A 288,358-nucleotide genomic window follows, 5' to 3' on the forward strand; every position below is an offset into this window, starting at 1 on the left:
TTGACTGACGTGACAATTTTTCATCATCATTATGATTTTTTTTTTCGATTTTCAATGATTAGATATCTAGGTCAATATCGCTTGTTTCTGTCAATCTCAAAATCATATAATGATATGAATCCCAAAGAGTTTTCCCCCTCATTGCATAAACGCCAAACCATGCAAAATAACCTCGACAACAGTTTGTCCCTATATGCATCGGGGGAGAATTACGAAAATGCCGTTTGGTCCATCGCTATTAAGAAGGTGTTCATTGAATCTGAAAGTCGTGAGTCGTTGATAGTGTATTGATTTGGACGGAGGGCGCTCCCTTAATCACGTTAATCTAATTCAAAGCTCATATTGACCATCATCGTCGAGAGTAGCCGGGGGAACGGGGGGGGGGGGGGGGGGGGGGTGGGGAGTCATAAGCTTAAGGACCGTGAAAACTTTTCCTCATAAAACTGTATCGTAATAACAAAGCTTCAAAAACTCTACCTCACTTTTGTTCAATATTCTTACTGGATTGTCCTGAAAAAAAAACCACACAGCAAAAACTAAAACTTGGACAATCAAACAACCGAGATGTAATACTTCAGGTTACTTGCAGAAGCCAATCGACTTAATTACACTAACAGACACATGAATATGTGGGATAACGTTAATGCCTTTTCATTTCACTCTCACTATCAATTTCCTGGTTATTATCACTGCCTGGTGTTTATTTATTAAGAGAGCGACATTTCACTTCGTTCAAGCCGCATTTCACTTTCACCTGTAACTCCTTTTTCTCATTCCATGAACTCATGAAACGAATGTGAGATCTTATCATTCATTTGTACAGGTTTCTTTAAAAGAGCATTTGCCCTTTAATGGTGGCGGGGTAGATATTACAGGGCACGTTCCAACTACTCTTAGGGGAATAAAGTAAACGGCCGAGTTCTATACGGTTGTGTATCCCGTGGCTCGGCCGATGTCTACGGCTGAGCTATCCGGTCAAATTACCTCCTCGCCTGGTGCATTAACTCGTAATGAAATGCATGTTAACAAGAAAATGGGAAACTTAACCAATGATGGGTATTATAATGACCAAGTGCTCGAGCTTCCATGAAGCTTACAGTTTCGTAAAAATTCTCCTCGCCTGTGAAACGAAGCATAGAAGCATCTTCTTCATTCTCTCCCTAATAAACAAACCTTGGCCCAGGCGGGTGCAAGGCTTCTATTTTGTCGCCTCTTTTTTGCTGTAGTCCCATCCAATCTAAATTTTGCTAGTTAATTGCAAAGGTCGGTCCCGAGGAATTACTCCAAATTAATGAAGTCGCCCGCGCTTAATGTACGTTGATGTTCCACGAAACAGGGCATCCTGACTGGCTATCTTGCTCACTCCAAAGTTGTGGGGATACATCCTTACACTGGATTACACACTTATTTGCTGCACGTTCTCCCTGCTGAAGATCCGGCACTTTTTTTTTTCTTGATGCCAAGATCGTATGTGGCTCTTTGATGATCCAGTTACCCAAACCTCACGACTTTCTTTTCCCGTCAACTTTGCAATTTGGACAATGAAATGGACGATGCTGACGTGTACTACGGTGGTTTACGTAACTCTCGAAGACAATTCAAAGTTTTATAATTGCAGCTTCTCAGAGTGGATTTTATTTACGCGGGTTTCTCTCGGAGTTTCTCTGACACAGAGCGACTGAGAGTGCACGTCTCCTCTGAAAAAAAAAAGAAAAAAAAGATGTGAGCCCACGTTAGATGTACAGCGTATGCATGAGATTATTTGATAAAAACATTTGTTTGTTTGTCTGTTTTGTATGTATGTATGTTTGTTTGTTTTTTCACAAGCAACCCAAAAGGTATCACTTGGGTCGGACTTAAGCTAAGACTGAATGTGATATGAAAGTAGATAATCAAAACATAGAACTTGTGAGGCCATATGGCAGTAGTGTATCTTTATGGGTGGAGTGCCAAGTGTATCTAGATTGCTGTTTTGATGCACCTTTGGAAGCAACTGTACTTTATTGTCCTTTATCTACTTGTAGTCCCACTAAATCAAACTCTTCCGTGCGTCTCCCCAGAATGAGGTGCAAATTGGACCTACCTAGACCCAGGGCAGATTTAGACCCATTTACACACCCATAAAGGGAACTTGAAGGCCTTGTAGACATATCTGCGAGAACTAAATGTTCGGTATTCATAAAGATGGAAAAAGGGAGGGACAATATGAAAGCAGTTGAACGTTTAGCTTCTAACAACACCCATTCTTAGTTTCAAACCCTGTCTATCATCCTGTTTTGGAACACAAATCCATGCTGCAATCAATATTATAAACCCTTAACATAGAAAGAGTATAGAGTATTCATATGTCGAATGATAACCGGTGCTAAACTTCATTCTTAAAAAATGGCGATATGGTTTCAGGTAAAATGATTGGCTGAGAGCTATCACGTGACCAGTCTTTTATTCTGCCAAAAGGCCCAAATTACTCTCGGACTATTTCAAAGTTACTATCAGGTGGATAGCAGTGGATAGAGTAAAATAAAGCGATACCAATCAAAGGTGGGTCCCACCTTTCATTCGGAACGTTTTGTTTTTAATATCGGCCTTTTCAAAACCGACTTTCATCAAATAAACTTTGAATCTTCTTAGAATTACATGATAGTTCTTAATCTAATTTCATGAGAGGTTTCTCATTAAAAATGTTGGAAACCTGAAACCCCATTTTAACCGAAACTTTGCCATCCCTTTAAGGTCTAGCGACCCCGCTTAAAGTCCTTAAAATCACCGCCTAGTTGAGTCTTCAAACAGTTAGAGATTAGGGTAGATGTTAAATCTTAACTCAGGGTTCAAAAACGAAAGTATTCTTCTAATGTCGTGTGCATGTGTGTGTGTGTGTGTGTGTGTGTGTGTGTGTGAAGGCGGATTTCGGAGGGGATGGGTTAATGTGATATTTTATCTCATTATTTGATTTTTGGAAATGCATGATTTAAGTCCCCCATTATTTTTTTTCCCTATTGTGGTTATTTTTTTCCTGTTTTGATACACTTGTATCTTATTTTACATGGTTACAGTACCAAAATTCATGATCCCCTCGTTGCCACGATGACTTTTATTAGCGCCATTTGTCACTTCAAGACATTTCGTGACCATGCTCTACAGTCATCAGCGGCATATTATCACAGCAAGTAGTATGATTACTATAATTACTACTATTCAATCTCATTCAGTCTCATTCAAAGTATACTTTGAATGAGACTGTCATTACTACAACTGCTTCTTTTGCTGCTACACAACTGTTACTATTTCTACTTCGAATAATGCTACTACCATAACTACTACACGGACAACAACAATTTATACCAATAACTTGAACTACCATGTATGACTTCTTCATTAATTCTGCTTGACACTTAATACAACTGCTGGTGCTACTATTACTTCTACTACTACTACTACTACTACTACTACTTCTATTATTATTATTATCATTATCATTATTACTACTACTACTACTACTACTACTACTATACTACCACTTCTCACTACTACGCTACTACTGGTAATGCTACTGCTACAGCTAATATTACTATTACTATACTATAACTACAACTACTGCTGCTGCTACTACTACTACCACTATAACTATACTACAACTAATAATGATACTATACTACTACTACAATGTACTTCTAAACGCTAACATCTATACTACTACTTCTACTGCTACGTTGACTACTACTACTACTACTGTTACTACTCCTGCTACTCCTATTACAACAACAACACGAAGAACAACAACATCAACTACTACTACTACTACTACTACTACTACTACTGGAGTATACTACTTCTAACTACTACAACTACTGCTACTACTGCTACTACTGCTACTGCTACTACTACTATTACTACCACTATTACTACTACCACTACTACAACTACTGCGATACTGCTCGTTACTGCTAAAACAAAACTGATAATGCTGCTAAATATAATGCCAATGTGTATGACAGTAATCATTGGTTACACTACAATGTTAACTAAATGTGTCTTGAGTGTGCCCAATTTTACCACAGGTCCAACCAAACACTACCTCTGTTAGACATACATGTCATTGTTGTCTAGACATTGTTGTTCACACCTTATAGAAAAAGCCATGCTCACTCACCCAGCCTTTGTGCAGTAGACCCCGATTTTTTTTTTAAATTTCTTCTGCTCTCTGTATTAAGTAATAGTTGGGAAATAAGGGGATTGTAGATATACATGTATAATACTACCCTAGAGTTACGCCATTTTGCACACGTCGCTTGGTATAAGAGAGTGAATTCGCATGTTGATGAGGAAGAGTGGATGATTTATTTTTTTGTAGTACTCTTGGCCTTTTTGTTCAAGAGAATCCAACAGAATTGTTGTCTAAAGTCAGCAGCTACATTTCGACACTTTTACTCTGAAACACAATGGTTTACCGATGGCTCCTTCATATTTGTCCATCATTGTGCAGTCATTTACAGCAGTGTAGAACATGCCCTAAACATTAAAGAAAGTTATTTCCGTTCAAACATTCAAAATGTCATCTGGACAGACAATCAATCAGGCTGATAATATCTATCAATCAATCAACCAATCAATCAATCATTCAATCAACCAATCATTGAATTAACCAATTTGTTATTTGTTTAATCTGATAGTCAATCAATTGAATATATCAATAAATCAATTAAAATAATGATTCCTTTGTATGTGCATATTCTTCAAGACTGAGACAAGCGCAGTCCCTGATTCATGCAAATACGCCGCCCAATGGAAAATTTCCACAAAACAATGACCTCTACGAGCCTTTTTATTGCTCTAACAATTTGAGATAGAAAGTAATAAAAAAAGCGCAAATCCCACAAATCTCCCCACTCTACCCCCCCCCCCAAAGAAAAAAGAAAAGAGAGGAAAGGGTATGATATATCAAATTGACATGGCTTTTGGCTGCTGCTGGCGCTGCTTTATCTCTGCTTCGTTAACCTCATCAGGATTAGAAATCTCCTTGCCCCTTTCACTGCGGCCAAGAGTTGAACTTTTTCTCCCCATCAGAGGAAGAGTTATCTCATCAAAGCTCTCATGACGGCACTGACCTCCACATCTCTTTCTCCGCGCTGCCGAAGAGCCCCCGCCGGCTGATTGAGTTTCATCTCACCAAAAATTGACCATTATTGCGGACAAGCGATTATTCATCTCGCTCGTGGCGGGGACTTGAGGGTACAGGCAATCAGGTTCGCAGCACCGACGTAATGACGAATGGATTTCTAGGAAAATAGCAACAGTTCTCTCTGCCATGTTGGCTAGCTTTCATTTCTTTTGTTTTCTTTTTATTTGCATTTTGTCCAGTTGCGTTTCGTCGATTCTGTAATTTTTGGGAGTAAGGCAGACTCTTACAAAACAAAACTAGTTCAAAGAAAGATAAAATCCCCAATAGCCGAAGATCCGAGTATTCCAGTAAAGACGTTTATACCTGCTTTTGAACACACCGCGCACACTCGCACTTACTCAAGAACAAGCGCACACACATGAAACAGCTAATGTATACTCCACTTCGAAATGAGATAATACAATGAGTGACAACAACAACAACAAATGGCAGCAACTTAAGACTTATATGAAGCTTATATGAACGTATTTTGTTTGTTTGTTTTTTCGCACAATGTGCTATCGATTGTGGCTTAATTTTGAAAGGACGTCGCCCTTTCCACTCACAAAGATTTATTTACGCATTCACGCGAACACACACCTATTATAATCATTCATAGAAACAGTTTACTACCGCAGGCAGTCGAAGAACACTAAAAAAAAAATGATGTATTGATAGCAGCAAGAATATTGTAGGAAGGATAGTAGAATCGCACTATTATTACTTAACAAGCTTTCCAAGAAACCAATATTATCAATTTGTATTGTAGGGCGATGCATTGGTGTATTTTGCTTCTCGATTTTGTGATCTTCGAGAAACCCATGTCGACCACACATGCTTGCATATTTAATCACGCCTTCTTTTCGCAACCTCCTCGAAAAAAAGAATAAAATAACCAAATAAAAAACAAAAACAAACGCCTACCGACGACAATCAAAACGGAAGACTTAGAATCTGTATAGAAGAAAGACAAAAAAAAAAGTAACACGGAACGTTATCTGTAATTTCGTGCATCAACGATATTGACGCTTTACCCGTTACTTGCATATTCACTCCGAGACAACCCCCTCCATTTCCGTTATACCTTGACAAATTACGGATTTTGAAGCGTATCCAGGGATTTAAAGCGAAGTTATTCTTTATAAGATTTTTACGTGGGCAACAGATTAATGAAACAAAAGTCACTAAAGCAACAAAAGAAACGAGTAATTGTCATCTTGTCACATTGACATTTACATTTTAGACATTATTATTCTAATATACGATAGGACGCATTTAAGTGGACAAAAATTCAAGACCAAGCGCCATTTGTCATACCACTGGGCATCTGACTGAAAAAACGAAGAAGAAGTTTTCTGGGAACTTGCCATGGCATGACCCATTTAAATTAGAATGAGTATATCTATCCCCGGGAGGTCCATCTTCCAAAAATCGCATTTAGCAAATGAATACTGTTCTTTAAAACCATTGGTCATCATTACCATTTAAATGACAAAATTGCCTCTTGGTCAAAGTTGGTAGTTTCTTGGTCTTAGTCGTTTGTTGATTTATGCAGCCTGGGGACGTGGGGGGGGGGGGGTAGAGAATTTGAGGCAGAATGTGTGTTTTTAAATATTTCTTTGTGTTACATATTTTCGTGTGTGCGTGTCCATATAATCTTATAAGTACAGTGAAGCTGTCATTGTGTGTGAAACTAATTTGCTGAAGGTGTGTAGCAGATGATTGGGATCACCCAGACTGCCACACTTGTTTTATTTTCATTATTTAGTATGGTTTCAATGAATGATTTTGGTGTGTTTCCCTGAAGTTTTAAAGCCACTGTTTACCATTTGGAGCATGAAGCGATTGAAATAAAAATGTTCGAGTTATTACATTTGATGCATTATGTACCGTTCAAATATCACAAATTTTCTCAGTTTTCCATAACTGCAGACGTTTTCTTCTAGAAACGATTGTAATAAAACTATTGTTGAATTTTTTGTAAATTTAGCAATGCATAACATTGATTATACTAATTAAAAGTCTTTACATTCTTGGTATTTTTATCCCTAACTCACAATTTACAACACTATTTGAAGCACTAAAGCTGTTTTTTTCCATCTGCAGACGGTAAACAGTGGCTTAAATATACAAAGGTATCAGAATAGACACGCAAACATAAGGATTTTGGCACCTAAAGTGTAAAACCCCAAATTTATCTCACATTGATAACGAGAGGTACTTATCATTCGCCAAGTCTGTAGAGGCATTACTGTATTGTGCAGGCAACTTGTTAACCCTTTCCTTACCAGGGACTTTTCTTTTTAAATCACTGCTCCCAGTGGTAAACAGTGTGCACAAAATTATGGGGTTTTCTGTGTTAAACGAGAATCAAAGCACACAAGATGTCAAAAGGAGACACCTTTGAAAGAGAATGCAACCCAGCGTCAACCGAACTTGTAATGGCATCGCTCATTGGGCCGATTATGTTTGTTATATAATATCTACATACAATGTGTACATTTTTTCTCCGTTTAATTGTGGAACACGAGCGTGTTAAAGGTACACTTTCTTTACGTATAATGAACGAAGGCCCATATAAATGTGCATTTAGGGGTGTACAGAAAACTAAACTGTGCAGAAGTGCGTTGATTCGTCAGCCTGGTATGATAGGGGACCCAATTCACACCATGTACCGATAACGACATTTATACCATGTACCGATTGGGCAATCCACACTCCAATGAATAAACGTATAAATGAGTACGCTATTCCTGGATGGAGAGGTAATCACTCGTGAGTAGATCAAGTTATTTTAGTGTCAAGTTGCTTAGCTCGGAGTCTCCTTCAATCACTCATGTCCTGTGGAGAATTTCAAAAAGTTCGAGAGTTTTAACTGCCTTTATTTTTAACAGTCTTTCATCAGTAAAAACGAATGAGGAAAGTCGAAGACTAGAGGATTTATGAAGTTTGTATGTTAACATCTTTGACAATTTTGATTGACTAGCCCAAATCCGTAGGTGAAATATATTTGCCTCATGTAAATAAGAGTTAATTCATATATATGAAATTTTGATGTATAGTGTATTTTGGTGGTGTGGAAATTACATGTTTTATTCGAAATCGTAAATGTACGTGATTTATTGTGCAAATAAGAATAGTAGTGAATTCAGGATTGATACGTAGCAGTATTTGGCACGTAGAGTATAGTTGATAATATGCAATGTCAATGATTCGAAATGGTGTCGTCTAAGATTCTTTTTGATTTCACGGCATATGACTACCAATGCCACTGCTTTATCTTTGTGATTTCGAAATTCACCATTTGTGGTGTGTTAAAGTTCTTATGCGAACCCCTTTATTCAGTTGTATGAAATGGAACTATTTCACCCCGATGGCTGTGCGAGGGCGCTTTTGTTGCAATGGCTCTAGTAGGCCCTTTGGAGCTATAGAGACCCGTCTTTTACTTCGAGTTTGTCATCATTAAACAGAATTCACCTGTTGAAATGGTGAAATTTTCAAATTGTTTTTAAAGGTGTTTATAAAGTAAGAAAAACTGTGTACACGATAAGTCTATGTTATCTTAATCCATCGTGGGTCTGCTTTTTTGTTCCTCCTTTTTTTTTATCAATGTATAAACACTAGAATGTCAATTGCACTTATGTGTTTAGTGTTGGATAGACAGGTGTCAACGCGGGTCACGTGACGCCCACGTGTCACATCTAGAAGATTCCTTCATTCATTTATTTCGAAGAAATCTGTATGGGACTACGCACTGAGTTCGTTGATTCTTTGGTTGTGATCGGTTGTATATTAAAAGAAAGAAAGACAAAGAAAAAAGAAAGAATTATCACGTTAATGATAACTGTGATACTTGCGTCTTTATTTGTGTCTTTGTGACGTATAAAGGCAGTGATTGGAGTAATACCCTGGAACCTCCAAAATATATACTATTCAGTGCAACTCGGGTTTTTTTTTTGTTGTTGTGGTTGTTATCTGTGTTTTTCAAAGAGAGTGAAATCAAGCCGATAGATTTTTTTTTTTTATTGTGACGGACATTGAGTAACATTCAACATGGTATTATACACGCAACCTTTATCTTTGACACACGCATATCAATATATAGAATATATACATAACGTGTATATATACACATAAACAATATATATATATATATATATATATATATATATATATATATAAAGGCTTAACATTAGCTGTGACCCGGTTGTCCAGGGGCACTAGAAATTGATGTGTGAATGCGTGTGTGTGTTTGTATCTTAGTTATTCATGAAATATATAGGGACTACACACATCATGATGCCAATAATTACACATCGGGCAAAGATTCGAACTTGGGACCTCCACTTCTAAAGTCCACAACTTTTTTTTTTTCTCCAGTGCACCGCATTTACATATTACGATAAACCGATGAAGGTTAAACGGTCATCGCACAGTACAGTGTAACGGCAGTGGGTACTTAAAATGGTCACTAGATTCGTCGACTGTGACGTCACTTGAGTAGTACTTCTTCTTAGTTTGGGTGCAAGAAAGGTATTTATTACATTTTTCACATGTTGTGTCATTCTAGGCAGCACACTCTCTCTCCTTCACAAAACTACGTTTTCTCATTTTCTTTTCTTATAAAGAGTAAACTTACGTTCTTTTCTTTTTATAAAGAGTAATATGACACCTGCAATGTGAAAAAGAAATCCTTCAGGTCGTTACGAATGATGTCCTCATATTCATACTAACGTTAACATACATTATAGCGTTATTCTTTCTCTGAAATGGGTTAACAAAAATAGCAGTTTGCTCGGTCCGGTTTGGCATTTAAAATAAAAATGAGAAATCTTGGTCGGTGAATGCGCAACCACGACTCGAAGATTTGTGAGGATCAACGGACGGCACATTAAAAGATCCTTTGACATTTAAGTGTGGAGAATTTCTCCTACTTGGATTTTTAGATGTTATCCAATATAAACTAGCCTTCCCTCTTTTCAGATGTACTATATAGTTACTCCCTCACTATGTTTATTCTATATTCATACTATCGTATCAGCTTGCATTATGACGATCATTCCAACACGGATTCTTATGCCTATACCTATTGACCTATACTTAATAAATGCTTGAAAGATGTCTTAAATGCAAATTGGCATGTTGCTTTTTTTAAGTATATACATATATATATATATTTTAAAGATAATCTACAACATAAAAGTTTATCACCCATTATGATGCCAGATTTTTCAACTAAATTTTCTCTGGTGTCAGCAACAGAGATGAAATAATTCTAAACAGACGTGGCTCAGTGAAGCTCGAACCTGACATCTACTGTTTAAATGCTGCGTTTACACCATGTTCTCGGCGGTCGCGGCAGCCCCGTTTGCCTGAAACGTAGTATCAGATGAGACATTTCCTTGTTCCCCTCCCTTTGTATTCTAGTCTTGTTCACCCCAGCCCTTGCTCCGGTGAACATTATTAGACGTTGTACTCATGACGTCTGGTCAGGCTAGACTATCAATCTAAGTTTTGTTACGGCCTATGACGTGCCGTCGGGATTTCGTTGCTTTCAATAGCACCGGCATTGCCGTGGCATTTTTTTTCACAGTTTAAAAATCTGACACGGCATCCACGGCAATCACGGCCTGTCACGTTTGCCTATCCTGTCTCACCGCGCTGTCTTACTACGTCCATCGCGTTCTGTCCACGATGGCCTGAAACGTGACTTTCGTTGCCGCCGGGAACACAGTATAAACGCAGCAACATGTGTGTAGCGGGATTACCTCTCGTAATGGAAAACTTTACGTGCGTAAATGTCAGCACGGACAAAAGGAGACCTACGTGCGCCTAAGAATTTGTATCTACATGCTTAAATGGTATATCGGCAAATCGCCAAATATAGAATTCATATCTTAACACTTTATTACCCAGTGCAAGAGCTGATGTAAACTTTATGCTATTAATGTGACAAATGGGGATTGGATGGACGTGGAGTGCTTAGCAGAACTTTGGTGATGGAATACCAAATCAAGAAGTCAATGATGGTTGTGATGACGAATACAAGGAATAAATCCAACAAAGAGTAAAAAACGAAACGAAGCAAGACAAAAACAATAACACAGACAACCCAATGATTAACAACAATCCTCCAAACCAAGAACAAATCTTTGATAAGAAAATGTTAACAATCCAGAAATCGAGTGAAACAAATGTAACGCTTACAGATACTGAGGTGATGTTGCGGTGAAAAACAAAAATCATTTAAATTTTGCCAGAGGAATTCTTCTTTCTCTCAAGAAAATCTAATTTTCCTTTAATCGAGATGACCTAGGAAAAAAACAAACAAGCAAACAAACAAAGATGTACTCAGAGTATTCTCGCTTGCTTGGAAATTTACAAGAAAAAAAGAATGAGAAAGAAATTGAAAAGTAATAACATCTTAGCTCGGGAAATATGAACACTTACTTTCGAATTACCAGTGGAAAAACAAATAGATATTAAAAAAAAACACTTATGCAATAATTGCTGCTAGGAAAAAAATAAACATGTATTAACTTTTCACAATTGCTTATGATCAAGATGCCCGTGTAAATAACATAAAAACCACACACGAACGAACAAACAAACATACAAACAAACAACAAACAAACAAACAAACAAACAAACAAACGGTAGCCGAAGGTTGGCATCTTTTTACCAAGTCGAGAAGGAAAAAAAAGACGCCTTCCTTGTTCACCATTAAAAGAAAAAGAACCAACAAACAAACGAAAAGCAGATGTTGTGTTGAATGCTTTTCAACCATATTGCCGAGCGCATCCTTGGGAGATTTTCCCGCGCTTTTTCTTCCTTTCTTGTCTCCTCACAAAAGGATACAATAGGTCTCGCGTCACCCATCCACGTCAAACGTGGCCCAAGGAGCTCAGAGCGAGGGACGAGGGACGGGAGGTTTTGTAAGATGGCGTCCAGGGAACGGACATTTGGGGATTATTCGGAGAAACGAGATCGTTTATATGGAAGGGAAACAGAGGGGTAATCCGAAAGATTGTCAACTGGAAGAAAAAACGCACTGCTGGCACAGAAATAAAGAAGATAGCTAGAGTTTCGCCTTTCCAATTGTTTTGCTGTGGTTCTGTACATTGAAGCACTCTACCAATTCTCAATTTCACTTTCGATTCATTTTTATATTTTCATGAAAATGGCACAGTAAATTACAATACCAAATTATAAAACAAAATTTAGCTGAAACTTCACCTGAATGCACAACGTCAGTCTGTCTCAATACAGAGTATAAATACACAGTTCTGTTTACAGTACAGTATGTCCCTAAAAAATTACAACGGGGCCCTCCGCAATGATATCGTTAAAAATGGTGAATCAATCTAAATACAAATTCAGGGTATGAAACTATAATACATTGCCCACATCTTACAGAAAACCCCATTCGATTTACTTCAGTGGTCAAAGAGAAATACGGAATTTTGTAGAGGATGTCGGGAATCTCTTCTGTCCAAGTTCTGTCTATTATTCACACACAAGATCATCGAAATGCTAAACTCGGAAGAATCCGATTCATGACATGCTTTACAACAATCCACATTTCTCTGTGACCGCTTAACTAAATCGAATGGGGATTTCTGCAAAATAGAGCTAAAATGTTATATTTTAAGACCGTGAAGTAGCATTAAAAAACTTTAATCATATTGGGCATTATCAATGCGAAAATCTGATTGTAATTTTTTGGGGGACATACTGCAGTAAGTCGCCCCAAAAATTACAACCAGATTTTTGAATTGATAACACCTATGATCAACCTGTCTAAGTGCTACTTCAGGGTCTTAAAATGTAACATCTTAGCTCTATTTTGCAGAAAACCCCATTCAATTTGGTTAAGCGGTCACAGAGAAATGTGGATTGTTGTAAAGCATGTCATGAATCGGATTCTTCCAATTTTAGCAATTCGATGATCTTGTGTGTGAATAATAGACAGAACTTGGACAGAAGAGATTCCCGACATCCTCTACAAAATTCCGTATTTCTCTTTGACCACTGAAGCAAATTGAATGGGGTTTTCTGTAAGATGTGGGCAATGAGTTATAGTTTCATACCCTGAATTTGTATTTAGATTGATTCACTATTTTTAAAGATATCATTGCGGAGGGCCCCGTTGTAATTTTTTTTGGGACATACTGTATAGTGTTGGGTCATGTTTCAAATACATATACGAAAATAGAATGGGGGCTACGCAAAAGCAAACTTGTTCAGTCGCTGGTACTAGGATAAATCAGATATGGGGAAATATTGAACACAGGTATCTTTACAAGACGAAATCATGAAAAAAAGAGAAAAACACTCAAATAAATATTACTAAAGAAAAGACAGAAAAGTCACGTTAGGCAACAATACCAAATATAGTATTATACCAGAATAACAGATAAAGGAAACCATTATATACCAGTATAATGATGAATATATATATATATATATATATATATATATATATATATATATATATATATATATATATATATAAACTTCTCTGTCCACTCAATTTTCAATCCAAGATGAATTCAAATCAAATCAAATCAATTATTTACCACCCATTACTGCCTTCATGTCGTTGTTATTACATAATCAACAACGTCATAATTCGCATCCTCAAGTGTCTCACAGTGGCTATCATAAAATCAAAACAGTAGTGGTTGTTCCAGGGTAAGATCACGCATAAAATGGGTGTGTTGTTGAATATTCATGCACACTGATATAGAATACCAAATTTATAGTTCCTGTTGGATTGACTGTCCAAAATAGCTCACTTTCATGATAATGGTATGCATAATCATACGATTTCTGATTTTTTTTTAGAATAGAAAGCAAGTACATAAACACTAGTATGCTAAATAACAGGTGAAAAATAAGTACAATGAACTGAATAATCATTTTATAAGAAGATACAGATGACAACTTAAAGAACTATCGCACACACAAACAACAAAACTGCTATATACATGTACTTTTATTTCTTTCTTTATTCATTCATTTATATATTCATATATTTATTTATTTATTTATCTATTTATTTATCTATTTGCACTGTAAGAGGCTGGAGAACTTGAATTGATGAAAAAACCATCTAAGTCTCCACTACTAGTTTTTTTTTTTGCTTGTTAATGCTCAGATTAAAGAATTCAATTTAGCACTCATTCACCATAATGACATTATATACGTGTGTTCTCGGAAAGGAATTACTATGAGTTATTCAAACAGGTCGCGAAAGTGGTCTTCATAGCATTGTACAGTGCCTCCTATCGCCATAAAAACACAAATAAAAACAAGAACTCAAACAACCAATAAACAGTCCAGCGACAAAAAAAAAAAAAATGCCAGAATAGATAAAACGACATTCTTCACAAACGTTATGAAGCCGTTGTTTGCCTTAGGCTCACAGGACAATGCAAAAAAAAAAAAAAAATATGCATCCATCGGTGTGCTTGTTTTTTAATCAAACTTTGGATCTAAATAGATAAAATCTGACGGCAAGGGAATAACAGATCCAACGTTTCTCGGTCAAGACTCTTATCCCAGGTCATAATTCTAATCAAACCACCCAAACTTTTCTTTCTCACTTGAATATGAACTCTCTTCCCGAAAATCTCCTTTGTCTTCCATGGACGTTTGCATGCCCAACTCATCAGTAGACGGATTTCTAACGGCGCATATTTCGCTCTATGCTCAACAGCGCTAAAAGAGGTAGATAAAACGTAATAAATTATGTGAAAATACACTGAGAGCGTCAGAGGCAGAAATTTGTCATAAAATGTACATCACAGCAAGATCTGCGATTTTCTCTACAACTTTGAACGTTTCTACCTTAAAAAAAAAAAGTTACGTCGTTTGAAAAAAAAAACAACAACAAGAAACAAACAATGTTTTCCAAAGCGCTCATCCCCGCGTTGCCTTCTCGGAGTAATGTAACGCTCACGACTACACCCACAAAACGTTATGTACACACACACACACATACACGCGCACACACATACACGCATACACAAAGTGTTTAATATCTTTGAAGGTGGAAATGATTAAAGTTTTTTCAGCGAATGAATTTGATAAACAAACAACAGGGATTTGTATCATATCGTCGATTTAGAAAGAACATTAGATTAAACAAATTGATAAGAAACCTCTAATTCTTTCTGATTTTTTCTAAGTGGCACATAATACTTTTCAGCACGTAAACATGTGTTTCGTCTTGTGATTCTTTCATGTTAAACATTAAAATTACATGAAATTATAAGTGTAACAATAAGACGAGGAATCCTGTTAATATTTCAATCGAGTATAGCCTGATCTACTATGAATTTTAGGCAAGGAAGACTGTTCACGAAACCAACAAAGGAAACTGCGTCAGAGCTTCCGATTCGTAGAAACCGGCAATTTGGCGGGAAGCGTAATACATAAGTGAAAACAGAGGAGTATAGTATTATAGGAAATCTATTTGCGTGACTCGGTTTTTTGCCATGTTCTCTTATTATCGACTGATATTGATTCTGCTGGATTCCTTGGCGAAAACTAATGCTGCAGTGTTCTCAAACTCCATGAAAGTTCGGTCGTTGCTGAACCCAAATTATAAGAAAAAATGACAATGCTTTCAGTAATGAATTATAGGTGCATTATTTGTCCAGAATATCCCATTTAATGTTAGGGCTGTTCAGCGTCACGGCTATTCTCCTGGATCGTGTGGATGGCACTATTGGTACCTTGCGTTACTATAGCAATTATATATATAACTCTCCCTGCGTTCTAAAAGAGGTAAGTTTAGTGTTCTTTCATTATGCTAGAAAAATAAAGACATTTCGAATTCTCTTTCTATTTTCTTTATACTGTTGTTCATAAAGTAAAAGTGACCTTAAAAACAGCAAAATTCTTCTCATCTAGCGATGGCAGCATGCTCCAAACTTTAAAAATTTATAATCATGGATAACTGTAGAACAAAATGAACGTGTTTTCCTGAAACTTTCAGCCGCGTGTTCTGCTACTATCGCTGCATTCACTCAATCCACATGTATATTTTAGTTTCATTCTCCCTTTAAATACTAAAATTTTGTATAGCGATTTCCAGCCGCCAAAAACTGCTTCCGCAGCTGGGGTTGAACGACTTAAGTCTATAAATGCGAGAGTATATACGGCAGAGATCTGGCGAAACCGCCAAGCATTGATTGGCTGCCTCTGTCTGTCGCAGATGTTATACCACAGCGGCAAAAAAAAAAAAGAGGAACAATCAATGTCCGAGGTGCGAAATTCAAGAAGGAAATGGTGAACAGAATATAATAGGATGCATCTTAAATGTGTGATAGCATGTTTTTCCAGGGAGTACCATCACTTATTTTTGTTCCCGATTAAGGGTTTAGAGATTATATGTTGTTTACGCAATTTTCTGAATACTTGCTTTGCTCAACCTTACTGTCACTCTCCTTTGGAAATATTTTGAAACTATGCTGTTGAATGTGCTGCCTACGGCAACAATAAGCTGGTGCATTATATTTCATGTCATTCATTCATGATTTTATGTTGAGGGTGGTTGTATTAAATCAAGATCTTAATTTCGATACTTGTTATTTTGACACAATAATGTATTGACATTTTGTGGGAGGTGCAAACCATTTCGATTTCATACAATTCTAAAATGATATTTTTTTGAAAGCAAATATTTCGAAACTCATAACAGCAACATTACAATAAGAAAACTCTTAACAATGAACAAAGGAAAAGAAAAACGAAAATAAAAATCCAAACAGGCGTCTTCCAGACACGTATATTTCTCTTTCCGTCGCTATTTGGTGATTGTGTATGAAGCGCTCGATTTGCACTCCTTGCACTCTCCCACCGTTAATTGGTCGCCCAAGTTTAGTGGGTGAGTGTGACCACCCGAGGTTGCGAGCGCTGTTTTCCTCTTCTTCACAACACTCTCCTATATATCGCAAGATGTCCAGTGGCTATTCCGATCGCCGAATAGGATGATCAAATTGTGAAAAGGAAGTACGTATACTTGTTACAGGATGTTTCATTATTCACGCTAACATACAGCCAGAGGTATAGTATGATACCTATCACATTGAATTATCAAATGGAAAAAGATATTGATTATGTATACTGTGTTAATAACAGGACATCTTTTCAATACCCATATTGATAAGTTTACTTGTGTTCGGGTTGGGATTGACTGGGGGTGGGGGAAGACAAAAAGGGTGCAAAAAGGGTTCAACCAGGGAGGTGCATCTCACCTCCCTGGTTCAACAAAGGTTAAAATTTCCCTGTTAGCATTATTACGATTTCGAACGTCTTGAAAGTAAATGTTTCGTGGCGATGTTGTCACTTGTAATATTATCGAATTTCATGTATGTAATTATGTAAGTATATGAAAGCTATAAGTCAATATCGAATTATGTACTTGAGTAATTATATTTTTTTATTTTGGAAATGAAATGAAATGAAATGAAATGAAAGGAAATGAAATAAGATAAAATAAAATAAAATAAAATAAAATAAAATGAAATAAAATAAAATGAACTAAAATGAAATGGAATGAAATGAAGCTGATCAACAATTATCATACGACTTTTTTATTTCGTTCATATTGTTTGTTCTGTGTTTTCCTATATACATACCCATTTAAGTATAAAAAAACCGCTTTTTTATATTCTTCATTTGCTCACTGTATTTTAATCAACCACAAAAACCACTTCGATGAATTAATTACGAGGCAATCAAAACTTCCACGTATACACGTGGGAGGAGGCTGTCTGTTTGTTTGTCGAAAAGATGCGTCGATATTGGCGCGATAATGTGACAGGGTCTTGATTACGTCCAGTGTTCTCGTTTCCGCTGGTTGGCAAAAGGGGAAAGAGCCTCGGGTGATGAAACGGACTCCACGCGGCTGTTATACGTTCGTGGCATCAGAGGAATACGGAATGTGCCTTGTTATTTTAGGCCTTCCCTCCCTGGGGATGTATTATATCGGCCAGCAAACATGTTCTCCCTAAAGTTGATATAACTTATCACTATGTATATAATGTTTTGACATACTTTGAAACCAGACATAACATTACGTCATTCTGATCATCAAATCAAACCTATGCAGCAAACATACTTGAGCCACGCAACCTTACAAGTTGATACACTACAACCCGTAAGGTAAAGAATTCTTTAGGATTATTGGTATCATTTATACGCATTAAGATAAACTCAAGAGACACTTAAGCTAGTTTCCCTGATATTCTTATTGTTGCTTTTTTGTTTTAGGAAATTACGCAAAAATAATCATGATACCCAAAATCATGGCCTGTAATCCTGTAATCTTTATTAAAGCGAATATCGGTTTATCGATAAACAAAACAACTACAACGATTTACATGACGAAGCGGAGGATGCTGAGTTCATTCCAACTTTTCTCCTTGTTGTTGCTCTCTTTCTTATCTAATTCACTTTGGTCATATTTTCTTTTTCACATAATTCCATCCCGCCCTCCGGCAAAATGCACGGGCCAATGTCGTTCTTGCATTCATACCAGTGGGCAGAATTCATTGTCTAATGGAGCTCTAAGCGGCTGATCCTTGGGGGATTTGTGGCGTTGACGAGTAATGAAGGGATACAGTTTGTTTCTAGCTTTGAAGTGTATATACCTCAGGGCGTGCGGACATCGGTTTACAATGCCATGCGTTAATTGTGGGAGCAACCAACGCAACAGCTCCCATCACAGGTGGATTACAAAACCTCCCTCAACTCATCGAATAACATTTCCCGGTAAGAAGGTCGTCCATCACGTCCGTTATCCACGTAAACGGAGATATAGTATAGAAGAATCGTTAAAACACAGAGGGGGATCTTGAAGGCAAAGTCCTATTTATCTCAACGAACTCAGCATAGATAGTGAGAAAGAGACAGGAAAAATGGATAGAGAGGTGATTCAGGATGTATATAATAGTCATAATAGTCATAATAATAATAATAATAATGATAATTGCATTTATATGGCCCTTTATACCGGTGTTTCTAAGCGCACTGGTGCTATTCATACAAGAAAACTAGAAAACACAATAATGACAATGCAAAACCAAAATAAAACTAGCAAAAAGGAGAAGAAAAAATGCATGTGATACAGTGATACAATAATTAATTACTGAATGGAATACAAATACAACAGAATAAGAAGATGAGTTTTGACAAGAATTATACAGTTTATTATTAATGAATGATTACATAAATTAATATAAATCAAAACTTTATGTAACTAAAAAATCATATAAAAGAAGAAGCAACGAAAATAGAATAAGACAAGAAAGAGAATGATAATGGGCGAGAAATTCAAATGGAGAGAGGTTGAAAGAAAAGATAAAACAATTACTCCAGTTCATCCACGGCTTATATGAATTGGGTGAGCCATATAAGAATGAACCTCGTATAAGAATGATAACACTCATATCGGAGGCACAGAGTGAAAGAAGAAGACAGGCCAATGGAAAAGTAGAGAACGCAAACCCGTTGAGGATGGACTAATATTGCTACAACACGTATTTCCAAAAGACACTTGCCAGAGTATACTTGGGACTTATCCTCAGCGGGTTAAGGAAAATTTCGAGGAGGATGATACAGCCACAGTGACTGGGAAAGACAGTGCTCCATTTCATGACGAACTACAAGAAATTTAGAGAGCTCAGCAGACATCAGCCAAGAATCGCCATGAAAAACAAAATTTCCAGCGATCTGTATAAGAAAACAACACGTGATGCAAAATGTGTCACTAAATCTATCTATATCTATATATTTGATATTTGTCTTTGTTATATATATATATATATATATATATATATATATATATATATATATATATATATATATATCTATATCTATATATATATATATATATATATATATATATATATATATATATATAATATACATGTATATATAACAACAGATTTCTATCTAAAAAGCGGAGGTGGAAAACTGACCCGAATGAAAATGATATAAGAGCATCAAGACTTCTGTTTGCGTAGGTGTGTAGTTACACAGTGGTGATCAATCGTATATTGTGATGGGATGTGTTGGAAATACGAAACTTATTTTCCTTTATTAACAGGATGCATTCTGAGCAATGAATCTAGAATAAATACGAAACAGCAAGATCACTCAACTGTTTTGTTCCTATCCATCAAAGGTCTCAGTAAAAACCAACGGTCCATATTGTGGTCTTTAAGAGAAAATAAGTACGAGTTCCATAATCGTATATTATATCGGACGTAATTATCAATATAGTTTGCGACATTGCGTATCCAAACAGGCATACTGCTCCGTTAATCACTCTAGAGAATATTACTCCCCTTTGCAGCGGTCGTGAAATGTCAAAGGTCCACTGACAAAAAAAACAACTAAACAACAAACAAACAAACAAACAAACAAACAAACAAACAAACAAACAAACAAACAAAAAGACCAGCAGAGGACGACTATTGTCTTTAGTAGTTACCCTTGATATATGAGGCGCATGTAATCCCTTTTTACGAAAGTCTGATGAATTTGCAAAAGGCATATTTTTTTTTCTCATTTTGCACATCGTCATGTCTGCCAAATTCTCAATGACACAGTTTTTCAATATTCTCACAGCATATATAATTTCCAAAATTATTGCCCCTCCCCCCCCCCTCCACAAAAAAGAAAAAAACTAGCACAGAAGATAAAACGCGTCTGTGTGTGTGTGTGGGGGGGGGGGGGGGGCTGCAGTCCCCGAGCCCTCCCCCTTTAAGGTCCCAGAGTCCTTGCTATAGACACAAACTCATTTTTGAGTTGGCACTTTGGAGTTAGTGTCTTTGACGTAATCTTAGTAAGGCGTTGACGAGGCATATTTAGTTTTTGTGGGTGTTTTTTTTTCGAAAGAAAAGGGGCGTTAAACTTTGCAAGTAACTCTTGCAATGTAGTTTGACTCTACAAGTCAATCTATGCTCCCCTAAATGGGGTTATTGTTAACATCATACCATCATTAGTCCTGGACGTTATTAAGCATGCAGGCTATTTTGTGGAAGGTAACATGTCAAGAAATGATCACGAACACCACTTTCATCGTGTCATGACAAGACGTCGAACAGGGTCTATCGAAGCAGTCATCGTTGTCCACTGAAAAAAAAACCACTTTTTTCTTATGGAATATTCGTATTTTCTTGGCACCTTCACGACGGACACGAAAAAAGAAATCATCATTCATTATCCCATTCGAGTTTTTCGCTCAAACTTTCAATGTTTCTTTCATATAGGTCTACGCTATGTGTATCTTCCTTGTTATTGAATGATACCGAATGATAAAGATGTCATGATAAAAACTATTCTAAAATGACGGTAACTATGGTAATGTTGTGATGATTATGACGACAATGATGATGATACCAAGAATAATTGTGATCGATATTAATGAACAGTATGTTACCAAAGACACACATCGCATGACCCGAACTACTCCATTTAGCCATGCATCACCCAATGTGCAGTTCGTGTTGTGTCCTGTTGAGGTGCCACACTCGTACAATGCACCCCGTTTATAACGAGCACGGTTTACAACGAAGTTCTCGTTACAGCGAAGTAAAAATTTAGTTCCCAGAATATTGTCATCTTTTTAATCTTTATATACTTTACTGTTCAGGTTTGACGACATTTTGATATTATGAAGACAAACTGCCCGTCCTGAGGACTTCGTTATAACGGGAGTGGCCTGTGTTTGGCTATAAATGACAAGACAAAGTGATAGCTAACATATAGGGGGTGCAGGGAAAGAATCTTCACCAGCTGGCTAACTCTCTTCTTGTTCAGTACGTACTACATTAACTGTGTACACGCGTTCTATACTCTCAAGTTTTGTTCGATCTGTGCTCGTGCCATAGATTATCCTTTGGTGCATAGAGCCTAATTAATCCTATTTCGTGTGAGAACAAACTAAGCAAGGTTTGATAAGACAAAGCGCTGATTGATCACCTGATCTACGTAGATCGTGGAGAAAACGTCAAGATAAACTCAGTTTAACGAAATAATCAGTCATGAGTTTACAATGCGCCCCATTCATCTACGGAAATGGACCAGTTCTAACGGCGACCGCGCAAGGGGGCTGCACCCAACAGCATACCCCCTGAAGCGGACGTTGCAATTCGTGCTTCTTGAGCAAAAGTTCGTCGAGAGACAATGACTTTGCCTGAACAAAAACGCGACGATGAAAATTACCTAGAGTTCCTTATCATTGGATGTCCAAACTGTACACTATTTTGTGTCTAATGTTGCTTTTGAATGTAACTGAGAGCATAGTCGTCTATTCAATATTTTGAGTGCTGAAAATCAGAGCCGGTCGAGAAGAGAAAAATCGACAGAAAATGTCGGTTGCGCACCCCAAGGGGAATATCGTTGGACTATCCCATTCTTAGCACGCGCAGGGAATAGCGTTGGTCCAGCAGTATTAGCCCAGTAAGCCAGTTCCATAATGATCCACTTGCATTCGGTTTTCGCATTGTTTGCGGCACCGAAGCCTAGTTTAACAGCTATCATTTTGTCCTGTTTTTTTCCTCCAATTTTGTCATTTGTCTGTTTTCGCTCTCCAGAAAGACACTAACTGTTCCTTGAGGACATGAGCCTATGTTGCTATGTAACTCCCACACCGCTATGTACGGTCTTACACAGACACGGAACCCACAACCACAACATTCATATCACGTAACATCCATATCAAATAACATATTCATTTCATTCTGTCTGTAATCAAACACGGACTTTGTTACTTTCGCTGGAGAATGAATTAGGTTAATAAAAATGTGTCCTTTCTCCATATTTTGTTACCATCATGTAATAATAGTTATAATACACATTCGTGAGATATACACAGATAGGACCCATACCCTTAAAAAGTCAAAACCTTAACCACTAACGATGAACAAGATGGAAATATGTCAAGGATATATAATTTACATTGCTCATGATTTACAAATCGTTGGCAAGAGTATTGCCTACCATCATAGCGTTTCTTGCCCGTTTTCTCAGAATGTTTCATGCAATAATATAGGGAGCCAAAGATTTCCTATGTAGGAACCACCTGAAGTACAGTGTTCTGTGAGAACACCTTTATTGAAGACTAGGGAGTGACGAATACTACAGTATACAGTTGGCGTAAATACTCAATCCTGAGTGATACACGCCATTAAATCCAAAACAACAGCAACTATAGTACATGTATACATAATGCAAGACCACCTTTAGATGAACAAATTCCAGTAGTGTAAATTCGTGTGTTGTACGATTATGGACGTCTTGCTACTCGTTTCGTTTAAAGGTAAGATTACTACAACAAAAAGTGTCTACAATATTGTGTAGGATATATATACATCATACAGCCCCTCCTGAAATGTCGGCAAAGAACACACCATAATCTTTATCAGATAAAGCATCAGCAATATTCCAAAAATTTATTTTGAAATGGATAAAAGTCCCATGCCACAAAGGATATTCACAGAGAGTTAATCAAACCTTTAAGAAAAAATCAATTATTACATCTGGATGCATTAAATGCTTTTCATACTACACTAGGTTAACGAATTTCGACTGTGATTCTTACATTGTACATCTTTGTGTACCTTATGGAAAACCGTTAAAATGTAAATCATGGCGGACAGTTGCATGCAGTGGTACTGCTTAGTTTTCTTATGAATGCCAGTTAGATAACAGGAAAACCATGCAACAGCTGTAATGATTTCCATCCAGGATCCACGCGCTTAAAGGAAAAGAAGGCAGTCTGAGGTAAGTCAATTTTATATACCAATATGTGCGCCGATCAAAAAGCAAGGACTCCGAAAGGACTGAGTATTCCGCACGCATGCAAGATCAACCCGACCCACATAAGGGCGTAATGCCGTTTGACCCACGCATTCGTCGCCGATAAACTTGACAAATTGATAATAATTGAAAATGACTCCGCCTTTACGTCATTTTCAGATCGCAGATTCGGGACACAAAAGCAAGAATATTATTATGCAGTTTGCTTCTAACGTGATAGATGTTGTATAACTTTTCCTGTGTTGCTAATCATGTTGGGTTGACTGCAAGAGGCATGTTATAAAATCATATATTTAAAGCGAGCCACTTGTTGTAAAAATGCTCTAAAAAGGTCAAATTCACATGAAGCAAACACAAACCAATCTCACAGGGGAGTCAAAGATTCATTATTATCGGATAAAAAGAAAGTAAAGTCATTTTAGGGTGTCGCTATGTTTTGCTCTTCATATTGAGGAAGGTTTATAACACGGAGTAGAGTGTCCCTTCAAGTTCCACCAAAATCTAGTTACGTTCACACACTTCACTTCACTGACGTCAAATCATTAAATCCACCTTGACAATACTCACATACACACGGTATCCCCCTCTCTCTCTCAAATAAAACGACACAAGAAGAAGAAAAACACACATACAAACAAAACACACACACATACATGCGCACACACACACACGCAAACACAAAGCATACACGTTGACGTCCAAGCGCTAGCTCATCCATTCGGCACTTGGTTCAGAAGGACAGTGCTACACTTTCTGTCTGAGATTATGTGACAAGAATATTAAAGGACAAGTTCACCTTTATAGACATGGGTTGAGTGAATGCAGTAATTATATATTAGTAGAACACATCAGTGAGAGTTTGAGGAAAATCGGACAATCCGTTCAAAAGTTATGAATTTTTGAAGTTTCTCCTCACTCAAGGATGGATGAGAAGACTACTATAGTTTGTGATGTCACATGTGTACAACGATATAAAGCAACAATAAAGAAAATTCAACATACAATGTATTTTCACTTTTCTCGCATCACAAAAGAACACTTGACTTCTCTCTTTCAGAAGGCAGGGGGAATAATATTACCCTAAACATATGTCAGTAAAAAGTCGAAGAAATGTGCACTTTATTCAAAAAGTGAAATTTTGTGAAATTCTCTTTTTATTTTCTTTATATCATTTTACGCATATGACATCATACACTGCAGTAAACTTCTCATCCAGCAGTGACTGCGCAGATACTTTAAAAATTCGTAAACTTTTGAACGGATTGTCCAATTTTCCCCAAACTTTCACTGATGTGTTCTACTAATATTGTTGCACTCACTCAATTTACATGAATATGAAGGTGGACTTGTCCTTTAAGATAACTCTCTAAGATGGTGACACGACATAATCTTGCTCCTGCAACAATCGCTCCATACGGTTGTGATAGGGTTTTATATGCTACTTTGATGTGAGGATAAGGATTACGGCTAGGTTTATTGTCTGTGGACTGAATTTATGTTTGGCTGAGCGTGCAGATATTTCATGGAATCAATCGCAGGAGCAAATGTAGTGGAACCCTCTAGATTTCAATGGCTTCTGGTATCAATGCCTGTATTTTTTTTTTCAGCAGAAAAGTATAATTCTCCTGAGAATTCGGCTGAAATGCTTGTTTTCTTGCGGCTTTCTTTTGGCATCTTCACGGAATAAATGTTTACCATGGAGATCACGTGAAATCCTACTTAATCTATCTTTTATTTCTTGTCATTCTAACTCTCGTTGAAATATTCTCGAAAAAGAATGAAGAGAAAGGGACAGAAAGGAGGAAAAGATAGAACAAGAAGGTATATTCTTAAAGACCGCTCGAGAAAGAGGGGAGAACAACAACGAGAGAAGGTTATGAAGATATATGCAGAATCACTCAAACCGATATATTATATCTTTTTTGACAAGATGTACGCATATCATTGAGGTTTATATTTCTCCCGATTTATGAGTGCCTATATACGAAAGGTCAGCTGAAAGATTGCTTCGTTGAGATGCTCTTTTTTCAATTTTTGGAGGATACTGACATATGATTTTCAGTGGTAGATATACGTGGGAACTAAAATGAAGCTTCAATGGACAAGAAAGTCGATTGGATGAAAATCCGCAACGTGCACTCATAGGTAAAATCCAGTTTTCTGCATTCCACTCTAATTAAATAGGAAGAGTGACGTTGAGTGGCGGACGATTTGATGACAAAACCGATCGAGCTTCAGTTGTCGTTGTAGTATTTTGTGAATATTCTTTCTCTCGTGCATGACCACTATTCACTTCTTTAGTTGCCTCCCTTCTTCCCTATTGGAAAGAAAATAGTGTCCCAGAGTGTGTTCACAGTGTAGTCACAGGGTGTTCATACAATCGACTATGTGACACACTCGAATTTCACAGTGTGAACATGATTTCACACTGTGGTGTGGTTTTCACAGAGTGTTCACATAGTAATGCTTTGTTTCACACTGTAGATTGACGACTCACATTGTGTTCATATTGTTAAAATGCTTGAATTTAACAGAGTGAAGAGATTTCACACTGTGTTCACACTGTGTTTACACTGTGTTTACACTGTGTTCACACTGTGATTCTCACACTGTGAGACACTGTGTTCTTTCCACTATGGTTATTTCTGCAGGACGATGGATCACGGAAGGGGTTTCCTCTAATATGAAATTGATTTGAATAGCTCTCCTGCAATAATGTGAGACTACTTTAGAACAATGAAATACCCGGATCGTTATGCACTGTTATACGGTATAATTGTTAGTCCTTTGGACGTGTATTGCGCCTGTCGGTCTCGCCTGTTGCTTTCCTACAAGAATCAAATGCTTCTGTATACATTGGCATAGCCTGTGTGCAACTCGAAAATAACGTAATTGTTAGGAAATAAAGTTCAACTGCAGTAAAGATGGCCGAAATGAACGTCACTTACCTGATTGATAAATGTGCTGTCTTGAAGCGATTCTAGTTTAAAGAACACCTTTTGAAAAGAGCTGTTCAACCTCTAAGATATATGTGAGCTTTATAAAATGATAAATAATCTATACTGAAATTCTGTGCAGTTGACTTCCAATGTGCACTGCAATTGTGAATACAAATGATAAAGGTCCTATTGTACAAAGGGCATTATGGCAACTATCAATTATCGACAAGACACGCACAAAGTGGACCGTATGTGCATCTGGTAAAACCATCGGTGACCATAGGTTCATTCAAAGAAGACAGTGCATGATATTGTATAAACATTACTATTTTTTCATACATTTTCAAGTTGACGTTGCCACGGAGCTCATGTTAATCTGTAGTCACTCTCTTGTAGCTGGCTAAAGTTATGCACTTGAAAGTCAAACGAGTATTAATTTGAAAAGGCCATAAAACATTTGCAGTTTGTCCAGTTTTTCTAAATTTTCAACTTATCCCACACTTTCGTCACTTCCTCACCGAACTTTTTGTAAGGCGATGTGGTGGGAGTATTATAGATTTACTAGTAGAAGTCAGCTGACATTTTGCTCGCACTCGTTCCTTCCTCTCAGGTAAATTACAACCTTGGTGCCCTCAGTCATGTTATCTGATACTATCATAAAATATACAATAGGAGCAAAGGAAGCCCGCATGACTTTGATACTAGTCATGAAGAATCGGGGAAAACCCATGTAAGTATTCGAAGCAATTACATACAGGAACAAGAAAACAAAAGCAAGACCTGATGACCTTAGCAAAGTTTCAGCGATGTACCCGGCGGTAGGAGATGTCCCCTAAAGAGTTTTAGAGAACAATGGAGTGCGCTCTTGTTTAGGCGCGAAATGTAAAGCCTTTTATTCGTGAGTCAGACGATAAGGCAAGGAAACCAAGCTTCAGGCCACGGTACTGTAAATCTCGTGTCTCATAGGCCTCATTTGACACTCTAGCTCTCTCGGCAAAATGGCAGCACCGTTCTGTCCCCATTGTTTGCTGACCGTATAGATCTTAGGATATGAGAACCCATGTAAAGAGATGGCATAACGCCATTATATTAGATAACGAACGCCTACGAGTGTATTGTGATATTCCTAATTCCAGCCGCATTTCGAAGTAAACACCTTTCGTTCACAGTGATCGCTCACGGTGTCTCCGCGCCGGGCATCATGCTACGCAACCGCTGTCAAAACACCACGAGCCCGCCTGCGGAGAATGTTAAATGGTGTCTTTAGAAGTAACAAACTATTGTGTTCCACTCGTATTCTCATTCCCTCACTTTCTTTCTTTCTTTCTTTCTTTCTTTCTTTCTTTCTTTCTTTCTTTCTTTCTTTCTTTCTATTTTTCTGTCTCTATGTCCGTCTCTTGACTGCGAATACGATCCAGGGAATACGATTAACTCAACTAAAATAATGCTGATTTTCAACACCCAGTACTATTCTTTTAAGTCAATTAAATTGGCAAATGATTTATTTTTAATTGTAATGTAACAATGTTACATATTCTCTATTTTCGGGCTATCTGGCGTAGGGCCTATATGTGTACTCTCTTATTGATTGCAAGTTTGTGTATTTGAATATAATAATATGCAGGGTTCCTTGGTAGGGCATTTTTTTTTTAAACCGAAAGGGCTACCCTGTTGAAATAATGAATAAATAAACCTGACCATAATTCCTGACTCATACGAAAAATCTTCCGACGGAAACTGGACAGATGTCTTTAAACACAAAGGCTACTAAATTTATGGCGACTCGTTGTGGTTTACAGAGATCCATATTATATTCTTCAAAAAAAAATGAAATTAAAAAAATAATGTAGTGTGGCCTATGATTATGAGAAGTGCTCTTCTAAAATCTGAATTCAGACGGCCTCTTTTTTTCCGCTTTCATCTTCAAACATACTGTGATGTGCAATTAAAATAAGGACGAAATCATTCATCAAAATAGTTTAGAATACAGCCTATTATAAACATTTACCCATGCTGAGTAAATCAAATTTTGTCACAGTGCGCAGACCTCTCTATGGGAAAAATATTAACGCGTTTCTGACATTAAAAACAGTCAGAAAACTTCGGAATCAACGATCACTTCCTCCGCTCCATGTTGATTTGTTCAGATGGTTTCGAAGCACTAAAACAAGCTCAGAGCTTGAATAGCTTTAAGTATATGCTCAAAAATTTGTTTCTTGACAAGTATTAATAAACAGTTTTATGGTAATAAAACGTATGTATATTTCAATCAATGTTTTCTAGAAGTACTTTCATGATGTATACTCGGAAGGTTATCTTCTGTTTCATTCATTATTTTAATGGTATATAATGTACATTGTAAACACTTTATACATAAACCTGTGCTTTGTAACATAAACATGACTTGTTGTATATCCATAGTACGGTTCATAATTGTGCCCTTGTAAATAGTGTATATATGGTGTTTTTGTTATTCCACTCAGCCTTATCTTTGATATTATTTTGTCTATAATCTGTAGGGGGACTACATTTAACAAGCAGTGCTTTTAAGTATAGTCCCCTCCACATTTGTATACATGGTGTAATTTTATCTCAGAATATCACGATATTTTGTATATACATGTGATATACTCTGTATAGTTTTGATATAATGTCCACTATGTGTTATACCCTGTATATTTTATCATATAATGTCCACTATGTGGAATATGAATAGATTTCATTTCATTTCATTTCATTTCAAGCAAAAATTTCATAATCTAAGATTGAGTCTGTGCTCGTTACATGATTTGCAACTTGCATTATTATCCTCTCCGTTCTCCAACAATGGACATTGATATGCCACTGACTCTCAACACAAATCAGCCAAATCTATGCCTCTCGCAGTATGATCCTCAATTCATCATTCTGATCAATCCACGGAGTATACCGAAAGGCCTCATCTCCGCTTTCCCCCCGCTGAGAGTCAGTCCAGTGCAAATTCGCAACGAGCGTCGATGAAGCCTGAAATTTGCCTGATGAATCTAAAATTGCCCGGGAATTCTCTTCTCACCTGCAAACGTATCACTGAAGGTTTTAATACGTACTCATACAGAAAACACACACTTAATTGAACTTTAGTTCTGATTTCCCACTGATGTGAAGAAATTAAACTCGAAAGTCAGCAAGACGTCTGTTGGCGAATAAGAATGCGATAAAAACGGCACTCCAGTGATATCGATTATTGAAGGCTAACATAATATTAAGACGAATCAATGCAAAGGAGTTGTTTGCACATCACCATCACAAATCAATACAGTATAAATAATGTACGCTAAGTCTATGAAAGTTTCTACCAATTCTAATGGTTTTCTGTAAACATGCTAGACAAATGCTACGGCATACTTACAGATACACACAAAGAAGTACACGAACATTCTATTTAGGTACGTTCGATTGGCTGATTAGTTTTACTTATTCCAGTTCTCGCAAGTATTCCTTTGCAGCGGCAGTAGAGACGTTGATCAATAATCTTATTTTCAAACCAAACGTGACTGAAAAAAGAACATACCTCTCGAAGACATTCTCATTATTTTATTATACTGTCTTATAACGTACTGAGATTTCTTTTATCAACTTTGAATGAAAACCTCCATCCAAGGTTGTACAACCTACCAAACATTCAATATCCCGTGTTATGGAGGGGAGTACAAGAAAATACTTTCAAAGGCAAGGATATATTTTAGACTTTTCGTTTTTTTTTTATTCTTCCTTTCAGTCACAGACAGGACACAATCATCTATACCTACAGAAAAGGTTACTACTATGATTAAACTCAAATCTAAGGTCAAAATACCGTCCGAGAAACTAACATTATACTAGCAACGTTCGACACATGGCATACAATGGCCTTTCCTCCGCACAGTGGTTTTCTTCAAGTGGCGTAACACTGTTCAAAACTTGGTACAAGATAGCAATATGAACATTTTCAATTTTGTGCGAAGTTGCCCCCCCCCCCCCGAACTTGGTCAATCAACTGCCGAAGCAACTACGATGCCTACAAGCCTATAGAAAGTCACACGGTGGCGCCCGAACCACACACGAAGGCTAGACGAAGATACGAATCTTTATCTGTTTATTACGATGTTTACCCGAAGGACACACGACGGAATGACGATTGCTAAACGAAGATTTTGCCACCGTTCACGAAGTTGCTGCTGGAGATTGAGAAACTCCGGAGGCGATCATTTACGACTGCTCAAGATGCTTTGACGAATGACCCTATTTTTACACGAGGAGAGCCGATTCTGAACATTTCCTTTATCTTCTGTCTATCTTTGATCGGACAAGTGCATGTGACGCCTGCATTCCGCGAGTATACTCACATGAAAGGCTCATTATTGATAGGCTGTAATCATCGCAATAACCCAGTTAGGGACACAATATTTGGCCATGACTAACAAGCATGAATTGAAAAACAGCTGGCAGATCCCATTTTGTCCCGACAACGCTTTCAGAGAAAATAGTAGCCACTGAACTGCGAGAGCGAATTAATCCGCGCACTGTCTAACCGGCCTCTTGGAGTATAACTCAACACAATTATTAAACGTTTGCAAATCGCTGGAGCAGACGAAGTCAAGAGCCATTTTGGGGCTTGCCAAGAAAATATTTTCGTAGGCCAGCTTTGCGCCATGGTCTTGTTAATCGGAGAAGGAACGGAACTGATCATTCGTAAACTACCTCGCGTGTTACGACGGGAGATGTAAAGAGATGAACAATAGTTTACGAAGCGGCGATACGAACCCTCGTTTTGCAGTTTAAGTATATAAGCTGAAACATGGGCAAACAAAACAGCATTGTAGTTTAATTGGACGATACATGTACAATGACCTGGCAAACGCACATGTTTATTTCATTTACCGGTACATGTTTTAGTAAATAAATCATGCACGTGTTATTTGGAGAGAATATCGTTGTGTAGATTGCGTAGAAATGCGATATGCGAGTAATATAAAATCAAACTTGATTCTCAAAACAAAAGTTCGGATCATGAGCAACACGTACGATCTTGGCTCCAATACTCTGTCGCCGATCATAAATCAATACACACCCTAACAGTCATGTCCAACTTTTTTACATTCACAAGATAATCATCAAATAAAAACAACAACAGAAGGGAACAAACAAACAAACAAACAAACAGAAACACAGCATCGATTTAATAATTGTTTTGTTTCTCTCGTGTTTGTATAGAATTTAAACGGAAATTCGTTTCTGTTTTTGTTTGTTTGCTTGTTTGTTTTGTTTTGTTTTTTGCTTTGTCGTCCGAAGTCAATACACAAACACAAATCTAGTTCGAAGTTCGTCCTCTGTTGCCGCCCGTGGAAGTAAGGGCAAAACAATAACGCCTGCGCAGACGAGGATGAAACAGCACTGAAAAAAAAATGACTCAAAGGTACAGTATTTTATTCGCTTTAATTGGTATTCCTTTGAGCATGGACCTTGTGCATGTTTTTGTTTTTGTTTCATACTGTCTTTGAAAAAAAATATCATAAGGCGTCGTGGTCCCATAGGCGGCATTACTCTGCGTGGAAATGTTACGTAGAGAGATCAATCTGAATAATCGCATTTGAGCATAATTGGGTATTCGTAATACATTTGTCTTGCTGTCGTTTCTGTTTGTTTTCTATACTGATTATAACATACACACACACACACACACCCTTATATATATATATATATATATATATATATATATATATATATATATATGTATATATACATGTATATGTTTCTATTAATAGTTTTGATGCAAAACCAGATAAAAGTCATTTTCAAAGTTTCTTTTTGAAGTAAGGTCATAATAGAGAAAAATTGAATCTTTTAAGGATACCGAACTCGGTGCATATAAGAACATTTATTTTTGAAGATATTATTAAAATTGTCACATGCATTCTAATTATTTGATTTGCCTTGTAGAAGATCCAATCTCAGATGTGTGAGGTTGGTACACATGGATTTTTTCCCCATCAAATCTCATCATACGGTCCTACATAAATTCTACACTCATCGTACATTATAAACAAGTGAAATGGTGCTGAAGGACCGCCTGTCTATCTGTATAGTTCAGCATTTGCAATATTATTCACAAGTCACGCACGGTCGCAAATTTGCTTCATTGTCCCAATAACAAGAATGATAAGATGACTGCGGGAAGGCAGTTCGGGTCAAAATAAACGTGGCTTCGTGTTGCCGACCACACAAGCCCGGAGGCAAAATTCAAACCATGCGATGGAAGAGCCCTTTCTATCTTTACATCTATAATTTTCTCCTCACTCAATACTTTACCTACACTCTAATTAGCAAGGTTCTGCTAAAGCTGACGCAAATAGTACGATATTGGTCAGAATTTATCCTGACAAAAGTTGTAGTCCCAGTGTCCCTGATGTGCAAGTGAACGTATCTTCAGCCTTGAACGGCATTTAATCGACGTTGCCCCAGGAACATAAACAAAAAACATCAAGACAGTATAGTAAGGTTCGCACTTTGAGAAGAGATTCTTTCAGTTTTCTTTCGAGCGCAAAAAGAAAAGTTCACTTGACTTTAATAAAGCTGCATAACTTGTAAAATGATCGAAAAAAAAATCTCATTTTGAAATTATGTTTACTTCGCTATTTGAAATTTGCGTCACACAAAGATGAATGTAAATAAACTCACAAATTGTACGTGTTTTATGCTCGCTTTCAATAAGTGAGAATTGCAACAATTTTTTGATCCGTGTCCTATTGACGGCCCTGAACTGCCCTCAAATTCATATTTTGTCACGTATTGTCAGTCAAGTTTCCTAACAGCTGGTAGAACGAAAGTTGCCAAATGGATTATGATTATGTTTTCACTCGTTCATAGGTTTGTTAATATAATTGATTTGGGAGGAGCAAGAATTCCGTGCGCGCTACTTCCGCGCACGCATCGGGCGTTTTCTGTTCACTTTATTCGGCTCAGTTGACAGGCGTGCGGATGCAATTGCTGTCTGTTCTCTCTCTCTCTCTGCACATGTTTGTGTGTGTGTGTGTGTGTGTGTGTGTGTGTGTGTGTGTGTGACTTATAGAACCTATACGAAAAAGAACGGCGTCTGAGCTGAACAATTGCGGCGCCCGCAGGCGAGGAAGTCTTCTGCTCCAATAGCGATCACGTTCCGTCAACACAGGGCCAAAGTGACTGCGAGGGAACGCAGGTATTGGGTAAGGAGAAGGAGAACGTACGAATAAGGCACCAATTCTGGCCCAAATATTAGTCCTTTTGTAAGGTATCCCGACAACAGATTTGATTAAAACCGCCCAAACGATGTCATGCGCGGAGTCCATTTCACTTGATTATTCTCGATCCTTGTGATTTATTGCTGGAGACGTAAATCATCGGTTCTCCGGTAAATATTTGGAGTGGTGTCGATTTTCTCGCATCATAGAAACGACGTGAGGGACTGCTTGCGTACACCACATCGATCTATGCTTTTTTCACATACCTTTCTTTTATATTCAAATGGAAAAACAGTTTTAATTGGCCAATAGCAATCCAAAATGCCAGTTCCCAATTCCAATTGATGGCTTTATAATCGGACTGGTAATTTACCCCAGTTTATCCCCCTATTGTGACTGCGAATGGGGTAATACGACTTTTAGTCCTACGGACGAGCAGCATTTTGATTGACTTCAGATCCCGTCTCCCCTCCCCCATACACACACACACTCTCTCTCTTTCTTTCTTCCGTTGTCTGCGTTTAGAGCTGTCACGTCTGTACCCAGACAACCGGGTTTTTCGGGGAAGTACCATCTTCCGGTAAGTTCCGGGGATGTATAAGCTCCTATCATTCTCCAGTTATGAAGCTCGGCATCCATTCTCTGCCTTTACTTTTGTGTGCCCTGACCCACATGTTGTCACCTGTTCCATGGCATTTGCTCCGGCGACAATTGCTCCCGTGGAATATCTACACGCCAAGCCGAACATAATTTCTACCCACAAACATAACTCTAACCCTAATCTAATCCTCACAGTAAATTAAACCTAAAACCCTTACACTAAGTTCTTGGAGAAAACGGAACCGGAGCAAATGTCGCAGGAGCAAATGTGTCAACGTTGTCACCATTTATTTTTCTGTTATTTTGTGTTCATGATCACTCTAGATTTCAAGTTGTTTCATGTTTGTATATAATGCTAATGATTATCATGTATTCTTTCTTCTTGACCTTGTCAAATAATTGAATATGATAACAATAACAATCCGGAGATAAATACAGCAATTATTGTGCGGAGGCATACGAGTATCGCAAAATAAAAGCGCATACCACACACACACACACACACACACACATAGTAAACGCACGCAATTCTTATGAAATTAAAACGAAGGATATAATGACAGCATGCCAATGCTGGCAACACTGTATCAAAACAAAAGCGAAACAACAAACATGAAAACCAGATTTGAAAACAGTTTAACATCTGCTCTTCGGCAGGACCTTTACAATGAATAACGAAAAAGAGCTAGAAAAAAAAAATCCGACAGCCCCGTTTTCTTCAACCACGTGCTCCTCAAATCAATAACAGTTTCAACAGATGGTCGTTTGCCCCCTTTTATTTCGTTCTGATTACGGATGAGACAAATAACGGAGTGACCGGCATGGCGCCACAAAAATAAGAGAAACTAAAATAAGACAAGATAATGGACAAATCCGATAGTGAATTGGGTCAGACAATGCATGAGGTTTTCAGATTCCCTCCCTCCCTACACGGCGTCACCCCCCCCCCTCCCCATCACCCATACGAATCAAAGTCTTGATCCGCCGTTTGCAATCATCCAAATGCAACAAAGCGAAAATCAAACGAGTCTGGCGATGTATTTCTTGTCAGTGTAATGGTCACTCGATTATCTACTGAACAAAAGCAAAAACCAAAAAAGAAACAAAAAAGAAACAAAAAAGAAACAAAAAAAGTGTGAGGAAGTGTTTAAGCCAATACAATTATTGTTCTAATTGAGATGCCACGAAGTAGGTTAGATCAATGTGAGTTGTATTGAATATGACTGTATACTCGACAGTGCACTGTCACGAAATGGAAAAACCCCACTTATATACATACATATATACATACATACAGACACACAGACTCTCAAAATAACACATCATCGGGAAAAGTAACCCCTGTAAAACAATTTCATTACGTCGACGTGAGAACAGAAAATATGCACAACTAGAATGGGGGATGGGGGGGGGGGGGGGGGGGGGAGTAGTAGTGAAGCCCCGACGAGGAAAGAGGTGAGCAAGTGGGAGAAATGATTTAATATGAAGTAAGACTAAATTTCCTGTATTTTAAGTGTTTTCCTGTAAACGTGATTTGGGGAAAATTACTGAGGTATCTTTTTAAAATCTTTATTATCAAGAAAAGAAATTGCATTAGCAATTGAGGGCATTCTCTATCTAAATCAAATTTCTCAGACACAATGAATCTGCAAAATCATGGACAACGCTATTTTGCCATCTCTCCATACGTGTATCTATATAAATCTCGGATTCCCAGGGGGTAAACAGTTCTTAGGAATGGATGGCCGGGTGATTGCTACCGCTGTCACACCCTAGCTTTGGTCACTGTTTCCATATCTACCGAAGATAATACGTAGTGAGTTATCAGCGTACCTTGATTATCACGCCACACCATACACGGTATTGGACAATTTATACGTTTCGCGGAACATTTCGTTTTAGGTGTTGATGACAATAACCGTTCTTCGGCAGTAGCAGAGAAATAAACTGTTAATTGCATTAGCAGTCCCATTGGTGGCGAGCCAGTTTTGAGGACGAGTTCGTCCACTCTTTCTAATATCAAATATTTCAAATCTGACCGGAAAAAACAGAAGGTCGATGACCAACACTCTCAAAGGTAGAAGCGTGTGGTTGCTAATACACGTACCACAAATACTACATTTTACATATGTATTTCAATTTTCAGCTTTTGAAGCCTGGACATTCACAACTCCGAAGCAAGCCCCTGTAGTTACAACGCAGCATTATCACTCCACTATGAACTGGGACGGTCCACACTATACTGCAAGGGAAAAAAAAATGGTCCTCTCCCCTTAACTTCTGTAACTTAATTCATTCATCCACACATTTGTCTAGCAACTGATTTACTTCTTCTCTTCCCACACAAATGCACACACATACACAAGCATAATATACAACCACACACACAAACTAGTACACTGAACACTGAATTAAATTGGCAGTGACAAAGACGAGTTAACTTTGGCAACAGTTTTTTTTAAACCAAACTCTTTATGCGGACTTCTTGAATCTTACATTGTCCAGCTGAGACTATCTCAAATAAATCAATCACAAAATAAATGAACAACATATATAACATAGTTTTTCGATACAAATGTTTAACAAAACATGCTTTGCAAACTGAGCACCACACGAAATACACCATGCCTGTTACTTTGTCAGACAAGATGTCGTATCTCTTTCTGAATAGAACAAGTAAAATGTTTTTCAAAAAAATAAAAGTTATACAGTAATACTACGTACAGGCAACAACATCTGCAGCCATCTGATAGTCACAAAATGCTCTGTACAGAGGCACTTGCTTCAATCAAACTAGTTTCCAATGATCATATCTCATTCGTGTCTAAATCTTACATTCCTTTATCACTGATTCTTATTTCAATTCCTTTTAAGTACTTTTTTTTAATTTATGTAAACAACTTTTACACAAATGCAATGAAAGCAGGTAAAATTAGCAGCCACATCCGATTATCCCCTACATAAATTCTGCCAAACTGCAACAGACACCCTCATACGACCCTGGCTTGGGGTCTTACTCTTCAGTTTTTGCGTTATACAAGTTTGTAATCAGAACTTGCCCTCCAAACTCTCAGATGAGCGAGCCGATTTTTCGTTAATTTCAAACGGTTACAACGTACAAGAATAATCAACTCAATGTTACATTGTAAGTTCTGTCAGATATATTGATCATAATTTTCTGCAGTATTAGATCAGAATCTTCACTGATATCTATAGTTACATGGGATAAGAGGTCCATAATAGCTCAAATGGTATTCTGTGACTACATCATTGGTGTGCAACATTCCTGATCTCAAAACAAAATTCACAATTGTAGTAGGACCTGTTACTGTAAGTTGACTAAAATAACTTTCCTGGAAACGTGACCTATCGAATCTCTTTGCCCCTTCTCACTATGACTTTCCAACAATTGTAAAAGTGTAACACAGAAATCGAAGTGTAAATGCTTTGCACCAAAAGTGTCCAATAATCAATGAAATCTGCAAGTGAATAATATTTCTTCTTGAAACTGTATAACTCTCCATGGACTGGACTCTTGTTTGAAAAAAAAAAAGGAAAAAAAAAGGAAGAAATCACTGGGATTGGTTGAATCACCATAATTCATCAAGAATTATGCTTTACCCCGCTTTATTAAAGCCATAAAATACACACAAAAAAGGGTTAGTTGTAATGCGGATGTATGCCAGTAGAATACACTCAGATTACAATAACCAATGCTACAACCTTTTGTTTGGTATGTAACAAGCATATTATAGCTACATGTATTGAAACAGTAAACTATCATTGTAAACAGTTAAATGGATTACAATACCCAATGATACAAGCTTGTTTAGTATATAGAAAACATGTTAACCATGTATAAAATTTGTTTATTATTTTCGTGATTTTGACACAGGGGCTATCATAGCTGCATTCACGCCTGTCATTTTGATATATTTTTTAGTGTTGTTGGAACTTGTGGTCCAAAAGTGATTTGCGAAATTCACAAAAATCAAACCCTCCCGTTAATTACAAATTACACCTCAAAGAGCAGCTATCAAAAAAACTTAAACTATGGTCACTGCTAGCACCATGTGGGGTTACAGCTCAGGTGGAGATTTCTCTTGTTAATTTCTAGAGGAAGTCAGTGAAAAGAGTTGCAAAATCAGATGGATACCTGATCAGCTCAAACACGTTTTCGTCAAGTTTACAGAAACAAACGAGCTACTGGTCCCTGACAAATTGATATTCAGAGACAAGACATAAGTGCAGTAGAGGTGAAGATACTCCTTGTCTTTCAATCATATGAAAACAAAGCATGCTCACAAATAATGAAGAATTCGTACAGATAACCTTGTGAATGTTAGTGGTGAGTGGCAACAATTTAAGATGATGGCTTTTAAAGAAATACCAAAACTCTTCCAAACAAGTCCCAAGTCTTAAATTCTTCACGGCTCATTTCCAAAGTCAGCCTCTCACGGTTTGTCTGCTGCGAGCGCAAACATGTCGAGACCGGGCCAAACATCAATCATACTAAGTAATGCCCTGATCAGCGGCGTATCAGAAGGCGTAAGGCAGAAGGGGCAAGAAGCGAGTCTCGTAATGCGGTTGCAAAGTTGCCGCAGCCAAAGCCCGCTCCATTTCCCAGGGAGATCAAGAGTGGGTCAATGTAACCATTCTTGGCTCTTTAAAAAATTCTGTCGGTCCTGTTCAGAAATTCCCTCTCCTCATCAACAAATGTTTCTTCATTCGTCACAGATTGCCCCGCAGCCGCACTCCATAATCCTCCCCTTACTGTCCGTTTTGTGCGCAGAGTCTGTTGAGGAAAACTTATCCAAGGACTGCGAATTGTTGCTTTTTTGACCCCAATCGGCTGCCGGGGAGATACCTGCAAATCAGCAGACGAAAAATGTGACAGGTGACAAATGGGAATTTCGAGGATAGGTCATGACGCCTATGCGCAAATATTCATATGGAATGACATTGAGAAAAAAATCTTTCACATTTCCTGGAGAAATCTCTGAAGACCAACAGTGTGACATGCAATTATACATTCTCCATTCCCCTCCTGACTGTTGGCACCAGGATCTACAGTACTGAACATGCCTCGCTAGGAAATGTCATTATTACATGGGCACGGATCTTGCATTCAAAACGATGCCTTAGGATGGTGTGAGGATTGCTGCCATCTTCGTGGTGAAGATCATCAATGTTAAAGCTGGTTGAACTGTCAATCAAAGAAGATTTTGGGTCAAGGGTGGATTCAGGAATTCCATAAAGGGGAGGTGCCTTTTGCGAAATTAAAGGGGGGGGGGGGCATGGGCCCCCATTTTTTCTTTTTGTTTCTTTTGTTTTGTATCTGCCACACTGTGGGTGCATATTGTGTGTGCTTGGTTTTGTACCAATTCAACAGCTGTTCACAATTCACTGTATGAAGTTTAAGTATGGTTTGTGCATGTTGGACTAGACAAATTACAAGTATATAATTATGTAGATCTCATGTAGATCTAGACCTAGTCTTAAACTTGCACAGCAATCTGTCCACTACCATGTACAATGTACATGTCACACATATTTATATTACACCAAGGTTTCCACAGCTAGCTGGCAAGTACACTTTTGTCTTTAACCTGTTGACGACGGACTGACTTTACTATAATACACATTTCCCATAGACACCTGTCCGAGAATTCTCAAGATTTGTCTACAGTGGGTTTAAAGACCCCATGTAGTGGGTGAAACCAGTCAGGAACAACAGCAGAATCTAGATACAAACTCATCAGATTGACATTGTTTGGGGCATTTTCAAACTAGAAATGTCGCTCTGGCGACTGGTATGCCTCCGCCATAGTGCATGATTTTCCCAATAGGTCTAGATAGTACATGTGGACAATGTGTGATTACATTTTCACAAAATTGGCAAAATATTGAAATGACAAGTTTGTCACAAATGTGTTGAATGTTCACCTTCCTTGACCTAGGTTTAATTGGATGAATAGGAGAGCATGTATCTAGGGATTTAAGGACTTTAACTTGACTTTGCCCCATTCATACATTTAGGCATTGAGTAATTTTCAAGGTACAGGTGTGGAGAAAACGTGCAATTTTCTGAATTGAATAGTAAATTGTTACCATTTTCATCTGGCCCTTGACCCTAAAATTCAAAAGATAATCACTTTCAGGTAGAACATGAATAATATGTACTAAGTTTCAAGATAACTTTAGCCACTTCCGAGATATGGAGGAAAAAGTTAATTCAGCACTTTCACTTGATCTTTGACCTTTTGACCTTTGAGGCAAAAAAAGAAGAAAAAAAAAATTTTCCAGAGAATGTCTATTAGGTTACACATGCATACACCAAGTGTAAAAAAAAAAAAAAAAAACCCTGCTGGCATTGCATAAATATGAGGGAAATAGTAAAATTTTGAAGTGTTGCACTTGACCTTTGACCCCTGACCTTTGACCCCATGAACTCTACATTCTCTAGATAATCACTTCCAGTCAGTACATGTATATACTATGTTCCATGAAGATACCTTGAACAATTTTCCAAGGTACGGAGAAAAAAAAGAAGTTTTAATATTTTTACTTGACCTTTTGACCTTTGACCTTTGACCTCATGACCCAAACTTTCACCAGAGAATCTTAATTGGGTAATACATGTATACACTAAGTTTCAAGAAAATATCTTCAGACGTTCAATAGATATGGTGGAAATAGTGAAATTTTATGTATTTGACCCTGACCTTTTGACCTTTGACCTTTGACCTCATGACCCAAACTTTCACCAGAGAATATCAATTGGGTAATACATGTATACACTAAGTTTCAAGAAAATATCTTTAGGCATTCAATAGATATGGTGGAAATAGTGAAATTTGATGTATTTGACCCTGACCTTTTGACCTTTGACCTCATGACCCAAACTTTCACCAGAGAATCTTAATTGGGTAATACATGTATACACTAAGTTTCAAGAAAATATCTTCAGGCATTCAGTAGATATGAAGGAAATAGTGAAATTTTATGTATTTGACCTTGACCTTTTGACCTTTGACCTTGAGCATGTGCACCCAAAAGTTGATAGGCACAACTTCACCCCCTAATACACATACATGCCAAGTTTCATTAGGATACCTCAACAGGTTTTGATAGTTACCTTGTCCACAAAATTCATTACGGACGGACGGAAGGACGGACGGACGGACGGAAGGACGGACAACCCGAAAACATAATGCCTCCGGCACCACTTCGTGGCGGAGGCATAAAAACGCACTCTAGAGAGTTTGTCTGTTTGCAAAATAACCCAAAATAGTTGGAAATGCATTTGAATGAAACTTGCTGGAAAAGTTAATAATGACACTATGAACAGATGACTAACTTTTGGGAGTGATCCAGGATCTTTTATTGATTTTTGAAAGATTTTTTATCTTTTATTTTATACTGTGAGCCACTACATCTAATTACAAAAGCCATGAAAGCAACATATCCGTCAGTTGAACTATGTTAATGAATACACCAGTATATTTTCATCTTTTGCCATGAAACAAAACTACACATAACAATTTTCCCCCTGTTGATAGTGCAGACCAAGCACTCTCAAAGTTTTTCACATGCAGCAGAGCAAATCATAATTTCATACTGATACGGCTCATATATTTCTTCTTTGCTCCCAGGAAAAGGAAAACAAATCACAAAACTGGGATAACACCATATCAGCTCTATATTTAGAGATGGAGATATTGCATTGCCCGTGCCATTTCACGATTGCATTACGGGTGAGCTGAAGGACAGACTATGGATTGTAATTAAGGGCTTTCAACCCCTTGTGAAATCCGAGGGCCAGGTGTTTACCACGCCAGTGATATAATCTGATGCTTGCAGTGATATGCTTCATTTAATCTGTGCTTTATTTATAAACATTCCCTTATTGGCAGCAAATGTAATTGCGCATAGCCAGGAATGCGAGAAAGGCATTTGAATATAGTTTTACTGACAGGTTATGAAAGCATCAACTAAAGAGAATTTATTCTTCACTTATTTGTTTCTTTTTTTTTATTTTGTTTCGCTTCTTTCTTCTTTTTTTTTTTGCAAATGACTATCAAAGATATTTCTAGTTTGACTATAATTATGCTATATGACTACACTGTAAGAAATATCTTGGAAAGTAGCCAAATTATAATTGCCATCATTACCTTTATAGTTTAAAACCAGAAGCATTCACGGCATGAACCTTTTTGTGAATTGGAGCCAACAGCCTTTTTTCGCGACATGAAATGTTTGTGACTTGCCACTGGCATTCAACGTCTCGTGTAGACAAAAACTTTTATGAGCATCTTACTTTTGCAACTCTTGGCTAATTACAAAATTCACAAAAAGTTTCAGGCACTTTAAACTTTCCTGTTTTATAGTAATTTAAATAGTTGGCAATTCACATCAAGACTTTGCCAGTCATCTCTATCAAGAGTAGGAAGAAAGGAAGAAAAGACAAACGAATGAACAAACAAACAAACAAACAAACAAAATGAATAATGCCTTTGCCCTGTAATTAGTCATGGAGTCTCTGCAGGCAACCCCAAAACAGAAAAGAGTGTAAATTGAGGTGGATTCAAACTTTGCATGCACCTAGCCAAGGATAACTTTGGAGGTATGTGAAAATGCATTGCTTTTGATGAGTTACTTCTGAACCGCACTGTCACATCAAATATATCTCGGATTTTGAGAAGCCTCTGGCGTAGTTGGGTTGTAATGTCACAAGCTCAAAATTTGATGAGATAGATGTCAATCACATTATTTGGTTTATTTTTTGTGGTGTGCCAATAAATGACATAAAATGAAATGAAACATATTGTCAGGACAGGTAATCCAACCAAAGTGCTTGAATAATACATGCAATTTCTGCACAGCTATGGGGGAAGAGTGGACATATAGCAAAATACAAACGAGATCTACAGAAAACAATGCTTCCGAGATTTGGCTAGACTACCAAGTAATTTGAGTCATATTACATGATGCTTTTGACATAACATAACATTGACAATGTATCTGATGACTAAATGAGGAAAGCTCATGGAAACATTTCAACATTTCACTGTGATACATGTACATTAAATGAACAAAGTTCATCAGAAACAAGGCCGTGAACTTGCCCTACATCAAGAGATTTACTAAAAACGACGGAGTGTCTGAGGTACAATGTGATGGGTCACATGGTAGATGGAATACTCACCATCACTCCTCTGTTCCCGACACAGGCGGCGCCATGGAAACCGCCTCCTTGCGTTGGCCGGAGGACACGGTGACCCCACCTCTTGCTGCAGCTTTTCCTGCCCCTGCCTTGGTGGCAGTTTCTTGAAGTTGCACCGCCCTGGCATCGTTCATCGGATCAGCCAAGCCCTCGTCGATGAGGTACTGAGAGACGGGTGTGGCGTCTTCACCTTGGTGGTAGAGACTGATGACTGGGAAGAAACCATCCTCCTGAGGAGAGTTCAAAAGAGGACACCGAATGACGAACTGCTATTTAAACAAAAGGGAAATATCTGAGGAAGATGAAGAATTAGCATACAACAAAAGACCCAGAGGTCTCACGTTCACTTGAGTATCGCAAGTTCACCTTCCATGCATTCTTGCAGGCTTATTAACTCAGAACAACTCTGATATAGCAAACTTGGGGTATAGGGCATCTTTTAGCGCTGAATGATTTCGGTCACTGCGGTCACTTTTTGTCTAGTAAATGCCATGTCAGAAAACAAAATCTGTAATGTAAGTGTGAACAGAGAGAAAACAGCAATCCAAAAGTTATAAATGCATTTTTACAGTTTCGGTGCCATCTTCGCTAGATAAGGAGACTACAACACTTCATTACATCACTGTGGAAGACAATATAAGGAAAAGATATGCAATATTCAACAAATTTTCCCTTTTCTAGGGTAATGAAAGAGTACTTCATCTACCTCTTTCAGAAAGTAGGGGGAATACTATCACCCTTAACAAATGTTAGTAACAAGTTGATGGGCTATGTACTTTTCAAGGGAAATAATATCTTGTGGAATTCAAATATTTTCTTTCTATTGTCCATAATGACATCATTGAGTGTAGTAGTCTCCTTATCCAGCTATGACAGCAGCAAAATCTTAACTATTCATGACTTTTGAACTGATTGTCCGCCTTTCCTTAAACTTTTACTGATGTGTTCTACAAATACTGCTCCTTTCACTCAATCCACATTTATATTTGGGCTTTGGTTTCCATCAAAATATATGCACATCATGGGCAGAAACTTTTCACATCCTAGAGATGGCAAGTCCGGAATAAAATAGTTCATTTAGAAAAGCATGGCACTCCAGACAAAAACAGCCACTCGAGGACAACTTCAGGAATCGCCTCGAGTTCACATCAAAATGAGCACTCAATCAAAGATGAAAGTTCCCGCCGAGCCATTCTGATGCATGCCGCCTGCGTCACGTGCGCCACTGTCTCTGTTTACAGGAGGCTGATTCTTTTGTTACAGCAAATTCAATTTGCGGTGTTCAACTCCAATTATCAGCAGGTGTCAGTGCGTTCGCACAGTCGAGGTACAACAGCCAATGACAGGAGCTACAAGCTGGTTGCACCGGCCAATGAGTGGCTCCACAAGGGTTCATCGTCAAAGTGGTACAAGCATGTTTACCAGACTGATTCATCACTGACGGTATTCTGAGAAACAAACTTATAGCTGCTGAAAAGGAAGTTCCTGCCAATCCTGAGACTAGTTGCTTTATAAAGACAAATCTGTTAAGTTTGCATTTTTTTTTCCTCTCACAGTTTCTAAGAAATAAACTCTGGGGGAACATTGGCAAAGTACTACCACAGCATGGATACACTTTTGATTAAAGAAAGTTTGACTGGGTTTAAAGTTTACATATCTGATGGAGTGCCCAAAAGCTGAAGTTATTTCTTGAGCACACTAAGTATTAACTGTACCTCAGAGTTAGTTTAAAGGTTGTTAATAATTATAGTGATGTCAAACATGAGGCTAATATCCTCAACAAACTGATAACATTAAGAAGTTACCAGAACAAGTTTTCAGATATACAAATACATGGAAATTTTCATACATGGTTCAAGTAAAACAAAGAGGCAAGGTACTTGTCAGGATCTTTGTAATCATTGGCAAACACTCAATCTGACCTTTATAGGGGTATTGTGCACACTCAGCCATGAGCACAAACTTTTGCTTGAAGATTTCTCTAAAAAATATATGATCGTACCTCGGCTCATGGATATTAAGGATGTTTAAAAGTTTCCTTTCATTGATTGGAAAGTCGCTGCCTTTAACAATTCAGGAAATTGATTGATTAAGCATACATCCACACCAGCGGCATTGGGCAAATCTGTATCATTTTCAGTTACAGCAGATGAACATTTCTTGTAAAAGATAGTGTTTTCCCTTTGTTTCATCTCTCTAGGCTGTGTATCACCTGTTACAGTAATTGTCACGATTAGTGCCAACAAAACGTTCTGGTTACTGCAACTAATTGTGAGTTGGACAGGTGCAAGGTTTCAAATTCTCACTTTCTTGAAAAATTAGCTCTGCAAACATCAAGGAACATGATCAACAACTATCCACACATATACCATAATGTTGTATCAAGCATTGCTCGGAAGGGATATCTCTGTAGCAACAATGATCATAGCTAAATGAAAAACCAAAAATATCGCTACTACATTGTATAATACTTCTACAAATTTGATTTGAATTGCATTGATAAAAAGTGGAGAAGAGGCTCTATCTGCAACACACACCTGTTCCTAATTTTTTTTTTTTTTTTTTTTTGGGGGGGGGGGGTGTAATGATGAATATGTTACCATGGTAATGCATTTCAGGTACACTTAAAAATGTGTCCTGAACAACTTTATACCCACTTCACGTGTGCCATTATTTCTTCTACACTGCATTAATAGAACTAAGTTTCTGTCTGTCAAGTCTCTATATACTCCCTCTCTATCTCTGCTAAGCTCATACGAGTGTACAGTACATATGTCATCAGAACAACACAATTTGCACAGGTATGTACGCAATATCTCAACTTTTGGATATTTTCTTATGATCAAAACTCTAATTATCCACAGTAAGTCTGCACAAATTTGACAAAAGATCTTGAGATCCATCTAGGACATTGCTCATGATGAGTCTACTGCATGTGTCCGATGGGTCATAGCCAAAGTAATATTTGCAAAGTGTACATTTATGCCCTTCAGTATCGGGGGATATCTTAATCTTTGGGTGTTGGTACATGTATATACAACTTCAATAACCACAGTCTCACAAGAACTTAAAAACAAATTTTATCAGTCCATGAAAAAGCATGTTAATCCTCACAATCACAATAATTCAATATCCTGATTCAAACCTTCAAGCAAAAATGGTGATTCATGAAGTGGAATCCATTTAGCTGCATCCAGGAACAAAGGGGAAACTGCATAGATCATACTCATACACACATGATTGTACAGTATACTCACTCAGTCATTCAATAATACTGCCACGTGTGGTTCTAGGAAAATTACCCCCTGGAGAATTACCCAGACCCTTCCCCTGATACCAAACCCTAATTCTTATACTAATCCTGACCCACACCGAAATTCTTACCCTAACCCTAACCCGTACCCTGATCTTCACTCTAACCCTATCACTATAATGGTAGAGAGGGCAGCAGGGTAATTGATCTGCAGAGTAATTGTCCTGATAAGCACAGATGCATGTTGTATCTGAAAGTGGGCACTTCCAAAACAGAGAGTAATTCTAGAAGGGCACTTTGACATCAATATTTACGAACAAATTTAAATCGTTTGGAAAAAAAAGGCCGTCCGTTCAAATTTGTGAATAATTCATGACGTGAACATTTCCTGCTTTCCAGAAGTTCCTATTCTTGGTGCAATTGACTGTTTGTGAAATCTCACTGGACTCTTTTCTAAGCCTGCCAAGCAACTAACCTCATTCCAAGAAACTATTAGTGGAAAGCGGAAGAAAACAGGAAAGGGGCATACATGTTAAGATCCAGGCCCGGTTTCATAATGCTCTCTTCACAACAATTGCAACCTTGAATTATTCAGCTGATTGCAATTAGCTGCATAGCTCACGCTGCCGGGGACACTGTAATCACTTTGCTGTCGTGGCGACTTCCGGCGCTCCGGCTCTCGTTACAAGGTACGTCCCTTTCCTGACAATACAAGTGGATTCCGCGCATTGCGTTTTGCCGTCACAATGGCAGTTACTGTAATAGTTGAAAAGCTGTCTGCTTCAAAGAGAGCCTTTGCCGGTAAACTTTAACAATTGTAATGCCTAAACAACCAACAGATATCCTCTGGATTTCTCGGTCCCGCCTCTTCTTTCACTGGGCGTGACAAAAACAAGAGCAAGAAAACAACAACAACAACAACAAATCTGGGAATGGCCATGCAGCAGAAGTTCATGTATACAGTATGACTGATAACATACCGAGATTTCGTGGAAAGATATCAACTACTGTATATTCCACATACTTTGTGGGGGTAGAATTTTTTGCGAATGTCACAAATCATAATTTGCAAATTTAATGAATTGTGCAAAATTCTTGACTCTGATCCCCACATGAATGAGACATGTATGCTTACAATGCTTCATCCATCGCTGCCTTCCACGACAACAAATCAAACCACTTTTGAAAAGTCAAGAAGTCCCAACTCGCAAAGAATAAGACTTGCTATTAAAATATATGGCATACGTACAGTAAACAGTAACATCATTTCAATGCAGTAAATATTTGCATCATAAGGCAATGGCACTGGTGTTTCTAGATGGAGAGGTAGGGGTTGCATTGGAAAAAATAACCCCTCCCTCAATCTTTGCCATTAGGAAACAAAAACAGCAATTTATTCGTTCTTCTGGGTGACTGTCAAAGACGTGTTTCTTTTTCAATCCACTGAATTGCATGTTCAATGCAATAGTCGCGCTACAGTAGGTAACAAAATGATGTCTTTATTTGTCCTTGTGGCTGTTTGGCTGTATCCTCATTATTTAACAGCAGCTTTAATTAAGCACTATAATACACTTTAAATTACAATGCAGTGTTCATGATTTTTGTATTTGTTTTGTTTTTGTCTCATCTGTCCTGTTTTGAGTTACTATATCAATGGCTACTTTTGTTACTTTTGTTATTAACCCGTTCCTTCCGCAATTCTCTAAATACCTTCAATGTCCCCAAACGAGATTCATTTTGCCCATCGACAGAGAACGGACAAGGTGGTAATCCACCTGAGCGAAAGCAGTGAAGCGGTCCATGTATCCCCTCCCCATGGTCAACTACATGTGCCCTTGAACAATAAAATTACCAATCGGATGCAATGTATGAATAGAGCGTGCAGTTATGGGCTCACAGACTCTTTTGTTCTACACAAATCAGGCACCAGAATGCGATGACTGGGGTCAGCAAACACAGATATCCACTGTGATGAGCTTTGATCGCTAATGTACATGTTCATACGACTTTTGTAGCAGAGCAAAGGGCAAACTAAATCAGAGCAAAGGTAAAGATACTGTGATATACAAATTTTTCCAACAGAAAGAGAACACATGCTGATAGAATAAACTCTTAACCTTTTTATCAAACCCATTTTGGGGAACTTTATAACTCAAAGAAACATGAATTTAGGCCACGAAAGCAGGCACTCTTGTCTTCATCTTGGGAACCTGGTTTACCAAGTTCCCGTATATCAGTTATTCCCACGGGAACCTGGTATACCAGGTTCCCGTAAGGAACAGGTTAACAAAATCCATGTGTTTTAATCAATTGCATATTAAGTTGTCCACAGTACACAAGCCCTGCTATACAATGGACCTCTCATTTTTGTTAACTTTTTATGTGCCATGGTGTACCCGGTAAACCCTCTGTTTGCCACATTATCATGAGACAGGAACGTAGTCATGCTCAGGGAAAGCATTTTGTTTTTCAAATTTATGTAACTTTTATAGATTTTCATTACGCTGGACATGTAACGAGCTATTACAAGTTCACAGAGGAAACACCAAGCTTTCCTTTGATGTAAATTGTATGACAAATCTATGATTGTTTTTCTTTCAATTTACCAGAAGCTACAATGTTATTGTAAGGCCATGACTTTTGCGAGAAACACGTTAAATGTACTGTGGCATTTGGCGAGTTATCGGTCGGTTTGGGCATGAGCAGAATACGCGAATTTGGCACGCCCTCAACTGAGTCCGGTGTGCGAATGTGGTCCATAAAGAGTTCATAGAATATACAAATATGTCATAACATATCTGATCTCTGGTCTTCATACATCGTCTGATACCCCTAATCTACTGCAAGGTTTGCTTTTGTTGCTAATCTCATAATTGACATTCCAAGCACATCCATCCATTTATGAAGAGGAATTTCTGGTCAATATTTCCATTTAAAACTGATTGCGCAAAAAACAAACAAACCACCACTAATATGGTTTTGTACTACATACGTTTGTACTCCCTTGTGATCAGACACTTGAAACTGCTCTCCTAAACACAACAGCACAGTTTTGTGATGCATAAAATGAGCAAAATGACCATCTCAACCTGCTAAAAAAGGAAAAAACCAACAAACAGAAGTTTGTGGAGATTGTGAAGACTGAGTAAAGAGGACAAATCATTGTCACAATTTTATCTTGTTTTGATGCCTACGTGAAAGCTGATACATGATTTTGCATATTTCTGAAATCTGTACATACACCAATTAAAAGGATTTCTATGAATATTTAAAAACACACCTGAACTACTCCTATCTATCCAAAATTGATTTTTTTTTTTTTTAAATCTGTGTGCACGCAGGCACTTACAAATGTTACTGGAAAGAAAATATCAGTGGCAAAAATGCCAAAAGAGCAAAAGTGATAGAGAAAAAACAAAAGTTCAAATCAAAATGTCAGAGGCAAAATTTGCCACAAGAATAAAAAATGACAGAAGTAAAAACTTACTGGGATATCTATATCTCTCCAATTTTACATTTGACATTTTGACCTTTGATATTCTTAAACTTGATGTTAATATTTGTCTCTGACATTTGGACAATTCTACTGTCTGGGTAAATCCTACTTAACAACTTAATCCGCGTCTAATGTACAGAAGAAGATATTCAATATCAAGCACTGCTAGAAATTCGGACTTCAAAAGGATGACTTGTTTGAGAAATTATTCATACGCGCAAAATTACGATTCATAAAGCACTGATACACTCCGTCGTCAGCTCTGCAGAGCAAGACATGTGATGGTTGGGTGGCTGTCATTCAAGCCAAACCCCTATCCGTTCGTTCGTTCTTTCTCTCTCTCCCGATCTCTTTCTCCTCCCATCCCTCTATCCTTTTGTCTGTCTGTCCATCTCGCCTCGCCACAAGTCTCCCATAATCCCTTAGAAGCTCGCGTCTAGCAATCAGTGGGAGAAACGGTGCAGCCCCATCGGCAAATTCCCAGTATATGCAACTAGTTCTTTACCCTTGGTCTGCCGTCCACATTTGTGGTCCTTTTTTCATTTCCGTCGTGTATGAGCGCTGGGGGAGGGGGGTAGAGGGAAGGAAGTTTTTTTGAGTTCAAACGGTCACTTTGTGAAGAGCCAAAATGCTTCCTTTCTTTCAAAGGAGCTGAGAAAAATATGTAATCATGTGAGGGTGTTTGTCGTTATTTTTGAAGGAGGGCTTCCAAGCCAGGTGACTTTGTGGTCACATGACAAAATGGCCATTTTGAATTCCCCTCAGAATGATGTATATTGGACAGTTCCGTAGATTGCGACTGGAACGATGAAAATTTTTAAAGTTTTCTCGACCTTCCATCCATCCCTACTTTAACTGTTCATTTCTACAATTAAATATCGCATGACTGACAAATCAAGTATCATCTCTTCACCATCCACATACATTTGTTTTTCCCACATGGTTGTAGCCAGGAATGGCGACCTTGTAAACAACTTTGCAGTATTCTCAGGAATAAAATGGCTCATTTTGGGTAAAAAAAAGTTTTGTTTGTTTCCTGTAATAGATATGTGCAGCAATATAATTTGGGAAAACAGTATATTCCATGAAACCTGTGAGTATCTTTTGGGAAAAAAAACCCCAAACAAACCAGTACTAAATACTGCCAAACAAAAAAAGGTAAAAATTGGTCTGTCTAAACTACCCATAAGGGAAAAGTAAATGAAAGGGAAAGAGTAATATATACCAGTATCAGCAATGAGAAAATAAGAAACAGAATATCACACATTTAGAATGATCCCCGAGGAACATATCCAGTATTCTCAGGATATCGGTCATTTATATTTTGCTTTGGTTTATTAAGGCTTGCAACATTAGAAGGAAGAAAGTGAGGCAGAAGGAAGAAAGTGAGGCAGAAACAACATAGTTTCCTTTTCCCCAAAGGAAATTCTGATGTGAAAGCCTTCTCAAATAGGAGTGAGAGGGGCCGGAAAATATCCATTGTGCAATTCTTATCTTGCGGTGAATATCACTGCTCAATTTAAACACTTGCCTCTGGGGCTACTGCACAATTTACATCTGTCAGTCAGCAACTTCTGTTAATGACCTTCCGGAAAACAAAATATATGTGTATATAAACATATATATATTTGTGTGTGTGTGCGTGTGTATTTGTGCTTTTGTTTAAGGCATCGCACAATTTCTGTGAAATCTGCTGAGTGCTGCTTCCACAGGGTATGGGAAGCAGATTTGTGTCCAATGTAAATTTAGCAAGCGAAAAGTGAGGTAGCTTTTTTGTGCGTGAGACTCCTATTTGTCGCTCCTCCTGTTAGCTTCTTAAGGAGGGGAGGGGGGAGGTTGGGAGACAATAAGATCCTTTCTCATTATCGGCTCTCACCTCAATTTGAACTGCTTTTTTACAAAACAGGCTAACTGAAGTAATATCAGAAGCTAAGAAATCATCATTTGATATATACCATGATGATGAGAGAATTGGACAGAGAGTTCACTTTTTTGTAGTGTCAGTCTGATAATAACAAGTATATCGAAGAAAAAAAATATCAGGAACCTAGTGTTTTTGAAAGTCATGATTTGATGACTTATTGAGAGAAAACTACATTAGCTGGCCTTTGAACTTCAGCCAGAACTGGCACAAAAGTGGAGTGCTGTGTTAGATATGGTCATATTAATCTCACTGTAAAATCATGACATTAGATGATCTAAATACTGAAGTAGTACCCATTTTACAATATTTTTTTGACCGTTAAAGTGCCAAAAATTTTATCTTTCAGAAAGTTGATAGTCGAAATTTGTTGTGAAATGCAGATCTTGTTATTGAATAGTTTCATCTTTAAAGTGAAACTTTGAAGATGTTTGGGCAATATCTTTTCTTTTCCTCCTCTGTGTTGGGAACAGATAGGACACATAGATATGTACTCATGGGACTACACTATGAATGACCACACAATGAGTTTTAGAATTTAACAAGTATGGAGCAGTAATTGAAGGCAAATCATACAGTATCTGAGGTATTTTCACCGTGAAAATTAAAGAAATTATCTCCCCACTATAATGCCGGAAAGTACAATATACTTCATACTTATGGAAATGTCAGCATTACTGATTGTAACTCAAATGAGGAAAAAATGAACAAAGAGAAAAAAACTCACAACGATTATCAGGAAATTACCAATGGGACAGGCTTTATGCTTGAATAAGGATTTACTAAGCCATCTTTGACAAACTCTCTCAAATTCAATCAAAGTCCATTACATGAGAGGCTTTAGGTTTAGAGCTTCATGAGCCATCAACGCTTACAATAAAACCCCACTTTAAGCATCTCCCACCATGGCAATGAAGAGCCATAGGCAGCAGAATTCCTTGAAAGTTCTATAATCTTCACCCCTCCTTTTTCTTTAAAAACTGCTCTGAGTATATACCAGTCTCAAATGCATCAACAATATGTGAATTTCTCAACTGAGTAATATATGCCATTCTACCACTAAATGTCTAAATGCTTTTAAAAGTGCTCCCTGAACATGTCCTCTTTTGTGTAGCAGAACTATTACTTCTACCCACATCCCCAGGGAGGATTTGCAGCGAGAGATACTCTCTTAAAGTGGCACTCCAGTCCACATTCCATTATAGTTTGATAAAAGCAAAGTCAAATTAAACAAACAAAATGACACAAGTTTCTTAAATGCCGGATATGAAACCATATATAAACTGCACGGAATTCATAAAGCTACTTGTACATATGTTTTTATAAAAAAGTGAACCCGGTCTCAATCACACATTGAAGCATCTATGATAAGGAAATGATGTCATCACCACTTCACAAGTCTCTTATACCGACCTACATACAAACAAATCTGTTCTTTTTTTTCTGTTTGGAAATTTAATGAAAGCATACATACAGTCAAACCTGTCATAGTGACCACCTGTCTATAGCGTCCACCTGCTGTATATATTATGACCACAATTCCCTCTGAGAGAAAAAGCATGTTAAAGAACCTGTCTATAGGGGCGACCTGTCTATAATGGCCACTTTTTTTGTCTCCCTTGGGTGGCCGCTATGGACAGGTTGGACTGTATATCATATCACATAAAGTCGAGAGCAAATAGTATAAGAAACAACTGCCTTGGGTCTGACTCACAGAGACTAGGTGGGAATACATTTTAAAAATTTAACGAGAAGTGCTTAAAAAGGTGTAAATCCCTCTGATGCCCTTTAGATTTGTGCAACTTATTTCAGTTCTGCGAAAAGAACATTACTCTACTGATCTATTGATGCATGCAATTTAATGGGGATTCTATATTTGGTGAGTAATCAGTCATTTGTAGTCAGCAAAACAAGTCATTTCAAATCAGTAAACAGCATGTGCTCAGAATGTAATTGAGGGTGCAAGTCTAAAGATAAATGGCGTTGTGACAATTGATGATAGTAGCGACAAACAACACTTACTTTGTGGTACGATTTTCTTCAATTTGTCTCCCTCTTTACAAATACAATTTGTAAGATCGCAACTGCTGATTTACATTTTAACAACATCTTAGATCAGGAGCAGCGATCTTACAAATTTTATTTGCAGAAGGAGATAAAAAGAAGATCATACTACATCTTCACCCCTCTGCTTAACAATCTGTCTTTTAATTTATTTATAATTTACTTTATTTATATGCCATATGCCATTCACAAACGAACCAATTCTTACAAGGATTGCTTTTTTATTGGTTCCACCATATTTCACTGAGACCCCATTTACAGTGCAAGGCTCGGCCGCGGCTGAGCCCACCTTCATTTCAGTGTAAACGCGCAAAAGGCCAAATGCGAGGCCAAAATTGGCCGCGCATTTGGCCACGCTCTGAAGGTGGTCTCGGCTGCGGCCGAGCCCGGCCTTTTCTCAGTGTAAATGCAAACTGGGCCCAATGCACGGCCAATTTCAGTCTGGCTTCCAAACCCTCTGCCTGTACTATTTCGCTATTCAGGATATTGATCCCCTCAACGTCGAAAACTAGTAGAGTTTAAGGTGGTTTTGTACTGCATAGGATTCTTTCCTTCGACAAAGGCCTTTGCCTGAACGGCGACTTCCTCACCAAGGAATTCAGTTGGCAAAGGGTCTGAAAACCAGACAATACCAAATTGTGTTTGTTTACAAGCAGAGCGTCACTACGACAAAATATTGAAATGTTTGAATCAAAAGCGCGGTCGAGCCCGGCAGTGTAAATGGACAAAGTTGCGGGGCTCGGCCGCGGCTCGACTCAGCCCCGCACTGTAAATGGGGTCATAGCGTATAACAAAAACGAAGCCTTGGTTCTGTCATTTACTCACAGATATCCTTGTGTTGTCAATTCACCCTGATATCATTGCATTTAGTTTTGTAGCAACACATCTGTTTATTTATGTTTTGAATTGTAATCTAATGATTTTGATTTTTTTTTGTGGGGGTCCTGTATTGCATTTGGCTCCATTGTGAAATATGAGCAATGAATTCAAAACTTAGCAAGTGTAATCTTGGTTTTTATTTTTCAAATTGTGACTTCTTGACAATTTCACAAGTGGTCAAATTCATGATTGTGGAGTATTGTACAGAATGGTGGAATATGCATATGTACACATGGCACTTATGTTGGGATCAGAGTCTATATTTTCGTGTAATAAAATTTGCAAGCAGCGCCTGACTCCAGAGACTCCAACCCAAAGCACCTTCTGATCTGGAGATTCTCCCGCCTGAAACCTCTCGCAAACGGGAGACTCCAAGTTGATGTGTGCGAAGTGCGAAATTCCTAGGGTTCTAGACGCTCTCTGGTGCTATCTAAGGCTTATTTTTTTCAACATGGCCATTTTTACAATCAGTGGTGTAAAATGCAGTATTGGCACTAATTGGTGTATAACTTTCTTATACACTGACAGATATGCATTATTTTTTCTCATAAACTTACCACCCACAGTGTCTACCTTGGGTACCTTAATGAACTTTCCTCTCTTTTTCTTTCAGATGTGGCAGGCACTTACATGCTTGAAATCCAACACTTTTGGTGTACTCACTCTGACATAGTATTTTTGTCAGAGCTAGCATATTAAATTGTTTATTCCTTTTCATTATTTTTGTTGCTGTTGTGATAGACAGGTATCCAACTTTAAGAACTATTATGTTTACCAGGTTCTGCTTTGTCTTCTTTAAATACTGAAATTGTCCAAACTTTATGTTTCGGAGGTGACATTTTCCGTTAACAATTAACCCCTCTTTTGAGTTAGCTCTTGTTCACAATTATAAAATTCAACTTTGCTAATTTCCATCAAAACAGAATAGTAATCAATCTGACTTAACTTTGATCCAAAGATTATTTAATTCAAATAACTTATCATTTTTTGGTGAGCGTTTATAAATTTATGTAACTTTTCCGTTAACATTTCTGTCACCTCCAAGACAATAGATTTATGTATTTAATTTTTTTATTCTTGACATCAGTTATACATTACATTTGCAAAAATGTAACATATCCCCTCACATTATCTCTGAAGGAAGGTAGTAGAAATATAGCCTGTTGTTTTCATTTCGGAGCAATTTACAATTTTCCGTTAACACTTGTCACCTCCGAAACAACAGGCATATTATATTTGATAATTTCTCGAAGACAAAGCAATTTTGTTTGATTCTGTCCAATTGACAGGAATCTCTTTTGGATGACAATAGTAATATGGCAACAGGAAGTGAGAATTTTCTAGGGATTAATAAAAGATTCAATAAAAACTAAAAATTACTGTTTCGGAGGTGACAAAACACTGTTAACAAGATTTTTTGTTAATTTCTGTTGAAGAGAAACCATATCATGTACACCAATGGTTTCATTTATTTTAGCAACATAAGTCTCAAAGTGGAGAAATCAACTACCACACTCTCACTCTTTTTTTTATTACTAGACTGTACGTTTTAGGGCAAATGTACATTTTTTCACCTTTTTTTAACAATGAGAATGCACAAAATACACCCATCTGTTGTATATATAATATTGTAATCAAGATCATTTCTCCTGCTTTAGTTAAGTAAACATATAGATGCTTTCATCTTAGAAGCTTGATTTCCAACAAGCAATTTAGTTGTGAAGATTTACCAATCACAGCTTTCCTTGTAGGTTGCTTTTTCTTGTGTTTCGGAGGTGACATTGTTTGTTAACACCATATTGTTATGTGATAGTGAAAGGCAAGACTTCAGTTCCTTTTCACTATCTATTAACATTTTCTAATACATTTAATATCTACAAAATCATCACAACAGAAGTGACTTTTGTATACATAGCTCACCAGAATTCCCTTGATACCAAAGTAATACATGTGGCAGTTCATGCATGCCATAGTCCACAATCTTTAAAAAAAAAGAATGTAAAAAAAAAAAAATCATCAAATAATCAAACTCCACAAAAAGGCCACATGCCTATAGCTGGTGCACAACTTGTTCTTGAATTCATAGTTGTTGTTTTTCCATGTACAATGTGGTAATCATAAACAAAATTATGTGATTTTTTTTTTAATATGACAATAATTATTACATTTTCCAAGTTGAACCAACTGTTTATGACATTGTATTTTTTAAGATTATTGAAGTTTTGTGACAACTAAAGTGAACAGAAGAACAAGTCCCCAGGACTGGAAAGGGAAAGATAAAAAAAAACAAACAAACAAGATTTGTAGTTCTATTTCAGTACTTTTGATGAGGTGTTTACCTTGTTTTGTTATTATGTTTTATCTTAGAATTTGGCTTTAAGTACTGGAATTTCAAGGAAAAGAAAATAGTTTCTTAAAGGACAAGTCCACTTTCATATACATGTGGATTGAGTGAATGCAAATGTTCAACAGTAAAACATATCATTGAAAGTTTGGGGGAAATTGGACAATCCATTCAAAAGTTATGGGTTTTTTAAGTATCTGCGCAATCACTGCTGGATGAGAAGACTACGACAGTGTATGATGTCACATGCATACAACGATATAAGGAAAATATAAGTGAATTTCACAAAATTTCACTTTTTGAAAAAAGTGCACATTTCTTCAACTTGCTTCTGATGTATTTTTCAATTCAATTCAGTTTATTTCCACAGTTCAGGTGAAAACATATAAATACACAATCAATCAGTTCTAACACATACATATACAAACCAAAAATTATTTTGGATAAATACATAATCACAGTTAAAAGTTAAAAAGTGAGTGTTCCAGATTGACATAACAATTAAAGTAAATGGTGGAGGAGATCAGCAGTAGGCCATTGGCCTTTCGAGGCTGATCCCCTGAGCAAATATACAATATTAAAACTGTATGTCGTTATACACTGTTACATAAATCATGAGTCGCATAAAAAAGAACTGGATTTGCAATAAATAGGGGCAAGAAGAAGAAGAAGAAGAAGAAAAAAAAAAGCACATCCAAAAGGAAGGAACCACGACATACCAAAAACAACCATAAAAAGGGTGGGACAAAAATGGGCAAGAATTATCATTGAATGCAATTTAAGAAATATATATATGGTTTGAGCATATAATATTCTATAAGAATCGACAAAGACACACAAAAAAAATACTTATCATCATAATACCGAGTATCATTGAATATGGTGTGCAGCTGTATAATCGTGATTCTTCAGTGTGTACATTTATGCCAAACAATATCGTGAGCCGCGCCCCGCCACTGAGGGCGCACCACTTCCAACATTTTATTATAACAATCCACATTTCTTTGAGATCACTTAACCAAATTGACTGGGGCTTTCTGCAAAATAGAGCTAAGATGTTATAATTTAAGACCCCAAAGTAGAATTTAGTTGATTTAATCATATTGGGTGCTATCAATGCAAAAGTCTAATTGTAAATTTTTTTGGGGGGACATACTATATGAATACATGAACACAATGTTAACATTGAAAGTCACCTCCGAAACAAAGTTATTCTTCCCTGGTGTTGTGGAATAAAATATTCTGAGAGTAAAGAAACATTACTGAAATGATCTTACACCCTCATTTCAATTTAAGGTAGAAAATGGAATGCCATGTTTCTTCAGGTTACAATATCTAGCTTATGTCCATCATATTCTTACTGTAAATTAATATTTCAACACAATGTTAACATTGAATGTCACCTCCGAAACGAAGTGATTCTTCCATGGTGTTGTGGAATAAAATGTTCAGAGAGCAAAGAAACATTACTAAAATGATCTCACACCCTCATCTCAAGTTAAGGTAGAAAATGGAATGCCATGTTTCTTCAGATTACAATATTTAGCTTACATCCTTCGTCCAAATGGAAGGCAAACTACCGGTACCCATGCTAATTAATGAAGTGTAAAAAAACACTTGTTCTGTGTGGTTTATCTGCTTGAAACAGGAGTTAATTTTTTGTTCTCGAGTTATAATTATTAAAAACATCATGATAAAAAGAAGAAGTTTTTGTGTTATTGTCACTTATTCTCAAAATAAGTGAGTGTTAATATTAATGTCACCTCCGAAACATTCTGATATGTTAACTGTCACCTCCGAAACATCCATGTGTGAAAAATCCAAGTTTTAAAGAAATGATTGGAATTTCATTTAACCTACATAGGAAGGTAGCCCTTCTTAAAGACTTGTTATAGTAAGAGTTTGACCTGGCCTGCCCTCCAATAAATAGTTAAAATCTTAAAAATTACATGTCAATTGGTATTTTTTAGCAAAAATTTATAAATCTCATGTATTTTTTTTTATTCACTTTATATTCAACCCCCAAATAGTTTTGATTCACAAACTATATATTGTTGTTAACCATATAAACTTTGCATGGTGAAGTTTGACTACAGAATTTTGTCAATATGGTGCAATTCATGAAAGCAAAATTTTGCTTAAATTTACTTCAGGTGCCAGGGTTTTCCTTAACTTACACCAATCACCCTTCAGCTTTAAGGTCTGAAATGTTATTTTTTCAAAAATTTGAATACTTTCAAACAGGAATCAAACAGAATAATGAAAAAATATTTTGTTTGAAATTTTGACCCTCCGAGTACAAAAGTTACACCACTGATCGTAAAAAAGGCCACATACAATAGCAATAAGTAAAAATTCCTTTCCAACTCGAGACACAGAGCCAGGGCGGGAGAAATTGAATCTCAAGCGGGAGAATGGGAGATTTTGAAAAATAGGTTTTCGGCGGGAGATCTCCCTTCGAAAACGGGAGAGTTGGAGTCTCTGTGACTCGTGAAATTTACATAAATAAAAACGCAGTAAAGTATGTGATGGTTAGTAGGCGCATTTCTAAGTGCATTGATACAAAAACTGAAGAATTATGTACACTGCAGCCCAGTCAATAATTCAGCATGTTTTCTGCTCTGCAGCCATTCCAGTCAAGAATACCAAACAGTACAATGAGGGTAGAATTGAGTTCAGATGTGTGCTGGTCATGCTCCTGCAAAATGGGCCATCCTCATACTTTCATGGAAGGACTGGATGACATCAAGTACAGCATCTTCAAGAGCTTGGTGCGCAGAATCTTCTGGGAGTGCAAAATTCTGTTTCGAAACAACATATCCCGGTTTGATCATCCTTTTAATCAGATTTTTCGTCATCTTTAGGCATGACGACGCAATCATGCAAAGCTCGCTTGCTGCAGTCATAGGGTGCACTAATGCAATCAACAACGGCATTGACCAATGCATGAAACATGTGCATACTTATAACATACACATTGTAAATGTACGTGAGTGACAACACATGGAATGTCAGAGGACCTGTCAATAGTGGCCACCTCTCTACAATGCCCACTCTTTGTCATCTCCCTTGGGTGGCTGCTATAGACAACTTCGACTTTATGGCCTGAATTCATGAAGGTGGTACAAATGAAACCATGGTTTAAACCACGTACAAAAAACATGGAGCGCCCAAGTGTCGCATGGAATATCTTGTTACGAAATCAGTCATTTCGTTTATTTTGTAACGAAATGAACATTTTGTAACTAAATGAACATTTTGTCCACGAAATAATAATTTCGTTAACGAAACGGTCATTTTGATGACGAAATGACCAATTTCGTGGCGCTCCATGGTTTTTGTCCATGGTTTAAACCATGGTTTCATTTGTACCACCTTCGTGAATTCGGGCCTATGTGTGTGTTTGTGTGTGTGCGTGTGAGAGAGAGAGAGAGAGAGAGAGAGAGAGAGAGAGAGAAGAGATCAGAAGAGAAAGAGAGAAGGCAGACAAAGAAATATCTTGAGGCTGATGACATCAGTTCTTTCTCTCGACACTGACCACAAACTGTCAGAGGCTCATATCTCGAGGAAAAGTTTTGCATCACAGACAATTATAGCCCGGAGGACTTCCTTTAATAGTTGATTATTATTTTCTCCTGGCAGTTAGAATACTTGGAGAAACAGTAGCCTTTTGACTTGCGTATTATCTGATGACGACAGAGGTGAGTTGATATCAAGCCGCGTGGGAATCGTGTAACAAACAGAACATCCTCGGCTTCTTGAAAGTGGTACACTGGCCGAATTCTGGTCTTAGGCTTGTCCTATTTCTTGTCATTGTCTTGTGACTCCTCTCCCCCCCCCCCCCCACCCAAAAAAAAAAAGATACAAAAAGCCAAAAAAAAAAAAATTGTTGTCCATTTCTGGGAGGCACGACTTTGTCAATTATTGTAGCTTAAACAAACCAACCCACACAGACAAAGAGCAACTTTTAAACAAAGGGAGAAAAAAAAAAACAAGCCAGAAAACATGGCCAACGTCAAACAATGCACCACAGAGTGGGGCAGCGTGATTGTTTTGATCTCCTCTTGCATCATGGGACTTGACAGTCATCACCGTGGCAACCACAGTCACGTAGGCAGAAGACTATTGAAATGTTTATATATCACAGCCCAGGCCGCAAGATATCAAACCAGAACTATAATCTACATTGTAGCTCTGGAATTATGAAGCTCATGGCAAGCAAAAAATGGCAGCCAGATACATAACATTTGCTGCAAAAAACAACAACAACAAAAACAAACAACCTGGAAATGAAAGGGACAAAATACCCTTTGAAATATCATCTCAATATGTGTGACTGACCTCATTTACTGACACATTCAAGTCGTAATTTGAAACCCGTTTCGTGAAGCTCTTAAATAATTCACTCAATGCAACTACGATATCATTAAATTATGCTTTGAATACTACAATTATGAGAAAATGTCCTTTTGTTGTGATAAATGATGCTCTTGGGCTGTAACTTCCGATCATAATTCACTCTGTCCAAGCCACGATGCCATTTATTCAAATTGGATTTTAATGTCAGACCACATGCATGTGTTGCTGAGGAAACCATCCATCAAAACTTCTTGATGCAGTATAACTCATTTGCATTCCGTGCATCTAAAATTGAACCTGTTGTCTTGCACAGTGTATATTAAACTATATCATAGAAAGGACTGGCCTCGACTAGCCTGCACGCTATTGCCGGTTCTTTTTTTGCCAAAACTGTACTTTTTATTTACTGTTTTGACAATGTTGACGATGTTTGTTTGGTAAAATAAATAGATAAATAAATTCACACATTATGTCACTCTCAACATCCACTGTGTTTAATACAATTGTACTGAAATTTCATAGCACATTAATTTTCAGATTCTAAATCCAAAGATGAAACTAAAAGCTAGTGAAATTTCTATCAATGACATTAAATGCTTGTGTTAAAGCATAGGAACAGATTCCATGTGTTCACATCTAGCTTAGATAACAGTAATTTTTACAGTTTGTGATGTTACGGCTGTAAATCAAAGCCTATCTGGTAAACCAGCTGATCTCAAAAGCAACATTTACATAAATGGCTATCCCTGTGATGTTAAAGACAATGAAAGCCAATCAAATAATAACTTTGATTACGTGAAGTTCATTTGTAACCAGGAGAAAACAATCAAAATAAATTTGAATTTGATTTGAATGGACTGGTTTTATCAACTGCTGACAAAAATGTACTGTCACTGAAGAAAGCATAGGTTATGAAAATGACACACAGGTCTGTAACACATTTACTTTTCATATCTAGAAAACCACACACTCTCACTATTTTGGTCCTCAGTTCAAATCACAAGGCATCAGCACAAGCAGTGCCCTAAAGGCAAGGCACCTAATCTCATCTTAATCCTCCTAATCCTCATTGCCCATTTTTTGGGGTGGTCTTTTTTCCTCAAATCCATTGGCCACAAAGAGTTACAAAAAGTGTGTGACAAACAATAATGAGTGTAAATGACTTCTGCTGACATTTCTATCAATGACATTACATGCTTGTGTTAAAAGTGAGAACGTAATTGTTCTGTACATTCACATCTACCTTGGATAACACTGATTTTTACAGTTTGTGATGTTTACAGTTTGTGATGTTTACAGTTTGTGATGTTTACAGTTTGTGATGTTTACAGTTTGTGATGTTTGATCATAGCCTGTTGGGTAAACCAGCTGATATCTAAAGCAAACACTAATGGCTACTGTCCCTTTTAAAACAATGAAAGCCAATCGAATGAAAAAGTTCTTTGATAATGTGGAGTTCACTTGTACCAGGAGAAAACAATCAAAATGAATCGAATTTGATTTGAATTGACTGGTTTTATCAAGTGCTGACAAAAACGTACAGTCACTGAAGAAAGCACAATAAGAAGAACACACAGGTCTATAACACACTCATTTTTCACATCTAAATGACCAAACACTCTCACTATTTGGGTCCTCAGTTCAAATCACAAGGCATCAGCACAAGCAGTGCCCTAAAGGCAAGGCACCTAATCTAATCTTAATCCTCCTAATCCTCATTGCCCATTTTTGGGGGTGGTCTTTTTTTCCTCAAATCCATTGGCCACAAAGAGTTACAAAAAGTGTGTGACAAACAATATTGAGTGTGAATAACTCCTGCTGACATTTCTATCAATGACATTACATGCTTGTGTTAAATGTGAGGACATATTCTGTACATTCACATCTACCTTGGATAACATTGATTTTTACAGTTTGTGATGTTTAATCATAGCCTGTTTGGTAAACCAACTGATATCTAAAGCAAAATACTAATGGCTACTGTCCCTTTTAAAACAATGAAAGTCAATCAAATAATAAAGTTCTTTGATAATGTGGAGTTCACTTGTACCAGGAGAAAACAATCTATCAAAATAAATCGAATTTGATTTGAATTGACTGGTCTTATCAAGTGCTGACAAAAATGTACTGTCACTGAAGAAAGCACAATATGAAGATGACACACAGGTCAGCGACACACTCATTTTTCACTTCTAAATGACCACAAACTCTCACTATTTGGGTCCCCAGTTCGAGTCCCAAGGCAGCAGCACAAGCAGTGCCCCAAGGCAAGGCACCTAATCCCCGTTGTCCATTCTTTGGGATAGTCTTTTTTCCACAAATCCATCAGCTAAAAAAAGTTACAAAAAGTGTGTGATAAACAACATTGAGTGTGAGTGATGCCTGCTAGTATTCTTGGAATGTATGTGGGGACTTTCCCATCTACGTAAATTGCAGAGTTTCCGATGTTATCGACAAGGTCTCAGTGAGACAGTTCCAAGCAGGTGATGTGGTTTCCTGAGCATGATTTTTATCAAAAGCTTTTATTTCCCCTCCAGGTAACCTTGGGTGAACAATAGTTCTAGGCAAGAATGCCAAATGGCATTACAAGAACCCACTAACACTCCTTACACTTCTGAGAAATCTCACCAAGCATGTGATCATTTCCTGAGGCTACTTTGAGTGCCTTGGAGCACTCTTAAGCAAACCAAAGCAAACGGAACTAAAGCGTATTGTACTGAACTGTGCCAGATTTGGAGCGTTCCAGCGCTCTGTTGAGAAAGCGTACCTCTTGAATTGTTTCTAGAGGGGGTAATTCATTTTGTAGCAAGAGGGTCATTCAGCTGGCACGCTTGAACTTAAGTACTTCAATATGTCCCGAACAAAGAAAGTGAAGTCTTTGCATTATGACATATGGGCATGTTACGCACATTCTTCACATGCGAACTTTTGGCATGCTTTTGGTACCCTTTTGGAGCACATTGGAAAATCGTCCATTTTCGGCTTGGTACAGTATGGAAGGGTACGCTTTAGGAGCATTCAAGGGCTCCACTGGTGTAGGTACAGTACGGTAAAAATTGCTTTAGGAGAACTTTTGAATGCACCCTTTAAGAGCTTATCTCATTGGAGGAGACATCTCAGTGACTGCCTCAAATTGTGCGATTCTACGGAGTGAGAAACGGCTTGCGCTCTCACCGAGAAGGCGACTCCAGGGCAACGACCGATATGTCTCCAAACAAGATGACAACTCCTTTGCCAGGAAGTTGCAGGAACATCACCACAATGTCTGCGAAACGTCTTCTCAGTCATGGAGATGTCTCCATATTGTCACTGGTAGGTCGCTACAAGTCTCCGCAAGGTCGAGAATACGTCTCAGAGATGTTGCAGACTAAAATAGTTTCCACTACTTGGCCACAACTAAGGAGATCTCATGGAGACATCATAGTGACATCTCCAAGACCAGCTGGATACTTGGAGAGGTCTCCTAAACACATTTGATTCTCTCGCGACTCCTCAGAAATAAATAAAATGGAATAAACTTCCTCTTCATATTTAGAATGTCTCATCTAATGAATCATTTAAAATCCTTCTCAAAACTCATCTGTTTAATCAGTTATTTTTTTTATGGAGGCGCACACAGTCAGTTTTTAATTATTGTCTCACTGAATCACATGTATTGTTTGTTTTTTTTTCTTCTTCTTCTTTTGGGACTGCAATTTTGGTTTTGCATTGTCCTAATGCTAGTGTTGTTTAGGTTTAAAAAAAAAAATGAATAGCACCAGTGCACTTAGAAACACCAGTATAAAGTCCCATATACACGCAATTATTATTATTACTATTATAAGCGATGGCATTTGGATTGATGGGTGCATCTTTGAAATGCTCCTGTGACCATGACCCTGTTGCATGAAAGTCGAGACGAAACATAAGTTGAAAAACCAAACTTAAAGGGGAAGGCTAGTAACTGATCAGTGGGAATCAGTGGAAATGCTGGGAGATGATTGTTCCAATCCTTATGGGATTCATTCAAGAGTTCATTGAATATCTATTGTTGTGTGAAAATGATTTGTTTCAGAATGGTCTCATATTCAAGTAATGTGCAGTTTAGTGCTTCCAGGTTAGCGTCCCTGGTCAGTGACGGAGCATTAATCTGCACATTACTTGAATATGAGACCGTTCTGAAGCAAATCATTTTCACACAACAATAGATATACAATGAACTCTTGAATGAATCCCATAAGGATTGGAACAATCATCTCCCAGCATTTCCACTGATTCCCACTGATCAGTTACTAGCCTTCCCCTTTAACCCTAACTAGGCCGGGCTATTTAGGTAGATGATAGAGCCGGGGGGGCCTCCCAGGCCCCCCCCCCCCCCCCCCCCCCCCGGATCTCGGCCATCGACAGCGCGATCGCGACGTAAATTGGCACACGCATTGCCTATGATGTAATCTAAAGTACCATGAAGTTAATTTTTTCAAAAATTCTCATTTACACTAAATTATACTAATTTATGGATAATGATGCATGAAATCAGACAATTTGGTATAAATCATTAAAAAAAGCTCAAAACAGGCACATTTTTGGTGTAAATATACTTTTTAGTGTCCTTAGCAAATGTAAGAGAAAAGAATTGCACAATCAGAAAAAATTTCCTAAGTATTTCATTGTTTTTTGAATTTCGTATATACATGTATTTCTTTATTTTTTCGATTTTATGTTTTTCATTGTTTTTTCGATGAAATTTGTCCGTGACATTGTTCCGGACAAGAAAATGTGTCATTAATTGATTTTAATCAATAAACCCCCAAAATAATCATGCTATTATGAAATATGCCTGTAAACACAGTTTGCATTGAAATTGTACACAAATTCACGTTTTTGAGCAATTTTTGGTCTGACATGCACGTGCATATTTATGCGCAACTTCGGAACCGCGCACCCAGGCATCGAAAATTTGGTGTCAAAAGATGCGGGAGACTCAAAAGAAAAAAGTCATGAAACGTCGCGGTAATTAGCTTCTCGCGATAACGATACATCGCGCGAAACGTCGGGGGGGTGGGGGAGGGCCTCGGAGGCCCCCCCCCCCCCCCCCCCCCCCCCCCGGCCTAGTTAGGGTTAAGTCTGTGAATACTTGATTCTTATTGGCCGATACCTGACCTATGTTTGCTTTTCTGATTAATTTTTGATTGCGTGTTTTTACGCGAAAGGGCCCAGAAAGCACTTCAGCACATATGTCCCAATGCTTGGAATATCTATATAAAAAGTCCTCCACTGGGGATATAATTTCCACGCAAGCTAGTCAAATCTCACTGTGCTGAATTCACTCTGAACTTCTCAACGGATTCTATTCTTAAATGTGCATTGTCCAAAAATAGGTGGCTCTTCCTTCATATGCAGAGAGAAGGCTTTCACTTTCTGAGCACTACACAGATCACTATCACGGAACTCTGGCAGCCAACGGTAACAATCTTTTTTCTTTCTCTTTTTTTTTTCACCCATGATGTAACGTGGGTTGTTCACCTGTTGTATAAGAAACCCTGACCCCAGCATGTCATGTATTGAGTTTTGAGAATCTAAGATGTACGAATCTACGATGGATGTCAACAAAAATATATAGCGGCCATCATTATCTTGCTTGTTGATATACTTATAAATGGCTACTATAAACTACTATTTAAACAGCTAACGCTGATATATCTTCTGCATTAAAGGAAATGGTTGCCATGTTTTTACAATTCTTTAACATCCATCTTACCTCCACACAGGCCACCAGGATCTGATTGGTAACCAGCTCCACTGTGCGTGTGATGGCAGCTGCAGGCCATGCCGTGCCTGGCTGGAGTGGGGTGTCCAAGGGCAGCCTGGCCGGTGCCTTGATCCCTGCCAGACGGCACTTACGGGACTGTGCTTGCAGGTCTAGGAACTTCTGGGGCAGCTGACGGATGCTGCAGACCAGAACACAGTAGAAGAGACAAAGGGTGGTCAGGGACTTCTGTAGACACAGAATATTCCTAGGTGTGGAAATCATGCCAAAATTTTGCATTCTGCTGAAGAAGCACATACTGTACACGTTTACTGTAAAAGTGGACTTTTTTTGGCACTCATGTGCATCAAATTTCTTCAAGAAGGACATTGCAAAACTACCCTGTCATAATTCACGATTGCGAGTCTCATCTAAACATTCATTTCTACGCCATGACAAATAGTGTTTCCTATCACAGACTTTGACCTTCAATCTTGATCCATCAACAAATCTTCAAGGTACATTGTATCTACCTTGAATTTGAGAAGAAACTGCCTAATCATTAAGATCACTTGACTAAGTTGACTTCCCTCTGTCAATTCTCCACTGTTGAATTCTCTCACATGGTCACTTCTCTTGAACTCTTGACAATATTACCTCACCACCAAAGCCCAATTAGTAAATTTCTTGTTCAGTCCTGATACTTCATAAATCAAGTTTGGACATACAGAGATGAAAATTGTAGTACAGCATGTATCCCACAGACACAAACAGGCACACACACACAAAAAATACAAACTCATAAAGGTGTCCACACACACACATATGCTGACACACACACACACACACACACACACACACACACATACACACACACAGATTAGTACTCTCCGCTTAATCGGGTAGTGTCGGGCAGAGCATTTCCTACCCGATTAAGCGGAGTACTTGATAAGCCATTGAGCATGTTTCTTTGACATCACAGCTACCACACACTATGCACCTATCTGCACCATATTTCAGCATGCACAGTATGTCCCTACAGCTCACAGCTCACAGCTCATTCAAAGTCGCATAGAAGCCTTCGGAGAAACCCCAATATCTCTCAAAATGGTTTCAAGGGAAACAACACACAAACCAACAGAATTATCGAGTCTTACTGAACCTTGTGTATGACCAACTACAAAGGATACCGATACTTTGAAAATCGGTTTGCCATAATCCATGCCGAGGCACTGCTTGCATGAGTGCAGATTTGCCATTCATGAAAGTATAAAATCTGTATGTCGGACAGGTCATATCAAATGACATTGTAAATGTACTTTGACTTTGTAAGCTTTGCATACAGCCATAGTCACCAATAATGGCGATCGTAGGTTCACTTTTCGCAAACATTCCGAACAATGGCTAGAGTCTCAGAGGGACTAGCTCATTCTTCGTTCACATCGAGACCTGGCTAGACACGTATAGTGGTTGGTGTGCTCACTGTGTATGTACATGCAGGTTTGGTAAGAGTACCTGTATACGCCGTTATTTTCGCGTACAGATATTTTCACGAACGACGAGGTCATAGACATTTTCGCGAGGTGTTGTTTTCGCGAATTGACGCCGACGCTTACGTTAATGCTCTATCAACAAAACGCAAGGAGACAATTTCGCGTGTTGTTAAATTCGCGATCCAACTGCAATTCGCGAAATTCGCGAAAATTAAACCCTCGCAAAAATAACGGCGTACACAGTAGTATGTGATGCTCACGTAAAGGTTTTTACAGGGCATGTATAAATGTGTCTACTTGTAGTGATACGACAAAGTGATTGCTCTGATGCACACTGAACATGTTTTAACGTAAACCATAGTGCTCTATCCCCTCTAAGAATCTCAAAATTTCTTCAGAATTTACATTTACACACATTGATTTGAATACTTTCTGTGCGAAATAATGTGAATAGATGAGGCTTGTCTGGAAAATTTCTACCCGTTAAAACCGAAATGCTTAAATATGACACGCACTGGAACTGTTTGTTCAGTTAAAGGGTGTGTACAGTTCTGGTCGAGGTGTAGATTTAGCTTTTAACATTTTGCAAGATATTCAGAAACCACTCTATGAGATGTAAGGGGGAATGCATTTCTAAGGGGTATCAAAAGTTCATTCGATGAAAATTGATTTTGAAATGGCTGAGATATCCCAAAACAAGGTGAAAAAAAGAGATCCTAATAAAGTTGTGGCATGTCGCCTTTTATTATTTGCACTTTTTGGGATATCTCAGCCATTTGAAAACCAATTATCATCAAATAATCGTTGAATCCTTCTTAAAATTACATGCTCTTTCATATTTCATAAGAAGCTTTTCATTATCTCACTGAGGAATGTTCAAAACATGAATCCCTACCTCAACCAGTACTGTACAGTCCCTTTAAGCCGAGTACTTGATTAAGCGGTACCCAATTATGCGGAGACAACTGTATACAAGCTTAAATGCAAATACAAGCACAGAATACAAATGCAAATACAGACAACAACAAAACACACACACAGAAACAGTAAAAAACAAAGTGAAACGACATTAACGGTAAGATAGAAAACTGGAGACCAATGCTGTGGAAGTCATATGATGCTGTACCCTCATGTTAGCCAAAACTTTGGGATAGAGGATACGGGCCCATGCTCATCACAAGCACTAGAAATCAGTTGTAACTTAGTCAGTGGATCAATCACACAGATTTTTCTCCGAGGTGTGTGATGATCAATTCCCTTCCAAGGTTTGCTGGCCAACATCAAACACATTGTTCTTGCAAGGCACCACTCCTCAGACGAACAGAGAATCAAGCACAATTTGAAGTTTGCTACATGTAGAACTGTAATGTAGCTTTTGAAGATATTTCTCTTTTTTTTTTGGAACCAACAAACATCTAATTCCAGAAAATTTTATGTGTGGCTGCAAGCAAAGTAAACAAATCTAGTTGATGACTCTCCAAGTTTCAGCTTGAACAATGAACTTTATTCTTGGCAATATGCATCTTTGCCAAACACATTGTTGGATGAAAATTGACAGATGCATGGAATTATCATTAATCACATCAACAGAGACAAGTACACAGTGTAATACATTAATAGTATCTAAAGCTTATTTACCAAGCTTATTGTTTCTTTGCTACCTGACACAATTCTATCTATTCATTTTTTTTTTTAAAATATTGCAGCAGACATTTCTTTTTTTCTGTGTTGACATTTCTAAGAATACGACATTATGAGCCATGCATGGATGAAAGTACACGACATACATTTGCACTTGTGGATGCACATATTAAAGCTGAGGATTTACCAAGAAAAAGAAAATCACTGAAATTTTATTGGAAACTTCTGCTGCATCCTATCACTGTAGATGGGACAGTTGTGGGGAAGCAGGCAAGGCTGGTTTGGCAGCAGCTAGACTGGTTTGGCATCGGTCAAACACCATTTGCCTTTACCACCTGTGGCAGGAGTCATACATCAGCCTTAACTCCCTCAACTCCCCTATACAAACACATTTATCAACACCTGCACTCATGTCGGTCCTTCGCACTGGGAACGAAAGAAAACATAAAGGACGGGGGTAGGGACACCTATACTTCATTAATTGAAAAAACAAACAATACCCCACAGGTTCTTGATCTAAGGCTACTCCTGCATAAACAACTGGAAATGGATAGTGGGAAGCGGATGACTTGCCCGGTAGTACGACCAGATTAAGATTGATCATCGATGGTGATGACAGAAAGTAAGAAAGAAAAAAAAAAAACCCGCCAAAATGCATGCACTAAAATGGCCTCTTTCCAAGTTTCAAAACAAACCACAGAAAAGCACTTCATTCGCCAGAACTTTTAAAGGGATCGTACAGTTTTGGTTGAGACCTAATTTCACGTTCTAACATTTTTTGGTGAGATAATGAGAAGCCTCTTATGAAATATGAAAGAGCATGTAACTCTATGAGGAATTTAACGTTATTCGATAAAAATTGGTTTTGAAACGGCTGAGATATCCAAAAAAGAGCGATTCCAATAAAGTGTGGGACCCACACTTTATTATGATCGCTTTGTTTTAGTCTGTTTTTGGATGTTTGCTTTGTTTTACTTTGTTTTTGGATGTTTTAGTCATTCCAAACCTGATTTTTATCAAATAAACTTTGAATTCCTCTTAAAATGGTATGCTCCGTACCATATCATAAGTGTTTTCTTGATATCTCGCAAAAAGTTAAAAGCCCAATTCTCATCTCCACCAATACTGTACCATCCTTTTCAGTGCGAGTGAAACATTCTGGAGTTGTCTCACTTATAGTATGGCCACTCACAATGACAGTGAAAATCTTATAAAGAAAATGGTGACATTTTTAGTGAAAGCTGCGAGGCACCAAGAATATCACCAGAAAAGGCCCACTGAGGAGAAACGCAACATGACGAGTCACATAAAGCTCAGAATTAGAAAAAGGTGGAGTTTTTGCGACAGCAAAGTCCAAGTGCAACTGGCTCAACAGTCCACTGCTAGCGAGTCTAACTACGGCAGAAGAATAGCACAGCTAGCTATCTGCTTGTGCTGTGTGCCTGGCTAAGCATCAAGTGTAATTCAAGTCATGTATTAAGATTATTACATTGTTTCTTGGTTTGTTTGTTTGTTTGTTTGTTTGTTTGTTTGTTTGTTTGTTTGTTTTTGTTTTTGTTTTTGTGTTTTGTTTTTTTTGGTATTGTCAATGGATGATATCACAGCAAACTTCATGTCAACATTCTGTGATTCTTTTGTTTTTAGGTTGATATTTTGGGTGCGTCTTGAAACAGATGCTAGGAACAGGTACTGTCCCTTCCATTCTAATTTTGGGATTCTTCACTACCAGTGTTAATGGACCTAGAGTTACACTGAAAGGAATGTGCCATGATTTTCATTAGCCAAATCCCACATATCAACACTATCTATGCTATGGAAAAAAAAACCCCTACCGTACATGAAACAATTTAAAGAATTGACTTTCATATCAAGAAAACATGGAAATTGAAGCAACAAGGGAGAGAAATATAGCTTTAATACTGGTATACTACAGAAAACTATTTTATAATGGCAATGAATATGATGTTATTTATTCTCTTTCACTCAAAGCAGAACATTGTGGTGGACCAAATGCTCAGCGTTTACGACACTCAAGTACATGTACCAGTAAAGCCTTACAAGGCTTCAAAGGGGAAATCAAGTCCAAAAATAAGTTAGTCTGATAAAAAAGAATAAAATCTTTCGAGTTCAACAGTAAACATTTGACAGAAATCGGATTAAAAATAAAGAAGTTATGCTAATTTCTGCAAAACAGTTCTTGTACAGTGGATATGAATATGATTATAGTGCAAGTGAGTGAGCTGACCATGTCATAACCTCACAATTTTCCATTGATCATTTACAAAAATGACGAAAATTCAGTGTTTTGTCATTGAAGTCTGAAACATGATATTCCTGGTTGAATAACTTCAGGATAGTGATCAGTTAAATATATCAGGATTTGAGACTCAGGCATAATTGCATTTGAATGAAAAACTGGAAATTTCAAAATCTTATGTACAAACTATATCATGGCAAATTGTGAGGGGATGACATGCTCACTTTGCTATTGCATAATATTCATATTGACCGTTTGAGAACTGTTTCCTCAAAAATTAGTGAAACTTCAAAATGTCATAACTTTCTTATTTTTCCCTCGATTTTGATCAAAATTTTACCCTTGAACTCGTGATATTTTACTCTTTCTTATCAGACTAACTTATATTTGGACTGGATTTCCCCTTTAAGTTTGATAAATCAAACTTATGGTTTCCTTTCCTATATCAGCAAGCCATTGTGTATGCATTGGGTATTTTACAATAAAATCACTGCTTGCTTGCATCAACTGTAATCATGGAAATTACGTGGTGTGGAAATTTCCATGTATTTTGCTCTCTGCCTGAACTAACAAAAAACCGAGGACCCTTGAATATAATACAACTTCTTTTTTTAAATGCTGAAATATGTATTTATCCAGACATACTCTCTCATCTGTGAAATCGTTAAATTCACTGAAATTGGCAGTGAAATAAATCATGCAAAAGTTTTCACCTTCGAGAGTGGTCCCCATGGCGCATTATGCCTCCCAGTGGAAGTACTGTACTATGCAGCCAAGTCAACTCTGAGAAGCTAAGACCCATAAAATCATAATATTTCAGTCTTTTTTTCCCCCTACTTCTTCTCCGCCGAGGACGTCATGCCAGAATTCAAAATCTGACAGAGTTCTTCTGAACAATTTCATCCAGGAAAGCCTCAACGCGCATGAAATGGTAATGCTGTTCTCTGGATTTTAAGCTCTTTACGGACAGCGTGTGGGTGTAGCAGACCGGTAGCTATACAGCTGCACTCAAGTGGATCTAAAGTGGATGGAGAGGTGGGCTATATTAGGTGATCTTATGTGTTAATAATTAATTCTTTTTTTTTTTTGACGCAAGGGGATTACCAGGGTTCAATTTTGCTTTTCTAATGTACCCGTGTCAGTCACCTTGTCAGATCCTCTACGTTCTAAGCACGAAGAAAAAATACCACTTCACCGGGAAGCGCAATGACAACTCCACTCGAATCAAGAGAATTTTCAGCACCCCTGTCAACTTTGCAATCCTTAGGTAGCCCATTTAGATTTGAAGATGCTTACAAAGCTCACAGCATAGATGCTCACCTCAACACCCACAATCTTTATTTCAAGGAAAGGATAGAAATTATAAAATTTACAACCAAAAATTGAGCATGGAATGGTGCTCAATGACTTGCAACACTATAGCAATGAAAATATAGAAAATGGCTGCAGTAAAGCAAATTTCAGGGCAACCAACAGATGGTAGGATGTACAGATTCCCTGTTTGTGGTCAGAGACAAGTCTCCATCAATCTTTTTCCTCCTTGATTAATCCTGAGTAGACAGGTGTATCATTCTCTGCCTCTATCTTCTCATCTCTCCTCCTCCTCCTTCTCCTCCTCCTCCTCACTTCCACTACTTCCTCTTCCTCCCATCATCATCCTTCCCCTCTTCCCTCTATCATCTCTCCTTTCTCTCCAAAACCTGTGCACTTAGGCACCATGAATTGTCTGTTGCCTGCTTGCATGCATCACAATATCTATCTACATGTATGATGCACTTCTATTAAAGTTAATCTTCAATCTTTTTGTCATCTTTAACCAGTTGAGGACAAACTGATTTTGTGATAACACATAAACCCCATAGTGGAATTAACTTCAGAACATAATCTGACTGGATTTGGCTCTGTAAACATGAATTTAGATTATTCTAAGCTTTAATATAAAAGAAATTTTCATATCTTCTGAGGTATGCAATAATCTTAAGTTCCTCATTTTCTGTAAATGATGCGGCACGTCCTATTTCCCGTTTAGCTTCTGAACTCAAGGTTCAACACTTTGTTCTATATGTCAAACTTCCGGCATAATCATGGAGCTAAAGTTAGGATGTATTACAAAGATTGCTCTTTCTGAGTGCATCTCTCCTTTGTGGGTCACCAGTGAAAGTTATTACCTCCAGTAAACTCTTTAACCCTTTGTGCACCTTAAATGTTTCTTAGAACATAAACCTCTGGTCACTGGAAGAAAGTAGTAAGGGTCCCTTATTTTGCTTGGGTTTAGACAAAGTGGTGGTTTATCTACAAACTGGGAATTAACTTCAAAAGGGGGTAGAACAGGGATCACAGCATCCAGGAAATGAAACACACAATTTCACACATCCCATCTACCCCTCCCCCCATCAACTCTCCCCCCCCCCCCAACAACAACAACAAAAACCATATAAGGCAGGCATAGCTAGTGCTGGGATTTTCAAGAGAGGAACTACTGCAGGCTGATCGGGGGTCAAAAGGGTTAGATAGGACATGATTCATGATCCCAATCTAGCCGTGTATATATCAACTTTTTTCTTAGTCCCACACAGAAATGGAAATTACCACAAAGTTAAAACAACTCTAGGCAGATTCCTTCATCCAGTATAAACAATTTCATAGGATGGGAGCACATCACCATCATTCTCTTCTACATCCCCGCCCCGCCCTACACCACACCAAGCGGGGATACCGATGACGATTTCCATACCTTCTGTCAGATACTGGAAAGGGCTATTTATCATCCCTCAGCCGCAAAGTGTCGACCACCGTTTCTTGTGAAAATCCTTTGCGGCAACGCGAGTCTGTTGCAAGGGCCGAACTTAAGAAATACGCTGATATTCATTAATGCCCTCCCAATTTGCCTGCCGTGACTGTTTACACAAAACGCCCAAATAAGGGGGGATAGTGGAAGTTGGTGTTTACACACATTCCTCTTAACCAGGAAGTAAGAATGATGAGATGGAGGAGGGTGATATGACCGGTCTCCGAGGGGCAGGAGGGATTTCTCCAGTCCTCCTGGACAGCTGGCTCCAAGAGTAAACTGACCGCATAACTTTCTGAGAAACCCTTACCACTCCAAAAACAACACGGCAATATTTACCTGTCTCCACGATGAATAATTCATTCAATTTCTCTCTGTAGGCAGAACTATTTGGGAGAAGTTCCCTCATCCATCAGGGCCAGTGGCAATATCCACCTTTGGCAAACCATTATACTTTTCTACCAATCATCACTTTTTGAAGATGGTATTTGGTATCACAACACAAGTGTAATCATCCCTAAACATCTGAATTTATCGGAAAAAAAAATCAGACAAACTTTAGAAATGGATAAAAATCCTGTGGCGGTAACTCGCTAAAAATCTTCAGCTAGCTTTTCATGCTGATCTCACTGATTTTCACTTGTGGTACAAGTTCTACACCATGCAGGTGAATGACTCCTTCTAAACTTTACTTAAAAATCCGAACATGAGAGAAGTTGAAAATGTGAAAAAAAAAAGAAGTTTGTACATGTTGATCAACAAATGCAGACAACGGACAATGGCTGATTAATGAGAGAAAGCAATGATAGATGGGCTTGAAAATTATCTCAGCAGCTAATGTGAAATTTTAGCTCAAATGACCTGTAGCCATACTAGTGAAACATTTTAAAAGTGTTACTTAGGGTTACACAACATTGAAAAACTACCCTGTACGCTTGATTTCAAACACAACAACTTAACTTGGATCCAGGTTTACTCCTGTTTATAGGGCTTGAGCAAGATGCCAGAAGTGTTCGACTCCAAACATAGCTTACTAGGCAATATGGCTTGGAAGCATTAAACAAAGAATCTTACAAATCTGTTAGTTGAGTGCACACCGTTAACAAAGTGGCTGTCTAGTTCTGACTTTTATATTCCCTTGCAAATGAAAATAAAAATGTCACATTAAAACAAAGAAAGATTTGGAGTTGTTGGGGAGCAAAAGCGGTTGTTCTTTATGCTCTTCTTGCTACAAAGTATCAACATTCTCATCAAAAGAGTTTGGCCTGCAGATGGATGGTATTCTAATCTGAACATCAGATTTATGGTACCAATATCGTAATTGGCTTGGATATGCTCTAGACATACCCTGCGCATTCTCAACATCCTGACAATAGGCACAGATTTCTTCTTTTCTTTTTTTTTTTATTTGGAAAATGCCAAGGGAGCCATGAGTTAAGATGGGTCACTTTTTATAACACTTTTTAAAGAGGCATAGACCCATAAATTAGGGCCTGCAATCTAGACCGAACAAATATTTACACCTGCTTCGGAGACAAAAGCATCACTCTTCCTGATAAGAGAAAAGGGGAAAACTGCGGTGCATGTGGTTTATCTCTGCCTCAGAGAATAGTTCCTGTTTTGATAGGAGTCAAAGCATGGATTGTTTACAGTATGTTTCCCCACCAACTTGTCCCCATGAATCGTTCCCAAATATGTGTCACGTCGGAGCACCGAAATGCTCTGGGAATCAGAGATCGCAATCGGGGGCCATTCACGCTGACAATGAAAGATTGCGACCGAAGAAGAGTCGTGATATGACAGTAAAAGTTGCTAAGCAACTGTGCCTCTAGCCACCAAAATTTTGGACTGAAAGAAATGGGACACCGGAGTGCAATTTTTCTCACTCACCTTGGAAGTTTGCTGCCACTGTTTGCAGTCGGAACCTTTACAGCGAGAATCTTATGCAAATGACTTTCATTTGATATCTAGATAACACTCATGGCAAAATCCATAAAATTACAGCTGGTTAGCTGATGGCCTGATGCTATACCTACCAATCAAAGAACTCTTGATATTACAAATGGCAGACTTGTAGAAAATTATCCATTCTAGTCAATAAAATAGTCCATCTGAATAACAGCATTGGTATATTCTAGGTTATAATTTATAGTCATGCTAGAGATAAAATGAGTTATTGTGCTTTTGTGGCAATTTGTAGCTACACGTCATTAGACACCTACGTACTTTTTTCTTATTTTTTCCCTTTTTTCCCTTTTTTTCATACACAGAGACAGAGAGATTCTAAACAATGCCATGAAATCTATATTGATTCCTTGGACTGTAAAAGAAATGACATTTGGCACCAGTCCATTTCTATTTTATGGGAAGAGGGAAAAGACAAGGCAAGTGCCAAATTGTGTCTCGCCCATTTGAGTACAAGAAATTAATATTTTTCTAACTCCCAGAAGTTCATTGACCCGCCTATGACCTTTGACCTTGTGGTGACCTTCAACTCTCAAGGGACATTTATCATCCAAGTTTGGTCACAAACGGACAAAGGGATCAAAAGTTATGAGCCATAATCGAAACGCGACATAAAAACTTAATGGGCCCTAAAAAATTGTTGATCCCTCTCTGTGACCGTTGACCTTGTGATGACCTTTAATTCCCCAAGGGACATCTACCGTCCAAGTTTGGTCACAAACGGATATAGGGATCAAAAGTTATGAGCCACAATCGAAACACGCCCTAAAAACTTAACATTGGGCCCTAAAAGTTTGTTGACTCCTGTCTGTGACCTTTGACCTTGTGATGACCTTCACCTCCCCAAGGGACATCTACAATGCAAGTTTGGTCACAAACAAAGGGATCGAAAGTTATGAGCCATAATTAAAACGCACCATAAAAACTTAACATTGGGCCCTAAAAGTTCGTTGACCCCTGTCTGTGACCTTTGACCTTGTGGTAACCTTCAACTTCCCAAGGGACATCTACCATCTAAGTTTGGTCACAAACAGATAGATACATCAAAAGTTACGAGCCATAAACGAAACGCGCCCTAAAAACTTAACATTGGGCCTTAAAGTTCATTGACCTCTGCCTGTGACCTTTGACCTTGAGGTGCCCTTCATGTTTGATAAAACGTGTAACCTTGTATAACCACTCTTCCCTCCAAGTTTGATTGAAATTGAAATCCTCAGTAGAGAGCTATTCAAGTTTTTGTAGCGTTACGGACAGACGACGGACGGACGGACGGACGACCGGACAGATGCCGCAGGCAATCCCTTTTAGTCTCCCCACACCTCCGGTGGGCTCGACAAAAATTATAAAGTTTCAATGCCTTGTCACACAAGAGTGAATGCCCAACGAATTTGAAAATTTGAAGATTCAAAATGAGTGTCAAACATAACTTAGGAACTGTTTTAGTGTTTAAAATAGCGAGGAATGCAAACATATCTTCAAATTTTCGAATTCATTGGGAATTCTTTGGGCACAATATAATTATACAATGACATACTTTGATTACACAATGACAAACAGCGCACCTCTTTTGGATGGCTGAACAAACCTGCCATAACTTTCCTCAAAAATGTTTCCTGCTAACTGAGATATTTCTGTGCATCTCAACGCAAAGTACTGTACATTACATTTTCTCTCTTTTTTTTTTTCAAATTTGTGCTATGATGCTGTCTGAGGTGTTTTCTATCAAATGGATCTTTGCCAGAATCTGGTTGACTATATAATGGGTTTGAACGTTAAGACATGTTTGGGTAGGTGGAGTTTAGCCTGTGATGATGCTTGTATGAACTTTTCTGTCCCACTAAGATGTTGTAATATATGTATAGATATTTTAAAGTACTCTTGCATGTGTGGTATTGTATAGAGAGTTGAGTGTCTGATGCACAAACAATGGAGTTTGCAACACATCTACAATGTATCGTCTGGAACGCCACTTGCAGTTTGCGGTTGGCAACGTGACTTTGTTCAAGGTATATTTCCCTAATGTGATTAGAAGTCCATTTCACAAACGTGATCACTTCAACCATGGAGGTAGAAACCTCCATGCTTAAAACAAAATATTTCAGCTGCGTAAAAGTGGTTTGATATCGGGCAAGATAACCAGGTGGCATGGAAGGATAATATGACAGTGTTGTAACCACAGAGTTTGATGGATGGCTGGGGATACTGACTCTATGTGTGCAGACCTTTATAAGAAAGGTGGGAGCTTCTAGCTCAAGGTAGTACATGTACTGATACAATGATGCGTGGGTGGTGGTGGCAGCAGAGAACGGCCGATGGCTGTATTTGACTTTTTGTTATGCAAGATGTCATGATCCAGCACTGCTCAGAAAAAGCCAGCTCGTAGTATAATGGCTCATGTGCACATTTGGACAAATGACTTCCTTTTTTTTTTCTCTCAGTTGGTTTGAATTACAGGTACTTCACTCAATGTCAAAGCGACACATTGTACCAAACCTTGCGCAACTGAGCAATTTATGATATTCATGTTCAAACAAGGTATGAACCCATGTAAACCGGGTGACTAGAATCAGGGCCGGTGCCACGTTTTTGAAAGTGGGGGCCCAATTTACAATGTACATTTCTGGTGCCACATCTGTGTTTCATTAGCTAAAAAGCCCCTCCCCCAAACAAACACAAAACACACACACACACACACACACACACACACACACACACACACACACACAAAAGGCCTTCAGCGCAATTTTCTGATGCCACTTCAAGGTTTCATCAGCTAACCAGTAAAAAAAAAAAAAAAAAAGATCTTCAGCAGCTTATCGACATAAAAGCAAAAACAAAACAAAAACAAGGTCTGGTGCCCCTTCTGAGGTATTAAAAAAAAATGTGTGTACAGTGTGGGGGGGGGGGGGGGGGGGGGGCAAGTTGCTACCCCCTATGTGTTACGCGAAAAAAGTTGGAGGGCCCGAAATCAACAATATCTGCTGATCAAACGCTTTACCTCTGAGGGAAGGCAGTGTAAAGGTAGCAGCAATTAGGTGCATTAGCGCCCTCAGCCAGGCGTCTCTTACGCTCTAAATGATCTCTTCCGACCAACGAGGGACCCACATCCTTTTTTCTTCTGGAGGTAAACATTCAAAAGGAAGTATAGCGTGCGGGATAGAGATGCGATAGAAAGAATTAGCGTCTCTTCTCTTGTTGCCGTGGGCAACACATGATCACATTGCTGGTCAAGTGTGTTGTCGAATAACCAGACAGCTTACAAAAAAAGTTTAAAACAAAAGTTGCCTTGCAAAGGATAGCCCATCTGTGCAGACCTTAATCTAACGAAACGTTGATGTGCAGAGGTGTGGGCGTGTATCTTTACTTTGACTTTGTATTTTGACTTGCGGGTTTTAAACTCCTACACACACATCTCCGCCAAAGCTTCTGTGGGCAATCAGTTGTGGTTGGATTAATGGCAGAGAGCTTTAGTTATCTGATCAATGTCACAGAATACCTTAAAAACAATCCATCACAACATGATTTCTGGCATTTAATGTGAAATCTTGGTCTAATATAGATGAAAGCACAGCAAAATAAAATATAAGAGATGGATTACAATATTATAAAAAAAGTTCCAAAATTCTGAACACAGAAATAATGGAAAAAAAAATGAAACGTGTTTGAAAGTTTGTGGTACAACCCCAAATGTTTTTGCAATTTATTCATTCCTTGAACCAGATTTCATTTGGATGGCTAGATTATCACTTAACCTTTGACCTAATGGCCCAAATGTTTACTTACAGAATCATTGTGAAGTCATGCATACATGTATAATATACATGGTTAACAGTAAGATTAGGCACTGAATAGTTTTTCAAGGTATGGAGAAAATAGTGCAATTTCAGAAATTTAGCATAATTTTCATCTGATATTTGACCTTTGACTGTTGACCCCATGACCCAGAACTTCTCAGGAAAATTATTGTCAGGCGGAACATGCATTATGATAATACCGAGTTTCATTAAATTGACTTGAAGTGAGGGAAGCTAGATTCTATTCCTATCATGTGTAACAATATTGTAACGATAGTCTTCTTCGAATAACAAATTAAATTTATCAAATCCATAACACAATATTTTCATGGACTGATACTGTATTTATTTCAGTCATAATATCATTGTCATTGACCGCCAGAATTTCATAAGACAGAATGAAACTTTTCTTTCATTGGGCCTCATTTTCATCATGCATCATTGTCTAGTTCAATTTCAACATCAATGAACGTCTCTGAAAGGCTAACCATAAGTAATTTAATCCTAAATTGTTAATGTCTGAACCTAAAATTGGCAACTTGCTGAACTTTTTGATTTTACTATTTAAAACAGTTCTACTGTTTGGTCCTTTTCAAACACTGAGCAATAAATAATGAACCCAATGAGGATGAGCTGATCTTGCTGCAACACGTTTCCCACAGACACCTGCTTGAATACTGTAAAAGTGGATTTTTCATGCTTGGCTGGGTGAGAAGAGTTTCGCATGTTTTAATTTCCGCGGAATCAAGACACCAAGTACAGGAACATATATGGCAAGCAAAAATATTAGCGTGCTTTTATTTTTCAAGCTAGTTTCTGGTTGCGCCAAATGTGCAAATATTTCAACACCGCGAAAATTTCCACTTTTACAGTATACCCGAGACAAATCTTCAGCAAGCTAAAATCGAGGGTTGCCAATTTGATAAATTCTGCAGCAAACCCACGACTTGAAGCATTACATGCCTTTAAGAAATGCATTATTACCTTTACAAAGTGTTTTGTGCCATTAACACAGCAAGTACCTCCGACCTATAAATTTGTTTCTCTTATAAGTTCACTTCTATTGATGTCTCCTCCCTTCTCTCATTTCGTCTTGATTGCTCCGCCAATTTCTCTGTTGGCTGCCGTCAGTTTAGTACATCGACATTTGACGAGTCTGAGACATTAATGATCAGCAATCATGACATTTATGGAATCTGATCATTAATAACTGCAGGTAAATGTATTTGTTTTGTCTCAAGTATCTTTCACTCCATGCATACCAGACAGTGTCAAAACTCAGGGCTCATCCTATCCTTCATCAAATCACTTCTCAACAGCAACAGTCACACTCAGTCTGGCAAAAGATCGCGATCTTTAAGATCTTGAAGTTTTGCCAGCATGACCACAAACTTCTTTTGAAACTTCCCACTCAAACTAGGTAATTTCCTCCGACTCCCGCCAACCTTCTCAATCTTTGGGCAGTGTGAATTTGGTAGCAGCTGAAAATTTGCGAAGTTTGTCAGGTGGCAAGTCCATCATCTGTTTGCAGGCTGTGCCTCCAATGCACGAAGCATGCGATCACTGTGAAGTACAGATGTGCATTGTTACATCACAATCACCAGCAGTCAGAAGACACGCTCATTCTTCTTCTTTTTTTCGTGTGTGTGTCTACACGTACATACAGTGACCTAAACTCCCAGAATTTAAACATTGAGCAGTTTGGCTTTAAGTGTGGATGGACAAAGCAAACTTCACAAAGACGTTGCAATCTTTTGTCAGTGTGACCGCAGCTACAGTCATGTCCTGCCAAGAATCAGAATCATAGAACATAAGTCGAAGGACGCAGTCCAAAAATTAAACATCCAAATCAAACGCCCGCATGCAGCACCTTTGATCGACACAGATTTCACCTGCATGAGGTCAGCTGTATTCTACACATTCTGTGATGTCACAGTCATGACTGCAGCTAGACCACTGTGGCTGACCCAAGATGACCGGTGCTAGTGACGAGTGGTTATCAATCAGGCACACTTACACAAATGAATAGAATATTTCAAAGAAACGCTATCAGAATTACCCAAGCACTCTTCACTAATCATTTTGCCCCATCTAAATCTGATATAACTGTGTTAATAATACCAAAGAGAGCTTTTTTCATCTCCCCTTCACACACAAAAAATCACAAATACACACACACACACACACACACAAAACCCCACACACTCATCTTTAAATAATGCTTTGATTTCGGTCACTTCCCTTTCCGTCTGCGCCCCCAATTAATCTCAATCTTTCATATCGCTGCCTTGGTGCCACCATAAATGGCAGCTGACAGAAAGAGTCTGAAATGTCAACCTGTCCTGCCAATGCTTCTGTTCCATTTCCAAGAAGTGCAGACAGGAAGAAATCAGTTTGAGTACTGGCAGTAACATGCTTAAAGGGATCGTACAGTTTTGGTTGAGACCTAATTTCAGGTTTCTAACATTTTGGGGTGAGATAATGAGAAACCTCTTATGAAATATGAAAGAGCATGTAATTCTATGAGGAATTCAACCTTTATTTGATGAAAATTGGTTTTGAAATAGCTGAGATATCCAAAAAAGAGCGATTCTAATAAAGTGTGGGACCCACACTTTATTGCGATCGCTTTGTTTTACTTTGTTTTTGGATGTTTCAGTCATTCCAAACCCGATTTTCATCAAATAAACTTTGAATTCCTCTTAAAATGGTATGTTCTGTACTATATCATAAGTGTTTTCTTGGTATCTCGCAAAAAGTTAAAAGCCCAATTCTCATCTTCACCGATACTGTACCATCCCTTTAAGGAACCTCACTGATTCTGTACTTTGTTTTTGTTCTGTTTTTTAAAGTGAAAGCAAACTGACAAATAACAGAGGCAGCGTAGTGTTTATTGTATGTTTACTGCAGAGATGAAACTGACTGTAACCATAAATTGAGATCTTAGCAATGAAGCAACTTTTACTGTGAAGTTTTATTGGCAAATTACATTGTAATTTACTCTTTTCATCCAAGAAGTGGAGTACAATGTAGCTGAGAGGAGTCATGGTACATTTTGCAACAGAGAGCAAACTAAAATGTCACTATGGCGTCTGGTATGGCTCTGCCATAATGCATTGTTCTCCCTATAGGTCTATTGTACCTCTTTACAATGTGTGACTACAGTTTCACATAATTGGCAAAAAACTAACATGACATGTTTGTCACAAATGTGTTGAGTGTTCACTTTCCTTGAACGAGGTTTAATGGGATGAATGACTATATCTTAGGGATTTGAGGAATTTTACTTGTCCATGATGTTTGGCCATTCTATGAATTTAAATGCATTGAGTAATTTTCAAAGTATGGAGGAAAAAGTGTAATTTCACCATTAGAGTAACATTTTTTGCATTTTAGCCTGGCCTTTGACCCTTGACCTTTGACCCCATGACCCTAAATTTCACTTGACCTTTGAGCTCATGGCCAAAGAGAATCACTGTCAGGCAGTACATGCATAAATATGTAGTAAGTTTCATGATGATACCTTGAGCCACTTATGTGCTTTTGAGATATGGAGGAAGAAGTGAAATTATTTAAGCATTTTCACTCGACCTTTGACCTCCTTACAATTTTTAACGTTTGAGTGCATCTACACAGGATGAAACTGCAAGCTAGTCATCAAAGTGTACAAGTTCTTGCTAATCTTTAACCCATTGAGGACGATTTGATTTTGCTACAACAGTGAACACGCATTTCTCATAGATGCTTGCCCGAGTATACTCGGGACTCGTCCTCAACAGGTTAAGATTAGGAACGTCATGTGAACAGGACTTATGGGGGGGGGGGGGGGGAAATAGATGCTACCCAGCATCGGACTCGGGTACATCCAATGCCATGACCGTATCTTGATACTGGTCGAGCTGGGAGTGTATTCCTTGATTGCTGCTTATTGAATCACAATGGCAGGATCCCATACTCTACATTTTCTCTGTCACTTGTCCTTTATAGTAATTAAATGCTACTGCCACTCTCATGTACAGGCCACGTTTGAAAACTAGGTTAAACATCAAGCTGGCTTGCCCCTAAATCTCCATAAAATTTTCTTTCAGTTCAATAAAGAATAACAATTACACTCTACACATCAAATTATGCAGGTGTCGTAGTGCCCCTGTATATTTTTCTTCTCTTTTTTTTTTTACAGGAAGCATAGCATTGATAAGATATCCATTTGCAAATTAAAATTCTTTGAAATTCAACAGTCCCTTTCAAAGTACAATTGAGCTTGAGCTCTGAACCGTCAAATGTAGAAATTTTCACAGTTAATTTTTCAGATGGACTTGAAGAGTTTGTCACTGAATATTCCTGCCTCGGTCAAACACTGGCTGCATACACATCCGCGTAGATGTCCACATGTGTCCATTTTTCTCCTTGAAGACTACAAAAGAGTAGTGATGTGAAGTTAATGATTGCCTCGGACAAACCATCCACAAAATGCTCCCTAGGGTAGTTTTCTAACCAGAGGGGAGAGATGAAAAAAGACACAACCACGGCAGAACAAGGACCACTTCACACAAGAAAGAAAAGACCAAGAAAAAGAGCCCGCTGAATTGCCACAGACGCACTGGATGACAATTCTCACTCACAAAAGCTGTATCATTTGCTCCCCAGACTCCGGCAGATTCCCTAAATGTCAATGACATGGGAAGGACGTGCCATCATTACCTTTCGCTCTCGAGGGAGAATGCAATCCCGTGAACCGACAGAAGAGGGGTGGGGATGAGGGGGGGGGGGGGAGGAATGAGACGGGGACAGACTTGACGAATATCCTCTCTACAAATTCATCCCATCCCTCGTGACTGGGCTGGAGGGGTGAGGAAGGGGGCAATGTCGCTGGCTGACTGGCCAATCATTCCTCCTCAGCTCGCTCCGATTATTTGGGCGCAAAGGCTCAGAATATTGCACGGTGCATTGGATGATATAAAAACTCGCCTGCACCAACGGGACGAGAAGAGTTTGGCCACGAAGGGAGCGAAGTCAAGGCAATCGGGAGAGACTTCCAGAATCCTCACCAGGGGTCTGTTTCATGAAAGTCTTACTAGAGACTTTTTTTACTCAAAAGACAAAATTATGAGAGACTTTTTTACTCATAAGACACACTTATGAGACTTTATGAAATGGATTTGAAAGTCTCTCTATATAGCTCTAAGTATGAGCAACTTTGGCCATAATGAGATTTATGTATAGACTTTATTCATGTAATGACTTCATGAAACGTCATCAGAGGTCCATTTCATGAAAGTCATACGAGACTTTTTGCTCATTTAAGACAAACTTATGAAAGACTTCATGAGGTGGATTTGAAAAAGTCTTTCATATGAGCGACTTTGGCAATTCTGACATTTATTTTAAGACTTGTATGTGATGACTTCATGAAAAGGTCATCAGAGGTTCATTTTATGAGAGTCTTATGAGAGACGTTTTACTCATAAGACACATTCATGAGAGATTTCTTGAAATGGATTTGAAAGTCTCTCTATGTGTATGAGCAACTTTGGCCATAATGAGATTTATATAAAGACTTTTATGTGATGACTTCATGATATGGATCCCAGATATCCCAGATATCCTACTGATTTGAAAATTTGTTTTATGCTAGCAATGGCTGCTGCCTGATCATCGTTACAATGAAAACTTCTACATGTACGTGGAAGAAAAATAACAAAGGGCATGGATACACTGAATCCAATCATCAAATTGACTGTAGTACAGTGGCCAAGCTTTCATCTGGACTCAGATAAACTGAACATCACCTTCATACCAACATTTAGAAGGGACATTATTTTGATGATCTGCATGGGGATGAATCATTTCTTTTTTCATCAGATATTTGTAGAAAATATAAACTCTGTCTGAAAGTTATCGACAGCCTTCAGGAAAAGAATTAAAGGAATAATGATAAAAATGAAATTTGATATAAATATAGCGTTTAAAAAACAGCGAAGACTATGTGGAGGAGAGTTTGCTGAACACCATGGGTACATACATAGTTCTTGCAGACACCATTGCCTTGCAGAAGAAGAGGCTTACAAAGAGGAGGGTTGAGGAGGGTAGCACCATGGGGAGAGTGCTGGGAAGGTGAACAGTACTCTCTAAAAAAAATCGAGTGAAAATATTCACTCCAAAAAGAGTGAATACAAAAAAAGAGTGAATTTAGAGTGAAATTGGAGTGAATTTTGAGCGAAAATGTTCATTTTCACTCGTTTTAGAGCGACCTCAGGGATCACTCCAAAAACTTCGAGTGATCCTTGAGGTCACTCCAAAATGAGTGAAAATGAACATTTTCACTCAAAATTCACTCAAAATTCACTCTTCTTTTAATTCACTCCTTTAAGAGTGAATATTTTCACTCGATTTTTTTAGAGAGTAACAATTGAGGAGCAGCAGTGAGCTGGAATTCTAAGTCACATGAGTGGAGACGGGAAAACAGGGGACAGACTGAGAGAGTTGTGAGGAAGATGAAAGTGAGAATTAGCTTAAAGGTTTGAAAATCGTTGTGGGGAGAAATATAAAATAGAAGGGAGGGGGTGAAGGAGAAGTTGAAGGTTGGAAAAGCATGGAGATAAGAGAGAGCGAAGTGAGGTATGACAGATGTTTGATGAAACAAAGGGGGAGAAACAAAGTTGGTGAGTGATACGGACTATGAAACATGGAATCAATTTGAGAAAAGGAAATAAAACATGAAGGAAAGAGCTAAGTTGAAGAAGAAGAGACTATAGGGCAATTCCACGATAAAGTGGACATGACCATCAAATTTTCAAAATAGTCAAATCTCATTCATTTTGGTATCAAATGAAAGCTTAAGGACTGAATTTTTCATATTTGACCATCTTGTTAAAAAATTACATCATTAACTTTGCTAAATATGTGCATAAAATCAGCATAATTAAATTTGACATAATTATCTGAAAAATATAATGAAGTTAAATGAATGTAGCATGAGAAAATGAAAAAGGAGGTAAAAACTTTGTCTTTGTTTTCAGAGTTTAAGGGTTGAACATCATTACCAAATCATCAAAGTGCAAGATTTTCTATATGTTAAGCTTCAGCGAACATCGCAAATACGATCATCAATTATGTCACGGTGTTACGGTAAAAACTGATGTTTTTAGTATTGTTTGAAAATTACAGACACAAAAGGGTTTATTTTGATAGCCCAAATCATGACTACATGTAGCTACCATATACAAGTACTAAAATGATGGTAACTCATTTTGTTTATTAATTAAAGCTGATTAAAATGTGTCACGGTGTTACAGTAACTGTAACACCGTGACTTTAACACCGTGACTTGCATTGCAATAACACAGGACACATACCGGATTACACATGATAATTAACTGTTGAAGTGACTATCTGATTTCTCTGTCACATTTACTCAAAAGATAGAGGTTTTTCAAGGATTGTTCATAACAGATGGGTCAATCTATATCCACAAAGATTATCCCTTGTACTTGTTGCCAGCATCATGCAATTTTAACCCTTTCTGTGCCAAAAATTGAGAACTGTGTTTACAATGCAGTGGGGTTTATATGCCAATCAACACTCAGAGCACATGGTGGGTTAAAATGTAAGCAGTCCACTCACAGTGTGCCACCTACCAGATTCACAACTACAAAGTTTGTATCCAGAGCAAACATTTCTGAAGGTTTTGAACTTTTAATTACGGTAAAGACAACAGTTTCAGTTGAGCTAATACCCTTTGTTTAATATTTTTATCATAATTGACCATTTCATCACATGGTTTGACTCTTCTTTTGTAGACTCAGATGTGTTCCTACATGATAAACAGTCTGAAATCTGCTGCAGCTTCCCTGGTATCCTAAAGAATTACTTAGGGCATACTGAAGCTAGATCGATGTGTCCACCGAAAGTTAATCTCACTGGAATACTACTTTCCTGTGCATGGTGCTGTGCACAATCTTACCAGTTTCACCAGTAAAAGAGCCACACTCACTAGGATTTATCGTATGAATGAGAATTTGCATTGTAATCATTTTTATGTACATGTTCATTTTACAGTACATCTTTGAAAAAGAATAATAATTATGGTACATTTTGTACCACACAAATTGCTTGAATGATTCTTTTTATCGCTACTGAAATTGCTAAGTGGGTTCACCTGGCTTTGTGACCAAAGGTATTAAAATAAAAGTTTCAAATTTGTACGTCATCTTTAAATATACAAATTGGACTTTTAAAGAGTAGTTGTAAACACTAAAAGTTCACTCATAAATATTTAATAAGCCTTCAATGATGATAGAGTGAATTATGTCTCAAAACATAAAGTATATTTTACTGAAAGAGCAGTGTTCCTGACTGTAACGTGTACAAACGTATATGACATGTCACGGCGTTACAGTGCAAAGTTTTTCTTTACTTTGTTGTTTTTGTTAATCTGTATGATTTCAATAATTTTCTGTTTTATCTGGAAGTGTTATACTGTGATGTCAAACATTCATCATGAATCATCATTTCATTCTACCTAATGGAGAAACACTATGAGCTGAAAGTAAGACAACAGGATTCTCCATAGGTTTTCTACACACATTTCAGAGGTCACGGCGTTACAGTCACGGTGTTACGGTACACTTATTTAAAATCTATGTCATAGTTTTCCTGTCAATTGATTCTTTAATCAAATTTTACTTCATTATTGTCATTGAGTTCTAGTACACCCAATGAACACATCCACTTATCAAAATGTTCAATAACTTCACAGAGCTTTGTCAGTAAACAAAGTGCACAAAAACCCATGTCCATTTTGCGTCACGGTGTTACAGTGGTAATTAATCTTGCATAACTCATTTACCATGTCAGTTTTTCTTCCTTTCTTTTGTTTTCAAAACTGCTTACGACGATATGCATAGATACACAATAACATTTTTTTCTCAAGTGTTACATTTTTATTATTATTTACATTTGATGAATGAAATTATACTCAAAAGTGTCACGGTGTTATCGTGGAATTGCCCTATAGTGTAAGAGAAAGAAAAGAAAATGAGGAACAATAGCTAAGAAAGTGAAAAGGCGGGGGTGAGTGGATGCTAGAAAGGATTGCTGCAGGGGAGAAATCTGTGGGAAAGAGAGAAAGTAATAATTAAAAGTTAAGTCCTGAAAAGGGCACCAGTAGAATAAGAAAATGGGAGAAAATATAAAATTAAACTGAAGTCCTAAAGGGGAATTTTTGAATTTTCATCATTTTTTTTTTCCAACAGGGATTATATCTTGACAGTTCTTTTTTCCTGCAGGACTACATGTGGCCACTTGTGGCTTTTTGGTCTGGCCGAGTGTGATTTAAGTTTGTTTTCAGCCTCAAGATTATTACTTCACTATTTGTTAATTCCAAAAGGTCAGTTGAATATAAGATTACAGCAAAAATGGGAATAAGCTCTCATTGCATTACAAGAAATGGTCCATATAATTAGCTTAGGACATCGACAACTGGGTTGTGTTTAGCTTTACTCTCTTAGGGAATCTAATATGTTTTGTAAATATGTAGCAATGCAGCTGTAGCTTCTGTAAGGCACAGAGAGATCTATTTATTTATTTACTCATCTAATTATTTATTATTATTCATTTTCTTTCGTTTTACACTGTATTGTTGCATTGGTAGAGTAGAAATTTTTGATTCTCTGTTTTTATATGCAGAGCTTTTGTTCTTTTTCATAAGATTAAGAACAATTATACAAAAGGAAAATTATCACTTCACACACACACACAAAATTGTGGTTCTGATCTTGATCTTCTGATCTCCGCCCTAATTACCACAAAGAGTATGCTGAATTTGGTTTCGTTTAATAACCCACCTCCAAGAATTCTTGTCTCGTGTTGTTCTAGAGTTATAGGAATCAAGAAGAAACGATCATCTGCATACCGAAGGCCGGCAGTCAAACCAAACAAATCCAAACTATGATACTCATGTGCACTCATTAACTGCCCACTGTGGACAAAAACGTTGAAAAAGAAAAGATTGCAATTCACGGTGGAATCACACCTTGCTTCATTGCCATTCCAGAAGTGTGTTGCAATCAGTCCAAGGATATTGCCGATTTCGTCTCTCGAGACAATTTCATTATGTAAGATGACTAGACTCTCTGCCGGTGACACTGAGTAAGTTACGCCCACATTAATGACGCCGTGCAGAGTGTCCTGTTACAAATTACAAACCCCTCGCAACATTAAAGGACGGCAGCCGCTATGTAGGGTCGTTGAAGTGAGAATACAGCATTGGAGTGACATCACACAGGTGAAAATATAGACAAAAACATTCCTACAGACCTGTATGATATACAGAGAGAGAGAGAGAGTGAGAAAGACCCAAACACAATATACATATCTTGTATAGAATTACAAATTTGTGATGAAATCATAGTTTGGAAAGCTTTGACACAACATCATATAAAGCTCAAATTTCCCAAGTTTTTTTTTTTTTTTTTGGTCATAACTGTACAAAAGAATATGATAAAAAGACAAAATGGTCACGTAAGGCAAGTTGAAAGGTTTACAAGTAAAAACAAAAGCCCAACATAAAAGTGCATTTGAAACTGAGTATTAAGTCTTTGTGTACAATACTTTGTTGACCCAACTTCCTTCTTTTAAAATAAACATACAAATGTACTGTGGTGACATTAATGTATGTACACAGTGTATGTATCTTAATACACCTTACACATGTACAAGCACTCAATGAACCTTTCTCTGCAATTAGTCCATGGAATGTTACATAGTTCTGTACAACTGGTTTGTTTTATTTAAATTTCTTTTATTCTATTCAGTCTACATGTTACCCAAAATAGATGGGGCTTGGTATGAACAGCCATCAAACATATCTCATTTCAGCAAATTCCTCTTTAAAACAAATCACAAATATATACAAAACAAGAAAAACAACAACAAACAAGCACACAAACACACACACACACACATACAAATATATATACACATACATAATATACAGAAATGCTTTAAAACCATTAATTTGATATCACAATCCCCAAAGCTGTGAACCAAACTCAGTATTAATGCGGCACCACAAAGTTCCCAGGGCAAAACACTTTCATTGTCAACGCCGTTCTTTCGCCGGAAATGGACCGGCCAACCACCTGGGAAGCCAAAGAAACAGGCTTGAATCTTAGCAGGAGGCTGTAGCCACGCACACTCCAACCACCAATGGCTGATTTCACAGTTTAAAGGACAAATCCACCATCATAGGAATTGAGAGGATGCAGCAATATTAGTACAACACATCAGTGAAAGTTTGAGGAAATCGGTCGATCCATTGAAGAGCATGAAATTGGCAACTGACATTAAATGCATTGTGTAGACAAAACTTCTGTATGCATTTTACTTTTGCAAATCTTTGCTCCTTGCGAAATTTTCAAAAAGTTTCTGACTGTACAGTATTGCAATAAAAACAAATCTTTGTGTGCATTTTAATTGTGCAAATTTTGTGAGAGCCAAGATTCGCAAAATTAAAATGTACATGAAAGTTCTTGTCTACACTATATGCATTGAATGCCAGCAGCAGTTCACAAAATGTTCATGCCTCAAAAAAAGGTTGTCAGCTCCAATTCATGAAAATTTCATGCTGCAAAAAATAGATTTTTTCACCCCCTCGGCACCACAAGTCACATTTCTCACCCCTATCTTATCAGCTCATAAGTCACCAGTTGGTTTGATCACAAAAATGTCATAGAAATCAGGCTTTTGGTCAGTGATTCCGGAATTACAGCTGTTTCCCCCCACAGATAAAAATCTTCATTGCTAAGCTAATCCAACTCATCAAAGATTTGTATATTATATACTCATATTATATATTTGTATAATATTAAATAGTGTGTATCTCTAACAAAGATAAAAAACCACACATATCTGAAATGTAATGTTTGGCCTTGAGACTTGCGACAAGGTGCTGGATGAAAATCTACTGGAAAATTGGACATGTATAACAAATTCTGCTTTAACATTCATTAAACGCAGGGCCAACTCACAAATTGCATGAAATTGCACTGAACTTCATTTCTTATCCGGACATTAAAATGTCAGAACAGAAAGAGACTTTTAATAAAAAAATGAAGGAATTTGAAAGCCAACGTCCCTTTCAGGCACATTCTAGCCATTTCCTTCCTCAGTTTCCACTCCTGTTTTTTAGCATTCAACGCTGAACTTTCCATACATGTATCTGAACGTGACCACTCTCTCACTTGGCTTTTAATAGCTGAAGATTATGCATAGCCAGTGACATTTTTAACAGTTGGTCTCGGTACAGTCACATTTCTAAAACAGAGGTCCTATACTCACTGAGTGTGCAGAATATGAAACATTGCACGTTCAGATTAAAAACTGTTTCTCAAAGAGATTGAAAATGTTTGCACAAAGGGGAAGGTCATTGACATTTCGGGTTGGTACGTGCCATGACACAGGCGATTTCCCCATCTCGTCCATTTTATTTCTCTTCACATGTTTCAAATCTGAATATTTTATAAATGACGGCAGCGTGACTACCTTCCTAATGGACTTGACCGAAAATCAGAAATAAGTGGTGATATCAGGTTTTATACTCTTTTTCTTTTTCACTTGCACTCAAGCAACATATCCAAGATTAATGCATTGTCATACTAAATGAGGGTGGGGTATAATGGTAGAGAAAGCCATTAGCATCAGGGAAATATCGACTCGATCATGATCATTGCAGGAAGCAATACAGAGACTCAAAGTGTTGAATTCTTTCTGACTGGAAACAATGGGATGGTTTAAAAAGAGGTGATCCTACTTTTTTTTTTAAACAACAAATATTTTACAAAATGAGAAAGACCATTTGAGAAACGGAAGATGCAATCTGAGAAAAATAAAAAGAGAGAAATCCTGCTGTATGGGGCCATCAACTATTTTCTACCAAAAAGAAGGAAAGAAATAGAGGGTGGGAAAGAAAAGAGAGCCAGGGTAAGGGAATGAGTCAGATACATGTTACACACAATTAATAAGACAAAGGAGAAACTTTGGAAGGTATCTCGACTTTAACTCTACAAGAACTGCAGAGAATAGAACATCAGCCATCTACAATTTGTATAAACATACACACACACACATAAACACAAACACAAAAACAAAAGCAAACAAACCAAAATTGAGTGGGAGGTAAAAAAATGGCAGGGAAACTGTTACATGTTCAAAGAGAAGATGTAGATGATGAAATAAGGTCAAAAGAAAAATCAATTACAGTAAGAGCTTGATATGTCGACAGAATCCAATCACAAAATACACCTGTGAGAATAAGTAATGAGCTTGATGGGCGACAAGGCCACATAATGTAGTATGTGCAACGCAATACACTTTCTTTGCTTGAAGTATAAATGGATTGTAACAGGCTTTCCAGTTGATTCCATGTTTATTGACATAAAATTCTCAGTATACATTAGTCCAATCGGTCTTGCCATCATGCCAGTGCTTAAATCTTCCAAAGGTGCTGCTGAACCAGTTGAAACAGCCTTGCTATCACTTCATATCAATTCATTTGTCAATCAATCGATCAATCCATCAATCCATCCATCCATCCATCCATCCATCCATCCATCCATCCAGCAATCCACCATCCCTCAATCAATCAATCAATCAATCCATTCATCCATCCATCCATCCATCAATCAATAAATCCATCATCCACCCACCCATCCATCAATCTATCACTGATGCCAATAAGCTTTCTACTCCCTATAATATATATTCAATTCTTTCCATAATCTTTATTTAGTTGACAATATTAGCCATTTTCAGAAATTGAAAACAAAACAAAAACATTATCATAGGCTCAATCTCACTTTCACTTGTCAGTTATTCATCACAGAACCCTTTCAACAGTCATCTATCAACTCTATGTGCTTCTGTCAATACTGTAATTATGTACATTTTTGTAGTACGCCAATTTTTGCGTATTTCACACTATTTTGGTAGTGCAAATTCTAAAACCCCAAAAATTGTTTTCAGAATTTTCTCTGCACATTTTGAATGGGCTGACAGTGTGCAGTGCGAAGTCCGGAGCCCACAAATATGTTTTTGAGCGGCTCAGTGTGAAAAATTAATAACGCGAAGATATTGATGTTTACAGTATAGGCCTATCTCTCCTTTAACTTCATTACATTTTTTTCCCAACCATTCCTTCTACCACTCATTCATCACTTCTTCATTCTCTCCATCTAAGAACTCCTCGCAGCTTTCAACTATCCCTTCATCCACCCCTCTTCCATCGTGGCCATTCCAAACTGTTCAGTGAAAATGCCAGACCCACCTGTTGAGTGACAGCCATTCCACCGTTCCGTAGTCCACAAACTGCACGTGACACATGATGATCTCTTTACGGACCACACTGACGATCAGAGCCCGGTACCAACGCTTGTCGGCGCTGTACTGGGCACAGCACGGCATATCTGACAATCAGAGACAGAAATAGATGAAGGTAAAAACTATCAACCTCTGTGAACATACAAAGTATGTCAAGCAAAGCTTTGAATACTGAATATAGAATTACCAACTTATAGCATTGCATATGTGACCGTGCATCACAAAACGAACAAAAAGTCGCACACACTGATTTTGCGTGAGGACTGAAAATAGGTAAAATGGGTCAACCTAGCCGATCTTGACTTTTTCATATTTTCTGAAAGAGCAAGTCTTCTTTTACATTATGTTAAAATTTGGGATCATAAGACAGTCAGGAAAGTGTGTTTTTTAGCAGTTTATCTCAAACATTTTTGGTAGAATATTGTGATTAGATGTGTCTTTAGAGTCCAATTTTCATTTCTGAGAAACCTTGTACACACTCTTCACTTTCAACTCTAATAACTTTTGAAAGGATGACGCTACTGCTTTGAAAGTTGCCGTTAATTATGGACAAAGTGTGGTAATAAGGCATGCTTAATTTCAGTTCAATTTGATAATCCCTTCATTGTTGTTACTCTGGTGGTTTACTTCCTGTTTTTTATCCCATTCATCGCACAGGCAGCACGGCTTGGTAAAGATTAAGCACTTGAATACACACTGTACTTCAGAGCCTCTTTTCTCAGTTCACACTTTTCCTGAGTGTGTTCATAAAAAAGGACTATACAAACACGACACTCTACAAAATGACAGTACTTAAAGGATACTGACATTTAAATTATCTTTCTACCCACTGTCTAAAAAAGGAAATGGGAATCACTGACAGGGCTGAAAAATTCTGTTACTGTGTGTTCCTGTTTTATTCTTATAAATATTAATCATTCATGATAGTATTTTTATAAGCTAGAAGAAGAACTTCTCTGTCACTGCTCTGATCACACATGGTACAACTGTTTAGTGTACTTGCAGAAAATAAGAAAGTTGTGACGTTTATCCCCATGTTATTTAGGAACACAATACAGAAGAATAAGGTAACTATTTTGGTCTCAAGTTGGACAATTTTTGACATTTCTGTTTTTCAGTAGCGTAGATTTAATGTATCTTACCAATTCCATCATTAGCCATTTCTTTATTCTCCAGTAAAAGATTGAAAGTAGAATTCAGAGTTGAATACATTATATTTGATATAAACAAGATGAGGAAGTATGGAGCAAAATTCCTCTTGGATTTAATGAGTTCATCTCATCACTAATTGTGACCCTGCATCTCAAAACAAACAAAAAGTCGCCAGACATGAATTTTTAGTTAAGACCATATTCTGAAAGAGCAGACTGTAAGCTTTAAAATGATGTATAACTCAAATCAAATGGACTCTCCTAACCTATCTAAATATTGGAAAGAAAGCACAAACTCAGGAAAAGTGTGAACTGAGAAAAGAGGCTCTGAAGTACAGTGTCTACTCAAGCACTTAATCTTTACCAAACCGTGCTGGCTGTGCGATGAATGGGACAAAAAACAGGAAGTAAACCACCAGCGTAACAACAATGAAGGGATTATCAGATTAAACTGAAATTAAATATGCCTCATTAGCTCATTCTGTCCATAATTAATGCCAACTTTCAAAGCAGTAGCACTATCCTTTCAAAAGTTATTAGAGTTGAAAGTGAAGAGTGTGGACAAGGTTTTTCAGAAATGAAAAAGGAATTCTAAAGACACACCTAATCACACTGTTCTACCAAAAATGTTCGAGATAAAGTGCTAAAAAAACACACTTTCCTGCCCGTTTTATGATACCAAATTTTAGCATAATGTAAAAGAAGACCCGCTCTTTCAGAAAATATGAAAAAGTCACGTTCGGCTAGGTTGACCCATTTCACTTATTTTCAGCCCTCACGCAAAATCAGCGTGTGCGACTTTATGTTCGTTTTGAGGTGCATGGTCACAATTGAATTCTCTGAGTGTTTCTTTTTTCTTTTACTTTCAGAGATAAAAAGAGAAAGACAGCGAGCTAGAACGAGAAAGAGAAAGAAGCACCAGCAAAACCTTGATGATACCGTGTGCACTACTTCTAGCTCTCCGTCTCTCTCTATCTCTCCTTCGCTCGCTGTCATATAGTGTATTTCTCATTTAATGATGGATGGCAAGGCAACATCAAAATCACTGTCAGCCCAGCAAAGAGACCCCCCACCCCTCCCCCCTCACCCCCCTGAGAGAGAGATGGGGGAGACACCCCCCTCCCCACTATCCATGCCATCCAACCCTTGCTGGAGGCATGCACCTGTTGCCGTGGCAGCCCTTCTTCCTCTTGCCCTTGGCAGAGGTGATGCATATCGTGGAGCAATTCGAGCGTATTGTGCCTCTCTCCCAGACACAGAGAGCCCATAGTCAGGTCCATTAGCTACTCATAGAGGAGGTAGTGTTGACAGACCAGCTTTCCACACAAAATCTTGAAATTGTCACCTACTGTACGAGCTGAAATTTTTCGCGGTGGTTTTATTTTCGCGAATTTCGCGAATCGCCTTTGAACCACGAAAATAACAACACGCGAAAATAACAACGCGCAAATAACTACGTTCAGTTAGACCCTCGCAACTGCGAAATTAACAACACGCGAAAATGTCCTCCAAGTAGCATTTTGCGAAAATATCTGTACGTGAAAATTTCAGCTCGTACAGTATATATATGTGTATATAATACATATGAAGAAGATATTTGAGATTGAATCTGCTGAAGAAAAAACAAAGAAAATAATTAGAATATACTGTATGTGATGATTTTAATATTTTCAAAAATATTTTGTTGTTGTTGTTATGTAGCAGGTGCTGTATCACTGAAAAGATTCAATTTTTCTCTATTTGATGATGACCGGTCCGGTTGTCAGAGGCTTTCTTCCTATCACTACAAATTAAAGAACACATGACTGGGACTCTATCCATGACCATGCACCACAAAGCCAACAAAAAGTCACATGCACTGATTTTGTGCGAGGACTGAAAATAGGTGGAATGGGTCAACCTAGCCAATCTGGAGTTTTTCATATTTTCTGAGAGAGCAAGTCTTCCTCTACATTAAACTAAGGTTTGGGGTCATATAACAGACAGAAAATTGTGTTTTTAGCCAGTTTTCTTGAATACTCTTTAGTAGAATAGTGTAATTAGGTGTGTCTTACAGAGTCCCCTTTTTATTTCTAAAAAACCCTGTAGCTACTCTTCACTTTCAACTCTCATGACTATAGAAAGGATGATACTACTGCTTTGAAAATTGGCAGTAATCATAGACAGAACATGTTAATAAAGCATGCTCAATTTCAGCTTAATCTAATAATCCCTTCATTGTTGTTGCTCCGGTGGTTTACATTTTATTTTTGTCCCATCCATCACACAACTTGCACGGCTTGGTAAAGATTATAAGCACTTGAATAGACCCTGTACTTCAGAGTCTCAAGTTTTCTGGGTTCACACTTTTCCGGAGTGTGTACTTTCTTTCCAATTTTAGGATAGGTTAGGATAGTCCATTTGAATTGAATTATACATCACTTTAAAGCTGAAAGACTGCTCTTTCAGAATCTGCTCTTAACTAACAAATCTATGTCTGGCGACTTTTTGTTGGTTTTGTGATGCAGGGTCACATAATAGTCATACAGTATACCTTTTTCTGTACTTTAATAGACCAAGAACACTTTGAAAATCAAGTTGAATTGTTTCTGCATTCAAACTCTTTATGATAAGTATGTATATACAAGCTTCTAAAAATTATTAGTTAAAATTGTCTCACATGAAAGCTTGAAGGCATTTTTTTTTCTCTTATGAAACAAATATTTCATGAACAAGCGTTTCTGTGCTTCTGTTTCTCTTTGTGATTAATAAGAGTGGAAAATGTGAGACTTCGCTAGTAACTCCCCCAATAAGAATAAGAAAAAAAGCAAAGATGCTTTCATGCCATAGACTAGAGAAGAACTCTGAGAGCGCAGACCCTGTATGCAGCTCATTTCTACCATTGATCTTGTTCTTCCATAGAGATCAGTAATTTCCAACCATACGTATGCATGCTGAAAATTGCCCCATTTCTCAATACAGAAGTCTTTTGTTATGTCATCAACTTCCAGCTGCGCGGCGCACCCTCGCCCTAGCTGAAACTAGAGCATGCACTTCAGTGCGTGTATGCAAACCTCAAAAAATGCGCAGCTTGAACTCCCACGTTCATTGACCCTGCCTGCCAAAAAATATTGGAAATCCTTAATAAAATCCATAAAAATTCCTGGATCACTGCCAAGATTCAATTATCTGTTTCTTGTGCCATTCTCAACCTTTCCTGCAAGTTTCATCCAAATCCGTGAACAACTTTTCAAGTTATTTTGCACAAGGACAAACCAACCAACAAATAAACCAATGCCAATGAAAACACAACCTCCTCCCTTGGCGGAGGTAAAAAGGTATTTTGTAATCTCATACAGAAAGTGCCTTTCAGAAAAAACATCACTTAGCATGTCTTTGAGGTTTTCCAGCGAGTAAAAGAGTGCAATTTAGTGCTAATACAACCACATCTCTTGATAAACCACAACACCACAATATCAAATCAGAGTGAGTGGGGAAAAGAAAGAATCGAAAATTTCAACATAAAATAGAATGTCAGTGATGGATGAGGTATTAAAAGTACTGATGCATTTACCGAAAAAACAGAAGTTATTCCTTTGTTGCAACACAACCTGTCTACTCCCACAACGGCAGAAGGATAGATGAAAAGGAAAGTTTCAGCAAAGGACTAAAAGGAAATAGGTCTGATGCATTAGATGCCACATATTACCATCCAGGTAAGAAATGAACGAAGGAAGCTTTTCAGAGTGTCTCTGAGGTATTATTGTGATTAATGCCACGCCCAATAACAGCTAAAGTTCTGAGAAAACAAAAGCGTGGGGAGGGGGGAGTGTAACATGAAAGAAAAACATATCAGGAGAGCATCATTATGCAGATATCCCCTCAGGCAGACGGCTAAAAGGAAAAGTGTAACTAAATTCCACCGGGCGGAGAAGGACGCTCCCAATTCAACAAGAATTCTTCCTTTTTGTTTGTGTCTTTTTTAATCTTGATCACAAGAGAGTGCTTTCTCCATGCAATTACAAGGAAGACTGAGAGTACTGCACAGAAGGAGGTTTCTGCAGATTAAAAACAGACGCATAGATGTATCCTGTTTACTCACGCAGCTTCGCTGCGACAATAGATCGGTTTACAAATGCATTCAAATTCATGCCTCCTATTGATCCAAATGGCCATTGATGGCCCATTCATTTTACCTTCTTCGTTCGTGTCTATCTCTACGGCAGAAACTTGCCCCGGATGCATCCGCTGCCATTCAATCGAACAACCCTCCTAAACTTCTTGAGGAAGCCTGTTTTGTTTTCATGGAGGTGTTTTCTGTTTGTTTGTTTTGGTATCCGATTGATTACCGGTGTTAAGGTACACACAGAATATTGAATGCACTTGCTGACTGGCATCATAGGAACAAGCCACATGCATGGACATCTTATAGGAAGTTTCATAAATTGTGGCTATTACCATAATTCAGCAGTTTAATCACATGAATTACTCATGGTGTCTCTGTGGATTGCATGCACACACTTAGTTACCATGGGAAATGGGCAAAATTGGGAGAAACTCGCAGTGGCAACTGCCTTGGAAAACACGCAAAAGATGTAATACATACTATAAATCAAAGTTACTTGTATCTTACCAGTCTAGGAAGAATACATGTATACTCACTTTCTTCATGAATACTGCTCTAGAATCATATTTCGAAAACATACAACACTCCGTCTATTTTAAATGAGTCATGACTGCAGCCATACTGAATATTTTGAATATCTAATGGGGGAATATACATGTATGAAGAGTTTGTTCACAAATAACGATAAGTCCATTTTTAAAAATTTTTAAAGTACAGTCTCTGTCATAAAGTACAAATAATACCTTTTAAATAATATATTGGTCACTACATATAAAGGTACATTTTTTAAGTTATGGTCAAAAGAAGCAAAAAAAAATCTTATCATTCTCTTTATTTTTCTTGACCTTTAATCGCAAATATCTCCATTTGGCAAATATGGACTTATTGGTTTTTACGAACAAGCTCTTCATATAACTTCAAAATGATCACTACAAAATAGTTATCCAATATGAAACATGAAAGAAGAGAATATATTACCTAAACATCATCAGAGACACTTGTTTTGACTCAATTTCAATTATACAATCACCCTCATTATATTACATGCTGACAATGCAAGCACAAAATCATAAACAAAATCTAACTAGAAATATCACTTAAGGTGATTAATACCCCCGCCCCGTGACGACAGTCTTACCCAAGGAATGATCTTTCCTTGATCTTCTGCCATTTAAATGCCGTTACCATGGCAACGCAGCTTCCGACACGTCCGAAAAATATGTCTTGCACATCTTCCCACCAAGACTATTGTGTGTGCCACATTTCATAAGCTTTTGTCAAAAACTGAGGAAGTAGTTCAATCCACAAGATCTTTCCTTGATCTTCCGCCATTAATATGCCGTTACCATGGCAACGCTGCTTCCGACACGTTCAAAAAATATGTCTTGCACATCTTCCCACCAAGACCAATGTGTGTGCCACATTTCATGAGCTTCAGTCGAATACAGAGGAAGTAGTTCAATCCGCAAGATCTTTCCTTGATCTTCTGCCATTTATATGCCGTTACCATGGCAACGCAGCTTCCGACACGTCCGAAAAATATGTCTTCCACATCTTCCCACCAAGATCAAGGTGTGTGCCACATTTCATAAGCTTTGGTCAAAAAACTGAGGAAGTAGTTAAATCCGCAAGATCTTTCCTTGATCTTCTGCCATTAATATGCCGTTACCATGGCAACGTACTTTCGGGTACTGTCAAAAAATGCGTCTTGCACATCTACAACCAAAGGCACACATCTGTACCAAGTTTCATGGAAATTGGGCAAAAACTGAGGAAGTAGTTTGCAACACAAAATTTTCCATCATTTTGGCTCATAATATGTGAGCTGTTACCATGGCAACATACTTTTTGTCACTGTCAAGAAATGTGTCATGCTGACCTATATCCTAAGACAAACATTCAATATGAATTCCATGAGATTTGGAAGAACACTGATGAAGCAGTTTTGCCATGAAGCATTTTGCCCTATATTTTACCAATAACATGCCGTTACCATGGCAACGCACTTTTTGCCACTGCGGAAATATGTGTCTTGCACATTAACATATTCAGATGAACATCTGTACCTAATATTTCATAAAAATTGATCAAAAACTGTGGGAGGAGTTCGCAACGCAAGATTTGTACCCATTTTTGCCCATAATATGCCGTTACCATGGCATCGTACTTTTGGGTACTGTCAAAAAATACGTCTTGCACATCTACAACCCAAGGCACACATCTGTGCCAAGTTTTATGGGAATCGGTTGAAAACTGAGGAAGTAGTTCGCGACGCAAGATTTGCAACGGACCGACCGCCCGACCGCCCGACCGACCGCCCGACCGACCGCCCGACCGACCGCCCGACCGTCCGCTGATTCCTATATACCCCCTTCAAACTTCGTTTGGCGGGGGTATAAAAAGCAAGAGAATGTCAAGCAGAAGAGTGAAGGTTGAGATGTAAATTTTCTCCAGTTTGTCTCCCTCTACATATGAAATTTAAAAGATCATAACTGCTGATCTAATATGTCGGGGGAAAGGAATAACGAGACTCGAGCAGTAGCTGACAGGTTTGAGTCCCATGGTGTCTTTTTCTGACATGTTTGTTAAATCATAGATCAGCAGTTGCGATCTTACAAATTTCATTTGTAGAGGGAGACAAATTGAAGAAAATTCACACCTCAAAATCTAAAAATGTGCTATTTGCAGACAAATTTAAGGCAAATTTCCTCACAGATTTTCTTTTTTCTCCAATTTGTCACAGCAATTTTAATGAATGACATATACTCTTCCTTAATATCTCTTTTTCAATATTAACATTATTGATCTCATGAAGAATAACTCATCTGTGTAAAGCGAAAGGACATCATTACAATATGGCTGAGAAATAAACTATGAATTTGATACTAAATGGTTTTAATATGAGAGATCGTATCTAATACACATGTTCCCACGCTATATGAACAAAATGAAACAAAAGAACCCCCCCCCCCCAAAAAAAAAAAGATTCCGAGGAAACCAGTTGCACATAACAGGATCTGCCAGAGGCAGCTTTTCTGCACTTTTATATATGTATATTTTTTTCTTTTCTTGTTGAATTGTTAATCTAACACCGACCCTTCCACTCTCGACATGCCAGGTTGGGGTTATAAGATCACTGAACCTACTTGGAACTTGAGCAGGAATCAATGGACCCGGGGGATACTGTTCAAGCAGCAACATTAATTGATGCAAGACCAAGTCATATTAACAGCTCACTATTCTACTTGTACCCGATTATCTCATGAAGTGGGTGCAGAGAGCACCTAACCTGACTTAAAGTGTTCCTCCTGGAGAATATCGGTTATGAAAAATTCACTCCAAGGCCATGAATAATCTATGGGGTCTCGGCTGGAAATTGCAAAATATCCTACGTGTTCCATCGGGGCACATTTCACAAACTTCACAAGAGCGCTGTTGCATTACCCAGGTCCGGTATGCCCGAGGTACCCCGGGTTAACATGACTTTTCATTAATGATTGAACACAAAGCACTGCTAAGGGTGCTGAGAAGAAAAGTGGTTAATCACATGAATAACAGAGATGAATATTGCACACTCCTGGAACAAGAAAAAAGCGGGCGGAGAACAGAGATTGCAAAGAGGGCATGGGAGTCTTAAATTATGAGACATAGGCAGTCAAAGACAGACAGACAGACAGACAGACAGACAGACAGACAGACAGACAGAGAAACAGAGACTAACACCCTCTCACCCGTGCATCATTTGTATTAACACCACTGTCTTGTCTAATTTGCATATTAACAGCTGAGAACCAGAAGGGTGCAATTGGATTCTAAGATTTTAGCGTAAAATAAAAACAAAACAATCAATTTTCATGAAATAACAAAGTATGATCAAAAGTGGGTAGATTCATAAAAATGTTTCAAATGTAGGGTAAAAAGCACCCAGCTGCATGTGGTTTTATATTTCAATAAATTACTGAAAATGAAAATGAGTTAAAATTGACACCATCCTGTAGAGGAGATCTAGCTCTACAATATGATACCTATAACTCAATACCCCCCAAAATTGTGGTAACGCCTTTCTGGTTCTCAGCCGACGATATGTGGGTGCGACTGCTACATCAGAAAAATTTTCTAAATTATACGCCAGCTTTTTGTTTTGTGTCTAAACTGGGGGAAATTTCACTGTTTTCTTTGTATTCTCTCTACCAAGTATTCAACTAGAATCAGTTATCACTCAAAACAACACTTAAAAACAACATACATTTATCACAAGGGGAAATGAATATTGCATAGTACTGTAAAACCAGCAACTTTCACAAAATTTCATAAGGAACCAAGACTCGCAAAAGTGAAACGTACACGAAAATTGTGTCTATACTGTATACGCCGAATATTTCGCGAGGTTTTTATTTTCGCGAATTTCGTGAGTCGGGTGCTATTCGCGAAATTAAAGACACGCGAAAATATTGACTCTGATCCTGATGTGAATGTGACGTACGCGTATACACTTCTCCGTTAAGTACAGGACTCCACGATCTCGAATTTAACCACTCGCGAAATTGTTGGGAATTCCTGATTCGCGAAAATTTAGACTCGCGAAATATATGGCGTATACAGTATTTTTTTTTTACATATATAGAGAGCACAGCTGACTTGGTTCACAGAAGGACAAAAGATATCATACAGGGTACGAAGAGAGACGAGGAGAGAAAGAGAAAGAGATTGTGAGAGAAAGAGAGATGTAGGCGATAAGGAGTAAAAGATGCACTAAACTTATTCTGGTCTGTCAAGGACCTCACTGGTATGACTTATTCAACACTTGAAAGAAGAAAATATCTTCTTTACACTGAGCCTGAGCACACTGTGCATGTCAATTGTACTCAAGGGGCTTTTGACACTGCATGGGTGTCTGAGTTAATATTTGTTATTTCAAGACATGGCATGTTAAGGATATTAAGATTCCCCCTAAGGAGTCGTCCATATTACAGGCAGTTCCAGTGCATGAGCAATTTGCGTCGTGCAAGGAAGGATTAAAGGAATGGTGTTTTTTTTTTTCTTAGGAGACAGAGGACAAGTACAAAAGTTCCCTATTAAGCATATGTGATGTGGACTCAGTTGAAGATTTGTTCAACACTCAGTGAGGAATATCTCAGGAATATCAATGTTGTAATATTTTTAAAGCAATAAAAAGACTTGGTTAATTCTATCTGCTGCCCTCTCTGGTTGGAAAATCTATAACAATTTGTGATGTCATAGTAGTATGTAGTTTTCACAAATCTCTACATTTTTAATATCTGAAGTACAACTTGTACACATTCCCTTGACCTGCCATGGAGACCCAAATTGTATGACATGGCAAATACCATTCACAATGCCCTCTGGGGGAGTGAGGTCAAGTGCTAAATATCTAAGAAAATTTAATTTTGGTGCAATTTATGTTATACCTTTGTTATATTGTTCTACTACTGTGGCATCACAAATTACTTAGGGTTCTAATCTGGAGAGGGTTACACATGGAACTAATTACAACATTTGATATTTCCAAACAGCCTATCTTTTTTCTTTCTTTTTTCAATAATTTTATTTTCACCGAGTTGTTTCATCAATCGCTTTGCATTCACTGAATCCACATATACATTCAGGGAAACTTCCTGTATAAACAGCTACAATTTCCCCTCTTCTATGTGCAGTCCTTTTCCTTTAGCTTGTCTTCTACAAAACTCCCGCCCCTCTCAACCCCCACCCAAAGTAACTAAAGGGAACTGCAAGCAAAATGACCATATCATCAGTAACTGTATCACCACCAATAACTCACCTTTGAAAGCATTTGCCACAAATATCAATGCAAATCACTGATCAGATGCAATTGTCATGACCCCAACTGCAAAAATCATTATTCCTAATGGCATCTAAATACTAATGCTACACCATCATCACTACAATGCTCATTGCCAAGGCAACAGCCAACACCGTCATCACAATGCTGTAACTATCATCACCAATGAAATCATCAAGCCACCACCGCTGACAACATGTTCATTACTACCTTTTTTTATCGCTTCTTGCTTGACAAATATCAAATTCTTCAGTTCATTTCTTTGTACAGAACACAATGTGCCAGAATTGACACCATCTGCTGATACCGTTTCTAGTCATCTGGGGCATCGAGGGGTCGGCATCATTTGCCCATTTTCTGGTGCAGGCACGTGATATTGAGTGACCACTTCACCGGGCGAACCACCCTGCTCTTTGCGATGAATACACGAAGCAGGATCTCTTACCTGCACGAGTAGTGCCTCCCTCACACATGGGACCTGCATTTAATGTCCCATCAGAGGAACAGAGTGTTTTTGCCTCTTATTAGAGAGGATGACACAATTACTCACAACATTGCTCAGCTAGACTTGTCAATCAAACCCAGGTCGACTGATCTTGAGGCAGATGAGAAAACTATTGAGCCACATCACCGCCTTCGCTTGACAACCACGACTGGTATACTTATCACCATAACGCTCACAATCACAATTTACCCTACTTATCATCACTATGCCATTGACACTCAAAAAACCCCATATATTTACATCAAACAATACATATTCCTTCATGAGCATTTATCCTAACACGAGCAGAATCAATATCACTGATATCAGCAACTTCATCCACAAGTTCATCATCTAATCATCCTCGTCCTCCCTATACAATTGTAGGTCTATCTTCATAATATCCCCACTATCATTACAGACATCATAATAGCCATTAAGTTCATCAACCATCATCTCTGCAGTCATCATTACTTTCTGTCTAATCCCAATCTCTCTCCTCCCCTCCCTCACACCCTCCTCCATCACCAGCAACATAGAAATGTTAATTGTAGTAAGTATCATCCTAATCATATCTGCACTTTGTCAATCATGACTAATGTCATCATCATCATCATCATCATCATCATCATCATCATTATCATCGTCATCATCGTCATCATCATCATTGCGGTCTTTTCTATCAAATCACTCCCTTTATCATTGTCCACCCCTCCCACTAAACCCCTTCACCTCCCCCTCCCCCACATAAGTCACCAGCAACATTGCAGCAACATTGCAGCAACATCGGCAATCTACATCACAATACCTACCAGGTTGTGGGTTGAGAAGAAATGGCAAGGCGGTGCTGGCGGAGGAGAGCTCTTCGATCTGGGCGTTCCACTCAATAAGTTGCCTGGCAGCCATCGCTATGGTTACGTCTGGGTCGGCAAGAGAGGCATTAGCATACTGGATGTAGACCTGCAAAAAAAAAAACCCGGTAATATCCACAATGTTGCAAAATGAAAGTCTGTTGATCTACTGATCTACATTTTCTGAGGACAAGCCACAAAGATATGCATGGTCTTTCTCTTGTGTGTTTTCTTGTGAATTTTTATAGTTAAAAAAATATATCATCAGTATGTGCAAGTACCGTGTCATCAATGCAGTTGCACAGACAGCATAACTACACGAAAGACAAAGAAATAATTAAACAGAAATGCTCAGCCATAATTGCTTGTTACATATCACAAAAGGAAACAAATTCTTGAAGAGTGCAAGACAAGCTTCAGTTCTTACAAAACAGAGACATACCTTGCTTAAAGGGATGACATGGCTTTGGTTGAGATGGGCTTCAGGTTTCCAACTTTTTTGTGAGATTATAAAAAACCTCTTATGAAATATGAAAGAGCATGCAGTTCTAAGGATGCAAAGTTTACTTGATGAAAACTGGTTTTGAAGTGGTTGAGATATCCAAAACAAAGGGATCCTAATGAAAGGTGGGACCCATCTTCTGTTAGGATCGCTTTGTTCTACTTTTGTTTTTGGATTTATATCTCGGCCATTTCAAAACTGATTTTCATCAAATCCTCTTAGAATTGTATGCTTTGTAACATTTCATAAGTGGTTTTTTAGTATCTTGTAAAAAGTTGAAAGCTCAATCATAATCTCAACCAATACTATACCATCCCTTTAAAGGTCCTGTTTACCTTTGGGAACAGTGATTTTAAAAATTCTCAAGATATGACATTTAATGCATATGTGTAGGTTTGTTGTACCATAAACATCCTATTATATAAAATTTTTGCGGTAAAGCCTAAAATATAAGGATATATCTGCATTTTTCTCAATAAATCGTTACTGTAGACGGTTTAGTCTGGAAACATTTTTATTATAATTATTGTTCACATTTTTTTTATTTAACAATACTTAACAGGGATTTTACAAATTAAATTTTTTACAGTGGTTGTTTCTATGCCTAACTCACATTTTAGAACTATTTTAAAGCACTAATGCGGGTTTTTGTTTCATCTGCAAATGGTAAATTACGCCTTTAAGACTTGGCAAAGCATAAAACAGAATACTCAAGAGAATCATATGTGAATGCAGGAGAGAACCCTCTATGTGTCCAAAAACTTAGCTTAACTTGCCAAGCTTTTAAATTCACTCAAAGTTAACCTAATTCCAGCTCAGGCATGAAAATACAAGTGTAAACTAGCCATGACATGAGGCACTATTACACACTTGCCATGGGGAGTTGCAACTGGGTTCTTGTGCAGGGGCTGGCGATATATCGAATTTACGTTGCATGATTGCACTGAGGGATGTATCATTACAGCACATCCCCCTGTCTTTAATAAGACAGCACCAATGTTATCTTTTCTTGGAGTTGGTAGGAATTTTGGAAATGAAAAAGTGAGAAATACGATTATGAGTAGCGTATCTGTCATACAGCAAAAACAAAGTTAACATTTGCTGGTCGCCTTCACTGTAGACTAAATTGTCTTATGATCCGCTGTACTCTAACAGGAATGTACAGTACTGGTTGAAGTGAGGATTCAGGTTTATAACATTTTTCGGTGAGATGATGAGAAACCTCTTATGAAATATGAAAGAGCATGTAATTTCAAGAAGGATTCAACATTTATCTGATGAAAATTGGCCTTGAAATGGCTGGGATATCCAAAAAGTGATCCTAATAAAATTGACAGGCCACAACTTTCATTAGGATCTCTTTGTTCTACTTTTGTTTTTAGATATCTCAGTCACTTCAAAACCAATTTTCAACAAATAAACTTTTGATTCCCCTTAAAATTGTATGCTCTTTGACGTTTCATAGAGTGGTTTCTAAATACCTCCCAAAACCAATTGTCATCAAATAAACTTTTGATTCCCCTTAAAATTGTATGCTCTTTGACATTTCATAGAGTGGTTTCTAAATACCTCCCAAAACGTTACAAGCTGAATCCTCATCTCAACCAATACTATACAGTCCCTTTTTAAAAATTCCTGTATGTCTTTGTTTCAAATTCATCTTGAAATTTCAGAGAGAGATAGAGAAAGTCGCATCTACCTGGTCTGGTTCATCCAGGTGTGTGACAGTCACAAGAAAGTTGACTCCCACATCCGGGAGGATGATGGGTATGTATGGTTGCCCGGCAACGGCCATCACCTGCTCATCCTCCTCCATCTCGGCCACGCCCTGCAGGATGTCAACCGCCCCCGAGATGTCCAGGATTCCGGAAGACCTCTGGAGGGCGTCATCCCCATCCTGATAAAATCAAAGGGGGTGGGGGGGGGGGGGGGTGTGGAAATAAAGATAGAGTTTGAGGTGAGCCTGACAAGATAATCATTCAGTGGAAGCTACATCCTGTTCAGCCAATCACACGACACAAATTTACACATTGCTGAAAGAATATTTGAATTATTACTTAAATGAGAGAAAGAAGAACGAAAGCCTGACCTATTTTGGGTGATTCCCTTTCTGAACTCAGTAGAAATACATACACATATTAGCACATACAGACAGACATACACGCACATACACAAACAAGCATACATCAGGGATGATGTTGAGATTTGTTGAAAAAAATTGTAAATTAAAATTTTCAAGTGATTTAGATATATGGAAAAAGCAAAATGTATAGACCTGAGAAAAAGAAAATCTGAAATCAGATTTAAATCTACAGAATATCATGCCTTATACATACATACAAACATACGCCTATACATCCTCCATACATACAATTTCAGATGATATCACATACACTCACAAATACAAACAAGTATATTGTGCACCCTTAATGTCAGGCTCAGAGCATACATAACACACATTATGACAAGATGAAATCAGACATGAAATATTGCAAAATGTCAGACTGAAGTTCACTTTGCTCTGCTCTTATGCCAAGTTTCCTTTAAAGGGGATGGCTAGTAACTGATCAGTGGGAATCAGTGGGAATGCTGGAGGATGATTGTTCCAATCCTTGTGGGATTCATTTAAGAGCACATTATACATCTTCTGTTGTGTGAAAATTATTTGCTTCAGAATGGTCTCATATTCAAGTAATGTGCAGTTCGATGTTTCCAGGTTAGCATGCCTGTACAGTGCCGGGGCGATCGTTAATGATCATTCACAATCGCCCCGTCACTGTACAGGCATGCTAGTCTGGAAACATTGAACTGCACATTACTTGAATATGAGACCATTCTGAAGCAAATAATTTTCACACAACAATAGATGTATAATGTACTCTTAAATGAATCCCACAAGGATTGGAACAATCATCCTCCAGCATTCCCACTGATTCCCACTGATCAGTTACTAGCCATCCCCTTTAAATGATAACATGAAGTGATGTTTTCAGTCAGTCCACACTGTTACTGTATTCATGAAAATATTCCCTCAGTGCCATCCAAGCTTGTTATTTATCATTGTGGTCATGTTGACATTTACAACCACAACTTTCATTACGGCGCTAAAATGCACCAGCCCACTCTTCTATTGTACGTGTCATTCACCATCGGACCCAAACTGTGTTACCATACATGACAATAAGTTTGCCTTTAGTTTCATGAGTTTGATGTGTGATCAGCATGTAAAACAAAACTAAACAAAACAAAAATTGCACTGTCTAGCTGTGCATGGATGGCGGCCATATTTCTTGGGTTACTTTCACTCATGTTAGGCTAATACAAAATGTACGGCTAGAAAATTGTGCCGTACTAAAGCCTCATGGACCACTGCAGCCAATATTGTAAACCAAGAAATGTTTGCATGCATTTTGATTTCGCAAATTTTCTGAGCGCCAAGATTTGCAAAATTAAAATGCACGCCAAAGTCCTTGTCTACACTCTATACATTGAATGCCAGTAGCAATTCGTGAAAATTTCATGGTGCAAAAAAGGCTGTCAGTTCCAATTCACGAAAATTTCATGTCACGAATATATCATGTTTTACAGTATCCTGGCTACAACGTAGGTATATCTGTCACACTCTGGCCCTACCCTGTGGGAGGAAATATGTGATGAAAAGCTCCTAATCTTTGTCAGGGAAAAGCTCCTAATCTTAGTCAGGTAAAAGCGCATCCACACGATGCTACATGCTTGAGTGGCTGTCGAAACTGTACCTCACTCATTGCCCGGCTGTAGGCTGGGGTGGACGTGCCGTCGGTGATGGTGCTGGCATCGTCGGGGCAACCCGCGTCGAAATCCTCAAAGTCCGGCTGGAGCTCGGCAAAGCCGTTGTTGAGCAGGACCCTGGTGGCACTCTCCCCAGTGGGCAAGGCTAGCTCAACCTTCAGGGGCTCTCCCTTCACACACATTGCCTGCAGATAGAGACATCAGCAAAATTAAGGAAAAACATATAATTAAATAGATAATGTGCCATAAAAAAGATTTATTCACATTCTTAAATTGCACTGGAGAAAGCAGAATTTGAATTCTTAACTTGACAGGACATAGTAAAATCAACATAAAAAATAAAACTCCAGTAGTGATGGCTCATTGCAAATGAAAGATTGAATGTACTCTGTAGACAAGAATAACAACACTGGAGGACAGTGACACATGTCAATCAATCAATCAATCAATCAATCAATCAATCAATCAATCAATCAATCAATCAATCAATCAATCAAGCCATCTATCCATCAAATCCATCAATCAAATAATCAATCAATCAATCAATCAATCAATCAATCAATCAATCAATCAATCAATCAACCAACCAATCAATCAATCAACCAACCAATCAATCAGTCAGTCAATCAATCAATCATTCCATCAATCAATTTTTTGATCGATCAATCAATCAATTAATCAATCAGATCACCAAAGCATGAATGAGTGAAAGAATAGTTGTTACTTTCTTTTTCAATATTTTCCTTCAAGAAAGCAACTCGGCCTGGCACATTTTCTTCAACTTCCAAAAAACTGACTTCACACTACGTAAGTGTTTCAAGAATGGCATCTCTAACTCAAAACACACACAAAGTGTGTGGATGACATTTGTTTCACACAATTCTAGTCTACAATATTTCATAAGAATCCTGCAAAAACTTAAGTATTTTCCTTACACGTGCAAACATTCTGCCCCCCCCCCCCAATCCTTAGTATAGGAAAGAAGTGTTTTGTGTGTGCTTCTTTTTTAACCTTGAAAACAGAAGCTGATTACGTCAAACCAAATGTCTCACAAAACAAAGGTACAAATTTGTGTAACTTTCCCTCACATGAAACAATGTCATGATTTGAATGTAAAATTACTGTAACTTCAAAATGATAATGAGGCCTTTGATAACAAGGGAATATACAACAATGTCCTGAAGGGAATGAATGAGATAATGGCTGTTATGAAGTTAATCATAAAGTCCCATCATACAATCAGATTGATGAGAGTAAGACACAAACAAGACATTGAGAGAATGGCAAATAATCCTTAACTACAGTTTTTTGTTGAGATCTGTCTTTTTGTTTTGTTTTGTTTTGTTTTTGTTTTTTTCTGCACAGCGTACCTGATGAACAATGAGAAGTAATCACAACCCTGCAATTACTGCTGGATTATGTGGCACCTCCTTGCCAGAGTTGCTATTAAACTATTTTGACAGCAATTTTCAGAGCATTAGGGCCAGGCAAAGTTTTAATTACAAAGCATGGCTGCTGTGAAATAATTACGCTATTCACTGCAGTGATTTGCAAAACAATTGGGTGCAAATATTCCTTAATGACCCCATATGGGTAATCATCTCTACTGTCTCATTCAAAAGAATACGCTATTCAATCAAATGCAGCTATTCTTTAGTGGCACATTTCAAAGCTCATGTGATAGAAAATTACATTTCACTAAAAGATAAAAGGAAATTACATTTCACTGAGATAAAAGGAGACAATAGCAGTATACTTGAATCAGGCATGAATAATAGAATATCAAGCATACAATACTTGGTGGGAAAACAAAATGGGAAAAAACAATGGGTACAGCACACTGCTGACTGAAATTAAAGAAAATGCAACTTAAAGAGAGAAAAAAGACAGTCGAACAGGTAGGAATATCAAGGATCTTAAGCAAAAGAAAATAACAAAGTGAAAGTGACAAGGTATATCAATTACAGTGCAGGAATAGACAAGAGCCCATGAAATCAATTGCAGGAACATTTTAGCAAAGGAATTAAATCATGGTGTATCTTTACTTCCACTTCAGGTTAGAGAAAAAATGTTCTGTCATCTTTAATCAAAATCAATTGTTTGATCTGAATGCCCTTCTAAAACCACATCACTCTTTCACGCTGCATACTACACTACTTCACACAGCTTAAAGCTGCCACAACGGTTCAGGGCATTGGCAACACGGATAACAGAGTAAATGATAATGGTCAGCATTATGACAGCCAATTCACTCTGGCTACAGGACTAGCAAACATGAAAAAAATAATGCCTCCTGCACCCTTTGGGCTGAGGCATAAAAATACAAATAACATGGTAGTTAAACGTTAAAGGCAAATATCTACTTTGAAATCAAGAACATTATATAAAATTACATACAACATACTGAGGCACTAAAGTTTCAAATTCTAGCGGTCAAACTGGTAAAAGATCAAGAAGTTTGGTGGGGGTGGAGGAAATATCCCGAGTTGGAGTGGGAAGTTTTGCGAGAAGTTTTGCAGGAAGTTTGTAGTCAAACTGTCAAAACTTTGAGATTTTACTAAGATCACAATCTTAAAAACTTCTGATCTCTTGCCAGTGTGACTGCGGCTAATGAGGACAATAATGTGACAAGATTTGGTTTTCAATATTACTCAATTTTACGAGAAGTACAATATTTAGAGACAAGAGTTTAAATGTAAATAGTGCAGGTCTGCCGACATTCCCACATCCAAATCAGGGAGATTTCTGTGTGTTACATGCAGTTCAATGGACGAAAATAATTCCCAAATCAGGCAGACTCCTGCAAAATCAGGGAGACTTGGCAGCTCTGATAGTGATCTTGCAGAAAAGGAGAGAAGACGGAGAGAGAGAGAGAGAGAGAGAGAGGAAGAGAGAGAGAGAGATGGGGATGGAACAAAATCTGACTTTAATAGTCTTACCTTAATGTGAGCAGTACATGTCTGCTCAACAAGCATTTCCAACAGGAATGTTATAGCTTCTGATGGCCAGGTCTTATGGGGAGATTTCTGCAAGGAAAAAAACAAAACAAAACATGTGACAAAAACCCCAATGTTTTAGTAGCTTTTACTAGGATCTACACTTACTCTACATTGACAGAGAAATGAAATTCACACACTGTCTCAGCTTGTCATATACACAGCTATTTTGTATTTCACAGCTTGCACCTGTCAAAAGATGGCACAAAAACCCCTCTTCTCTACAAAAAAGCAACGGAAGGAATCAGCTGATTAGGCCACCGAGAAGTTCTAAAAGGGAAAATTCACCCATGTTACACATATAATGAGAAATTACTTGGTGTTCTTACTACAGTAAAACATAGTTTATGGATTCCATGAATACTTAAAGCTAAAACACAGTAGTACTTGACAGGACTCAGTGTATCGGAAAGCTCTAACAAGAAACTTGTCTAGCTAGCACAATTTGCTGGGATATCAAGTTTTTGTATCATTTTCAGATCAAAATTTTGAAAAAATAATGAAGTCGGTATACCGACTTCTTTTCCGGAGAATGCTACTAGTACAGTAATGATCGAACCGTGTCCAAGTGGTATTAATGAATTGCATGGAAAACAAGGTGCCTGCAATTCACTCTTGCCAGGGATGAACACTGTTATGGCACAATATATTGTAATCAATGTAATCGAATGTAAAATATCATGTACCAACCATGATCAGGTAAGCTCTGCGACTCAGTACATCTGGCGAAACTTTTTGGTTTTATCATTATTACCCATTATTACCCATATTGGAATTCTTTCACACATTTCTTTATGTACATAGGCAAACAGAAGTCACACACAATCCTTTCAGGAGGTATCAAACTAGCTGTTCAGAAATACATGTTGTACTTCTATTTGCAAAATTATTCAACAAGTGAGGCTATTTAAGTGATATTAGCCTGGTTTTAAAAAAAAATTGCAAGTTTACACTCTCACAGTGGTAATAAGCTTAACTGGAATAAGTTGACGTTGAGGCACTTTACAGGTTGTATTTCAGCTGTTTAAATCTATCTGTGAACATTTTGCTACTTTGTATGCTTCATCTCTGAAATATAAATTCTAGGAGTAGTACATGAGAAAGATGGCTTATATGATTCAACATTGAATTGAGTGGCACTCGTACGAGCAGACTGTTGACGTCACAGCAATTAATTCCGACCCATCATCTACAGTAGATATGAACATCTTTCAGCTCTGAATGATTATGTCATCTCACACAAATGAACTTGGGAGTGTCTTGCTGAAGCTTGCTTGCTGTCAAAAGCAATTTGTGGGCAACCTGGGGAAAAATGTTTGGAAGTTTCTTGAAAATTAATGTGAATTTGATGATTTTTTTTTTCAATCATAGACAATAAAGTCTTCTTCTCAAAACTAATGTTTCTTGTCAACATCATTCAAACAAGTCAAGTACAGTGTACGAACTCATAAAGATATATCACATGCCTTAGGCAGTCAACATTGCTCCTTTGGCTACAGCTCCCTCCTGGTTCTCATCACAAAATATCTCACCTGAATCAGTTTCAAAGGTACCTGTACAGTCACCGCCGCTTAATCGGGACAATTTGGGAGCAAGACCTTAGGCAACTCTCCCCATTAAGAGAGGTCAGAAATTCACATTGTTTTGCAGTGGCCTGAAACTGGGCCTAGGCTTGGCTCACTGTATCACTGGACTACAATTTTTGATAACAATGCTAAAGCTGTGGTTGAATTTGCCTTTGTGTATTTAGTTTCAAGACCTGCTGTACACTGCCTTGTTTTTCTTTCTTGTCTATGATACCTTTGGATACACTCTATCTTACATCCTCAGAAAAGACAAATTCTAATAAGTGCATTTCTATTTTGCAGAAATGTTTGATGAAACTGTGCACTGTTGGGTCTAGGGCAATTACCCCCTGGGCAATTACCCCGCACCCTTCCCCGACCGTAACCCTAACCCTAATTCTAACTCTGAACCTAATCCTAACCCTAACTGTAACCTTTAACCTAACCCTAACCCTAATCTTTACTTTAACCTTATAACTTACCAGTATTTAGCTGGGGGGAGGGGGAGGGTAATTGCCTTCAGGGGGTAATTCCCCTGATATGGTCCTGTTTAATGGCACCTACAATTTTACACAGGTTCGGTATACCTACTCCTCACATTTTAACTCCACTGAATAAAAACTGTGGGTTTGATTCAAATTGTGCTTGTTAATTTGGGCTTGGCAGTCCTATTAAACCTTTCTCGCAGTGGAATTGACATTATCATCTTATGACAATAATTTGTTGGAGTTCTGTACACACAAATACACAATCATACAGTCACAAAAATGCACATCGTATGCAAGCAATCGGATGGAACTGTTCAGTAAATATATCACATGGTCGATTCAACAATTAGCAAATTGCTTCAACTAAGAAATCACCCTCCTCTTGCTGCTACCCTATGCAGAAAGTACTTTGACATGTCACATTATCTTTTGAAATGTACTTAGCAGCGGCTGTTAATGGAGAGATTTTAAGAACAGAGCAAGAAAGGTTATTAATGTTTTGAAGGGATAGACGCATAACAAGTGCTTTGTAGGAATTAATATTCATCAGATAATCAACACAAAATCAGATAAGTAGAGGAGTTGTAGGACAAAAACTTGCTTTAACTCAGAGTGTGCCAATCTTTTAATACATCCATTAATTTAATCAATCAGTCAGTCAATCAATTAATTAATCCATCAGTCAAGCAATCTATCTAAGTATCTACAATTGTATCCATCATATCTATTAACCTTATCTATCTACCTCGTAACCTAACTAGATTCATCTTTCTATATCTTTACATCTAGCTGGCTTTGTATTTTTCTACACAGCTTGGTGACATGTATTAAAGATAAGAACAAAAGGACAGAAATACAGATAGACAGACAGTTAAGGAGTAGAAGCTTTGAAAGAGGGTGTGTGGGTATACAGATTGATCATTGACCACAAACGTGGCACTTCACTCAGCTTACAGCATGCTGGACAGTGGGGTTGGGGGTAAGGAAGAAGAATAAAAAGGTGTTTCATAAAACAATCAACGAAAATGTCGTCATTATAACATATGACGAATATGATTTTTTTTTCTTTTGTGAAAACTGTGAAGAGTGGGTGTTTCACACTATATTGCTGTCAGGAAATAAACAGAAAGGACAAAGGATTGGGGAGGGGAAGGGGGGTGGCAAGAACTGAGAAAAGATTCTGAACCCTCTCTGTGCCAGGGACTTAAAGGCATAAGGGCAATTCCGCGGTAACGGAATTACAAATCAGAGAATTTTGGCCCATATTCTTTCACCCTGTATACGGGATTGATTACTTTGCCTTCTCTTGATACATTTAAAAGATGCAGAGGTACGCACACTATCACCCCAAATACAAATTTGTTAAATGTTCTTACTTGGGTGGTTACAAAGGAGGTCTATGTGCGATGGTAACGGAATTACCAGAAAATTTAGTCACTCTTTCAACTCTGACTTTGGGAGTTGTTTCTCTGAAATCTATAACACATACACTGTAGGTTGTTGTCTGATTTCATTTTTGATTGTGTCAACTTCAATATAGTTGTATTGTTTTTCAAATATTTCATCACATTTTCCAAGCAGCAGGCTTTTTCCCTGTAAAGTCAGTGGTAACGGAATTACACAAATGGTAACGGAATTACGCCTTCTGAAATACACTGGAAAAAATACACATTCTTGGTACTCATGTATTCTGAAATGTCTTGATAAAGATTGTTTATGCCTTTAGCTATAATATAACCACTAAACAAGTACTCTCTAGCCTTTGACCTTGAACTGCTACAAGTGTAAAGGTGCCAAATGAGTTTTTATTTTAAAAAAAAACATAAAATGTTCATGCTAACGACCGTGATTTGAAGTTGTAACTATGTCAATCAAGATCTCGTAACTTCTAAGTACCACATCCATCAAAATTTGTCTACTTTCAAGTTAAGAATTTCACACTCTGCAGGTAAATGACATCTAAGACACATGGTAACGGAATTACGCTAGAATAGCCCTACACAAGTACAATTCTATAAATCCAGTCAACAATACTCAAATTTTCTTGTATTTCTTTTGTTGATATCATGCAAGACAGATTTCTCTGTTTTCTTCTTCCTAAATAAGCCAATAATTGACAATATGTGTGAATTACTTACAAGTATTGTACATAAATATTATGTGCACATGCATAAGAAAATAATCAAAACCTGTCCGGATTGACAATGAATTTAAATCTAAATCATAAAGTGCCAATTTACAGTGCAAGAGCACAGTGTGCAGCCCCATCATTGAACACAATGTTTAATGTTAAGGATGAACACTGAGGATGCTTGAAACTTTTAATTTGTTAAGTGAAAAGATGCTGTTGTGGTTCAATGACAAATATAACAAATTACAATTCAATCGTAAATTGAAAAGAAAATTTTCTTATGATTATGGTACTGCACCAGTGCTTAATCATTATCACTATATATATGTTGTGGCATATATTAATCACTAAAAACTTGTGACATTTTACTAATAGCTGAAGTTGCCCCCTGGTAATAGTGGTATATACAGTTATGTAGTGCATAATTTGATAATTCCCTTACAGTGTAAGTCCTACTTACGCCCACCAAAATAAAATGAACTAGACTAAAAGGAAATAGAAAACAGCAAAATAACTTTAACAAACTACAACTTTTTGAACCATAAGAGTGAGTCCACCAAATTCTGTTAATACATAGAAAGGTAAGAGGGCCTCTTTTATCCATCTGCAGCTCACTGTGTTAGAGTTAGATTAATCAACCTATGAATAATGTTAGTATTTACTTCTGACCACACAAAATTTCCAAATGATGTCTTCAGAAACATAATCATCATGACTTGGCCTATACATTTCTTACAAGTTTCCTGTCTCTGTCTTTCTTCTTTGACTTTGTCTATTTTCTCATCCTGAGTGTTGCCATATATATTTACTCACAAGAAGTGTGCATCTTCTCTTTTGCAGTAAGTTGTATTTTGACTGCCTGAAAGTAAATTATATAATACACTGTAATGGCACTTGTATGAAAGTAAACTGGATTGTAAAGCAAATGGTAACATGAAGAGTAAAGGTAGAAGCAGAAGCCCATTGACTTTAATATCTAAAATATTCTTAGGACGGGAAGTATAGGCCTAAATGTTACATTTTAGAGCTGTATCGCAATTACTGACTGGGTAAATGTTCATCACAAATGGTGTTTTTGTTTTTATTCCTTTTAAAAAGAAAGGATTAAAGAACAAATTTCAAAGGGTAGCAGATGCTCTGTATCAAATAGGTGTGAAAATCAAAATACATGTCTCTGTGGAGGAAAGATCTACGAAACAGATGAAAGAAGGTCATAGTCATACACTTACCATTAAAGATAAAGCACTTGAGGATGAAAACAGGACATGTTCAATAAAAGGTCAAACTATCGACTTGGTGATAATAAAGCCTTTAGCATACAGAAAGATCAAAGGTGTCACATTCAGTGGGCATCCCGTGTCAAGTAATGACTTCTATCACAATGTGTATGGTCCTTAAACTCTTAAATTCTTGATCTTTCCTCACAAAAATTATCCTGTTCATTTCTCTCTGTCAGTATCAGTGCTCTCTTTTCCTTTTAAAGACATTTTATGTCCTTCCTCTTCTTTCTAGCCTTTGTTCAACTTATGCTGCATCACACCTATTCAATAGTCCCTCATCACTATACTTTAATAGATTTTGTATGAAACCATGAGACTTTTTAGCAAGAAAATATACATTGATATCTCAGAATTCAGTATGATTTTTAACATTTGAGAATGAGTAACTGTAGGAAACCTTATAAAGTTATCAGTTAGCACAGTCTCCATGTAGTTCTTGTACAAATGTATGAGAAAAGGTGAAAGAAGGGAGGAGACTTTCAGCACAAGAAGTCTTGTCAAGCATGTACCCTGATGTTAGGACTCACTGTCAGAGGCATCCAGCTAAGTACTGTATGCTGAGTCATGTCAGTGTATCATACCATACACATATTTCAACTTTCACTCCTTTACTGCCAATCACTAACACTGTTAAGCTCAATAATAATGCCCTGAAGCTATTTCATGAACAGTTCACATACATATTGGCACAAAAGTAGGATATGTCATTCTCTTCCATACTAGATGTGCGTGTAATTCCGTTACCATGTAATTCCGTTACCACAATTACAGAAGAACTGAAGGAGATATTTCACAAAATGTTTTGTGACTTTTCAGGGAGTCACATGAAGAGAAAAAATTTACAAGGGGAGAAAAAATCAGTGATTAGTTTGTTCAGGAGAAAACTTTTTTCAATTTTATGGTAACGGAATTACGTCAATTTGTCAGTAGATTTTGAAAATTTCTAAAAAAAATATCATGATGAGAGTGACTGAATGCTTCATTAAATGTGATTGTTGAAGCATAGGAAGAAAGATGTGGAAGTATGGATAAAGCAGAGAGATATTTAAGTTGTTTCATTTTAAATTTTCATTTAATATTGTAAAATTTTAGATAAATACAATAAATAGTCTTCCAACTTTAGAAGTGTGTACAACAAAAACAAGGAAAGTTATTGGAAAAGGGTTTTTTGTTTCCGTAAATACAACAATCCGTCTGTATGGGAAACTTTAATTTCTGAGCATTTACTTGACTTTGAATTTTGCTGTTTTTGCCCTTCCCATACGGAATTGCCCATAATCTACCATTTGCAGATGAAACAAAAACCCAGCAGTAGTGCTTCAAAATAGTTATAAAACGTGAGTTAGGGATAGAAACAAACAACGTAAACATTTGAACCAGTTTAATCAAATGTTAAGTATTGTTAAATGTACAAAGTGTGAGCAATAGTTATAATTAAAATGTTTCCAGACTAAACCATCTACAGTTATGGTTTAATGAGAAAAATAGTGATACATGTATCTCCTTATATTCTAGGCTTTATTGCAAAAATTTTATATGGAAGGATGTTCTGTGATACAACTGACCTACACATAGGCATCAAAAGTGATATCTTGAATATTTTGTAAATCACTGCTCCCAATGGCAAACTGGAACTTTAAGACAGTGTGTACAATGCCATGGGATTTTCTGTGCCAATGGCACTCAGAATGCACAAAGGGTTATGCATAGGGCACACTGCGCTCATTTGAGTAGCCAAATTCAGTATTCCAGGCATTTTGAGGTGTACAGAAAATCCACCATTTTTTCTAAGATGTTACACCAAGGCCCTCTCGTATTCAGGGGGCGAACCGAAACAGATGCTGCCCTCCCACCACCGAACTCTCCCCAGAGATGTTGGGGGAGCCACCATTTGGGCTTGTTTGTTGGGTTTGTCTTACAGTTAATGTGATCAGGTGAGTGCCTCCTGTCAAAGTCACACACACCCACACCCACACACACACACACACACACACACACACACCCATATTCCTGCAGCTTTGCAAGAACTCTCCTTTTTAATAGTACAATCTGAATTGAAAACTTCCACGCACCTGTGTACATACACACAGACATGATATTCTCCTGAAGTGGGCACTGAATGAAAGATTTTCCGGCAACCCATGTACGCTTTCCTCTTAGTTTGCACAGAATACAAGATTCCCCAGCACCTGTGTATATAGATACAACATTTTCTACGACTTTCTGCTGCAAGAGAAAGTGAGGGCGGGGGTGGGGGGAGGGGTATTACAAAATTGAAAGTGTACTTGAGTCAGAGTAATTGGCAATTCGCCTATAATATTTTTAAATGGCTATGTTTCGAGGCACATTCATTATTTCTATGATCATGACAGCTTACTTCCTATCATAAAACATCCAGACAAACAAACAAACAAGAAAAAAAAACCAACAAACAAACATGATTGCGAGCAATATCACTGTTCTGAGAAAGACGCTTTGTAACTTTGAAATTACAAAATTCTAACATTTACATGGAACATGCCATGGAAGAAAAAAAAAAGTAACAATTTACTATATTTTATATCTAAATCATTTATTGGATTTCTGTATAAAACCTGATATTGAAATACTTTAAAAATCTTATTTTACCAAAATCTCTTTGTTACTTGTATACTTTCATTTGTGCATTGTATTCTTCAAAACAAAAAAAAAAAGCAAAAATAATGTGAAGTTTAAAAAAAAGGCTCAAAGGTCTTTTTTTACGAGATACCAATTCTCTTTTTTCGGTCCAGGGCTTAATATTGATAAGGAGATTTGAAAATTTCACAAAATTCTATTTCTTTTAAAGTACACACTTCCTCGACTTGTCACTGACGTATGTTTAGGGTAATATTATTTCCCCTGCCTTCTGAAAGAGGCAAGTCAAGTGTTCTATTCTTTATGCGAAAAAAGGGAAAATATGTTGCATTTTCTTTATATTTTCTGCAATGTTGTTCTAAACATGTGACATCACAAGGTGTAGTAGTCTTCTCATCCAGCAGTGACTGAGAAGAAACTTCAAAAATTCATAACTTTTGAATGGATTGTCTGATTTTCCTAAAACTCTAACTGATGTATTCTACTAATATTGGTGCACTCACTCAATCTGTATGTACATGTCTATAGAGGTGGAGTTGTCTTTTAAAGATGGGCCATCCCTTTTGCATTCCTTCCCAAATAGCACAGAACATGATATATTCCACCAGAATGACAAGACAATTGTAAAGCTATAACATTTCTGTGATATTTGAAGGTTGTTAGCCGTTACAAATTCAAATAATGTACCAAATGCTCACCATAGCGTATTCTGTGTACGAGGCCAGCTGCATATACTAATCCTCCTGTGGTTGTAATGTGATACTTATACTTCGAACAACAGATATGGATGTTAAAGCTGTCAGAAACGAAGAATTCACTAGCTTCTTTTACTTTGTAATCTATGGCAAATAACAACACACCACTTACATGAACTACATATTAGTGCATCACACAGGTCTGTAACTAATCTCCTTGACTAGTAGTTTATATAATTTTTTTGTAATACAAAATAATAATTCGAATCTTAATGGTCAATTTAACTCAACAAATAAAGACCCTTTGGGTTTAAAATTTACAGGAGGTTTCTAAATAGTGTTTTCTTCAATACCTTAGGGGCTTTTTACACTTGCAAATTTTTGCTTAGTCCCGTACCAACAGTGCGGCTAAGGGGGGGGGGGGGGGGGGCTTTGGCCCCACCGTTGGTACCAGACTTTCCTTAGCCCACTTTCTGTTTACACTTGTTTTTGCCAAAGTGGGCTAGCCCCACCGATAGTCCGGTACTATCTGGCCCTGCAAAAATAGCAGGGTTAGCACCGCAATTGCGGTGCCAAGCAAGCGAGTATAAACAGAACGAAGAAATAATCCGGGGCTAAGCGACGGAGACGAAGTCCGACCCCCACTGACCAATCAGAAACGAGGTAATCAAGTGCTGCCGGTGCGTGCATGTACATGTATAGTGCACAGCGTAATAATGAATATTCATGCGGTTTGGAAAGTACCGGACTAAGAAATACGAGTGTAAAAAGGTCAGTTTTCTCCTAAGCCCCGGACAAGAGCTTAGTACGGGACTAATTGGCGAGTGTAAAAAGCTGGCAAAATTGGTACGGGACTAACGATAGTCCTGGGTCAGAGATAGTACGGGGTTAAGAAACACAAGTGTAAAAAGGGCTTTAGTGTTCTCACCAAATTTTCAAAAATTTGCATGCAAAAGGGATGAACTATCTTCAACTTAAAAAACATCTTGTGCATATTTGTGCATATATCTTTTGCCAGGTTTAGCACTTGAATATTAAATCTTTCGGATGAAGTAATTAGCTAACGCTTGTTTCTGCAGGTTTAGTAGCATTTTACAATTAAAGAAGTACGAATCTGCACTAATTTTCTTTGCGTGTTCTATATTCTTTGCACACTACACAATTGCTGCCAGGAAAATTGAACGGGACAGGGAATTGCTGCTGGCCAGGTACATACTGTACACGTGTATGTTGCGTTTTAGGAATGTTGCATGCCTAAACGCATGTGTTGTCTTTTGTCAAAGCAATTTATTAACACCTACGATAGGGCGCATAACTTCTCGGGGGCAGGGAGCGTGGGTACAAAGGAGAGATTCTTGTTTCTTCTCCTTGTTTAACATCTCCCTGATCTCAGTTTGTCTTTCAGCACAACCTTCTGCTTTTCCCTTCCCCATTTTTCTTTACTCATCCTCATGTTCTATTTTCTAAGCAAATCCTCTCCCCTCCCCCTCTTTCTCCATTTCTTCAAAGGGGTTGTGAATTCCTGGTCACTGACATCATGCTACAGGCAAAGGAGCAACAAACTTGTCCCGCATCTTCCGAATGTCAATAACCACGGAACCAGGTTTAGTCTTCAAATTGCCTTCTCGCGCCACTCCAGGTGTCTGCGAAAAAAAAAAAAAATTCGGCGAGGCAGGTTTTTCAGGGGCAGCGATTCCGTGCGGTTGAGCACGCGGAAAGCCGAGAGCTCCCATACGGCAGATTCTCGCCACTGATTGGCCGTCGGGTGACGACTGTTTATGCATCTAATCTAACTCGAGAGACAATGGTGCTCTCAAACTGTAAAGTCTCAAGAGGCTATAGCTGCAGTAGTCAAGACTTTGTGGGGTACAAGCCTTTATCAAATTTGGGAGTGGTGGATGTGGGTGGGAAGGGGGTGTGCAGCATTGTTGTGTACAAAAGGCACTAGAAGGTGATACATGTAGGAAAGAGGAAGAATAGATTATGAAAGAGTTCTAAAAGATACAGAATGTTTGATAAATCAAGGGCCCCCACATGCTTTACACTGCATAGGATGCATTATGACAGAAAATAAAATACTAAATATAATTCAAACAGCGTTCTTTCTTTCTCCAATAAGAAAAGCTCATAATCAAATTACTATTCTTGCGACTAGTTTTTATTGCAACTGACTGACAAATTTATGTTGATGTAGCACAATTTATAAATCACTTGCATGCTCAAAATACTTTGATATGTACAAAGTAAAATATGGAGAGTATTTATTTTTCCTAGTTTGTTATGGCTATGCAGCTTTAATCAGAGACTGAAAAAGTACAATTTCTGTCAATTTTCAAGCTAACTTTGAAATCAAAATTTTGCAATTCCATCAATTCCAGATGTCTTGCTTGGATTTTGTAAACCTTGCACTTCATTTGATCTTCTTCTACTACAGAAGGTGAAATTGAACATGAAATATTTTCCCTAGCATTTCAACAGCAGCAATACAGCACTGACATCCCAATTCTAGCCATTTTTTCATTCTTTTTTTAATTTAATTTTCATTTTATTATAGACGTGACTCACCTCATTACGCTAATACAAGCAACAGCAAAATGAGGTGTTTCAACCCTTGTTGTGTTCGCCATTTGGCACAGGTGTCGCGAAACTAATTTTCCACAAATAGATATTTTTAAACATTTTTATTTCCCCATAATTTTTGTATAAGTATGGTTTTCCTGTTAGACTGAGGCATATTGCTACACCTGAATAAACTTGATAACTTCACAACTACATCAAGTGTGGACTAATACTGAATGCTGATGGAATAGCCTGACAGGGTGAGCTGAGCACCTGGGCACATAGTAGGGTCCTGCAGTAAATCTCAATCTGTGTTGCTTCAACCAAATTCTGTCCAAATATCAAAGTTTAAGAGTGTTTCTAAAGAAACTAGAAATGTCGCTACAGCGACTGGTTATACCCCCGCCAAACAACATTTCATAAGCTTTGGTCAAAACAACATTTCATAAGCTTTGGTCAAAAAACTGAGGAAGTAGTTAAATCCGCAAGATCTTTCCTTGATCTTCTGCCATTGATATGCCGTTACCATGGCAACGTACTTTCGGGTACTGTCGAAAAATGCGTCTTGCACATCTACAACCAAAGGCACACATCTGTACCAAGTTTCATGGAAATTGGGCAAAAACTGAGGAAGTAGTTTGCAACACAAAATTTTCCATCATTTTGGCTCATAATATGTGAGCTGTTACCATGGCAACATACTTTTTTTCACTGTCAAGAAATGTGTCATGCTGACCTATATGCTAAGACAAACATTCAATATGAATTCCATGAGAATTGGAAGAACACTGATGAAGCATTTTTGCCATGAAGCATTTTGCCCTATATTTTACCAATAACATGCCGTTACCATGGCAACGCACTTTTTGCCACTGCGGAAATATGTGTCTTGCACATTAACATATTCAGATGAACATCTGTACCTAATTTCATAAAAATTGATCGAAAACTGTGGGAGGAGTTCGCGACGCAAGATTTGTACCCATTTTTGCCCATAATATGCCGTTACCATGGCAACGTACTTTTGGGTACTGTCAAAAAGTACGTCTTGCACATCTACAACCCAAGGCACACATCTGTGCCAAGTTTTATGGGAATCGGTTGAAAACTGAGGAAGTAGTTCGCGACGCAAGATTTGCAACGGACCGACCGCCCGACCGACCGCCCGACCGACCCCCCGACCGTCCGCTGATTCCTATATACCCCCTTCAAACTTCGTTTGGCGGGGGTATAATAATCTTTTCATTCTGCCACAAATTTACCCCTCAAAAAGACCTGTTGCAACCGTATGCATAATCTTCTGCATGCATGACAATGTCTCAAATTTGTTGACATTGAACTTTTTAGTGGTAGGTGGTTTCATGGGACAACATATAATGTATCTTTTTTTTTTCTTTTTTAGTACAGTAAAAAGGAAAGACCTTCTCATTCTCTCAGGACCACACTCACATTCAAGAAAGAATACATGGTGTATCGTTAAACCATCTAGACCACTAAATGTTCTACTTGCATGGAAACCCTCAAAGAATATGAAATAGAAGTTCTCTTCACCGAACTTTGTGATTGACCAGGTCTCCTGCCTCATTTCTTTAAAGGGCATCTATTCCAGATACACTTGGGCCAACTCTGCGCCCTTTGAAGAGCTCTTTAAATCTATAATACACTGCAAAATACTGAATCAAAATCACAAACTTCTGTGATGGTAGGTGGAAGGATTAAAAAAAGAGTCTCAGAGTAAATAATGCATCGGAATGAGTGAATACACTTTGAATCTGTTGTTCAATCGACTGACTTCTCCCGGCCAAGATTATTCTCTCCAACAATGGGAAAAGGTCTACTCCCTCTTACAAGACCAAATCTGCTCTTAATATTCCATGTTCATTGGGATTTACCCATGAGTCAACTCCCAGTCTACATTGTGCAATCCCTATAGGGTGTGGAAGGACACTGGAAAGTCGTGGGGGGGGGGGGTCTTGTGAAAATTTAATGTAAAAAAAAAGTCTTCATACAAGAGGAAGGAGGTACAAGTGTCATGGGACTTTTGAAACTGTCATTTGGTTTTAAAAAAGCAGTCTACCTAATTTCAACATGAAATATAAAGGTCAGCATTTCTTACAGCACATTTGATGGACTACCAGCTAGCAAAGACAACACAAAAGCTTGAAGATCACATGCAGTGGCAAGGAAGTCCCCCTAAGGGGCAGCTCCTGTTATGTATCAGGACAAAATAGAACATGTGGGTCACAAGGCTGCAATCCTGCCAGCCTGGGGGCAACCAAAAGTAGATGTCTTGCGAGTTAAAAATCTTCAAGGCACTTGCTGTGCACGGCAACCACTTCCATTCCCACAATGGGGCCGCCATGATATTGCGAACATACACATCAACAGCAGCAACAACAACAACAAAGTCACTCAGGTTGATTTTCATTAAGGCCTGAAAATGTTTGTCAGTGCCAACAAGAATAATTCTTAATATCTAAGTATTTTCAAAGATATATTTCTTTCCATCTGCACATAAATCCTAAAAGCCTAGAATCAAGTATCAGCAGTGCTTTGATACTTTTGTATGGAAAACCCTATTTTTTTTTATTTTCTTTTAATGTGTAACTTTGGTTTTCTGTCTACCACCTACAAGGGGAAAAAAAAAAATCAGTGTGCATGAAAAACAATAAACTGCAGCACTGACATTTTAAAACAATCACTAATGGGATGCCTGGTAATTTCTTCACCGCAACCTTGCCGAGAGTTTTAAAAGCTCTTTTCTTGTCCCGGGGGTAGTGGGGAATGAGATCAACAGACCATTAACTACGAAGTTCTTTTTCTTTATCTAAAGATGAAAAAAAAAAAAAAATCCAGATGAAGTTGGATATTCAATCTGTTACGACACACTTCAGACCAGAAGTAATTGCATGATAAAACAAACAATCAAAATTTCTACTCTTTATGTGCCATGGTGCAAACCTCTTGTGTGCCACATTATTCTGCATGAGACAGCAACATCGTCATGCTTTGGGAAAACATTCTGTTTTTCAAATGTATGTATTAAGTTTTTATAGATTTTTATTAAGCTGGACCTGTAATGAACAAGTTGTAGAGAAAATGCCAAGGTTTGCTTTGATGTCAATTTCCTGACTAATCTATGACTATTTTTCTTTCAAATGACCATAGGCTACATTATTGTAGAGGCATGACTTTTGCACACAGAACAGTGACAGAAACGTATAGAATTTACTCACAAATCTAGTAGGGAAAACCGCTTGAAAGTCAATCACCACATATAATGCAAGGATACGTGACAAGAATGGAATTGCAAAAACGCTTTCATTGTGTACTCTGGCATTTCGCGATTTACCGATCAGTTTGGGCAGGTTTGTGCGTTTGAGCACAATAAACTTGGCACACTGTCGACTGAGTCGGGCGTGCGAACGTGGCACATAAACAGTTAATACATGTCTCAAACATGTAGGGTACTTTCTCTTTTCAGAAGTGTCCTGAGCAACCATGTATATTTCAATATTTTCAAAATACAGATTGCGTACAATGATTGATTGTACGCAATCATTTTGAGTCATAGAGTCAATTAATTCTTCATACATTTATAGTATCTCGGTGTATCATAGGCAACTAGCCTAAATTACTCGATTCCGCCAGTTAAAAAGAGGCCAGTTTTGATGAATCATATATCATCTCACTGCGTCAACTCTCTTTTCATTTCTTTTTTCCATTTTTTTTTTCAAATCTGACCTCACCTACATTACAAGTGTGGGCACTCTTTTTTTTTCTCTCTCCTTCAATACATCCCATCTATTCCAGCATCACCTGGCATTGTTCGTAGAGTAAGCTTGAGTACTAACTCTGCTGAAGGGTATACTGCGTATTGGAAGCAGTCTTTCTGTCACACATTGACGCCCCTCAGGCAGAGAATGAGAGTGACAGACATACAGACATACAGACATACATACATACATAAATACAGACAGACAGAGAGGGAGAGAAAGCCACACCCCGGGGGTTACCGGTGAAACTTTCACCTGTATCTTCCGCTCATGTTGAGCTAGTCTACCTGGAACATTAGAGCATCATCAATTGATGCTGGAGTGGATTACCGATACACGGTTACGGAAACCCTGCTCCCACAGAGGCAACCTGAAGAACGCATTTTTGCTTTGTTGTTGTTGTTTCTTTGCAGTTGTTTTTTGTTGCCTTTTTTGCCTTCATTCTTGTTGTCAAGCAGGGGGAGAGATTAGACGGAGAGATAGAGAAAAGGAGAGATAAAGAAAGAGTGGGAGAGAGTAGGACAGATGCTCATCAGCATGACAAATGTCAGCCTATGAGGATCTGCTGTGGCAACAAACACAGCACGAGAGAGGATGGAATTTAATTCCGCCAAAAATACCCCCTCCCTTGTGGCTCTGGAAAGTGAAGTAATGTGGTACTCCTCACCTCACAACAGGAAGGCCTTGTTACCTACAATGCAGCATTGCCTCAGTGTATTGCACGATTTCCTGGCTTGAGGCATCACACCTCTCTGAAACCATTGAATGCCAAAAAAAATCTCACCCTTTTTCAAAATTTGTTCCCCTTCGTTTTGAGAGCCAAGGGCTTTAAAGCCACTATAAAACAAAACACAAACATTCCCCATCAGATGTGAGCCCTCTTGATTTTGTGAAACTTCAATTTATTAATAGGCGTAGTCAGACTGGCAAAAGATTGAGAAGATTAAGTTCACGATCTTTACGATCTCGAAGTTTTGCCAGTCTCGTGTGACCGCAAACTTCCTGTGAAACTTCCTGTGAAACTTCTCGTGAAACTTCTCACTCCAACTAAGGAAATTTCCCTCACCCCCGACAAACTTCTCGATCTGTTTGTGGGCGGTGTCTCCGAAGCGCGAGGCCATTGTCAAGTACAGATGTGCATTGTTACGTCACAATCACTAGCCATCGGACGGTGCTCCCTTTCTTCTTTCTTGTGCGCGCGTACCAATGACCAAACTTCTTGATCCAAGTTTGGATGCCAGTGTGACCGCACGACAAAACATCACAAAGACTTCTTTGATCTTAAACTTCTCCATCTTTTGCCAGTGTGACCGCGCCTTGTAAGCTATTATTTTCACGAATTTCACGAATCACTGTTGGACCTCCAATTTAGCAACACGCGAAAAATGTTGCCATGCTCAAGGGTAATAATGCACTTACAACATGTACAATAGCCTTGGGTAACATCTTGCAAAAATGTCCATGACCTCATTCGCGAAAATATCTGCACACGAAAATAACAGCTTATGCAGTATTTACTGTCTCTGTGATGCTGTATTTCTTCAATACTGATAATAATAGAAAATACATACAGCACAGCTTCTAGAGGAATATACTCAACTGCCAATAACAATAGTCAAAATAACGGAGAGAGGGAAGAGCTCTAGTTATAACATACAGTAACTTAGATCTAAACTGGAAATCTGACAGTGAAGCATGGATCTAATGCACCATTCATTCTGTTTCTGTACAGTAGTCAATGGGTTAAAGTAACAGGGGAAACCGTTGTAGGCCTATAACATATTAAAAGAAATAAAGTTAGTTTTTAATACAGCACTCCTTGATTTGCTTACTTCATAAGCTCTGTGATTTCCAGGTTTCAAAACAGATTTTAAACATGATACCCTGCTACGCAAAAATGTGACACAGGGGATTAAGGGGAAAGTTTCTATAGCCTGCATGAAAACATGTCATTTTAAAGGGACAGTACAGTATTGGTGGAGATGAAAATCGGGCTTTTAAATTTTTGCAAGATACCAAGAAAACACTTATGATATAGTACAGAGCATACCATTTTAAGAGGAATTCAAAGTTTATTTGATGAAAATCGGGTTTGGAATGACTGAAACATCCAAAAACAAAGTAAAACAAAGCGATCGTAATAAAGTGTGGGTCCCACACTTTATTAGAATTACTCTTTTTTGGATATCTCAGCCATTTCAAAACCAATTTTCATCAAATAAACGTTGAATTCCTCATAGAATTACATGCTCTTTCATACAGTACGCGCAATAAGAAACGCCTCCGTCAATTTCGTTTTCCAACGAAAGTTCGTTATCGATCGAGTAGCAACGAAATTTGGACGAAATTTGGACGAAATTTCGTTATCGATCCAGTAGCAACGATTCTGACGCTTTGTGGACGCATTTCACGCACGACCGCCCGCTCAATTTCGTTCGGCAAATGCGTTGCTCGTTCGGAAAATGCGTGTTCGGAGCTCGGCAGTTTCGTCCAAATTTCGTTAAAAGCGTCCGTGATCCAAGGCGCACATGGAATACAGTACACACGTGTGTGTGTAGTGGCCACATCCACAGCCGCTAGCCGGCAAGAATCACTGCAAGATTAGACTCAACAAGTACTAGTAGTAGCACAGCGGTCGGGAATGAGAACAGTAGACAGGCGTGGAATTCACCTGATTCACATAATACTATTAAGAATGGTAACATGTATAGTATACATCGATGCCGTTTTCATTGAAGCAATTTGTAAAAGTTTTAGTTTCCCTTACCCTAGCTGTAAGTACGGCACCGTTAGCAGATTATTCACTGCATTTGTAAAGTCACCTGATACATCACATGTTGGTATGCGGGCTGCATGTAACCAGGGAATGTGCACGTGTGGGAAAGGCGAGTGCGCCGTATGTGCGTCGCAATTGCCATGGCATGGCTCGCTCGGCTGAACGAAACAGAGATGTACGATACATGACAAGACCCAGTATAAGGCCTACTAATTGTTCACGTGTTGTTGTTTTTTTTTTTACAAGCAGAAAATACACAACTGTTGATCATGAAATAGACTAAATTACCAATCAGAGATCATTCGGGTTAATAGTATTTAAGAGAAATCACGCAATTTTGGCGAGGGTGAACCCACAGGAACCCACAGGAACCTTATCGTAGAATGCCGACCAAAAAGAAAATGGTTTCACTAAAACGTAAAATCCATTTGAGTATAGAAAGAAAATTAACCCCCAAAAAGAGGAAAAAAGAAATTAGAAGGATTTGTTCGCCGTTATTTGGTCATTAAATATATTTTCTTTCTTCAGCAATTGCGCGTTACATTGCCCGTTTTTTTATTGAATCAGGGCCCTGTTGCATAAAACCCTTACCGCTGGACTTACCGCTCCTTTCTATGCGGTAAGTCTTAAATCAGCGGTAAATTTTATAATCATTGATGCTGACGGTAGTTACTATTGAAATTCAATGGTAAGTTTTATGCAACGGGCCCCAGAAAAGCAAAAAAAAAAAAAAAAATAATATTCAAAACAAGACAATTAGTTTGATATCGTTTATTTCTTTATTGGACAGAGAGATAATTCAGACGGTACGTGGAATTTTCAAAGCGACTAATTCAGACTGATTCTTAGTTTGACTTGGCTCTTTCTTTCTTTCTTTTTTTATCTATTTTTTTTTTGGGGGGGGGGTTGAGGTTCATGTTCGTTGTACCCATGCACCCATAAGGTTCATTAGGACGAAAATGAAACATTCAGATACACGCGACTTCCCTACACGAAAAATAGATGTTCGTAAGTGTGATAGTCAAATTATGATTCATAATTCGAAAATGCACGAATGTTTGTGATTGGATAGGTGCGTTATTGTCGGATTAGCAAACCTTCGGAGTACTGTAGTATCGAGCCTGTTGTATTCAAGGATAAACGAACTTTTGAAATAATGAATTTTATATTCAGAGTAAGACAATAAGTTTAATTCTTATATACCTGTAGTTTGACATCGTTTATTTCCTAGTTGTGAAGCGGGAAGCGAGAGATAATTCTGAAAAGAAGTATATATACAGTCATGCAGACGGAACGTGAAATATTCAAAGCAGCTATGAGATTAAATCTTAAGTTGTTTATTTGTTTGTTTGATTGCTTGTTTGTTGTTATGCTCAAGCGTTGGTGTAATTATATATACATTTTTTTTTTGGGGGGGGGGGGGAGGCATTTTTGTAGTACCCAATGCACGTAAAGTTCGCTGATGCGAAAGTGATAAAATGTTCCGTAACACGCAAATTCCCTACACCTTGTAGATGTTCGTACCTAGTGTGAAAATAAAATGTATTACTATTATTTTGTTTCCCCCATTGTTCGATGGGTATAGCAAACCTTCGGAGTGTCAATCCTTTCGTCTTCGGATAAACGAACTTCCTTAACTCACAACACCATGTTTCAGAGTAACAAACTAGTCATTATTTTATTCGGGCATTGGGAATAGTTCAGGAATAAAATATAGAAGGGAGGAAAATCTTTAAGGCAAGAATTACGATGGATTCTTAGTTTGAAATCATTTATTCATTTCCGTGGTGTTCATTATTCCGAAAAAAAGAAAACGGGTGCGCTATTCTGATGGTTACGGCGTTATTTCGAATCCGAAACACGCATATTCCTTGTGCCTATCCATGTTTGTTGATTCGAAAATGTAATCATGCTGCGGGTAACTGCTATAGGGGCCATATATTGTTTTATTTCTGTCTATTGTTATATTATTATTATCATTATTATCATTATTATTATTATTATTATTTTTATCATTATTTTTATTATTATTATTATTATCGTCTTTAACATTATTAACCAATGTTTTGATTAACGAGCATTTTGTGGGCTGTTTTTTTTTTTTTTTTTTTTTTGGGGGGGGGGGCATTGCCCGATTAGCAAACCTTCGGAGTGTCAATCCTTTTGTTTTCGGACGAACGAACTTCCTTACCTTAGAAGAAGAAATCAGTGTAACAAACTAGTCATCATTTTATTCGGGCATTGAGTGATGGTGATCGTGTTTCTAAATGTTTATAAAAAAAAAGGACAAAATTATCCGAGTGATGCCTGATGATAGTGCAAGTGATGATAATCAACGATGCTGATGTAAAAGACGGCTTGCTGTGGATGCTGAGCGTACGTGCCCTTCGTTTATTTAAATAAGTTTTCCCTCTTTTACTCTTCTTTCCCCTCCCAAGAATGATAAAAAAAGAAAATACCTACACCTCACAACAAAAGGAACCACGTGTGAACAACCATCGTTAAGTTCAATCGAAATGTTCATTATTAGCAAAGAATAAGGGGAAAACACGAGTGACGGAAAATGATAGAAGCGACGAGATTGTCTTCTTGTGTATAATGCGGTCTCTTGGGATTGGAAAAACCCCACCCTCTCCCTTTGTGGAAATTTCCACAAAACCAGGTGCGTGCCAGACCCCAGGTGCCAGACGAAAGAATGCGCGCATTTGGTGTAGTATATCGATCGAAGAACTCGCGGGTGAGTTGAGTTAAAGGAATCATTGCAAAGATGTTCTGATGTTCTGGTTCCCGAACTGTAAAAAGGAATTGATTAATCACTCAAAAATGCAATCACAGATTTATATGAAAAGTCTCATATGCCTAGACAAATTCACTGAGATGTCCCATGTGATGCAGCCACCACCCGATTAAACGGCAAAATCATGACAATAAAATTTCACGCTCATCAAAACTGCCTATTACTTTTCATATGAATTTTGGTTATCAACACTCGTTCGTGGATTTGTTTGTTTGCATGTTTTGTGTGTATTATTCCTCGATCCTGAAAGACGTAATAATTATTCGCATCGAACGTAAACTGTTTACCGTAACTAAGCCTATGGCGCATTCGATCCATTCAACTTGCAGTAACCTTTAAGGCAGTACAACTGTAAGTAGCACATGGTGCATTCTTTTGAACCACGTGTTTCGCATATCGGCACATCCAAACACATTAGCGATCGTCCTTATGGCAAACTTTCCGATTACAGTCAGGGGAGAAGAAATCGTAATACTGTACATGTACTTACGAAAGTGATTATGCTTAAGATCAAATAAAATGAAGAAGTTTGAAAACAACTTGGCAACACTCAATCAAGTTTTGCATTCTCTCACACAAAAGCTCTCTTGAGAAAATGAAAGCATTCCCTCTCCCCTGCTAGATAATGGAAGTTTTCATTACTAGCCCAGCAAGTTTTGGGAGTGTACATGAATGTTTTTAGGATAGAGTCAAAAGGGACCTAAGTTTTCGATCATAGCAGAATCTTCGTCAAAAGCAAAATGGCAAATAGGCAGAAAAAGCAACCACTCACATGTAAAGCGACTTCACACAACAAGAACAGTCAGGAACAGGCAAGGGACAAGGAACAAAGAAAACAAAAGGAGAGGGTAGGATGTCATGGGCAAGGAGCCCAACAGGTAAAGGGAGGGGGATTAGAGCAGGAGGATGGACAGACAAAAGGCAGGGGAAGGTTAGTAATGGTCGTGAGGGCCAGGGGGCAACCATTGAAGGAAAAGGATGAATATGGAGGCAACATCAAACAAGATAAGGAACAACAGAGAGACAAAGAAAGGTAAAGAGTGAAATAGCAACAGCAAAGGGGGGGGGGGGGGGTGAGCAAACAGCAAGCCCTAGAAAGGATCTGTACAAGTACCAAGAGGAGGCAACAAAATGAAAGTTAGAGTCAATCAACAAATGCAATTAACCATATCAAAGTATGGTAATATTAATACAGCAATAATGATGATATTGACAAAACAAATTAGAATAATCATTAAAGCACATAAAAAAAGGGGGGACACAAAGTCCATGGGAGAGAAAATGTATACTTGCAAAGCAAGTATCAATAGGCAAATTAAATACGTTTCAAAGAGCTGGTTCATATGAAATCACCTTTGATTTATGATTTTACAAACAAGAATTTTCATCGCTTACTTATTTCTTTTATTACTTTAGTAATGTCATGATATTTCATGATGGTATGTGTTCTGTCTTTACATGGCAAGATAGGGTTTTTTTTTTTTCCATCCAGGGTCAAAAGAAGAAAGTGATAGAAAGATAACTGAAAGGATAGAATGGAACACCTACTCAGCAGGCAACACTAAAACAGCCCCCAGGGCCAGGCCATGTCGTCAGTGTCACTCTCGTCTTAGATCATTACAGGCCTACGTTGTACATGTATAGGCTACTCGTTTCGTACTCGTCATCGCCAACGTCATGATGGTCGGTCACACGAAATAAATTGCATCATCATAAGAGCTCTTATATCAACACCACTAGATAGTGTAGATTCATTATCATTATCACTATCATTCCAGTCGATCTCATCCACCGCGAAACCCTCAAAATCCTCAAAATCATCGTGGTTAATACTCTCACAAAACACATCTGTAAACGATTCAGACATCGCAGACCTAGCTACACATCTTGCACACAAAAATGAAATGGAGGTGGAAAACTACGATGAATACACAAAAAATATCGACGATGGCATTTTACCGTAGCAGAAAATACACAGAGTATCTTGCACCGGAAAAAAAAATGGATGTGGAAAACTACGATGAGGAAAACTAGGGTGAAAACCCGATGCGTGAAGACGAACGATGAAGACACTTTACGGTAAAAATACTTACACGGAAACAAACGAGTGGGTACGATATTCTCGCACACACGAAGATAATCGACACATCGTTCAATCGAAAAACTCAACAAACACTCGAACAAAAACTCACCCCAAATTGTGGCAAACACGGTAATCACTTAATAAAAATGAGAAAAAATACTCTCTAAAGTATGATTGTACTCTGAAAAGAAAGGGATACAATGATACGAAAGCAAAAGAGAGAAAATGAGAGAAATGGACGGGAAACCTAGAGAACTTCGACGAAAGAAGAGCTAGCAATTCGCGATTAGAGCTAACTTTCGTGTGTGTGTGTGATCGCGTGTAAAGGGTTGAAAGCGTTGAAAGCGCTGAAAGCGTTGAATGCGTCCACAGCTTCGGAAAAGCGTTCGGGGATTTCGTTGAATTCGTTGAATTCGTCCAAAATCCGTCCATGAAGTCTGGACGCAAAAAGCGTTGAAAACGTCCCCGACGAAATCACCAACGAAAAAAGCGTTGGGACGAAATTTGGACGCACTTTCGTCGGGCGTTTTCTATTGCGCGTACTGTATTTCATAAGAGGTTTCTCATTATCTCACCAAAAAATGTTAGAAATCTGAAATTAGGTCTCAACCAAAACTCTACGATCCCTTTAAGCATCAATTTAAAGTACATCTGTTCTTTCATTCCTTAAAATCAAACCATTTCTTCACCATAATTTATTATCAGGAGAGTTCTACTATTACAGTAAACTGAAATGTACATTTTTGTGCAGGCTGAAAGGACTTCAGTGGTTTTCATATTTTTCCTTTTCTTTTTTTCTTGTTTTGTTTGATAGTAAAAGGGTTTGGAATAAGGGTAACATTCAACCACTCCTTCCCAAGACAATACCCTACCATATCAAATAAACTGCAAATGAATACTACCTTGAAAATTTGTTAAAATCACCCATCTTTCTGAATTCATCAATAAACTGTCCTTGAAATCTGTCCACTTCATGATCAGTTATTTCCTGCCTCCCAGCAGACTTGAGTAGAATATGCTCGTAAATGTCGCACAGGAGGAAAAAGGACTAATGGTGCTTTGATTTACACTGAGTGGGTAAACTGTCATTGATTTGAAGCAAACTTTAAAAGTGCATTCGGACCTTCATAGAATGAAGAAAATAACCCAGTGGTGGACAGGGAAGCACACCGGTAACGCGCCCCCTTATTCTATTATTTTTTTTTTTTGGTTTAAACAAAAGAAATAACAAGAAAAAAATGTGAGGTGCATGCACCCTCATTTAATTTTGTAAAGCCCCCTTAACGGAATTCCTGGATCAACCCCTGTAACCCCCCCCCCCCCTCAAAAAAAAAAAAATGGTATTAGACATGTATTCAAATTCTATGCATTTTCTGTTTAAATAGGTTGCCCTTTGCAACTGCACAGCTTGCCCTACCTAGCAACAACTACATGAAATCCTGCCTCAGAAACTAAATGAAATCAGGCCTTAGAAACATAGGGTGCGTTCCAGCACTCTAAAGTGAACCAAAGCGAACTGAACCAAAGCGTACCGTACCGAACTGTGCGAGATTTGAAGCGTTCGAGCGCTCTGTCGAGAAAACGTACCTCAAAAGAGTTTAAATTTTTAGAAAAGGTCACACATTTTTGTAGCAAGAATATCATACACCTGGGCCCCGTTGCTAGAAACTTTGCGTTTAAACGCAACTGGCAACTGATTGTCACTGGCCAATCAAAATCATTGTTGCATGCATGTCTTCTTAATAGGGCAGAACTTGAGCCAATCAGAATGGTTGTTTCAAAATTAGCAATTATTAGCAATTATTTGCAATTGATTGCAACTTTCTTGCAACGGGGCCCTGGTGCTTTAACTACTTACAGCTGTCCCGAACAAAGAAAATGATGTCTTTGCATTGTGACGTATGCGCATGATACGCGCATGCTTTACGACGAACTTTTGGTACGCTTTGGTATGCTTTTGGAGCACATCGGGAAGTGGTCCACTTTTGGCTCGGTACAGTACGGTACGGTACACTTTAGGAGCATTTGAGCGCTCCTCTGGCGCGGGTATGGTACAGTACAGTTCGCTTTAGGAGAGCGCTCGAACGCACCCTACATGAAATCCTGCCTTAGAAACTAAATTGGAGGGAGCAGGTGAATACTGGGCAAGTGGCATGAAAAAAAGTTATGTAGCACCCTGCATGGGGTACTGGCTAATATACATTCAAATTCACCTGCTTTACATTACTTTGAATGACCTGTACAACAGAAACTACCTTGTAATCTAGTCAGAAAAAAAAAGATACAGGAAACAAGGAAACTACTTTGTAGTAATGTGAACCCCATGTCCACCCACGTAATCTTCCCATACACACAGACTTTCTCTGGGTTTCATCCACATTGGCAATGTCTCTGCATCTTGCTAGCAAATCCCGACACCCCGCAGACACCCTAAACGCAGGTGAAAACCTCGTTATGAAGAAAAGGAATCTTGCAAGTTCAGTTTTCCCTACAACACACATCCACATCAGAGCATCCATACAAAGAGAGAAAAAAATCTTTTTTCAGCTAGCAGGAGCTGTATCAATTCACTGCCGCAAAAGACAGAGTACGGGTGTACGATTACGTGCGGATTCGGGAGAGTGCTGCCGGAATATTTTACCTCTCTTTGTCCCGTGTCAGGGCCAAAACAAGCGGCAGACTTAATCAATCACTGCCTTGACACATGGGGCTACATGTGATGATCAGAGCTGCAGAGAGTGATTTCAAATTTCTCTTCACGCTTTCGCGACAGATAACCGCCATCTGATTTCCAGTGGGATTCCTTGGTTATGCCCGACATCAACCCCCCTTCCCCATCCCCCCAACCACCAACGCACACCTCGACCCCAACAAAATTCACACTTTCTGTTTGCACCATACTTAAGTGTAGTGAAACAAAGACTGCATTGGACGATTTTGCCATTTCCTTTTTGAAGCAGCCAGCTCAGAGAAGAGTAACCGGCCTAGAGTGTTTGTATTGTCCGACCCTGTCTGCATCTGATTGTTTTTTAAAGGCTGCCAAGCTTTCACACTATCCTTTCCTAACTTCTTGCAGTTGGTACATGCTCTCTCGGAAAAGTCATTGTGATTAATCTTACCCACAGGTGTCATATTACAAGTAATTAATGCTACATATTGAAGTCTAGCATTGCATACTATGTATGAGGGAAAAGGGGGTCAACTTTTAGCCTTCTGACTTCACAATGAATGATAGCTTTCCAGCTAAAGGTCTTTGCAGCAAGTGTTGATGTTGATATTGCAAGCAACACATTTTAATCGTCATGACACATCATCACTCCTTTTAGACTAAAGAGTTCTCAAATGGATATAAGGTATAGATTTGAGAGTTTTTCATAAGTCTGAACGGATGTATATTATTAAGACGTATTCACATCTGAATGCTCTCATAGCCTTACGTCTTACAGGTAGGCAGGACTTTTTCTTGAACTCCTGCATATGCCATACATTTAGCGAGTCTAAATTAATGCGAATTGGGACTTCCCCACAATTTCACGAGTGGTTAAATTCGCGATTGTGGAGTTTAGTATTGAACACAGAAATGTATGTGTGCAAATCACATTCATGTCAGGATCGGAGCGAATACTTTTGCATGTCTTTAATTTGCCAATAGCACCTGACTCACGAAATTCACACACACAAAAAATAAAAACATTGCAAACTATTCGGCGTATACAGTACCCAAGGATTCCAACATAGCATATGGATACGTGATGTATGGATATGAGACTTTTTCATATGTCTGGATGGATGTTTATCATTAACCCATTAAGAAAGGACTAATTTTGCTACAACACACATTTCCCATAGATACTTGCTCGAGTATACTGGGACTTGTCCTCAACAGGTTCAGACATATATTCGTGTCTGAATGCTCTCACAGCCATATGTCTTATAGGTACCACATGGGACTGTATCGCAAACTATCAAATGAATTCAATGCAATGCAAACACTAAAATGTGCAAAGTCCTGCAAAAATTATGTAATGCGCAAGGGAGAGGCTCATACATTTATTCATGAACTTCACATGAAACATGACAGTATGCAAGGTTTGATGCCGCCATATGACTTTTATATAACAGGACATTGTGTTTGCGGGACTGCACACTAACCCATTTTTTCTACTGGTCAAGCCTGTCTGTCAGACCAGTACGTACCCAGTTTTTCCTTTTTTGACTGGTCCATTCCTGAAAAAGTCACTGGTCTCACAGTGATTTTTTACTGCTCTTGGATGGTTGGACCAGTGCCAATATGCAGCGTTGGCATCTATATGGTTTCCATGTCAAATGTCATATCTATGTGTTGTATGACAACATAACAATATGGTGTGTCTGAAAGGGTTATAACATATGCAACAAAATGCAGTAAAATGTGATGAGAACCCAAGCAGAACAATGAAGTTACAAATCATTCAAATGCAAACTACACTCAAACAAACAACCATCAATTTATAATCACTACAACATTGAATAATTAGTGCTTACTAATACATCAATGAAAGGCAATTGTTAATCAGTTGGAACCAAACATTTACTCGGCCTATTTCCCAGAGGATCTCATCTTGAGCTCTTTGATCTTCTTTTCAAGGAAACATGTTTCATGCCTGCATAATACTATATGTTGTTAAATTGAGTAAGTCTCAGACTTGCTTTCTGGTTGTTGGAAACTCTTTGTCATTATGTATAATCATAACAAACAAAGTAAATTGGTAGAAATTAGCATAAAAAACAGTACCCAAACTGAATTGAATGTCTATACTGAAAAAAAAACCACCAAGATGAACAAAAGAATTAGTTTGTTCTATGACAGATCTTTTTATCACCTGTGTACAAATGTATTTCATAAGATCTTAACAAATACATTCAAGGGGAGGGTGACAATAGATTTAAAAAAAATCAATCACAGCACATCTTCACCTCTCTGCATTGATATTACATTTCTATCATCAGTTTGTTGAGGGCAAACAGGACTAATAACATTCCCAGCAGCAGACATTCAATAATAGATTTATGATTACAGACTCAGTACATAAATACTCACAATTCTGAATTTCAATGTACAGAATCTTAAGAATTATGTAAGGAATCCTACAAGAAGAATGAGGGCAGACTGCAAAATTGAAACACAGACTGTAAAATCACTGTGTGGGTAAGTAAAAGAAAAACTGCTTTGAGGCTTGAGCAAGTTTACAAGACATGTACTACCTGGTACTAACACCTCGAAAACTTTCTAGGCTTTTTGAGACTAACTAGTTCTAATTCTGGGAATTAAGATGGTGCTAAAACTACATGAATCTGCATTAATCTGAATAAAGAAGATCCTCCAATTTAAAGGGGATGGCTGGTAACTGATCAGTTGGAATCAGTGGGAATGCTTGGGGATGATTGTTTCAATCCTTGTGGGATTCACTTAGGAGTACATTATGTATCTATTGTTGAGTGAAAATTATTTGTTTCAGAATGGTCTCATATTCAAGTAATGTGCAGTTTAATGTTTCCTGGTTAGCATGCCTGTACAGTGACAGGGCAATTAAACTGCACATTACTTGAATATGAGACCATTCTGAAACAAATGATTTTCACACAACAATAGATATGTAATGTACTCTTAATTAAATGAATACCACAAGGATTGGAACAATCATCCCTCAGCATTCCCACTGATCAGTTACTAGCCATCCCCTTTAAAGCACTGTTTACAATATGTCTCCAGCTTCAGAATATTAATTATAAATTAGCAGATATGTCCATTTCAGTAAATATTATTGGATAATGGGTTCGAACCAAACCGTTCCCTTTATCCAATATATTTGTTAGAGAAAAAAATGTAGATCAACAGTTGCGATCTTATTCACATGAAATATAGACAGGGACATTTGATAAAAACCTGTAAGCATAAATAAGGTTATTGCTACCTTTAGGGAATACTATCTAATCTCTACATAGAATTATGTGCCACTCAGCTTCTTAAAGTCTAGCTTCTGTGATGTATAACAGATGCAAATCAATCTTCACAAAGCTGGCTTATATTTGAATATTCGCACCGCTACCATTATCGCAACATCCCTTGCACAATCAGTCCGTCCTCAACGGGTTAAGAGACTGTTTAGAGTCCCCTCATCAAGCATGAGCCTAGCACAACTCTTGCAAGTTGTGTTTGACCCATGGTAGGCTGTATAGTGCTATCTTTACCCAGGTCACCCCAGACTCACCCCAAACGCTTTGTGCCGTGACCGTTTAGAGTCCCCATCGTCTTGGGTGAACATGGTACGTTTCGGAGGTTGTGCTGTGTTTTTGTTTTTGTTTTTGTTTTTGTTTTTTTTTTGGGGGGGGGGGGGGAGGGACTCTTAACAGGGTACTAGATTGGGCTACTTCTCCATCTGGACGTAAGATCTTTGAAATTCAATCCCTTTGGGGGTCTGTCCCTTGCGGCCATCATGAGGGTCACCTGTACCAATACTTGGTATTCCCCGATCTCTCAAAAACTTATTCCTGCTAAGTCTTGTCATTATGTGGCCGAGTGACAAAGATATAAAGAGTTTGAAAATGATGCACAACACACGACATCTAATGGATCAAAACGCACTCTCAACCATAAGCAAACAGGGTGGGGTTTCCATCTGGACATTTCAAGAACTTGTGAGATATGGGACTTACCGGCTGCACACCGTAGAGCACACACTCTCTGCTGTGTTGAGGAATATCCAGACGATATGGAGTCAGCAATACCCTATCAAAAGGCACTTCTTCTGTGTTTCCAAAGTCTATGTACTTCACCTGTATAACAGATTATGTACAGGAAAGAACACGGTTATCAATCACTGTTAAATATATGATCGCAACACAAGGAATCTGTCTATCTGACTTTTCAAAATATATTTCCTTTGCCTCTTGCTCCCTCAGAATATTTCTTTACAGCTGCATTTGGTACCTTTGACAGAACATAACGTCATTCTTCAACGGAAATGTGTACTAAGAGACTGCAATGTCATTGTTATGATGGGTGCAGTGTTAAAAGGAAAGCATGCAATGTTTTAGCAGCATAACTGCATTTGGATTCAAACTGCCAAGATGTGTTAATGGGTGAAGTACACAACTGTATAATCTATTGTGTGAATGATCACAGTTAGTTAAAAAATTGATAATTACCACATACCTGGTACTCAAACTTTTTCATTACCACATGAGCAAGCTATAGCCAGTAGGTACTGGCTAGGACTATGCATGGACAATTACTATCACCTTTAACTTCAGCACAACAAAGTAAAAGTTCCATACTAACTGCCAATAAAATAGCTTCGAAGTGAATCTTTTCTTTAGAACATTTCACATCATTGAAATGTCTTGTTGGTGACAGTCATAGAAAAATAGCTCAATTTAGATTTTTTCTTTCTTTTTCACAGGATTGTGAAACTAAGCTCAAACTTTCTGCAGTCCTACTAGGACACTTAACATTTAAAAGGTGGTGCAACACATTTGATCTGATTTCCTGCATTCAAGTCTACAAAGCAGAAGAATGCCAAATAGAAATTTAGCATTGGCTAATTGTGACCAAAGCTGTAAGAGAATCCCATTAGTCCCATATGTGTAAAACTGTGTAGCCCAGATCCCTCAAATGCTACATAACAGGACTCTCCGAGAATCCCCAAAAGTTTACCATCAAGCCATTTCGGGTTCTCACCGTGATGCATTCCTCTGTAATGCCGATGACCCTTGCCCTGTACCACATGTTGTCCAGCGAGAAGCGGGCACACAGGCACTGGCCAATAGACACAGACTCCGCCCCCAGAGGGGCCACGGTCTGACCATTGCATTGCTTCTGCTGGTCCTCCATGAGGAGCTGGAATTCTCGGACTGGCAATGAAAGTTGGAACAGGAATTAAGTGACTAGAGAGATGTAAAGGTGGTATGTCCCTTTTGACACATCACACAATTTTACATAGTGAAAGGATAATGTCTCCAAACTATGTGTATAAAATCTATGGTATATCCTCAGTGTTTTTAAAAAAGAGAAACGAAGAAAAACCCTCCTCACTCACGAATACGCTTCCCTCTTGTACGGAGAGTTAACAGTTGGAATTATTTTGAGTTTGGACAAATTTACTGGAAATCTATAGTATGCATTCCCCATTCAACACGAAGAAGTTCCCAGTACTCTTATTCTGAGGAAAGTTCTGAATCACCTACCTCTACAGTATATCAGCCTATGAAAGGAATGTGGTTTTCACCCTTGAAAAGGGGACATATTAACTTAAAAGCAACACCAAGTCCTTTAAGTCCTTAGAAGGAATAATAAGCAAGGGGAAAGATAAGAAAAGCTCAAGGTATTCTTCAGCTGAAATTAGTTCTGTTTGGAACCACTTTTCAGGACTTCAAAAAAAATAAATTAGGAACTCAATTCATGCAACATGGTGCAACCATAAGACTCTCTAATTACTATACACACCATGAAAAGTTTAACATAAATCATATCAAAAACTCAAGTGAGTTTTCCTTTTGTTTTTGTTGTTTTTTATCACACTTTCCTGATATATCTGTGACCTCCAAAAACATTTTCATCTCTGATAATCATTAAACACACACCACCTCACTGATATTTTCACACATTATATAAATAATAATAATAAAACATCTTTTTCATTATATGAAACAGTGAGTAGTTCTAGTTATCATTTTGCATTTAAAAAATCATCAAGGGATTGAATCTTTACATTTTTGCAGACTTTGCAAGTGTAATTTTCACTTGAAGTTATAATTTCTAACCTAAATGAAGATCTCTGATATCTACTCACTTCCGGCACTTTATCATTTTTACCCCCTGGGTCCACACGGTGGCTACCAAACTATTTGAAGAAGTTTGGTAGCCCCTAACCCTAATAATCTTCCTTCTAGGTTCAGTCAGAATCTAAGGGCTTTCAACAAGGAGACAGAAATTTGGACAAAATTTTGGACAGTGCACGACATATAATGCACGATGAAAAAAACAACAACATTAACAACAAAAACATTACTCCAGAGCTTACTTGAGCCATTGGTGAGCTAAAAAAGAGCCCTTTAAAGGACAAGTCCACCTTCACATACATAAGGATTGAGAGAATGCAGCAATATTAGTAGAACACATCAGTGAAAGTTTGAGGAAAATTGGACAATCCGTTCAAAAGTTTCCAAAATTTTTGAGTATCTGCGCAGTCACTGCTGGAAGAGAAGACTACTACAGTGTATGATGTCACATGCATACAACTTTATAAGGAAAATAAAAAGAGAATTTCACAAAACTTTACTTTTTGAATAAAGTGCACAGTTCTTCAACTTGCTACTGATGTATGTTAAGGGTAATAGTATTCCCCCTGCCTTCTGAAAGAGAGAAGTCGAGTGTTCTTTTGTTATGCTAGAAAAATGAAAATATGTTAAATTTTCTTTATTCTTTCTTTATATCGTTGTACTCATGTGACATCACAAGCTATAGTAGTCTTTTCATCCAGCCGTGACTGAGTAGAAGCTTCAAAAATTCGTAACTTTTGAACGGATTGTCCGATTTTACTCAAACTCTCATTGATGTGTTCGACTAATATTGCTGCATTCACTCAACCCAGGGTGAACTTGTCCTTTAAGGTGCTTAATGGCAGTACACTTACACTTGTCAACCTCCAGGCCATGAATGATGCCTTCTGGGTTCACAAAGGTGATAATCAGCTGGAGCTGTGAGAGGAGGGGGAGGGGCGGGGCCACATACTGGGGTAACGGCTCCAGCCTTGCAGTACCGTTACAGGAGCCAGCGTCATCATCCAAGACTTCGGGGGAAACGGTGGGCGTAGATCGATGGTTGCCATCATCACTGGGCGTGGCATGTCCTTCGGGTGTGGCATTTCCTACACTACTGGGAGATGGAGAGCGAGTCGTGCCAAGGGAGCTGGGGCCACTGCTTTGAGGCTTGAATGAGGAGGGGTATTTGGTAGGGCTTTTAGCAGGTGGAGTCAATTCTTGAGAAGGCGTGGAGGGCACGGTTACGTTCCTCGCCTCAGCTGGCGGTCGCGTCTTCCGCCTTGTGAAGAAAATTTGTGGTATGTTATCACCAGCGGAACAAACTAACCCCGATCAAGAACATAGCACCATCCCTTTTAACCATAAATGTCACATTTCATCCCTAGATGAAATTCACAAATGTCTGCTTTTATAAAACCTTTCAGACACATGAATGGGAGCAAAACGACAGAAAATATGCAAGTTGTTTTTAATGACAGTGGGAAAAACAAATCGATTAATGGTATTAAACAAACACCACCATCTCATAATCTTCCACTGTCAAGTCAGCTTGTTTCACTTGAAATGGTGTGGTATATACTGGTTGAGATTTTCCACTCTTTGATTCAGGGTCTGGACTCCATTCAAATCTATTACTTCCATCCTTCCCCAAGACAATTTGTCCGCACTGCTGCTCTTAATCCACAAGTATTAACTACTAGCTCATGGATGTAAAAATAAACAAGGAAAAGTAGAAATTACGCGGTGCGTAATACATGTCCCCGCCGGAAGTAGCATTTTGTAGCAAAATGTACAATATAGGTCAAAAATCAAGGTCAAAGGTCAAAGAAGTCAAAGGTCAAAATTCTGTGTAGAAGTTTTGAAGCGCTCACCTAGTGCCATCACATAAAGCAAACAGAATCAAAATCGGGTAAGAAATGGCGAAGGAGTAGCATTTTGTAGCAAAATGTACAAAAAATGTAGGTCAAAAATTAAGGTCAAAGGTCAAAGAAGTCAAAGGTCAAAATTCTGTGTACAAGTTTTGAAGCCCTCACCTAGTGCCATCACATAAAGCAAACAGAATCAAAATCGGGTAAGAAATGGCGAAGGAGTAGCATTTTGTAGCAAAATATACAATACAGGTCAAAAATCAAGGTCAAAGGTCAAAGAAGTCAAAGGTCAAAATTCTGTGTAGAAGTTTTGAAGCCCTCACCTAGTGCCATCACATAAAGCAAACGGAATCGAAATCGGGTAAGAAATGGCGAAGGAGTAGCATTTTGTAGCAAAATGTACAATACAGGTCAAAAATCAAGGTCAAAGGTCAAAGAAGTCAAAGGTCAAAATTCTGTGTAGAAGTTTTGAAGCCCTCACCTAGTGCCATCACATAAAGCAAACGGAATCGAAATCGGGTTAGAAATGGCGAAGGAGTAGCATTTTGTAGCAAAATGTACAATATAGGTCAAAGGTCAAGGTCAAAGGTCACGACTGAAATTCTGTGTAGAAGTTTCAAAGCTCCCATGTAGTGCTATCATATAAAGCAAACAGAATCAAAATTGGCTCATAAATGACAGAGAAGTAGCAATTTGAAGATTTTGATCACACACGGACGCACACACGGACGGACACACGGACACACGGACACACGGACACACACACGTACGGAGCCCGTTTCATAGTCCCCTGCTCGAACTCGTTCGGCGGGGACAACAATGCTACAAAGATTTTGTCCATATCATACAAAATTAACTGATCATGTACAATCCCTAACATAGGTTAAGATCCTCAAATCTTTGCTCTTAGAAGTTCCCATTATCATCGTCATAATCATTGTTGTCATCATCACCACCATTATCATCATCATTATTCCTATATTCATTATCATTAATATCTTTAATCATTTTTTCTTGTTATTATCATTCTATTAACATTATCATTATTATCATCATCATCATCACCATCATTATCATCATCACCATCATCATCACCACCATCACCACCATATCATCATCATCATCACCACCATCACCACCATATCATCATCATCATTATATCATCATCATCATCATCATCATCATCATCACCATCATCACCATCGTCATCACCATCATCACCATCACCATCACCACCATCACCACCATCACCACCATCACCACCATCATCATCATCATCATCATCACTATCATCACCATCACCGTCACCACCATCACCACCATCACCACCATCATCATCATCATCATCTCAAGCCCCTGGCCTAATCAGATGGACCAGCCGAGCACCCTCTCACCTCTTGCGCAGGGCCAGTCCCTTCTGGATGAGGAGCTCTGAGATGCTGGCCAGGTCCTCCAGGGATTCCCTGGCGATCTTCTCCTTGTCCGTCAGCTCGTAGAGGAGGTCAATGGGGAGGTTGCCATTCACCACTTCACCCTGGCAGAGAGAGACAAAGGTGGGGGGAGCTTGGTGATCCATCATAAGCATCTCAGTTCCATCATATTTCTATCAAGCTTCACATGAGCATGATGAGCAGGTGTTATGTTGGGGATTTATTGACATGATCCAAACACTTTTCACCAACACTGCTTTCCTTTGCATTTTAAATTCAGAGGCATATTTTCAAATTCAAATTTTTACTCTATTTGTATTATCATTCTCGAAGGAGACTCAAATTACCCTTAGGCAAAGAAAACAAAAACCAAAGAGGAAGAGAGCACTGATGTGGGCAAATGTGACCAACGACATGGTTATGCACCTTTAAGGCAAGATAAATATAATCAGAAACTACCAACAATGTAATTGTACCATAATATCAAGCACAAAAATATATTGGTCTAAAAGATCAAAAGCATATTTGATAGAAAAGCATGCTGACGGTGCAAAAGAACTACAGTACATGTGGAAATTTTCACAGTGCTGAAATTTCTGTACATTTTGCGCTAACAGAAACCAGGAAAATATAAAAGTACGCAAATATTTTTGCTAGCTGTATGTTTCAGGAGTTCATGTGTTGATTCCGCAGAATTAAAACATACAAAACTTATCTCACCACGCTGAGCACAAAAAATTATTCACGGGGAAAACGTCCACTTTTACGGTACTGTCTCTGGCAACCTACTTAATCCTCTATGGTACTTAGTGTCCTATATCCTCGATGTTTGCAGTAGCTATACTTTGTAACCATGGCAGGTCTTAAGGTAAATTAAGTAGCTGATTTCTTGGAGGCAAAAGGTCAGAGGGGTCAAATGTCAAGGGTCAAGGGTCAGGACGTACCTTCTTACAGATGTAGCACTCCAGGTCATTGAGTCTCTCCTCGAGGAAGTCACATGAGGTCTTGGTCCACTCGGCCGTGCCTCCAGCGGGGAGGATGTCAGCCAGGTGACACTTGGTCGCAAACAGGGCCTCTCGCTGGAAGCGGGGCTCCAGGGGGCGGATGTGGGTCGAAGACACCACCTCAGTATTGCCATAATCAGTAAAGAGAACCTGGCAGAGAAAAAAAAATGAAACAAAAGCCATGAGCGTGAAATGTCTAAATTCATGTGATATAAAGTCTGATTTATTAATTTCATAATAGAAAGAGTACATCACACATGAAATTGTACAATGTATACTTGAAAATATATACATTTCTTGCTTGGAGATTGCAATCTCCTATTGATAGAGGGTATAATAAGGTGGCAGAGAGTAAGGCATGGTAAATATAAGTGAAAATTAATCACAATTAGAGGGAAAGTTGCACAGTCCTACTTCAATGTGTGACCTGAAATAACCTTCCATCTTAGTTTGTGACCTCTTCACATTTAATACCTTAACATGAAGTTTCCGGAAAGGTTTCTCTAGCCAAAGCTTGATCTTGTCTGAAAAGAGTCTGGAAGGTACACAAGGGAGCTTTAGATTTGCGATGTGAACGTTAGGACGACGGTTGCATTGGCCGTCTTCCTCTCTCTCTGCATTGTATTTCAAAGCACGAAGTTACATTACACGAAGATGCAGCCTAGAACTCCACATGTGTCGTTTGTCATAATGGCATGCATCGAGGAGCTCTCTGCATCATGTATTTGAGCAGATGCTAAAATTGCACAGAACCGTCTTCAAAAAACAAAGACAATGTGAGATCAATTTTGATAAGCAGTCTTGCGCATGCACAGAACAGGTTTTTCCTCTTAACATCCGTGTCACATTAATCTAAAGCTCCCTATCAGCAGTTGCAAGAGATGACGGACAGATGCCTTTTGACTCCTGTAGTCCCACATTGATTTGGTAAGACAAGAAAAGAAGAGATCCACTCACCACCACATTACTGTTAGGCAGAAGGCACTGGATCTTTCCCCTGCACCACACCCCTTCCCTCACCAGGAGGGCCCCACAGATGTCCTGCTCAGCCCACTCCTTATCCTTCACCGGTGGCTGCTCCTTGTAGAACACCGTCATTGCCTCCAGCAAACTGGCCCCAAAAGTACAAAAAAGACAAATGGAACATACTGTATAAGCTGTTATTTTAGCGAGGGTTTGATTTTCATGAATTTTGCGAATTACAGTTGGATTGCGAATTTAACACGCAAAAAATGTCGCAATGTGCAAAGGCAATAGCGCATTTACGACAGCGTCAGTGTCAATTCATGAAAACAACATCTTGCGAAAATGTCTGTGACCTCCTCATTCACAAAAATATCTGTGCGTGAAAATAACAGCTTATATAGTACATAATGTACTGCCACATCTGTTCTTTCACAGAGCCACACACAATGCACCTGTAAGCTCTTGAACATGAATTCCAAAACAATGTAATTCTACACACCCGACTGTCACTGATTTCATTTAGCAAGCAGTTCTTTTGCAATAACAACGGCAAAAGGAATGATGTGGTAAGAACATGGAGCTTTACAAAGTGGGCATGTTTGTACCTACCCATTCCACAAATGGTACAAAATGATGCCTACTTCTGTGACGAACACCACTAAAAATTTAGAACAGGATGCCTACACAGTGCCAAATGATCACATCTGCCGTTGGTTTTTCTGTCCCTCACAAGTGAAAAAAAAAATGAACAGTTTTAACATGATTATGACAAGAAATGTGGATGTTTACAAATGCATTATGCAATGAAAGTGATCGATAACAAAGTAGATGACAGAAAGTAGAGATTGGAAATTGGGGGAAAGAAGACATGGAAATCAAAGGTATAATTATAGAAATCAGGTCAATCTGTGAGCAAGTGATGAGTGGTTGAAGAGGTCACAACACGCACCTGTCCAGGCCATCTTTTCCCGCTGTTGAGAGCTGCACGTAAATGCATGCCGGCGACTCCACATGGCTGACGTGGACTGCCGTGTAGGCGCTGTACTTTCCGGACAGCTGTGAGGGCGTGGCAACGCCACCGCTGATCCGCCCCAGCGGCACGGCAGAGTCTCTCTTTGGTGTGGAGTCTACCACAACCTCTGCAGCGGGAGGTGGAGATGAACTTTTGGGCGTGTCAACTTTGGCAACACTGTCTGTCTTTGCATCTGGAATGCTAACGTCTTCCGCGATATGATCCTCTTTCTGGGGCAGAGGTTGCCCGTCCTGAGATTCTGCTGGAGTTGCTGGTGATGAGGTTGCCCCCTCCTCGGCAGTGGGTGGTGATGAGGTTGCCCCCTCCTCGGCATTGGGTGGAGATTTTTCCTGAGTTTCTGCAGACTCTGCAGACTGGTGTGTATTGCTGTCCCCTGGAGGGGGTGTGGGTGTGGGTGTAGATGAGGGTGTGGGTGTAGATGTGGGTGTAGGTGTAGGTGAAGGTGAAGGAGTGGTGGGGACCACAGCCTCTGGCTCGGATGGTGGCTTTGTAGGTGGTGGGCAAGGGCTCCTGAGAAGTTCTGCGCTCATCGAGCTGAAAGCAAGGGAAACAGAGAGAGAGAGATGATCTGTTATTGGCATTATTTGCAAGTCTCACATGAACAAGGGTCTGTAATGTTGTCAGTCCATCTCCACTTATCATCTTTGCTAAGCTGGCAGCCTAGCTTGAAGATGGGAAAGGGATATTCAAATTATGGCAAACATACGAAGATATGGCCGTTTAGAATTTGTGGGTCTCTTTGCAACCCTCAAAATTAGATTCCTTTCATAAGCTGGTATATTGTAGAGGCAGGTAATTCAGACCTTTCCTCAGAACAATAAAACTTGAAACATCTCTATGAAAAAAAGGGTAAGAATATTTCAGACTTTCAGTGAATTCATTCAAACCCCCCCCCAAAAAAAAAAAATCTAACTGTTATTCCTGATACAAAAGGGAGAGTATTTTCCAGTGGTGTGGGGATAGTTTTTTTGTTTCTTTTTAAACAACTCTGGAGGTGTATTACCGTAAGATTTCATACACAATGTTAGGAAACATTAGTCTTCCATCATGCAAAAAAATGTTTGCAAAAGGGATATACCGTGTGTCAAAAAGAAAGAAATTACAATGGGACCCTCCGCAGCGATAACTTTAAAAATAGTGGATCAATCCAAATACAATTTCAGGGTATGAAACTATCACTTAGTACCTTCATCTTACAGAAAACCCCATCCAATTTGCTTTAGTGGTCAAAGAGAAATGAGGATCTTTGTAGAGTATGTCAGGAATCCCTTTCCTCCAAGTTCTGTCCATTATGTTCAAACATTAATATGCACTTCTACGAGCATCCAAGTGCTAAAGTTGGAAGAAACAGACCTATGACACACTTTAAAATGATCCACATTTCTCTGTGACCACTCTACCAAATTGAATGGAGTTTTCTGCAAAATATACATACGATGTTTTTTTTAGACCCTGAAATATCATTCACACAGTTTCATCAAATTGAAAGTTATCAATGCTGAAATTCGATTGCAACTTTTTTTTGGACATACTGTACTTCTTTGAAGACTACACTTACCCAGGCCCAGTGGTCTCCGCCATGCCCTTCTGCACCATCAGGGCGTTGACACACACCTTCTCATCATCCGCTCCTTCAAACGCCAACACGGACAGCACGCCTTGATGGACATCTACAAGCAGGTCAAAACCAACATGGCTCATAAATTACAATATTTAATACATGTACATATTCAACATCCTATATACGCAGAAGCATTCAAAAATTTTATGTGAGGGTTCAGATTGAGCTTTGTCGCATCTCTTTCAAATTGCTGCTGTAGTCACACTTTCCTCTCGTTTACAAAGAGCATTCCGGGAAAATAGATTCACATTGTTTGGTGACAGTATCTTGTAATCACATCAATTATGAGGATTCAGGTAGGGTGAACAGTGAGATTTCTTGATTGATGATTCTACTATATCCACCTCAGAATGATAATCCAACATACAGTTGTTGTAGCATGCTATTTTGCATATGTTACTCACTGTGAAACAAAAGTCGTATTAGAGACAATTATCTTAAAACCCTGATTCAATATCCTTCTGAGATTTAACTCTAGAGTCATTACATATTTCAGTATTTCATAATTGCCTGATATGTTGTTGAAATGAGTAGTAATGTTCATTTTATGCAAAATACTGGATGTGCTAAATATTTGGTGAATTGGGATTTGTAAAACAATTATGGGAACAGTTCAATTCGCACACAACAACCATAATGACAGTATGAGAAAGAAGCATACTAAGCAGCTTTCCAAAGAAATATCAGCAATTTCCCACTTCAAGTGCAGTATACCAAACATTTGTGTTACAGGAGGCAATATTTTTGAGAGTTGTAAACTACGCAAAAACTGTGGCAAAATATACAAGGTATATAGTAATAGTAGCCTCTGACTTGTCAAAAAGGAAGAAGTACACAGGTGAGATACTCCTTTGCTTACCCATGACAGTGATGTCTGTCGGCTTGAAGCTCACACACTTTGAGAAGAACAGCTTGGACTCGTCCGTCCAGCCCTGTTTGTTGTCCTTTGGGGCAACATCAGCAAGCCTGCAGGGCAGTGCCTGCAATTCAGAATGTTAAAGGACACAGAGTATTACATTTACCACACATAACACTAAAAAGACTTGACACATGTTCTATCGGCCTGCACTGTGTATGAAGCAATGATATAAAATATAGTATAAGAAGTAGCAGCAGTAATGGCAGAAGTATCAAAAGTAGCAGTTATGACACTACATATTGTCTTTCAATGTAATTATGATCTTGCCCTTTAGTAATGATAGCAATACTAATAGTCGACTTGCAAGTAATAGTGAAGTGATTATGAAGATAAGTCAATACGGCAAAGAAAACATAAGAATTTTTTATTAACTACACCAAATATAAACACTGTCATTTCTTACAGAGATTACTATATGATCACAATCATTATTCTTATCACTGTCATTATCATCACCATTATAAAAAAAAAAAAATAATAATAATGATAATATGCAAAAGGCTGGCCTGGAAGTGGAAAAAAAAAGTAGTAATCAGAAGCTTTCATCATAATGATGAATGCAGAAGAAATCTGGAAGGATAGTTCTCACCAGCCTGGAGAGTTTGAGGAACTCGTCTGTCATCTTGCGTAGGTAGGTGTAGTGAACGGTGGCCTTGTTGCCATAGTCTACGTACAAGACTTCCACCACTTGGGAGCCTGCCACTCCTGTGAATAAGTTTGTCATTGCAAGCATGCCATGTGATATATGAAGAAAACAAAGTTCTTCATTTTAACAGGATGCTACAAAGAAATAATCCCATAATGTATTGTTTGCCAAAAGAAGAAGTGGTCCATTGCTCAGTAGTTTTTGACATATCAAAGATTTCAATGACTAGATCAAATTCTTTATTTTGAACAAAACATTACCAGGACACTTTGAATATTGATCTTTTCTTCACTTTGGAGCAGGATACTGTAAAACACAATATTTTCGCGACATGAAATTTTTGCGAATGGAAGCCGACAGCCTTATTCGCAGCATGAAATTTTCGCAAGTTGCCTCTAACATTCAATGCACATAGTGTAGACAAGATCCTTAGCCTGCATTTTATTTTCACGGAACTCGGCTCTCGCAAAATTTGTGAAATTAAAATGCACATAAACATTCCTTGTTTTACAGTATGACTTCATATCCATCAAACAACAGCTGTTACAAAAAAGTTCCCTACTCAGAGAAGATAGATTGAAGACTTCCATGCAATCATCAAATTTATCATACAATGGAAGAAAACATTTCCTCGTGTGTCATATTATCAGGTTGGGGAGAGAAATCTTTGTAACTCTCCTGCACAAGAATTTGTCATTTACAAGACAGCAAGTCTTAATTCAAAGAAGATATGGCAAAGGAGAGTATGTCATGTGGCAGCAATCCAGGTTGGGCCAAGAAAAGATCCACTACAATGGAAGAACTACACTACACACAATCTGGATGCATCAGTGTTTGTTCTGATCATTATATGTTACCATCAATAAAAATGCCTGCATGAATCCAAGAACAAGCGAATTACTAGTTCTTTTGACAGCAAACGTGAATAGCTATTAAAGACGTAGTAAGAAAACTTAAATTGGTTGACTTTAAAGAAACACACCTGATTTTTTTTTCTGAAGATTCCATGAAGATACAAAAACTTCTTATGTGAAACATCTGCAAAACCACCTTTCGAAGTTGACTCTGCTGTCAATGGCTGAGATGAAACAAAATTCATATGTGTATGGCAGGTGGGTTTGAAGTGCATACATGTATATATGAGATATCTGGCACAGGTATGTGATAAATAACATGTGTTTAGACCCAGTACTCACTCAGGAATTCAGCCCTGTACCACCTTTTGTCCTCCTCAAAGAAGGCCATGCACACCTGGCCGTGATGCGGGCACAGAACATGCCAGTCGGGCCCCGCCGTATTCTGATAAACCTTCTGTATCTTCTCCATCATTTCATCTATGTATTCCACCATCTCCAACTGCAGAGGAATGCGAGAAAGAGAAGTAATCAAGTTTGTTAAACTTCTGCAAAGCATGACACACACCCACAGAAATGGCTGTAAAGTTGAAGCAGCATTTCAGAAATTGATTTTCCTATTCCACCAAAAACTAGTCAAGAGGTGTGACTTTCATTCAAGGTAAAAAATCTTTGAGCAGTCTGAGAATGATGTGCCAAGAAATCGACAAGTATACCTTGAGGTTGTGATTAATATGTAGGCAAGTCTTGCAGACCAGGGCCATTATTTTCAAACCACACATCACTATCATTCATTTCATGTTGATGGATCTTGACAATATATCAAATCTGCAGGTGTGAAAGGCTACCTCATACTACAAAGGTCTTAAAATGCCAAATATAAGTCAAAGAGTTCAGAATAAGACTCTGAAATCTGGGCACTAAGTAGTTACAAAAGCACTCCTGTAAATTTTTGCCAAGTGGGTAAAATACTGTATTTTTCAGCTAATTCACCGTCTTTTGATGTTTAGTTGGCTTCAATATCTGCATTCATAATAGTGTATTACAAATCCAAGGAATATTTCAGACCGGACTAAGACAGCAAACAAATTGACTGATTGACTGATAAACACAGTACATTTCTCAAATTTCTCACATCTGCTGAATTACGGAAAATTTAACATCTCACGGAAAATATCATCTCCTAGTTACACAAATGTGCTCGCTATCATCTTCAATGGCTGGATATCACTAACTCTTCTCCTGAAAAGGGATAATAATTGTATCTCATTCCATCCCTGTGGTTCTCAGTCGCAAATTCAACCACTTGCAAAAATTTTCTTACAAGTTTCTGTCAATGACATATCATACTAATCTTGCAATGTATATGGTACATAAAAGAGCGTTCACAGTAAACTTACATCTTGAACTGAGAAGTCCTGTGGGTCAGTGATGTGGCTGACTTGGACCGTCAACTCATCTCCCTTCTTTGGAATGTCTGGTGGAAGATACTTCTTGGGAGGCAAGACGGTTTGGGCTGTACCATTTTGAGTGAAGGTGAAACGAGGTAAAAACATAGGGAGGTACCATGGCTTGCTGAAAGAAGTGTGCCTTGGTATAAACTCTCACTCGTAGAGCACTGATCAACAAGGGGCAAGGGTCTCATTGTAAACAGGCAAATTAAAATAACATATATCAAATATGTTCCAGTACACTTATAGAAAAAGCCAGAATGTAATTCAGATTTACCCTCACAAAAATTAGTACCATAATAGTTGTCTCAGGCAAATTTTAGGACAGAGTAAGGGCTGTAATTTGAATTTAAGTTTATAGATCTTATTCATAATTCATTAGCCTCCACTGACATGAGTTATAAGAAAGAAGGATCTTTTTCTCTTTTCCTTTTTTGACTGGCCAGCTAACACATATTGTTTTTTTAATGAAATTTGAAGTCTAAGATTTTTTCTTTTTGATAACATATTTCTTGTGTGTACAAGTACGAATTTTTAATCTTCAGCTTCATGATACTGGCATGCGACTGTGGTCATTATGCCTTTACCAACACACAAAACTACTTTGACCAGTTTTCATTTTTGATAAGTTTCATACCAGCCAACTCTGCCTCTCAACAAACCTGGAACTAACTGGAGTACAATTTTACAAAATTACACAGGGATTCTCATCAGTTTTCATTTCTGTGTTAATACAAAATGGTCATGAAACAGGAACAAAACATTTCATAAAGCTCCTTCTTTCCAGCACCCCCCCCCCAAAAAAAAAAAAAAGAAGAAGCAAGAATAGTGTTCAGGAGTGGTATTTTCACAGACATCACAGAAAATATTGAAGCATGTGAACCACTGACTACTTTAAAGAACGTGACAAGCAGTTTAAAGGGATCGTATAGTTTGGTTGAGACCTAATTTCACGTTTCTAACATTTTTTGGTTAGATAATGAGAAACCTCTTATGAAATATGAAAAAGCATGTAATTCCATGAGGAATTGAACATTTATTTGATGAAAATTGGTTTTGAAATGGCTGAAATATCCAAATCAGAGCGATTCTAATAAAGTGTGGGACCCTCCTTTTATTACGATCGCTTTGTTTTACTTTGTTTTTGGATGTTTTAGTCAGTCCAAACCCGATTTTCATCAAATAAACTTTGAATTCCTCTTAAAATGGACTATGCTCTGTACTATTTCAGAAGTGTTTTCTTGGTATCTCACAAAAAGTTAAAAGCCCAATTCTCACCTTCACCAATACTGTACCATCCCTTTAACCCTTTGTGTATTTTGAGAGCCGAGTGACACAAAAAACCCTAAAGCACTTTTAATACGCACCGTACAAAGTCCCTAACACAGACAAGGTTAAGAAGGGGGGTCAAGAAACCCACCTTTTGGGATGGATTCGGGCGATATGAAGCAGGCTAGCTCCAGGAAGACCAAAGCATCCCTAAGGGAGACGGGCATGTCATCCTTCACACAGTTGTTGGGCTGCTGGTGGAGGTCAACGTACAGCATGTTTCCCACCTGCCCGCTCACCTGCAAAGAGAGTGAGGATTGTGTAAAGCATGCTCAACACTCACTCCATTTCCTGATACAGTGAAACCTCACTACATCAAGGTCAGACATGAGAAGGTATCTGATTTAAAAATGTAATTTTGCAGGCCCATTCCTTTTTGGATACTCTTCCGTTTTTCATCACTGATATAACAAATACTAGATAAGGTTAACGTTTCAGTGGTCCTAAGCAGCTTGCTATAACGAGGTTGTCCTGTACAGCTGCTAATGACCTTCATTACCCAGAGTTTGGGTTTATTCAAAACTATCTTTCATACTAGCATTAAATAAGTCATTATCTCATGGGATCACAGCAATGTATATTTAAATACAATTTGGTGGCTTTATTTGATGTTTATTACCATCTCTCTTTTTTTAATTTTTGATTTCTAATTTTTTACAAGACAGATTAGCTGTCAATCATTCTAGTTTTGCATTGTACTGAAAAAAAAAAAGTAAATAAATAATGCGAAAATGTCCACATTTCCTGTAACAGAATATAAGGGTTTACTTACTGTCATCAGAATTGCTTCCTGCCCCTGAACCATTGCCTGGAATGCTTCCGATGCTTCACGGGACCACCTCCCATCCTGGTTTCAAGGGGGAAATATAGGAAAAGTCACAGATGGGATATCACAAAAGAATACAGCAAATCTCAACAGCAAAGTCTTTACATGACTTTTTGCTATGACATACACAGCTATACACTTTAACCGCTTGAGGACAAGCTAATTCATCTCAAACAAGCATTTCCCATGGACACCTGCCGCAGCACACCTGAGATTGGTGTTCACAGTTTAAGAAGAAGTAGACCGGTCTTGTAGAATGCAGCACTGGAGGTCTCAATCTGAGTGCAACTGGAATTTGTGCACGGAGGGTAGGGCTACACTGTGTAGCTTCTTAGATTTAAACATTTAGCAATGACAAAACAATGATTTGATGCTGAGACAGACAGACAGACAGAAGATATTTGGCACTGCAAAACAGAAAGCATCCAATAAAGTAGCCAAATGTTAGTAAGTGACATGAAAGAGGAAAAGATGAATAAGGTCTGACTGGAAGAATATCAAAATGGTTAAGAGCACAAGAAATACACAATTGATTCAGTTCTACATACATATTTTTAGAAAGAAGGAAGATGTAAGTCCTTATACCACAATAATGTAACCATTATAAGGCAATGTGTTCAGAGTTCTTGGATTACACAATCATCTTTTTAGCACTTCAATAAGTTAACAGCCACACTTTTCAATCCTTTGAACACATCTACAGCCACAGTGATATGATGTCATTAAGAAGAATACATTCTAAACAGAAGCTGCCTACAGTTTTCTGAGTAACAAAATAGTTTTCAAACACTAATCCCTAGGCGTAATGTCACTAGGTAGACCTCACATTGAGAAAAAAAAACTAGAAATGTCGCTATGGTGACTGGTATGCCTCCGCCATAATGAATGAATTCTCCTAATAGGTCTATAGTACATGTCGACAATGTGTGATTACATTTTCACAAAATTGGCAAAATATTACAATCCCATGTTTGTCACAAATGTGTTGAATGTTCACCTTCCTTGACCTAGGTTTAATTGGATGGATTGGAGAGCATGTATTTGGGGATTTAAGGACTTTAACTTGACTTTGACCCTTTCATAAGTTTATGCATTGAGTAGTTTTCAAGGTATGGAGAAAAAGTGCAATTTCTTTATTGAATAGTAAATTGCTACCATTTTCATGTAGTGTTTGACCCTAAAATTCAAAAGAGAATCACTGTCAGGCAGAACATGCATAAAAATGTACTGAGTTTAAAGATAACTTGAGCCACTTCCCAGATATGAAGGAAGAAGTAAGTTCAGCACTTTCACTTGATCTTCGACCTTTTGATCTTTGACCTTCTTGGCAAAAAAAAAAAAAAACTTCCCAGAGAATCTCTATTAGGTTATACATGCATACACCAAGTAAAAAAAAAAAATCCTGCTGGCATTGCATAAATAAGAGGGAAATACAAACGTAGTAAAATTTTTTAGTTGTGCCCTGGGCCTTTGACCCCTGACCTTTGACATCATGAACCCCAGATTCCCGAGATAATCACTGCCAGTCAGTATATGCATATATACTATGTTCCATGAAGATACCTTGAACAATATCCAAGATACGGAGAAAAAAGTGAAATTTTACCATTTTTACTTGACCCTTTGACCTTTGACCTTTAACCTCATGACCCCGAACTTTCACCAGAGAATCTTACTTGGGTAATACATGTATACACTAAGTTTCAAGAAAATATCTTCAGGCATTGAATAGATATGGGGGAAAAAGTGAAATTTTAAGCATTTGACCTTGACTTTTTGACCTTTGACCTTTAGCATGTGCACCCAAAAGTTGATAGGCACAACTTCATCCCCTAATACACATACATGCCAAGTTTCATTAGGATACCTCAAAAGGTTTTATAGTTACGCTGTCCACAAAATTCATTACGGACGGATGAAAGGACGGACAACCCGAAAACATAATGCCTCCGGCACCACTTCGTGACATAGGCTCACAAAACACAAATGAACTATCTCCTCTAAATACTAGCGTTCATGTTTGTTGTCAGTAGGTGGAACAGCATTTTGCGTGCATCTTAATTTCACAAATTTTGCAAGAGCCAAGATTCCCAAAATTAAAATGCACGCTTAAGTTTTTGTCTACACTATATACACTGGATGCCATTGGCAAATGCGGAATGTTCATGCCGCGAACACGGCCGTCGACTCCACTTCACGAAAATTTCTTGCTTTTAAGTATTCACCTGCTGGGTAGATAAAATGTCCACCAGTGAGCAGCACTGGGCCAGGTCTGGCTGCCTCTCATACTTAGGACGCATCTTGCATAGTCTGTGGATGATCAGAGAGAAGAAACGAAGCAGAGATCATCAGGTATTGAGAATAAATGTCATCGAACATCCGCTCCTTGTACTTTGAAATATCGGCTCTGACTTTCTGGACACAGCGTGAGAAGGAGTTGTGTGGAAAAGATTTTTATTCAAGTGAAAGTGGAAAGCACAAGAAGGTGAGGGAGACCAATAACAACTTGGACTGAAAACATGAAGGAATACACAGGGCTTAGCTGCTAGGATATGTCCCATCGGGCAACAGACAGGTAAGGTAGCCATGAGCTCAGCCATGTCTCAGAAGCACATATTTTTGCCAACTGAACTAATGATGACAATTCATACCTCATGGGTGTGCGAGTATACTTGCCAACAATATAATTTACACTTGCAAAGTAATACTCTTGTCCTTTTACCATCTTTCAATTTGGTCGAGAGTTGCAAAAGAGTGATAAAAGCAGGGCCTGGGCTCAACCAGGATTGCAAATCCATTACACAATGTTGCAGTTGTCACAGGGGACTTTCCTCTGAATGTGGGGAACGAAAGTCCTCCCTGCGACTGGGATCTTTTCTATAGTCAAAGGTTGACTTTCTGTAAATGCAGCAGATTGTTAGCAGACCATTCACTCAATCAACTCTTCCGACTTGTGCAACTACAGTGCCTCGAAAGAAGTAGCCAATCACACAGTGTTCTTACAATATAACAATCAGTAAGATTTATTATACTGGACTCCAATTGTCGTTTACAACAATAACATAGTACAAACTTGAATACAGATATCCAATTCCACTTGATCTTGAGCTTGGTTGCTCTGCTCGGTGGTTTATTCTAGAAGCTCCCGTGCTTGGTTGCTCTAGGTTGTCGACGATGCCCTGCCTGAAGTAGCGGGTCGTCTCCCCTTACTTCTGGTCCTCTCTGGAACCGCAAACTGTGGCTCTCTCTGCAGCCCTAAACTTGGTCCTCGCTGGAACCCTAAACGGTGGCTCTCTCCCTGGAACCCTAAACACCAACAGTTGTTGGTGTTTACACTCGAATCCTCCTAGATTCTCTGCTGGACGGTCAGGCTGTCCAAGCCGAAATGCAACAATCCCTGAATCACACTGATTCCAAATAACACTCTGCTACTCTAACTTCGCAATCTCGAAGTACCGTAGCCTGGTCCTGAGTGTTCCGCAAATAATGTGGCATCAGAATTTTATGCCCAAACACTGCACATTTATACATTTGTTGGACCATAGGTCTCCATGTAAAATTAGTTAAATGAAGTCAAGTGACTTCCTAGAAAGTTTTCATAGAAGTCCTGCCCCCTTTTCTTATTGGTTGGCGTTTTCTGTCTGTCAAAACTTTCCTGAGCATCTCATTTTGCATTGGTCAAGCCCCTGCTTGACGTCATCACTTCCTGTCCACGGAAACCAAAATTCTTTGAAGTGGTCCTGTTGTGACTTAGCTAGAAACTTGTGTCTGACGTCGTGAATGACGTCCACATACCAGATAGTATGAGGCATACTACCAGGGATACCCTTTCCTCGTATTTTGACGTCATGTAGGGTTTACTCATCCCCAAAACATTTAATTCCAAATCACTCTCTTTTACTTTGATTGTGCATCGCAACATCTCCTTATATGGTTATTTTGATGCAAGCTTTTGTCTTTAAAGCTGCACTTCTTTTGTAACCATTGCGATAACATCAATTTCTTACATGAGCTACCTAATAAACAGTACCATTGTAGTACAATGAGACAAATTATTACGTGACAAATACAAAAATATGTCATATCCTGACACAACCCCCCATTTCAAGATAGTACTGCTATCTACAATAGTATTTTCACGTATGAAACTAATTTGTCCGTACATACACATGACAATATCAACATTCGATAATCCCCTTGCTATGGGTAAACATGCCCCTCTTACTCTGGACATCGGCTCAGGAAGTCTGCCCCAACGTTATCTGTTCCCCTGACAGCGGTCACGTGGTAGCGGTAGGATTGGAGGGCAAGTGCCCAGCGCAAGACTCGGTTGTTTTGCAATTTAGCCTTGGCAATGTACATGAGGGGACGATGATCCACCTCAAGTTCAAACTCTCTCCCATATAGGTAAACATCGAACTTTTTTACTGCCCATGCAATTGCGAGGCACTCTCGCTCTATGACGGCATACCGTCGCTCTGTGTTTGACAACTTCCGGCTGATGTATGCGATAGCGAACTTCTCTCCCTCTACGCGCTGCATCAGTACTGCGCCGATGCCTACGTCAGACGCGTCGGTCGCCAGTATGAACGGGGATTCATGGTCTGGAAGATGGAGAATGGGGGATGAAGTCAATCGGGACTTCAGCGTGTTGAACGCCTGCTCTTCCAGGGGTCCCCAGTCTACGCGGTTGGCTCTGTCTTTCTTTGTTAAGTCCGACAGCGGTGCGGCGATAGCTGCGAAGTTGGGTATGAACTTGCGGTAATACCCAGCTAGCCCTAGAAACGCGCGTACCTCCCGCTTTGTTTGCGGCACCTCCGCCTGTAAGATCTGCTCCACTTTCTCAGGGTGAGGCTTCAGCGTGCCGCCACCTACGACGTGCCCTAGAAAGTCGAGAGTCTTGAAGCCCACATGACATTTACTTGGCTTCGCGGTCAACCCAGCATCTGCAAGCCTCGAGAGTACAGCTTGCAAGGAATCCAAGTGTTCTTCCCAGGTCTCGGAGAACACAAGGATATCGTCGATGTAGTTCACTACATTGTCGAGTCCAAACAGCACTTCTCGCATCAGCCGTGAGAAGGTAGCTGGTGCATTCACCATACCAAACGGCAGCACGGTGAAGTGAAACAGGCCTTCAGCGGTGACAAATGCTGTTTTCTCCTTATCAGACTCGGCCATGGGTATCTGCCAATACCCCTTGCTGAGGTCGAACTTCGAAAAGTATTTACCTCTTGACAGCTTCGCTAGAAGAGTGTCAGCAATCGGAATAGGTTCTGGGTCGAACACAGTTATAGCATTCAATTTGCGGTAGTCGACGCAAAACCTGTTACTTCCGTCCTTCTTTTTCACTAGTACGATCGGTGACGCGTACTTGGATCGTGATTTCTCTATCACGCCCATCTTTAACATTTCGCTTAATTCTGCTTTTACCGCAGCTTGCATAGATTGTGGTAGGGGATACGGCTTGCTTACCACGGGGTCAGCGGTAGTAAGTGTCACTGAGCATTCCATTGCGTTTGTTCGCCCTGGTACATCGGTTAATTGCGCATCAAACTGATTTAGCAGATCGGTTACCTGCGCTGCTTGTGACTCGGTCAGTTCCGCATCTATCACCACGTCAACCACGCTCTCATTCTGCGATAAGGCGGGCAGTCCTATGCACGGTCGGTCGAGATCGGGTTCGACCTCCTCTTCGACTACGGAGATGGCATTCGCTTGGACTTCATTGTCCCTACTTCGCGCACGGTCAACATACTTCTTCAAGAGGTTAACATGGTAGGTCTTGACCTTGCCATTGACCTCAACTCTCACATCACATCGTCCTAGTGTGTCTGTGACCGTATACGGTCCCTGCCATTGCATCAGGAGCTTGCTCGCGCTCGTTGGCCTCATAATGAGCACTTTGTCGCCAACCTCAAACTTTCTGTCACGTGCCTTTGCGTCATAGTACTTGGCATATCTTTTCGATGCGCGCTTGAGCTCCTCATGCGCCACTTTGCAAGTCTCCTCGAGTCTCGCTCGTAGGTCCACAACATACTCATATGTTGTTTTGACCTCTTCGTCGACTGCTTCCGCTTCCCAGATTGTCTTAATCAGGGACAGAGGTCCACGTACAGTCCTGCCATACAGCAGCTCAAACGGACTAAAGCTAAGGCTAGCTTGTGGTACCTCCCGATACGCGAACAACAATGCCGGTAAATAACGGTCCCAATCTTTGGGTCGCTCTGCACTCATTCGTCGCAGCATAGCTTTGAGAGTTCCGTTGAATCTCTCAACCAACCCATTGCACATGGGATGGTACGGAGTTGTGTTAAGCTGCTTTACGGACAGCAAACGCCCTAACTCCCTCATTAGCTCAGAAGTGAACTGCGCCCCTCTATCAGAGAGAATCTCATCTGGCAAACCTAAGCGGCTAAACATCTCGACAAGCGCCTCAGCCACTCGCTCGGTTTCAATGCTCGGTAATGCAATAGCTTCTGGGTAGCGAGTTGCATAATCGACCAGCGTCAAAACATACCGATTCCCACGATCGGTCTTGGGGTCAAAAGGTCCTACGAGGTCAATCGCCACGCGCTTGAACGGAGTATCAATGAGCGGCATGCTCGCGAGCGGCACGCGACCCACGCTCCCCTTATTCACGGTGCGCTGACAGATATCACATGATATGCAATATCGCCGGACGTCATCTCCCATACCTGGCCAATAGAAGCTTTGCTGTAATCGGTCGAGTGTTTTCTGCGTTTTTAGGTGCCCAGACATTATGCCATCATGGGCATGCGCCATTAATCCATCACGGTATGCGCTCGGTACGGCCAATTGTCGAACTGGCTTGCCATATTCCAATTTTGTAGATTGGAATTCGCGATAGAGCAGGCCTCGATGCACGAGAAACTTGCTCTCATTTCCTTTGCTTGTGGTCGTTTTCTGACCACTCTCTGCTGCTCGCCAAGCCTTCGCAAGCGTCGGGTCAGCCTTTTGCGCTGCTTCATACTCACCTTTACTCGTCGCGAGTGAGAGTGTACTTGCTGTCGGCAGTGGTTTGAGGGGTTTCGCACTTTGCGCTTTCTGACCACGTGTCTCTACTGCCCCTCCCTCGGATGATGCTACCATCTCTTCTTCATCTACCACTACCTCGTCACTATCGAGTGACCACTGTGGATCGGGATTATTTTGGTCCCTGACCCCGGGAATATTCCCCAAAATAAGCTCATACATTGGGTCTTCCATAACCAGAGCTTCCACTTCCCCAGTGTAGAAAGGCGTGTCTACCCATACCCTAGCAATGGGGAATTCTCTGACAGTCCCGTCTATCAAAACCACCCTCTTCTTCTGCCCTGCAACAATCTGAGGGGTTCTAACAAACACTGACTTTACTACGGCTGTACTACAGCCACTGTCCCTTAGAACGGACACTACATGCCCTCCTACTTTTCCCTGAAGAACAGGCATGTTCACACCTGATGGTCTGACTCCCGAAGAGCATCCTGCCTCGAGAAGGGGTATTTCATCCCCCGAAGCTAGCTTCACATACGAACCCGGCTGTCTTGCCGTTTCATATCTAACGGTGTTAGCCTCAATACAGGCAGCCCCCTTTCGGTCCTGACTAGTCTTCTCCTCAGACCCCTTCATTTCATCCAAAGCAGCAGCCCGGTTTGGTCTCAGACTATTCGTTTTGGCCTGGCAGTTTCGAGCCAAATGACCTGCCTTCCCACAAATATAACAACCACTTGACCCCTTATTTCCTTGTGGGCCACTGAATTTGGAAGCCAAATGACCCTGACTTTGGCCCTTGTCAGGTCGCTTTTGGTCTTTGTAGGAGTGGTTCTTTTGTTCCTTATGTGGGTGGGCCTGACTGTATTGATCCGCTAGCTTCGTCATTTCATCTAAGTTTGCCGGATGTCTCTCGCGGACAAACTGCTTCAGCTCTTTCGAGCTCCTGGCATAAATTTGATCCATTATCATCAATTGAATTAGGTCATCAAACTCAGCCCTAAAACCAGCTAACTCTAACCAACGCAAGAGATAGCGCTTCAGCCTCTCGGCTAACTGACTGTGAGTCTCGCCAGGCTCTACCTGCGAGCTCCGGAATTTAGCTCTAAATCCCTCTTCGTTCAACTCATACCTTTGGAGTAAGGCGGCCTTTAATTCATCGTAATCATTTGCAAGTTCTGACGGCATTCGGGAATACACTTCCAGGCCTTTGCCCGTCAACAGTGTACTGAGGGGTAGGGCCCACTGAGTTCTTGCCCATCCCATACTCTCAGCGTATCTCTCAAATCTGCATAGATAGGAGTCTAAGTCATCTGTTTTCTCATTGAAAAGAGGTAATTTCACCTTTTTCATGCCATTACTAGGAGAATCATTTCTAGGTCTGGCTGCTGCAATTTGCAGCTCCAGCTCTTTCATTTCTTTCAAATGCTCCCTTTCTTTCTGTCGTTCATCCCTTTCCTTTTGGCGCTCTTCTCTGAGCTTTTCTTCCTTCAAGTCTAGTTTCTCCTTTTCATCCCTAGCAAAATCGACCAATTCCTTGCCTGTCAGCCCTGCCTCCTTCCCCACTTTTATGAGTTCAGAATACACATCCATTGCAATGTACAATCACGTTACTATAGCAACAATCACCTCAATGTAATCTGACCTTAAGACACTGGACCTTGAGCCTAACTCTCACTGGCCAGACAAGTGGCCACTGGCGGTCTAACCTTTGGCTTCTTGTTTCGAGTTGTCAGTTGCACATAAGTTGACTGGTCTAGTTATTAACTTTTAACAATTGCTGCCCGGATTCTCCACCAATTCTTGTCACAGGGGACTTTCCTCTGAATGTGGGGAACGAAAGTCCTCCCTGCGACTGGGATCTTTTCTATAGTCAAAGGTTGACTTTCTGTAAATGCAGCAGATTGTTAGCAGACCATTCACTCAATCAACTCTTCCGACTTGTGCAACTACAGTGCCTCGAAAGAAGTAGCCAATCACACAGTGTTCTTACAATATAACAATCAGTAAGATTTATTATACTGGACTCCAATTGTCGTTTACAACAATAACATAGTACAAACTTGAATACAGATATCCAATTCCACTTGATCTTGAGCTTGGTTGCTCTGCTCGGTGGTTTATTCTAGAAGCTCCCGTGCTTGGTTGCTCTAGGTTGTCGACGATGCCCTGCCTGAAGTAGCGGGTCGTCTCCCCTTACTTCTGGTCCTCTCTGGAACCGCAAACTGTGGCTCTCTCTGCAGCCCTAAACTTGGTCCTCGCTGGAACCCTAAACGGTGGCTCTCTCCCTGGAACCCTAAACACCAACAGTTGTTGGTGTTTACACTCGAATCCTCCTAGATTCTCTGCTGGACGGTCAGGCTGTCCAAGCCGAAATGCAACAATCCCTGAATCACACTGATTCCAAATAACACTCTGCTACTCTAACTTCGCAATCTCGAAGTACCGTAGCCTGGTCCTGAGTGTTCCGCAAATAATGTGGCATCAGAATTTTATGCCCAAACACTGCACATTTATACATTTGTTGGACCATAGGTCTCCATGTAAAATTAGTTAAATGAAGTCAAGTGACTTCCTAGAAAGTTTTCATAGAAGTCCTGCCCCCTTTTCTTATTGGTTGGCGTTTTCTGTCTGTCAAAACTTTCCTGAGCATCTCATTTTGCATTGGTCAAGCCCCTGCTTGACGTCATCACTTCCTGTCCACGGAAACCAAAATTCTTTGAAGTGGTCCTGTTGTGACTTAGCTAGAAACTTGTGTCTGACGTCGTGAATGACGTCCACATACCAGATAGTATGAGGCATACTACCAGGGATACCCTTTCCTCGTATTTTGACGTCATGTAGGGTTTACTCATCCCCAAAACATTTAATTCCAAATCACTCTCTTTTACTTTGATTGTGCATCGCAACATCTCCTTATATGGTTATTTTGATGCAAGCTTTTGTCTTTAAAGCTGCACTTCTTTTGTAACCATTGCGATAACATCAATTTCTTACATGAGCTACCTAATAAACAGTACCATTGTAGTACAATGAGACAATTTATTACGTGACAAATACAAAAATGTCATATCCTGACAGCAGTGTTCTGAGGGCTGAAAGGGCACATTTTATTATCATTATTTTTTTTTTTTTTTGTGGAAAAGCATTCCGTTGTAACACCTCTCCTGCAACAGACATTATGGGAAAAACAGTATTTTCCATGAAACCTGCAGTATTTTTGGAGAAATGAAAGAAAAGCAACAAAATACTTCAAAAACTTCGCAGATGGCATCACCTCTTCTGAAAACTCTCTCTGTGACTAAGACTCACCTTGAGATTGGAACCCATTCTGAATTGCCATAGTCTATGTAGACGACCTCGACCTGATGTTCCTCCTCTTCCCCATCATCTCCTCCTCCTCCTCCGCCGTGGAGTGCCATGCCCCCATTCTGCAGCGATGCAGGGATGGTCTTAATTATGGCCCGGTACCACTGGTCGTCCACGGAGAACTTGCTGCAGCAACGCAAGCCTGATCACAAACCACACAAGATGAAACAAGCCCACATGCTATCACCCCGTTGAGGATGGGTTGATTTTGTTATCTAAACATGCATTTCCAATAGACACCTGCCTAAGTATACTCGGGACTCATCTTCAATGGGTTAAGAGGGAAACACTACTTTTCCATGTCCAAGGTGGCATGAATTGAACTGGCTATTAAGTCAAACACTAAAATGATGAACATTTTATAAAACCTTGACAGAGAATCCAAAGATAAAGAAAGATTGGAGTGACACATGTTTTAATGACACAGAGAGAGGAGTAGCAATCATATACCATGCAAAGAAGATGAGGTGAGCCTCAATTCAAATGAGTGTCTCACTGGATTGCATACAAAATTGCAACTGGCTGTAAGTCTATGAAATCTTATTGGTTTCTTGACATGTCAAGGCTTGAGAATATGTATTCCATGAAAGGACATCTAATATCAGTATTTTCATTTTCACTTCAACCTTCAAGACATTACTGGAGATGTTTGAAGGACAGTTTTTCACATGCCAATTACATCCTCACACAAGGTATCCTCAGACAAATTGTTCTTCTACATCCTCAATACCATAAAAGCTCTTTGATAAACAACTGATTCTTCAAACAAACTTAGAAATGTACTGGTAGTATACTAGTATACACCAGTCGGTCATTTACAACTCTGTAAACTAGAAAGCACTCTGAGAGCTCAGACCTCCGCCAAGCATGCAGCTCATTTCCACCACTGATCGTGTTCTTCCACAGAGATATCAGTGATTTCCACCCATATAGATACGTACCGCCCGATTTCCTAATATAGAAGCCTTTGTTACGTCACAAACCCTCAGCTGCACGGCGCGCCTCGCCCTAGCAGAAACTAGAGCATGCACTTTAGTGTGCACATGCAAACCTCAAATATGCGCAGCCTAAACTCCCAAGTTCATTGACCCTACTTGCCAAAATATCAAAAATCCTTCATAAATTCCCCAAAAATTCTCGGATCACTACCAAAAGTTAATCGTTTGTTATTTGTGTCATTCTCAACCTTTCCTGCAAGTTTCATCCCAATCCGTTCTCTACCTTTTGAGTTATTTTGCACACGGACAAACGAACTAACGAACTAACGAACAAACCAACGGTAACGAAAACATAACCTCCTCCCTTGGCGGAGGTAATTGACAAAAGCTAGGAGTAACAATCTGCAAAAAGACTACTTTATTCCCTGAACATTTTGGGAGGTGCTATTCGCAAAATTTATTAAAGACACAAAAAAATATTGACTCTGATCCCGATGTGGATGTGATGTACGCGTGTACATTTCTCCTTTCAGTACAGCACTCTACGATCCCGAATTTAACCACTCGCAATATCGTTGTGAATGCCTGATTCGCGAGAATCTAGACTTGCAAAACATATGGTGTATAAAGTATACATGTACATCACTAGCTCATTTATAACTGTAAATTGACAAAAGCTAGAAGTAACAATCTGTACAGAGAGAACCTGATGAAGACTGCATTTTTTTTTCTTTGTGATCTGAACTAACCTGGGACTAGAGGATCTGGGATTCGCTTCTTCTTGTCCTCGCTCTCACACAGCTTGTTCAGTACCTTCATGACCTTGGCAAGCTGGGCTCTTTCTGACTTCCGCTGAACGTAGAAACAGGCAGGCGACTTTATGTGCACTACATATACAAGCTCTTTAGTGGCTGAAATCAAGATCACATGACAGAAATGTTCCGAGCTGACAGAAATGTTCAGAGTTAGACAGAAAGTGAAAACAGCAGTCTTATTTTTAGTGATTTCTCAGTAATTGAAATGTCTGATCAACATAATGCAATTCTACCCAATAATCCAGAGGGCTGTAAGAACGGTTCTTCAAATCATTTCCTTCAACAGGCACTTCAGCGAAACTTATTCTCTAAGTCACTGCAGACAGTCAAAATGTGTACTTAATGTGTGAAATCAAACATCACAGATTATCAAACTGGAAATATTTCCTTATGACACTGGAAATAAATGAAATAATGATCATATTTCCAGACCGGTATGATCCAACCTTACGGTTGAGGAGGAAAAATAGGAATGGAGTGTAACAATGGAGCAACTGTCTTGCTTGCTTCTATAAGGCAAATAAAATAAGATTTTCCTCAACTGAAATCTACAGTCCACTTTCTGCATACGCTGAATATTTTGCGAGGTTTTTATTTTTAGCAAAAGAGTCACATTTTATTCAAGAAATTAAAGACACACAAAAATATTGACTCTGATCTCTTTATGAATGTGACGTATGCATATGGGCAATTCCACAGTATGTAGGACACAGATGCCGAAAATTCAAAATGGTATTTGTTTCAAACACCATACATTTTCAGACAATACTTGAGTAGAAGTTTTAAGAATCATTATGTTTTTCAATAAAAGTGGCCATTTTGATTTTCAAAATGGCTGCCAAAATATGCCTATAACTCAATGGTAAGAAAGAGTGTATTGTCACATAATTTACCCTCTGTATATCCACTTTACTAGTACTCTAAACAACAATCTTTTATATGCATGCAGTTACCAGACAAGTCTTTTACCACATGATAGAAAGAAAAAGCTGATTGCCTTAAAGAATTTTAGAAAAACTTTTAATTAGTTTGACAATGATGGATGTAACGTCAGTTACCAAAAACAAGGAATTTTTAACTTTATTCATCAAAAAAAGTGAGCTGCGTGATGTAACTTAGGATTTCTAATGTATGCCCATATGCCTTCCTTTCAATACCAGAAAATATGGATACTTGGCTTACTGGAGAGTTAAATGAACACATCAAAATGTGTAACGTCAGTTACCGAAACGTCATACCAGCATGTAACGTCAGTTACCATGACAGTAATTATAATTTAGGCAAGTTTTTTACTTTAGGCCATTTCAATACATCTGGGAAGTCAAAGGTTATCAACAAAGAGCAGCAATCCCTTTGATAGGGAATGATGTCATCACCATGGTACACTGTATGTCCCGCATGGACACATTTTTTTTTCACTTTATCTTATTTGTTTATTTATCAGATTTTTTTTTTTTTTTTTTGGTGGGGGGAGGCTTGAGCTTTTGATTTTTGGTTCAGCACAAGTTTAAGGTTAAATCATCTGGAAGTTTAGGTTTACCACATGCAATATATAATGCACTCAAATTACTACAGTATACAGTACTCACTGTCCTACAGGATGATAAGCTACCAAATTTGTAGGCCTAATCAATGTGGCTGCATGGTAACCATCTTTTTATATTAAAGCTTGTGTACAGCTTTATACCAACAGTTTTATAATCTTTACTAATGACTACTTTTGCAAGCATTTTTCTTTTTTCTGGAAGCTTAGTGGAGTTTCTACCTCAAGGCAAATGCAGGAACAGATATATTTCTTCGCTTGCACTCAAATGTGTGGTTTAGTTAATATGGCACATCTTGAAATGGTACATAAGTAGGCCTGACATGAGGCACATACTGTCATTACTGTTTGAAACTAACATTGTTGCTCAACATTTAACACTAATGTTGCTCAAAGTGAGAGGTGATTCTAGGGTAAAATAAAAAGCTGTTCATATTTGTTGATTACTTTATTTCATTCATGCAGGGACATTTTTGTAATACATAATGATTATGAACAGAAGATTCGTTTATATTGATCTTAGAATTTTTTCGGTGCAAAGTCCTATTTCTTGGTATCTGGGATGTATTTGCAAGCCTTGATATACCAGTGAAAAGGAAAAGAAAAATGTTTACATTCCTTCAATCAAGGAATAAACAAATAATGCCCTTTTGACCAAAAAAGCATGTTTCTCCTTCACAGAAAAAATATTAAAAGTGTTACACTATTCATTTAAATCATTATTGATAATGGAGATCATTTTTTATTTGTGGCCCTAACAATGCCTTGAGGGAGAAGGAGTAAAATAAAGAAAAGAAGAAAGAATATATCACAGTAGATTTCACACATATTTATGAATACTTTTATTTGTATATGTTTTTTCCCCATGACCTGAAAGATTTTTTTTTTCACACACAAAAACATCTGTGTTTTGTGTAGTACTGCAGGGCATTATGGGTGGGGTACTCTCGATAGAAACTTTCCTGTTCATCAAAAAAAATAAATAAATGAATAAATAAACCCAGAAAAAAAAAACCTTAGTTATGTCAATATGGGCATACTTGGAACTGCTGAATCTAAATGGCTCTGTGTAATCATAACTGTTGAATAAGCATTCAATCTTAAGACAAATGTCAAGAAATATCCTCTGGTGCATTTACATTATTTTTGCTCAACTGTGCTATGGCATGGGGGGGGGGGGGGGAAGCTTGCCCTCTAAGGGCCCCACCCCATTTTTGTCTTTAGATTTTGTTATAACTTGTTGCTAAGTAAATGCCTGGGATTGTTACTGGTATACTGCGGCAGTATAATAGCCTGTTAAATAAATTAGTTCTTTGTAAACCCCATAGCAAAAGTATGTGTAACGTCAGTTACGTAACGTCAGTTACTGACATGTTTACCTTTAAATTTTTATAAAACATAAAGAAAATGGACTTATGTTTCATTTCATTTGGGTATTTGTAATTGATGAACCAAGGTATGATTCCATATTAAACAAATCACTCTGAAAGGTCAGAATTACAAAATATCACAAAACTATTCCTAAACATGATTTTCCATGTGTAAACCCTATGGCAAATGTAAGTGTAACGTCAGTTACGTAACGTCAGTTACCGTCATGCCTTCACTGAAATTGGCATGGTGCTAAAAGGAAATATCTAAAGTGCACATTATTTTGCGCACCTGTTCCTAAGAACATAGGTATATTGCCATATTAAACACATAAAGTTTAGAAGTCAGGGACATGAGATATTTCCATTTAAATCTACACCATAATTTCCCATGTCCTTTTTCCGTAACGTCAGTTACCGACACATTTTCACTTGCTATGTGATGAAAAATGCAGTTTGAGAGAAAAACTTTCCACCTATTTCTTCATTCTCATGAACTTATTCATCAATGCTAATTACAAGCCCCGGGTGCTTTCATTCACAAAACTACAACATAAACAATTTTATGAATATCCTTACGCGTAACGTCAGTTACCGTGGAATTGCCCATATATACATTTCTCCATTCGGTACTCCACAATCGCGAATCTAACCACTCGCAAAATCGTTGGGACGTTCCGATTTGCGAAAATTTAGACTCGCTATACAGTACTACACTCACCAGTTGAGGGTAATTTTACAGCTTTGAGAGGTGGGGCTCTGGCTGAAGGAGAGTTGTTGGGTTTCTTGGCTGTCTGCTGAGTGGGAGCTGGCGTGTGGTTGCTAAGAGCGGTCTTCGCTTCAGCTGCGTCTCTGCGTTTTGGACCTGTGATAGATTCAAACAGAAGTGAAAGAAAAGCATGTTTAAACCCAGACATTAAACAAACAAACAGACAAAGAACAATGCATAGTCACTTCACACAGGCTTCTCATAAAACATTGTCAAATAGTCAAATACTTCATTGCATATAGCTTTTGAGGATTAGAGGATTAGACCAAGGACTGTAAATCACAAGGCTCCTGGTTTGAATCCCCTAGCTGCAGTGGTTGTGTCACTTAGTCCAGACACTTTATCCTCATTGCTTAATCCTTCATAGGGAACATCTAGGTGCTAGGTTCTATGATTGCTTGCCTGCAAATGTTCAATGCGTAATGAACAGTCCCTTTAGATAACACATTCATATGAAATCAATAATGGCAATATACGAACGTAGAGTTTTTAGAGACGACCAGCACTTGCAATTCAACATGACAGCGCAAACTCATTTCGACCTGTACAATCTGCTTGTTTACAATTTTCTGAACCACACCAGTAGGTTCATGTCAAATACATCTACATAAATAACCATATAGGTCATAAGCTACAAATCTAAGCAGTAGCATTTAAAAGTTTAATTTTATTTCCTATTTATTTGTACATTTCCTACTATGAAATACTGGGGAAAAATGATTTATATGGCTTACCACATCCATCTAGAATCAATAGCATAATTTGACTCTACACATTACATCCTTGAAAAAGTTTGTTAAAAAGAATCAACCACTCTTTTGGAAGTAGGTGGTTTCACAGTACACCATGAATTCTCTCTTAGATCCACAAGTGATCCTGAAAAGGACCTACTTGGGACCACACTCAAATTCAAGAAAAAAAACAAACAAACATAGTGTTCCATGAAACCACCTACTACCAAATGTTCCAACCACTATGGAAACTTTCAAAGAAAATCCTTTCAATTGATCATCATCATGAAGACAACATACCTTTGATTTCTGTTTTCCCACTTCCCGAGACGGTGAAAAGCTTGGAGTTGTTCAGAATTGTGTCGGGAATGTCCTTGAGCTCGAACCCTTCCGGTAACTCCTCTGCAGTCCTTAAGTCCCAACTTGCCAGATTAGAGGAGACATTAAGAAAAAAATGAAAACATTTTCTTTACAATTGTCAAGAAGTTAATCACATGCACAATGGAAACTAACTTTTTAATGCTTCTTTGAATTCTCCAAAATCATATGATTGCTCTTGGATGGAACTGAATCAATGTCATGAGCAGGTCTTAATCAGTTGACAGTAAAATTTGTCTACGCACTCATAACAGCAGATTTTCTCACTTGATTTTCAATAGCACACACCACCCGCAGCCATGATACTGACCTAGGGTACACTATACCGCTAGCATTCTTGGTGAGCCAGGTCACAAGTGCACAGTTCTAATAATTGGTCAGCAGTGTAAATAATACTTTCTAGCTGTGTTCATCTTAATGTACAGAGTGATGTGGTTTTTTATAAATATATTCTATATATTTTCCACAATGTTAAACCGAACGTAAGTGATATATACAGTAAAAGTAAATAGGTAGAGTGAAATTGGTGTTGTGATTGGTTGGATAGTATCACGTGATTGTGCAAAATTTCCGGTATAGTGGCACGACCGTGCCACTTATACCGAACGCTTACAGCGCGTGCCTACGCTTTATGTACGCAGAGATTCGCACAGGGCCTAGGGAGGGACGTAGTAGGACAAGGCCAAGCATTTCAACTTATGCGCGTGTAGAGCACTGGACGCAGAATATAGGAGTTTATACGCGAGTCTGCTGTGTGATGTGCAATACGCATACGCGGCTGTATTAGCGTCGCGCGCTAGCTGTGTACGTAAACTACAGTAGGTTGCGGTTAACTCTGCGTGCAACAAGTGCAGTGTCGGCGGTACGGTGAGTCTTGTTAGATCTAAATTAGGGCCTAGACCTACGGAAAATACATTTAGATCGAGGGACCTATTTACTATAACAATTAGTGCATGTTCTATTGATGCACCAGTACTGGACTATAGAACTCCAAATACTAAATTATCGCGAGTGCTGTTTTGTTTCACCGAGGCCACAGGCCGAGGTGAATAGAACTGCACGAGGGATAATTTAGTATTTGTCGTTCTCTAATTCAGTATAGTGCATCATTGAGCATGCACTATCTGTATATTAGTACCCTTACCAGACATCTAAGCTGGAGTTCTACAAAAATTGTATTCTCCTCATATTATGCGCAGGATTACGGGCCAGCAGGGAGAAGAGTGGTTGATTTCTCATATTCCCATCTTTGGTAAATGGCTATTGGACTTGCGTGTTAAAAACCAGGGGAATATAGCATCCAGGCACTTGAGCTCCCAGTAAGGAAAATTTACTGTTGATGAGTCATGTGCTTCTAATTCTAAAGAGAGCACTAATGATGGACAGGCATTTAAATGGGAGCCACCTACCTGAGCGTGTTTCCAGTCTCAATGGCACCCAGTGTCATCAAGCTCTCTGTAATGTCGTCAGGAGGCGAGAACGAGATTTCTTTCTCCGACCACCCTTACTGACCACATGGCAGGGGAGCTCAGCGGAGGAGTTCAGGATGTCGATCATCTCTGTTAGGTTCGGTTCTGGCCCCGAATTATCCTTGAAGGCACTGGCCACATCTGGATCAGAGACGGATTAAAGAGAACCTATCTTAAAACACAGTAGCCTTGAAGTGAAAGTTCACTTTTGGATAACAGAACATTTGTATCTCAAAACGACAGCTTTAAATTGCAATTTCACTTTGAGGACATTTTCAAAAGGTCCCTCTATGAGATTCTCATTGAAGCCATGGATCCAATAGATAGGCCAGACAAGTTTTTCTTAACTCTTGTGTGCCATGTTCATAAGCCTGACTAAACAATGGCTCGTCAACAATGCATATTTCATTCAAATGCATAACCGCCCACAAATCCATTGATAAATCACAACATGCCACAGTACACTGATTCCATGGAGTCTTGTGAGGAGGGACAATAACCCAATTTTGTTTGGAAGCTGTGTTAGCTGTGAAAAATTGATATTTAAGTTCACATGTTTTGTGGCAAGACCAAATCTAGTACTATACCAAGGTGGTTTAACATCAGCTAACCCTTACCGCAATTTGTTTAATGATTTGTAAAGACATCTTAAAACTAATCAAGAATGAATAGATATTACCTCATTCATTTAAAGGTCCTGTTTACCTTTGGGGGCAGTGATTTAAAAATTTTCAAGATATCACATTTGATACATATGTGTAGGTTGGTTGTATCACAAAACATCCTACCATATGAAATTTTGCAATAAAGCCTAAAATTTAAGGAGATATCACTATTTTTCTTAATAAACCATAACTGTATATGGTTTAGTCTGGAAACATCTTTATCATAACTATTGTTCACATTATGTATATTCAACAACACTAAACATCGATTATACTGATTCAAATTTTTACAGTGATTGTTTCTATCCCTAACTCACATTTGAGAACTATTTTAACTGGGCTATTTGAGACCAAGTTTTTACTGGGGGGGGGGGGGGGGGGGGGGGGGGGGGGGGGGGGGGGGGTTAATTTGACCCCCCCCCCAGATCTCGGCCGCCGATCGCGCGATCGCCGCGAAATTTTGCCTAAAGATAGAGCTAGATGTCAACTACAAGATTACATGGTCATACAATAGAAAAATATCGCCTTTCTATTTTTAATAAATCAATTATGCAAATTTATGCATGAAATCATATTTTCACCTATAACTCCATTAAAAAGACTGAAGGATTGCTAAATTTTTGTGTCAGAATTCCTCAAGACACATCAAACAATTTTCTTGTAAAAAAATAGCACAATCAAAATCAATTTCTTTTGTTTTTTATTGTTTTGTTAATTTCTTATGTATTTTATTGTTTTTTCGACCTTTTGTTTTCTATTGTGTTTTTGCCAAAATTTGTTGCAGGCACTTTTTCAAGCTTATCTACACTAGAATTGATTAATTTCAATGGTTAAAAGTTGAAATAATCTAATTTATATCAATTTAACCAAAAAACACAATTTGCATCGGATTTGCACACAATATCATGAATTTGAGCCGTTTTCGGGTTGACATGCATATGCAAAACATTACATAACTTCAGAATGGTGTACCCGGACTTCGCAAATTTGGTCTCAAAATATGCGGGAGACTTCAATGAAAAAAGTCATGAAACGACGCGGCAAAATCTTTGCGCGTTGCGAAATCGTGGCGCAAAACGTCGAGGGGGCGTTGATTTGACCCCCCCCCCCCCCCCCCCCAGTTAAAATAGGGTTAAAGCACTACTGCTAGGATTTTGTTTCATCTGCAAATGGTAAATTATGCCTTTAACCTTTTGTCACAATGGCCTTCTTGTTAGACCGAGAAATTTTGTTATAGCTGAGTGGGCTGGCTGACTTACATTCGGTCCAGTTTGGAGGAATCATCTGAATGCTTACGAAAAAGCATGGCAAGTACTGGCTATGAGCCAGGGCACGCAAAGGATCGAGTGGGCTGTTTGATATCGAAAGATGTGTGCTGGTAATGGCAAATTTCACTACATCCATTTTAATACAGCATATTGTTCATCACAGTGGTGAAATAACTGGAATAGCGCCCTCTACCTGACATGACGGTCTCTAGTCTGCTGATGTTGTTCTTCACGCTCCGCCCCATCTGTTGGAGCAGATCTAGCCGATTCGACTCCAGGGAATCGAGCTCTTGCAAGAGCAGGCTCTCCCTGAATGTGAGGTTGTGTGTGTGATGGGGAAGGGGGTTCAGAAACAGATCAGAGAAGGTTGTAATAAATAATAACAGGTTCCAGCGATGTGTGAGGCAAGAATGCAATCTTAAAAATGCAATACCACAACATTTGTGCAAAAGTCTGCCAAAGACACAAAATTAAACATGATACCCTCCATGTGCCACAGTCACAAATCTCTTTCAACAACAACAACAACAACAACAACAACAACAACAACATGGTCAGCAGAACTGAAAAAATTCACAGGCATATTTTTAAAAATATAATAATGTTTATCACCTTCAAAATGTTTCTGGAAAACTGAATTGAATAAGATGAGAATCAGCTGATGTTGACTAACTACATTTAAGATCATATCGGCTGAATAAGGTGATAAGTCACTCGTACACAGAAGTCATTACTTATCACATATACAGAGTATGACCGGAACAATCTAAGATGTCACACAAACAGGAAGGGCTTAGCTACCTTACAGCTACACAAGGATTTTCACATATACAGTACATTTACACAGATCTTGTGGCTAAAGTGACCTGAACGGATTTCATGTACTTGCTCGCAAAAAAGAATGGATATGTCTCGTGATTTTTGGTCATTTTGTACCACATAACAAGAACACCACAGTGATGAACATTCAGTTACTTAATAGATGAAGTCCAAAACTAGCATCATGAAGTCAATAGGATGTGGGCACACTTTGTTTTTTAACTTGAGAAAGTGGGGGCAATGCACAGATTTGTGAACAATTCATACAAATTTTGACAGATTTGGCAAAGAAACTGCAGTCAAAAACTTTATATCTGCTCTCAAGATGTCCTGTCAGATATGTTTTGTGATTTTTAACTTGTTGAAGGCTTAACTAGTCCCCGAGTATTCTTGGGCTGGGATAAAAGTGATATGTGTGTTATAGGAAAAACAGTTCATCTTCCATGGGTTGAAGTTTGCAGCATACATCTTCCCTCCATAATCTGTTCATATTTGGTGATGTTTGTGTATATGTTGATTTTCTTTTGTTGTTGTTGTTGTTTTAATTGTAATGATGCACTGTATATAATACTGCAGCTTGCTCCTGGCCTAGCATGAAAACTGGGTGATTCCCTTTAATTACTATCTGAGCCACTGACACGATACAGGATAAAATTTCCAATGGCTTCTGGTTGAGGTAAAAATGCCTCAAGATTTACCGCCATTATAACCAGGAGAAGGGAATAAGGTTGTCAAGATTCTTCGATATAGGACCAACCTGCACTGCAGGACAGAATGAAAGGAAATTACTGTATATGCCAAATATTTCGCGAGGTTTTTATTTCTGCGAATTTCGTGAGTCAGGTGCTATTCACAAAATTAAAGACATGTGAAAATATTGGTTCTGATCCCGATGTGGATGTGATGTACGCATGTATACTTCTCCGTTCAGTACAAGACTCACGATTGCGAATTTAACCACTCGCGAAATTGTTCGGAATTCCCAATTCGCGAAATATATGGTGTATACAGTAGCTTGTCAAGATCAGATTCTTGGATATGTTACCAACCTGCACTGCAGGATGGAATGCAGAACCTGGAAGCTGGATCTGACGGCTTCGGCTGCTGGTGCAGATTCTCTCTTCACTTTCTGGGAGGCTTTTTCCAGGTCCTTTACAATGGAGAGGGTCATAGAGATAAGAAGAAAGGAAAAATTACTTCAGATTGCAATAGAAGCCTTTTATTAGGGATAGTGCCGGTGGCAGGGGCAAAAGGCAATGCTCTACCCCCTCCTCCCTCCCTTCCTCCCCCCCCCCCTTTTTTTTGGTAGAAGTCTCAGGGCGGAACCCTCACTAGTCAACAGTAACAACAACAACAGCAAAAGACTTGCACACTGCTTAACCCGTTGAGGACGAGTCTCGAGCATATTCGGGCAAGCATCTACGGGAAATGCGTGTTGTAGCAAAATCAAACTGTTCTCAACGGTTAAAAGGGCAGCAGTGCACTTTTATAGATTTTCATTTCAGGTATCAAAGACTTTTGGCAAGGCATTTCGGAAGCAGAGTAAAACAAAGCATCAAGCAAACTTGGCTGGTGACTTATATCCAGGGACTTGCATGATACATTCATTACATGTTTGGCTGATTGCCCACCTTGCCAAGAGAAACTTTACTTTCATAACAATAAGACTTGTGTTTCTACCCAGCAGCAGGAAGTGTGGGGCTGTTGTTTTTTTACTCAAGGCACATGCTTGTGATTAGGTGTGAGCAACTGACAGCAAATGTTCTAAAATATTAAATGGTTAAGCTGTCCAGAAAGTTTCTGCAAAATAGAGAGAAAGAAATTGATCCAGTCTGGCATAGTTACAGGCTTACTGAAAGAGAGTTTCCCCAACAATCCTTAAAGGGACGCAGTCCTCACGAAATTTAAAAAAATATGTTGTTGTTGGTACCTCCAATGAACTACTTTCATCAAAAACAAACTTTCAAATCACCAAATAAGCTCGTACATTTCGGTTAAAAAAGTGTGACTCTGCAAATGAGCAAGTCTTGGCGGAGAGTCATACGTCATCGATGCACAACTCTTTCCAGCGGTGTTCTGCTTGTCATCCCTAGTTATTTATAAATACATGTTTACTATTTATTTTTATATTAATTGTATATATAAATAAGCTTGAAATATTTTGTTTGAAATAATAAAACCACATATTGTCACATTTTATGAAAAAATCAGATATGATCATTTTGAATACTTAAATTGGTTTTCTGAGGCACGGCTGTCAACTTGAGAGTAGGGCATCAATGACGTTGCACCTTTTGGCAGGCTCTTACACGATCGCTTGCAGGAATTATTTTTCAAAAATCGCGTACGGAGACAATTTTTGATGTCCACACGTATAAATTGGTGAAAGGTTATATTTTTTACTCTTCTTAATCATCAGTACAGTGAAAATCTCAGGACTGCTTCCCTTTAAAGAAATCACAATAACCCAATTCATGCTGAGTAGGAAATACAGTATTGAAGGTCAAGGTGATACTTCACAAGTTTCTATATGTGTGTTTGAAAATAAATTTGATTCTATATATCATGGACATTTGCATTATTACATAATCATAACAAAAGCAGTGGTAAATACTCATTATTGATGCTAAACCTCTATTTTGTGTTGTTTTACAATCTGTACTTCCCTCAGGAGTATTTCACAAACAATACAATGATGGATTCTGACATAACACACTGACTTTAAACATTACACCGATTTCTAAATATTAAGTGACAAAGGCAAATGGAACAGTGACAATGATGTGATTTTTAACTGTTCTTCCATAAGGAGTATTTCACAAAAAACATGGAAATCGATTCTGACATAACACTTCGACTTTAAACATTAGACTGATTTCTAAATATTGCATGACTAAGGCAAGCTGTTGGAACAGTGACAACGATGTCATAGAGTTGCGAGTTGCAATTAGGCCTACCAGCTTTGAGTAGTACAGTCGCTTCAGAACTCCTTTGGCCGTCTCAAAGGCTGGCCTAAGCCGGTCCTGCACAAGTGCATTCTGTCAAATAAGAACAAAGAAACAAAGAAAGATTAATCAAAACACAGGGTGAGTTGTTCAGATGGATGGCAGACATATCAAAACAACTTTGGATCTCTGTGTGGTGGAGGGTACATTCAATTACCTTTGATGGCATGAATGAAACCCCATCTTGGTAAAACACTGCATTTCTTAAAAATAAATCTACTTTGAAATATCAATTTGTTTACCATCAAATCTAGCTCAGAAGGCATCAAAAAATGTAGCACTAGGAGCATACATTAGGGCATTGATTCTACTTTTAATGATATTACTGTAAGGCATGAATAACAATAGAAACAAATTGACACACCTTAAAACAGCAAAGAATGACTACATGGCTACTTGATACAGGATTTCCCCTTATTACAGCACTGTAAAATTGTGTGTACAGGTCACGTGGTGTGGGCAGCAGGGAGAACATGTCAGGAGTCATACAGTCTACAAAATCTGTCCCCCTACAAAGTAGGGCCATTTTACTTTTACAACAGGTGTTAACAGGAAATGGGCAGACACACGCTTCCCCCCCCCCCCCCAACACACACATTCCACAAACATACCTGGTCCTGTATTGGTGTAACCTGATGTCCCCGGTGGCTGCCAGTCAGGCCACAGTAAGCACAGATCGGCACATTGTCCTCTGTGCAGTAGAAGTCCTTGGGCATATTGTCATGCTCTTCACATCCGTACACTCCTCTGATTAAAAGGTAGAAGATTGCAGCGATTGTAAACCATTACGCTGTGTGCCTTGTTGATCAAATTGTTGATTGGATGCACAAAAATATCCTTCACACATAGCATGACAAAGTGAGTAGTAGATTTGCCTGCTGGTTAAAGTTTCATCGAATTTAGTCCTTGTCTGAGACTTTGGTACTAATTCACAGCTAGACAGCAGGCTTTCAAGCGGGATAATGTAAAAACGTAGGAATAAAGTAGGAACAAAATCTCTAAAAAAGTAGGAAAAAGTAGGACATAAGAGGGAAAAAGTAGGGCATTAAAGAAAAAAAAAGTAGGAATAAGTCAGGACATGTGCAGGCTTTTTGGAGTAGTTTTCGTCGATACTCACCAGAACTCTTGATGTTACATGTAAATCTTAATTTGTACTCACAACCCTGCTGCCTCAGCCTCACTTATGCTCCTGGGAGAGCCTGGTAATTTTGAGCGATGATGAGAGCTGGTTGAGCACTGCTCCAAGTCATAGGCTGCAATATCAGTGGGATCAATCACATCTGCACAGGAGCAAAAGCTGAGGCTGGCAGCAGTCTTGTGGTTGATTGGTGTGTGTTATCCCTCTTTCACGCTGAAGAGGCTCTCCCCACCAGCAAGAATCTGCAACTAGAGTCTACTCATCATTTCTGAATATAAATTATTCAAGTAGCCTTGCACATTTTTTTTTTTTGCGGGGTTTTTCACCAAAAAAGTAGGAAAAAGTAGGAAAAAGCAGGATTTTGAGCAAAAAAGTAGGAAAAGTAGGGCCACTTGAAAGCCTGAGACAGTCATGACAAAACAAGCACAAGAATTAAAATTGTAATTACGCATTTCAGAGGCAATCGAAGCCTGCTGCAAACTTTCAAATCTAATGTTTTTCAAAATCTGATTCCAAAATCATTTTGCCTATCAACAAGTGACTGAAATAACATCTCAGTGAGACGGAGTGTAATCAGAACTTAGATCGGTACTGTCAAGCACTCCTGACCCCACTTCAATCTATAAAAGCACTTGGAGAGCACAGACCTCTGCCATGCAGCTGATTTTGTACCCATGCACACATGCTGAAAATTGCCCTATAAGGTAATATTTCCCAGTGATACAGACGCTTTTCTAGTGTTCCACACTTCACCTCATCAGCTTACTGCATGCTGTGCCTCAAGCGCATGATCTGAGTGATTTGTTTAATTACCAACATTTAATCATCTGTTCCTTGTGTCATCACCAACTTTTCCTGTTAGTTGCATCCAAATTTGTTCACAATTTTTTGATTAATTTTGCAAACAGGCAGACAGACCAACACCATCAAAAACATTTTTGGTGGAGGTAATATATGTATACCATTAATACCAATCAGTATGCACAATACCATAAACTTCACTGTTCACATATTAAATGAATTCTCCTTCATTCATCAAACTCTCATTTTTATTTATTTATTTATTTATTTTTTTTTGGGGGGGGGGATCTTCCCCTTCAATCAAATATCAAATATCAAATCAAATATACATCTCTGGTCAAGTGTTCCTACAGCTATAGCATTAGTACTGTAATCAAGTCGATAACTTTGGTCTAGCAGTCTGCTGATGAATTAAAGGGATGGTGGTATAGTATTGGTTGAGATGAGGATCCAGCTTTAACTTTTTGCAAGATACTTATAAATCACTTTATGAAATGTTAAAGAGCACACAATTCTCAGAGGAATATAAAGTTTACTTGATGAAAATCGGTTCTGAAATGACTGAGATATCCAAAAACAAAATAAAATAAAGCAATCCTAATAAAAGGTGGGTCCCACCATTTATTAGGATTGCTTAGTTTTGGATATCTCAGCTATTTAAAAACCAAATTTCATCAAATAAACTTTGAATTCCTCTTAGAATTGTATGCTCAAAATTTATATTTCATAAGAGGTTTCTCTTTATCAAAAAAAAAAAATTATCATCAAAAGAAGAACTTTGGAAACCTAAAGCCCAATCTCAACCGCAATTGTACCAGTCCTTTTAAATCACCATTAACAGCATCAACTTACATTTGGATTTGGATGCGCTTATGAGGGCTCTTGCTCTTGGAGTTGCCATGGTGGAGCTTGGACCAGCACTTCTCACAGAACTCCTGGTCACATTGCTCACATTTACATGTGGCCGACTCCTGGGAGCACTCTTCACACAGTGGTCTACCACCTGTGCAGAAATAGGGAAATAATGCACAATGTAACATGAATGGGACTAAGGCATTGGTAACATAATGACACAAACATACACTAACACCTACACCAAGTTGTAGCAGTGGGACTGTCCACCAGAATATCCTTAGCCTTGGGCAACATCACATTATATGTTTATATATGTAGTTTCCGATGCTTTTTTGTTTTTCCTCTAACCTGTTATTCAATTGACTTTATGAAAGGATTTCATTCAGCACCACAGTATCTCTTCCACCATGCACACACACACAGAAACATACATACAGAGGACTGCCAATGTGATTGGTAGAATTGAAAGCCGACTGGTTGTTTCTGAAAAATGCTTCGATTATTAGCATAAATCTAAGTTTGTGTATTCATTGTTAGCCCAAGGAACATCACACATTTGCAGTCACATATACCCCTTATGAACAGATGCTGTAAGTGTCAAATTGGCAAATGATGTTTTTCTGAGATCTCCAAACAGTTTCCTCACCAGCTTTTGCATCTTTGAAAAGTAAGTGGACTGACTGTCAGTTGTATCATCAACACTCTCCATGCTGTACAATAAAAAATAACTAAGAGACAGGCAGAATTACCTTTCAGCGATTTCCCTTCAAACTTTTCTGGACTTGGTCTGGCCTGGAATTCCACTCTATGGGTACTGAAGTAAAAAGCAAAGCATACTCACAGAATGGTCACCAGACAGCTTGACAGACAGGAAGAATAGTGGAAGACAATGTGACTTTGCATTCATTATATCAGTGCAGCATATTTTTGTGAATTTCCCATTTGAAAAATCATAGAATTTTCTCCTGTGTTACCATCTTAGTTCTGTTTTAAAACTCTCAAACGTTTTCATCATAATAAATTGCTAAAAATTTCACAAACCTTCAAAAAAAAATCGTTAACTTTGATTTTTTTTTTAAATCAAGTCAATTATGTAATAAATAGTTCAGCCTTTGCAAACTTTTTGCTATAAAGTAGATTGAATTTAAAAAAAAAAAAAATCTTTGGGGGACAAAAAGCAAAATTCTACATTACTCATACCTGATCATCCTAACTGAAATTCGACTGTTGGCTGTTAAACTAGCCTGCAGTCAACTGTAACATGGAAAGGAGCACTTTTCTTTTATGTGATGGAATTTTGAATGAAATGTGCATTCTTACAAAGGATCTGGTGCCTTGTTGAATGCCCATGTTGCGAGTCCAAGGGCGTAGAAATCCGTCAAGAGATCCTTCAAACTGGCATCTCCCATTGGCACAGGTGTTGAGGACTGCAAGAAACAATCAAAGTTCAATTTGGCATCAAGTCCCAGTTGTTAATAAATGAAGAGAGTAGATCACTGCCAAGTTTTCAAGATCAGACCCAAAACAAGAAATCTATGAATGGAATATTGATACTTCCACTGTTGTCAAAAAAATAGCAACTAAATATCTATATGCAAATTAAGAGGTGACAACATAGAATAACCCAACAAGTATCTTGCTGACTAAACACAAATCTTTAATCAATTCACTTTTGTGACATGAAATCAACAAGGAACTCTCTTGTTTAGTTGTCTCCTTCAAATCAATTTCATCATTCTCAAAGAAAACCTAGCAGTTTAGCAAGTGGTGGTATTTTGGGAAAGTTTCAACTCTGAAATCAGCTGCTTGCATTTCATAATCAAATCCTATTTTGCTTTTAGGAGTAGTGAATGAAAATGACTGTATGTCACATGTTTAAAGAGGAGCAAAGACAAAAGGAGAACACTCATGAGGTGATCCTAAGCTTTCTCACCTTACACTGGGGACAGACCAACTCATGTTTTAGTAGCTTCTGGATCCTGGACAGGCAAGCTCTGCAGAACGTGTGGCCACATTGCAGGATCAGGGGTTGTAATGCACCACCTAGAAAGAATTAAACAAAAAAAATATATAGATAAAACTAACAGCAGTGGACATCTAACATATGGTAGAGAACACCAAGTAATGATTCATCATGGTAATTGTTATTCTGACAATACAAGACGGCATTGCACTCAGTTCAGAATATTCCCATATCATGTCAAAAAATGATAAATTTACTTCATTCATTTCAATAAAAGCCTAGACTCCTACTCAATAATTGACAATATCTTGTAAAAGCCCTCTCTTATGTGTATGAGCAGTTCTGTCAGTCTGAAAGAAGCCACATGCACAGTGCAATGGGCGCAGACACAGCACACTCAGGTACCCTGCCCCACCAATCATTTCGTACAAAAGGTTGAGGTAACTAGGCCCTGAAGTTACAGATGCACACCTCTCTCAATACACCACAAGAACCGATCATTTGGACTTGAACTTCATGCACAATGAATAAGTTCTAAAATTATTTCAGAATGAGAGTCGACACCAGGCGGGCACTGGTTAAATGTAAATTTTTAGACAGGCACAACTGCCACAAGTAAGGCAAGGGCCAGTACAAGTAAAGCCAAGCAAGGAATACGTTTACAAATACAATGTAAATTATGATGAAGCTTTTCTCGCGCCAATTTCTCATTTTCTGGAATAAAAAAAAGAACAGCCAATCAATATGATCTAACGTTAGGGGCCTGTCATGATTATTATTAACACACAGAAAGACACATATAATTTACAAGCACTGCAGTCGACAAGTACAACTGATACAAGGTTTCAAAGATGAGTGAGATGGAGTCACCAAGTCACATGGTGTACCTTGATATCGCTGTCCAGCGTATTCACGGCGGCAATTTGGGCATCTCGGCGCTCGAAACATCCTTGCTGTTGTGTTGTCACATGTGTTTCAAGCTCAATAAACAACGTTGTTAGGTCGTTTAGTACTAGTAGTGCACTACCATACCAGCTCGATGGATATGGAACTGGTGATATGGATGGAGTTTGTAGTCACTCGTCACGCAGCTTCATTAGTTCACTGAGCTAACTTAGATGTCTGTAACGATGCAGCAGTAACGCCAACGGAAATTATTAGCTTTAATGCGAGTTGTTGAGTTCAACTTCAGAGTCAGGAATCGTAACCGGGCGCTAGTCTACTTTGTAACCGTGATAACAAAACGTCTGTAAACGTCCTAGTTTCGCTGTTATTCGTTAGTGTTTATACTCAGGACATTGCACCAGTGCAATCCTGGCCATCCAGGCCACCACAGAATACAGACGTGACACAACATTACACACATTGTGCAGTGGGGCATACACGGGAAATACGTGACGTACATGTACCCTCAGTGCTTTAGCTGGCTCAAAGCTCTTGCTTACGGAAATCCCCGGGACGCGCGGGCGGCGGTTGTCAGCGCACGAGGGCAATCAACTCCAGACATTCAGTGCCTGCATCTTCAACACCACATTTATCACAGCGCAGCTAGCATGCAGTAGAGAAACTTGCACGAGGCGACCACACACTGCACTGGGTCATTGAGGACTTTCACGTGTCATGATATCGATCATCTGTTTACAACGCGTTTGCAATCGGTTTGGCCAATCGACGTGTACGTAGTCGAAGATTTAGTGGAGTTTTGGAGTTTTGGAGTTTTACTGGTAACAGAGTTGTCTTGAGTTTGAAATTGACTTTGCGTTACTTTCATTTTGACTTTCTTTCTCTTTTTTTTTCTCAGCCAGAGAAATACATATCTCACAACCATAGACATGAAACAATTGTATTTACTGTATTAAAAAATCCCTTTGTGAATGAATCGCACAAATATATACGCAATAATGGAACAAATATAATAGTGATGACCGTTCATCTGTATTCTAAATATTAAATAACAAAACTGAGGGGGTCCGTTCATTTAGCCTGTTTAACACTCATGTACAATGTGTAAGACTTTTAAACCAGACTAGTGAGATAAAATTTGTGTTTAATCTTTTTTTTCTTTTTAGATTCTTCCTTTCTGTGTAAAATTGCAATTAACAAATTGGCATATGACAGTACGATGAATATGTTAGATAAGATTCAATATCGAAAGAAAAAAAATGTCCCTTAATACCTTATTGATGAGATACAGAGTGTATGGATCTTGAGAGGATAAAAGATTGACTCTGATAGAAATAAGTGTCATCATTATAAATGCTTACTGGAGGCTATAAAAAAAATCCCATGAGATAATAATCTGCAACATAAAACGTGACGCTAATACACTATTAAACATATCATCAAAATGTCAATTTTCAGCATTACTTAGTAAATATCATGTAAATTTAGCAACAGTAACTTGTGTGATTGTGCTACATTTTGATATCAAAAACATACATACACTCAGCAAAAAATAAGAAGAAAGTACAATTTTCAAGTTCATATTTCATATTTCATACTCTTGCTGTGGCATGTACTTTTTTATGTTACTTTGCAATGTACGGTATGCTGGTATGTATGTACACTGTTATGTCATCTTCTGTATATATACGTTTTGCTATTTAATGTACATATGTTCATCAATATTATTCAGGGCTCCATGGAAGACCACTATTTATTGGTGAATGGACTACCCTGACAAAAGATTAGAAATAAATAAATAAATAGATAAATATTTCTCATAGAAGATTTGGCTAGATATCAATGTTTTATATAATTATCATGTTAAAGGAAATCTAATTGGCTATCAACCATGTAGGTCAATAAAAAGGCAAACTCTACGCATGAGTGAACACTTTCGTTTTTCTCTTCCAAAGCACGAAAGTAAAAATTGCAAAAATAGACAAGTTGTCTGCCATGCTATGTGCTCTTCCACAACAATCACAACAAAAGTTGATTCAAAACAATGAAAAATACTAATCAAGTTTCAAAAAACATCCTATGATGTCTATAATGACTATATAGCCGCAATGTTAAAAAAGGTGAAAAATAATAGAAAAAAATAAGAATCTTCCGTAAAATCTGAATTCAAATGGCATGAAAGCATGAGGCAATATAAAATGGTAGAAGTTTCCATTTGTTATTTCATATCAAAAACTTTGAGAATGATTTTTTTTTTGTCTCATGAATTCTTAAATTCCTAAATCAAAAGAATGAAATAAAGAAAGTCTGTCCATTTTGTCATCTTTGCGGCTCACTCCCTAGCTGTGTCATGTGGAGTTAGACAGATTCGGCAGAAAAATCTTATCCCCCCCCCCCCCTTTAGTTTCCCCTTTAGTTTTTGAGGATATAAAGAGCCTGCACAAAGCCCGGGTCAAAATTATTTTTGCTTATTCATTCAAATGTCTCTCATTGTGTTAGATTGCATGGTCTTTTATTATCATTGTCATCTTGAAGGGCATTTGCAAATGAACGACAAAATGTCAATTTTTGCAATTTTTACATTTGTGCCTTGAAGCACAAAAATCAGTGTGTTCACTCATGCGTGAAATTTCCCTTTGTATTTACCTTCCAGGTTGATAACCAATTAAATAATCTTTAATATGGTATATGATATAATGATTTTGACCAAAATCTTCAATGAAAAATGTGTGCTGGAAAAAAGTGTTTACTTTCTTTTCTTTTTTCTTTTTTGCTGAGTATATGTTGATATTTGCTTCCTTTAGCTTATGTTTTGAGCACTTTCTTTGTTGAAAATGAGAATGAACAAATAACGAAATGTCTTTTTTTTTTTAATCATTGATCGATATGCAATAAAGTAATCCCGACGTGGTCAGTAGACATGAAGCTTCATTTCCCTGCAATGACCTTCTGTATGGATGTATGCTTACTTCCTTGCCCTCTTTGAATGTTACTTTCGAGGAATATAGCGGAGCAGACCAGAACTTATTGAGGAAAGGGAATTATAAGACTCAGTGCAAATTACAGATTAGCTGTTTTCAGTTATGATAGGACTGTACATGTTAAATGGCTTGGACCGGATTATTTTCTTTTCAAGACGTCATTCAGTGTCATTGACTCATAGCTTCTTCTTTTTTTATTTAGGCCCTATTCAAATCAATTCAATTATAGGTTTTTATTGTTACTCATCAAAAGTCCGAAGACTGACCAGTGCGAGCTTATAGCATACAGTGTGACATAAAAATGAGAATGACGAAGTTGAATTCTTTCAATTTCGCCTAGTCTATCTGCTTTTCAGTTATCCAATACTTATTTTAAGAGATGTGAAAATAAAGAGAAAACAGAACTTGTTTGCCTTCCTTATTCATCAATTCTTCGACAAACTACCTTACGTGTTTTTACTATTTTTTTTTATAAATATGTTACTTCTGCCATTTAGAAATTTATCAATTCTACTGTCGCACTAGCATACTATTTGTGCAGTAGCAAGTACCACAGCTTAACATGGCATTAATAAAGAAAATGTGGGAATTTTACAATTTAGCACAGACCAAGTATCCCGATTAGACACCGATACTTCCACCGAAAAACATCGATACAAACACGATTTTGTGGTCCTTCGTAGTCGGAGCTGATCTCATCACGCTGTTTTAGTAAATATTGTATAAATTTTATCTTTAAAAATCAGTATAAAGCCATTATTGGTTTTATAATGATTCTTAATAGTATATAAAATATTTTATTAAGTAAACAAATTGGATAAATGCTGCATTTTAGTACAAAATTATACACCATAATGTATAAAACGACTGGTTGACACTTCTAATGAATATTCATGTTTTGCGGCTGGGAGACTGAGCGACCATGGTAACGCTGTATTGTTGCAGCTAGCTACAGGTGTGTGTCAGCAGACAAGCTTTGTGTGTGTTGTCTATGACGGCGGCCGGGGGATCGCGGCTTTCGGTAATAACGTAACTAACATTGCAACGCGCTGAAGTGGAAACCAACTTACTGAGCAAACAACATTTGGGATTTACCACTCCAGTCCAATGGATATTTCCATGAATTGAGAAGGAAACGCCAAGAAATATACAAAAATGACTGAAGTTTTGCAGGAACTCGTTTCGGACGCGAAACGACATAAGTTTTCAACAATTCCAAAACTTTCAGACGAAGGTAAGTGAACGTTTGAAACCGAGGACTTCATTTGCTCCGGCCCCAGCGCAGCCCGTGAGTCTGCGCTGCACTGCCTATTGCCCGGCTGTTGTGCTCTGTTTAGGCGGGGTAGATGGTTCTACATCGTTGTATGCCGATTTGACATGACTTTGAAAAGAGATGTGTTTGTCCCTGAAATTCAGCCACTATTGCAGTCAACTCAGGAGTTCAGTTTCAACAATGAATATAGAACTTGTCTATGATTGTGCAGAGTTTATATTTTCTTTAAAACGCCGTATAAATAGCCCCTTGCCCTAGATTCTCTATAGTAGATCTAACCAGTTCACAGTTGGGTTAATGCTGACTGAGTGCAGTGAGGAACGTGACCTTTTTCTTACTCTTACTTAGGCTTGAAGTTTACCGTCCACACCATCCATGCCCATAGCGACAGTTTTCTGTGAACATGGTGAATATGATATAGGCCTATGATATGAATGATCACACTCAGTCAATGAGTGGATTTGAGACAAACGTCCACTCTTTCAAGAACTCGTCTTAAAAGTTAAATTTTGTTTCCTTTTCACTTGCCAGACAAGGGTCTGAATTGCGAGCTGCACATGGAATCAAAAGTTTAGGCACCTAAATTTACTTTAAGTTGCACTCACTGGTGCAGTCCACATGGCACATCCTTTTTTTTCTTTTTTTTTTGTAGCAATGCATTAACAAAAAAAAAAAAAAGATGAAATGGATCAATAAACAGTTAATCGCCTGAATTTCATTTTAAACTTGTGTAGATTGGTGATAGTTTCCAAATATTAAATAGAGTCCCTTTCCTGGCAATAAAAAAAAGAGAAAAATCCTAACACTTAGTGTAGAGTGTAAGTGTTAATTGTCACTTCCATGGTACTTCTGCTTCAGAAAAGAAATCTTGCGTTCCTTGTATTAACATGCTGTGCTTATTTTTTTTTATTCTGTTTGTATTTGCAGATATTGTCAGCGTTTGGGAAAATGTTGCAAACTTTGTGGAACGTCACATGTCTCTTCAAAAGGTAACTGTTCATGAATCTTGTATTTCAAACTGACAATTTATTGCTTAAGATATTGCTCTTAAAATTTGCGGTCAAGCTCACTGAAAGTAAAAAACTAGAATATCTTGTCCAAAGTATTCATTTTTTTTTTTTAGGGGGGTCTATTTTCAAATGTGTCATACCAATAATCAATATTAAAGGTAAGAAAAAAATCTGAAATGTAGTCATACTCTGTTCACATGATTATGATACATACAATTGTACTATGTAGAGACCTAATTTTACATGTATGATAATATGCAAACATTGCGTCATTGGTACAAATGTACAATGAATGTTTGGTCTTGATAACACATGAATTTGTATTTTTGTGTACAATTCAATGAAAATGTTGAACCACTTCGTCATTTTAACCGGTAGTGTAGAGTAATCTGTATTTTCTTTGCATTATTTCTCTCTTTTACAGGGCGTTCAAATTCATGGACTAGGAACCTTCACATTTACACAGAAGAAAATAGACGTAGGAAACAACAAATTTATCCTCATCCAGAGGCCTGTATTTGTATTGTCAGAAAAATTTGCCCAAACTCATGGATTAAGCTACACCAAACACTTTACCTCAGGTGAGTTTATTCATTGTTATTAACATGATTGCACTAATGTCAGGTACCTGGTATCAAACTACTGATGTTCTTACCAAGCAGGGAATAATGATATAACTACAAAAGATAAACATAGTTAACCTCATCTGTATTGTTTCCTTCAAAATATGAATGACTTATATTTATAATTCTAAACCATGTGTCATGCACTGAATGAAAATGGCATAAAAGGGGGAAAAACAACTGACCAGTGTTTATATACAGTTTATGCCGAAAAGCATATTGATAATCCGATTGTCCTTGAATGTTTCTACAAATGTATTTTACTGTCACTACTGCACTAGTGCTCAATAATGCATTTGTGCGTGTGCATCAATTAAGCTAATTGAAAATGGAAATGCGCTGAAATATACATCATTGAAGCAAAGAGGGAAAAAAAAGTTTATCTGGGGCCTGTTTCAGAAAACTTGTCATCAGTGACAAGTTGTTATAGATGTGACAAGCTACATTGTACTAAAATCCTTGCATCTGATTGGCTGAGAGCAAATTTGTCATAGATGATGGCAGTTGTCACTGATGACAAGTTTTATGAAATGGGCCCCTGATTGTAACTTCTTGGTTTGACAGGTCAAGTTCCCATTGTCCAACTCAACTTTGCGATGCTGTCCAACGAGACCCCTTTTGATAGGGACACAGTGGAAGGATGCGTCCGGGAGGTGCTCCAAGCGCTGTCCAGGGCCGTCCAGGCCAAACGCAACGTCGAGTTCACCTTTGTTGGGATCGGCCGACTGACCATCCGGGACGGAAAGGTCAAGATGAAGTTCTACAAGGACTTTCTGAATATGATGGATGGATCGGGCCACCTGATTGATGCATTGAGAAATGTAAGTACAATCTCCTCATCATTTTGCTGTTATTGCTGTTTGGTCACCTGTTCATTCCGTTGTTCAGCACATACTGTAGTCTTTAATACAGCTGTCTCCTGTTATAACGAAGTCCTTAAGACCAGCAGTTTCTTTGTTGCATTAAGATTTTTTTTTATTTTATTTTATTATAGCGGAACAGTGAACTATATAAAGGTGTAATTTGTGGACCTAACCTTGTGTGCTATGCATGGAGTGCACTGTAATGTGCAATATTTTGTGTGTAATGGTACAGTACATGACTTTGTTATACTACTCAGAGGCATAAAGGCCTTTACTTTATTTCCCCTGGGTAATGAACCATATTTGTGATGGTAACAATGTGCATGCATTCATTCAATTAGTAGGTGTATGCAGCTGCCACTTTTTCATTTCTTTTTAAAGATCTTTTTTTTTAATCATGCAGGGCTTCTATTTGCCAAGCTGTTACAGACCTCAAGATATATTTGGACCCGTCAATTAGATATAACGCATAAAAATTTCACTCTCATAGCATGAATCATTTTCTAAATCGCCACTCTATAAAAAGAGAGACAGAAAGAGATAGAGAGAAAGCGAGCAAGATTGGGAAACTGCTGAGATGATAGCCATCCACATGTACACTGTACATGTTGTAGATAAGATATACAGCTGTACAGAAGAATGACAGGAATGTTTGTGGTAAAAGAGGAGTTAAAAAAGAATCTAATGCATTTTATAGACAACACAGTCATGAGATCAGTCTTTATCATGTCAATGATAAATGTCCCCATGGCTCCAATTGATGTATCAAGGCCAAAGCAGCCACACACACACACACACACACACACACACACACACAATGCAGCAATTACCAAATAACCTCTTTAGTGCAACCAGCTAATGAAAAATTCATTAGTGGAGTGCGGTTGTCAGAGCAACAAGGTTGGCCGTATTTCAATTTCATTGCCATCCTCCTGGGCTATTGATTACCTACATCTCAAATACGCATCAAATACATCGCAGTGCAGCACATACATCATTCTGTGTAATCAATCTGTCACAGACGTGATGTCATTGTGTATTGTCACAACTTTCCACAAAGCTTCTGACTAATGAGATGTTATAAGAAATTGATAAAAATTAGATCTTAGTTTGATAGTTTTCTTCTTCTTTTTTGTATGATGGGAGTAAAGGTGCAAGTTATATGTCAATCCAAAAATAAATGTTTGGATTTTTAGAACAAACATGATTTATTAGCATATAATTTGACAGATGCAACCTACAGTTGTATACCCTATCATGTGTAGATACTGATTGTTTGCTCTGAGTATGGCTTTGAATATTTTGTGATGCAAATGCCATTTTAACAACATTTTGTTTACTTCTGTTACAGCAATTAAATATGTAGTGAAATATGTCTAGGATTACTTTGAATTTGAAACTGCAGATTTATGCTTTGCAGACATGACAGAAAACAATGTGAAATATGAGTTAACATGTCATGTATAGATCATTTTTGTTGTTATGAGTGTCATATTCAATTCCTCAATACTTCTTCAGAGAAATCATGAATCTTTGTTCATTGGACTAGCAGGCTTTCAGAAAAAAAATGCTCTTTATTCTCTTAATCCTTTAAATAACATTTGTAAAGAGGAGTGTTAGCAAATATTTATTTGCATGGCAATTTACATGGTTTCATGTAATATGTTCCTAGAAGTGTATATTTTCAAAGTAAATTTGCACTCTAAATTGATAAGTTACAGTGTAACAAACTACAGCTATACATGTCAACCTGTATAACATTTTGCATATCTTCCTGCAGCGCCCGGATACAGCAGATTCAGTCATGTCTCGAGCCTCTGTCTTCAGACCCATGACTGGTGGTACTCTTGTTTTACCCAGGTAGGTTTGCAATGCAAAGAAGTGTATTCAGTTGCCCTGTGTAGCTATTGTATCAGTCCGATATTTCATTTTTGCCACCATGGCAAGATTAAACACATAAATTTTGTTTCTTAATTGGTTAATTTCTTGAATTTCCCAGAAGTCTCCAGCATGTTGCTGAATGGAATATTTGTGAAATAACATATTGCAAATGTAGAGTTTTGATCATTTTCCTTTTTTTGAATTTGTTTTGAATGTGGATTCATGAGTTCAAGCTTCAATGAGCATTTTTTTTTTTCTCTCTCTCTCCAGCCTTCTCTTAGATTCAGCAGTTGCTATTAACATGTTCAAAACTTTGAAGTGGAAAGTGTTGGTGAGAAAGTTTTACAAATTAAAATATCCAGACAGTGGCCATTATGTATCACCAATACTGTTTAAATAAAATTATGCCTTAAAGACGAATGTTAGCAGCAATTTACAGACTATATGTGTAATTCTGCTGTAACTTAAAAGATAACAATTCTTCATGGTTGGACATCTGGGTACTTTACAGTGGCTGGAGCAAAAACAATCCCACAGTTTGGTATACTTTTTAAACAAAAATTGTCCCCATTTCTTCCATAATTGGCCATGAAATTCCGTGACACTATCAGATATGGTCCATGTTAAACATTTCTAATAGTCACAAGAAATGTTATTGATTAATTACATAAAAGAATTATAGGTCAAGGATTTCGAACACCGAGTCGCTGTCATCTAAATCACCACTCAGATTCATACACTGTATGCTTGAGCATGCGCAGCATTTATTCACATCAATTCGTACTCCAGTTATACTGGAAGTGACATGTACCCAACCATGAGAATACATGTATGGCTCATGAAAAAGGTAGAATTTCTTTTCAGAATGTGTATGTTTCTCTCTGCTTGCCACATTCAGAATCACTCAAGGGGCCGGTAAAGACGGGTTCGGATTTGAGAATGAGGAGAAACCAATGCCTGCTATCCAGGAAGGGGAGGAACCGTCAGACATCGTCGTAGAGGACATCGTCCAGCTGGAGGAAGAAGCGGAGAAGGACGCCGAAGAGGGTGAGAAAATTAAATATTGTTGTTCAAATTGCATAAATTGACAATATATTGCGAGCAGACGTTGCAAATTAGGGCAGGAAGATGTTCTAGCTCAAGTGGACGCATTTGTCCAACATCTGTATTTACTGTACACTATGGCATTCCTCTGCCTGATGTAACAGTGTGATTTTTCCGATGCATTTTCCCAAAAACTTGATATTTCATCACTTGTTTGTTAAAGGTCGGATGAATACAGGAATAAACTAACAAGTTTGACTATATCAAGCAAGCATTTTATCCCCTTTGCCACTCATGTTTTTTGTTGTGTGTGGATGTATTTTTTCAAAAACTTGTTATTTTATTGCTTGTTTGTTAAAGATCGGATGAGTACAGGAATAAAATAACAAGTTTGACTGTATCAATCAAGCATTCTGTACCCTGAGCCACTCCTGTTTTTTGTTGTATATGGTATTTGATAGTGTACTTGTGTACTGACTCGTTTGGTGCATTGATCCCACTTTCAGAATCAGCCAAAAAGCCTGTCACTCCTCTCCGGGCCCCATCACGCCAGGTCATCCCCACAGCGAAGGTCACCAGCATGAGCCTCCTGGATGACATCGCCCCATCTCCGCCCCCATCCAGGGGCGTCAAGGGCACACGCATCTCCCCATCTCCGCCCCCAGGCAAACCCCCTTCCCCGAAGGGCGAACTACCTCCTCCTCGCACTCCGGCCGAAATCCGAGAGTCGCTCTCCGCGGAGATGGTTGCAAAGGAGAGGGGCCACTCTGCACCGTGTGCCCACTCCCACGAGAAAGCGGGGCAAGAGCTGTGCTACCTCTGCCACCAGAGGGCAGTGCGCAATGTGCCGGTATCGTTTGAGGCGGAGCGCCGGCGGAAGGAGCAGGAGCAAGACCGTCTGCTTCAGCAGTTCCAACACATGAAAGACACAGAGGCAATTCTCAGGGAACAGGTATAGTCCTTAAAAACTACTTAAAAATACCATCCAAGGGAGACAGAAAAAGCAATTTTCATTTGAAGTTGGTCTTTATAGATACATTGGATAACAAAAACTGTAAAAGGGGAAACTGATCAAGCAGTCTTAACAGTCAGGTAGTCTTTATACGTAGGTTTGTACTAATGCAGATTAAATCATGGTTGCTTGATCCCTCAGCACCCTTTGCCTGTCAAATACGGTTTATGTTTCAAAAGTTTAATTTTACAAAGAAGTGTATGGTATAATTGATTTTATGTGTAGCAGCTACAGTGTCAGCAGCCAACTCTTGCACAAATGAGAGTCTATATCATTGATATAAACTTGATACATTATCAAGATATCACTGTTTACTTCAGGAGTGATGGTCGGCTTTGTGTGCTGTTAGCCAGTCAGACAAGTGAAGCATGACATAAGCTGGCTCTGCCAGTAATCATATTTCAGTTATGAATATTCTTCCATAACTGCCAGCCATCTAGCTATTATTCAACGTGCTAGTTGTGAGCTTACGATTCTTCCTCAACATTTGTGTTCTTTTGTAGTCATATGACTGGCACACTTTGAATGATTAGATTATGCATGTATTCCTTTATCTGTGCTCTAATTTCCAGGGTCAAAACATGTCCAACAAGCACCATTCCCAGAAAATTGCAGCTTTCAACTTGGGTGTGAGTGAAGCCATCAAGAACAAACAAAAGGAGCGTTCCACAGACTTTCATGTAAGTAGTCTTATTTTGTAAATAATGGTCTCGATGATGAAGGTAGCCCCCTACATTTTGTTTTCCAACCACGAGAGCTGATGCCGCAGTATGAACAACACAGACACGTGCTTTAGCTTGTTTTCATATACACGAGGTTTAGACAAATTCTGCATCGGATTACCTCCAATCTGGTTCAGTTGATAATGATCCAGTTTTAGTTTCATGATACAAATACTTTTTTTTGGGTACACTTATCAATACATGGAAGAAAAAGAACTTAGTAACCAGCATCTCTTGCGTATGGTTAGGTCTGTAAAGTAATATCATGATGCAGGTTCTATGTAAGCTTTGAAAACTATGAATACCAAATTCACCTTAATCTTATATTTCCCATACAGAGATCTTACATCTTCCAGAGCCGCGCCCGCACGCCACCTCGCTTCTTGAGACAAGAAGAGTACGCCGGTCATCTGGCTGGTCAAGTGGAGTCTAAGGCAGCGGAGAAGGTCAAGCGGAGACAGGACACTGATTTTCTTGAGAGGCTAGAGCAGGTCCAACTGGCTGAGGAGTAAGTGTTTAACCAATGGGTGTCTTGTGCCACAAAAGATTATTGCAGCCAATAAGTCACATAACATTATCTCTGAAAAGTTTAAAGGGTTATTTTGGGTTCATTTCTGACTACCATAAGTCTCTACTCCAAGTAGTGTCCTGGTGGATTTTGTTCCTTTTGTCCAATCCTCCTAGTAAAAGAAACAAAAACAAACAAATAAAAGAAACCCACGGTGAGTTCTCGTGATGTCTTTGCATTCTCATTGTGTGCCGTCATGCAGATTTTAGTGGTATATTATGTGTTTCTTGCTGCTTTCATGCCTTTCTGAACCCATCAAATTGAATCCCAGAATCTACATTTTTTTTTGTTTGGTAGTACATCTTTTTATTTTTCAGTTTTTCGTGAGTATGAGTAAAGAATTTCCTTTGTGTGAACCCTTGGTGATTTACTTGTATAATTGTTTGCCTTGGTTGCATTTTCAAAAGCCTCTTCATAGTTACAATCACTGGTTCTTCAGTTGGCAAGATTCTAGATTTGATTGCCCTCTGTTCATTTCATTTATTCTGTCTTCTTTCTTTCTTTTTTTTAAAAATCAGACTTGCAGCGCAAAGAGAGCAGTATTTACGAGACAAGATCCAGCAGACCGACATGTACAGGAAGGCTCTCTCAGCCCAGGTATGTAACAAAACATTACCCAGACAGTCCTAGCAGTGTGATCCTGATGTTGTTACTGCCCTGTTTTTTGTATCTTCCAGTCAATGTAGGTTTTCATCGTGTAGATTTTGAGTGTCATGTACTTCTCTGTACTGTCATCTGGTCTGCTCACTATCCAAGGCTGCAATAAGTCGAAGAGACTACCTGTAATATCCATTGTGATTTAATGGCTAGCGGTATATTGACAAAGAACGTGAACAGTAGAAAAGAAATGCAGTCGATGCACAAATACAAGGCATAGAACCCTAAGGCATGTGTGCCAACAAACTCTGAGTACTTCGTTCTATGTCTGCAAGAAGCTGATGGCTCGAAATTCATTTTCCATCATGCATACTTCATGAGTTGAAGTCAGTGAAAATAGCATCTCAGCTTGTATGTCCTTTATCTCATGAACTTTCTTCCAAGCAAATTTACATTTCAAAAGTGTGTAGTTTCACTCATTTTGCTGTGCATTATTAACTTTGCAATGTAGCATTTCACTCTCTCTTACTTTCTATTTCTCTCATTGCACCTTCATTTTCATCTCCACCCCCATGCTTCTACACTTCCCCGCTTGCGTGCTGTGTTTTCCTTGAAATTTATATACCTTGCAATTCAACTTTTTTCCCCTTAATCTTGTTCACCAATATACTTTAAAAACTTAAAATGCACTCATTCCATAACTTTGCCTAACTCATTGATCAAAACCATTCTTTCATGGGTTGTTAATCTTCATCTCATTCCTGAAAACGAAAATATCCCACTTCCTCACTCACCACTTTTTTTCTTGCCTAACATGGCTTGCTCAATCTGTGCTGCATCTTCACAAATCTTTGGTTATGTGTTTGTCTATCAATCCAACCATCAAAAAATGTGACTCAAATGAATAAATGATTTCAACATCTGGATACTAGATTAAAATCAAAGAAGCCCTGACTACCCTAGAAGAAGCCAATTGTAGCCTCGTGCTTGAGGCAATCCCGAGGGAAGATGATAGGTTAGCCGTAGATGGGCTGATGGCCAAGGGGGACATGGGAGGGGGGGACCTGGACGAAGAGACCGAATGCTGCAGTCCGTCCGGACGCCCGCGACTGCCGGCCCGCAAGATGAGCCCACTCTCGCTCCCGGTGCCGAAGATCATCCTGCCGTTTTCAAAGACGGAACCGCTGCGTCTCAAGATGCCAAACCATCGCATGGTACTCCACATTGCAGCAGAAAACAGTTGTCCCTCCCTTCGTCTTAGTTTCCTTTTAACAAGCACACAATATGTCATACAATATGATGTCTTTAAAATAATTGATATTCTCAGAATGCTCAATACACGTAACATGGTCAAAATGCCATTTTCAAACACATGATTTCTCACTGTGAATCTGTGAAGAACACATTCAACAATATTGTAAACAATCATGTATTGCATGGTATGTAGCAGCCAAGTGCAATTGTATCAGGGTATTGATATGTCCAACTGAAAAAAAGTTCTGCATTAAATTGCTCTGTCCCATAACTGCTGAGTGGTATGACGTTGACTGTTGTACCACGTAGGGGGAAAAAAATCCACTGTTTGATACTTCAGGTCTTGGAAAGACAGAGAATGCACAAGTAGTGTGTATATGGGATGGGACTTGCTCTCTTCTATTGTGTGTGCTTGCATAGAACTAACACATTTACTGGTCCGATGTCATGATTAGCACTTATTTAACATACTCTAGCAAACTAATACTCATCTTTTTCATTTCATATCTTGTGACATAACTCGTCCTTGACAGTTTTAACCTGTAGAAGTACCATGAAGTCATCATAGAAGGATATCTCTGGATGTACTGTTGATATGTTCTGACACGCCTTGATTCTTCAATACAGTACTTACGCCCAGCATATTGTGCAAAGCATAGCATATTGCACAAATACAAGTGTATGAGCCTCCACTGACAAAGCATCAGTTTTATATCATCCTTTTTGCTGTTATGTCTTACTCATTCTTGCCACCTTCCTTTGTTTGAACCTCTCAGGTGCGCTTCAAGCCCCTTCCGATTCCGGGGGCTGTTCCTGACTCCAAGGAGCCCATTTTTGGAAAGTTTGACGCCACCAATGAGCAGCTGGCTGAGCGGAGGCGGAGGGCCATTGAGGTCTTCCAGGAGCAGATCTCCACAGTGGAAAACCGACGGAGGGACAACGTGCTGAACCACGTCAAGCAGCAAACGGATGAGACGGACATGTTGGAAAAGACACGAAGAGAGTGAGTATCAGTCATTACATCAAGCTCATCTTGATGCCCCAGGGATATCATATCTAACATCCTTTCAATATAATGTATTACATATATTACAGTCTGAAGTTTTTTGAAAATTCTCTCTTTTTGAAACCTAGTGTTAATCCATTCACTTCTTATATGTAGCCCTTAGAGACCAGTCATATAGATAGGTCAGGTGCACAGGGTGTGCTAAAGCCAACAGGTGTGTTTATTGTTTTATTTTTGTGACTGTAGATAATCTTGTCATCAAATCTTGCATAGATTTTGTAAATTCTTGGAAATGAGTTATATTCATTTCTGGTCAGTTTCCTTCTGTTTGCATTTCTTGGAAATATGATAAAAACTTCTTGGAACCATGGGGAACCAACTTCTTGTAAATATGTTAAAAAGTGTGAATAGGTCACCAGAGAAATAAAAAGTCTGAAGACTGTAGTACAATTCTTTTACACTCTTTAAAATGAATAGTTTTCTGCTTCCGTTGCACTTTGGAATATTATGAGAATTTTTTTTTTCTCATGACTCTTTAGTCGTAATCTCTAACCAGCCCCACCTTGCTATTTCCTTGTTGTGGTCTTTTCCTCCAGGCTGATTGCCGACCGTGCTGCCCGCTTTGAGCAGGCCTTCCAGACGAGGAAGTCCCTGGAGGACACGTGGAAGGAGGCAGCCGCCCTGAAGAAGAGCAGGGAGGAGGACCATAAGCTGAGGGTGCAGAGTCCGGGCATCCTCCTACACGAGCAGTGCGACCGCTACAACCGTTGCCAGCAGTGCCTGCGCGTGTTGAAGAACTGCGGGGAGTCCAATATCTGGAGCGAGTCGAGATACATCCCTGGCTCCCGGCTCATTATATAAACGAGTGTTGCACTCACCACACATGCAATTTGGAGATTTTTTTTTTAAACTCTATCCACAACTTTGTTCTGAACTTTTAAATTTACCCAAGATTTACCGTGAGGAATGATGTTCATTGCTTGACGACAAACACACAAATGGAATCATGCCACAATTACATCGCTTGCAATTAGGTACATAGTTCATAAAGAGCACTTTTAAGCACAACTGATTTGATCTGATTGATTGTAATTGGTTGTATCATATTGGCTCAGAATTGGACAAGTATAAGTTTAATCATGCATGAGCAAGTTAATTTTTGGACATTTGCACCTGTGATGGTTTTCATATGAACTCATCATCTTGATAGGAAATACACTTTTACTGAAGCGTGACACCTTGGACTTATCAATTCTGTAGCATTGAAAATTTTGTTCTGACACCCCTCCCTGTGCAAAATCATAAATTCAAACAAACCCTCCTGTCAAAGTGCATTCAGTCTTATGGTAAGACTTTGGCAAGAATGGACTGTTGTATGAATTGACAAAAAATCATGAATATTCACTAAATCATGTACAACGGCAATCTATCAGATCATGTTTACATTTTTTTTTCATGCAACTAAGTGTTAGCAATAATAAAGATGACTTTCAAGCACAAACCAAACTGGTCTTTTTGTATCTATGCACTGCTGAAATAATGGTAGCAATAATTGATGGGAGGTTACTGCTATAAAGTTTTGACTACCATTCTTGTTATTAGTAATTAAAGTTGTATGTAGTGAGATGACTGACAGTGATATGTTCAACTATGGTTACTGTACAATTAGTCGGTTAGCGTTGAAGCGAATGTGAAAATCTGCTACAGCAATAAAACAATGTCAGAGTGTGGTCTCAATGTCATTTCATAGTGAATACTTTGGATATAAAGTGCCTCTAATTACCTTTTGTTGCAGCACAGTGTTTGTAAAATGTGTGGTAGATCTTGTGTAAAGTCTTAACAACATGTGATTTGCACAAGAGGTCAATGAAGAACTTATGTCTGTATATCTGTCGAGCAGTCTAGTACAGTATTTATGACTGGGCATACAGAAAATAGATTATTTTTCTCATCAGTGTGATATGCATATTTCTTGGCAATGTGTCACATAGATGTGTAATCTCTCTTGTACTAGTAAGTTAAAGAAGTAATGGTAATTGGGTGTGGCACAACCCATGAAATTGCTCTGGTGAAAAATGGAGAAGTAGAATGGTTGAAGTTGGAAAGGCTAGAGAATTATGAGCTAAGATAACTTTAGGACTATAATTTATGATTTGATATCATAGCATCGTGAGCATTGATTCATTCAAAGAGCTACATCATTAATACCCTTATGGGTATCAGCTGGCAATTTTTGAGAATGTTTTTTTTTTTTTTCTTTTAATTGGATATCTCTCTACTCGTCAAGTTGGACACACTTTGTGAAGCAGAGTAAAACTGCAGGTAGTATTTTTTTTTTAACCAACAGAAAATGTATTTGAAGATTTTTTTATTTAATGTATTGTTTGCAATTTGTTCTTGTAGGAGGATGTTACTTTGCCCATTGAGATTTTGGACACTAGATATGACTTGTGTACTCACTCCCCTCTGCCTTAAACAGCAAAATGGCTTTCCAATGTATGTTACTATTGCACTTTCAGAGGTGTTCCCATGGTGTTGGTGAGAGTTTTATGGGTTTACCCCCCCCCCCCCCCCCCACACACACACACACACACACGCACACACAAATTAAGTGTGCTCTTTAAGTATTGAAAAAGGGGAGAAATCTGTAGGACTTTACACATTTATGTCCGACTAGGAGGAAAGTTGTTACAGTACCAAAACTCATATAGATTTAAAACAATTTTTATTTCTCTGTAGTATTGATAGTTGCTCTTCAGCTCACATTTTGTCTCCCTTTTTCACTTACATCTGGTTCCATTTTCAATCAATCAGTTGTAATTTTTGCAGTAATTATTTTTACATGTTAATATTAGTATGCACAGGAAACACAAATGACAACAACAAAAAAAGGAAAGAAAAAAGTACCGAGTCTTAAGCTGTATTATATAAGAATTATGTGTGCTTGTAAAGCATATCCAATATTCTGCATGCCTTGTTATTTAAGTAACCTATGTTTTTCTTCTCTTTCAATCTTATGTCTGATGCTCCTGTGAAGACAACTCATTGATTCAAACTTTTCCAAAAATAATTTAGCTGTCATTGGAAACCCATTATTACCAAGAGGCTGTAGGATAGACTGCTTGTAGTCTGTTAGTAATCAATGAATTATGCTTGACAAGTTATTTATCTGCCATTCAATCAAAGCAAAGAGTGAAGTGTTGATGTGTAGGCACCTTAAAATTCTCATTTCGAATGTTCTTAGCCTGTTGAAGACTGGTCCCAAATGTACTCGGGCAGTCTTGTATGGAAAATGCATGTTGTAGCAATATCAGCTCATTTTCAATGGGTCTTTTTTTCTCCCCCCCTCCCCCTCTCAGTTTCTCTATGTCTTTTTGTATGAATGACATGATATATGTAATGTCATATACAAAAATAATGGGTGTTCAGCTAAGCAACCCACTCATAGACAGCTTTGTCTTGTAATGTTGATATCTTTCCTTGTTCCACAAAGAGGTTCATGGGTGTCACAAATGTACAAGATGGCTAGTGGCAAAAGAGGGAGACTTTTCTTATAAATTTCAGTGGTTCATGTATGAGATTACAGTGACATAGATGAGAATGTTTATTGTAAGGCAAGTACAATCATGAGAGTTGTATTACAAGGTTATTTAATTATTTCTTTCCATTACCAATATTTATCAGAATGCCAGATTGAGAAAGCTAATCAAGTTTTAGAATATGAAAAGTTATATTGAGATCACTTCAAAAATTTAGGCCAAATTTTCCTCTGAATTATGATATAGTAAAGTTATGTGTTATTCTTGAACATGGGCATTCTTCTTGAAGTAGAATAATACATTATATATATAAAACGAAAGTAATACATAGAATTTGAGAAAATCATTTCAGTAGATATGCAGGACTAGTAAGGTCATTATCACAGAATGCATTTCCATTTTTTTTTCGATAAAAAGTACATGTATTACCTTTTGAATTCAATAGCCAAAATATTCATCTGAATGCATTTGATTTCAAACACGCATGTTCATAATATCTTTTCATAAATACCCCTTTGTCACTCTGTTGATCCTACAAACTATACGCCCCACTGTGCCACTGGATCATTTACATTGCAGTCGAACCTGACATTGTGGACACCTGTCTGTAATGTTTACCTCTCTTCAGTAGCCATCGTAGATTTTACCTCAGAAGTCTTGTGTACATAGCGATAGACCGCTTATGTAATGTATCCAGATTTTTTGCCTGCTTTGTTCACAAAAGTTGCCCTCAATAACCACAAAGCTTGGAGGAGGCTTGCCAGATGTAGCAATAACAAGGCGAATTCCTGCCTGTGGAACTTAATGGAAGGGAGCAGGTGAATGAAATGCTGCGTTCCTATAGGCTGTCTGAAAAGAAACATCCTTTACCGAAATGGTCTATTGCCAATTAGATTCTAGCTCTCAGAGCTATCAACCCTTTTTCCTCAGCTGCTATGTTCACAATGACTGTGAGAATTAATTTTGCACATTTTTTTTTTCTCACCACTGAAGCAAATGTAGAAATGTAAAAACATGATTGTCAATATTTTCTAAATTGTTCTATCAGTGTGGAATTTTTATTTTGTAACACATACTCCATTTTCGGGAAAGTTCATTTTGCTTTTCAATGTCATTCTCATTTATCTTGAAGGTCACTAAGTTGTTGATGTCAAATGATTCGAATGAAGTGTAAATAACAGAAAAGAAATATTATTACGACACCAGTATGTATTTTTTTTTCGAACTTCAGTTACGGAGGTTTCTTTCCGAATATGTGTGAAATAAAGCATCATATTATAGTTTGTGTCACCTACGCAATCTGTCTTTCTTTTCCTGCCTTACAGTCCTTTGCAGCTTATTAAAAAAAGTAATGATTTCAGGGATGATTCATTTTAAACTGAATAGATCAGGATTGATATGCAGCTAGATGTGACATTTTGGCATGTGCTGTAGGCCTACATGCTGTAAATCACTGGAGAGAAAGATGGAAACAGAGAGATTACGATGATCGATTGGAAATGGTGATTGTGATGATGATGGTGATGGTGGTATGATCTGATGATTGATGATATGTATGATCCGTGATGGTGGTGGTGATGGTGATGGCAATTGTAATGCTGGTGAGATCCTGATGATGATGGTGATGATGGTGATGATGAGGATGATGGTGATGATAATGATGATGGTGATGATGATGATGATGATGGTGATGATGATGATGATGATGGTGATGATGATGATGATGATGATGAGGGAAGCATTTCTAGAAATTTGCCCACGCAGCCAGTCCCGGTATATAAAAGAGCAACTATTTCTAATTGTTTTCTCACGCAGTTGTTGCTCGATCAGTATGCAATTTTCATTCACCGACAGAAAAATAAGAGTTAAGATTAGCAGTGTTAATTTTCATATCCTGAAATGGAACATTGCATCACAAACTGAAATACTGGTCTCTTTATTTTACTTTCTCATCATCATGGAAAAATTCCAAGCACACATGCAAGCAATACTCGGCCGAAGAGATTGTTCTTAAAGGACAAGTTCACCTTTATAGACATGTGGGTTGAGTGAATGCAGCAATATTATCGTTGCATTCACTCAATCCACATGTACACGAAGGTAAACTTGTCCTTTAAAATAATTGCTATATAATGAGTACCAGTATAATTATGCACTCGGCTCTCTGCCAGCGCCACACCTTTCGCACTCAAAACGGCCAACAAGGAGATAATGCGTTGTAGCATACATTACGCACGATATGTGTATTAAACGGTGCGTACGTCGTGGTAATACACAAAGGCCGTATATGCTGTCTTTGCCCGAAAGTACAAAATCAGCGTTATTTCCCGTTGAGGTACTCGATTTTGTAAGTAAACAGTTTGTGCCATAATTTACATATGTCTATGTATATTACCATGTTTCATAAAATGTGTTTCCTGAACTCTTCATATTTCAAAAGTTTGTCAGGTTTGTCAGAAGTCGTCGGTCGTCGGTATCGCCGGTCTTTGTACAGTCCAATGTATTCAGTTTCATGTCTGTGCCAGTGGCAGTAGCGTAGGTCGTAAGTAGCGGTCTGGATAATACAACCTTTATTGTCGTTTTGACGAGACCTAAACGTTAGGCCTAGATGATTGTAAATCCAGTAGTTTAAGCAAATATACCTAATCAGTAGCTCACTTTCTTCAGCCATTCTTGAAACTTACAATAGATCTCGCGTTAACCCCAAACCTCTCCAGCTTTTATGTTTTGACTTGGGCGACTGGTGGGTCCTTGGCGGCCGGACGGGCGTGGGCCCCTGCCCCTGACCTGGACGCCCGGGCGAGAGGGCCTAAGCCAGGACTGACTTGGCCTGGGACTGGCCTAGCTGGACTCGACTGGTCTGGCCTAGATGGGATGGGTTGTGTTTATAGGGAGAGTCTGCCATTTATAGTTTATCCCTTATGTCATTTTTTTTTTCCAGCTATATGACCTAGACTCTAGACGGTAGACCCTGCTATGTAATTGTGTAATCAGTTTATACTTGACTATCAAATTTTACTCTGCAGTCTGTCTAGGAAAGGGAACCATGGCATGGCATTTATCGATAATTAACTATACACAGCCGTGTCGCTGCACCGTAGTCAGTACAGTGTAGTGTAAAATTACACAAGTGTCGTGAGCAGCCACCTGCACCTGATACACACAGGCCTACATTTACATACTGGTACATGTATACCGTAATCAGACCGTAATGTACTGTACCTGTCATGGTGGTCAGATGATAGATGGCAATGGCAATCACTTGTGACTCGTGTAGTTATGAGTCATGTTGAGGATTTCCTAGACTGTCTATCATGAAGTAACCACACTTGGTTGCCAGATCTTATCACACCTTGTTTTGAATTTGAGAAGCTAATGTGAAGCATGCTTATTACTAACTACACGCAGCCGCTGTCGCGAAGCAACGCGGCTGCACCTCTATTCCCTCACAGACGTTGTCATTTTTCATTGTGGTTGTGCGACTCCTTCATGAATATCTTTATTAATTGTGGAAAACTAAAATACAAGGAATTATCGTAATCTATGATAACCATTCAATAATCGGTACGCGATTTTTTGTTTAATTACGTCAAAAACTCACCGAAATCTGTGGCTGAAATCAGGTCTGTAAACGTCCTTATTGCTTCACTCCTCATCTGCGTGTTATTTGAATGGCATTCACTCTCGTATACTACAACGTAGGTAGTCGGAGAGCTAGAGGGCGCCTCTCCGACTACTAGTACGATCTACGTTGTACGTTGTAGTATACGAGAGTGAATGCCATTCAAATAACACGCAGATGAGGAGTGAAGCAATAAGGACGTTTACAGACCTGATTTCAGCCACAGATTTCGGTGAGTTTTTGACGTAATTGAACAAAAAATCGTACACCGATTATTGAATGATTATCATAGATTACGATAATTCCTTGTATTTTAGTTTTCCACGATTAATAAAGATATTCATGAAGGAGTCGCACAACCACACTGAAAAATGACAACGTCTGCGAAGGAATAGAGGTGCAGCCGCTGTCCCTACAGCGGCTGCGTGTAGCTAGCTTATTACTAAATAAGTGCCAAAGACCAAGTGCTGTGTAATTTAACTTCATCCTCAGTTCGCCATGGTTTACTGAATGGACCACTAAAAGAAAAAAAAGTGGGGATGTGGATTCTTGTCATTGCTCTTCACTTGTTATTTTTCTTCTTTTTATTTGTCCAGGTGAGGTTATCAGAAGCTTGGGCCCATTTCTTTTCGTTTTGCATCACGCTGAAACATCAATGTACCAAGGAGTCACTGGATGACTGTTTTGGTGTCCATGACAGGTGAGATGTCAGGTTTTGCATTCATTTGTTTCATGTTCATAATAAAGTATACATATTTGTTATTATTCACTATGATATTTCACACTTCCTTCAAATTCACTAAGCATTTGAAAATAAAAAGACCTAATGAAGATGGAAATCTGCAAATTACATCTTAGCCTTTATTATTCATATGTACATGGGCATTTCCATAGTAAAAGGGTGCAAAGATGCGACTGCTTTGTCTGTCTGTGTAACATACATTCACCTCTAAGTCTAAGGGGTAGAAATAGTATAAAACACAGTGTTCTGAACAGAATTTGAGTGCAGTTATTACTTTTTCTAATCAGTGTTAGGCTGTTCAGTTGAAAAACAAATTCTCAATGAGCATTAATTACTTGACCTTCATATGTCAGTACATGAAGTGGATGGCGAGTTTTGACAGTATTGGGGCATAAAATATGTTCACCGAAAATGTTTCATTTCAGCAAAAATTCTGATACATTGCTTTCAGGCATAGTTATCTCATTAAACTTTTCTAAAATATTGTATTGTTTTAGGGAAGATGCACATTAGAAACAGGAAATGAAGCAACATCCCAGAAATGTACCCTTTCACTGTGGAAATGCCCACATTGTATGCGTGTAATTCGAATATCAGACACATCGCTGTGTTTTTCTCTGTCCCATCAACTATACATTTACACTGAAACTTTGTGATTTATGTGCAAATCAGGGCTTACTAGATAAAATGTACCCCTGAAAGTATTTTTTAGCTTAATAATGGTGCTTAACCCAGCAGTAGCATTGTTATGTGTCATTGTTTTCATGCCCATAGAACCAGAATGAACCCTCAGCACATCCCTCACAACATGGGATACCTGCCACTCCTGGCAGAAGAAGGCTTAAAGATTGTCAACAGCTACCAGGGCAATGTCCAAACCCACAGTCTGGCGGAATACCACCAGGGTGGTGCACATCAGGGTGCCTTTGGGACCCACTATGAGGTTCCAGATGATGGCTTTAATCACCAGGAAAGGATGCAACAGATTTACATGGGAGCTGGAGAGCACGACTTGGACATGAGTGTGTACAATGAGCAGGGCGGTAGTATTGGTCAGTTCAACCAACCCCACTACTTGGACAAGCATGCCATGTCCCTGGCAACAGAGCCACGACAGAGAGGCAGGGGTAAGAAAAGTAGGGAAGGGAAGCAACCTAGGAAGCGTGGACGAGATCCAACCACCTGGAAGAGAAATGCAAGCAAGATGAAACGGAACAGTGGCCAGTCATACGTGAATTCAACAGGAAGCTTGATCCCTGCAAGGCAGATGAGGGAGCCATGCAAAAACTGTCGGCAGAAATGTCCTGAAAGAATTTCTGAGGAGGAGCGGAAGGAGATCTTCCAAGACTTCTGGGACCCCAAGAAAGATTGGACAGCCAGGAGGATCTACTGCATCGACCATGTCGTGCCCCAGCCCATCCAGCGTCGCAGGATCAAGACAGGAACGGATAAAAAGGCTCGGAGATTGAGCTTCAATTACCATCTGAGCGTGAAGGGAGAACAGGTCAAAGTGTGCAAGAAATTCTTTCTCAGCACTCTTGCTGTTGGTGAAAAGTTTGTGATCATATCCCTACACAAGAAGACTGTTGATGGCAATGTCATGCCGGACAGGCGGGGCAGGCATCCAGCTGCCAACCAAATTCCTCTTTCTGTTAAGCAAAATGCGCGGAGACACATTCAAGCTGCCCTTCAGAACCGAGAGATCAGTGCAGACACAGAGCAACAGGAACAGGTGAATCTGACTAAGATGTATGAGGCCTATGTCGCTGAATGTGAGATGCAGCAGAAAGAGGTTGTCAAGAAGCACTTCTATCGCAAACTGATGAATGAGGAGTTGAGGATCACCCAGCAGAGGCTAGAGGGACCAGGCACCCAGCGAACTGAGGAGAGACCCCTAGACTATGCCCCAACCCCTCCGGTCAGTGCCCTTGAGTGCCTAATTAAGGAACTGCGGCAGCAAGAGGAGGAGCGATGCAAAAAGTTAAAGCAGAAATCCAACACAAGAGAAAAACTAAAGAAATATCATGCGTTAAGGTATGCTGGAAAGGAGTATGTGAATTTCAAGGGCCAGTTGAGGCCTTCCAGGAAGATGAAAGAGCCATGCGAAAACTGTCAGAAAGAATGTTCTCAGCGCATAAGTGATACTCAGCGACAGAAGCTCTTTGAGAATTTCTGGGACTCTAGCAAGGACTGGAATGACAAGAGGAGGTATGTCCTCAGCTGCATGGATTCTCAGCCCGCCAAGGTGTTGCAGTTCAGTTACAGACGTACAAGACTGCGTACACGGCCCGGCAGACCCCTTCGGTTCTCATTCTTCTTCGAGGTGGACGGGACAAGACAGCAAGTTTGTCGGAAGTTTTTCATCAACACGTTGGGATTAAGTCACAACTTCATTGCCTCATGCATTGCCAAAAAAGATGAGAATGGAGAGTTCAATCCTGACAAAGGGAAGACTTACCGGACACTTACCAAAATACCACCAGCGGTGGCAAAAGAGGTCAGGGAGCACATCATCTACAACTGCTGGGCAGATCCAGATAAAGGTCGCGAGTACCAAACACACTCCTCCACCAAAGGATGGTCATGGAACGTATCAAAGATGTACAGTGCCTATCGGGAGGTCTGTTGGATGCGTGGAACAAAGCCTGCAAGCACGTACATGTACAGGAGGGTATTCAGCGAGGAGATGAGGGTTGTTCAAGAGCACAAAGTGGTGGTTCCTAGTACCCCAAGCTTAGGCACAAGATCACATAAGAAGTCACAGTCAGGGGCCAACACTGACAGGCGAAACTCCACAGCAACAATAGCAACTGAGAAACCAGCAGGAGAATCTGCTGAGCAAGACTTTTCAAACATTAGTGTGGAAGGAACAGAACTGAGCGAAGGAGAGGAAGAGGAGAAGGTAGCCAAAAATACTGCCCATTCTAGTTGTGAAGATGATGAGGATTATGTTCCATCCAGTGAAGAGGAAGAGGACGATTCAGAGATTGATGGTGATGATGATAGCGATGGCGATGCCAATTATGTTTGTGAGCCAACAGCAAAGAAGTGCGCTGAGCTGTCAGCAGCTGCAGAGTCAATGGACTCTGCACTTAAAGAAGAGACAATGCAGGATGATCTCACAGGCAGGTCCTCGCCAACTCAGGCTACACCCAAACCAATTGGCTCCAAGCCGAAGAGGAGACGAATGTGGGACACAGCAGATATGAGGTGTGCCGGGCAAACATACATCAACGACAAGGGCAATGTCATTCCTGCGCGCACCATGAAGGAACCATGCCAGAACTGCAGGAAGCGATGCTCGGAGCATGTCAGTCCCGAGATGAGACAGAAGATTTTCAACATGTTCTGGAGCAAGGAGATGTCGTGGGAAAAGAAACGCCAATACGTGGAGAGCTGCATAGAGGAGATTGCTGTCAAGACCCGAACACTCCCAGCATCACAGATGAAACTCAACCGCAAAGTGCACATGAAGTATACGCTGAGGCTTGGTGACTGGGAGCAGAACGTGTGTAAGGTGTTTTTTGTGAACACTCTCGGAGTCAGCCAGAAGTTTGCCATCATCTCCTTGAGGAAGCAGAAGGAGAGGCTTCAGCGTTGCGGACAGCTGCCTTCTGCCCCCCAGCAGCAACATCCACTACCTCCCGTGACCCGGCTACAGGCTCCCATCTTGGCACAACCAGCTCCCCAACATGAGCAGCCAAGTGATCCAAGCCTCCGAGATGTCCTGTCCCACCTCTTACTCATTCCTACCTCCAACTCATCCGAGTAATGCGTCTTGCCTGCTCCTACTCGCAGATGTCAGTACATCTCAAATTTTACCTATTACCAACAGGTGAGCCATGTCTGAATGCTCAGCACTATCAGAAGTTAGTAGCATAACTTTATTGTCAGAACAATTGTCTAGTCTTCATTGTTCTCATCATTGATTTTAAGAAGCATAAGTACATAACATTTTGTTTCATGTTTAAATTAAAAGAGGCATTCCAAGTAAGGACACCTCAGGAAAGTTTTGGGAAAGCAAATCAAATTTAAAAGAAACTTTAATGCAAGAAGTGGAATCCATAAAGTCCCATGTTGATTTTGTCCTTAATCACATTGACTGTACTGAGAGGGAGAGAGAGGAATAAAAAAAAACTATGCAGACTTACCAGAGAGTGTTAATGCTGTATAGAATAGGCATGGGTGTAGATATTGAGGTTTTAATGAGTGGGTTCTTTTCCCAAATGCAGAAATACTAGTTCATTACAAAATTTTAGACCACAAGATGTTGTCATGTTTTCTCTCATCCATATTTTATTCGCAGTGTGGGCTGTCAAGTTTATGATCACAAAAGTGAAATCAAGTTCTGTGATACATTGTACACTTTCTTTTCTTCCGGTATATCACTCCTAGTTCAAGTCCTTGATATGGTCTAATAGCAAAACAGGCTCATCCCAGACAGAAAAAAAAAAAGATATTGGCACCATGCCCAATGTTCATGCTTGCAACTTTGTAAAATGATGAAAGATAAAAGCATTGACAAAGATAAAGTGCTGTTAGTCTTGCATGACAACATACTGTTGGCATTGAAAAGAAAAAAGAAAAGAATTAGACACAAGTGATGTTTTACACATTCATGAGCAGCATCTTGAGGGAATGATCATTCAGGTTGGCAAAACAATAAGGAAAATGCTGTGTTCATAGGATTTTGCTACACCTAGGGCTCTGTTGCATAAAACTGTGGTAACTGCACAGTTGATGGTAACTCTGCAATCAATGCCAACCGTCAATCATTTCTTTGCTTTGATTGGCTAAGAAGTGGTCATGCTATGATTGCAGAGTTACCATTATTGAAAATATTTACCATAGTTTGTATGCAATATGAACCAAGGCTTGGTATTTCTGTCCATGTCACATTTCTCCCAAATTACATGCAGGGATGGAAAAAATATCATGAGTTTCTACTTTGCTTTCTGCTTCACATTCAGGACCTGCCTCGAATGTCACAGTGATGTTTTGTGAAATGAGACTTTGTTAAGTACAAATACACTGTAGATGTGGGGGGGGGGGGGGGGAGGGGGGACTTTGATGATTTTTTAAACATGCATCCAAAGATTTCATTGTCATTTGCCGAAGATGTCAAACTGGATCCAGAAAGCTCTCCTCAGTGAGGCATCAGATCCCTTATCAGGTATTTTCACATTTGAGTTTGACAAACATGCATGTAACCTGGGAAAGTCAACATCAGCTCTCTACAATCTCATCCTTCTTCCAAAAACAAGGTGACCCCTGATGATATCTTTGGCACTCCTTTAAGAACAGTATTAGGGAATAATCTTTCATACTATGTTAGACTTGCACAGTCTCTACTTTGAGTCAGGCTTCCAAGAGGAGCTCTTCCGTTATAAAAAAAAAAGCATTTGGGTGCTGTGCATAGAATTCTTTGAAAAGCTGTGTATATTGTATACATGTGAGTATTAGAATTGTAAATTACAGGCCTGTATTTAAAATTTAACATTATTAAAATTCCTTCGCCCCCTTGACTAGCAGTTTTGTTGTACGGTACCGGTATACATTGTATACATTTTTAGATCATTAAGTATGTTCTGTAAGCATTCAGAGAGAGAACAGTTTATTCTGGTGAAGACATGCTGTTCCTATACAATTGTGTTAATGTCAGTAATTGAAATTAAACCATGAATTTACTTTGTCTACAACAGGCTATAAATGTTTAGACTTATATTTCAATTAACATTGATTGATTAAGGAAGGTTTATGGGAATTCTTTGGAGTTGTTGACAAGTTGGCAAGTGATTATGCCTTCACACACTACACATACCTCACAATGTGGATGGTAACTGCTTTGTTTCACAGATATTTACATACATAGTACATATATCGTTAATGTACGATTGATTTTATAACCATTGCTAGTACAAGTGTATATACAGTGTACCATAATTCGAGGTTTTTTGGGAGTTTTCCCTGCTAGGAGAGATGTGTATGTCATTGTATTCATCAAAATGTGGTGATTGATGAGATGATTTTAGATATCTTTTAAAAGTTGGAATTACTGGAATAGCTGTGTGTTGCGATGCATCTTCAAGCCTTCAATAAGTGAGTGTGTGCAGTTTAAGTTGCTTTTTAACGTTGGCTTCTTTGAAGTTTGTAAGATTAGATGGTCTCTACTCTCAGTGTAAGATCATAAGGGCACCAAAAGAATACTTTTTAGCCAGTCAGAAAAATTTTGATTACCGATATACATTTGATATACAGTGCAACAGATACCTAGCCGAATAATAAGTACAATCTACATGTTTCAGACGTTTTACCTGACTGAACAATGGCAGCTGTCATGACGTTTGTAAAGTAACCTAGTACATGTACGCTGTATTCAAATTGTATATGTTGTCTTTTGCCTGCATTCTTTATTCATTGCATTGACTCTGGTTGTTTGATATTGGATATGTTCAGCAGTAGAATGAGACACAATAATTGTCTCATCAGGATAAAATCTTCTACAGTGCATTCCCATTTTAACGAACACGGTTATAACGAAATTCTGGTTACAACGAAGTCAAACTTCAGGCCGCAACATAGTCCACTCCATGTGTCTTTATTGTTTATTTAAGTGTTCGATTTTAACGAAATTTAGATATAATGTAAGAAAATTGCCGGTCCGGAGGACTTCGTTAAAACGGGAGTCCACTGTAGTATCCTCAACCCCCACTGTGTATTCACGAGGCTCTGATGAGAGCAGGCAAGGAACCCTGCCTATCTATATAGGGAGTCATAATGGTGCGTAGTGTACGCTGATGACTTTCAATGTACACCACCCAGAGCCTCTAGGGTTAGGCGTGATGTTTTGGTCAGCAAGCAAAACGAGGATTACCGGTGTTAATAACCATATACAGTCAAACTCGGATACCTCGACATCGGATAAGCCGAATATCACTTACCTCGGGGGCAAAATGAAAGTCCCGATTGTTCCTATGGAGTTTCCGTGTATTAAAATTCGCGTAGCTCGAAAAAGATAACTCGAAGTTCGGTTACCTCGAAGGGAAATCTAATGTCCCGATCTTAATTAACTTATTGTTTTTCCCAGCATGTTGCTCGAATCGAAATTGTAAACATCACTCAGCATCTCCGATTTAGCGCGCGTGGACAGCGAAGACGTGTCACATGTTTTCACACTCGATTGTAAATATTCTGAGACCAGAACAATCGCGCGCCCAAGAAGAAATACCCGATACACAGCTGACATGGAAAATCCCCAACACCACACGTACATGGTATGCACATAGCACCCGTGCCAATGGAGTGCTTTACGATAGAGCACTACGCGCTGCCCCATCATTTGCTTTTCTTTAACCACTGTGTTTTGATTTTTGATCGAGACAGTCATACCGTGCGCGTAGATTTCTCAACCGTCGGGGCGCACCTGCTTACGTTGACAGTTATATCTTTGCCATTAATCACGTTCCACTGTCAAAACATCAATCTACCTCGTAGTGCCTTTTTTTAAAGTATTTTTTTTTTTTGCCTTTCACGAAGTTTACTTCCCCGAGAACGCAAGCACTGAAACTTTTTTTTTTCCAGCAATGCGATTATGAAAATCTGGAAGTATAGGCCGATCACAATGAAGAATAGAATACACAGGGCTCCGCACTAAGTTTTATCGGGCCACCAATATCATTGATTTTTATTTTCTGGTGGTCGAAAGTAAAATCTGGTGACAAAAAAAAAAATCAGGAAAAACGTTAGAAAAACTAAATCGGTCCTTCTAAACATAGACAAATTAATATTAAGCATTATTGAAGTGATACAGATGTCCATGTCTAAAACAAATGAATAGAAAATTCAATCATCTTACTCAGTGTTTAAAGATTTGACAAGTTAATAGGCGTAGATATTATTATAAAAGTTGATGCCAATATATTGAGGAGGTCAAAACTTACGTGTGAAATGAGAAAATGGGAGCATTTGCTGACATTTGTTAGCATCCGACATTTGTTTTAGCATTGTAAAAAACCGAAAGTTACCGTTATTCATTTCTAAATGTAAAAGCAAACAACCGACATTCATTTTAGAATCTTACGGAGCTGAATACTATCGTAATCCATTTCCAAACGTGAAAGCAAACATCCGCTATTTGTTTTAGCATCTAACTGAGCGGATTAATACCATTAATCATTTCCAAAATTTAAAGCAACAATCTGTTATTTATTTTTGCATCGTACGGAGCAGAATATTACCGTTATTCATTTCAAACATCCGACATTTATTTCATTATCGAACGGAGCCGAATGTTACTGCTGTCCACTTCCGAAAGTGAAATGAATCATCTGACAATTATTTTATCATCGCACGGAGCCGAATGTTACTGTTTTTCACTTTTGAACGTAAAGGCAGACATCAGACATTTTGGACTATGAAACGTATAGCTGAATGTTACTGATATTTATTTTGAAATGTACCGTAGCAAATATCCAATATATATATTTTTTTAATCATCGTATGGGGCAGAATGTTACTGCTGTTCACTTCCAAACATGCCAAACGTAAAAGCAATCATTCGACATGTATTTTAGCATCTTCCGGAGCTGAATGCTATTGACATTTACTTTCGGACGTATCCGGCATTTATTTTATCAGCGTACGGAGTTGAATGTTATTGTTATTCACTTCAGAACATCAAAGCAAACATTCGACATTTATTTTAGCATCTTTCGGAGCTAAATGTTATTGCAATTTACTTTCGAACATAGAAGCAAACATCCAGCATTTATTTCATCATTGTCAGGAGTTGAATATTATTGTTACTCTTTTCCGAACGTCAAAGCAAACATCAAACATTGACTTTACCATTAAACGCAGCTGAATGTTACTGTTATTCATTTCGAAATTTAAAAGCAAACATCAGACAGTTATTTTAGCATCATATGGACATGATGGAGCAGAATATTACTGCTATTTTCTTCCGAACATAAAAACGATCATCTGACATCTATTTTAGCATCTTCCGGAGCCGAATGCTATTGCTATTTACTTTCAAAGGTATAAGGAAACATCCGACATTTATTTAACCATCGTACGGAGTTGAATGTTATTGTTTTTCATTTCCGAACGTCATAGCAAAAATTCGACATTTATTTCAGCGTCTTCCGGAGCCGAATGTTATCCTTATTCATTTCCGAACGCAAAATCAAATATCTAACATTAGTTCTAGCACCATACGGAGCTGAGTCTTATCGTTATTCATTTCCAAAAGTATGAGCAAACATCCGACATTTATTTTAGTATCATACCGAGTCGAATATTACCGTCATTCATTTCCACAATTAAACGCAAAACTCTGACATTTATTTTTGCATCTTACGTAACCGATTGTTACCGCTGTTCATTTTGAAAAGTGAAGGCAAACATCCGACTTTTTTTTTTTTTTTTGGTGGCGCGATCGGGCCACCAAAATCTTTATTTCTGAAATTTTGATTTCATTTCCTATTTTCACTCAATTCATTCATATAAAAGTTGATTCAATTCAAATTGACAAGCATGCAAACAATCACTAGGCACTATAACAGACACCATGTTGAACATCGATAAACGTTGAACATCGATAAACATCGGACAAGTCGAAGAAAATTCGACGTACGCGTACCTCGAAATTCGCGTACGTCGAACCATTTTCTTCAGTCCCGACGAATTCGAGGTATCCGAGTTTGACTGTACAGTCATGTCCACTTTATGTTTATATGAAGTTATGTACCTCTGTCTTCGTTTTTTTTTTTTTCTCCGAGACTTGCCATAATTCTTGAATGCTCTGCTTCAAAATGTTCGTACGGCGTGATGTTGTACATTGTCGCTAAGCATTCGGTTTATGTGTGTGTGTGTGTGTGTGTGTGTTTGTGTGTTATTGTTTTTCCTGCATCCAGATTTTACAGTAAATATGTTTACATTAATTTCGAGCTTCCTTCATAGAAATTTAATGAATCCCAGGTTTATACGTACAAGTACAATGTAATTCCCTTTGAAATAGCCAATCAGTCCGAGGTAATTCTGTTTGATGAAATGTGTATACAGAAGCCTACCATGTCACATGTTATTCTCAGAAGTCACTTAAATTGCTCGTGTTTTGTTGTTGTTGTTCTTGTTGTTGTTCTTGTTTTTTTACTGTGGGAAACTCTGTTATAAACTACTGAAATAGGTAGTTTAATCACTTCAGTGATTAGACTACTTACTTAGAGTATGAATGACTGTCTTTGGTGGCGAAGAGCTATTGTAGAATGTTGTACCGTCATTTCCTAAGTCGCCATCACACAAAAAGATTGGCTAAATCGAAGAGAAATTCTACCAAGATGGACTAAAACATATATATATATTTTTTAATTTCATTTTATTTTGAAAGGCGAAATTCATGTAAAGTCGAACTTTTTCCCTATCCCTGTGGATTCGACTTAGTCGAGGTTGACTGTAGATTGTTTGACTACAGAAAGTTGGAAGTTCATCTAAGATATTTGTCATTGTACAAAGTTTTATGTTGTGACATATGTTATCTTGTGTGTCTTGTATTTCATGAAATCATTCGTCCATTGAAAATGAGTATTATGTCATTTGATCTAAGCTGGCTTTATGCGTCACTTTTGTTGTTATACATTGTATGTATGAAATATTAATACACGTCTCATACTTGTGTTCTATTTCATGTTCCATTCTACGTGTTCATTTAGCACAGAAATTGTTGCCAAGCTATAGTTCGTGGACTTGAACCAGACTAATGAAATAAGAAAACAAAAAACAGTCAATTGAAGGCATAAGCTTGAATCTTATGATGTGCATTAAAAAATTCAATTTGAGTTTTGAGTGGAGCTCATCTCTCTATTTTCTGTCTGGAGTGTTCTGACTTTTCTTGCCAAGCGTGACTTGTACGTTTCCAAGGGACGATTTGTATTCGAATTTATGTGCACCGAGGAATTTATAGTGAGCTACGACACGCATTGTGTACGAGTTAAATGCTCGAGACTTGAAAAATACAGTCGAATACCTATAGTTCGATGATTGGCCGAGAGTGGATTCAAAACCGGTAACATATCTTCCCTAACGATCACAGATTACTGATGATCGGTTACTGAATAGTATTGTAGTTGTTGTTTGCAATTGGCCACTCATTACTTTGGGTAAATCATAATGACCACCGTTAATAAACGTACAAAATTGATGATCACAAGTCTTATATTGTTTCCGTGTATATCATTCTGAAACAGTCAGAATCCGGAGGAGTGTACAAAGTGATAGGGGCCTAGGTGTGACATCTGAACATACACGTATAATGCAAACCAAATGCAGTACACACAATCACAATGCTCTATCTGGAAGAATTTTATTCCTTTGGACTAGGTGAAATACAGGAGTTTGTATTTTAGCGCTTTTATCTCGGGATCGGAGAGATGATTATAGAATTGAAAGTACTTTGTACATTGTGTAACCTTTCAAAGAGTTTGAATCGAAAAAAAAAAATATGCTGTGTTCCCATCTTTTTTCCCTCTCCCGCAGATTGTCAGTAATTACCAATTATGCAAACGCTCTGTCACAAGTTCGATTGTTTAAATGTTTAGTGTAGACACGTTGAAACTTACAAGCAAAGTTCGAATTTGGATGGGATGTGGTATTGTGCTGATTTAAAAGCTGTCCAGAGCGATGTTCTTATACGTGTAATATACAGTGTAGAAACTTTTTGTGCAAGCCTATTTATTCCGCATGATTGCTAGTACATTTACATGTACATGTACATGAATACAACAGCTATGCCAGTTCCCCGCAAGTATTCGGTGATTTCTATCAAACTCGGGACGAAATCGGCAGGTTGCTCTTATGAATGGAGATAACGCCATCACCGACAGCCAAATAACATCGACGTCACTGGTGTGTTTGTCACTTTTCGTTTTCATTACGCCTCGCGGAAATTGATCATCTATCTGGGTCATCTATAAAGATTAATGGTAATTGCAGACCGGTAATCCCTGATGTACAAATAGTTGTATGTTGGTAATGTCCTTGTACAGTGTATTCCCATCAAATCGGGTTGTTGTTTGAGGATGGCACGTACATTGTACTTGTATATTTTGGATGATTTAGTTAACCAAAGAATGATTACGGGAGAGTTTTGTTTGAAATCAAGCAGGGAATCATTTGGCAAGTGTAAATCATAGTGAATTAATTAGAATTCATTCAAACTGAATGAATTAAGAAGGGAAGCCATGATGGATTTGATTTAACATATTGCACTGTCTCTTTGTATCATCGTTTGATAATAATATTGGTGTACGTAGGCACTTTGGTCACATAGAGTAATCACACGTTTTAGTCTTTGTTTGGGTTCTTTTTGATACACGTATAGAAAGAAGTTTAGAAAAGTCTCGAAAAAAGTAACCACAAAGAAACATTTCTATCTCTTTCGAGGCCAAAGATGACATCTTTTGCGAAGATCAGAAAGCGAACCGCAAATTGCGTGAGAGCGCCTTCTTCATGCCCGGTTTATCCGATGACTTTCGCAAAAACTTTGCACCAATGTCTTTCTCCTTGCTTGTCACGTGTAGTACTATTTTCACATAGGTATCGCATTTTCCTTAGCTCTCCCTTAGAGAATAATCTCAATTCACGAGCGAGAGATCTTATTTATCATGAATGAAATTGATTTAAAATAGTAATTTTGATTCCATCGCAGCGCAGCTTATTCAACCTACATTGTATTTACATTCTGCAGCAATATTTGTGATAATATTGCCGAAGTCCCGAACCAAGACTACCATTCCACCCGTTCTGCCCCAGATCGGCGCTGGGGACATCGGACTTTGCGCCCTTTTTCTATTGTTTGCCGTAGGACACATTGTTTGCTCAATGTTTTGAACCCCCGTCACATGAATAATCGGCGTCTCCAGCTTTTATCTGTGCGGAGTCCACATTATTGCCACAAGTGCAGCGGAAGAAGTTGTTCGTAAACACAAAGTCGGCCACGTTTCCTCCAGCTCGTGAATGCACGCTAATCGTGTCATTGACCTTGAAAAAAACACTTCCCGTGATAGGCTTGAGAGTAGGCTACGTTGGAACCGTTTATGAGGATACAGGTACATGTATATGTTTAGAAGAACACAATGTAAACACATCGCGTTATCTCGTGTGTGATACCGTGTATTCATAACACGAGTGTAATGGATGTTGACTCAAATATAGTTCGATGCATATGTTTAGATATCAATGCATGCAAAATTACTTATTGCACATCTCCCAGGTCCGTGTCAATCTGTGCAACTCGACGCATCGAACGCTTAGTTTCTTGAGTTGTACAGACTCCGTAAAAGCACGAGTTAAAGTGATAAGGGGGAAATCGAAACGAGGGTCTCAATAGGGCCTAATTATCGAAATCAAAGAATGTCTTAAAAATATTCACTCAATGCTTACTTCCTGATCTAACTATTCTGTACTTCAAGTGTAGACACAACATGGTATCGCGTTAGATACAACTTCGTCTGGATTGATCCCCTATAGCTCCAAACAGGGAGGTGGCCACCTCCCTGCTCTAAATGAAATTGCATGCATTACTACATTTCCCAGCTATACAGTACCAGGACATTAGGGTCTGTATATTGCGGCATTTCACACCACTGATAATTTTAGCAGTCATTTATGGCTTACATAATGGCTTTGGTGTTATTTTAACTCAAACCATAATTATATGGTAGAGAAGATTCATAAATAAAAATTGTCCGATATTTCCTACAGCGTTTTCTTCCATCGGGTTCATGCATGTCACAAGTTCGACATCTATGAAACATACAGCTCACGAGTTAGACACTAAACGAACAAGGCCCACGATACAGACACACAAAAAACCCGTGTTTGAATGTCGAACCCTTTGGCTGTATTTGACCTAATGTCGGACTAATGGGCCTGATTTGCCTGTAGTGTTGAACTCATGTGCTGTATGACTCATGGTCTTTTTTTCAATGTCGAACTCGTGGGCCATAACTATGACTCGTGGGCTTCGGTCTCTTTGTATGACCCATTCCATCGGGTGCTTGTTGACGTTCTCAAGATTTCTTGCTTTTAATATTAGCCAGGCAAATTCTTATTTTGTTTTATAGATGTATGCTCACGAGGGCAAGGACCATTATTATTTGAATAGACTATTTGAATACTAATGCCTTTTTATCGTCTAGGCCTCCATCGTACTTGATTATTATTGATTATTACATCAGAAGCTCTGATTGTCCGTGTGTTTACTCATTTGTCAATCTATGTTCGTCAACCACTGATGAAGGTAGACATTACTCGAATTTATCGTATTAAGCGCCATCGTTATATATGATATCATATCATAACATAGAGAGCTTCAAATAGTGATAGTTATAGTTAGAAGAGTTTCTATACGCGAACGAGGCTGAGTCATAGAACAATCATTATAGCCAACCTTTCGTTTTGCTGCCATCGTCTCCATGCTCAGAGTCGATGTGCTATCGATGTGCTCTCAAAAATAATAAGGCTCAGTCGGACGACTACGAGTGAGCAGTGCTTTCAATAATTATGACGTCGTCCTTTATCCCAATAAGAACGACCCATAACGTCCAAAAACGATGTTTACTGCATGGTGTGTACTGATTAAAGCTAACACATTGCCGGGATAATGAGTCATTATTATATTTGGTGGTATATTTTGAGTTCAAAAGTGTGAAATGATATACCGACTCTTATTATTTCACACTTTTAATTGAATGTAAAACATCACAATACATGTATTTGTAATATTATGTCATAGCAACCGCGATCGGGTAAACTCTTATACTCAGTACTTCCGGCGTATCTTTCTGGTTAGTACTATATTTTGCATTTTCGTCATTTAACCCGTCAGTAATCGACTCATCGTAGTGTACACAGATATTTCTGATACATTATCATGATTTGTTCTATTGGAGCAAAAATTGACAGATCTGTACAGGCACACAATAACTATAGGGTAAAACCGATCTTTGTTTGAGGGACTCGCATTTCTCCGTACATGCAACTGTACTCTCAATTGTTTTCAGCGATCTCTTTTAACACGGTTGTGTGATTACCAGTGACCTTTGACCTATGCTGACATGAAAAAGTGACACCAGATGAAACATGAGCGGAAGTTCCGTGCACTATGATACTAGTCCAGGTGCTGTAATCACTCTTTTGTTTTTAATGCTGATATTTGATCTAAGTCGTCATGACCTCGTTGTCGTTATTGTTTTTCCTCACGAAATTGATACATGCAGAGACAATCGACAATAGTACGAAATATTGCTCTGCTGGTTTTAATAAAATCATTAATATAAAGGAAAGGATGTACGCTGCATGCACAAGCATCTTCCAAATCAGAAAAAGGAAGTTATGGGATTTTTTTTGTATTAACCAAATTGCGAATGCAAAGCAGAAGAAAAAAAAAATAATGCAAGTCATAATTTTTCATTTCTCGCATTTTCGGGTTCACGCACACCCGCTTGCGCACATAGTCATAAACACATGCACAAACACACGCACGCACACACACACACACACATACACACACACACACACACAAATACACACACACACGCAATCAATTACTAGTTTATCCGCAGATACATGAACTCATGTTTGTTGTTTTTTGTAAAGTCTATGAACTCCGTTGTTAGATTAATCATGATTATGAAGTCGTTTAATAAAAAAAGAGGGTTTTGTCAAGTTTTTCTTGTAATCTTTATTTAACTCCAAGCCCTTTTTTGGGGGGGGGGGGGTTAGTACTGCTTGAGTAAGTTCTCGTCTTTGTTTTTAAGCTCATTAGCACTTCTCAAAGAACATATTTTGAATTATTGTCTGTTAGATAAACCCGGTGTCTAGGGGTTATTATCATTTTCGTTATTAAACCCCTAGAAAAAGTCAGTATCCTCCAATTCGGTCTAGAGGAATATGAGTCTCAAGCGTGACACTCGAAGAAAAAAAAAATACAGAATTTCAAACAGAAATTTAGAACTTAGACGTGATGAGTTACCGTGATACTGATGAGAGAGTTGTTCGAGAAATGCACGAGCCTGGGAATGGCATGTTTTGACGGGCAAAATGGTCACGAACGACTGCGGAACAGAATAATTTGCCGCGTCCTTTGCACCGTGACCCTGGTGCTGGGGTCATTGCCCTTTAAAAGTGCAAGACCTTTAAAGGAAAGATCGTCATTTTACATCCATTAAAGGTTAAGGGTAAAAACATTAAGGGAATGGTGTAATATTGGAGGAGCCATGTGGATTGGGCTTTCCACTTTTTGCGAGATAAGAAACCACTTCTGAAATAATACAGAGCGTATACCATTGTTAGAGGAATATAAAGTTTATCAGATGGAAATCGATTTTGGAATGGCTGAGACATCCAAAAACAAAGTAAAACAAGCGACCCTAATAATAGATAGGTCCCGTCTAATTCTATTATTGCTCTGTTTTGGATATCTCGGCCATTTCAAAACTACAGTGTAATTTTCGTAAAAATTGAATCTCTGGGAATTACATATCTTATATTTCAAAAGAGGTTTCTTGATATCTCGCCAAAAATGTTAGAATTTAGGTTTCAACCAAAACTATACAGTCCATTTGATTTGTTTAGAGATGGCATGAACATGCAGTGGTTTTATAGTGACTATAAGCCTAAATTATTGGTAATGAAGATGTTATTTCCGAATATAAAATTTGTAATTTCATTGATAGCAAACGTAGATGTCCTATTTCTTTAGTCTAACAATATTATACCATTATCTTTTTTCTCTCTCTTTTTTTTTTGGGGGGGGGGGGGGTGGGGAGGTGGCATATCATGACATATCATAGTTATTGAGCCCTAATCACACTTGGGTAAAGCAACAACACTTATACTAGTAGTGATCAAATGAGCTTGGTTATGAATATTTATCCACTTTAAACAAGCCCTCTTTACACCCCATCCCCTCCCCATCCTCCAACTCCAACCCGCGAGAGTTCATCGAATGTGACAGCGTGTTAGTTTATAACGACCATCAAACCTTGCAGTGCACCTTTAATCAGTTTAGCGAGGAAGACAAAAAAAAATCACTTAAGTCCATCATGGCTAAATTGGGACAAATGCCGGGTCAATGTCATCCGATGACATATATGTGTCAGAAATAGCTTGAAAGAATACCAAGAGGTGTGATATTTATTTAATTGGGTAATTGAGTCGACGAAGAAACCGGCTGTTGTCAGAACGGTGTACGTGACCGAGTTGATTTTGGCGTCCTGTGTTGTAAGCGACATTTTAGAACTATGTGTATGCAGTCCATTATACATATTACATACACATACACACACACGCGCGCATTACCATGTGTGTGTGTGTGTATCTAAATTTCCAAAGTATATTTGAATTGCTTCAAGATTTGTCACTGTGAATGTGTGTTTTCTAAATGATTGAATGTGTATGTCTGTCTGTCTGTCTGTGTGTGAGAGAGAGAGAGAGAATCTAGCAACATATCAATATTACCTATTGAATAAAGAAAGAGCAAACAAAAATTTGTATTATTATTATATAACACAACAACAGTATTAATGACAATAAAGGCGATGGTAGTAATCACTATTTTAAAGGTATTTACATTTTTTCAATAATCTCTATTATATATATATATATATATAAGTGCAAAGAGTACGTATGTATACGTATATCATATATTGGATATACATATATTTTATATATATATATAAATATATGCAATAGATAGATAGATAGATATATATATATATCATATATATATATATATATATATATATATTATATATATATATATATATATATTATATGCAATGACTGGCGTATACACCACACAGTACAGAGTTTCGTGGAAAACTTCATTGAGATAAACACGGAGAAGATGTAACATCAAGGCGAAACACAGTTCATTACACTCAGAACGAGAGAATTAAATCCGCGTGTTATTTCCATGCTAATCATTAAAAAGTTAGCCCTGGAGTGTCATGCCACGTTATGTCGAGTTTCTCGGAATCTGACCACTGACAAAAGAGAGAAAACAAAAATGTCTCAACTTGAGAGCTTTACTGGACCACAAGTTCGAACTGATTGTACACTTCGCAGAAATGGAGGATATCGGCCCCTGGGACATCCTCCGCCAAACCCGCTGAGCGTCCTTACATTCTTTTTTTTTAAGTTTGGGCTCGTGAATTGTGTTTGCTGCGATGCGCTTTGTAGACATACACGTTATTAATTTGCTCTTCTGGTGATCTCCTCATGGACCGATGCCAGTTGAACTATAGATTCTTCCCTTCTTAAACGAACACACCACAATCATTCTTTCGGTACACTGTTATGCTTCTCGACGCTGTGCTGTAACGGGATATCGCCTATTGTTGAAGCCTTTCCCTGCAGCAACGGTGATACATTAAACAGACTTTACTGAATCTCATAAAATGGACAAGTTTCCCGCCAACTTTACGGATGTGTTGTCATATAATGTTTTCAGTACAATGTATCGTGTATTGCCATTCTTGTTGATCCTCGGTTATTCCGTAAACCCCAAAATGCAGTGTGAATTCATTTATACAAAGACAACAGTCCGTGCCTTTACGATGTACCTTCATTGTGAAATGAAAATGTAAGTTTGTACAAGACCAGTGCCCCCAGGTTCGTTGATGACACATTTTTTGGTGTAAATATGAAATACTGGAGACACTTTATCATTGGTGTATCGCTTTGGGAGATTCGAACTCATGCAAAGCATGCTGCGGCTATACGCAGGCCCCATGACCAGTGTGTACACTGTATTCTGTATTACAAAATTTGACGAAGAAAATATCATGTCACATATAATTTACATCAATCTGTAACCGCAATGACCTCACCATGCTTGCTTTTCCATCGCACCGACTCACACACACGCACACACACACCACAAACAAACAAACAAACACAAATTTACATAATCTTCACTCTCTCTCTCCTTCCCTCTCTATCTCTCCTTCCTCTCCCTTCTTCCCATTATTCTTCAGCACATACACAATCATGTACTACCAATTCAGACGCACAGTGACACTAAAGTCACGGCTCAATATATACACGGAGATATAATCAGGTTCACATGCATAAACTTTTCAATTATCATCATTTATTTACATGAAATAAAAGAATATACATAATTTACATCAATAATTACAGTTCTGGATCCATTCGTTTCTTACGCAGGAAGTATTTGAACTAAATGGTGTAGAATGTGAGAAATGTATAATGTTCCGTAGTGGCTACGATGGATGTCGTCATGATCCAAGAAAGAAAGGAAAATGTTACCATATTTTTTTTTAAAGATCTACAAGAAAGAAAGAAAGAAGACATACACAATCTTTGAGACCATTTTCGCATACCCTTCTCAGTGGAGGCATGACAGTCAGAACCGTTTCCGACAAGCCGACAGGTTTTCGTCAACAACGAGATCTATCTTTGTCTAACTTTTTTTTTCTTCAACAAACTCAAAGAAGATGAAAGTGAACGCTGATAAGAATCTACAGAACAGGTGCATAACGGTATGTCGGATTGACTTAACTGACTGTCACGCACACCTAAAATCACAGCTGATCTTCTCCGTGCAGTTCAACCAGGGAAAGATTTGAATCTGCACTCGTCCAAAATTCTAGCGGTGACAGGTATAAACACAAGAATAATCACCTATGCGAGTATCGCCACTTGTGTTTTCCAAAACTTCTTCTGAATTTGCCCGATACACGCACTTTTCAGACAGCGTAATGTCTTGGGGTGTACAGAGTAAACATATCACACGTTTATACGGCCACTGAAAAGTTCAGTACACTTTTCACTTCAAACAACTTATTTCACACTGCAAACATCGAAACACACCAATAGGAAAATGCATGATCAAAGTATACAGTGTAGTTTACACGATACACTACAGTTTTCCTGAGTTTGAAATTAACTTACTTATGTGTGATAAAACATCACTAAAATCACTTGTTATGGGTGTCAGTAAAATGTCAAAAAATAAATGTAAAATCAACAGTGAAAATGGTCAACCTTCTGCCCATTACGTAAACTTGAATGTTGTTCGATGAACCTTTTAATACACATGCGAACGAGAAGGGAACAAAATTGCAGTGTATAATCTACTATTACTACAGTCATTTATAATGGCACATTTCACATTCAGGCTACTAGCCGAGGTCGTTTTCAACTAGAAACACAAGAGATAATGACATTATGCTTGGCACATATACATTTGCAACCATCTGTTTGCACTAAGAATAAGTGTTACTGTAGATAGGCGGTACAAAAGTGGCGTTCCATTTCGTTGTTTTCCGAACAAATTACCCTGTTTAAAAGTATTCTAAAATCACGAGTTATTCAAGCTTTCGTATCAATACGCTTCGTCGTCCAATATATCTTTTCCGCGTGTCTTCCAAACGAAAATCACAAACACAGCTATGGCTGGGTTACCATAATACATACGACCTTTCGTCATTATTCTGCACCTTATCTAATGCTTTTTTTGCATCTATTTATTTACAATGAAGACGGACAATCTGGGGGCTAGTAAAAAATACCCTGAATATGTATTGAAATGAAAGAAATGTCACACACACACAATGACACGATTTCCAGAGATTTTTTTCTCTCTCTCTGTTGCGCTGTTTTATCTGCACTTGTAAAACTTCTGAGGTATGCGTTACTATGAAACTCATGGCAGTCCTAAAGTTACACGCTCGGTGTTATTGGTTAGGTCTTTACTGTTTATTTCGCAGAGAGAAAAGTTGGTTGCATCAATATCTCAGTTATGAATAATCAAAACTACTATGAATATCTGACAAAGATATGTATACTCCACCTCGAATCATGTACAAGGCTTCACTTTAGGTTTCATTGAGCAAACTTCATGTTTTATAATCAACTTGCCTATACATTACTCAATGACATCGACTCTTTATATCCCTATATCACATTATAACTATACGTGGATATAACAGGAAGGAGATAGCGCTGTCTATATTTTCATTTACACACTCACATGCGGATATTATCATCCTCTTTTTCACGAAAGAAAAGAAACATATATCCGTGTTTAAAATGCGGGAATGCAAATGATGATTCAAGCGTAAATGTTGCATTGCTATGATTTATAATGTACACTTTTTTTTTTGCGGGTATGAAAGTACAAAGTGAGATTGGAATTACGTAAGATGTGAGGTTGATAAGATAGGGTATATACACTGGGTTTGCATACAATTCTAGAAAAGGCAAACCAACATGCAAAATGCTTGAAACTACACAATATTTCAGCCGATTACTATACATAAACTGTGCTCCAGAAGAAGTCGAGTCCAACAATAACGTGCAAGAGAGAGCGAGTAGGACAACACACAGATAATGAAATTCTAGCCCCTTAACGAACGATAAAAGTGCATAATGATGGACAACTATGTGGATTTGTAATCTGCAGGTACAATACATGCGTCAATACCTACACTACCAAACTACTAGAAAAGAAAAAAAAAAGAAATAAGGATTACATGATTGTAAGAACGTGAATACAAACCACTCTTACGACAGTCGTTAATACTAGAGTAATTCAGGGTGACGCTTATAGGTCTCGTCCACTCTATGTTTTTCCTACGGTCTTTTTTGTTCAGTTTGCAGCAACTTCTAGTGGTGCGGCTCGTCCTATACAAAGTGTGTATAAACACAACTTTATGGACGGCCATAGTTTAATGCAGCAATGTTGTAGATTCCATGTAGCTAATGTACAATTGAAATACCTCTTGCAATCACCGTTCTCATCGGAGATTGCTCCGAAACTTTTCACGGCGTCTCCTACAGACCCTTCTCCTACCAGCTACAATGTTGAATGAACACTATATTCAATGAAATCTGTGAATAAATATGCAGCCATTTCATGTGGTGTATCTCGTTTTACTTCATGCCGGCCAGACCGGAGACTAGCTCGTGTTTGTTTCAGACGAGTTATTTCAAAATATACCGAGTGCAGCATTTTCCGTGAAAAAGAAAGAAAGAAAGATAACTATTATCAAGCTCTTAAATATGACCCTTTTCAGGCAGCAATTCACTATTGATCTTTGATCTAAACATCACACCTAAAAGCAGCATTTTCTTGCCAAATTTTGTTAGGGCTGTTATGAGATTTATGATGTGAGGGAATGGAAGGAGTATAGCCGTGCAATGTGAATACCATTACGCAACAAAGTACCGTCTCTACATCCTCACTCTATATAGCGAGTAGAACATATTGTTTTAACCACTGTGGAATACCAAATGAAAGCGGTAACTAATGCGATGAAATGACAAAAACCGTGCAGAGTATAAACATGCAGAAAAATGGGGGAAAGAACCGGCGAGACGCGGTGCCAGTTCTCGTTCATAACTCTTTGTGACAGTTAATGAGAAAAGTTGGAGCAATGCATCAGTACATAAATGCTATGAAGAATTCAGCCACCCCCTCGTGAGTCAGTGCGGCGTTACGTGAAGTTGCAGCGACTCCAATCTATTCATGCTGCAACTCAACACAGAAGGGTGGCTGAAAACAGAAGAAATGAACTACTAGTTTTATTCACACATCAGCACCATTTGTCAACAGTTGTTTTCTAGACGCTTTAGACATGCGTCGAAGAATCGAATTCAAAAACAGCATAACAATTTAAGAAGAAGCCAATCAAAATCAAAACAAAACACATCAGTGTTGACTGTACAAGAATCAAAGCCTGTACATTTCAGTTAATAAAATTCACGCGTATTGAAATTTTCGAGAATATTTCAGCTTTGCGTATACGTTGGACACAATCAGGCAAGCAACATGCCTTTGTATTCTCTACATTTTTTTTACTTGTTTATTTTTCTTTTAAATACAAAACTATATGCTATAGTGTACATGTTTATCGCAGTCGCTTAAGTGTTCATCTATTTACAGCTCAATCAGGAATACAATCGCTCACTCAATAACGCGCATGCGTCGAAGACGCGCTTTGCACGCAGTACGCATCACTCATTCGCATCCACCACATAACTTCACTTGGTCTAATCCACTAAACTAAATCTACGACAGGTTTTGCAGCAATTTCGTGTGGCTTTTACGTCACGGCTTAAAACGACCGTTACTTTATAAGGACAGGTGCCCTTGTAACCACCTACCCACATCTCTTCACACCTGACATACATGATAGGCATTATTCATTTTATAACAAGTAATAAAGTATGCAACAATTATGACGAATCGAACATTACAAAATATTTCAGTTGCAGTATTTTCTCGCTATTCTACGTTCTACCTGTCTAAACTACTTTATCGTTCGTACGAACCTACTCTTGTACGTTGATACTACGCATATCCAACTGCAATGCTTGACTTGCATCTGCAAAATTGGAGGACGCAGTTTTGAGAGCCAGAAGGGCGTTACCGACCGATGACTTCAACGGCCTTAAGGCTCTCTTGGATACCAACGCTACGCTCTACACTCTACTAGTATCCTAAAACTAGCCAGCTACTGACTGACAGCTTGCGCATGCGCTGTACCAATTTACGCTGAGTGAACCGACAATGCGTTTTCCCAGATTTTTCAGCTCAACGCAGGTCAATAATATGAAACTTGCAATTCAGCATACCCAATTTGAAAATGAACGAGCAATAAAATTGTCGCCAAAATATGCCACTACACTCAGGGTTTGAAGCTTCGTCCGGAAAACAAAATAATTTTGGGGAGCACTTGCGTACGATGGGCCCGCGATGCGCGCAAAACTAAAATTGCCAAGGAGGGTGGTGAAGGGATTTCTTTACCAGCTTCACACCACTTGGCCGTCAGCGCTTTCAATCTCTACAAACAGATATACCTGAGATGTCCTTTTGCAATTTGGCAGCGAGATAATCGTTCGATGCGCAAATATCATCCAACGGAAAATCTCCCTATAGAGGAAAGGAAAAAGAAGTTAGCAAAAAGCAGGATTTAGAAAAAAAAAAGCAAAAACAAAAACGGGAGATCAACATCGCTGTGCGATCTCCTGAAGCACGCGATCATTTATTTCAGACTTTTTGCAGTGTCACGCAACACTCAACATCATGATCCAGAAGATAAGAGAAAAGACCTGCAGAAACCTAAGCATTTTTCTAATGACAGCCCCCTTAGCTATTTATACTATACTGCTGTGTCTGCGGCAGTAGTCACCACCACCTGTCCATCCGTGTATGAATGGCAGCGGATATCCCGGCAAGATGCTACTCGCGCTTCACACTTCCAGCCCATCAGACATCAGTCTCCGTGAAGAGCCGTCTGATCGGACTTGCCGACCAAACTTCATGAAGACTATGTTGTAGCGCTGCGCGCGCAGACGGACTGCACTCACAGCGCATGCGCATCTTCCCTGGACGATCCCGTATGCGGCCTGTACATTACATGTGGTCTACGACATGCGAAGTACAGGTCTCACAAGGGAACAGGAAGAGGAAAGATGGTTGCTGATGAACATTACAAGAGCATCACTGATTTATAGAAATATCATTACAGGCATTGACAAAATTACTCTGCGATGACTGAAATATTTCATAATTATGTACCCTTACTTACTAATATGAGTCTCTGTAAAGAAATGCATGACTGATGTGAAACGAAAAGTGCAGGATAAAAAAGCTAATGTGCTAGTTTAGTGATGACGTTTTATGGACTAATAATGATATGTTAACTTTCTGGCATTTTTCTCGGCAAACGCGAGAATAGTGCATAGTATAAAGGGAAATAATATAAAGACAGAGATGTCCTTTGGCACAAAACCGACATAGATATTACTCCGCCGCAGGATCTTCTAAGTGTTCTACGTTTCAAAGAATTTGGCAACGAATTTTTCACGATTGTGCTGGCACAGCTTAGAGGCATTAATCGAATAAAATAAACGACACGTGTTATTCTAAATGCAGCGTACCTGACCTGAATGAACACTCTTAAAAAAAATCCGGGTCAGAACTGACTCGGAACTGGGTCCGTTGGGGTCACACACCGTTCCGGGTAAAAAATGACTTGGAATTTGGTCATGAAGACCCGGAATGAGGTCACCCTGACCTAATTCATGACTCTGGATGGGATCATTATCTGACCCCATTCCTTGTCATTTCCGACCCGGAACGGTATGTGATCCTAACGGACCCAGTTCCGGGTCAGTTCTGACCCGAATTTTTTTAGAGTGAGGGTCCTGTAGTTTATGTGAATACGGCAAGAACTGCTTTGAGAAGGAAACAATATTAACAATATGCCTGGTATATCAGTATTCAGAGGGCATTACATTAACGACTACTTACAAAGAAATTATGAAAAGATTCCAATTCGGAATGAGCTAGGTTTCTTCAGCGACGGAAGCGCGCGTAACAGAAAGCGAAAGCATAGAGAAAGCGAAAGACAGAATAAAACGGTTTCTAAAAGCTACAAGAAAGGATGGTATGCAGAAAACAGTCACGTGGCGTGAGGGACGAATATAGTCCAGCGGACCACTGCTGCAGAATCTGATCATTTGTTGGACTAGCCCTGCCAAACGCTTGCTGGAATGGTTGAGGGCAGTCGAGGCGATCCAATCTGACAGCTATGGCCCACTGTCCACACGTCGTCACGACCATGTAAAATTTGAAGACATCTCCTCCTTGCTTCGCGCCAAAAAAAGCAGTAGAATCGAACAAAAGGACAAAAATCGTCTGCAGACATCACGGCAAAGGCTGATAAGGTCATGGTACTGATCCCAAATTCAGCTTGCCAACAACCAAGCGATAGAAATAGTGCCGAACAAGACATCAAAGTGAATACTTAGCAGAAGTGAAATAATGATGTCGAGGAACGTTTGGAATAGCAGAATTATTTGTGAGGGATCCTTTCCATCCCTTTTCTCTTCTTGAGTCGTCGGTTCAGCTGAAGCTCAGGTCCGCTGAAGTTACCCCCTTTGGATAATTTCCCAGCCTCCGTTGTAACAGCTCGTCGGTAGAGCGCATGCGCAGTCATATCAGGACGTCCCTGTCAGGGCCGTTCATGGATGTCAGTCATTGTCAATGGCGTTGGTCCTGATTGGACGGTGGGATCTTTGGCAGGAATCGGTGACACCGGCGGTGGGAAAAGCGTGCCACTACCAGGGCGTGTCCTGGTGTAGAAGGTCCTCTGGCGTGGAGTGGGGGTGGAATCTCCCCGACCTTCCAGCCGTCACCGGCAAAGGATTGGGGAAGCTCACTGCTCATGGTGTGAATCCCTATACAGCACAAAGAGAACAGAAACGAAAATGACAGATGATATTAGTTCTCATTAGTCAAGTGTTAATCGTTGAGTCGTAATAGAATGTGACTGACTCTGAGTTTAAAATGTGTGTCACTCCCCCCCCCCCTCCCCCCATCATGCTTGTACATTACTCGAAACAGGGCAAAATACCAGATTCTACGCGGGATTCACTATAATTTTGGTTTCGCCTGCAGCATTAGGGAAGGATTATCTAGAGAACTGTATAGCGCATGTGTCGATGAAGGGCGGGAATTCTCAGCATGAGGCGCGTGTCTCTCGCGAATTTCATCAACAGTTCAGCTGACGAGAGCATAAGGGTGATGTCATCAATGTACTCTTTACCCAGCCAGTCGGGAGGTGTATGTTGGATAGGGAGAAGGGGTGGGGTAGGGAGGGGAGGGGAGGGGTGGAGTTGTGGAGTGGGGGAGGGGTAAGGAGGGGGAGAGGGGTAATATGAGTTCTGATGATTCACAGACCGCAGAGCTCAGAGGACATAATACTTATTGGCATGTCTTACTCCATGGTGGGGTGGGGAGAGGAGGGGAGGGGTGGTGAAGTGGGGGAGGGGTAGAGAGGGGGAGAGGGGTAACGCGAGTTCTGATGATTCACAGACCGCAGGGAAAGAGGACTGGATGATATACGCATTGGCATGTCTTACTCCATGGTGCGCACATTATGAATGGGAAAGCGAGGTGACCGCGAACATGAATGACGACGGGGCAGCTCTCAGAGTGCGGGACATTCCGCAGTGTGCATCAGACAAACGAATCAGTCATTCAGCACCGCCGTCGAGGAAAAAAGGGTGCTAAACATTTCACCATCATTAACGACCCTTTCCCAGTCTAGACAAAGAGGAGTTCACCCATATCCACATTATTGCTCTCACCACAATAACTTTTAAAATAGTGTTTTCATGATTATAAACCGAAATGCGTTCCTGTGATACCAATGACAGAAAAGAGAGATACTATTGCTTGATTTCTGATGTATTTATTGGGTGACTCATGAGTCAGCACGCTAATCGTGAATGCGCAGAGACATTTGGCTCATGGTTACAATGAATAATTCCAAAATGGAAGAGTTTAACAAATTCACCACCAAACGATTGAACTGAAGGACGCGAGATATATGACACGTTTCTTTTGCATTGCAGAGAAAAACAAACAAACATTAATTGATGTTTAATATCAAACATGTTTCATGACAGAGATGATGTAAAAGCCGCACCACCCCCTCCCCCCCCCCAAAAAAAAAAAAAAAACTGGGTGTTTATGTGCAAACATCGATTAAGCCCGACGAGTGAAGTATAGATAAATAATTGTGGACAATCACCAATTTCCCAACTAATATGGTTTAAAACACCCTTGGGGTAAAAAGCAATATTTGCGCATTAATAGTTTGACCATGTCAACCTCAGGAATTAATCATCTTAGCTGGGCAATGTTGTCAAACAAAGCCAGCATAATCTCATACCCATGCCTATGACAAAGCGTAAACAATTTAGTGTGGTTGCTAATGTGCCAATAGGATTGCATTAACGAACAACTAATCATTTAAATTGCTATTCCAAATGTGACGCTTATTTATCATTTCATAAACAAAGCCTGCAAAACAGCAGACTATTTTCATTCAAGTGGTAAGTTATCGTATCCGCAGCCCGCCCCACCCCCCCCCCCCCCAAATATAGATGTCCATAAAAACATCAAACACAGACCATACGGTTAAGTTTAACTATACATCTGTGCCTCGACGCCATGTCCCAATACAAGTAGCTGATGCGAATGCTCTATAACGAAAACATGTAACAAAAACTCAACGCATCTCTATCGACAAAACTCAGTGACAATGACTATCTATTTCTGACATCGGTCGCTTTTCATCAAAGTTTAGTCACCCTTGACCCAAGCGGTACTTGATCTTTGCGCATCCCCACAGAAAAGGGGAGCCGAACCTATTGTTGATGCTACATGTATAGCTGTTGTTACGCTCCGTGCTATCTGGAGCTAATCAATGAGCGGCTAAGTCCGATGACGTAACCGTGCGCTAACCCTCTATTCCAGGAAGAGGGTACGGTACTCTTTCGCGGTAAAGCCAGTGTAAAGCCACTTTTGGAATGCAATTAATATCACTACCGTGTGTATGACTTCACCGCCACTTTTTTGATAGCACCCCCATGGATTTGAAGATTTAGTACATTGAATCTCTTCTCTTCCAGACAATGGCAGGAGATATTTGTCATGGTAAATAAAGAACCACGCCATAACCAATAAAAGAGAAAAATGTGAAAATTTACATCAACATGTACAATAATACCGGCATGGCATGGGTTGCTTATATTGAAATATAAAGCACACATTCTATTTCATGATAGGGATCCTGCATGCATTTAATGCGCAAAGTATTGTCAAGAATTTATATTATCGACGGCTTCGTACAGAGAGTGCGATGGTAACTGCAGTTATGGGCATGCACGCCATCGTTGTGTGTGTGTGTGTGTGTGTGTGTGTGTGTGTGTGTGTGTGTATGTATATGGGTGTGTCTGTCTGTTTGTGTAATATGTGTGCGTTAGAGAGTGTGTACAATGTATGGATGTGTATGTGCGTATGTGTTTGACAGAAAGAGAGGGGGGTTGCATCCTACAAGGGAGAGAAGGCACCTTACATTCACACCCCGCTCACACATAAAGCCCCCTATACGGCTATTTGATTCTCGCGCATCTCGAGAATACTAGTATAGCTGTTGTCGGTATGAACCAATGTTCGATGGTGAACTCCCCGTGAACCTGGGCTTCTCTCCGCCAAGTCGTGGCGGTCAAGAAGAGATGGGGAAAGCGTGAGTCACACGCGCGTTTGTTTTCGCCAACAACGAGCGCCATTGCCCCCGCAACCTCGGATCGGCTATTGGCATTTAAATCAATGCACATAACATGTGCTGACAACATAATACTATTTCACTTGAGGTGGACAGAAGGATTCAAAAAATGAAAAATAGAAGTTGATTAACCATTAACATTTTGTTCTCTACAGTCCGCGTCCTCTTCGAAGGGTGTAACCCGCATTACGTTGCTTTTTAGCACTTACATAAAAAATTATCGAGTCAAACCAACATGACAGTTGCTACAACGTTAATACAATACCGGGCCCCCTCTCGTATAAGTCTTTCAGAATCAACGTTAATAATCTGATTTGTCACCCATTTTAGGTGTGAGAACTCATACGAAAAAAACGTAACCTGTAAAGGCCTTTTCACAACAGCAAACAGAGAAAAAAAAATCAGTAACGAGAAAATTAAACCTTTGTCAAAACAAAGTGAATGATTTTTTTTTTCTTTTTTATGGCGGACGGACTGTTTTTGGATTGCTGGTTCTGTCGTTTCATACAACATCATGACATGTTGAGTGCAATACAGAGGCGTAAATACTCTTATTGTGCATGGAGTATGAAGATCAACTTTGTCTCGACAGGATTGCGATTGAATATACACGGTATAACTAATGTAATCAATTCGTGCTATCAGAGCACGCGGGTTACGGGCTTTAATACACACGATGGATTCAAATTACCGCGCACTTCGCGTACACGTCTTGACTGGTCTTGACCAACTTGCAAGTAGGTCGGGTCAATATTGAGCTGGGTGATGGACACGAGCTACGGAATGGACAGTGGGAGAGAGAGAGCGAGTGGCCGGAGCAAAATGACCAAAACACTGCGATGTAGGTCGGGTTCGCATGATGATCAACGAGGGCAGCTGGCTGGAAACTCGGGGACTGGTCAGTGTGAAACTGAAAGCGGGTCGGGTGAATCGGGGGTTACATTCTATGGACGATACTGGCCAGAAGAAGTGGACATGAATAGTGATGAAGATGACGCAAATGACCACTGGTGATGTGAGGGTGAAGATTGACCCGCTGGGCATGTGGGTCATTTCCATTGATGGTCAGACGGAATAAAACAAGGAAATATTTTGACGATTTCTTTTTTTCAAACGTAAGGATGACGTGTGGGGGGGGGGGGATGGGGGCAGAGAAAGTAGGGTGGAGTCAAGTTTGTTTGGCGCGAAAAGCGGTGTGATGTTTTGTAGTAGAAAAGAGAGAGAGAGAGAGAGAGAGGGTGGATGGAGAGGAGAATACAGTTGGAGTCAGAACGATGAAGAAGGAGGAGAAGGGTGTATAGGCACGCTCTTGAGATCGCTTGCTAGGAAGGTGGATTGTTCATTCTGGTTGACGGCAGAAACGGGCGGGTCATGAGAAGTTCACATGCATTTGTAATGATCGGTCAAGTTATTTCGAGATTCCTGCAACGTCGGGTGGGTTGCTCTGGACTTTCTTCTTGAGGCTGAACGATACGTGAAGACTTGAAATCAAGACCGCACCTACACAGCTCAGGCTGCGTTGCATGGTTATCATGTTTCGTTGGTGTTGTTGTTAATGCATGTATAGTTTTGGGCTTGATTTTAGTCTCCGATTCAGGCGGTTCGATTCTTTAGTCAACGTACACTTCCGATGGAACAGATGCTGCTGAAAATTTTGTGTGTTGTGTGTTCGCTGTGTATGTGTGGGCGTGTGTATGTGCGCGCGCGCGTGTTAGTTTTTAGCTTGCATGTTTTGTCATCTCCTCCAGCTTTCACTAAAAATAGTTCACATCCAATTTCAAAATTTTACTTGGAGATGAAATTTTACACTTACTATCACACTTACACTGCCCAATATAAAACCGACAGATGGATTCATTAACAATATGGGAAAGTGCAGGAACAGTTTAATACTCTGGAGAGTATAGCTCTTATTTCGGTCACCTTATGTAATAGTATGATTTTATAGTCGTTGTACCCGAAAATGAAACTTATTTTTTCCAACACGTATTGCTTGATACATTAAATTTGATTAATTTCCATGTCTTCACAATTCCAGGACGAGTTATATGCGTCCAAACCACTCAACGATTGCTAAAAGTGTAATGCTATCATTCACGCTAGCTTGGACAATACCACACCATACCGTAGACAATCGAGCAAGATAGTGTAGAGGTTTCATAGGAATGGGATCTAGGGAAAAAAAAGGAAACAAAAGTCGAATTTTAAGAAATCCCTGTCTCTGTGAAACAATGATCATTGCTCATAGTCCAACAGGAAAATCTAAGGAGGCGATTATATGACAATAATCATCTCCAACTCCACGTTTAGCCTATACACATCTGAAGTATTGATACCTTATTCATGTTTTTCGGTTCATAATTTCTGAACTACATCCATCTCTCTTAAAGTCATCATTTCTAAGCCCCCCGCCCCCTCCCCTTCCCCTTACCTTCAGTTTTTTTCTTTAATGCCAAATATAGACAATCTTCTCCTTGATTTAATTTTAAAATTGCCCAAAATTAAATGAAGATTTGCGCGCGGGTAAACGGGAGACGCGTATAGCGATGACATCACCATTCCCGAATTTCTATTTTACTTTTTATTCTACTTTTCTCTTTTCCTACGTGATATCTCCCCCGGTTTGGTACCTCCTTGATCCCCCTCACACTTCTACCTTTTCATTTATTTCATTTTGCTCCATCTCTTGCAGTCACCTTGGAGAGATATACACTTCCTCCAAGGAACGAAGTAAATGCTGTTGGTCGTGATCACGGTTACAGCTCGTTATTCCGAAGGTTCGTTATTCCGAAGGCTCTTTATTCCTAAGATTCGTTATTCCGAAGGTTCATTGTTCCGAATTTCATTTTCGAATTAACCAATCTTCGGAATAACGAACCTTCGGAATAACGCCACAAATTTTCGGATTAACGAACCCTTTTTCATTTTCGGATTAACGAACCTCTAGGTATAGGGGATTTGCGTGTTTCGGATTAACGACCCTTCGGAATAACGAACCTTCGGAATAGCGAACCTTCGGAATAACGAACAGCACCCGTGATCACAACGTTGTAGCTCCATGATTATTGCTATACTTGATAATAAATGTACGGACACCGTTTATGTTGCGTGACCATCTGTCAAGCTGACTATTAAATACAGATACATCTTCGTATCGACCTCCGGGCATTTTGGCTGGAATATTTTGATATTTTTAATATTTTTGATTTTGGACTCGTAATGTACCGTATCGAAACTGCAGTAGCCATTCGCTGAACTAGGCTTTTATATTAGCAAAACCAATGTCCCTTTATCATCTATAATTTATAGTACATTACTTTCTGCACCTTTGTGTATTAGTTTTAGGTAATATTATGACAAACTTTCCCGTTCGGATTGTGTAACTGTAATTAGATTGATTTATTGGCGAACGGAAAGTGGTGGACTAAATGTGTTATTCCAAGTATATGTTCTCGTAAAATACCTCTTTGTCGGCAACTGTGCTCGCACATACGCATGCTTTACTAGCCTGTTCGTGCACACAAGACTATCAAATTTAGAGCAGTATGTTTTACGTAAAAGAAAAACGAAAAAGAGCGTTATTTTTTTTTCTTGCACTATACTCTACACTGTATATTCTTCATGGTTATAAATATGATCGATCCTCAACGAAGCAATCTCATAATTAGATGCTACATCGCGAGGCCCTGAGAGACACCCGTTACATTTCAGTCTGGCAATATCTTCCCCCTTACCCCCTGATCTTCTTCTTGGGATATAAAAATGCACAAGAGATGTGAAATTAAATTGAATTGAATCGAATCGAATATCGACCGCATCCGAATCATGCTTGGACGGGGTAAACGTCAGAGATTTCCTTTGTCATATTTTTTGTCATTATTGAGCTGAACATTAATACTGCAATACTGCTACAGCCTGGAAGGGGGAAAAGACACACGAAATGATGATTTTCCCCTATTCTGTAAGATGGCAGAAAATTCATGCAAACATCCAAAGTCCCCAAAGCGCGGGTGCCTCATCGAGATAACCGCAAATGAGAATAAGACGAGAGCAAGTCCCGACTTGTCTTGCAACGAGAAATGCGTTTTCTACTCCTGCATGGATGTGCATTAGTTTACCGCGAGGCTGGAAATCCACACGCAGACAACATCGAAACCATGCCCAGACCTTGATAGCCAGACAGACGTGTGAACTTGATTTGAACTTGTGACGTCATTCCCGCCCCGCAGGGGGAAACAAAGACAGATGCAATGGGTTTCGTCGTATGCATGTATACCTAGGTTTAGAAAGAGGCGCAGCGAAAAGCGCGAACGCGGCGTGGCAGCAGCGGCGATATATTTATATTTTCCAACCGTAAAATACTGTTGATATTCGCGCTCGTATTTTATTAGAATTGACTATTAGACGCGGAGAAAGACCCATCAAATGCGCTGCTGCAATGGGCATGTAAATGATAAAAGACAATGAAACATGCTGCTACCCTGATTATACACATTCCCACAGCTGAGAGCAGCTTATCACGCATTAGTGAAGCCGAGTTTCAATAGATGTAAATTTGAGCTAAAAGTAGGGAGGTATGAAAATAAGGAGCTTACTCGGCGCACCGCGCTCTAGAGTTGTGGATAGGCGACTACATGACCCCCTTTCCTGCCGTTTCACTGGCCTGGTGAACTCTGGATGAACCGTCCCATTTTGTATGCGTTCTGTTTGGCGTGTTCGTTTGGGGGCTGGCGTGTTGCGCTCTTGATAGCGGATTTATCCTCTCGCTAGGCGAATAACAGTTTCAGGTAAAGGGGGATTCTCGTTTGACGTACCCAGAGTTTGACGTACCCAGAGTTAATTGTTCAAACAGGACATCATCAAATAAATAATGCACAGTCAGTCGATGTACACATTTTCATAGCACTGAAACTGGAACGTTATATGCATGTCAGCAGATACAGTCGCGTCATAGTGGTGTGTGCAGTGGTTTTACACTGTATCGATCTTAGCTGTACGGGAGTGGCGGGTGGTAGCAATTTCAACTCGCATTTACCATCTATCTAGTCCTATTTCTCGCCGCAAATTTCTGCGACTTCAAATGTTAGCAGTGGTTAGGGTATGGGGCAGGGGCGAAATATATGATTCGTCTGTACATATTATGGGTTCTACCACAATTAAGTGGTCTCTTCTTAATTTCCTGAGACACCTCAATAGCATTTAAACCCATTCCGATGTGCACAAGAATATCAATGAACCTCCATTCGCCGTGCATTCTATATCCAAATAGCTACAGTGTACTTTCTGTTGTTTCATAGCCAGGTTCCACGGTCACTCGTCATAAATTTGAAACGTTATAAATTCAGAACTACGAGATTTATTTAAAGAGCAGTGCGGTGAGCTGGGAGTACAATGCACTTTTGAATCCCAATCTATGTGGCGATCATGGCGATGGCATTTCCTTTATCACAGAATATCGCTACCGGTATCTATGGGAAATAACTGCTTTTTACAGCTCGATTATCATCTGGGAGGGGAAAAGAGCGTTATCCGTTTTGAAAGACATCTTATTTAACGAATATACGTGTTCGCCTATTTAGTGATGATTTCCTCATCTTATAAATCAAGGTCAAGGATCGTGATGTTCATATTAATGATTGTACAAAGAAAAGCCATTTTAACGGGGCATCTCAGTGCACAAACCTCACACACTTCGCACTCTAGCATGACTAGGCCTATAGCCTAAGTGATGATCTCCGTCAGGCCGTGGTATCGAGTCGTATTACTTCTTCTCCTGTCTGATCACTATGGCAACGTACGACAGTATGTATCAATGAATTAAACGTCTGCTTACCCTCCTCCTGACTCTTATAGCGGCCAAAATCCATCGTCATTATTTGGCCTTGACATTTCTCAGCTGGGCAGGACCGGAAGCTAGTGACAATCCATCTTCCCTTCCCGACAAGCAGCAGCAGCGCTACCTGGCTGTCATCTCCTCACTCTGTCGACGAGAATCAGTCAGTCACCTTCATTCAGCATGGGCACGCGAAGGGCCGCCCAAACTCGCCCGGCCTTGTGCCTTGGCTGTCCACGTGGGAGGAACGGCCCCGGTGTCTTCCAAAAGGAGAGCCCGCTGTGTTGGGGCGAGCCGACAGTCCGCTCGTCGCGAGGCGGAGGTTGTGAGTGCAGGAGTAAGACGCGTCTCCTCTTGAACAGATCCCGTCGAGTTTGCTACGGGTGTGGGGTGTGAGGGTTGGACCTGTGTGGGGTGCAAATGAGAAGACGGAAAGGTTGGAACTGACAAACACGACTAGTGCCTCCACTCTGGTTTGGGGTAGAGATTATACAGAATGTGTAATGAACACGCCGCAATCGAGGAAAACGTGTGGTAGCGAAGCGCTAAACAGAATAGTGCTGAAAGAAGTGAACATTGGCGATTGTTCGTGTAGGATGTGGATACATCCACTCGATCACAATGTCATTCTGTAAAAAACGGATACAGAAGTGTGATCGACAGGAAGAGGGTGGAAGAGAGAGAGGGGGGAGGAGGAAAGGAGTGGAAGAAAGATATGGAGGAGGAGACAACAGAAGAAGAAGGAGAATCAGGTAAAAGGACGAAATAAAGGAGGAGCAATGTATCCTCTGTGCCTACCGCGCTTATCCCTCGCTTTCGTGTGTCGTCTGCACGTTGATCACCCTGTGTCAGTTCGAATGGAAAATGGGTCCGTCCCCCCACTGTGCGCTTCTTTACTAGAAAGAGAAAACCTCAAACGACACACGGGTAGCGCTTTCCGAGAAAGCGAACTCCAACCACAGCCTCCTCGCCCCAGCGAAGCTCGCGAGGCCGACTAAAAAAGGCACGTTTTTACTACCACCAGCGTGCGGGGCGAGTGCGACGCATTCTGGCGCCCTTTACATCAAAATAATGTGAAGGCGGGCGCAAGTATGTGCCCCTCCCCTTCGCATCAAGTGCATACCACGCACACACACACACACATACACACTCTCGCGCGGTAGTACATCAACGCACACACACCGCTACTAGCGGCACAACGGATAGCGCGTAAAAGGCGATAACAAAAAAAAAAAAAAAAAAAAAAAACCCTACGGAAGAACACAAAAGCACAAAGACAGGACGCATTAAAATCTCCCCGTATTGCACTTGATGAGGAAGAATAAGGTTTGGGATCACCGCTGGTGAACTTTCGCTTTGGCACCGGTCGTCTGCCCACATATACCACTACATCATTATGTTACTTGGCCAAGGACCAACTAAAATCCACCATTAATACATGACAGGGCCATGCTCAATATTGATGAAGGTCGCGTGCTGTAAACCTACCACGGTCATGTGGATTTAACCGTGGTTATTTCTTATCTGTGGTACTGTATTCAGCTAATATCACTTCCCCTTGTCATTAAGCGCTTTACATTACTGCAGATGCGTTTGAATTGATCTCTACGAGAGAGTATAGAGAACTCATTTACCTGAGAGAGATAGAGTTGGGGGGTGGGGGTGGAGTTACAGCGGCAGAAGCAGAGAGTAATTGAATATGAGGTTGTCGATTTATACTGTACATATTATACAGTATATATCGACAACCTCATATTCAATTTAGATAATGCTCTTGTTCACTAATATTACACTAATTAAGGGGGATTCAAACTTTGAACCACAATGCAGTTTCAGTGCTACAAAAACAACTTTCTGACCATATTTGTTTCCACTTACATTGGAACACATAAACACACATGATTTGGTTTAGCAATACAAAGAGGGGTTGGTCATTTCCAATTAACTTGCGGAGAGTCCCTCGAACTAACTTGTTTCTTCCATGAACGATAATGTGCCAGCGAGCTAAATAATCAATGGCAATGCTGGATGGACTCAGTTCGAAAGACGAGGCAATTTATAGACTGTTGTGTGTTTGGACTTCAACTAGAGAGCGAACTGATACTAGCCTCAATGCGTAGTCTTCCCTCTAGACGTCGTCAATTCATTACTATATTATAGGCACAGTGATTTTTGAGTACACGAAGCTTCTTGCTCAGTTGGGGGAAGATCATTGTGCCACAAGATCTGCATAAAGTCCATTGATTAAGACTCATCGACAAACAATGCACCGAGTTCATGAAAAGGCGCCGCGAGGTAAGCTTGGCAAGAAGTCAACATCCAATTTTTTCGTCAATCATGGAACGACTTGAAATTGTACAAAGTCACGACAGGAACCGGAAACCGATTCTTCTTATCATTATTTTGACATTTGCACACGATGCAGAGTATATGTAATGGTTTCAACTATACCTACACCACACACAAACTTTCAGACACATAGTACACACAACACTTTAACCTTCCGTTGCAAAGTGATACACAGGCCTGGTCACTTCTACATAACAAATCAATTTAATGTTATCAAGTAGGCTTACTTTTATCTAATATAAGCCGCGTAGGCTCAGCAAGAAGACGTACTTAACAAGTCTAAAATAATCATTAAACATTTTGAGTCATGTAACACCAATGAACTCTTGGTTAAAACGCAGGAGTTGAAAGTGAATGATGACCAGAGTGATAACAATAACAGTAATAATAATGATGATAATAACGATAATGAGAATATCAATTGTGATGATGATAATAATAATCATTATATTTGATTATGATAATGATGACAATGATAATAACAATGAAAAAAATAATAATATAATGATAATAATAATAATAATAATGATAACAATAATAATAGTGATGATAATGATAATATTTGGTTGTGATTATAATGATAATGACAATGATAATAACAATGAAAATGATATCATTTTTCTTGAAACATGTATAAGGAAAGGTGGCGGCGTTGAACAATAAGCTAATCGGGAAATCAAATTAACTTTTAAAGAGCAAGAAATATTTCATAGAGGTCTAAATAAGGCAATTTGGGGTGATCACCAAGAATCGTTATGATAAGGCTCATACAGTATTTCTTTCATCGTCACCGTGGCATGGGACATTAGTCAACAAAATAAGAAAATCCGTGCACCTCCAAACTCCTTGAAGCGATGAAGAAAGAAAATGTTGCAGACGAACAATATTTCAGTACTGTAGTCATAATCATACCAAATCTCTATAATTATTTTTGTATGGTCGTTTGTGAAGGAAACATTAACTCACCGTGTCGATTAAGCACATTATATCGACACGGGAAATGGAGCGTTTAAAAATTCAGAACACATTAATGATACCCATCTGTTAAGAAGAGATATTCGTCACTGAAACTGTACCATCAGGGCGCTGTGCCAAGGTAATCGACGTAGCAGACGCACCGAATTGATTCGGGGCGGGGGTGGGCACCTTTGGTTTTATGGTATAGAGTTTGGTATAGAACACGGGACTTCGAAGGGCTCACATATTTTAGTAATGCATCATGTTCTTCAGTCATTGCATGTAAGATAGAAAAAAAGTTGATGAAAAAAGACAAAGAGATGATGGAAAGAAGACGGGGTCAACAAACTTACCGAGACAGTCGAGTGTTTTCGAGTCCTTTGATGCCGGAAGACTGAACGGCGTCTGTAATCATCGTTTGGGTTGAAGGACCAAGCACTTTATTTGGGCTTGTTTCCGATGAAACTGGTCGAGAAATCGGCTGAGTGGACCGGGCAAAAACCGCAGAGTTGACGACGTCTCGACATTCTTGACCGCAGTATGTTGCATGACTCACAGGTCAGTTTCATGGGAGTTCACTTTTTGGCGCGAAAGAAGGTGATGCACAAAATATCACATGCAGGACGCTTTCTTCATGTTTGATGCTAGCAAGGAGATTTATTGGACTTTGTCTTCGATGACTGGATGTTGTTGTGTTTTCCGCAATACCAGTCCGAGCGTCGGGGACGGTTGGGAGCTGGCTCCACCCGAACCGCAGCCGCAAGCCGAGCCGCTGACCACCCGCTAGCGAGTGGTCAAGCGCACCCCACTACGACCAAGTGGCCGGCGACCCAAGCTCCGACGCGAGAGGTAGATGAGTGAGCCAAAGCAGCACGAATGTCCAGTATTTATATCGGCGTATTGGAAAACCCCCGGCTGGTCAAGCAGGTCAACGAGGCGTTAATTTCAATCACACGGCAACATGACCAAAACTGCCCGGAAGTATTGTAGTTAGTTCAGTCACGGGCATGCGCGATAGAGGACCCCCCCCCCCCTTCTCTCCCTCTCTCTCTCTCTCTCTCTCTCTCTCTCTCTCTCTCTGTCCGTGGCCGAAATGGCCGTATGAGTTCGAGGTCATTCGTGCGACCGGCTGCCGTGTGGGGGAGGCCTGGTGTGAGTGACGGGCGCAGATGTAGCGTTATAACACGTGTGCGTAATTGTGTGCGTAAGTGTGCGACCTTTGACGTTCACGTGTTAGCATGTGTGTGTGTGTGTGTGTGTGTTTGTGTGTGTGTGTGTGCGGCGTTTACATGCCTGTATGTGTGTGCATATTTATGTGTGTGCATTTCGTGTATGCGTGGGTAGAATGTGTGTATGCGTGCATGCGGTTTACGTGGGTGCGTAATACATTCGTGCTACTATTGTTTTTGCTGCCCCTCGCGCTGCGAATACCATTGATAGCGTGAATTGACCGAGCACCAAGAGAGAAGGCCATCTGCGAGTTGGCCTACTCGACTTCGTCTTTGGCAGGTCAAAGCAAGCCTTATTCTTCTCTTTCTTCGGTTTTCTCCTGCATTCTAGGTTGACCAATGAGAACATAGAATTTTGCCAGCCGTGGGCTACATGAATATCAAATAGCTGCGTCAAAAACACGAGCCAGAATTTAACACACACGTCATTAAAGAAAGACAGAGGGAGAGAATAATAATGATGGACGGGGAACACAGCGCTACAGCATAGTTCACGTCTGGCCAAGGTCACTTCAGGTCAGATCTCTCGCAGTTAGCACGGTCAAAAATGGTCTTTTGTTGTGGGCGATATAAACAAAGACTGACAAAACGGTAAAACAAATCAAAATGAGAATGACTCGAGTTAGGCAAAAATTTTGATCTATGATAGCGAATCCACTGTCAGTAAAGTTGGTCGACGAGCACAAAGAACAAGCAGGTGAATTCCTCAAAAAGTAGCTCCAGTTAAAGAGGTTGTAGGCCGTGACTATTGTAATATGAATCAATGAAACATATCTTTCAGAAATATAGCAGAATAAACGAAATAAAGTTGAAACAAAGACCAGAGAGTGTGGATGGTCAGCATAGAAGCGATGTCACAAAGAAAATAGCACAGACAGGTGCAATATTTAGAAAAATTAAGTAGATCAGATGAGATTAGATTAGATTAGATTAGATTAGATGAAATTGAATCAGATTAGGTTAGATTAGATTAATAGATAGATATAAATAGGTAGATAGATAGATAGTAGACAGACAGACAATGTATACATAGAGAGATAGCTAGATAGAAATAGATAGATAGATATAGACAGATAGGTTGATAGATAGATAGATAGATAGATAGATAGATAGATAGATAGATAGACAGACAGATAGATATGATAGACATAAAGACAGACAAGAAGATTGTCAGATATACAGACGGAAGATGAATAGAAATAAATTATTATATCATAGATTGATTGATGGACGTATATATAGAGATATGAATAGATAGACAGGCAGGGAGAAATATAGAAAGACGAACAAAAAATATAGTCAGGTAATACATGTATTTACAGATAGATGACTATATATACATATATATATATATATATATATATATATATATATATATATCATAGATTGATAGAGAAATGTAGAAAGATACATAGATGGACAGACAGGTAGGCAGACATAATCAAAATTATAGATAGAAAGACACTAAAGATATACGGAGAAAGTGATATAGATTGATATATTAGAAAGAGAAATGGATAGAGAGATAAATATATTATTACGCAGACAGGCAAACATACTAAAGAAACACATAAAGATAGTCAGGTATATACAGACAGATAGATTAATTGAGAAATGTTTAGATTGATAAACAGATTCGACAAATTAAAATTAAAAGGATGGACAGACAGACAGTAAGATGGCCATAAATGCAGACAAATAGATAAAAAGTGAAATATGTATATGCATATATGTATATGAGTAAAAGAGAGAGAGAGAGAGAGAGAGAGAGAGAGAGAGAGGGAGGGAGAGAGAGAAACAGGCCAGAGGGCAATCTTATAGAAATATAGAAAGAAAAATAGACAGAAAGATAGTCAGATAAAAATATGAAATAGATAAATAAACAGATAGATGGAGAGATAAGTAGACAGACGTATACATAAAAATAGACAGATAGATGAACATGAAAGATAGACGAATAGACAGATATAGATAGATAGATAGATAGATAGATAGATAGATAGATAGATAGATAGACGTTTAGATAGATAGATAGATAGATAGATAGACGTTTAGATAGATAGATAGATATAGATAGATAGATAGATAGATAGATAGACATTTAGATAGATAGATAGATAGATAGATAGATAGATAGATAGATAGATAGACAGATAGATAGATATAGATGAATAGACCGATTGATAGATTGACAGATGGATGAATTGCTGGATAGATGGGGTGAGGGGAGCAATGGAGAGGCATTTTAATGCGTATGGGGAAGCTGAAACTAAAAACTGAGAGAACCCGAAAGTATCCTCACGTCATTAAAAAAATTCGTTAAACATGACAAAGAGACTAAACCTATGAATCGTGTCGCCAAGCACAGTATGCAAATTAAGTGGTTGCTATGAATGAGGCAGGGGCCCAATTATGTTGTTACTGGCCGGACAAAGGCCAGCTACTGACAGCAAGGAGGCCAGCTTTATGGCTTACAAAAACCATCCGACAGAAACACAAGGGTTGACCCCATTTCACTCCAACGCGGTGTGGAACAAAGAAGGCACTTTTTCAATTTTTTTTTCTTCCCTTATTTCTCGGGCAGTCTTTGTTGTCTCGAAATGACACACATGCACCATATATCTGCATATCATAGATCATGATTTCCAGATTAATCCTGAAATCGCTGCAATAGTTGAGCTGCCGCATGAAGACGAGTACAAAGAAAATAATGACTATCTTCATTCATTCTTCACTGATCACCAGCCATGTTCAGTAGATAGTCAGTTGGATTTTACACCTCAAACTCCCAAGTCCTTTAATTTTGCTCAGTGATTCTCAATTTCAGAAGCTGTCAAACTTTGCTGACATGCGAGTATTATGGTATCTTCCATATGCTAGAAAAATCAATTTCGGCATAAACACGTTTCGAGAATATAATGCTATATGTTTCAGAGATCTGTGAACAAATATATATCACTATTGCATTTTAGTAATGATAGTAATCTGCTGAATGGGTTGCTCTAACACAGCAGGCTTTGCGACAATACTGAGAAATTGGTAAATCTGCACGGTCACTCAAGGATTTAGACAATGTCAGAGATTCTGGTAAAATGAAGGCTGATGTAGATCAGTGTTTGTTTGTTTGTTTGTTTGTTTTTTTCTTCTTCTTCTTTTCAAACTGGAAACAAGTATATGAGTGCTTGAAACGTAAATCTCTCGGAGCCTAGAGGATACTTATTTTGGAAGTCAAGAAGAGCGAGAAGACGTTTACTTGTATTCCACTGTGGTCTGAGGGGTGACAGAACACCGAAAAGAATGAACATGTGAAGCGTTTGTTCGCAAAAACCGATAAGTCCATATTTGCCAAATAGAGATATTTCCGATTAAAGGTCAAGAAAAATAAAAAGAATAGTAAGAAAAATTTTGCTTCTTTTGACCATAACTTCAAAAATGTACCTTTATATGTAGTGACCAATATATCATTTAAAAGACATCATTTTGTACTTTATGACAGAGACCGTAACTCAAAATCTTCAAAAATGGACTTATCGGTTTTTGCGAACAAACTCTTCATATATAATGTTTTGGCGGAATCCTACAAGAGATGAAAACGACTCTACAGTTGTATCGACATCTCATCCTGAAGCTGTTTGGAATCCTCGTCTTTTTTACCGTCCTGTATACAAAAGTTTTTTGTGTGATTCTATTTCATTTTTTTGTTTGGGGATTCAAACAGTCATTGCTATAGCCTAGGTCTTTCTCTTTTTCATTGGTACTTTCATCTTGTCAATAAATTGCATAGGTGTAGTTGCATAAATGGAAATTTGAACTTTACTCTTGAAATTACTTATCGCATGCATGCCAGTAAAGTGCTGTGTGTAGTATTTCAATTGCCTCAAACCATTGTCGCTTTAATTGCTGAAGTTCTGATTACTTATGCTGGGATACTACATTATAATAATTCAAATTGACATTTGAATGAAATATTTATTGTTTCTGGACTCGCGTCAGTCAGTGAATGTATTATAACGGGTTTTTATCAAAACACCATTTCTTGTAGATCAAATAACATTAGATTCAAGTTTAAATTTCGTCCACTTGCCATCGACACGTGATTTGTATACGTATATTATGCCGAGTGACAGCCGTTGAATACTAAAACCAAACCAAACCAAACCATACCAAACCATACCAAACAAAACCGATCCAAACCAAACCAATTTAAACCAAACCATACCAAACAAAACCGATCCAAACCAAACTAATCTAAACCAAACCATTACAAACCATGCCAAACAAAACCGATCCAAACCAAACCAATTTAAACCAAACCATACCAAACCATACCAAACAAAACTGATCCAAACCAAACCAATTTAAACCAAACCATACCAAACCATACCAAACAAAACCGATCCAAACCAAACTAATTTAAACCAAACCATTACAAACCATACCAAACAAAACCGATCCAAACCAAACCATTACAAACCATACCAAACAAAACCGATCCAAACTAAACCAAACGCAAATAACATCAAACAAATAGATCAATCCAAACCACATACCAAAATAAAAAAAACCAAACTAGACAAGACTACACCAAAGCATGGTAAAATTATTCCATACCATATCACACCAAACAGAACCGAACAAAACCATACGAAATCAAACAAATCCAAACAAAACAAAATCTTACCATGCAGAGCAAACAAAACCACCAAAACATCAAACAAATAAAACAAACCAAATCAAGCCAAGCCAAATCAAACCAGAAAAAGAACAATCTTAACAAAACCAATCTAAATCATATACCGTAATCAAACCAAACCAAACTAAGCTAAACCACACCAAGCCAAAAACAAAAAACAAAAAACAAAAAACAAAAGCAAAAACAAACCTGCTGCATATCATGAAAACAAAGGGGAATTACAAATTTTTGTTTGATGGCGTTCTGTCTGAAGGTATTTTCTAGCACGGGTGTGTTGGCAAAACATATGCGGATTACCATCACCCAAATTTGGTACCTGATTGTTTGAGATTTACAGGGCAGAAGCTGAAATCAAATAATAATGTAATAACATTTTTATGTTTTTTTATTCATACCGACAGAAAGAAGCAATTTCAAAGATGATGAAGATAATGATGAAACAGAACGCTGATGGCAATTTTAGTTACGAAATTGTCAACAATAATAATAATGCTATTTTGATATACAATATCAGCCATTGATAATCAGATAATATCAGAAATTATGATATATGAGTATATAATAATTATTTATTATTGATCATAATACTAGTAATAGCAATAAAGATGGTAACTATCTTGGTACTGAAACAGATGACAGTTGGCCTGATGTTACACCTTTTCACAACTGGTGTCAAAGCACTTAAAAACAGGCATTTTTGACCCGGTCACCATAATCAATACCACACTGGCAATGCAATCAGTCCCCTCTCCCCGGGGAGCATTCCGGACTTGTAGCCATTTTCTGGCAAACACATGTTATACGTAGAAGAAAAAAAAACCGAACCGAAAAAGAAAGTTTGACTCGACAAATAAATATAGAGTAGAATCAACCGAAAAGAACAGCAAAAGTTATATTGAATTTTGAAACGAAAGAGTCAGAATCCGTGCACATAGGAAACCAGAAAAAGCCATCATTAGAGAGACAAAACAACAACAACAATAGCAGCAGCATCATTAACAGCAGCAGCAGCATCAACAACAACCAACGCTTGTTTCTCGAAGATTAAGGCGAAGGGCCAGGATGGGGTGGTGGAGAAGCATGCCTTGAAAGGAGAGGGGATTGAAAGAGGATATCAGAAATGCAGGTGATCTCAAAAAGGGGGGACGACTTCGTAACTTATTGAAGTCAAGTACGGAGCAGCGTCGACCAATAAAAGCCGCACCCGCATGCAATTATGCTTGTGTTTGTTTTATTTTGCTCATTGAGGTCTAGCTGTAGTTATAGATACCACCGCACATCACATACCGACTATTGAGACAACAGACTATCGTTGAATTTTGGAATTAAAGAGTTAGAATTAATCATGTATAAAATCAGAAAAGTTCACATTTTTTTAGACAAAAAAAAAACACACACCACCAAACACGCACCCAACGTTTGTTTATGGAAATTGGTTCTGAAACAGATGAGATATACGAAAGATCAGCTAGAGAAATGATAAAGAGAGAGGGAGAGAGAGAGAGGAGACGAAGGGGCAGGGGAGGGGTATGGAAAGCGAAAGGTGTGGACAAGTAGATCAAAAATGCAGGCAATCTTGAAAAAACTTGAACTTGAACTTGAACTTTATTCTGTTTCATTTAAAAAACATATAATTTGTACAATGACAAACTGAGGACAGGAAACGAGTACATGAACATGCATACGTGACATGATAACAACTATAAATGAAACATGGAAACTACAAAAGACCGGAGTCTTGTCAGGGTAGCTCCCAACAGACAGAATGATAGGAAATAATATTGCACTATGATCAAGACATAGGACAGGTGAAAATATTACAAAAAAACAAACAAACAAACAGACAAACATACACAAAAAATATGTCATCATTAATGAAATTATAGTGTTTAGTCATATCACCCCTAGAAAACAAAAACCATAAAATTATCTATAAAGAAACACGTGTGTCAATAAAAGCCGCACTCACAATGCTACCTGTGTTTGTCTTATTTTCAATTTTGCTCATTGAGGTCTCGCTGCAGTTATACCACTGCGCATTAAATACAGTATATTATACCGACTATCGAGAGAATGTCGATTGTCATAAAACTTGACCCAGAATACCGAATGGAGGTCACGGGAAGGTTCGTAGGTACACGACCTCGTACTTGACCCAGTTCAATCCGAAGGTTTGGGTGAGAGGGGGGGGGGGGGAGGAGGCATCCATCTATATAGGAAAACAATATTTGACCGGAGGCAAATGTTAACGGTCAGTGGCCATTCGACAAGAGATAATACGATGAAGTTGATTCATAGTCTAGCGGGAGAGGGGGGTTGGCTCTTACCGGGAAGGATGGATATAGACAGGAACAGGAACACCATATTGGCGAACTTGATGGATTGATGAGTCAGTGGAACACCCGGGATATATTCAAACAAGAACCATAATGTACTGCCCTCCTAACGTAATAAACAAGTTGTGTGACGGGGTTAAAAGACAGGTATATATATCAAACAGAAGACTGATTGTGGAGACCGAGTTTTGAAGAAGATAATATGCACATGTAGGCCCTATATATATTATTTATGTATACAGTCAAACCTGTCTAGAGTGACCACCGTCTACAGCAACCACCTGCCGTCTGCTACCACTGCACACGATTCCCCCGAAAGAAAAGCCATGTTATTAACTCTGTCTATATATATCGGGTACCTGTCTACAACGGCCACTTTTTCCGTCTCCCTTGGGGTGGCCGCTGTAGACAGGTTTGACTGTATACTTAGTATGTGTGTATATAATTATATAGTATATCAAGAACCTCGACATACGAATCGAAGCATTGAAAGTGTATAGGTTATATCTAATCATACGGCGAGTAAAGTATATAATATATTATAGCACTCAATAGCCCTGAATAATGTGTCGTCAGTGTCGTAGATTTTAGGAAATCTCACGTAGTCCTTTCTTTCTCTCCCCTTCTCTCTCTCTCTCTCTCTCTCACTTTCTCTATCTCTCCCTGTCTCTCCTTCCTCTCTCTTTCTTTCATTTCGTTGAAAGGGATTAGGTGACAAAAATATATCTCTTCGGTATATTGCTGTATGAAGCACGTTGCTTTGAAGTGTAACAATAAAACTCTTTATGGGGAAACTGTGTTTGTACTATAGAGTTGAACATCTAAAATGGCATAAAAGCTAAGGGAATTTATGTATTGTTGTATGATAATTTGATTGTGTATATACCCATAAAGGAACATTGGCCCAATTAGTTTCAGTCTATCATTTGACACCTATACAAGAACCCTTTCAATCGAAATTTAATCGTTGCTATATTATAGAACACGAGTGCAATGATTTGATGTGAATAAAAGATACATTTATCTATTTTGTTCTCATATTTTTCCCCCACCTGCTGGCGTTAAGACCCAGCTGCTCTAAAATTAATGCAACTTTCCCCTGACCAGTACAACACGCAACACTGTAAAACCTGAAATTCTCGTTGACAAATTAAACACTAAATTTTCGCAGATTTCTCGAGAAACCAAGATTCGCGAAATTAAAACGCATGTGAAAGTTCATATATGCAAGCTATGCTTTGAATTCCAGTGGCAATTCGCGAAATCTTCATGCGACGAATATTTCTGGTTTTGCAGTGCATGTACTTCGCTGACCGGAACTTGACCGTTCACAACAGAGGGTCGAGAGTTCGCGTCCTTCAACTTGGCGACGTCAACGATAACCCACTTTCCTCACTCAGGCTACTAACACGCAATGGGCAGGAGAGAGAGGAAGAGAGTTGTGACGTGGTCAAGCGTTAGGTCAAAAAGTAGGGTGACGAATAACACGATATCATGTCCAAGCGTACTGTGTTGACAAAGATAGTCTTTGATAGGAGACCCCTTTTTAACAGTCTTTTAATTTGACCATGGACTGACAGTTGGGGGAGGGTAATGAATAAACAATAAATTAAACAGCTTTATAGCCTTCTTTCCACTCGTGAATTCTTTTAAGGTGAATCATAGTTAAAATATGAAATTTTATACATCACAGTGTCACTGACCTATTGTGGTAAAATAAGTGGTAAAATAAGTTTTGAATATCAGACTAAAGCAAGAACACGTACTAGTCTACAACACAAGCTTTGAGAGCGTCTACTACACTAGTCCTTTCATCACGGCCATTGACTCACCACCGGGAACCTACAGAAAAAATGGTCCAATTTTCAAATATTCATGTCTGTTTCAGAGTGGAAAATAATACACGAGTTACTTGTGACATTGATGCATGGGAAAAAAAAAATTAGTTTGAATAGTAACAAACAATAATTCATCGAGAGGATACTCGGATCACCGGGTCCTAATAAAATGTTGCCAATCATGCATGGTTACTGTTGGTCAGATGTGTTTCCTCGCTTGAGTTGAAGATTTAAATCATAACATGTTTTTGGAAAATATTGAATGCTACGAATGTTAACTCCGGACTATTCCGGAGACGGGAACGTGGCAGTATCAATGTTATCTTGATATTTGCAAAGAGCAAATCTTTGCAGTTTCATCGTAGCAAGAATGTTGCCATTATCTTACGGCATGTAGTTAGTTTCTCGCTTAGCGTGAATGTCATATAATGCGATTTTTTTTCTTCATGCGATTAGGGGAGAAATGCGAGAATCGCATGCGAGTTGTACTCAAACCTCTGCCACCAGCGAGATTTTCTGTTATTGTAACGGTATAATTATGAGGTATTCTTCAGTAGGTGGGTCTGAAAACAAAGACTAATGTGACCTGGATACCCACGCCTGGTCACTCCAAGCCAGAATATTATCATCGAGGTGGTATTACTCTCGTTCATCTTTATAGGGCTTATATTTGATTTCCCAGAAATTGACCGCTCAAGGAAAGGCGTAAGTGTAATGCGGGGTCAGGGGTTCGCGGCCTCGAACTTAACCCAAATTCCTATTACGATTTCCCTTGCCCATTGACTTTCCCGTCTTCATAAAATTCCCCTTCAGTTTCCTCCTTTTTATGCCTCTCTCTCTCTCTCTTTCTCTCTCCCTCTCTCTCTCTCTCCCTCTTCTATAATTTCTTCCCTTTTTCTCTATAGTAATCTCTTCTTTTATCCCAACTTATCAATGAGGGCTGTTTTGACGACCGACTTTTTGATGTAACGGATGTACTTTTGGAATGCGCAAAGATGAAAAAACATGAAGATGTTTACGAGGGCAAATCGTTACCCTCTACGGAGATGACAGTTCACTCACCCTCCTCAAAATGCGGATAAGGATAATAATCATGATAATAATGATAACAAAAACATGATTTTTCTTGTTTCGTGATGATGACGACGATAACAATCATAATGGTAATGAGTGATATGGGCAAAATGATATTATAATAATAATGATAATGGTATAAACTATAATGATGATACCAATATTGATATAAATCATCAATCATCATCACTTATATAATGATGATAATGATTATAACTTTAATGATTTGATTCATAGTTATTACCGTCATAATCAGTAGTAGTTGTAATAGTAGTGCAAGCCGTCGTAGCAGTGTACCAAAATCATAAAGGGCCTATGCCAAGACCTTGTGTGTCTCGCTGCACGCATCCAGTCAAAGTGACGGGCGCGGATGCGACAGAGTGGCGGATGCTACACATTCTTCAAGACTTGTTGCTAAGCAACGTCTCCGACCCGTCTTCCAGAATCCCGGTAGATGATGGCTCTTTCCAGTCCATACATCTACTTACTGCTACTATACATTTACCTATACTTAGATACTAATACTATACTACGGCCTCCCTGTATACAATACTTAGCCGTGAGAGTTTCTGGTTAAAAGTATATATGGACAGCGATGACTCGAAAATACCTGTAGTATACTATTCACTGAGGGGCTGAGTCCCTCAGTGAATACCGAAGTCAAAACGTATAAAGGCATGGTATAGTATTGGCTGAGGTGAGAATTCAGCTTTTAGCTTTTTGCAAGTATAGTTAGAAACCACCTTATGAAATGTTAAAGAGCATATAATTCTAAGAGGAATTCAAACTTTTTTTGATGAAAATTTGTTTTGAAATGGCTGAGATATCCGAAAACAAAGTAAAACAAGTCATCCTAATAAATGGTGGGTCTCACCTTTTATCAGGATTGCTTTGTTTTGGATATCTCAGCTATTTTAAAATCAATTTTCATCAAATAAACTTTAAATTCCTCTTATAATTATATATCATGCTCTTTCATATTTCATAAGATTTTTCTCATCTCAAATAATCATCATCAAAGAATGTTGGAAACCTCAAGCCCCATCCCAATTGAAACTGCTCCACCCCTTCATCCAAAAACTCAAAATTAAGCATTTTTTTTTTAAGCAGAGTATTTTTTTTTAGTTTGGATCAAAAATATAAACAAAAGAAGGACAAAACATTAAAAACAAAAGTCCTAGGGTGGACGCCATGTTAGTGGAGGGATCATACAGTGACCGTGCGAAGCAGCGCGCGATATCAGAATTGCTTTGTGATGTCACAATAAATGCTTTGTGATATTTCACAAAGTGACCGTACGAATCAGTGCGCGATGTCAAAAGTGCTTTGTGATGTCACCATTGCTCTGTGACATTATTTCACGAATACTAGTGGACTATTTGAAAAACTTCATAAAAAGTGACGTCATTTTCCAAATAAAATATCATGAAGCGTCAAACATGGCAACATTTTCAAATAGTCGAAAATACATGGATTATAATCGTGTGAATCTCAGAATTGTCAGAATTGCTTTTTGATGTAACAATATTGTTTTGTGACATTAAATTCACAAAGTGACCGAATACGAAACAGCGCGCGATGTCCCAAGTGCTTTGTGATGTCACTATTGGTCTGTGACATCATTTCACAAGTAGTGTACTATTTGGAAAATGTCATAAAAAGGGACGGATTTTTTTCCAAATAATATATCATGAAGCGTCAACATGCCAGCATTTTTTAAAAAGTCTAAAATATAATCATGTGAATCTGTTTTAAGTAATCGCCAGAGGATAGGGTCTAAATCTTTGATCTATAGGCCTGCTACACACTGCTACTACATTTTCCACCACCACTTCTACCACTTAAAGGTCCAGTTTATCTTTGGGAGCACTGATTTAAAAAATGTTCAAGATATCACATTTGATGCATATGTGTAGGTCTGTTGTGCCACAAAAATCCGATCATATAAGATTTTCGCAATAAAGCCTAAAATATAAAGAGATATATGTATTTTCTTAATAAACCATAACTGTAGACGGTTTAGTCTAGAAACATTTTTATCATAACTAATGTTCACATTTTGCACATTTAACAATACATTAAACATCGATTTTACTGATCAAAAAATTTACAGTGGTTATTTCTATCCCTAACTCACATTTTAGAACTATTTTAATGCACTAATGCTGGGTTTTTGTTTCATCTGCAAATGGTAAGTTATGCCTTTAAGCATATTAGTATAGCTACTTCTACCGTTGTCAGTATAAGTACTCTCTAAAAAAAATCGAGTGAAAATATTCACTCTTAAAAGAGTGAATACAAAAAAGAGTGATTTTTTTTTTTATATTCATGTTCCATATTCCACATTTCGTACAAGTTTTATATTCCATTTGATTTGAAGCAGGAATGTTTTTTCACACAATGGTCAGTTTCAACCAATAATGCACAAATGTATAAGGACATATAATTAACGTGTAATATGAGGAACCCACTAAAAAGCAGAGCTTGTAGGATGTGGGTTCCAAAAATATAACATAGGGTTTTAGTACAGTATATCAAAGTCAGAAGTGACGTAACATGCAAAATTCAAAATATCGAGAATACTACAATGTTTACGGGATGTACAAAGTATAGTATATAATGTTTATGATTAACTTATGATATAAATGCTTAGAAAAGTAGCAAGTTAATCAAACTGGTGAGATCATCCGAGCGAGGCATCATTTGAGTATATGCAAAAAAAAAAATTGAAGCGATTACGGCAAAATGATTACACATAGGATTTTAGAAAATTATCTTTGAGATTTTTCTTAAAGGAGCTTAAAGAACTTGAGTGCAACCGAACCGAATCTAACTCATTCCAGAAAGAAGGGCCGGTAGATGTAATTGTCTTAAGGGCTAAAACTGTACGAACAGGGGAAAAATGATAGGATTCACTGTGTCTTGTAAGGTAAGTATGAATATCACTGTTTTTCACAAACATTGAGGAAAATATACTAGGAAGGTCGCCAGTATTCAACTTATACATGAAAATTCCAACATGATATAAATACAAATCAGAAATTTTTAACAATTTACTTGAAACAAACAATTCATCAGTGTGATAAAAAAATTGTGCTCGATTTATAATCCGCAAGGCCTTTTTCTGAACCAAAAATAACGAATCAATTTTAGTCTTTGAGCAATTCCCCCAGGCTAATATTCCGTAATTCAAGTAAGGTAATAATAAAGTTGTATAAAGAGAATGCAATATTGGCTTTGGGAAGAGATATTTCAGTTTGTGAATAATTCCAACATTCTTGCACAACAATTTACATAAATAATCAACATGTACCTTCCATGAAAGGTTACTGTCAATATAGATACCTAAAAATTTTGTTGAATCTATTTGATTTAACTGTAAACCGTTCATTAAAACTAAACCTGGAAGAGATTTTATTGTGTTACTGAAAACCAAATAATTGGTCTTGTTTATGTTAAGCGACAATTTATTTGCCTGAATCCACTCAAACACCAACTTAAGTTCATTATTCAGAGAATCGAGCAAAACATAAGGATCTGAGTGAGAATAAAAGAGACTTGTATCATCTGCGAACAGAAGAAAAGACAGCAGAGAGGATGAGCTACGGAAGTCATTGATGTATAAAATGAATAAAAGAGGACCTAAGAGGGAGCCCTGTGGAACACCACAACAAATCGAGTTTATATCAGATTCATGATTATTTACGGAAACAAATTGAGATCGACCGGTAAGATAACTTCTGAACCACTCCAAGGCCTTTCCACGAATGCCGTAATGATTTAGTTTATACAATTTAGAGTGAAATTGGAGTGAATTATGAGTGAAAATGTTCATTTTCACTCAATTTGGAGTGACCTCAAGGATCACTCGAAGATTTTGGAGTGATCCCTGAGGTCACTCCAAAACGAGTGAAAACGAACATTTTCACTCAAAATTCACTCCAGTTTCACTCTAAATTCACTCTTTTTTGTATTCACTCTTTTAAGAGTGAATATTTTCACTCGATCTTTTTTAGAGAGTACCTACATCTAGTCCAGAATATTTTACTCTTTTAAGAGTGAATGTTTTCACTCGATCTTTTTTAGAGAGTACCTACATCTAGTCCAGAATATTTTATATCTCTGCAACATATCAGTTTACTTCAACAGTCCTTTCTTCTTCTTTATTCATTTTTTTTTTGTCAATCTTAGCAGGCCAAATGGAAAAGCATCTCATTAGAATTTTCTTAACGTCGGTCATGAATATACCAGCAGTTTTCACTAATTTGGCATGATATATTATGTTGCTGATGATAATAGGTGCCTTTACTGTGAGAACACATGACGATAATATGCCAGGAGTTTGTTTGCCTTTATACTCAATTCAGTGCCTACGCCATCCATGGGTGAACGAAGCAGGTCAGGTCACATCCAAAGCCTTCGACACTGGAGATCTCTTCATCCACGAAGATTGCCGCATGTGGCGTTAGATAATTTGAAAGATCCGACAAAATATGGCAAAATAGTGTGCTATGACTCACACACTGACCCTCGCCCTAGATATGCGTTCATGTGACACGGTATACCTATGCGAGGACCTTCTGAAATCTGTGTCAACCTTGTCACGCAATATCCGACTACACAATGGAACACGATTTCGCTTGGAATTGTAGAGAGCGTAACACGCTCGATACGGGTGCATTCTGACAACATCGCGGGCAGCGAAATTCAACCTTGGCCGTGCATTGAACAGATCAGTGGTACTGAACACAGAACTCTTACACATAGAAGAATCACTCGCCACCCGTTTTGTCGCCGTCGCTCGACTCATTGTCACGTGACGTCCGCCATTTTGCTTAGCGGAACTTTTTTGCGTGCAAATCCCAGCAGACGCTATCCACATACAGTGACTGCATGTTGTACCGTGTTTTTCTGACGTTCCGAGACCGTGAGCGAGGCATTAAAATGCCATATTGTGCGGCTGTAAACTGCACAAATCACTTGAAAAAAGGATTTGGAAACAGGTAAGTTTGACACCAAGCCATGATGAGAATAAGAAGTAGTAATTCCCCAAGTAACGTTACAATTAGGCGGATCGGTCGTATGTTGGCTTTCTTGTGAGCGCAGTAGCAAAGGTAGTCCCAGACACTGGATTTTGTGTTTGCCGTCGACATATCTGTTTACCACCAACTACTATGCAAAATAAAAAAGATCAGTTAGATCTAGGCCTAATTTAGGCCCTGGGGCTATATTACACTCTGTACGTTGTGAGTTGGGGCAAACAGCTTTGTACATGAAAAAAGTGTAAATTTATGTAAATTTGAGCTTAGGTGTAAACTTTACACGTAGATTTATTCTTGTCTAGGTAGTTAAAGTCACAGTACCAGTGGTGGGCCAGTGTCAGTGTCAGTGACAACACTATGGTCGTTTAGATACTAGATTGTCTAGACTGACTGTGTACTCTAGTATTAAAGTAACCCCAGGACATTGCTTTCGCAATATGCAATATTTGTCATACATGTATTTGCGAGACTTGTCTTGCCTACATATTGTGGCCACGTTAACATTTCGTACTATACATATAGTATGTTTTCACACTCATAAGGATTTCATTTTGAATTGTGCTTGAAGCGAACAAGTGCAAGTGAAATCTTGGATTATACAGTATTGCCTTTGGTATTTTTTTTTAATATTCTTGCCAGTGTCCATTATTCATGGTTTTATTTTGCTGCCATATTGTATGCTAAGTGATTGTACATGCATTTGCTTTCATGATAGATTCTATACAATACATGTAGTTGTCTTATTTGTGACACTTGTTTTGCCTACATGTACATACTTTGAGATGCAGTGTAGTATGTTTTCACACTCTTTAGATTTCACCTTGAATTTCGTTTGAAGCAAATGGGTGCGTGTGAAATCTTGCATTATACAGATGTTCATGTATTGCCTTTAGTTGATATTGTTATGCCAAGAATGCATTTGATATTCTTGCCCGACAGTGTTCATTCTTTATGGATTTTATGTTGTTGCTATATTGCATGATAGTTGATTATACAGGCATTTGCTTTCGCGATATACAACATTTGTTGTATATCTGTGATACTTGTTTTGCTTACATGTTGCTACCAAATTATGTTTTCATACTACACAGTGTATGGGATAGTGTTTGTTAAACTCATTACTAAGGATTTAATCTTGAATCATGCTGAGCTAAGTACGAGTGAAATCTTACATTTACAAATGTATTGCCTTTAATACTGTTGCCAGGAATGCCTTTGGTGTTCTTTTCAGTGTTCATAATTCGTAGATTTATATTGCCATAGTGCATGCGGATCAACACAATATGTTTTCATACTATACCATAGTGTGTTTTTACACTCATTAGGATTTTCTTTTTGAATCACGCTTGAAGCTATCAAGGGCAAGTGAAATTGTGCACTATATTGATGTATTGCCTTATATAATCTTGCCAGACAGTGTTCATTATTCATGAATTTTATGTTGTTGCCCTATTGCATGTCCATTATAGATGTATATGCATTTGATTTTGTGATTACAATAGTTGTCACAAATTTGCGACACTGGTGGTCTTGCCTATCATTTGCATAATATGTTCCTGACGCATGTACTGCCTGTGATTATAGCCGCCGTATTAGGTATGATAATGGTACGTGTACTTCAAGCAAATGGTATATCACTTTACTGTGGTTGATTCTCAGCAATCAACTTTGACCTTGATGAATGTCAAATAAATTGTAAAAAATCAGGAAAATAACTCTGTCCAACTTAACTTTCTGTTTTTTGTGGAAGACAATCTTGAAAGGAGTTATGCTTGTAATGTGTGTGTGTGAGTGTGTGAATACATATATATATATATATATATATATATATATATATTATGTATATATATATATATATATATACATAGATAATTATATATATATATATATATATATATATATATATATATATATATATTGATTGAGTACCAGGTAGTCTACATGTTGGTGCAGCAATATCATGATATCGAAAGTAAAACAGAAACCAATTTCATGTTGATCACCAACAATTTATTTACAGCACACAAATATTTGAGCGATTCGCTCTTTCTCAAGTGTTGTTGCAAATCGCTCAAAAATTGGTGTGGTGAAATAAATTGTTGGTGATTAGCATGAACTCGATTTCTGTTTTATTCATGTATACAGATATACAGTGTATACATGCCTATAGGCATATTGCTTCCTATACCAATATGTGCAATAGTGGTAACTACATTGTACTACACACTACTAATGATAATGATAACAGCAGGAATATAGATAATTAAGGTGATGTTGTCTTCCAAATTTCTCATATGTTGAACGAGTGTCAGATGGGGAAGATGTATTACATGATCATATCCACAAATCACTGATTTTTACAACTGGACTGACTGGAAATTTAATTTGACCTGTTTAATGGGAGAAAAATCAAAAGCACGAACACACATCTTCTTATAATATCATTGGAGGGGAAAAAATGCAAGACATAGGGGTGAGAGGGGTATCAGAAAAATGGCAGGACACAGACAAGGACAGGCGCGCGTCTTAGATTATTTTATACCAAAGCAGATCACGTCTCCGAAGTCAAATAGATCTATCCGAAAGGGGAAAAAACACCTGTTTCAATACAGTCAACTTTCAGGGAAGAGTGTGAAATAAATAACATAAATGAGTACATGAATCTGTGGTCAACGCTGGATTGAGAAGTACCAGTTTGACAGTTTACAAGTTCAAGTAAATATCAAGGGCTATAGCGGCTGTCATACTGTCCGATCAGTGAGTTGACCGTACCGTACTCGCGAGGAGCTGCGGAGGTACCGCTAAGCAACATGGCGGCGTGTGCACTGAGGCGTCGCATCCGGGGTGCGCGGTGGCGACACCGAGCTCAGCGGGTTGTGAATGGGTATGATTCTTCTATGTGTAAGAGTTCTGTGGTACTGAAACTGGGGGAACTGAGGATGCTACATTGCACAGGATCGCGATGTGAGTTGAGTGCTAAGCCTGCTATGACGTTAGGATCTCTTCTTTATTACCTGCACGCAGGAACCCTCATATCAAAATCAAATTAGTAGAGCGGTTTGCCATGGTCGACGCACAAATAAGAAATCATTATTGCTCCTTGGAGCAAGAATAAGAAGCATTTTCTACAGTATTGCACAAAAGTAAAGGAAAGGATTTCAGTACTATTTACATTATAGGAACATAGGATTTCCATGATTATGAGCCTGTAACTCAAGCAATGGCTCGAAAACATGCTTCTCTCTTTTTAAAAGAAAGTGTTTAATTTCTCAAGTTCTAAAGAAATGGTGGCTTGACTGCTTGAAAACTGTCAATATGAAATAGAAATTGCGAAAATCTGCCGAAAACTCCGTTTGGCAGGGTGATTTTGTAGTGGTAAAGGGCTGGTAATTTAGAGCGCTTGGGGGAAAAAGACACACGTTGAAACAAAGATGTCAAAAGAATATACTTGAAATTGAAATTGAGCAGCAATTGAAATAGTCAGCAAGACAGTCTGCCAGATAGGCAGCGATATTTTTGACCGTTATGAATACACTGCTTTTTTCCCGAACTAGCAAAAAACACAAAAATAAAGTAAAAAAGGACTAAGAATTAATTAGGACCTGTGGGAGCTAGAATGTTGCCAAGGAAACGAAACTAGCATTCATTAAGGAGAACCTCCTTCCGAGCGTAGACTTGTTGACAAGTTGCCAGTCCTGTTTCAATTCAGTGACCTAAAATTCCGTGTTCTCTCGTGCATTCGCGCGTGCGTCCGTGCAACGTTCGCACGAATGACGTAACAGCTACACACCGATCATTATTTCACACACACACACACACACATCACAAACGTGTACACATGTCGTGTAGTAGCACACAGACGCGCGCGCACATATACACACAGGAATCACACAAGTTCAACTACAGCATGATCCACACACATAACGTTCCCATGCATTCCTTCGCGCTGGACGAAGATGGGCCTATCGTACTTTCTCGAGTGTATGAAACAGGGCTCAAGTGTATAGTTCTCTCTTATCAGGTCAGTCCTATTGAACCTGTAACCGCAGGAAGGGCGGGAAAAATGGGATGACGTCAGAGACCTTGGCCTTGCCGACTGATATTCTCCTCGCCTTTCAAAATCCAACCAGCAATACTGGTCGAGCTTTGATGACGTATTAACGTTGGAATGAATGGAGCGGAGGTGAATAAGCGACGTAGGAAAATAAAATAAAATGAGTGACCATTTGTTTACATGATAATGGGATTTGCTCAATGATTGACTGCTATCTTATGACACCAATTAGGCTTGGAATTAACCTGCATTGGTTTTTTGTTTGAGTGGGTCGACTCCCATCTAGGAAGAATTCGTTTGCATTGTGATAAGGGCGAAGAATTGACTATTTACAAACAAATTCAAACATTATACAGATAGAGGGCCGTATTTGACACGGTTCAACCATGATATGGTGCACAATACCTTCCCAACAATTCTCTACACTCAGAAGGATTAAACGTTTTTCGTTAAGGGTCCCAACATGGGTATAATGTAGACCTATCAATCATAATTATAATGATTTAGTTTACGACGTGTCTCATCAGATGAAGCTTTTATCTTAAAAAAATCATTTAAAAAAACGTGATTTCCACATTGTTTTGCTATACTTCGAACAAATGCGAGCTGTAAGTTTTAGATTAAAAAAAAACGCTTACTAGTAGGCTTACATTACAGGTTTTCGGAAGTTGACATGCTGTACCAATTTTCTGTATTCAATGATTGCCATTCTTTCATAGTTCGTTCGTTTTTGTTTGTTTGTGTTTGCTGTTGTTGTTGTTGCAGTTATCTTTCAAAATGAATCAGATTATCTACCTCACTGTGAATATTTTGCCCATTTTTAGGATGATACTGGAATAGAATACACTTTCCTAGAGTTCATGTGTGTCACGTGATCGTATAAATCACCTAGAAGGAGGAATATTCAGGGGCGGATCCAAGAATTTCGTAAAGTGGGGCTCCTTTACAAAAAGGGGGCGCACGCTCCTCCCCCCCCCCCCCGCCCATTTTTTCTTTTTATTTCTTTTGTTTTAACAAAAATTAGAGGGTGCGCCCCGCCTGGATCCGCCACTGAGTATTTAGTTGCAACGATCACACATGCAGTCCGGGTTACAGTTCGTTCGTTATTCCGAAGGTTCTTTAGTCCGAAGGTACGTTATTCCGAAGGTTCGTTATTCCGAAGGTTCTTCAGTCCGAAGGTTCGTTATTCCGAAGGTTCGTTAATCCGAAAATGTGATAAGGTTTGTTATTCCGAAGGTTCATCAATCCGAAAATGAAATAAGGTTCGGTATCCCGAAGGTTCGTTAATCCGAAAATGAAACAAAGCTCGTTATTCCGAAGGTTCGTTACGGACCCTAACGTGTTCATTTTCGGATCAACGAACCTTCTGAATAACGAACCCTATTTCATTTTCGGATTAACGAACCTTCGGAATAGCGAACCCTATTTCATTTTCGGATTAATGAACCTTCGGAATAACGCCACAAATGTTCGGATTAACGAACCCCTTTTCATTTTCGGATTAACGAACCTATGGGTATAGGGAATTTGTGTGTTTCGGATTAACGAACCTCCGGATTAACGAACCTTCGGAATAACGAACAGCACCCGCAGTGCGAAGGAGTACACTCTAAGAAATAAAAGGTTCAACTTTGCACCTTTACTTGTGACACGATATCATTGGCAGCATATTTACGGGTGCAATTTTGCGTTAAAGCATAATTATTACATAATGACTTCTATGCAGTTTCGGATAGATGATAGCAGTGTGCAATAGTTCGCAAAGTTTTGGAAAGTTTGTCTTCCCTTTTACATAGATTGAAAATAACAGGGAAGACGACACTGATAGGTTTATCTTCAGCACACTTCTTTCAGACAAAAAAAAAAAAAAAAAAAACAAGCAAGCAAACAAACATACATACATACATGTACATAACATGAGGATTGTATGCAATGTTCAAAACAAAGAAGACGCGAAGGTAGCTGCAGCCCAATACTGGTGCTGAAAGCATTCATAGATCTGTACAGATCGAAGGTGTATTGGAAATACTGTAACGTAAAAATCTGAATTAATTGGCGGAATCATATGTTGTTGAGGGTCTTCGAAGCATTAGCAATGCATATTTCACAGACACATATCAATTAATTACGTTGTTCTAAGTGGGTGGTTAACATTAATAAATCACGTTGAACAACGAAATGGTATAATTGCAACTGATTGACAAATTGCCCTACATCGACGTAAATAAATAAGGGTTGAGTTGGCAACATAAGCCGAAAGTTAATTTCGTGAAAACATCTCGACGGAAGAAATTCATGAATTTGAAATGGTATAAGTTAGTGCCAGACAATTCTGTACAGATCTTAATGAATCAATGCTTTATCGTGACCGCCTATTACAATGTATATATTAAAAACCTTGTGGCATTCATAGTCTGCACATAAAAATGTCACAAAAAATTCGAACATCTATGCAATAGCAACAATATATACCATTGTTTGACTACTTCAGCCGTGTCACAAGTCGAAGAAAATGTTAGTCACACACGTACATTCACACGGTTACAGCTCGTTATTCCGAAGGTTCGTTATTCCGAAGGCTCTTTATTCCTAAGATTCGTTATTCCGAAGGTTCATTGTTCCGAATGTCATTTTCGGATTAAAAAATCTTCGGAATAACGAACCTTCGGAATAACGCCACAAATTTTCGGATTAACGAACCTGCAGGTATAGGGAATTTGCGTGTTTCGGATTAACGACCCTTCGGAATAATGAACCTTCGGAATAGCGAACCTTCGGAATAACGAACAGCACCCCATTCACACAAACACACACACACACACACACATTGTGAGATGATGTCATCACTTCTGTATATTCAGATATATTGCTCTGTTTGTCAAAGTCATCTTGAATTACACAAAATATTGCATTTTTCTGTCTAAAGAGAATTCACATCACAAATAATGATTTCTCATTCACCTCAACCCCTTTTACATGCTGAAAGGCATGGAGCCATTGTTCTGATTTTTATGATTTTTTGATGATTATTAGATTCCTTAAGCAATGTCATGAATGTGTTCACTTTTGTCAGTTTGGGATTGATAAGAACCCTGCAGGAGATGTTTGTGGTTGGTTGGTGTGCCTGTTTTGTCTGTGTGTTTGTTTGTTTTGTTGTGTGTGTGTGTGTGTGTGTGTGTGTGTGTGTTTTGTGTGTAGCGATCCTTCATTACTGTAATCATTTGATATTTTGTGTATTGTGTAAGATATTTCATTTTTCAGCTTTTATGTATTTTGTCAATTTCGTCTATTCTATTCTTTACTGAAATATCTAAAACTCTATGACGAGATTCTAATCACTATAGTGGTAAGAGGTAGGAGAGAAATACAAAGGGAAAGAGGAAGATGACAATCCTTTACACCTTCTTTGATCACCAGACAGACAACAAATTGACGCATGAATAATGGAATGAGTTGGTTGAACTTTTATTACATGTTTCAAAAGTCAGCAACCTTGATAAATCGATTACTTACTAGTCTAGTATACCCTTTACTTCTTTCACTAACCTTTTATCCCCAACTACCTTCATTGTCTGTTGTTGAGTTGGCAACATAAGCCGAAAGTTAATTTCGTGATTGCATTCAGCACAACATGTTCGCATCGTCATCATCTCAATGTCAAGTATACAGTTTTAACTTTCTCTCAGCTCAGTAAGCTGCCTTTGGCCTGGCTCTCTGGTATCGGGACGGCCTGGTATTCCAATTGCTCCTCCTCAGGCCGTCCGTAAGAGCCCAGCACTGTCTCCGCCCTTAACCTTTTGCGTACCACATTAACCTCCTGGTCACAGATATGTGTGTGATATTTTGTTCACATTCGACTCATTGGTACAGGACGGGTTAATTGCCCATTTTATACACACAACAGTCGCGCTGTCTGTTTCTTGCTGTCTGGGCCCCGTTGCTAGAAACTTTGCGTTTAAACGCAACTTGCAACTGATTGTCACTGGCCAATCAAAATCATTGTTGCATGCATGTCTTCTTAATAGGGCAGACCCTGAGCCAATCAGAGTGGTTGTTTCAAAATTAGCAATTATTTGCAATTGATCGCCTTTTCGGATAATACTGACGTTTGATGCAAATCAAATTCTACACATGACAAAATGAATGACTCACCTTGCCGAAGATTTTTCATTTTTATTTCCTTCATTTTTCAAAAGAAACTTTTCTTGCCTATTATATTGGGGCCAGTAAATTTCATCATTTTTATATTCTTACTTGCCAGACATAAAATTTTACTTGCCCTGGGCAAGATGGCAAGCAATGGTGTCGAGCCATATATATAGAGAGAGTATACGCACCAATTCTGATCTCAATTCTGAAGCAGGCCAAACTCTGATAATTGTTGGATTATATGTAAAACTGAGTTGTCAATAACAGAACTGTGATGCAGATATCGGTTGGACAGTATACCATAGGTAACAGCGAGGCTATTTTATGTAGGGCCTACTCTGAAACGAATGCATACTTGTAAGACTAACAGTACATTGCCCTAATGCCCTTACACTGGCAGAAACTAGGCGAGAATCAGTCATATCAACATTTTGGCGTTTGCACCTGGTACTGAACCACATTGATATACATAATATAGTCATGGAGGGCCTATTACAACAATATCGTAATCGCGTTTCCATTGCCGCACTGCGTGATCAAGAAATAACACGACGTTCTGCTTCTGGAGCGGAATCAGGTAATACTCTGTTTTGTAAGAAGGCTGCTTCTACAACTCATCTTCGGGGCGAAAAGGGGACCTGTAAAACTATTTCAGGCACTTAACTCCAGGACGAGAAGGTATACGATGGCGACTCAGATGGCTTTATGACGTTGTGCTCAGGTCCGAATGGGAATCCAGTGAGAGAACGAGCGCCCTCTTCGGTGATTAGCATGACATCGTGCTCGCGGTAGCCGCCGTCTCCTGGCTGCCCGTGTGGTATCGTGAGATGCGGCTCCATGGTAACCAGCATCCCGGGTCGGAGAACGGTTTCGTTGTACTCTCGCAACTCCAAAGCTGCACGATAAGAGCAAGTGGGAAGCCATTTTGTCTTCAAACAGTTATTCTATCACTTCGTTTGTCAGATGGTGATGCAGCTCACGCAATAGGGAGCTTTTTCATCACTTTATGAGAAACGTCCATCTGTGTCCCCTTGATCAGAAATCTCCCATCTTCCCCCCTTTATAATGTATGTGACCTTTCCATTTCATTTCATCTCGATTCAATTCAATCTTTCAGGATAAAAGCAGTAGGACCTATTTATCACTCAGGCCGATCCTTTTTAAGTGACTTGCATGGTGGATGCTGTGACTAAACAATACCTGGTCATCCGTATTCAAGTGATCAAATTGGAATCGCATTAAAAAAAAGCACGCGCGCGCGCACACACACACAACACACGCACACACACACGCACAAACCTTGACGATTATCCTCTGTAATGGTATCGGCAACGATGTATTAAGTTTACTGCATTACGTGAGCCGCGGGAGAATGCGATTGTTTTGCTAAACCTGCTGGTGATTTAATGTTTTTCTTCTGGCTCCTACCACTGTTCCTTTACACGCCATTTCTTCGAGCTGAATTTTTAATCAGTTCCTGCGGGTTAAAAACACCACGTTCCTACTAGCAGAGAATGTTGTGGCAAGCTCACCTGGTTCGCGGCCGTAATAATGACACATGATCCCAATGCTGTGGCCGTAGCCGAATCTGCGGTTGTGAAGCGGGACGCCTCTCTCTCGGTAAACCTCATTCAGCTCCTCGCACACTTCGCCGCATTTTAGGCCCGGCTTGAGCAGCGCCATCCCGCGGCGATGAACCTCGCAGTTCACTTCCCAGTAGTGTAGATGCTCGTCCGAAGGAATGTGATCGAAGAACATTGTACGCTCTAGGGCGGTATAATACCTGTGGTCAGGTGAAAGAGTGCGTGACGCGGTCAACAAGATTTTCCTCACGAATAAGTAACGAGCTTTATAAGTACAATATGTATTGCAAAAATAAGAGTCCAGTGCCCGAGAACATTATGTTGTAAAGCGTTTTCAGCAACCATAAATAGGAAAATTGAAATTGGCTGCCGTGCTTGTCAGACAAGACAAATTAACCTGTTATTGAAGTCATCACATTGCCACGCTTTTATGTATCAAATTTCAATTGTCTGTGTCATTCAGTACTGAAGAAAGGGATCTTTAAAGGTTTCGTGATGGCAGCCATATTGGAATTCAAAATGGCGGCCGACCAAGTGGTCAGTTCTCTTGGATCCGGCAATTTTGAAATCAGCGCCCCAGATACCCCTACATGCAAAATTGCATACTCTCCGCCGGACGTAAGCATCTTTTTCATATAATCTTCCCTACTATAGTTTCACCACGTCCCATGTAGAAACCAGCAGACGGCATGGTAACGTAACACATTGTTCAGTTGGTCTCATTGTGTCTCCTCGAACCGAAGTCTCTTGATATTAGGTCAGGCACATTACCAACTCAACAATATTGCCAAGGGAACGTGGTGATGAGGATGATAATGATACTTTGGAAGTTGGGGAAAGTCTTATCGATGCAGTGTCGTCAGAGAGGCGAAGGAGCTGGCAAGAATTGATCGAGTCTACCAATATGACTCACAGTAGCAGAAAAGCGTGGAAGACAATTAGGAAGCTGGGAAATGACTACACGAAAGCCCAACCACGCTCTGAAGTCACAGCAGATCAAGTCGCTCATCAACTCCTTTTGAATAGCCGGGGAAACCCAAACCATCATCCTCGGAGAACTAAACTACCAAAGCCATCTGAAGAAAACAAGGAATGTTCTGACCTCACCAGAGCCTTCACAATGAACGAGCTAATTGTTGGCATCAAGACAATGAAAAACAACAAAGCAGCTGGTCTTGATGACATCCTGTGTGAACAAGTTAAACACCTAGGACCAGTGGCTCTCAAGTGGCTTCTAGACCTGTTCAACAGCTGTCTGATAACCAACAAGCTACCTAAGATATGGAGGCGGGCAAAGATTGTGGCTATCCTGAAGCCTGGCAAAGATCCTGCCATCCCGAAGAATTTCCGACCCATCTCTCTGCTCAGTCATACATACAAACTGTTTGAGAGACTACTCCTGAATCGCATGGCACCCATTATTGATCAGCAGCTGATCCATGAGCAAGCGGGTTTCAGACCTGGAAAGTCCTGCACAAGCCAACTGCTTAACCTAACCCAATTCATTGAGGATGGTTATGAGAAGGGACTCATAACTGGTGCTGCTTTTGTTGACTTGTCTGCAGCTTACGATACAGTCAACCACAGAGTACTCGTGCAGAAGCTGTACAAGATTACACATGATGCCAGCCTGATTTCTCTGATCCAAAACATGCTGGAGAACAGACGCTTCTTTGTTGATCTCAGTGGAGATCGAAGCAGATGGAGCAGACAGAAAAATGGGCTTCCGCAAGGCAGCGTTCTTGCTCCACTCTTGTTCAACATCTATACAAATGATCAACCCATCCACCAGAACGTCAGGAGCTTCCTGTATGCAGACGACCTTTGTATAGCCTCTCAGTCCCAGTCATTTCTGGATCTCGAAAGAACGCTAAGTGAAGCACTAGAGGGCCTGACCACCTACTATGCTGTAAACCATCTTCGGGCAAATCCAGATAAGACTCAAGTCAGTGCTTTCCATCTCAAGAGTCGTGATGCAAACCGCAAACTGAAGGTCCACTTGTATGGCAAGAGACTAGAACACATAGACAAACCAGTGTATCTAGGAGTCACTCTAGACCGCACTCTCAGTTTCAAGGACCATGTCAGCAAGACAAAGGCAAAGGTGGGAGCCAGGAATAACATCTTGAGAAAGCTGGCAAACTCCAAGTGGGGAACAGACCCAGGAACCATCCGCAGCACTGCCCTCGCCATGTGTTACTCTGCAGCCGAATATGCATGCCCTGTCTGGGGACGTTCCTCACATGCCAAGAAGCTGGACCCTGTTCTAAATACAGCTTGTAGGGCCATCTCTGGTTGTCTCAAGCCTACCCGAATTCATGACCTCTACCTGCTGTGTGGAATTGCCCCTCCTACAGTCAGAAGAGATGCATCTTCAAGAGTGGAACGCACAAAACAGGAAGATGACAGTCGCCATCCACTTTTCCAGCATGTTCCTCTACCAAAAAGGCTAAAATCCAGGAAGAGTTTTCTACACTCAGTACAACCCCTGGATGGCAATCCCCAGAGCTGCAGGATAGAAGCCTGGTCAAAACATCTGCAGGAGAAACCCCATAACCTCTCTTTTGAGCCAAAGGAATCCCTCCCAACAGGTGCCAGTGAGCCATGGCAAAATTGGCGCTGCCTGAATCGCCTTAGAACTGGAGTTGGGAGATGCAAAGCCCTGATGCAGAAATGGGGATACAACCATGATGGATCCACAGAATGCGACTGCGGGGAGGCTCCCCAGACAATGGAACACCTACTAAACTGCACCCTGCTACCACAACCCTGTACATCACATGATCTCCACGATTACACCCCATGTGCCAGAGCCTGTGTTCTGCAGTGGCTGGGAAAAGTGTAGCGACACGAGAGAAGAAGAGAAGATGGTGGTGGTGGTTGTGATGATGATGATGATGATAATGATAATCATCATCATCATCATCATCATTATCATTATCATCATCATCATCATCATCTTCATCATCGTCTTCATGATCATAATGATAATAATGATATTAAAAGTGTTGTCATCAATGATATCAGAAATGACGAAAAAAGTGAAAACAAAAAAGGATGACGTCTACGTCCTACCCAGCAATCATTGGGAACAGGTTCATGCTGATGATATCTCCCTTCTCCAGCCGGCGGGTGGTTGGAACGTTGTGCGCGCCATCCGTATTGATTGCACCGGTTTGGATAAAACCAAAAGCTGAAGAAAAACGTTCATTGACATAACAGTAGGTATCTCAGTGTTAAAAACATTAGAATTCTTTGTTTGAAGTCACCACTGAGAGTCCACAAGGACAAATCAATGTCCGTTTATCTTTTGCTCACCTACTCAAGTCTATAATCAGAAAATGGATGTTAAAAAAAACAAAAACAAAAAAAATTTTTTTAATGGATTTAACATAAGATACACGTCAACGCACATGTAAGCTTTTATGATAACAAATGTATTGTCTGTTTTATATTCTTGTACCTATATTGTGGACAACTTAAACACATTACGACAAATATCTACGGGCATAAACCCATAGAAAATCAGAGAGGTGGGACGTTTCTAATTCAAATTTTACAGTAGTATGCATGTCACGATGGAATAGAAACAACGGTGATCTGTCGCATTTTAACATGAAAAAAAAAATCTTCATGAAGAAAAATATGCGACAGTTGCGTAAAAATGTTCTTGAACATTATTCATTTTCCACATTTTGGACATAAAACATGCTTTCTCCTCACTTACTGTCATAAATTTCAGAGTCTGGATAGGACTTCGCTATTTCGTGAACCATCGTGTTAGTGGCGTGCATGAGAATTGCATACTCAGGAGCGCCCTCTACGCTGGCTTCCACAACAGCTTTCCCACCGATATCAGCGATACGGGATCCCTGGATGGCCAGCGCAATCTCCTCGTCGGATTTGACAATCATCATGTGCATAATCTCGTCCCCGATGTCGACGATCTCGCTAGCTGCTAGAGTCTCACCAAGCTGTGTTATTACATGAAAAGAAGAATTATAGAAACCGACAGAGAATGCACATTGGGTATGACAGAGCTTTAATATCTTTGGAGTTTAGTGTTGAAGGGGAGGGGGAATGGGAGTTACAAACGCTGAATAACATTGTTGAACACCCTTAGCATGCTTAGTTGATACATGACCAAACTGCAACTTTGATGTGTACGAAATATCCTCTGTTTCTGAAATGTGAAATATAACAAAAACGAAAGAGAAACATTCTAATGAATCAGCGCTAATCAGGCTTTATTCCCCCTTTTTTTAACACTACGCAAAGGAGCACATAACAAGACACCAACACACAAACAAATAGTGATGAAAGCAAGCTCTGCATGAATAGGCATGCAGTCCATACAAATAACTTTGCAGCTCTATCACAATGGACGCTGAAAGGCCAACGACAGTTAGAAACGGTGTCACATACAACATGAAGCACCCAACGCAACATTGTGTAGATAGTAATAGATTCCTATCTAATGAAGATCTCGATATATGGCAAGAGGCGACTTTGGATTCCTTTATATGACAACCAATACAAGTCCATTATCAAAGTATCAACAGGCATGAATCATGGACGGTACCTTCAGTTTGTTGGCGTGCGAAATGTGATCGAGCTCCGCGCCTATTTTTGCCGAAATGCCGCCCAGCTGTTCACGAACCACCGCCCAATAATTCCCGCGCTGCCAGTCCGTGTACAGCACGACGTCGTCACTCACGGGGGAACGTCGCCACGCCTGCCCGCAGTCAACGAGACTCGCGATGGTGACCACTCTGTCCATGGTGACAGCCAGGCCGTATATCCGCCCGAACTGGTGCACCAAATAGTCCGAGAAGTACTTGATGGCCGGGATCGATGTCAGAAGGACGCCCCCAATGTCGTTGGCTCTCATGATGGCGCGAAGTCCCTCGATTCGGCGATGCATCTCATTTCGGGAAAATATGGGTTGTGCCTGTGCCAACAGAAAAGATCATAGATGACCCTGCATCACCCTGCATCAACAAAAAGTCGCCACAGACATGGATTTTTAGTTAAGGGCAGATTCTGAAAGAGCGGATTCTAAGCTTCAAAATGATGTATAACTCAAACCAAATGGACTCTTCTAACCTATCTAAATAATTGGAAAGAAAGCACACACTCTGGAAAGTGTGAACCAAGAAAAGAGGCTCTGAAGAAGGGTGTATTCAAGCGCTTAATCTTTACCAAACCGTGCTAGCTGTGCGATGAATGAGACAAAAAACAGGATGTTAACCACTGGAGCAACAACAATATAGGGATTATTAGATTAAGCTGAAATTGACCATGTTCTTTAAACACTTTCTGTTCATTATCAATGCCAACTTTCAAAGCAGTAGCGATATCCCTTCAAAAGTTATTAGAGTTTAAAGTGAAGAGTGTGCAGAAGATTTTCAAGAAATGTAAAGGGGCCTCTGAGACATACCTGATCTCACTACTGTACAAAAAAGGGTTGAAGAAAAACTGCTGAAAACACACTTTCCCATTCATTTTATGACCCCAAACTCAAGTATAATATAGAAGAAGAATAGCTCGTTCAGAAAATATGAAAAACCGAAGGTTCACCTGGCTAGTCCTCACGTAAAATCAAGGGGTGCAACTTGTTGTTGGTTTTGTGATGCGCTGTCACATCGAGTACGTGGCACAGACGGTTGCCATTGCCCTCCTTTGCTTTATAATCAAACAACGCCGACATAAGTGATATGAACAATGGGAGAGGAAACCATTTGACAGTCGTCATGTTTGCAAACGAAAAATCAAATGTCACCGAAACGTGAAGGAGAATCTGTGAAAGACTTTAGCCTAGTTGTAGTTTTGTAATCAGATATCTTTTATGAGAGGACTGCAAATTACAAGCCCTGCTTTTTAGAAGGCCCTCCAGTATCTTACGTCTTACTTCCAGTAATTGTCAGGAAATTTATAACATTGCATGTCAGTTCGCAATTTGCTTGTTTCAAATTAATGTTGTGTTATTGTGTATTCGTATGTTATGATTATATTTTTTTTGGAAGTGTAATAAACAAAATAAGAATAGATTAGATTAAATTAAATTAGATCAAATCAAAAATTCCGGCAAGAAAGGAGAGAAGATGAGACGAGAGAGAGAGGGAGAGAGAGAAAAAAAAACCCAAACATACCAGGCAGAAGGAGAGAGGAACGGGCGGAACAATAAAATATGTTCAGACAGCGGTGAGAATACAATGGGAAATTGATTTAATATTTGTGATGATGACGTGTCGTCTTGACGTCAATGGTAATGAATTAGGCCTACTTGGTGCAGGTTGAAACGATTTGATGCTGGTAGTGCAAGAAATAATAGTCGTGTGTGTCACTTTCAACTTACTTGCGCACCAATATGAGACCTCGTCATGTGCGGAAACTCGGCAGAGGAGACGCTTCGCGAATCCGACCGAGAGCTGCTCGGAAGCGTTCGTTTGCCTTCGCCGATGCTGCCGAACGACGTCACACCCGCCCAGTGGCGTCTCCCCATGATGAAGGACCGACTCAGACGAGCTACGCTGCTTGCGTGACGTAACATGGTGTCTCTACCCAAAGGACGTGGTAGAATAATGTGCACATGTGGTATTAGAAAACAAAAACAGCGATAAAACATGGTGCGCTGTGACATGTGTGAGAGTAACTTCTCTGGGTCATTAGAAATGACTGAATGTTTTATATTTCCTTACTCTCCTGGAAAACATTCTCTTACACACGCAAGTGTTTTGTAGTGAATGTGTTTACAATTCTGTCTCTAATTGAGTGTCTCTGTCTGAAATTACGACAAAAAACCCCAACAACCAAGAGGATGTCACTTTGAGTGTAAGATAGTTCTGATCTACCAAACCAGGGAGGTAGGAAGAGTCCCACCTCCTTGACCAAACCACCTCAGTGTCCTAGACAGTAAAGGCACGCCTCCGGACTAGGGATTCCGCTATCGTCATAACGAAGATCAATGACGAAAAATTGTCATTCGCAGATGAAAAAAAAAGTGGGAGGGGGGGGGGGGACTCCAAAGTTTACAGCTCGCTTTACAAAAAGCCACACAAGCAGAGTAATTTTATGCCTCTGATTATTATGCTCAGAATATCATTTGCTACAATGCTGTGTGGTTGGTAGTGAATCTCTGGAAAAACGAGGAACATACCGGAGCGGTGAGAGTGTACGTAAACAATGCTCTAAACCTGTCACACCACATATTCCTGCAAACGACGATGGCACGTCCAGCAAGAAATGTCCCGGGATGAAAAGCTGTTCACTTGAGGTACAAAAGTATGACCATAGTTTTTATTCATGTAACCAAAAGTGTTGTTTGACAAATCTATTCTGTGATGGTTCAGAAGACCAGTGAAAATGACTGCAAATTCCGCTACTATTATACCAAATGATCTGGAGTTAAAACGTGACGATTTGTGTGCTTAAATCAAGGAAACAGTAAGAAATCTCGCAGCACTCTTATACAATGGAAACTCAGAATATCGAGATCCTTGGGACCAAGACAATTAATTTTTTTCTTTATATCAGATATTTTGTTATATCAGAAGTTAATAAACAATACAAAACAAAGGAACTTAACTCATTGGGACGTCATTCATTCAAAAGGTGGCGATTTGTTTGCTGAAGAAATCTCTCAGGACTCATATATAACAGTTGAAACTCAGTGTAACGGGATCCTTCGGACAAGGACAATGTTGTAGGACCAAGGAGGTTCAAGAGAAGGAAGTCACAACCGTCTTATTTCTTTTACTAGATGTTCGATGCCGCCGCTCAAAAATATTTGAAGCATGTGCCAAACAGGATCTGCCACGCAGATAGTAAGACAATTGACTCGTGTCTCATTGCATAATCACCAGCCACTTTCTAAGGAAGACATGTCTTTGTGATGGTAATTACTTTTCGCTATCCCTTCTTATAAAAGATAGGTGGTACAGACACGGGGATGTGCGAATAGAAATTGCGCAAAAAATGCCGAAATAAAGATGAAAATTACTCGACTGGGCATACCCGGGCACTAATCTGATATATCTATCAATAAAGAATTATACTTGAAGATTATTCCGTGCTAGTTTTATTTGTCGGAATTAAGTGGAAAAGTGATAAAACCGGCTTTCCAGCATGGTACAGTTTTAAACATTTTCACATGATACAGCTCTGATTTACACTTTTTAACAAATTTCTGCACAGGGTTGACTTTTGTTTTACGTGCTTTATCATTAAGTGAAATTTCATTTCATTTAATAAATGAATAAGCAAAATATGGCCAGTATTGTGTTAACGTTCAAACTGAATCTTCAAATTGTTCAGCGAGAAGGCGGCTTCGAACATCGATCATCAAAAGCACAAATGCACCTGTGAAATTATTTTGTACATCAATAGAAATCTGACAACTGTTTGAATGATTACAGCCTGTTGGAACTACAACTCTTAAACCTCCTTGGTTAATAGGACCAAGACAATTTTGTCCTTTATATCAGTTGTCAATAAACAATTCAAAACAAAGGAAATACATTCATTGGGATCGGAGAAATTAGTTTGTTACATCAGATCTCTTTTATCGAGTTTCCACGGTTCAAGCTTTGCTCCGACTTATATCAATGCATCAAGCACAACACACGGGATTCATACGGTAAACACTCACATACGCTGTCCACAGCGGAGAAGAACTTCACGATCCCTGAAACTGCAACAAGTTCTCAGTCAAGCCACAGCCTTTAAAACGTTCTGCTCCAGCTTCCAGGTCCTGAATGCCTTATGGCCCCATCCAGGGCGCTAAACATCAAATGAAATTTATAATAAGCCTAGGCGACGGGTTAGCATAACCACTCTAGATTCTCCAAACAAATATGGAGCTGTATAGTCCATAATAATCATGCATAACAAGTTCACGTATCGACACGCAACATGCTAAAACTGAGCGGGGGCAGGGTGCATGTACGTATAGCATCTAAATCTCAGTACAGTATTTACATTAAGTCTGCAGAAAAAGAATTATACTTATTGTGTCACTAAAGTTGGTTACACACGTACACCATAGTGGGGGCATAATAAATCAGTGAGAGATATCACTAATCACTTTTAGAGCAATGATTAAATGATTCAGCTCCAACGTTCATTGTAAGTGAATTTGGCATGGTCTGCAACAATTATACATGATTTTACACACCAGCTTTATACAACCGTATTTTATAGCTTCTTCCCCGTCTTTGCGACTCATGGCGAAATGCACACAAAAGAACGTGCCCTCATTTTGCTACCCCGGCCGCCGCTCCCCTCGTTTGTAAATAATGTGTTAACATGAATGTGCCACTCTCAGCGCGAATCTCATAGACGGATATTCCCCCCTTGGAGATCATTACGTAATAACATGGTCAATTGTCACGTGACCATGTTCATCCAATCAATGGCTGACTTCGGACGCATCGATGTTATTGTTTACGAAGACAGTACGTCCTATACGGTATAGAGCTGTGCAAAGTCTGAAATGCGGCAAAAGCCGAAGAGTTGAAAAAAAAAACAGATCAAGGTCAGCGCGGAGTTCAGTTCCAGATGCTAGGGAAAATTAAAGAGAGAGAGGAGCATGTGATTGGACGGTATGTGAGAAATCACGGTGTTATCTAAAGTAACATTCAACTTGTTCAATGTGGAAGCTATCAATTGCAGTGAGTGTTAAAAGTCGTGTGGGCACCTTGCAGTCCTGTTTCGTGCAATCCTAACCCTAGGTTTACACACACACACACACACACACACGCACACACACACACACACACACACAGACACATATATATATATATATATATATATATATATATATATATACATAAAAACATTTGGGAAAAACGTCGTTTATTTGTACGGACCCGACTTTCGCGCAAATTTGTTCCATGGTTCAAGAGAAACAGAAGCCACTCTCCATATCGCGTGGTAATCTTACCACGAAGGCTCATGAGATGGAGTCACCGCATT

The 288,358-nt window shown here is 38.8% G+C and overlaps 4 protein-coding genes across 4 annotated transcripts; 2 read left to right on the forward strand and 2 right to left on the reverse strand.

Moving 5' to 3' along the window:
- Positions 1–44,120: 44,120 nt before the first annotated feature.
- On the reverse strand, positions 44,121–191,698 carry LOC139731111 (RING finger protein 17-like; the record flags this gene model as incomplete). Its single annotated transcript, XM_071641995.1, is given in 37 exon segments — positions 44,121–44,228; positions 68,052–68,241; positions 96,301–96,439; positions 108,727–108,874; positions 110,967–111,164; positions 113,023–113,220; positions 115,975–116,061; positions 145,494–145,613; positions 146,518–146,690; positions 148,472–148,878; positions 150,862–151,001; positions 151,842–152,051; positions 152,859–153,012; positions 153,817–154,434; positions 155,459–155,570; positions 156,381–156,501; positions 157,030–157,145; positions 158,283–158,442; positions 159,341–159,456; positions 160,812–160,959; positions 161,493–161,567; positions 163,772–163,856; positions 171,849–172,047; positions 173,593–173,754; positions 177,293–177,436; positions 178,372–178,493; positions 179,859–179,949; positions 179,952–180,059; positions 182,045–182,160; positions 183,720–183,820; positions 185,628–185,708; positions 186,287–186,422; positions 188,467–188,617; positions 189,219–189,283; positions 189,790–189,896; positions 190,403–190,512; positions 191,320–191,698. Coding segments are annotated over 37 exon segments (5,577 nt in total), but the record flags the coding sequence as incomplete, so codon positions are not given.
- A 3,769-nt stretch (positions 191,699–195,467) lies between these two features.
- On the forward strand, positions 195,468–207,030 carry LOC139730481 (coiled-coil domain-containing protein 81-like). Its single transcript, XM_071641326.1, has 12 exons — positions 195,468–195,550; positions 196,517–196,578; positions 197,024–197,180; positions 197,787–198,043; positions 199,866–199,945; positions 200,865–201,013; positions 201,517–201,962; positions 202,595–202,702; positions 203,083–203,252; positions 203,831–203,909; positions 205,940–206,166; positions 206,766–207,030. Exons 1-12 carry the CDS (start codon positions 195,472–195,474, stop codon positions 207,028–207,030), a joined length of 2,079 nt encoding a protein of 692 aa, XP_071497427.1. The 5' UTR covers positions 195,468–195,471.
- A 4,951-nt stretch (positions 207,031–211,981) lies between these two features.
- Positions 211,982–218,047, forward strand: LOC139730492 (uncharacterized). The gene is made up of 3 exons (XM_071641334.1): positions 211,982–212,055; positions 213,927–214,030; positions 214,847–218,047. The coding sequence occupies exons 1-3, from the start codon at positions 211,996–211,998 to the stop codon at positions 217,842–217,844; spliced, it is 3,162 nt and encodes a 1,053-aa protein (XP_071497435.1). The 5' UTR covers positions 211,982–211,995; the 3' UTR covers positions 217,845–218,047.
- Positions 218,048–249,257: 31,210 nt separating this feature from the next.
- LOC139731122 (creatinase-like) lies at positions 249,258–284,936 on the reverse strand. Its single transcript, XM_071642007.1, has 7 exons — positions 284,742–284,936; positions 282,966–283,334; positions 282,111–282,357; positions 281,459–281,576; positions 278,333–278,583; positions 277,485–277,695; positions 249,258–249,549 (listed from the first exon to the last, which is right to left on the reverse strand). The coding sequence occupies exons 1-7, from the start codon at positions 284,934–284,936 to the stop codon at positions 249,258–249,260; spliced, it is 1,683 nt and encodes a 560-aa protein (XP_071498108.1).
- Positions 284,937–288,358: the final 3,422 nt, after the last annotated feature.

The sequence above is a fragment of the Diadema antillarum genome, unplaced genomic scaffold (assembly GCF_040938485.1).
Source record: "Diadema antillarum isolate AM-2024a unplaced genomic scaffold, OU_Dant_1.0 scf00000022, whole genome shotgun sequence".
NCBI classification, from domain to species: Eukaryota; Metazoa; Echinodermata; class Echinoidea; order Diadematoida; family Diadematidae; genus Diadema; species Diadema antillarum.

Coding starts and splice junctions, on each gene's coding strand:
- LOC139731122 (XM_071642007.1), bottom strand. CDS start 284,936: ATGTTACGTCACGCAAGCAGCGTAGCTCGTCTGAGTCGGTCCTTCATC. Junction 281,577..282,110: donor AGACTCTGAAATTTATGACA/GTAAGTGAGGAG, acceptor GTTTTTCTTCAG/CTTTTGGTTTTATCCAAACC. Junction 278,584..281,458: donor CTGTTCCCAATGATTGCTGG/GTAGGACGTAGA, acceptor ACCTGACCACAG/GTATTATACCGCCCTAGAGC.
- LOC139730492 (XM_071641334.1), top strand. CDS start 211,996: ATGCTGTCTTTGCCCGAAAGTACAAAATCAGCGTTATTTCCCGTTGAG. Junction 212,056..213,926: donor CCGTTGAGGTACTCGATTTT/GTAAGTAAACAG, acceptor TTATTTGTCCAG/GTGAGGTTATCAGAAGCTTG. Junction 214,031..214,846: donor TGTTTTGGTGTCCATGACAG/GTGAGATGTCAG, acceptor TCATGCCCATAG/AACCAGAATGAACCCTCAGC.
- LOC139730481 (XM_071641326.1), top strand. CDS start 195,472: ATGACTGAAGTTTTGCAGGAACTCGTTTCGGACGCGAAACGACATAAG. Junction 202,703..203,082: donor AGCGTTCCACAGACTTTCAT/GTAAGTAGTCTT, acceptor TTTCCCATACAG/AGATCTTACATCTTCCAGAG. Junction 203,910..205,939: donor GGAAGGCTCTCTCAGCCCAG/GTATGTAACAAA, acceptor TGAACCTCTCAG/GTGCGCTTCAAGCCCCTTCC.